Raw genomic sequence first — 288,358 nt, forward strand, 5'->3', positions numbered from 1 at the left:
TTAGAAGGCGTTCAAAGCAATTTCGGTATTTTTATCTCTGTCACTTAGACAATAAGGCAGTGTTATTTGGTGAGGAGGAAAGATGGAGAGAATAGGGGCTTGACTAAGACAACCTAATGAACAGATAGTAAGGCTGATAACTCTAAACTTCCTGGCTCTCATAGTGCTTTGTCCTACAGGAAGAAATATTTAGGTAGCACATCCCACCTTTGCTATAGATGGCCCTGTGCAAAGACTGTGTTTAGGAAATGGGAGTAGATAAATTGGTGAGAAGCTGAATTATACAGGAACTGCAAGGCATCTAGCACATAGTGGCCACAGAAATGGTTTGTACATGTTGGATTGTTATCTGTGTTCCACTACTGAGATATGACTCTGTGACAAAATTCCTGGCCTCTCACTTGTCATGCTGTCTAGGCCACCAAAGAGGAAATGTTCTCAAGGGGAAGGGTGCATATCATCCTGCCATTATCCATGTGACTTTAATTGATTTCTGGTTGGGCTTCTTTCATTGCCTGATTTGTTATTGACTGCAGAAGTTCTGGGTGTTTCACATACAGCTGCTTCACTCTGTGATCACACACATCACAGCAGACTATAGTTTCTCTGTTCAGTTATTACCTCTCACCTGTGTGAAGTAATCATGCTGTTGGTTCTCAAACCTTTTCAGAGTGGGATGTGCTTGCAAGATAATGCCACAACGTGAGAAACAAGAAACTCGTATCAATTAACACTCAAGTTTATTTTTTTGCACTTTTGTATCAAGCATTTTTGCCAGCAGACTATTTCATGGCCATGACGGGTCCCCTTGTCCAGTTCATTTCTTTCACATCTTCCCTAATGTTCTCTCACTTGAGGAAAGATTTAGGACTTTAAAATGCCGAGAATGCAGCTGGCATAAGCAGAGGAAAAGCATCAGACTATACAACCTATGGTGCATTTCAACTGTGTAGAAAATATCTGCATATTGTCAAATATAGAGTGCAGGTCAATGAAAATGAGACCAGCTAAAATCTGAGACGCCGAAGGGGAGGGTGGGAGGAGTGGCATGCAAGGGTGGGGGCCCGGCATCTGGACATGGCCCACCCATCCTAACAGAGGGAGGGGGAGGGGAGGGGTGATATGCAAAGGAAGGGAGGGAGGGGTGGCATGCAAGGGAGGGGAGGGGGGCCTGGCATCTGGACATGGCCCACCCACCCTAGCAGAGGGATGGGGAGGGAGATGCACCCATCCCAACTTAGCAGAGCCTTTAATTTTATCCTAACAGCCTGGCATTCCTAACTTCCCTGATCAATGTTGCCTTTCTTCTTTTCTCTATCACGATCCTCATCATTGTCTTCAAATACCCACAAATCTCTGAACCCCTAAACATCACAATAAGAGCAAGTCATGTATACATAAAATTTATGACTTTCCTGCTTTCATCAGAGCACAAATTTGATTTTTCCATGGCCCAGAATTTGAACACTTTGCGGACAGGTACATCACACTCTTATATCAGCTGTTCATTAGAGATTATTGCTAATGTCTAATTAATGAATCATTTTTTGACTTTAGCTTAGTTCATCCAGCTAGCAATTAGCAGTTTTCTGAGACAAGAAATAAGAACAGTTAAAAACAGGCTACATGTAGGTCAGGCAACACTCACTTCTTCAACATAATTGCCTTCTTAATAAATGTAGGCATTAATATGTTGTGATAACAACATGGAGGGATGTATTGGTGTGGAACCATAAAGAACAAGGAGAAATGTCATTTTCTTTCAGTGCTATAGAAGTCTAAACAGTGGTACTGAAAGGACAGGGTGGGTGAACTGCCGTCAATAGGATGCTGTCGGAGGTGCATGTTTTAATATCGTTCATTAGAGAGGGACAAGAAGAGATCAACAAAAGAGACGATCAGATTTCCAAATGTGATTACAAATATATTGGATATGTAACCTGCACACAGGATGGTGCACCCCAACCACATTCTGCTCCTGTGGAGGCTGAACCATGGCCTATAAACGCAATGTGATGAAATTCAATACGAACGTCCTGCACAGGAAGGAAGCCAAATAAAGGCACTGCTGCACAGTTGGGGACAGCTCTTAAAGAATGTGCTAGCCAAATGGGAAGTATGCAGGGCCAGGATGGTGCAAAAAACCCCACCCAAAACTTTTATTTACAGAACAGTTTCATGCAATGTCAAAACAGCCAAGAATGTAAACTGGAAATTGTGGGTGGAAGACAAGAGCTGGTGTAGTTCTTTTCCCCAGCTGGGAAAGGGAAGTGCAAATTGACATCAAGGATCTGAGATGGAGGCACTAAATATTTGTAATCTAAACCAGATGTTGCTGAAGGGGAACAGTGGGACTAAGTGGCCGGTGGTGGTGGTGGAATCTCAAAACACCTTTTTGGAAGGTAACAGTGCAAATCAAGAAAAGAAATGGCTCCCAGGCCTCTTTCTGGAGCATGAAGCATTGTGACTAAATGCACTGTGAAGCAAAAGGGACATTATGGCAGCATGATTGTAAAGCTGACTTAAAGAAGCCAGGACCCGCTTTTAAGAAAAGTCAAGCAACAGACAGCATTTGTAACAATGCTGCAGTTCCAGAGGCCCAATATCAAGCATATACTGGAAAGAACTCCTTTGCTCCTCAAGTAACCTATGAGCAAAATTCATCACTGCAAGGTATGGATTTGTGGAGTTCAGGAGATATGGAAGTGATTTCATTGTAGGCGTGGGTGGGTGGGTGGGTGGGGGTAGAATGCATGTCTACCATTTATTTGTGAAACATTTATTTCCCTTCCTCCAAAGATGACTGAGCAGTGCTTCAGTGACTGTACAACCAACCCTCTGGGTAGCCCAAGGACTTCATGATCCTGGCCTCCATACTCAGTCAAGCATACTGGACCTCTAGCCTTCTTCCCATAGAATAACAGTGTAGTAATGCACTGCTGACTGCTTGCTTACCCGTAGTAGTAGAGGCGTTGGGGCGTAGCCGGACCCTCGGCCCTTCTGGTCGCCACCGCGCCCCCCACTCCTCATCCCCTATGAGTCCGCGAGGGTCATGAACTATCTGGCTCAATCACGAGGAGGCATGGGGACAATGGTCTTGCCCCAGGTGAGGAATTAGAGCTCAAGGCGGCTGCGGCTCCTCTCCGCCTGCGTAGCCAGGTGAGATCATGCCATCACATGATGATCTCCCGACCTCCCGCCTCCAGCTCTCCGGGAACTCCCCGGTCCTCCCTCCCTACGCCCCGATAGAATAACAATAAAAGGTGCCAGGAACCAGCAGGCGAGGGCTTCAGCTAGGGTCCACCGGACCTCGGGCTCCAGCTGCTGGCGATCTCCACCAGATATTTATCTCAGGCGTCTGCGTACAAGATTCTTACGCTGACCCGCATTAAGATTACGACGCTTCACAAGCTGGTTGCGAGGCCCGGGAATCGCCAGAACCTCCCACCACACTGCTCACCATTAGCCTGGGGAAGGGCATGATACCCGAAGTCAGCTGGATAGAAACATCCAGAGACCACCCGTTTGGTATAAAGCCTGTCCTCTGAATCGAAGCGCATCCAGGAACCGTCACTGAACTGCGTCCTAGGACACTCTCGTCGACGAACACCGGTGAGTATAAGGGCTTACAAAAGCAGGGCTTATGACAGAAGCTGCGTTAACCCGAGCTGAAAGCGTTAAGCGAAATCGCGGCAGGGGTCCCCGTAAAGAGAGGGGCTCGCATAGAGTGGTTGAGAGATTGAAGCTCAGTGTCCCATGGTACGCCCAGAGGGGAACGTTTGAATCTTAAGGACTGGGAAAACATCCGGTAGCACTCTTGGCACAGAGCCTCGCTGGCGCCCGATAATAAGCTGCTACTGGCGATGGAGACAATGTTTTGTAAGCCATCAGCCGCTACTGAACCTATGAAACCACTTGCTGTAGCGCAGCCCTCGCTTCCCGATCTTTCACGCTTCAATTTCAACCCGGAATTTTCTCCTATCCACACTAAATTGGGCGCCTGTCCTCCTTCACCCTTGCCGCCTTCACCCATTTCCAAACTCTCCCAGCTGACTCAGCGCCCCTCCTGCTCCGCCTTCATTTTTTTTCGAAGCCACTGCACCTCCGTCCGAAGCGCCCGCGTAATAAAGCGCGGGTTTCTAAACTCGCCAGGCATTATTAGCCCGCGATCTGCAGAAGAGAAACCCTGGCGAGGAAGGCGATGCAGAATTCTTGCATTGTGCCCGTCCACTTCACAGATGCTGAGGGGGGGAGGTAAAGCGTCATTGAGTTGTCGAGTACCGCCCTTAAAGCTATAACATCCTCACTGGAAGCTCCGCAAAGCGTCGCGAGGCAGTAGGAATCACTAGCCCCTACGTGAGAGGCATGCTGGAGGCAATGTGAGGAATCACCCTAATGGTTCCGGACTGACTGGAAAACCCCACCTTTTGGCATGCTCCTAGAGCCCGGCACAATTTGTGATCTGGGAAGCGAGTTCCGCCATGGCAATATTCATCAGCAGGGGAACCGCCCTCGGTGGCGCCTACACAACTCCGCTCAACTTCACGGTTTCGATGCTAAAACAGCCAGCCCCAGCGATCAGATTGTCCTGTTACAAGAGGCCACCCATACGGTAAATTTGCCTCTGATTAAGCCCTATAAGGCATTTATCAAAGTCCCCAATGCCCGGTATGCCAGCAGAGTTTCTCCTCTCCATCCGGCAAAAGCCCCAAGAGCCCTATGCGAGTTTGTAGACAGGCCTCAGGAGTAGCTCAGAGAACACGAGTAGATAGCGAAGAGGCCCAAAGCGAGCTCCTCATCGCCACCGCCAAGAGAGAGCAGCCTCCGCGGAGTGCCGCCAGAACAATCCGCGGGCCTGAAAGGCAAAAAATCCTGAACTGGCCGACATGCTTAAAGGCTTGCCAGGACGCCGGATCCTCCGCCCGCAAGGCTAGCCTCCCTGCGCCGCAGCACTCTCCTGGCCCGGTGAGGGGCAGCCTCAGAATGACTGCTTTAACTAGAGCGGCAGACCCGGACACTTCGAGGAAGTGTAGAGCGGCCCGGTGGGGGGCCTGGCCCGATGGAGGAGGTCCTCCCCGGAGGAAGGCCACCCTAAAACCCGGTGCCACGTTGCCGAAAAGGCTTCCACTGGAGAAAGCGACTGCCCGTGTCGGAAACTCCCGTAGGCGTCTCCCCAACCAGGACCAAGGAGGAGAATGCTAGAGCAGACCGAGAGACACCAAATTTCCTACGAAACCACCTCACTTCATTGGCATCACCGGCTTGCATGCGCCCAGCCCATCTCCTTTAAGTTCCCCGCGAGGTTGCCTTTGTCGCCCCAACCCAGTATGGCCCGAGGCCAGCCCTACCGGGACTATTGGGCTGGTGCTGCCAAAGAGCCTCTGCAGCTGAACAGGGAACTGTTCGCCGTCCCCAGTGTCGACTCCACGCACCAGGACCCATCCATCTCTCCAAGTCTGAATAGCCGACATCCCACAGGAGTTGCCTGCGAATAGCTGGCAGCTCAGTTGATTCTCTTGCCCCATGCGCTGCCGCCGCTGCGTTACGACCCAATAAAGGCTACAAACTGGCAGCAGCCAACATGGGCGCGGCCTACCACCGTCGCCACTTGGCGGTGGAGGCGCTATCAGAGCTCCGCCCATACCTGGAGCTTCGCCATGAAGGATGTAAGTTCAAAGGGCCTAGTGGACGCAGCTGATATTACCGTCATCAGAGCAGCGAGTGGCCGGTGAGTGGCGACGAGCTTAGCTGCCGCGCACATCACAGGGGAGTGGGGAGACAAACCCGGCGAGGCGGAGCATCCAGCCCGCTCCGCGGTCCCAGCAACCCAGGGCTCGGCTGACGGCTCACAGTCCATATCGTTTTAGACATCCCGTAATGTCAATCTCTGGGGAAAGGGGACCTCATAGAGTCAGGTTAAAAGCGACTCTGGTCTGGGATGGAGTAAAAAGCCGTCACAGATCAGTGATCTAATCGTGCCTTCCGAAAATTACTTTCTAATTTCCGTGAAAACTGTTTCCTCTCTCCCCTCCTCTTCTCTTTCTGTTTTCGACCAGTAGGGGAAGGAGGGCCAATTGGCTGACTGGCCCTCCCTGGATTAAAATCTGGAGCCCGTCACCTGAACGCTAGCACTACCAGGACACGACCCAGATTTTAAAAGAGGGCTGCCGTACCAAATTCACCCTGAAGCCAGCAAGAAGCCTCCAGTGATGATGGCATTATGGCACTATCATCACTTCTAAGATATCTTGGCGAGTGGTTTTCGTGAATAGCATCTCCCGAGGAGATAATTCGATCACTGAAATTTACAGCCACTCCAGCCTTCCTGCGGTAGCCACCAAGGAGTCCGCGGTAAGGTGCAACCACCCTTGCAGGGAACCCCCCCTCTCTTTTTCCTTTGTTGTGTCGAGGAATCTGCCTCTAATCGCCTGATTAGCCACCATTCCCGGATGCACCCATCCCCAAAGGCTTCCAAAGCCCCTTGTGTTGCTGATTAAGCATGCATACCCACAATCCCCAGGACCCGCCCTGTTCCCTCCCCCTCCGGGGCTCCGGACCCTGCGCCTTGGCGCACCCTGATGATGGCGGCTCTGAAGCCAATTCCACCAACGCGGTCGCATACCTCCTGCCCTCCCCTGTCAAACAGCTAAAGAGTAGAAGCCCCAGGAGGATTGCATTAAAACGTGCGGGGCTTAAAACAGAAGCCTTCTTATATTAAAATTCTAAACTCTAAACCCGATCCCGATCTCCCGCCGTAAAACTCTAGAGACTGGGCCTGGCGGGGATGACCATTATAACCTGGGGAAGGGGTGTGTTTCAGTCCCCTCTTCCTACAGGTCCCTGACGGACTCCGATTAGCCGCATGACAGGCCAACCCATGGAATGGCCAGGAGAGAAACCAACCCCATCCCGGAGATGGAGACACATCTCTCTAAAGGATCCTGCCCGGCGGTCTCAGCAGGAGCATATAGCCAGCAGGCAAAGACCGAATGATGACCTGGGGAGGCGTCAAAGCGGCCACCAGCCAAGCCCAAGAGCTGCTGCGTAAAGCCAAGACCACCCGAGACACCCGAGAACCTCCTGTGCAGCTCTCTTTGCGATCACATCACAGCCAACTCGGCGGCCACCATCCCCTTTGCCTGCTCTGCTGCCTCCTGCCGTGGGCGATCGGCCCACCCCTGTGAGCTTTTCACCAGACCAGCATCACAGGAGCAGTTTGCTGCCGCTGCTTAGCGATCATCTTTCTGCCTGGGCCAGTACCTGGGAGTCGGGAGCCTGCTAAGCTCCTGCCTGCTCCCCGTCCTGCACCAAAGCTTGCCGGAGACTTCCTAAAGCGAGGAGTCTGGAGCTAAGCCCTTCATAGATACCTCATCCATCAGATACTCCTGCCATGGCGCCGACTGGGGACCCGTGGAATTCAAACCCTCCGGCTGGCTCTCTCCCTATGTCACCAAGACTGTAGCTAACCGCGAATCTAACACCTGCGCCCGCATCACCGAGCGCCAGCCAAGCGAAGGGAACAGGCCGGGCCCGTGCATTAAATGCGGCTCGGCCCAGTGGAACTGCACACACATGGAGGACATTCCCCGTGTTGAAACATCCTGCTCTCCCAGGGGGCTGGTTCTGGACCTGCGAGGGAAGAGCGTTTAATTACATTCCAGCCCGACTCCTGCGGAGCTCTTTGTTGCCCTCAGGTAAGCTACTCACCCACATCGATTTCTACAGAGGCTCCACCCGGGGAGCCGGGCAGCGCCGCCGCGCTCGGCTCTGCCTTCGACCCCTCACTGTAGCCGGGCGTAGCGAATTAAGCCCTCTCCGAAGCGGAGTTAGGTCTCCCTACGCAACTTCCCTGAGTGGGGAGTCCGGTTCGCCTCTTACAATGCTAAGACTATTGGCCCGTGGCCTTTATTGCCCTTCTTGAAGTCCATCAGCGCTCTACCTCCACGCTCTGGATGCCCTGGCCTCCGAGGCAGCAGGAACTTTGATCAAGCTGACCCTAGAATTAATCGATGGCGCTAACCAATTACTTATTGTTAGTATTACATCACGCAAGGTTGTGAGAATGATACGCAATAATGTGTTGTTTGTTTAATCTTTCTGATAATTTGGAAATTTGATTCATACTGAAAGTCGTTGAGCTGCAAGAAGTTGTATCTAATCCCTGAAGTATGATGTTTTGCCCCATTGGTGGTCAATACTCTGGAGCTGGCGCTGCGAGGAGGAATCGTTGAATTTTATTGTACAGCTCTGCATTGGTTTAATTGTGTGCCTCGTTATCCGGATGTTGTTTGCGTTCAATGTGTGTCTAATCTATGTGCCTGTAGCGATGTGCAAGAAGCCCCTCGAATTTCCCGCCTACCCGCGGCAAGCGATTCTAATGTTACACAAGCAGCTCGGGTCAACATTGAGCAGGCCGGAGAGACAAAGCGATGCCCTTTAAATAGCAGCCCTTAGCATTTCGGTCCCCACTTTTCAAAAATGTAAAAAAAAGGAGGAAGTGTAGTAATGCACTGCTGACTAACCCAGCACCGTGAGTAAACGTTAGGTCGCCAGCGGACCTGACGGCAACTTCTGAATGCGCCACCGCACCTTGCTCCTCATCCTACTTGAGTCACAGGTGTGAACTATCTGGCTCCGTCACCGAGGCGCAGGGGACAATGGTCTTGCCCCAGGTGAGGATTAGGCTCCAGGCGGCTTCTGCATTCCTCTCCGCACATAGCCAGGTGAGATCATGCGTCACATGATGATCTCGAGCCTCCGCCCTCGGCACATCCCGGAACTCCCCGGTCCTCCACCCTGCAACCCCCCGATAGAATAACCATTAAAGGGTGCCGGGAACCAGCAGAAGCGAGAGACTTCATGGGAACCGCAGTGGACCTCCGGGCTCCGCTGCCTGGCGATCTCCGCAGATGTTATCAGATGTTATCTCCAGCGTCTCAAATCTCCGTTCCATTGCGCTGACCAGCGTGGAGTGCGACTACATAACAGGGACTAAAGCACCGTGCCAGACATTCTCAGATATATTTCTTAGAGCAGGCCTAACCATTGGCAGCCTTTCCAAGCAGAAACGGTGAGGGACAGAAGACAAAGGGCTGTGCTTGGCATGACAGATTATGTGCTTGGCATGCAGGAGGTCCAAGGTTCAAGCCCCAGTATCTCCTGTTAAAAGTGTTAGGCAGGAGGTGTTGTGAAAGTTCTCTGCTCCAGACCCTGAAGAGCCAGTGCCTGTCTGAGTAGACAACAGTGACCTTGATGGAGCAATGGTTTGATTCAGCGTAAGGCTGCTCCCTGTGTTCAAGGTGACCTGGTGGGGCTTTTAGCACAAAGGGGCTTGGAAGGATCTGAGTTCTGCTTCAGCCATGGCTCATTTCTCTGCTGCCCCAACCACATGCCAAGTCCTTTGACAATGTTCCACTAGCAGAGGAAGCAACCACTCCTGCAGGGGCCCTGGCACTGATCTCACATTGTGGTGTCACTGGTGGCACAAACAGTAAGAAAATATTAGGTTCTGCTGCTGTTTTCTGAAAAGGATGCATACCTGAGCTTGCTACATACCCATCAGTTCTGACAATTCGGCTGCCTAGGACAAACTGTCCAACTACTAGCTAGCTCATACCAGGTTTTGAGGTCATGAATAGTCTAGTGCCCTGATGGCGAACCTATGGCACTCCAGAGGTTCATGGACTACAATTCCCATCAGCCCCTGCCAGCATGGTCAATTGGCCGTGCTGGCAGGGGCTAATGGGAACTGTAGTCCATGAACATCTGGAGTGCCATAGGTTCGCCACCACGGATCTAGTGCATTGGTAAAGATCTATCCAGCAACAAGCTGGTTATGGCATTTTAAAAACAATTGGGAGGCTCCTGTAGTGTGGAGGGACCACGTGGACATGACTCTTGTGCCAGAACTGTTGCAGGAGCAGGGAGGATGATTTTGCCCAGTTCTCCCCCTCATGCCAGGCCCTGTGGCCTTTCGTCCATACTGGCCCCCAACCTGTACTGTCAACATTCCAGAAGTTTCAGAGACTACTTGGGGAGTGGCGAAGATGAGAAATGATGACATTACAAGCATCCTTCCTCTGGCACCTCATAGGTTCAGTGCCATGCTCTCTATGCTGCAAATGCGCTGACAGACATCATCCTGCAAAGACTTGCAGCCAGCTCCTAATGCAACACACGTGGAGGAGCCCGATACTTACAGAATACGAAGGAACAAGTCCCTGCAAAGATTGAATCTAGTACAAATATGGTTGTTTCATTTGTGTGCTCACAGCCAGCACGCCAAGGCCAAAGAATCAATATATAAACAAACATAAAACTTGCATTTAACTTCCAAAATGAAACATTTCTTTCTGAAGAGGCAAGTTCAAGAGTTCACTTGTTCTGAAAGCTGTTATTTAATCTGACATCTTTCCATTTCATTGTTTGAACTCACTGAAATGTGATGGAGAGATTTTTCCGCCTCTCTTTATGGCTAGGAAAACAGGAACACGTCAAACCCCAAATTGGATAAGATTTGTACCACTCTTAATTCCGGAGGGGTATCAGGGTTAATCCAAAATAAACTGAAGTCTTTCTACATAAATGTCTTCCTAATGCTGGCTCACTACTTGTGTCTGACAAAGTGGGCTTCAGGCCCTGAAAGCTGATACTGGAATAAAATTGTGTTAGTCTTTCTGATACCACAAGACTCCTGTTTGTTTTTACTGCTGTTAAGGGGAGCCAGATAAATGCTTCTCTAGCTGTGTGTCGGATTTGAAAACAGTGGCTCCTGTGATAGACAGGAGGCTGTCCTGCCCCTGAATGAGAAATCAGCCAGTCAGATGAACTCATTGGAGTGCTGCTCCAGCATCCCATCACCTTTGAGAAGGGGGATAAGATGTTGGAGGGACCACAGGAGAAGGAGGACTTGAGGTCTGCCCCAGAGCGAGAGCAGAGACAGCTCAGGTCTGGCTCAGGAAAAAGAGCAGGCAAAGTGAACGGGCAGCTCTGCCATGTCTTGTGGCAGAGTCGTTTAGCTCTATCTCTGGGATAAAGAAAGTGTGATTGATTATTAGGCCTAGCTCTGGTGATGCACAGATCTTGTATAATTTAGTCTGACTCTGGGGAAAGGGCAGGTTGAAGTGGATGGAATCCTCCATGCAAGAGAGGATCCACCCTAGCGGCCAGTCAATAAAAGTTTGTGTCTGAAAACATTGTAAAAAAAATTAACTGCTACCTGAAGTCATAACTTGTTTAAATTTTTGTGCCTCAGACAGGTTTCTATTTGGTCTACCTGGAGACCTGTGCTTCTGGTTTGTTCCTTTAAAACCAACCTGTAAATAAACAAATCTTCTTTGTTGTTTATATATTAATCCAGCCTTAATGATCTCAATAATCTCCCTGTGCACCACAAAACATGCCTCACAGTAGCAAACCCAAAGCCTATGCACTCCTACCTGTAGAACACCTGGATACTGAATGGAAGGTTTATAGTCTGAAACAAACCTAGATCCTAGGAGGCTGTGTGTGTTGTCTCAGTAGGGGGTAGGGGGAGGCTTATCACACTTCTCTTTCTTCATGCCACAGTTTCAAAAATCAGGAGAATGTGGAAATCAGCTTGGAATGTGTGAAGTGTTTCTGCTATTCAAAGATGTCAAAACTTGGCCTGGATGGACAATAGCCCTTAGTCACCTGGTTAAAAAACAGCAGACAACAGTGAAAACAATTACAAATATCTTGCTTACAAGTGGAAAGGAAACACCTTTGCCGAAAGGATGCTGGGCAGTAATAACATCAGGACTGAAAATATTAGCCTCAAAGTCATATCACTATTAACTCTGAAGTTAATACCGCTACTAGTGAGAGATAGGGTTGCACTTCCCTTAAAGGAACAAGTCTATAGTTTGGGGGTGCTCTTGGACCTGGGCTTACTGCTGTAGAGGCCTTTTAACAGCTTTAACTAGTTAGCCAGATGCAGCCTTCTGTAGGCAGAAAAGACATGACCCTGGTTACATCTAGATTAAATTATTGCAATGGGCTGTGCTTGAGATATGTTCAAAAACTTTAATTGGCACAGAATGCTGCAGCCATGATGTTGATTGGAATGGGTCGTAGGAACCATGTCACTCCAGTCTTACTTCATTTATACTGGCTCCTTGACTGTTTCCAGGCATAATTTGAAGTGCTGATATTCACCTTTAAAGCACTATGTTTCTTGGGACTACCACAATGGCATAATGGCATATTAGTCCCTGGGCGCAACTAATCTGGTCACGTGGGGGGGGGGGGTGCAGAATCAGCCCCCCACGTGACCAGATGCCTTCCTGCTGCTGGGCCAGGAAGAGGGGCTGCCTTTGGCTCCTCTTCCCACCCAGCAGCTGGGACGCAAGGGAAACTGGGGAGGGAAGCCGGGTGGGCAGGGCTTGGCGGCAACGGCCAAGTTGCCCCTCAGCCTGGCCTCCCCCAGCCTCCCTGCTGGCTCCCGTAAGTGGGGCTTTGGGAGCACAGGGAGCAGGGCAGTGGGCAGCCCAGGGAGCTGGTCATGCCCCCGGGCACCATTTAGACCCAGTATGGCACTGCTTCTACAACATTTAGTGTGTAGTTCCCTGTCCTTTAAAAAAAATCTGCTACAGGGACAAGAGCCTGGGGGTGGGGAGTGTCTTGCCTTTGGAGTAGGATTGCCAACCTGTCAGTGGGGCATGAAACTATCAGAATTACAGCTGATCTCTAGACTACAGAGAGCAGTTTTTCCTGGATAAAACAGCAGAGTGTAATTTCAGAGTGTAAATTCTATGGTATCACATCCCTCACTGAGGTCGTTTCCCTCCCCAAACTCCTCCCATCTCAAATGCTGCCCCTAAATTTCCAGAAAGTTGCCAAGCCAGTACTGGCCTTGAGGCTGCCCTGGAAGCTTGCTGGGTGATCTTGGGACAGTTGTACAAACTCAGCCTGATTTATGTCATAGTGCTGTTGTGATGGTAAAATGGAGCAAAGGAGAATGGTGTATGCTGCTCTGGGTCCCCATAGTGGAGAAAGGCAGGGTATAAATGCAACAAAATACTTTTGTACTGCAGATTTTATTTATTTATTTATTTATTTATTTATTCGATTTATTATACCGCCCCATCCCCGTAGGGCTCTGGGCAGTGTACAATACAATGCACATATACAAATAAAGATGCACGTATACAAATAAAATAACTAAAACCATTAAAAGCAGCCCAGTGGAAAGAGTAGAAACTGGGTATAAAGATTCAAGACCCCAACACGCATATTAGTAGTCCCAACAGATCCATTCCCAAACCCTCTTTCAGGGGAAGGTCAGCAAACCCCAGATGGCAGAGGCACAGCATGTAAAGAAGACCGCAATGGGGGGGGGGGGGCACCATCAGCGGCTGGATCCTCCAAAGCCCAGCCATGGAACAACTCCCGTCCTTTACAGGACCCCTCTTGCGGAAGATTCAGGTGAGGTCCATAGGGCCCGGATCACTAGATTGACAAGTTTTAATGTTAGCGTCCTTATTCAAGAAGGAATATGTTTCCTCCTTTAAAGTTAATAGTGCCTGAAGAGTGGGAAATAATGCAGGAAGAAAGCATGTTGTGACCTTGATCCAAAAACTGGGGGAGGGGCATGGCTATTTGCCCATAAAAATGCTCAGGAGAGCCACAGATAGATATCCCATCTCCATCTGCCTCATCTAGTTTGACTAAGAAAAACTTGGCTTAAAGCTTGCTTCACTGACAGCTAAAGTTTAAGCACTTTCAAACCCTGTTGGTGTCAATAAAATGGCGTTAACCACATGTAAGGCTCCTCTGCTGCAATCAGTGTTGTGCCAAAGGGCATAACTTCAGCTGAAATGTACTTATATCTGTTAATGGGACAAACTTTCTGCAAAGTTTATAATGCTTATTCCTTAGATTTCAAACACTTTGCTCACACTCACTCAACTTATTTGTCTTCTCTCAGACCTCTCTAATAGCTTTAAACACATTGTCATACTGGCAAAGTCCCAGACCACAAACATGTGTTCTTAAGGGATACTGTATGTCACCAGGGCAGGTAAAGTTCAATGTAACTCCTGAATTTAGACATGAAAACAAGTCATGTTCCGTTCAGGAGCCTGGTATTGCTGACATGAAGCAATCTAGGAATTTTATTTATGTCATCAATTATTGCTTTCTCTGTTTTACAGCATGTGAATGAACTTTAGAGTCTTTCTTAGGGTCTGCAGCAGAAGCAATGGAAAATGTACTTCTTACTCTTATTAGCCTGCTCAGAACTAACCGTACAAATACTGAACTAAAGCACTTAACACAATTAACCCAATTCCTTCCATTTACTTGCAACTGCACTTTGTCAACCCTCTCAAATCAAGCATTCTTGGATGGTAATATTTTCTTCAAGAGGCCCTCATCATCTGACCTTTAGGATCACCCACTTGGTTTATGTTTGGAGCAGCATTGCCTAGTAGTCCTCCCGGCTCCTGGCAGGGGGTGGGGAGATAAAAGTTGCCAGATCTAGGTTGGAAAACTCCTGGGGATTTGGGGAAGGACCCGGGGGGGGGGCAGGGACTTCGGTGGGGTACAAAGGCATAGAGTTCACCCTCCAAAGCATCCATTTTCTCCTGTTCTCTGTAGTCTGGAGATGAGCTATAATTCCAGGGGATCCCCAGGTCCCGCCTGGAAGCTGGCACCCCTAGCTTGAAGTTTACATTGAAATTGCTTCAGAATCCAGAGCCACCACCACTTGTAGACTTTATTCAGTTTCTTTGCTCTTCCCCACCCCCACATCTGATGTTTGCAGTTTGCTGGCATTTTATCTAGCCACTTATCAACGTGTTATTTCATGTTCATGCATCTCCTTACAAACATTCAAGTAGGATTACAATAAAAGTAATGAGAGGGGGGAAAAAGCAAAATTACAAAACAAAAACACATCTATGATGGGGGTTGCCATCTCTGGGTTGTGAAATTCCTGGAGATTTGGGGGTGAAGACTGGGGAGGGAAGAGTTTGGGGAGGGAAAGGACCACAGTGTGGTTCAGTATAGATTCTGCCCTTCAAAGCCACCGTTTTGTTCTGAGGGAACTGATCTCCATAGTCTGTAGATCAGTTGTAACTCTGGGAGATCTCTGGGTACTAGCCACTCAAAGCATGACCAGCCATAAAAGAGGTGTCAAAGAGCAATACACTTACCTGAAACAAATTTGGCTTAAGCCGTTTTTCTATAAGGGTTGACTGAGGAGGTCTGGGGAGAGCAAGGAGGTGATGGCATTACTGAGGGAAAATCCCCTGGTATTTATTACAAGGCTAAGGCACTGGGACCAAGGCCTCATCCACTGAAGAACACATCACAAGGTAGACCTGGGCAAAGGCTTTCCTTACCTTGAAACTCCTGGTAGCTCTTTCAGGGAGGATCTTGTGCCCTTCTGGGACAGCTCTGTAAAGACAATGCAGCAAAGGAGATAGCTTTTGAATGGAACTGAAGCATATTGACTATTGCAGGCAGGTCTGTGCTATATTTACATTACTTTTTTCCTCCCTTTTCTTCTGGAGGGGGAATATTGAAAGAGAAGAATTTTAGATTTCCAAAATTGGCTGAGAACGCCTACAGAACAAGCAGTTCAACAGTGGACTTGATTTGGATTGTACCTAAGGTTGTCAAAAATCTAAGTTATTGCTAATAACAGTGTCAAGCAATGCTGAACAGTAAGTTTTCATTAATTCTTTATTTTGAGATGAGCACTCATACTGGAAAACCACCTAGGAGATTACCACATTATTGCTTTATAGCACTTCACACCAAATTTATAGCTGGGTTAAATTTCTTCCTCTTTCCCAGCTATATTGTAGAGAGGCAGCATGGTGTAATTGTGGTTAAGAGCAGGTGGACTCTAATCTGGAGAACTGGGCTTGATTCCCCACTCCTCCACATCAGCGGCAGACTCTTATCTGGTGAACCAGATCTGTTTCCCCACTCCTGCATTCCTGCTGGGTGACCTCCTCATTGTTCAGACCTCTCTCAACCCCACATACCTCACAAGGTGCCTGTTATGGGGAGAGGAATGAAAGAGCAGTTTGTAAGCTGCCTTGAGTCTCCTTACAGTATAAATCCAAACTCCTCTATTTGTACATTATTCCCTAACATGAGTTCACAATCACATAACACAACGATACAGCCCATCCCTCATATTTTGCTGTTTCAAATCATTAGCAGACTATAGTTTCTCTGCTGGTGGGCTTCTGATAACTGAAAAGAAACAAGAAAAATGTCTGGCTGACAATGGATCAATCTGCGAAACCTCCTCTGTCAACTCCATCTGCCTGTGTGCCCCACCCAATATTCAGTTTCAATAAAGAAGCTGTTGATGAAGGCAGCAGTCAAAGAAGGGTTATTTTGAGGCAGGCAGGAATCTGAACATAACCATAATGATTGTTTGAAGAAAAACAAAAAAAAAGTGCCCAAGAGCCAATAAAGAAGATTACAAGGTATATGAATTTGCACCATTTCTAGAGCTTTGCACCATTTCTAGGGATGTTTTCAGTCACCAAAGACCAAAATAGTCCCACTTGTATAGCTTGATTGGCTACTCACTCCAAATTCATAGCTTCTGGCCAACACAGTACAACAACCAGGCACATGATCAATTGTATATCTACTGAGAGCTGGTAGCTCTGATTGCTGATGTTGAAAAGCCAACAACATTCAGAATAATAATGTTGTACATCAAATACTAGAGCACTGCTAAGAACATAACAGAGAACTAAAATCCATGTGAAGCGTCTTTATGCGATTTTAGTTCTCTGTTATGTTCTAAGCAGTGCTCTAGTATTTGATGTATAACATTATTATTCTGAATGTTGTTGGCTTTTCTACATCAGCAATCAGAGATACCAGAACAATTATGTGTGGCACGCTTTAGGAGACTTGGAGGTTTAGTCTACTGTTAAGCAATACCCAAAGCATGACCAGCCATAAAAGAAGTGGTGTAATGGAAATCCCCGCAGGTAAAGGCCCTGTTCTGAGATGAAATGCAGATCCTCACCATTTGCCAGCATCTTTCTCTACCTCAACAGCTGGGTGCATGATTCAGTGACTTACTGTTGATCACACTGGGTTCCAAATACAATCTCAGATCACTTACAAGAGAATGGATGCAAGCTGGCTGTCGAAAAGTGAAACACATGTGTTCCAGTCACTAGTCACAGACAGGCCCCGAGTGGTTTAGATCATTGTCTCAAGAGTTTTAGATTCCATTAAAGGCTTGAAGAGCCCAGCACTTCATAGTCTTACTGCATTCTGCCTAATAACAGAAGTTTTATTATCACATTCCAGGAGACGTCAGCCTTTAATAGAGTCCTATGATTTATTTTCCAGCTATCAGTGATATCGGCCTTATGTTCACGTTCTCCTCACCTCAACCTCCCCCTTCCTCTTGTAGAGATTCTCTTAGGCCGTTTCCGCACGGCCCATTAATGAATAGAATAGAATAGAATAGAATAGAATCTTTATTGGCCAAGTGTGATTGGACACACAAGGAATTTGTCTCCGGTGCATATGCTCTCAGTGTACATAAAAGAAAATACATTTGTCAAGAATCATAAGGTACAGCACTTAATGATTGTCATATAGGTCTAGTAAGCAATCAGGAAACAATCAATAGTAATAAAAACATAAAATGTAAAATCATAAAATAAAATGAAATGTCAGCACAGGCTATAGTCATACAGTCATAATTGGGAGGAGATGGGTAATAGGAATGATGAAAAAAAGTAGTGCAGTAATTATATAATAAATATATAATAAATAGTTTGACATTATCAAGGGAATTATTTGTTTAACAGAGTGATGGCATTCGGAAAAAAACTGTTCTTATGTCTAGTTGTCTTGGTGTGCAGTGCTCTGTAGCGACGTTTAGAGGGTAAGAGTTGAAACAGTTTATGTCCAGGATGCGAGGGGTCAGTAAATATTTTCACAGCCCTTTTTTTGACCCGTGCAGTATACAGGTCCTCAATGGAAGGCAGGTTAGCAGCAATTGTTTTTTCTGCAGTTCTGATTATTCTCTGAAGTCTGTGTCGATCTTGTTGGGTTGCAGAACCAAACCCACACAGTTCTACAGGTGACGATAACAGACTCAATGATTCCTCTGTAGAACTGTATCAGCAGCTCCTTGGGCAGTTTGAGCTTCCTGAGTTGGCGCAGAAAGAACGATTCTTTGTTTATTGCTTTTTTTAATGACATTTTTGATATTAGGTGTCCATTTTAGGTCATGAGATATGATGGAGCCTAGAAATTTAAAAGTCTCTACTGTTGATACTGTGTTGTCTAGTATTGTGAGAGGAGGTAGGATGGGAGGGTTTCTCCTGAAATCTACCACCATTTCTACGGTTTTAAGTGTGTTCAGTTCTAGATTGTTCCAGTGGCACCACTAATGGCGCCCTGGGGATGGGATAAACGCTGTCCCCAGGGAGCCATTCGCACAGGCGGCGCTGCTGCAACGCAGCAGCGCTGACCTGACTCCGCTCCCTCTCCCCCAGCCGCCCTGAAAAACAACCCTTTAAAGGTGTTGGACAAACTTGGTCCTAGTGAGGACAAACTTGGTCCTAGTACAACAGTCTTAACAATTACACTGCATTGGCTCTCAGTGATTCCCAGTATGTGCTGGCTTGTATGTTGAAACATGAAGTCACAATGACTTTACCTGCTACTCTGTGGCCTATGAGGCAGAAGGTCTCCATTTTCCATTGATCAGCACCACAGCCAGAAAGTATGGTCCTATTAGTGAGCGGGAGAAAAGTGGGATGGGGGAAAGTAGTAAATAGGGCTATATTGGAGTTGCAAAAGTTGATGCCCGCTCACCTTTTGAAAAACAGATAACATTTTTCATTAAGGTTCAGTGGTACATGATCTCCAAATTGTGTTGTATGGCTACTAATGTGACAGGCTAGGCTGCTGATAAATAAGGGCTTGTATTCTGCAGAGGAGCCTTTATATGTAATTCATGAAGGGAATACAGACCACCTCTGTGGAGTGGAAAAAATGAGCTTTCATGATAACAGCAGGCAAGTGTCTTAAAAGTGAATCTCAGAAAATGCAAAAAAGAAAGAAAGGAAAGCCCAGAGTTAGAAAATATTTCTAAAGCATCTCCAAGCAATCATTGTTTTTGAGGCACTGGCACAGCACTAAATAAATATTTTAAATCCCTCAGCACCAGTATCCTATTTCTCCAGGTCTGGTCAATGAGGCAATAGCATTTCCCCCTAACCCTGATGGCTCTCAGTACTGGTAAAAAACTGTTTTGGAGAAGTATCTGTATTATCACTTGAATTCTTAATATTTTAAACCAATATTACAGTTTTCAAATACATGACTTGCCTGCCTTCTTTGCCACCAACATCATACCACTGCTTCTACGCAATTTTCCCCTAACAGTTCCCTTTTCTTATTTCCCTTAGTGCCAGGCAACCTTTATTCCATGGCCGTTCCCTCAAACTCATTTCCTCTCTTTCAAAGCCAGACTTCCTTCTCAAGCTTGTTACACAGCTATAAGAGGGGGAAACTGTCTTTGCTACCATAAGCTCTTAGGTAGAAGGATGATAAATAAGTAACAAATAAGAACTACCACATCTGTTGGGAGAAAGTATTTTGTTTTGAAAAAGGAGACCCATTCCCTTGCTTAACATTCCAGTGCACAACAGGTGATTGCAGATAAATCAATACAGCACAGCAGCCCCAGAATAGCCTTTAGCAATATCCAATAGTGGGAGAAAAGCCTCAGGCCATGAGCTGAGCAAAGGAGTATTAAAAGGAATAAAGAAACAAATGTTAGGTCCCTTCCGCACATGCAGAATAATGCACTTTCAATTCACTTTCACAACTGTTTGCAAGTGGATTCTGCTGTTCTGCACAACTGCAAAGTGCATTGAAAGTGGATTGAAAGCGCGCTATTCTGCATGTGTAGAAGGGGCCAGATATATATATCTGGCCCCTTCTATATATAAAATCCCTGTTATAATGTTGGGGAGTATTCTTGTGTCTTCTGGTTATAATATATATATCTGGCCCCTTCTATATATAAAATCCCTGTTATAATGTTGGGGAGTATTCTTGTGTCTTCTGGTTATAATATATATATCTGGCCCCTTCTATATATAAAATCCCTGTTATAATGTTGGGGAGTATTCTTGTGTCTTCTGGTTGACCATGCTAGAAAAGTCAGCAGCCATGACATCTGGGATAAGCGGAGAATCTGTGTGTTTGGATTATTTAACTGAAGATGCTCAACAACACCTCAGCTGAAGGGAGGGTGGCAGGTGTGTGCATATGAGAGAAAATTTGAATGTGTGACAGACTAAATATGAAATACAGAACAAAGAATGGCAGTTTCGATCAGACAGTGAGAAACAGAACCGAGAGCTGGCTGAAAGTAAAAAAGCTTGAAGGATATTATTTAAAGAAATGTTTATACAGCTGCCTCACAAAAATACCTCTTTTGAGGATTGTGCTGCCCCTGGAACCTCTCACCACTTGAAGGAGTGGGGAACCTACACAAGTATGCTTTCCTCCCTTCAGAGTCCTGTTCCAAATGCTTTCAAAGCCAGCATGCTCCTTCACCTCTATTTCCCTCCTTCCAACAAAACCACATGGCTCTGCCTGGCACTAGGATCAGCGTGGATTTCTTCAGACCGCCTTTGTCATTGGCTCCTATCCTCCTCAGCTCCAAGGCTCTGCCTCTTTCATTTTATTCTTCCCACAGATGCTTCTCAGCCCTCCGCCTTCTCCAGCCTCCTTCCAACACATGACCTTCTGGTCCCTCTCTGTAGCTCCCTATAGCTCCTGGGCTGGCATCCAACCTTCATCTCTCTCCTGTTCTGATTCTGCCTCTTAACATCACACAGTTCCCCTCCAAATACAAGGGAGATTTTCCCACAGAAAAATGACCCTGTCATTTTCTCACTGAATTTGCATTGTCAACATTCTATCAGCAAGGGCATGACTCTGGAGCTGCACATTTTCACATGCTCTGTTACTGAAAAGAGTGCAAATAATGACATTCTCTGCTTTTCTAGAATAAAAGTTAGGGCTCTGTCAAATATGTACTTGCAATGCTCCTTATGCTTGGACAAATACCTCATTGTTAGGGCTATTACCTTGGCTTCCCTTCATAACAAACCTCCACCCACCCACCCCACATACACACACCTTTCTGCTACGTAGGAGAGGCAGAGAAGTTCACGGTCAGATTGCTGCACTACAACCTGTGACACCTGTGACACCCCATCCTGTCATAAAAATCAGTGACATTCAGACAGTCACACGCCCTCAGTCTGACAGTGCAATCCTGTGTAGAGTTACTCCAGTCTAAGGTCATTAAAATTAATTGGTGTGGACTGGAGTAACTCTTTTTAGGATTGCACTGTTATCTATCTATCTTGGCAGAATGAAATTTATAACAGTAACACAAATTGCTTACTAAAATAGAGAAGTTTATTGAAGAAGCTCACATTACTGATGAGAGAGAGAGAGTATGTAGCTGGGGTGTTGTCTGCTTTCTAGCCTTCAACAATACAGATATATGTATGTACAAACAGGAGGAAGAGAAATCAGTTCTTAAGAAGACAAACATAGGGGTGCTGTGTGGTTTCCGGGCTGTATGGCCGTGTTTCGCCTGCATCTGTGGCTGGCATCTTCAGATCCTCTGAAGATGCCAGCCACAGATGCAGGCGAAACATCAGGAGAGAATGCTGCTAGAACACGGCCATACAGCCCGGAAACCACACAGCACCCCAGTGATTCTGGCCGTGAAAGCCTTCGACAATACATCAAGACAAACATAGTTTACAAATAACATTCTGGGGATTTATGAGGAAATGACTAGCAGAGGAAGGAAGGCAGAGAGTGAGACCCACATTCCTTCTGACTAGTTTTCTACATGCTGCCCCCTGCTGAGGCATCTTCTGTTTTTGTATACTAGACATAGCCTTTCCAGCTTCTCATAGGGATGTCACAGGATAAAGTGAGGAAGGGGAAATCAGGTATGCCATTCTGAGCTCCATGACGTAGTTAGAAAGGTGGGATTAAAATGATAGCACCTTTCCACCACACTCTTTCTTCATCAGGGGTATTGTTTATCTTCTACCACTTTGAATACTTCGCAGTCCTGTCGCCCTGGTTGTAGGAAAGCATCTTCCAACATTTCACAGATGAAATACTGATATTCTTTGTCTACTAGAAATATCATACAACCATCTATGACTGAGACCTCTTGCCCCATTTGCCTTTACTCTTAGATATTGCTGAATATTGTGGATTGGTGGGCATTTATTGGGGAGAGGGAAGACACAGTGAATTCTTTCTCTCTGAGCTACATGGAGCACCCATGAGATAAGGTAAGCAAACATTCACTTTTACTGCACTAAATCTAAGCGACACAATCCAGCAAAATTTGATCTAGGCAGAATGAGGTTGCAGCCATGAGTGTACCAGTTCAGATTGCAGGGGGAGAACCTTAGAACCCTTGTCCTCGGTCCAGTTCTGAAGTGACAACACCCTTTGGTGTCATCCCTTTGTGGTGGACCCGCCCCCTCTCATTTGCAGCCTTATATTTTTGTTACTCCCTTTGAGAGCTGAATTTCTTTTGCCATGTTGCTGCCACTCTGTCAAGGAACACAACTAATTTGGGTGTCAGCAGCAGGCCCAAAATTACTAAGGGCACAGATATTATTTTGGTGTCCCCAGTCTTTCTGCCTCCAGTGCTCTGGGTTCCTCTTTAGCCCACGATGGCAAGAAAGTAATACATTTCCCCCAGTCAATAACATTTTCCTTCCTCAAAGGAGCTCAGAGACATGTGATTCACCCCTGCTCCACATTATTTTTACAACTGTGTAATGTTGATTATGTGGAGAGTGAGAGAAATTCAGTGTTAAGGTTACACAATGAACTTCATGGCAGGGTGAAAATTAGAACCTGATTTCCCCAGGCTGTATACTCTAATCTCTACACCACACTGGCTCTCCAAAATATGCTGCCGCTGAACTTACATTTTTGAATGTTTGCCACTGTAAACTGCCTGTCTGCCAGCAGCTAGAAAACTAGCACAGGGAGGCTAGACCAGATATCTCTCCTTATAGGCTAGTTTTTACTTATACCCAGCTTCTATTTGGGGAGTATTCATCAGTAGCGACTGCCTGTGCAGCCTGAAATGGTATTACTTGCTCATTGGTACATGCTGTCAAATGCAGTGTTAGCTATAACCAGATCCTACTAAAATTAAGAGAACAGAGGGGTGCTGTGTGGTTTCCGGGCTGTACGGCTGTGTTCTAGCAGCATTCTCTCCTGACATTTCGCCTGCATCTGTGGCTAGCATCTTCAGAGGATCTGATCCTCTGAAGATGCCAGCCACAGATACAGGCGAAATGTCAGGAGAGAATGCTGCCAGAACACAGCCATACAGCCTGGAAACCACACAGTACCCCAGTGATTCCGGCTGTGAAAGCCTTCGACAATACATTAAGAGAACAGAGTTTATTCTCAATTTGCCAATGTGACTGTCCATCCAATCTAGTTCTAAATCTATACAGCAGGAGGGAAGGGCATTGTGTCTCAACCATGCTGTAGAATCATTCTGTAAAAGTGACAAACACATCCCAAATGTAGACACTAATATGGCAATAGGTTGTTTCGGGGTATAGGGAGAGAATGATTTTTATACGTACCTCTTAAAGTGCAAATCCCCTGGCCCAGAAACACTGGTTTTGTTAATGAAGTCCAGGAAGAATTTTTTTTCCTTGCCACCTGCTTATCCAACAGGAGGCCCAGATTCAGCAGCACTCCAAAGTTACTGTGTTACAAAGAGAAGAACAGGATAACTTTTACACAGGTCGCAAACTGTATTATCTGTACCACCTTTGCATGACTTACAAAGACCCTGCCTTTTGCTCATAGAATTGCCAGCTCTGTGTTGGGAAATACCTGGACATTTGGGGGAGGGAGAGTCTGGGGCATAGTTTGGGAAGGCGGGGAGCCTTGATTGCATATAATGCCATGAAGTCCACCAGCCAAGGCTGTCATTGGCCCTTTCCCCACTTACAGCTGCACTCCCCACTTCAGGGGCAGCGAGAACGCAGCTGCCCCGACGCCGCCTCTCTCGCACCCCCTCAGCACGCGTAATTCCTGGTGCCTTTTGATGACCCCGCACAGAGCGCGGGGTCGTGGGGAAGCCAGGGCGCGTGCCAGGAATTGCGAGTGCTGGGAATTGCGCGCAGCAACCCTCGGACAGAGGTAAGTGGGGAAAGGGCCATTTTCTGCAGGAGAACTGCTCTCTGTCATCTGGAGATATGCTGTAATACCAGGAGACCTCCAGGCCCCACCTGGAGGTTGGCAACCTTAATCATTATAACAGTAAACCACGAAAAGACAAGTCCTCCCCTCCTCAAGGAAAATTTCCTACTGAATTTTATCATTTACACTTCACTAATACTGATGGTATTTGGTTAACTGACAGTAAAGGTATCTTGGGTATCTTTTAGGAAAGCAAAACACCCAGTACTTAAATAAAAACAGAAGGCTAGAATGATCTACATTACTTGTTTAAATTGGTCTTATGCCAGTTTAGCTATCATGGTTTCCCCTAAACAATTCTGGGAGACCTAGTTTGGTGGAAAGAAGTCTCCCATTCAAGTCACCAACCACTTCTTGCGCCACTATTGGCAGAATGACAGCATCCTGGAATTAGGGAATAAACAGTTCATCCAGTGTAAGTTTGTGCTGTAGGCCCATCCGTTTTCTCTATTTCGTCCCTTCCTTCAAGCATTTAATTGCTCATAAACTTCTTCATTGTCACCGGGGGGAGAACTCTCCCTCCATGCAAAAAGCCCCCTCAATTTTCCAAGAACCATTTAATCTGAGAAGTTCTTGCTGTATTTTTAAGTAGAAAAAGGGGCTTGGTCTTACTTCTTCAAAAAACCACAGGAATTTTGCCATGGGGTTCTATGGAAATAACACCTGCTTCCCCTGATGCAAAGAACAGAAACCGAGAACAATGATGAAAGTTATAAATATAGCAAGAAAATAACTGAAATGGAGAGATTAATCCCAGTAGCAGCAAGGATTTACAGTGCAATCCTATGCAGTGCTATTCCGTTTTAAATCCACTGATTTCCATGTATTTAGACTGAAGTAATTCTGCATTGGATTTCATTGTTACCTGCTTATCCAAGCAAGATTAGTCAGGGATATTATGTTAAACTAACAACTTCCGCCACTTCCTGTTGCCATTCTGGGATCATTCAGAAGTATCAGTGGCCCATTACGCATAGAACGCTTACATCAGGGCTTACGCTTTGCATTTTTCAGTTTACACACAGAGGAGCTATTCTCTGCCTGCCCCAAAGCTAGCTTGCTGGTCTTAATGGGTTTCTAGGAAATTTTGCACTAGGGAGCCAACTAATAAATAACAAACTTACAAAGCTGTATATATAAATGCAAGGCATATATTATTAAAGGTGTACATACATATATTCGTGCATAAGTGTCACTATCAACATACTATATTATATAACTATTCTACGCAATTATCTAACTGAAACCGCGAATAAAAGTTTTCTTGCAATCAACTCTGCAAGGTTGTTGTGTCCTTATTTGTCCTTTCAAGAATCGCAAACTATATCCTTGTTTGGAAATTCAGGTATGAGAGTTCTTTGATTGTATATAAGCTGCGATTACTGACGTAGCATTTATATACGCGCAACAACTTTTAAAGGCAAATCTTTCAGATGTTTCTGCTAGCATGTGACAGACCACAGGAAGTGGACAGTGTGCCTCCTTCACTTGTCAGAACTAAAAGTTGACAACCCCTTCTTATTTATTGACATAGGAATAACTACTGAGAAAACAGAAGTGATAACTTTAAACTTTCTGGTGAAAAGATTGTGGCCCCAGGGATCAAATTGCTTTGCAAAACCGTATTTGGCAAGTCACTCCCAGCGGATGAAGGCAAGTCATTCATTATGTTGCTCCACATTCAGATCCCAACAAGGGGTGGGCTTTTGGCCTTCAGCCATTCTGTTCTTGAAGCATGAAAGTCAACTCATCAACTCAAACACCAGCTGACAGTTGTTATATATGCACTTTCAGTGCTGCAAAATTCTCACTTCTGTAGTGACAATTCAAATGCCCCTGGGAGAGCCCATGGTAAACCCAAGCCTGGGCCTGCAAATGGAGACAGTTTTCAAGAGAGAACAGTCCCAAGATTCATGGAACTTTTTTCATTGTCCCAAGCAGAAACAACCGGAAGAGATGTCCCTTTCAAATAAGGCATAAGGAAGCCATTTTGCAATTTAGGAAAAGGGAAAGGGGAACCTGTGACAGTTACATGAATTTTGATGAAACCAAGGGATTTTGTTAGCACTTAGATTACTACTGGAGTACAATCAGGAGTAGGATTAACACTCTGAGTAAGGGTGAAGTGTCAAAAGGCCAGGCAGTTGACTGTGCTGTGACAGGCAACATCCCACATGTAGCAGAGGGCACAGAAACCTGTCCTTAATTATGTGCTGTAAGAATGCCATCCACACACAGGCACTTTCCGCACACACGTGGAAACGCACCTCCACTGGCATGAATTATGCCGGTGGAGGCTCGGGGACCGTTCACACACTAGCATGCAAGTGGCCCCGACTTTCTCCTCAGCCAGAGCGGCAGCACTGTATGGAGCCGCCTCTGGTCGCCCCCTTCCACCAGGGGTCGGAGAGCAGTGTGGGCGGGTCTCTGCAGCCCTCCAGAGCGATGCTGGACAGGATAGTGAGTGGAGGGGAGGGGGAAAGCGGCGTCTTCCCGCCGGTGCTGTACGCACCGCGCCGACAGGAAGATGGCACTTCGCAAAAACCTTGCTCGTTGAGCGAGGTTTACAGTGGCGGCTTCACGCCGTTCCCGGGCGGCCAAGATGGTACTGCTGCAATGCAGCAGCGCCTCATGTGTGAACAGCAGCCTAGGGACGGCGTTTTTGCCATACCTGGGTCGCTGTATTTTCCCCGTGAGGAAAGGGCCTCAGTTAAGAATCCAAAATTAATACTGGGTCAGTGACACCTCATCAGTAGCACTGACACTCCCAAGAATTCTAGGCAGGGTAGTTTCCCAGCCTTGCTACCTTGTCTCCCATACAGAAGATTCCAGGTACTGGACATGGGGCCATAAGCATACAAAGCATTTATCTGCTATTGCAGAGCCTATTGGTCTTTCAGTCTTGGTTCACATCCATGTGGCATTGAGATCCAGTGGACAATTATGCAGTATATAAAGGCGGGGTTATCTCTAAAGTTTTTGTTTTGAAAGGGAAGGCTTTGAGAAATCGCAATCACTGTTTTGAGTCTTGAGACAAGATGGGCTGGATTTGAACTCTCTTGTACTATGAATCATTTGGGGCACAGGAAATCAAATAATACCCATGAAAGATAAAATCCTGCTCTCTGTCTCATAGGCTCCTTCCACACATGCAGAATAATGCACTTTCAAACTGCTTTCAATACTCTTTGAAGCTGTGCGGAATAGCAAAATTCTTTTGCAAACAGTTGTGAAAGTGGTTTGAAAACGTATTATTCTGCATGTGTGGAAGGGGCCTCAGTGCTGAAAAACTCCTGCCCTCTTTCACCAGCAAAATTAAGCCCAGTACAGTTTATTCTCTTACTTTCTGCCTCTCATGTCAATAATATTCTATATTAAAATAATAACTACATCGTAACCTGGAGCTATTCAGTAATTAACTACAGACTGGTATCGTCCCAAAAAATAGGTGTGCAGCGGGAAAGGTATCACACACAAATACTGATGTAAATAAACAAATGAATAGTTCAGAGCTACCCACTCAGGAGATTTTAGGGCCTTCCTTCCCTAACCGCTTGGAAACACACAATTGTCAGTAAATCCATTTCAAACTATACACATATTTATGGTGACTAAATTGCTTGGGCAGCTTCTCCTTCTGCTGCCTGTTACAGGAAGCTGCTGGAAACAACCCAGAAGCAGTCAGTTTGCCAGACTGCTGGCAAACTGCACTACAACAGAATCCAGTGCAATATGTTATTTTCTCCTATATAGGTGAATGGGAGAAAGGAATAGAGTACACATAAGGAAAACTGGAGCAATTGTTTACAACTAGCTTTTCCTGTGTGGACAATACAATCAATGTATGACTGCTTTAACCAAAGGTTACCAGCACAGCCATAGTTGGGCCATACTGCACCCGGTGCGCACTCTGCATTTTCTGGTTACCATCTCCAGGTTGGAAAATACCTGGAGATTTTTGGGGAGGAGCCTGAAGAGGGCAGGATCTGGGGAGGGTCTTCAATGGAGTATAATGCCATAGAGTTCACCATAGAGTGACCATTTTTTTCAGGTGAACTCATCTCTGGCTGTTTCCGCACAGGCAAGCAAGCATGGGTGCACCAACATAATTACAGTTGGTGCACCCCCCGGGGCCGTTCACCCGCCATTCTGTAAACGGCCCTGGTGCCCCAGCAGCCTACGGGGCCGCCTTCGCATGGGGCACGCCACTTTTCTCCCCCTCTTACCTCCTCTCGGCTGCCGTTCCTGTAGAGAGGCCAGGGGACATGCCCTTGTAGCCACGATGATTCCTGCAGGGACGGAGGCCAGGAGGTGTGTCCCCTGGCTTCTCTACAGGGATGGCAGCTGAGAGGAGAAAAAAGGGGGGAAAGCAGCGTGGGGAAAACGCCGCCTTCCACCCACTGCTGTTCGCATGGCAGTGAGTGGAAGACGCTGCTTTTTAAAAAAACTCGCTTATTGAGCGATTTAAAAGCAATGTTTTTGCATCGTTTGAGGGGGGCGAGCACGGCGCTGCTGCAGCGGCACCAGCTGTGCGAACAGTGCCTCAGGGATGGTATTTTTACTGTCCTTAGGGTGCTGTTTTCTGCCCATGCGGAAACAGCCTCTGTTGCTTGGAGATCTGTTGTAATACCAGGAGATTTCCAGCTACAACCAGGGGGTAGGTGTGATGGGTTAGGATCATGGGGACACTCCTAAGACCACACAGAGGGCTTGGCTATTGTCTCACGAGGAGATCACACCTAGATACTAGTGCCATAGAGCCCATGAGGGTGTATTTATCTTAATTGGCAGTTAAGAGTGTGTTTACTGAAACCCCAGAGCTTAATCTGTCCCAAGCCAGTATGAGTTCCCTTTGGGTGGGAGTTTTAGGAGAGTGTTCAAAACCGTGCTGAAAAAGTTTACCCTAAGGTTTACCTATGCATGTGTGAAACTATATGTGAAGTAATCTGGAAACTGAAACAGCCATATTTAAGTGAAGCTATATTCCTGTAACTGAAAAAGCCATTTAAGTGAACCTGCATTTGCTCTGTAAGAAATATCTGCCTAAATAAACCAGAAATGCTTCAGTACATCTCTGTAACAACAACCTGAGAAGAACGTTTGTAAAATAAAATCTAGTTTTGTTTTATCTTTTAAAAGCCTCTCCAAGTACAATTTTCACCTCAGAATTTTGGTGGCAGCTTATATATTAATTGACTCAAAGGGCTTGTGTGTGAGTGGGAGTGCCTAGGCCATCAACAGCTATCAAACATCAATCCCAGCAACACGCTTCCCTCCCTGCTGGGCCTCTGTTTCTATTCAGGGAGTGGGAGGTGTTGCAGTAGGCAACCTTACTACGGTTCAATATCCAATGATTGGGGCAGGGGAAGACCTAGGATTGGATCTGGGATTGCTGGATTGTAAACCTGAGTTTCTTTGACATTGTAAGAGATATGGCCATCAATGTTCTTTGCTCTGAGCCCCTAAAGGAAGGGATGCATAAATATGGGATAGATAGCTATGATTTCTCTCACCATACACGACATATCTAGAACCCAGCTCATCACAACATTTTATAGAGTGTGATGTATATATATGTGTGTATACCTTTAAACGAGCCTTTAAAATGATACCTTTAAAAAGAGCTAGTTTCTGTGTCCCCTCTCTAGGCCAGTATGGATGGGATCTCAGGTCTTATTCTCTCTGTGCATGTGAGTGTGTCAGTTGCAGGTTTCCAGTGGTGGCTGGAGATCTCCTGGGATTACAACTGATCTCCAGGATCTCCAGGAGATCAGTTCACTTGGAAAAAATGGCTGCTCTGGAAGGTGGACTGTATGGTATTAAACTCCATAGAAGTCCTTCCCCTCTCCATATCCTGCCTGAGCACCTCTAAGCCCGTGGTGGCGAACCTTTGGCACTCCAGATGTTATGGACTACAATTCCCATCAGCCCCTGCCAGCATGGCCAATTGGGGCAATTGGCCATGCTGGCAGGGGCTGATGGGAAGTGTAGTCCATAACATCTGGAGTGCCAAAGGTTCGCCACCACTGCTCTAAGCAATGTTTTCTTGCCACAGACTATGAAGTGCATGGTTATGTGTAAGGCCTGATTTCATACCAGGCAAGATAAACTTATGTTACACACGCAGTGTCACATAGATAAGTTCTTTTCACTCATCATCATGCTTGATTCAGATAAGATAAGATAGAGAAGTTCTTTTCACTATCACCATCATGCTTCATTCAGACCTCATTTATAATGTGCATGTGAAGTTCAATTCTATGTAAGGCATCTTTTTTATACAAAAAAATCAAGGGAGAAATCTCAAAACAACCGAGGCTGGCTCTGAGGTTTGGAGCTGCGCAGTGTTACAAAGCCCAGTGTGCAACATTCCCTCCTCCCGCAATCCTGCACAATGAAAATGTTTCAGAACTGTCAGACATTAAATCCAGAGAGTCTGGTCATAACCACAAGTCAAATAATCAAAAGGTTTCTCCACACCTGGCAGTGCTAAATAAACCAGGGGCTCTTCCACTGAGGGATATCACAATTTCCTTTCAAGGCTTCCAAGAAAACCTCAGGAAAGGATACCACTATCCTACAGTATTGCCTTAAATCCATTTTCCCATTCCATAGAACCCTGGAGATAGTTATGCGAGGCTTCTAAAAGAAAACTCTCAGCAATCTCCCCAAGCTGAGATTCTATAGGGCAGTGGTGGCGAACCTTTGGCACTCCAGATGTTATGGACTACACTTCCCATCAGCCCCTGCCAGCATGGCCAATTGGCCATGCTGGTGTAACCTCAGCTTGTGGGTTCTGTGGGGCAGTACTTGGAATGAGTTGCAACAACAATTTTTAAACAACAAAATGGTTTACACTTTTTCTTTTTTTCTTTTTTGTACAATTAACACTTGTAAGAACATCAACATTTAGCGTGCTACATAATTCAAGGTCCTGTTCAGGTTGCATTTCAAGTCCTTCTATTTACAGTCTACTGATATTGCCAAGTCCAAATTCTCCTTTGCAAGTTGGCTGGCTCCTGAAGACTCCAAGGGCTTGATGAACAGGTTGCAACATGATGAAGGTCTCCAGGAGAACTCTCACCCATTACAACCACAAAAGAAAACCCTGAAACAATAAACTCCAACATTTACAACATAGCAAAACAACAACTACCTTCCCAGTAGTTCCCAACAATATTGAAATTACCTTTAACAAAGGTGTTAAGGGCTTATAGAAATCAAGGTCCAAGTCCTGGTAGCCTTGGCTTCTTTCTTGCAAAGAGCTCTTGCAGCCTCTCTGCTGCTCCGAGTCTCCACCCCCTTACTGGGTCAACCCATTCTGGGCCAACCCATTCTGGGCATGGGGGTTACACTGGCAGGGGCTGATGGGAATTGTAGTCCATAACATCTGGAGTGCCAAAGGTTCGCCACCACGGCTATAGGGAAATCATTTGCTTTGAACTGGTATAGGTCCAACATACATTTGTAGACTAGAAGTGTGCTCATAATGTTTTGATTCCACTCCTTTAAAAAAAAAGAGTGGAAACCTGGTGTGAATTCTCTCCTGTATTTTGTTTATTTAGAGCAGGGGTAGGGAACCTGCGGCTCTCCAGATGTTCAGGAACTACAATTCCCATCAGCCTCTGTCAGCATGGCCAATTGGCCATGCTGGTAGGGGCTGATGGGAATTGTAGTTCCTGAACATCTGGAGAGCCGCAGGTTCCCTACCCCTGATTTAGAGAATATGTGCCACCCACCTCTCCAGAGACCATCTTCCATTTTGAGCAATGGGGCTACATATCACTGTCTTGGTCTTGCAATTAACTCTTGGACAAAGTCTGCCAATGGGATTCAGTCGCCAGCCTCTAGGCTGGACTGGTTAGGTTTCTACCTGTTGGGCAGTTTTCTCATACAGATGGCAAACCCAAGCATTTTGGTCACAATGGCTATATGAAGGTTGTGATGTGTCTGAAGCCGTTTTCTCTGATAGGTATTACAAGACTTCTGTCTCCTTCCCAAAGGAAGCAAGTAATTCAGAATATGAAAAATGTGCAAGAAAATATATATGTATCACAACTGCTAAAAGAAAACTCTGCTGTTTGAAATGTGGAAGAAAACACATGAAAGATGAGATATGGAACAAATCCCAGCTTGAATCAGACAGTTCCAAGACCGGTTTTGAGCCCATTGAGCATAAGACGATTCTCTATTCACAACATACGGGAAACAAAGAAAAGCAAGAATGCCCCCAAGCTAAAGTTACTCTGTGCTGCAACCAGAAGAAATGCACATGCAGCTTTGAAAACTTTCTGCTGCCTTCACTCATGTGGTACGCCACAGGAAGAAAGAGACTGATCATAAAAGTTTAAAAAATAACTAGACAAGAATACAGAGAACCAACTCTCTCATACATTAGGAGAGACAGAATGCTGGACAAAACCCTTGGGGATTTTGGAACAGAGGTGTTACAAAAGTCCAGATTATAAAGCAGGAAAACTGTGGCCATTAAAGAACTACCTCCTCTGCCTCAAATCATGCAGTATATTTCTCATATATCCAACCCTCCTCCCAACTGAAACCGAAAGCGGCTTATAAATCATTCTTGCTTCCTTCACTTATCTTCACAACAGGCCTGTGAGGTAGGCTAGATCCAGAGTCACCCAGTGAGCTTTCACAGCAGACTCATGATTTGAATGAGGGTTCCCAGATCCTAGTCCAACAGTCTTACTGCTACATTATACTGGGATGGGTCCAGACTAAATTTTCAACAGTGAACCAGAGCTTTCCCGCTTCTCTCCCATGGCAGCCTACTGATCTCTATGAAATGCTGGTCTTGGAAAAGAAGGTGCCTTCAGGAATGATATAGGGTCTGCTGCAGGAAGGGAGATTCAATGGAAATGTCCAGTTTAGCCTGAACACCAGTGCTGGTGATAGCAGTGGGTGAGTTTGGGCAGATACGAAGGCCACCCCTGGCATGAAATAATTGTGGGTTTTTCTCACACTGCAAACTTCATACCACAGTAGAGAATGGCAGGTTTATTATTTTATGGTGATGGATGCCAAGATCATCCCCAAGGTGCCAAGGGGCCCATTCTAATTACATTCCCCTTCTTTTTGTTAATGGGCAAATGAAATCAGAGAGTTTTCTGGAATTCCGACATGTCACAGATACAACAGGTAAAGGTCTTGCAAGCATTGTGTTAGACAGGGTGACAGAAAAGTTGCTGGTGTCTAATATTTGTGGTCAGTGCTATGATAATAGTGCCACAGAAACGCAAGCCATTGTTCTAGATGAGAAAATCCTCAGGATTGGTGGGCATTTAATGGGTCTATCTGATGCATTGTTTTATTGGTGCTGGTTTGCTTTTTGGAGTTTAATAATGTGTTATATTTTACATTTTTAGTAATTGTACACCTGGAAAGGTGGCCCACAAATATATTTAAAATAACATCTGCATAGAAAGAAAAGCTGCGAATTTTAAAATGAAGTTGTGGGTAATATCCAATTGAGAGATCTAAACTCAGAAGTGGGATTCAACCGGTTCGCACCGGTTCTGCCGAACTGGTAGCTAACTGGCTGGAATCCCCTTCCCCGAAGGCCATGCTGCTGGTCCAGAGGTGCACAGTCTGATCAGCAGCCAGCCAGCCCCCCAAAGCTGCTGCCTTCCCTCGCCCCCCCAACACTGGAAAGGGAGGGCTGGGAGTACAGCAGCCAGATAGTGTGCGATGGGGGAGGGTGCACAATGGGGGGGGGGGGAGTAGCTCGGTGGTTGATCTCTTAGAATCCCACCACTGCCTAGACTGAATATTCAGGAATGGAACAGAAGGTATGCAACCTGTAGCTTTGACTGCTAAATGTTCCTATAGGCATGTCAGGAAGAGGGCATCATCTCTATCTTTTTAATGCTCAGAATAGTAGTTAAATGCTGTGGCAGTCTCTAGACACATGGGATGCATGCAGAGAATGCCCTTGTAAATAAGGTCAGTATTCCAAATGTACATGCAGAGCATAAACAGAGGCATAAACATTCCTACGCAAGAGCTGTCCCACTAACCAATGTATCCCCAGAGAAACCCCCATCTCCTCTCACTCCAGAAAGCAAACCCTTCAGTCAGCTGTCAAGCTCCATCTCTTCCGAATGGCAAATCTGCTGCTTCTTATCTATTCCTGCCCTTCCCCTCTGCCATCGTCCCTAAGCTCTGATGGGTAGATCTCATTCAAGTACAGAGATATCAAATTCTATTTGTCAATGTGGGCTCATGAAAGCTTATACCACAATACATTTGTTAATCTTTAAAGTGCCACAGGTCTCCTGCTGTTTTGCCAGGGATATCAGGAGACCATCTCCCAACAAAGAAGTATCAATAGCCTCTACAAACCATTAACATACTTTAAGTCAAGGCTGCAATTTTCACAAGGTGTCACTTAAAACAAAACATTAGTGACAGACCTATTCATGCTGATCAAAAGCAAGTTACTATTTTACTTCTTTAGTAAATTGTGATCCCAGCCTTTTCCCAAGGAGTTCATACATCATTCTCCCCTTCTCTGTTTTATCCTCACAATAACCTAGTCAGGTGAGTTCGACTGAGTTTGTGTGACTGGTCCAAGGTCCCCCTGCAAGCTTCATGGATGGCAGAGTGGAGATTTGAACCCAGGTCTCACAGATCCTAGTCTGGTATTGGAACCCAGTCATTTGTTCACAAAAGCCTCATCTTCAAGAGAAGGTAACAGAGTATGAATTCTAGAGCAACCCTTTAATGATCAGAGAGATGGTCCCTTGAGCAAGTCGAGCAGAACCTGAGAGTTTCATCCCAGTGAGGGGAGAGGAATTTACATCTGGAAATGTGTTTGCCCTTGAAGCCAACAGAAGCAACTATTGAAAGCATTCGTAGGGTTACATCTTGCATGAATTTCTATACTCTTTTCTACAAAAACAGTGCCAGTAAATTTGTATATTAGTCCACCATTTCCTGGACCTTCTTCGTAGTAGTAGAAAAACTAGGTGGGCACTACGACCCCTGCGGAGCATTCTGCTACAAAGAAGGTCCAGGAAATAGCGGATTATTATACAAGTTTACTGTCATCTTTTTGTGGGAAAGAGTACAGAATAATCCATGAATCTGGCAACACAATTGCCTGTGTACAGCTGGGATTTGCTTCACTTGCATGATGTGGAGAGTCCCTTACAAATACACTGGAGACTGGATGGCTCTAGAACCCAAGACATGAGCAAGAAGGGTTAAACCCTTTTCTTTTTACGGAGAGAAGCTCTGAACCCTGCAATTTTACAAAATGAGCAGAAAACTGAAAACCTCCACTGCTCTGTCATTGCATTCCCATATCAAGAGAAAAGTTTTGCTTGTTGAAACCCCACACCAGACTTCTTGCCATAGTAAATGTAGCACAGCCCTTACCTGCAAGGGATGTGTCGTGATCTTGCCTCAGTCTAGTAACTATTCATGGGCACCACCATCTCGAAGCTGTTTAGTGGCCTGTGTGAAATGAATTAGTGGACTCTGCTCATTGCTTAATGGTAATCATGTTTGCATAACAGGAACTACCAACATAATTAGACCTAATTGGCCCCACTTACCAACAGTCTCAGAAGAGCAGTCAAGGATTAAATAAGGAAACCATGAAAACTGAACTCCCCTTTGCTTCGCGATAGGTTATCCACTAAGCCAGACCTGAAGGTATCTCAGTCCTGTTCTGATCTGCAGGGAGTCCACACTGCTGTGGAACATGAGAGGCCTGAGGCAGCAACAAAAAGCACTGCAGATTCATCTACTCTGAGCCAGGACTTTTGTATTGGCGAGTCATGGCTAGAGTCGTCAGATCACAACCTGGAGGTATACTTTCCCTTCCAATTTCCCTCTGTATCAGAAGGGACGTAAGCAGTTATGCCACTACAGAGGTGTAGGGGTGAGCCCGCGAACCCAGCAGAACCGTAGAAAGAGCACCTGGAATGCCGGTGCCAGCTACTGGGCGCACACGCTCCCCCAACCCCCGCTTCCCCATGAGTCATGGGTCATGAACTGCCTGATTCGCGGTCACCAGGTGTCCCATACAAAGGGACAAAAGGGCCCTTGCCCTCAGGTGAGGATTAGACCCAGACGCGGATGCTTCCTCCTGCACGTAGCAGCCCGATGAGATCATGCATCACATGATGATCTCCCGACCTCCCGCTCTCCCGCCTGTCTGACCCCTTTACACGCCCCTAGTGAAACCCTAATAAAAGGTGCAAGGGACGAGCACACGGCAGAGTTGCCAGGATCACGGGATCCCGCGCTTCCTGTTGCTGGCTCTCTCCACCAGATGATATCTCCGCGTCTCGTCTCTTCCTTGCGACTTCGCGGCACGACTTCAAGCTGGTGCTGAATCCCGGGAATCTCCGAACCTCCGCCCGCTTACCGTCGCCTGGGAAAGGGCCTCTCGGTACCGACCGTCCGCTGGATCGGCGCATCCTCGGACCCACGCTCTCGGTACCGACTGTCCGCTGGATCAGCGCATCCTCAGACTCGCGTTCTAGGACACTCTCTCGTCTGACGAACCACCAGTAAGTATGGGAGCTCGCAAAAGCACGGCTTATGACAAGCACGTTGGCGAACTGAAAACGCTGACGAAAAGCGCCAGAGTCTCAGTAAGGAAAAGGGATCTGCACGAATTGGTTGGGGAGATTGATAGGCAATGTCCATGGTACCCAGAGAGGGGGACATTCAATCTTAAGGACTGGGAAAACATCGGGCGCACTCTGCACAGAGAGCCTCGCGCACCGATGTCGCTGCTACTGACGTGGAGGCAATGTTATGTCGCCATCAGCCTGCAGGTCTATGGTTTCTCTGCCATGGATCTCCCTCCTTTCGATCTTTCACCTACAATTTCAACCCCAGAATTTTCTCTATCCACTAAACAGGACGTCTGTCCTCCTCCCGTTTCACTTGCTTCCTTGCCTCATTCAAACTCTCCCGCTCGCACTCTCGCGGCCCTGCCGCCTCCTCCTTTCGCTCCGCCTTCTGCTCCGCTTCCCCCTCCCGGTTCCGAAGCCACCACACCTCCGTCAACGCCACGTAATGGCGCGAGTTTCACAACTCTAGCAGAGCGTATCAGCCACGATCTGCGGAGGAAGGAAACCCTGACGGAAGACGATGCCGACCTCCTCACTATGTGCCCCGTCCACTTCACCGACCATGTGGGGGAAGATGGCGTCATCCAGTGAGTTGTCGAGTATCGCCCCATAGGTTACAACGTCCTCACCGAGCTCCGCAAGGCAATACAGGACGTGGGAATTACCAGCCCCTATGTGAGAGGCATGTTGGAGGCAGTCATGCGGAATCACGTAATGGTTCCGGAGCACTGGAAAACTACTTTCCACGTGCTCTTGAACCCTGCGCCATATGTTGTCTGGGAAAGCGAGTACCGCCAGCAATGCATAAGCAGAGGAGCAACCTCTGGCGGTGCCTATACTGCCGCGCAGCTCTATGGCTGCGAAGCTTTCGCCCTTCCCAATGCGCAGATCATCCTGCCGGAGGCCACCCTTACGGTCACCTCTGATTGCGCCTACAAGGCATTTCTGAAAGTGCCCACTACCGGACAGCCAACTCAAAGCTTCTCCAACGTCCGGCAGAAGCCTCAGGAGCCCTATGCTGAATTCCTGAACAGGCTCCAGGAGGCCCTGCAGAGACAGGTCGACAACGACGTAGTCCAGCACGAGCTCCTCATGCGCCTTGCCAAGGAGAACGCCTCCGCCGAGTGCCGCAGAGCAATCACAGGCTTAGGGAAGAACCCCTAACTGGCCGATATGCTTAAGGCTTGCCAGGATATCGGATCTTCCACCCATCAGGCCAGTCTCCTAGCCGCAGCACTCTCCACCGCCAGGGGACAGCCCCAAGGCGAGTGCTTCAACTGCGGCAAGCCGGGACACTTCCGGAGGGATTGTAGGTCGCCCAGTGGGGGGGGCTTACAACCCTGACAGAGGAGGGTCCTCCCCCAGGAGGCGAAGGCCCCCGGGAAAGCCCAGGACCAAATTCCCCCAGTGTCGGGAGGGCTTTCACTGGAGAAGCGAGTGCCCGTCGGGAAACTCGCACCCGGGCCTCTCCCCAGCCCAGGACCAAGGAGGAGAATACTGAACCGACCCCAAGAACCGAGGCCCGAGCCCAAACCACCTCCTTCCAGTGGTATCTCTCTCACCTGCACCCAACCTCTTTCCCTCAAGTTCCCCCATGAGATCCTCGTTGCTCTGACCCAGTACAGCGATCCCATTCCCTCAGAGGCCGTCGGATTAGTCTTGCCCAAAGCCTCCGCCGCTGAGCAGGGGTTGTTTGTCGTTCCAGGGGTCATTGACTCCACACACCAGGGAGCCATTCACATTCAGGTGTGGACAAACATCCCGCAGGAATTGCCCAGCGGGATCAGCTGCGCATAGCTGATCCTCCTGCCCCACGCGCTGCCTGCCGCCGATTCAATAAAGGCCACGAGCCCAAGTAGCCATCGAGGCACAGCCGACACCACCGTGGCGGCAGTGGAGACGCCCATCGGTAGCTCCCGCCCGTACCTGGAGCTCGCCATAGAAGGGTGTCCGTTCAAGGGGCTTGTGGACACCGGCACCGACGTAACCGTCATCAGAGCAGCCGAGTGGCCTGATCAGTGGCCTACAGAGGCTTGCCCGCGCACTTGGGGGGTGGGGGGAAAACAAACCGCGAGACGGAGCATCCGCCCGCTCACGGTCTGCAGCCCGGGGCTCGAGCGACAACTCACAGTCCGCCCCATCGTCTTGGACATCCACGTTAACTTGTGGGGAAGGGATCTCATGAGTCAGGTCAAGACGACCTTAGTCTGGGATGGATAAACCCACTCCCACTACTTCCCCCCCACACACACGGATCACCAAGACCGCCGTTTGAATGAGGTGATGGCCGCTGCCCAGAAGAAGAACAGCCAGCAGCCGGTCACATTGAGATCTCCACCTCCCAACCCCGACTGTGTTCCCCGTCTCAGCCCTAAGACTCCTGCTCAGAAGCTCTTTTCTCCCCCCCCTTTTTCTAATTTTTCAACCAGCAAAGGCGGGAGGGCCAATTGGCTGACTGGCCCTCCCTGGATTAAAATCTGGGCCCGTCCTGGTACCGCAGCACTGCCAGGACAGGCCCCAGGTTAAAAAGGGGCTGCCGCCATCAAATCCACTCACAAACCTGCTTGGGTTATGGCTGCCTAGCGCCTGGCAACTTTATCAATACCACGTTCGACGCCAGGCGCTTAGCAAAAACCGCCCCTTAAGGAGTGGTTTCGGCGGGCGGCATTTCCCCAAGATACTCAGGTGCGGTCCCAGTCTCTGAGCGCTAGGTTTGTCTTAACCTTTGTGGTCATGGTAAGTACATCCACCCCAAGATGGAACTTCCTCCAACCTTTTGTCCCAAACACTAACGCCCAAATGTGTGATTGTCCTGCTTTTCTGATGCATCCCCTTCTCTGAGAGCACTTCCAAAGTTCCTTTGTCCTGCAAATTAAGTATGCATACCCACAATTCCTTGACGGTCCGCTCGCCCCCCCCTCCCCGGGGGCTCGGACCCTCGCTTTGACGCATCTTGATGACGTTTTTGAAGCCAACTTTCCATAGGTGTTGCCTGCCCTTCGTGCCTCCCGTTCATGTCCAAACAAATTAAAGAAAGGGGAATGGGTGGCCCCCTTGGGGTGGTCCCCTTTTGGTCGGTCTCATCCAGCTGACTATATCAACAGTGCTACTCACCATAATCACTTACTTAAATTTAAACCTGCTCCCCGTGGAGAGGCACTTCGGGCAATCAGAGCCTCTCCCACACGCCCAGGTCCACTACCAAGCTTGGCGGGGCCCGGCCCCCCTCATAACCTGGGGAAGGGGGTATGCTTCAATCCTTCTCCCTACAGGTCCCCGGTGGATTCCAGTTTGCCATGTCCGGCCAGCCCATGGAGTGGCACCAGAAGGAAACCAACCCCATCCAGGAGATGGAGCGGATCTCCCTGGAGGACCCTGCCCTGCGGCCTCGACGGAGCCGCCGCCAGCGCCAGAACGGTCCGAGGACCCGGATGACCTGGGGGGACGTCAAGGCAACGACCAGCCAGGCTCGGGAGTTGCTGCAACAACGTGGCCTCCCCGAGACACCCGAGGATCTCTGCGTTGCCATCTTTGCGGTTATTACTGCAAATTCCGCAGTCACGATCATCTGCTTGCTCTGCTGCCTCCTGCCGGTGGCGCTCGGTCACCCCCTCTTGGATCTTAATCAAGCCAACATCTGGGAGCGGTTCGCTGCCGCTGCCAACGTCTCGTCCTTCTGCTTGGGCCAATATCTGGGGGTGGGGAGTTTGCTGAGCTCCTGCCTGCTTCCCATCTGCAAAGCCCCTGGAGACTTCCTTGGGGAGTCTGGCCTGAGCCCCTTCATGAATGCCTCGTCTATCAGGTACTCTATGAGCGCCGACTGGGGACCCGTCGTCCAAACCCTCCCCGCTGGTGCTCTCTCCCTCATCACCAAAACCGTCGCCAACCACGAGTCCAACACTTGTGCCCGCATCATCGATGTCGCGGGAGCACAAGCCGGTCCGAGCCCCTTCACCGGCTCGGCCAGTTGGAATTGCACACATATGGAGGACATTCCCCCCGTGTACGGGAACATCCTGCTCCCCAAAGGTTGGTTCTGGACTTGCGGGGAGAGAACCTTCAACTACATCCCTGCTCGTCTTTCTGCCGGGACTCTTTGCTGCCTTAGCCGCCTCACCATCGTTTTGCCACAGGCTCCACCCCAGGAGCCCAAGCGTTGCCGTCACTCCACCCTCCCTCTCGACCCGGGCTGCCGGAGCGACGCGGTTGCCCTCTCCGAGGCAGAATACGTCTCCCTCGCGACCTCCCTTGTGGGAGTCCCCGGACTCGCTTCCTACAACGCTAAGACTATTGGCCGTTTGGCCTGCGCCCTTGCGAAATCCATTAATTCCACCTCGGTTGCTCTGAATGCTCTAGCCTCCGAGCAGCAGGAGCTTCGTCAAGCGACCCTAGATAATCGTGCCGCTATAGATTACTTGTTGTTGTTGCATCACCAAGGCTGTGAGAATGTAAATAATATGTGTTGTTTTAATCTCTCTGATAATTCCCATTTGATTCATATGAAAGTGCGTGAATTGCAAGATATTGTATCTAATCTGAAGTACGATGTGTTGCCTCACTGGTGGTCTGCCCTTTGGAGCTGGCTGCCAGGAGGATGGTTAAGTTCTGTTGTACAATTCTTCATTGGTTTGATTGTATCCCTTGTTGTTGGGTCCTGCCTTGTTCAGTGTATATCTGCTTTTGCTTGTAACGTTTGTAAGAAACCCTTTGACCTTCCCCTACATCGAAACCAGGTTCTCATGTTACACAAACAGCTCAGGGCCAGTTCTCGGAACGGGAAGTCTCCTGGAGAGGCATAGCGTCCCCCCTAAATTGCCTCCTAAATCTAATTCGGCTTCCTTCCTAAAAGCGTTAGAAACGAGGGGAGATGTGGGGTGAGCCTCACGGGCTCCCAGCAAGAACTGCGTGAGAAGTAGCGCCTGGAATGCGGTGCCAGCTCACCTGACCTTCTGGGCGCACACGCGGCCTTCTAACCCCCGCTCCCAGTAGGAGTCATGGGGTCATAGAACTGCCTGACTTCGCCCAGTCACCAGGTGTCCCCATACAAAGGGACAAAAGGGCCCTGCCCTGGCAGGTGAGGATTAGACCCAGACGCCGGGATGCTTCCTCCTGCAGCGTAGCAGCCCGGTGGAGATCATGGCGTATCACATGATGATTCTCCGACCTCCACGCTCTCCCGACCTCCGGCTCTCCCACGCCTGTCCGACCCAGCCCTTTACACGCCTCTCTAGTGGAAACCCTAATAAAAGGTGCAAGGAGACGAGGCACTGCGGCAGAGATTGCCAGGATCCACGGGATCCCAGGCTTCCCTGTTAGCTTTGGCTCTCCGCACCATGCATTTCTCGATATCTCCGCATCTCGTCTCTTCCTTGCGACTTCGCGGGCACGACTTCACAGAAGACTTATAAAAGCCACAATTTATAACATTAGTAACAAAAATCCAGTTCTGTACCACAGTGGGCAAACAATATGTCATTTCAGATGGGGGGGGTAAGACGTATAATTAAAACCTTGGGTAAACATTACAAGGGATACCAAAATGGTTCCTCTAGCTATCCTTTTGATATCAATTTAATCTGTAGCAATTAGCAGGTGATGCTATTTAGCTGCATACTAACTGCTGAATTTTGCATATTGAGCCTCCAATAAAGGGACAGGACATAAACACAGACAACCACACAGATAGGAGGAGGAGATAGATCTCCTTAGAGAGCAAATTCCAGATTATTCTGGCTGCAGTCAAGAAAGCACCTGAGTACCTGACCTTAATATGAATTTAATAAAGTTTATCTGTGGTCTCAGCTCGCCCATCTGCAGTTGGAGTTACTCTGCATTTTACAACCCTTTGTCTAAGAGTGTGAATGGCCACAGTATACTGCTTTCAAGGAACTGCCAGTATAATCACTCTCTCCTTGTCTATATTCATTTGCAAAGTGACCCATTTTCCCACAAGCATGACATTTCAGCTGTTTCTTATCCCAGACAGTCAAGGCTTGGAGACTTCTTGTGCCTTGAAGGAATTCTCTTCTAATATGCTCCTCCAGTAATTCTTTGATAACTTCTGCCAAAAGGAGTTTTTCCTTGCTCTGTATTATACACACCTTGCTCTATATTATACACACCAAATTTTCATAACTCTTGGGAAGTGAAATCAGTAATAACAATATGTCATGTCCTCATCAACAGTTTGTTTCCCTGCTGTTTTAAGCTGCTCAACCAAGCTAAGCATTTCATTTAAATGTTTCTATAGGTTTTCCCTATCAAGCATTCACATAGTATATAACTCCTGCTGGAAGAACATTATTGTTCTGGTGGATTTCTTTTCTAGCACTTTCTGTAATTCAGCCCAGACTTCCTTGGCTGTTTTGAGATTCATTATTTTCACTAGCAAGTTATTAGAAACAGTTGAAATTATAACCTCTCTTGCCTGGTCATTTTGCTCAGGCCACCATGCTTGTTGGACTTCTTCTGTCGGTCCGTCCTTTGAAAGGATGCTCCATGACTTCTCTGAAAACTGGACATTTGAAGAAAATGTTGATTTCCTAGTACTGATACAATTTTTGAAGCATGCTTTCATTAATGCTTCCAATTCTACCCCATTGTCTTCTAGAAATTATTAAACTTCCAACCCCCAATTGTGATTTACTTGCTAGTTGACACAGGTGAAAACACTGTTGGTGGTAAAGTGTTGTAGGCAAAAAGTTCCCAGTTCAGTTCCTGGTATCTCCAGTTAACAGTCTTAAGGTGGCAGATACTGTTGAGCTAAATCAACCAATGGCATTGCTCCAATGAAGAGAGCTCCATATATGCCAGTAAAAACGCTGCATTTGCCAGGTGATCTTGATCTGGTTTTAAAATTGTTTGTCTGAGTTTCCAAAAATAGCCCATCACCAGCAAGCTATAAAAACATATTACAAAATAATTGAGGCTAATCACCGAGTTAGCTGAAGTTCTTCCCCAACCCTTTTCTTGACCTTTCAAATTTTCATTTATTTGAAGCAAAATAAAACCATAAAGGAAGGAATTGTTGCTGTGTCTCTCCCAACACTCTCCTCATTTAACTTTTTAAAAAATGTGCTTGTAAAAAATCGGACCTTGTCCTTGGAACTTTTCTTTTAGATACCGTCTACCTTTTTATGAAGCAGAACGAATATATTTGCTTTCAAAGCAGCCAGAGCCAACAGATCTAGTATTATCTCCGTTCTGCTTTATACTTCCCTTTTGTCTAGCAAATTAGTGAAATTACTGGTAGTGGCTAGGCCTCAGCTTCCTCCTTCAGAAAACAGTGGACATAATATTGATTTGAGAATAACGGTGGAAGGGTTTTTATGCTTTGCGTATTGTATTCACACATTTCATGGTTATAATTCTGGTTAAAGCTCTATGTGTGAGAATGTGCAGTAGACCTGTGATTTGACTATGTATACCAGTCAATCAGTTATCACTTTCAGACTGGATATACTGGGTGGCCCAAACAAGCACTATCTGTACCAAAAAATAGCCTGAATGAAGAAGATTCAGTGCAAATGTTGAAGAGTTTGAGTCAGAAAATAGTCTGTGGCATCTTCTTTTTCTTCAGGAACCACCCCAGTCCAATGTACTTTCTCCTTGAACTTAATTGCATATGCTTCATTGTATTCAATATCCAGTAGCATCTTGGTACTATGACACACACTAACCAAAAACTGTGGATTCATGCACATGTTATCCTAAACTGTAATTTATGCAACACACCATTCGGCATAGGTGACAAACTCTTGTTTATGCATAAACGCTTATTCATCTCCTCCTTGCCTCACAAGAGGGAGCTGTCTTCTCTGTTCTGCCATCTCAATGCCCAGATGACTAAAGGGGGCGGTACGACCCAACAAGCTGTGGTTTGAAGACCCAGACAGAAAAGCTGGAAAAGTCTAATTTGAAATGCCACTCGCTAAACTCCAGTTTGTTATATCATCTGCATTTGGACATTCCAGTAACTGGAAGTGGATCTAACCTTAGTTTCTAAACCATGGTTTATAGTCATATCTAAATGCAATCTGGGGTTTATTAATTCATTTTATCTATATGCTGCCTTTCTGCCCAATGGTGCCCCAAAGGGGCTTACCTTGTTCTCTATTTTTATCCACATACCAACCCTGTAAGATAGTTTAGGTTGAGGATGTGTGACTGGCCCAAGATCACTTGGCAAACTTTCATGACAGAGTGGGGATTTAAATCTCAGTCTCCCAGATCTTAGTCAGATATTTTAACCACTACACCATACTGCAGTGGTGGGTTTCAAATAATTTAACAACGGGTTGTTTACAAGCACCATTTTAACAACCAGTTCTGCCAAAGTGGTGCGAACCGGCTGAATCCCACCACTGCCATGCTGGTTTGTGTTTGTGTGGGTGGGCAACCAGGCACAGTTCTGGATTTTAAAAAAATAGTTTCCTTCTAATAGCATTTAAATATGCATGGATCTCAACCACAGCTCACCAAAAGCCTTTTCCCGGTGAATTTATTAAATATATCTGCGTATTATCCTAATCTCCATGTAGATGCATCTTTAAATGGTTTCAGTTTAACAAATGAAAGTCCAACAGTAAAGGGAAAGACCATTTAAACATTTTCTTTTTCATTCCAGTCTCGCAATACACCGAAACTCAAATATCATAAACAATGAACAACAGTGCCCTTATCTCATAACCCTGCCAGTTAAACCTAGACTTTGCGGTGTCTTTGATTTTCTTATCATTCCTGTTAAGCAACAGTATTTTAAACATGCATTCAGGTTCAGTAGCTTTTCTTTTCTTCTAGAATTACAGAACTGGTGGAAGCAAGAAAGCATTTACTTCCAAGTCCTACCCAAAGGCAGCGCTTGTGGATGTAAAGTTACATGTAGCCATTCTTCAATACCTTTCCCCAGTCCAATACCCTTTCCCAGTCCAACCTGCTATAAGTAGTGCTTGGGGGTAGATAGTATAACCCTTTTCAAATTTGACAGCTACTTCCGGTCCCGCCCCCCTGAATTAAAAGGGGGAGGGAAATTAAAGGCTGTGTATTAAAGTTGGAGGAGAATTAAAGGGTGGAGAAAAAAAAAATGCTTGAAATGTGAGTTTGATTTTATTAGGGTTGTGTGTGGAAATTGGTTTGTGTTTTAACGAGTGGCAGTAGTCTTGGGGCAGGGATCAGAGAGCAAAATGCCAGTTTCCCCTGAAGCTGGTACAGTGAATGTAATGATTGAGAAGGGGACTTCTCCATTTTTACACGCTCTTTGGAGAACACAGTGTGAATAAGCAAACCCTGTCCTTTAAAATCCCGCAGCACTCTGTGTTTTACACTTCCCCAGTTTTTACACACTTTGTGGAGAACACAGAAAAGCAAACCCCACCCACCCCCTTTCTCTCTCTTTCTATGGAAAGCCTGTTTCCCACCAGGGGCACCCACAAAAAAAAGCTGTACCCCTCCAACAAACACAGTTTTAGCGGCTCTTTTGGAGAACACTGTGTGGAATAAGCAAACCACTGTCCCTTTTTTAAAAATCCGCGGCATTCTGTGTTTTAAAACCTCCCAAAAAGGTTTTAGGAAGCAGAAAGCCAGCCAGAGTTCCCAAAACTCTACAAAAGCTGCCCCTCTCCACACACCCCCGTGTTTTACCTCCCACAGCACCCAGTGTTTGGTGCTACTACACTCTGTGGAGAACACAGAAAAAGCAAAACCCCCTCACCCCTTTCTCTCTCTTTCTCACACCTCTCCCACCCCAGTGTTTTTAAATTCAAACAATCTGCCTATGATTTTTTTACAGTCTATGGTTTTTTGCAGCCTGTTATACATATTCTTTCATTCCCCCCAAACTGTGTGCCTTTTGCTAATGTGTGCTGCCTTCCACAAAATTAGCTGGCTGAAACGAATGCCTTCCCAAAATACTCAGAAGGATACAACGACCCCCCCCTGCACCAGAGATCCACCCAATAGGGTTGGGAAAATAATTAGTCAGCATATCCTGCCTGAATCTAAAATAGCTCCACATTCCCCTTAGAATCTCATCCGACTTTGAAAGAAGTTCCTGCAGGAAGCTAGAGAATTAACTTACACACTTTTATAAAATGATATAAAAATGGAAGTGTGAACCATTGGGGATAGGGGATACAAGTTCTGAGGTGTTTCCTGCAAGATGCTAAAAATAGTTCACCCATCCCCCAAGCCTTTTCACATCCTTCAGCCCCTGAGTGCAAGCAGCAGTGTTAAATCTCTCATTCCAAAACGTAGAGAGGCTGACAAGCTCCAGAGCCCTCCAAATCCCCTTTGAAAAAAACCATGTGTGTCAGTGTGGAATGTTGAAAAACGTGGGACAGTGACAGCACTTTTTTGCACAGTGGCCAGAAGGCGGTTTCAAACGAATATTCCTTACAGTAGAAGCGCATTAACACACCAACCGCCCTGCAGAGTAGACCTGTCCCAATAAACCATGCAAACTGGCCATTTCCTTACCAAAATTAAGCTATCATAAACACAAACATCTCTGTCTCTGGCGGTATGCATTTTCCCATATGTTAAGAATTTTTTAAAAAAGAAAGCCCACCATTGTTCTGAATAAATATTGACTTTTTATCTGAACAACACTATACAAAGTGCAGGGCCATTATCCGCAGGTAGGTTTTAAACAGTAAAGAAAATGTGCAGGCAACCTGAAACTGGATAACCAGTGTGTTGTAGCAGTTAAGAAATCATGAGACATTTGCAACGTAGGGAATCGGTTTTATTTGAATTATGATTTCATAGTGTGAATTTTACAGTTTTATATACTTACCCCCCTTCCTAGGTTTTTTCATGCCAGAAGCCGGGCTATGGCATTAGCCCACCAAATCCAAAAGCAGATTGAGCAGCACTCCGGAGTTACAGCATTCCTCTAAAGTTACAGTTACACGCGTGTTGTGAAGGAATGTTCCCACATCGCGGTCTGTTTCCCCACCCTTCCTTGTAAGCACCTAGGATGGTGGTGGAGGTGATCAATAGTAACAGCGCGCTTACACTGGAAATCCCTAGGGAGTTTGTTGTACATTTTTACCACCCGAGAGCATGTTAGGTGACCAAAGCGGTCACATATGCTTCAAGGAGCACCACACAGGTCTCTAAAGCTTCTGTTGTGGGGAGAGATTGAAGCAGTTTTAGCGAGGGGTCTTCGTAAAGCTGGGGTCCTGAATGAGAAGCAGTTTTGGTCTCTGAAATCATGGGCAGAACCCCAGCACTGGGAAAGCTTTACAGCCCTAGTTTTCAGGGGGAAAAGAACCGCACACAGGGGACAACTGTGGGAGATCAGGCATTCAGCCGTCTTGACGTACGTAAGCGCCTGCAGGGCAGGCACAGGGTCAGAAAATAGAGTTTGAGCTGTAAACCAGACCAGAGTGTCAATTTTGATTCGGGTGGTGGCGTCATATGCGTCAAACCAGAGCACTTTGGAGATCACTTTGGAGGCTGGGCTACATAGCATTACACCCTGCCACCCCCCCCCCAAACACACCTTCCTCAGGCATCACCCCCGACTCTCCATGCCTTTCCCAGTCAAGATTCTATGCAAACTCCCCAAACTCTTTGCAAAGATCTAGATGCTTGTGACAGAAGAAGAAATGTCCTCCTAAAAGGAAACTTTTGTTAGTTTATCAGGTCCCTATGTGTTTTTTTGCTTGTTAGATTTGTTTTCAGCGGTGTATTCACTAAACCTTGCAATACCAATTCTTAGATTTAGATTTTTTAGTTTTAAAGTACGTCAGCTATTTTGAAAGAAAGTTTCTTTTATTCAGGAATGCTGTAAAACTTTTTTAAAGAATGACAGGGCAAAACCATTCTTAAGAATGTTTAAAATAATCACAGATTCAAGGCCACAAAAATGTTTTCTGGACTGTAGGGTGCCATTAAAATGGATTTTCTACAAAATTTCTTTTAAAATTATATTCTACCTTAGCAGATACATAAAAAAGTAGCAGGGGCAACTGGGGTACATTGTCTTTGCTACAACATACTACTTTCGGCAAACCAAAGTTTTGCAAACCAGCTTTTAAAAAGCACCTTTTAAAACTTTAGATTACCCTCTCAAAATCCTGCGTAAAACCTGATGGAATGCCCTCCCTAGAAATATATCTAAAGTTGCTGTAGCAAAGTGAGGGTTGTTCAGTAGTTTTCTAAAAAAAATCTTGTAGGAGTTTTCACATCTGCAAGCGAAAGCGGGCTGTTTTCTGAATGATTTTAAAAGCATGCCTTCCAGGACAGCCAGCAAAATACAACAGAGGGGTCTTCATCTTTGTAGAACCCTGCTTGTCCTAAAAGCAGGAAGTTAGGAGAAGGCTGTATCAGGACAAAGCATCTGTCTGCATAATGAGCAAACACAAGAGAAATATTTTTCCTGCCAAAGAATAGTGGGAGAGCGGCTATATCTACACTCTGAGTTTAACTTTGTCAGGGAGGTCTTTGGGTGTAAAAAAAATACAGAGGGATAATCAATAGACCTTACAATCAAGCACTCCCAGCCACCGTTCTTTCAGCAAATCCAAAAGCTGCCCTCTGTCATTCAAGAGCAGTTCCCTAAAAGAAATAACTATTGGAAACTGAGGAGTTTGCTTCTAGTTTTCCATACAGGACTCCTGAACTTTGCCATTTTGTACTCTAAGGGTCAATGATTACTGGTGCATCCCGAGGTGTTTTTTTTGTTGTACCATCCCTAGGCTTGATAAAATGTGTTATTTTCTCGCGTTAGTGACATTCCCACAGGGCCCCGAATCCCAGTTCTATCTTCTTTTTAGAGATTGCGTTTGATCTGTCTTTCATTACTGATCTCTACGCCAGTTATCTTCATAGGCTTACACTTCTAATTCCGGAAGCTTTAACTCTACCTACTCAGGATAGGCAAAGCGTCTGCGTAAAAAAAAAATAAATTCAGGGCCAGAAACTTGTTTAATCTCATTTCCCTATGACAAGAGAAGTTGTTGGCCACTGTATTATACTTCAAATCTCTTTACACTTCTGGTTCCCTCACAAGAAAGTTGGGATTCTTCCTACCATGGCAACTAAGTATTGGCTGAGCGTTATAATACTGTTTCCTACTGGTCAGTTTCTCTTCTGACTGAATGTCCCTCCTTGATAGAGGAATCTCCGATTAACCCGATGTGGAATAATGGGGGGGGGGGAATGTAGAACTTGTGTTGCTAAACATCTGCCTCCCCCCCCTACCCACAGGGGAAAATATGCAGTATTTAAACGTTTTGTAACTGTATGTTGTAAAGTAATTGCACCATTTCTTGAGTCTGTATCTATTTGCTGAAAAAACCAATCTTTCAAGTTGCTTTCGACCACTTTATACTACTACTACTACTAACATCTTAGCCACTCAATGGTTGATCGTAGTAGTTAGAAGGAACCCGTTGCTACCACTTGGATGTGGGATACTGTGTTGCAGAAGCTTATTTGTCCGGTTCCTGACCGTTCAGCATGAAGATAAGAAACTTGAATGCTTTTATAGAAATGTAGGCTGATGACAGGCATCGTTTTTTGTTCAGCTGTTAAGGTTTTTAAGCACACAGATCTATGTGTATCAGGAGGAAGGCCTGAGTGGCTGGCAGAATAAGCAGATGGTATTTCGGGGGTGTCACTTTGTAATGAGACTTCTTATGTGTGTAGTAAAATGGTCAGACTCTTCACAGCCTTGGGGATAGTGCCCGGATGAGTGTAATATTCTAAGATAAGAAATTCTAAAAGATACACTAGTGTCCTTTTAAAATTTGGAAGGATGTTTACAGGGAATGATGATAGCTATAACAGGTTCTGGAAGATAAAGGGAAGTGGTGATAAGGCTTTGTCCTAACCAGACCAGAGGTTTTCTAAACAAACGATGCTGAAGAGGCATTAGAAACCTCCCCGATAGGGCAGCTTTTTCTTGCTTTACCCCAACAATCTTAGCCCAGAGCATCTTGGGGCCGGTTTATAACATGAGAGAAGTGTACTTTAGCAGACTAGGAACAAAATGGGAGTATATAAGATATCCCAATTTAAGACACAAAATACTATTTTGATTATAAAGCGGCTAGCTCAAAACAGGGTGAAAGGGTAGGAGATGAGACTGAGGACTTCATGGAGATGAATTATTTTGCTAGGGTAAACTTTCCTAGACAGCAACCTATAATGATTTTTTTTAATTTAAAGAGTAATTAATATCACCGCGAGAAGCAACATTTCATTTTCAGCAGCAAAACTCTTTCTAACACACAGAAGGGGCCAAACAGCGAACAGCATTTAAAACGTTTTTGTAACTCTTTGGAAAGTTTGGAAAAACACAAAATCATAAAAACTGAAATACTTTTTCAACCCGTGGGCAAGTAGAATAAATCAGGAGGTGTTGTAACATGTAAAGCTGACAAAATCTCTGAATTCTGACCCATCTACTCCCACCCTATGAAACCAGTTTCTCAAAAGATACATTAATACCCAGGTATTTACTCATTACAAAGTAAAACAGAAACCACAACTGAAACAAGGTTGAGGCTTGCCAAAGCCAATTCCCCGTTTACTGTGCCCACTATATAGTGCACAGCAGAAATAACAAAGTAAAACTACAGACTGGTTGCTCAAAGGGGTGCCCGGCTTCTTATTTGTTTTGTTCTCAGGGGCACAGCTAAGGGTCTCTCCCCACTACATCAGACTCAACAGGGCAGGGGCATTGTAGGGTTGCCATGACACACACACCTGAGCCACATTCACCTCCATGGGAGTCTCAAGAGAGCAAAAGGGATGCTGCAAAGCTATTCTTTCCACTTTATTTTACAACCACCTGTAACACTTCATTGATTTTTGCGCTTGGTCCTTGGTCTGTTTTGGCGACCCTGATAGGAAACCATCCACATGCCAGGACTTTACATGGGAAGCTGTTAGAGTGAAAAATAATAATTTCGAGACATATTATTTTCTGCTGTATTTTAGGAAGGGATTAACATTTTGTAATGAGAATGTGATTATAAGGTTTTGCTTATGTTTTTACATCTCTTAATGATAGATAGGTCTATTTAGTTGGCCCTAATTTGAACGTTGCGAGGCACTGCATATATAAAATGGGGTTTGCAGGAGTTTTATTACCTTGAAGGCTTAAAAACAACTTACCCCACAAATCCATTATATTCATTATAAAAGGAATGCATCATACTTCAAAACAATTGTGACTACGACATCCCAATATGGTCTTAAATCACAGAGCAAGGAAACAAAATGAATAATGAATGTATGTTAGGATTTGAAGAAGATCATAGCTTAATGGCGTGGCTTAACTACGAAGTTTGGTCCCGGCTTACGCCTAATAGGGACCACACGTAAAACCCAGTGTTTGGTAGATGGATGCCCCTTTAAAACCGATACAATCCAAAAAAAACTTTCACAAGAACCAGCACTTTAGAATGTATTTTCAATAATGTGTGTTTATTAATACCACATATTAGAGATTAATGTTATTAATACTACATATTCAGATTTATTTTACATGATAATCTTGAAAGCTGCAAAGGATGATTATACATATACAGAGTTTTATTTTTCAATAGAGGGTAGAAGTGTGTTGTGTTTTGAAGCTAATACCTACATATTCAGATTTATTTTACATGGAAGGGTTTGCAACAACTAAATTTTAAAACAAAAGGTTTACTTTCTTTTAACATATAACAATTATCAAGAGCATTTAACATTGGCAACCCAACACTCCAAGGCCCTGTTCCAAGTCCATCCTTTCCAGTTTAGAATTCATGATAAAATGCAAAATGCAATTGCATTTTAAAATGTTCTCAGGGAGGCTGTTCATCATAACTGATGATCAAAATTACAAATTGAACCTCGGGGGGGGGGGGGGGAGTTTAAGCTATTCGACACATGCAGCTCTCTACAATCCCTTGAATGCAGAAACATTATGAACAGCTATGTATTCCGCGTCCCCTGCCTCTTTCTTCTATACTCCTTTGAGGATTTTACAATTTATTAATCACTGGAAACAAGCAGGTGCCAACATTAAAAGCGTTGCAGAAAATATAGCTATTATTAAAATATCCTACATTTGTGCAGGACTAGGAGTTTGCCTGCTCAGACTAAGGAGAATACCTGGAGATTTTCAAGGTGAAACCCAAAGGAAGGGGTTGCCCTCAGAGAGAGAGGACTGACTTTAAGTGGGGCAGTATGATACGAGAATCTACCCTAGAAGAGTTGCCATTTTTTCCTGGAATTTATACACTTGATTTACAGAAGATCTCCACCCACCACCTGGAGGTTGGAACAATATATGGCTTCGCGCCTCCTTAGCTAACTATTATGTATCTGAAATTCATTCCACTACCTATGGTGAAGAAAAAACCACATTATGCATTTTGAGAGACACAGTTATTGTAAAATTATATGCAAAAGCTATACCAAAAACAAAATAGCCACAGGCAACTAAAATAGCAAGGGGAGACTAGAGACTTAAGATAAATAAGTTTTCCAAATTATGTCACAACACCATTTAATAGCATAATATAAAAGTATTACTAGATTCAAAAAACTTTGCAGGCTCCATTGTTCAAGTTTCATGGCTGGATGCAATATTTCTAAAATTTACAATTCAGAACTGAAATTTGGAAACCATTACCTAAAAGGGATTGACTATTTTCATATTCAAGTACATTAAGATCTCATTAAAATACAATTCCACAAATATCATGCACTGTGCTCATTAGTGGACAGGGTTACAGGTAAAATGTCTTTTTTGCTCTAATTTAGCCCCCTTTTGCAAGAGGCCTCTCTAAAAAGATCGCCTTTTCTTTTTAAAAGGCACTTATGGTGCTGCGATTTTCAGAAGGGCATGTTCGATCTCCACTCTCCTCCGACTCTATCCCAACCTCCCCACCCCACCCCATGAGGCCAAAACTGGTGAGTGAATGAGAGCCCGAATGGGAAGGCTCATTTGCATGCACGGGCTCCTGAGGGATGCTGGGGGGACAATATAAGGGAAATATCTTCTTGGAGGGAGGCAGAAAGGGATGAGACAAATTGCAAAGTAAGAGTGATTTGCAGATGCCCTGAGGGATGCTGGGAAACTGTTTACAATGAAATTGAGACTCACCATAACTTGAAGGTTTGTTTGACTATGGTGACCATGTAAATACCCTAGTTGAGTGAGTTTTTTACATAGAGAGCTCTAGAGAGAGAGTTCTAGCCAGAGCACAATATAACAGTAATGAGCCTCAAAAAGTCATTTACGGGCCCACACTCCAGTCTGGAAAGGAGCCGTCAGTTTTTTAAAAAAAAGGTATTGTTATTAACACTTTTCTCTTTTCCCAAAACAAGGCCACACATAACGCTTTAAGAGTTGCAACACTAACTATTTAACACCAAAACAAGCTACCCTTACTAACATTTACAGCAGATACATATTCTCCTATACCAAATCATAAGTCCCTACTTTCCCTGAGAACTATATAAATAAATGAACAATAAAATAAAACCTCCCTTTTATTCCAAAGAATAGTTTAAAAATTCAGTCATTCACATAATTGGTCCATGGCTCCCATTTATATTTACTTATATATGAGTTCAAAAGGTATTCGTCCTAGGTTCACATATAAGGAGAAGCACCTTGTCTCTCAAATCTTCCGGCATGGGCACTTTATCTATTTTTGCACACCGCAGCGTGCCGTTTCAGTGCAATTCTTGTTGCGCTGCCCATTATGATAAAATAAATGTGCGTTGGGATCATGGTTTGGATCAAGGACTAGACTTCGGTAAATATACATAATAGGTAAAAAAAAAAAGGAAACCGATGATCATCAGATTATGATAACTTGACTGTGCACTTGGAACGGGGGGTCCAGAGATGCCTTTACCTTTCCACAGTCTCACACCCAAACAGGTTGAAAAGAGCAGCCAGTTTTGAAGGGGACAGTAAAAAATCTCCCACACAGAGCTATCGAGTATACCTGATGGAAGCGGTTGAGTAAAGCCAAGGAACCTTTGGTGATGCGCTAACAGGAACCCTCAGGTGTCGCCCTCTCGATAAATAAAAGTCAAGCGGAACTGTTTCAGTTGTATTCTCTGTTTTTTATTTCTTATCTGCAGTAGCACTTAATACCTGGGTATTAATGTATCTTTTGAGAAACTGGGAGGCCATATAGGGTTGGGGAGTAGATGGGCAGTAACTTAGAGATTTTGTCAGCTTTACATGTTACAACACCTCCTGATTTATTTTACTTCTTGCCCACGTGGTTGAAAAGTATTTCAGTTTTTATGATTTTGTGTTTTCCAAACTTTCCAAAGAGTTACAAAACGTTTTAAAATGCTGTTCGTTGTTTGGCCCCTTCTGTGTGTTAGAAAGAGTTTTGCTGCTGAAAATGAAATGTCGCTTCGTGTGATATTAATTACTCTTTAAATTAAAAATCATTATAGGTTGCTGTCTAGAAAGTTTACCCTAGCAAAATAATCATCTCCATGAAGTCCTCAGTCTCATCTCCTACCCTTTCACCCTGTTTTTGAGCTAGCCGCTTTATAATCAAAATAGTATTTTTGTGTCTTAAATTGGGATATCTTATATACTCCCATTTTGTTCCTAGTCTGCTAAAGTACAATTTCTCTCATGTTATAAAACCGTCCGCATGCTCTGGGCTAAGATTATTAAAGCAAGAAAAGCGCGTTCCTATCGGGGAGTGTTTTAATGCCTCTTCAGCATCGTTTGTTTAGAAAACCTCTGGTCTGGTTAGGACAAAGCCTTATCACCACTTCCCCCTTTATCTTTCCAGAACCTGTTATAGTTATCATCATTCCCTGTAAACATCCCCCCCCCTCCAAATTTTTAAAAGGACACTAGTGTATCTTAGAATTTCTATCTTAGAATATTACCCATCCGGGCACTATCCTGCTGTGAAGAGTCTGACCATTTTACTACACATAAGAAGTCTCATTACAAAGTGACACTGAGAATACCATATGCTTATCTGCCAGCCACTCAGGCCTTCCTCCTGATACACATAGATCTGTGTGCGTTAAAAACCTTAACAGCTGAACAAAGAAGCGATGCCTGTCATCAGCCTACATTTCTATAAAAAGCATTCAAGTTTTCTTATTAAGCTGAACGGTCAGGAACCGGGACAAATAGCTCTGCAACACAGTATCCCGACATCCAAGTAGCAACGGTTCCTTCTTAACTACGCATCAACCATTGAGTGGCTAAGATGTTAGTAGTAGTAGTAGTATAAGTGGCGAGCAACTTGAAGGTGGTTTTCAGCAAATAGATACAGACTCAAGAAATGGTGCAATTACTTCTGTATACAGTTACAAAGATGTTTAAATACGTTGTATATTTTCCACTGTGGGTGGGGGGGGGAGGCAGATGTTTAAGCCAACACAGTTCTACATTTCCCCATTATTCCACATCGGTTAATCCGGAGATTCCCCTATCCAAGGGAGGGACATTCAGTCCAGAAGAGAAACTGACCATGGTCAGACAGTAGGAAACAGTATTATAGCGTTCAGCCCGGAATACTTATTATGCATGGTAGGAAGGAATCAACTTTCTTGTGAGAACAAGTGTAAAAGAGATTGAAGTATAATACAGTGGCCAACAACTTCTCTTGTCATAGGAAATGATTAAAACAGAGTATTTCTGGCCCTGAATTTATTTTGCATGGGCAGGCTTTGCCTATCCTGAGTGGGTAGAGTTACAAAGCTTCCCGGAGTGGGGATTGCTTAAGCCTATGAATGATAACTCGCTGAGGAGATCAGTAATGAAGAAAGATCAAATGCAATCTCTAAAAGACAGAACTACAGTGATTAGAGGGGCCCTGTGGGAGAAATGTCACTAGCATGAAAATAACACATTTTATCAAGCCTAGGGATGGCACAATAAAAAAAAAAAAACACCTCGGGATGCTCCAATAATCCCATTGACCCTTAGAGTACAAAATGGCAAAGTTCAGAGTCCCTGTGGAAAAAACTAGGAACCAAACCCTCAGTTTCCAATAGTTGTGAGCTTTAGAGAACTGCTCTTGAATGACAGGGGCAGCTTTGATGGTTGCTGGAAAGAGCGGCCGGTGGCTGGGAGTGCTTGATTGTAAGGTCTATTGATTATCCCTCTGTATTTTTTTAAAAGACCTCCTGACAAAGTTAAACTCAGGAGTGTAGATATAAGCCACGTTCTCCGACTATTCTTTGGCAGGAAAATATCTCTCTTTGTGTTTGCTCATTGATATGCAAGACAGATGCTTTGTCCTGATACAGCTTCTCCTAACTTCCCTGCTTTTAGGACAAGCAGGGTTTACAAAAGAATGAAGACCACCTCTGTTTGTATTTTGCTGAAGCTGTCCTGAAGGCATGCTTTAAAATCATTCCAGAAAACAGCCAGGCTTTCTGCAGATGTTGAAAACTCCTACAGATTTTTTTTAGAAAACTACTGAACAACCTCACTTGCTACACAGCAACTTTAGATATATTTCTAGAGGAGGGCATTCCACCATCAGGTTTACAGGATTTTGGAGGGTAATCTAAAAGTTTTAAAAGGTGCTTTTTTTAAAAAAGCTGGTTTTGCAAAACTTTTGTTTTGCCGAGTGAGTATGTTAACAAAGACACACCCCAGTTCCCACGTTACTTTTTATGTATACTACTATGGGAATATAATTTAAAGAAATTTGCTTAGAAAATCCATTTGAATGGCACTTACCTAAAACAGTCCAGAAAACATTTTGTAGCCTTGAATCTGTGATTAAGTTTAAAAATGTGCAATTACAAATATGCCATTCTTAAGAATGGGTTTGCTGTCATTCTTAAAAGTTTTTTACAGCATTCCTGAATAAAAAGAAACTAAAATAGCTGGCTAGCTTAAAACTAAAAAATCTAAATCTAAGAATTGGTATTTGCAAGGTTTAGTGAGATACACCCGTTGGAAACAAGCGAACAAGCAAAAACACATAGGGACCGATAAATAACAAAGGTTTCCTTTAGGGGACATTTGCTTGCTTCTGCTTCACAAACATCTAGATCTGCCAAAGAGTTTGGGGATTTGCATAGAGATCTTGACTGGGAAATTCATGGAGGGAGAGTCTGGGGTGATGCCTGAGGAAAGTGTGTTTTTTTTTTGGGGGGGGGGGGGGGTGGCAACGGAATTATAAATGCTATGTAAGCCCCAGCCTCCAAAGTGAGTCTCCAGAGTGCTCTGTTTGACATATGGCAGCCAGCCACCGGAATCAAAATTGACACTCTGGTCTGGTTTACAGCGGCTCAAAACTCTATTTCTGACCCTGTGCCTGCCACTGCAGGTAGCTATGTAATGCGTCCTGCCACCCGACTGAATGCCTGATTCCACAGTTGTGTCCCCTGTGTGCGTGTCTTTTCCCCCCTGAGGAAACTAGGGCTGTGTTGCTTTTCCTAGTGCTGGGGTTCTGCCCATGATTTCCAGACCAAACTGCTTTCATTCCAGACCCCAGCTTTAAAGACCCTCAAAACTGCTTTCAATCTCCCCACAACAGAAGCGCCAGTGTGGTTGCCCTTGAAGAATTGGTGACTGGCTTTGGTCACCTAAGCATGCTTCGTGGTAAAAATGTACAACAAAACTCCCTAGGGATTTCCAGTAAGCTGCTACTGATCCGCCTCCACACCACCATCCTGGGTGCTTACAAGGAAAGGGGTGGGGAAAGCAGACCGATTGGTGGGAACATTCCTTCACAACACTTAAGTGTAACTTCTTAACTTTAGAATGTCTAGCAAGCTTCGAGAGTGCGTTCAATCTGCTTTTGGATTTGGTGGGCTAATGCCCATAGCCCGGCTCTGCATGAAAAGAAACCTAGAAGGGGGGGGTATATAAAACTGTAAAAGAATTCACACTATGAAATCATTAATTTAAATAAAAACCGGATTCCCTCACACAGTGCAAATGTCTGTGATTTGCTTAACTGCTATCAACACACTGGATTTATCCACGGATCTTTCAAGGTATGCCTGCACGATTTTCTTGCACTGTTTAAACCTACCTGCGGATGATAATGGCCCTGCACTTTGTAGCCCATAGTGTTGTTCAGATAAAAAGTCAATATTTATTCAAGAACAATGGTGGGCTTTCTTATTTTTTTTTTTAAAAAAGTCCTGTAACATATGGGAAAATGCATCAAGCCGTCAGAGACAAGAGATGTTTTGTGTTTATGATAGCGACTTGGTGAGGGAATGGCCTGGTTTGCATGGTTTTATTGGGACAGGTACTACTCTGCCCAGGGTTGGTGTGTGTCGCGTTTCTACTGTGCAGATATCTGCTTGAAACCCATACAGGCCACTGTTGCAGCGCACAAACGGTCTGCACTGTTTGCAAAAGCATATCTCGCTAAAGCCACGTTTTCAACATTTCAGCTGCAGGCTCATAGCGGAAGCACACATGGTTTTTCAAAGGGGGGGGATTTGGAGGCTCTGGGCTGTCTGTAAAGCCTCTCTCACGTTTTGGAATGAGAGAGATTCTACTTTGCACTCAGGGGCTGGAAAGGATGTAGGAAAAGGCTTGGGGGATGGGTGAACTATTTTTTAGCTTGGCATCTTGTAGGAAACACCTCAGAACTTGTATCCCCTATCCCCAATGGTTCCACGCCCGACTTTATATATATCATTTATATAAAGTGTGTGAAGTTAATTTAGCTTCCTGCAGGATAACTTTTCAAAGTCGGATGAGATTCGGGGGGGGGGAATGTGAAGGCTATTTTTAGATTCCAGGCAGGATATGCTGACTAATTGTTTCCCCCAATTTCAAAGGATGCTATTGTGTGGATCTCTGGTGCAGGGGTCACGTTGTGTATACCTTCTGTGTATTTTGGAAATGCATTAAAAAAAAAAAAAGTTTCTGCCAGGCCGAAGATTTTGGGGAAGGCACACACATTAGCAAAAAAAGGCACACAGTTCTAGGGGAATGAAGGAATATGTATAACAGGCTGCAAAGACCATAGACTGTAAAAAGTCATAGAGGATTGTTTGAATTTAAAAAAACACTGGGGTGGGAGAGGTGTGAGAAAGAGAGAGAGAGGGGTGTGAGGGAGGGTTTGCTTTTCTGTGTTCTCCACAGAAGTGTGTAAAACACTTTGGGTGCTGTGGGATTTTAAAACACTGGGAAGGGTGTGTGGAGAGGGACAGCTTTGTAGAGTTTTGGGAACTCTGGCTGGCTCTCTGCTTCCCTAAAACCTTTTGGGAGAGGTTTAAAACACAGAATGCTACGGGATTTTAAAGGACAGGGCTTGCTTATGCACACAGTGTATTTCTCCAAAAGGGCGTGTAAAAAACCGTGTTTGTTGAGGAATTTTACAGCTTTGGCACTTTGTGGAAGGTGCCCCTGAGTGAAACAGGCTTTCCAGAGAATGAGAAAGAAAAAAGGGGTGAGGGGGATTTGCTTCTCTGTGTTCTCCACAGAGTGTGTAAAATGGGAAAGTGTGAAACACAGAGTGCTGCAGGATTTTAAAGGACAGGGGTTTGCTTATTTCACACTGCTTGTTTCTCCAAAGAAGCTGATGTAAAAAATGGAGAAGTCCCCTTCTCAATCATTACATTCACTGTACCAGCTTCAGGGGAAACTGGCATTTTGCTCTCTGATCCCTGCCCCAAGACTACTGCCACTCGTTAAAACACAAACCAATTTCCACACACAACCCTAATAAAATCAAACTCACATTTCAAGCATTTTTTTTTCTCCACCCTTTAATTCTCCTCCAACTTTAATACACAGCCTTTAATTTCCCTCCCCCTTTTAATTCAGGGGGGCGGGACCGGAAGTAGCTGTCAAATTTGAAAAGGGTTATACTATCTACCCCCAAGCACTACTGCTATAGTTTCTGCTGTAATCCATGCTATAGTTTCTCACAGGCAAAGTAGGTGGGATGGTGTCCTTGTGGCTGCCACAAGGATGCCAACACAATTTTTAAGTTGTTTAAAAATGCTTCATGGGCCCAATCCTGCAGCACTTTCCTCTTTTTCCCTTCTATGCCTTTTTGAGTGCAGAAACAGCTGTGGAGTGTACATGCAGACATTTTGGCACTTAATAAGGCAATGTATGGTGGAGACAAGAACACAACCAACCAGGGTGTGGCCAAACCCACAGCATTTAAAGTTACTTTTAAATCATACGGATGGTGTTGTGCCTAGTTTGGTCCTCAGCCTGGGAAGGATGGGATACCAACAGAAGGGGTTTGCCCACAACCTTACAGGCCTTGTTACCACTACCACCCCCACAGCAAAGTCACACCATGGTTGCTTCTGCACAGGGACAATTCCCTGTTCTGTTCTGCCCGCAGCGGTGCTTTCGAATAGAGCTTCCCCCAAAGTTTCTCCTTGAGCCAGCCATTTCCCTTCCTCTCCAGTTTTTTTTTTTCAAATCTGAAGTAAGTATGTTGCTATTGTGTTAGAATGCTATAGCGATACATCTTTTTTTTTTAAGCCTGCTGATGAGGGCAGGGGATAATGGACAGAGAGGAAAAGTCAGATGTGTATAGGAAACTGTGCACACAACCCTATTTTCACACCCACATTTTCCCCACACCTGCCTTGGGTATGATCCTTCACCACAGCATGATGCGAAGAGGGGTGGGAACTAGATTGCAACCAACTAGTCAGCTGTGTAAATGATTGCTGCAGAGCGCCCTCATCCCCTCTGCAGAGCCCAGAATGCATCTTGGTTTTCTGAGGAGCTTGAAGCAATGAAGTGGTCGGCCAAACGGTTGGAGTGCAAACTGAGGAAAACTCAATGTAGATGGAACCAAACACAGATGGCAACACATGAACATCCTTCGTCAGCTGCAGTGATGGCAGTGGTAGTGACTTATGTTGGTGGGTTGGCAGGAATGACTATGAGAAGGGGGATGATGTTAGGCATGGGGCCCCCTTGAGTACTCTTTGCTCCTGGCCCTCTAAAACCTGGAACTGGCTCTGCCATCAACCACAGTATACTTCTGAAAAGGTTGACTGAGAGTAGGGTGTATCATGCTTCAATGGTTCTGCTATTTACCAAAATAGCCAATTCTAGAAAGTGATGTTGGGTGACTGCTGTTGAACCCTGTGGCATTTTTGCTTGTGGGGTCCTGCAGGGTTCCCTTCCCTCATGTACCTCATGCTGTTTAACATCTCCATGAAATTGCCAGGAAAGATCATCAGAGGATCTGAAGAGAGGCACCACCAATATGTGGCTGAAACCCAGCTGTATCCATGGCTATTTAAGTCAGGTGGATCTGTACAAGAGTCCAGAAAAGGAATTGCTTGGAGAAGAGCAATTATAGGTTTGGCTACAGGGATCAATGGGCACAGAAAGCTCAATCTGGACAAGACTGAGGTGCTGGTGCTCAATGGAGAACTAGCCCCAAGACTGAGGAGTCAGCTGTTGTGGAGGGGGTGGCATCCCCCATGCCTTGGGGGTGCTGTTGAATCCTGGCCTACGGTTAGAGGCTTCAGTCTGCTCTGTGCTACCTTTCACCAGTTTTCATCAGCTTCAGCTGATATACCAGCTAGAGCCCTTCTGTGAACAGTGTGATCTGGACATTGTGCTGTGCTTCATGCTCTGATTACATCCAGATTAGATTACTGCTGGGCTCTAAACGGTCCAAATGTGACAGCCAGGCTGCAGTCTGGGGTAGGATCATATCACTCTAGTGCTGGAAGATTTGCACTGGCTTCTCATTTGTCCCCCAATTCAAAGTGCTGGCACTTGCTCTTAAGGCCCTACATTGCGTGGGCCAAGTTACTAAGACTGTCTCCTCCCATATTTCCCTGTCCACCAGTTAGGTCCTGTCTCACAGATCTTCATGCCCCTGCTTTAAGAGTCAGGTGACAAACAAAGACAGGGCCTTTTCAGCAGCAGTAGGTAACTTACTAAAGCCCCATGGCACAGCAATACTGCAGTCAAAGCTCTGCTCAAGACCTGAGCTGATACCAATAGAAGTTGGTTTCAGGTAGCTAGCTCAAGGTTGACTCAGCTTCCATCCTTCCAAAGTTGGTAGACAACCTGGAGGTGTAGACAACTGGGGAAGGCAATGGCAAACCACCCCCTTAGCATAGTCTGCCTAGTAAATGTTGTGATGCGACATCATCCCATGGGTCAGAAATGACTTCGTGTTTGCACAGGCGGACTACTGTTACCTCACAGATGGGATGCCACTGCCCTTGGAGCTTGCCTGATGTCTGCGTTGGTCTCTTTTAAGCACCAGATCAAAACATTTCTACTCACCCAGGCTTTTAATTAAGAGAGTGATCTTTTAACACCATTTTATAAGGTGACAATAGTCTACAAATGGTTATTTCACGCTGCTCAGTTATCAGTTTTGTGCTTGAGCTGGGCTATTAAGTTCTGAATTTTGCTTAACAAATTCTAATGTTTCATTCATAAACTGCCTTGGGCAGGTTCCTTGTGGAGGTGGTCTAAAAATGTTCAAAATAAACAAACGAGTCTTCCTTCTCCTGAAGATCTGCCCATTCAGCCCTGCTCAGAATGCCTTTCCAGATAAAGACAAGCCCAACACCGGCCACAAGAAGGAGCTTTTCAGTAGTTTCCCCCTCACTGTGGAATTCACTTGCTCTGCAGACAAGTTCCAATGCAGATGATTCCAGGAGCACATGAGAACTTGTTTATTCTGCTTTGATATTACAGCGTAGCTATGCTGGCATTAATATTTATGCTCCTGCAGTTGAGATGCTTTTAGATGATTATTTAGAACTGCTTTAAATGTTTAGATAATTGTTATTTTTAAAAGATTATGCTGGTTTGTATTGTAAACTGACTTGTATTTTTTTGAACTGAATATAGAAAGACTGTGAACATAAGCGTTATCATAGATAGGTAAAGATGCAGATTATTTGGGTAACACATTCAGAAATCCACAGTGTTTATGATGCTTTTGTATTGTAAAGTGTGCACTTCTATCCCCCACAATAAACCTAGGCAGCACTGAGACCCAAGGTAGAGCACAGACTAGAGTTTTTTTTAATAATCTGAGACAAAACTAAAGTGGAGTGTTGTGGGGTTTCTGGGCTGTATGGCCGTGTTCTAGCAGCATTCTCTCCTGACGTTTTGCCTGCATCTGTGGCTGGCATATTCAGAGGATCTCTGAAGATGCCAGCCACAAATGCAGGCGAAACGTCAGGAGAAAATGCTACTGGAATACAGCCATACAGCCTGGAACCTCCACAACACTCCAGTGATTCTGGCAGTGAAAGCCTTCGGCAAAACAAAAGTGTATTCATCTGGAGATAACAGACAGGGTTGCCTACTCTGGGCTGGGAAATTCCTGGTATTTGGAAGTGGAGCCAGCCTGGTGAGGGTGGAGCTTGAGGAGGGAAGTGACCTCAGTAGGGTATACCGGAATCGATTCTCTAGGGGAAGTGATCACTGTCAACTGGAGATCAGTTGTAATTCCAGGAAATCTCCTGGCCCCACCTGGAGGTTGGAAACCCTAAAAGCTGTGTAAAGCACATTTAAAGTCAGGCATGTAAAATCAGGCACATCAGAAAAATAAACATAAAAACTGCACCCTAGCTATTTGCAGTATTCTAGCTTCGTTGTTAAAGGCTGCTGAACACAGGGCAGGAGTTCTTGCATTATTGAAATTCAAAAGAAGTTATTAATCATTCAGGGAGATCTTTACTCACTCAGCTAGAAAGGAAAAGTTAGTCTTTCTTTCCAAGCACATAGCTTCCAGCGCCCAACAGGTGTGCAAGAGAGTTAAAACAGGAATTGAAGAAGAAAGGTAGCTGGAGGCACACCCTGTAGGGACAGAGTGCCGTTATGAACCCCTGTGAACTCATCCAAACATTTCAGTTGCATTTCAGGTTAGACAAAGTATGGAGGTACCTTGTAGGAGGCAGCTGTTTCTCATCAGGAACTATCTAGACTCACAGCAGAAGACAATGGATGAAAAGTCTCTGTAAAGAAATATATATGAATGAAAACCACGAGAATATCATCCTCTGCTTTGGGTGATTGCGTTATCAGCAAAATAGTATATTTTGTTCCTGGGGAAGTAATTATCTAGTTGTCCTTCCTTGAATGCAGTGCCCGAGTGTCACAAACACTTGCTGAATGGTGTCAGTGACGTCACTAATGCTTTGGATAGAATTGGTCTCCACCATGGGCCCAGGCTATTTTATATTTTTCAAATATATTTTATGTTTTGTTTTCTTTGTTGAAAGGCTGAGTTCTCTCCTGCCATAGGACCACCCAAGAAGTGGATGATTTGTGTAACTTTTTTTCTTAATGGGAACTGCCAGCAAAGCTCTCTTTGTCTCCCTTCAGCAGCATTTTTAGTACTTTACAACTGTGTGGTAGACTGCACTCACTCTTCCTGTGCTGATGCACTGTGTGACTTTTGCTGTGTTTTCTAAAATGCAACCAATGGCATCTTATTGTAGCAAGGCTTTTCTCCCTTTCCATAACATGAAGATGAGTTGCAGTGGTTGGTGTGATGGACTGCAGAGGAAAAGTTAATTTTAAAGTGCAGAACTGTCAGGAGCCATTATTGTTTACATTCAGAGGGAGGCATAGAGGCCTAGGAACAGGGAAGCCATCCGTTTGGCGCAGGCAGCCCTGCACTCTGATTGGGTAAAAGATCTGATGACAATGAGAGGGAGGAGGATATATTCCTGTGGAGAACAATCTGAAAGGCTTTTGGATTTTAGAGTTCCTGAAATGAACAGCAATCTGCCTTTGCTGTGACAATACATAATAATTATGAGAAAAGTAGTGGCAGTGTGTGATTCTGTCTTGCCCTATTTGTGACAGCCTTGTGTGCTGTGGTGTAAAGCAAATATATGCAGACTAGGAAAACTGCTGGTAGGGTTATTATTGAAGAGCTCAGGCTGAAGGAGGGATAGACCTTCCAGGAAGGGCAAGAAGAATCCCAACAACCAATCTGCTATATGGGGCTTTGCTTTTGTTTTCTTCAAGAGAGCACTTTATATTTGTTTTGATGTTTTCTATCTGCAAGGGTACTGAAGTGAGGATACTAAAGTGAATGTACAAAGCCCGATAGAACTCGGTGTGAGTATCCACTAGCCAGAGTACCATCTAAAGTATAAAGTAACTGTGCCATCTTAGGAAACAACTTATTACCATCTAAGCTTACAGAAATGGAGCAAACTTATTTAAGTCTGTGCCTGAGAACAAATACTACTTACCTTCAAAAGATCTCTGTTGTAAATATATATATATTTCTGCTGCCTCCATTCCTTCATCCAAGTTATTCATCTCCCATTCCTATCTCTTCTCTGTTAAACAAATATTTTATTCTGTTTAAGTTATCTCTACCTCAATAATTATGATTATTTGTGCCTTATAAGGGTTTGCCAAGAAAGGTTTTAAAATAACGGACTTTCTTCACCTTTTGGGAATATAACAGGACTGAGGAAAAGTGCTTCTTATCATCTTACACTACCAAAACCTGCAGCTGCTCAATCTCTGAGGTGAAAAGGCAGGAAAATCTGACAAGCTTGGTCAGTGAGTGGTTCCCCTGTCTTGGTGATTTTAGGAAGGTGTGAGGGTCCGTTGCAACTGGATTAGAACAAACCAAGTAATCAGAACTCAAAGGGGCCTCCAACACACAGCCTGCCCTTTCCGATGCTGCCACATGCTATTAGGAACATTAAGCAACATGTGCACATACAAATATACTCCCAAGATTTCTGTGACTTGTGGAATGTGTGTAAATGTGCATGTAACCCCCATGCTCAGAATGGGTTGACCCAGTAAGGGGTGGAGATTCAACGCAGCAAGAGGCTGCAGAGCTCATGTAGTTTGGAGGAGACAAGGCTACCAGACTTGGACCTTGATTGGTATAAGCCCTTAACACCTTGTTAAGGTAACTGCAGTGTTGTTGGGAACTACTGGGAAGGTAGTTGTTTATTTTTGCTATGTTGTAAATGTTGGAGTTTATTGTTTCAGGGGAGTTTTTTTATGTTTGTAATGGGTGAGAGTTCTCCTGGAAACCTTCATCATGTTGAATCCTGTTCATCAAGCCCTTGGAGTCTTCAGGAGCCAACCCACTTGCAAAGAAGAATTGGACTTGGCAGTATCAGTAGACTGTAACTAGAAGGACTTGAAAATGCAACCTGGACAGGACCTTGAAGTGTGATGTTAAATGTTGATGTTATATGTTAAGAAAGTAAACCATTTTGTTTTTAAAATTTGTTGTTGCAAACTCATTCCAAGTTCTGCCACACAGAACCCACAGATAGAGGTTACATCCGCACATATGCCTATTAAGGCAATGGGATGCATATGACCACTCCTATGCATTTAATACTTTTTTTAAAAAAATCCTGTTCTTCTGAGGACCTCATGGCCCTATAAGAGCCACTACCCCCAAGAGATGCAGCAGCAGCAGCACTGATTCTGAGTTCAGAATGATGGTTGATGCAGGTGAGCAAAGAATGAAGGTTGCTCTGCATTCAGCCCTGCAATGGCTGCTCATGTGCGGCACACAGCACATGAGTTCAATTGCCCAATTCATTGTCATCCTTAAGAACAACTTCTCCTCTCTCTTCCTGTTCCTTGGCCGATCTCCCAGTTACATATAAAAGGCTGTTGAAAGGCTTAGTGGGGCTTCTACTAAGGAAGTAGATTTTACAGAAGCACAATATCTATCGCCAGGTAATTGAAAGAGGCTACGCAGGGATATCTACAGTGTTCCGGCATCGGAAAGGTGAGATCTAGTGTGGTGTAGTGGTTAAGAGCAGAAGACTCTAATTTGGAGCTCAATTCCCCACTCCTCCACACGGGTGACCTTGGGCTAGTCACAGTTCTCTCAGAATGCTCTCTGTCCCATCTACCTCATGAGGGGTCTGTTGTAGGGAAAGAAAGGTTATTGTAAGTTGCTTTGAGTCTCCTTAAAGGTTGAGAAAAGTAGGGTATAAAAACCAACTCTTCTGAGTAACCCTAACAATGTCAACAAATCTAAACAAAAACCTGAAAAAATTACTGTGGAAATGGAGGAGTGCTTAGTACTGTCTTTAAAAACCGACAAAAAAGGAGCTGTGTGAACACCTCTGTCAAATGTCATTAAGGGACAGGCTTTTAAACTAAAAAAATAATCACTGAATAAGTACAAGTTGAAAGCTTTTATGGCATGATCCATGAGGATGGAGTTGCATCACTTATCAATACTGACGTTGCAAGCATTGTTTTTAGGTTGGTGACTGCACAGTTCTGCCACCTGCGGCTTTCACTATTGTGTTTGCCCAGTTATTGAGCAGAAAATAGGGTTTTCTTGGTAGCAAATTAAGAGCCATTTTGAGTGCAGGGGAGAATACAACCTACCCCCAGCCAAAGTTTTATTGTACCCAAAAACATCCAGATTCTTGGCCGCAAATGTAAATAACAGCCCAACATTTCATGTGCAAAAGGGGGGGGGGGATGATTGTCCCCACAACATGCCTTCACAAAATGCCTGTATGCCCAGAATCTGAACAGGAGAAAGCAACAAAGCTTCCAGAAAAGGGGGCAACATTCCAGGGGTCCAGTCCACTCTGGAGGGGGAAGGGTGTCCAAGGATCTAGGTAAGGCATATTATTTATTTTCATGCGACTGGGTGATATATTGGGGCAGGGAGCGGAGCGAGGGCCGGCGGGACCTCTCGGCAGGTCTAGGAAAGGGTTCTGCTGCAGTCTTTACGCTCTGGCTTATTCACCTTTGCCCTGGAGGCGACACGGTCTCCATTCGGCCCATTTTACAGATTAGCCACTTGAGGTGGGGCGCGGAGACTCCAGATCCAGGCCTTCGCAGCAAGCCCTGCAGCCGGTTGGCTGCTCTCCCGCCGACACCCTTTCCAGGTGCCTTGGACGGGGGCTTCTCCCCCGCGGGCCGCGCTTGGTGCAGTCCCTCGGCTGGTGCAAGGGCTCGCCCGGCTCCGGCCCTCCTAAAGCCCACCCCCCCAGTCTCCTCCTCCCTCCCTCCCGTCGCCCCCTCCCCTTCCCCTTCCCCAGCACAAGGCGTTCCTTTGTATTCCTTCCCATTGCAGAGGCAGAAAAGGGGAGCGAGGGGGGCGCAGGGGAGGCGGGATCCCTGCTTTCGCTCCCGCAAACCTGCCGCCCAGAGCTTGCTGGAATCTCATCCCAAAAAGCCGCCGGTATATTTTCGGCTGGTTGGGGGCGGGCTGCGTTTCTCCCTCCCTCCCCCCCCCCCTTTTGCACAAACCTCGAATCCCACCTATACGGAAAGGCGGCGATGGTCATCGCGATGATGCTCAGATGACTTAATCTGGCCCCCTCCCCACCCGCGCACCAGCCTCGCCAATCTCCCTATGAGCTGTTCCTGAATCGCCTCCCCCCGCCCCCCCCCCCAATCCGCTCCTTTGGCGTATGGGGGTGGCAGGGATATTTTTAAACTGGATGAGGAGGAGGGGGCGGGGGGAGCGTGTTGTGATCCGGGTTGGCAGAGCTCGGGTTGGGGACCGGAGGGCAGAGTGGTGGACGCGGCGAGGAGGAGGAGGAGGACCCGGACCGGCGCGCACAAAGGGCTCGCAAGGGTAGCAGCGGGCAGCGCCCGGGCAGCGCGGGGACCTGCAACCCGTCCCCCGCCGGGACAGAGCGGAGAAGCCCTCCCCACCTGACTGTGCCACCCCGCCAGCATCTGGCTCCCTCCCTGGGCTGCTGCTGCTGCGGGGAGGGGGGGGCGGGCGGGCCCTGGAGCCCCTTCTGGGGCTGGTGCACGGGAGGCTGCTTCCCAGCGGGCTGCCTGCTGCGCCTTCGCCATCCTCCGCCTCCTGCCCCCCGGGTGGGCACCTCTCGCCGGCCGGGGGCACGCGGGGTGCGGGACTTTCGCCCAGGCTGAGCCATGCCGGGGGGCGGCCGCGGCTGCCGGGATCAGGGATGGGGCCAGAGACTGCTGCGGACCCCGCATCTCGCCACCGGGGGCCCAGGAGGCACAGGAGCCCCCACCGTCGCTGCCGCCGCCGCCGCCACTGCTGAAAGACAACGGGCGATGGGTAAGTGTGTGTGTGTGTGGTGGTGGGGGGTGTTCATTACCTCTCTCTGGCCCCCAGCATCTGCTGTCTCTTCCCGGACCCGCCTCCCCAATTGCCTCTAGCACCCCTCCCCATCCTACTGCCATGCTGCCCCCCCCCCCAGTTGCCTCTAGAATGTCTCTCTGCCCCAGGCCCTTCTCCTGCTTCCTTCGGTAGCCTTTGCAGTGAGCGCGACCCTGGCTGCCTCCCCTCCTGGCTCTCCAGCCCTCTTTGTGCTTAATTAGGGAAAGAGAGGGATGGATGGACAGAAATGATCAGGAGGGACAGATATCTGACGGCTTGTCATGGCCAGGGAAGGGGGGGGGGTTGCCCTCGGCCCCTTCCCAGCATCCTGCCAGCTGAGCGGTTCTGAGACCTGAGCACCAATCCATTGAGGAAACCTAAAGTGCTTTTCATCTTTTGCCTTGTGACTTACATTTGAGACTTTGTCATAAGTGTGTGTGTGTGTGTGTGTGTGTGTGTGTGTGTGTGTGTGTGTGTGTGTGTGTGTTGGAAAGGGATGCTAGGGATCTGACCGCCAAAGGACCCGGAGAGCCTTGCTGCAGCTTATATAGTGTGGAGGGGGGGATGTCTCCAGAAGCAATCAAAGGAGAGAACTTACCTGTAGCCGCAGGGGACATTTGCCACCTGAGCACACTAAAGATGCTTCCCTTTCAGGGATGCCATAATCCAAGCAATTCACTGTGTGTGGGGGGGGGGGGAAGGGGGGATACACTGAATGCAACACAAAGCCTTGATTACAAGCACACTTGGTGTCTTCCTCGCCACTGTATTCACAACACACACACACACCTCAAGCAGCACTGAGAGCCTACAAACACACCGGCACTGCAGCAAGGACCCATCTGCTGCCCGCACTGGCCATGCCAGGAGGGCATTGGTGGTGCATTTGTGCCAAGCCTGCACCATTCTGTGGGCAGTAAACAGAGAGGAAAAGTGGGAACAGTGTCAGGGATAGTGGGGGTGACATAAGAATAAACAAACATAGAAATTAGGTGTCCTAACCCCCCCCCTTTTTTTCCCCTCAGCTTTAGTAAAAAAAATTCCCCATCAGGTTTTAATAGGCAGGCTGTGCTTTGTTTCCCTTCTCTATAGGGCTTCTGTGACAACTTCAGGATTTTATCAGATATCTGTATATTCATATCCATATCAGTGTTTGTGTATAGAAGCAGGAGTCTTCCTGTGCAGCTCCATCCCTGTGAAATGTATGTGATTGTCCACACGAGCATAACACAGATGCTGGGAGGAGGAGCAGACTGTGCACTGCAGCTGCAGACCAGCTCAGGCTGTATTTACAGGAATGGAGGGTGGGAAGAGAGCAGTGGGGGCAAAGAGAGGAAAGGTTGGGCTATCTCCACGTGGACCCCTACCCACCCACCCTGCCTGATTTAACGTGACACCTGATGAGACATCTTGGCCCACATTAAAAACCTTTTCAGTCACCCCTTACCTGGGACCTAAACTGATCTAGCGGGACAGAATTGCTCTAGACAGTAGGACTGGACAATTAGAAAACGTATCCCAACCAAAGTATTATTTTTATTTTGTTTTATTATTGTACTTTTAGGATGGAACGTGCCATCAAGTCACAGCTGACTCAGGGTGATCCCATAAGGTTATCAAAGCAAGAGATGTTAGAGGGTCCAAATCATTAATTTTTATAAAAGCCCTGTAAGGTAGGTCAGTATTGCTTCCTTCATGTTGCAGATGGGAGGCTGCAACCTAGAGATTATGGTTAAGCTGTAGATTTTTTAAAAGCAAATTATGCCCTTTGGGTTAAAAGCATCAAATTTTCTATGGACTTGTAGCAATTACCTGATATGGATCCATCCTCAAATTTATGCCACCTTTGAAACACTTTGGGGATTTATTTACATTGTTCACTTGTGAACCCTAGCTGTATCAAGATGATGTTCCAACTTGAGGATCGTGAAATCCAAACAGAATTAGATGGCAAATATAACATGCCTGGGAATACAGACTGAAAACACATGTTCGCAATGTAATGTGAAATCGTATAATATCACTCTAAATCACATACACATGTATAGCAGTGTTTTGCTAGACAGTAAAGTTAGATACTATCCATCTTCAGACTTTGTCTGCATGTTGACTTGAGGGGTTAAGATTGTACATGGCAGCTCTGCCCAACGTCTGCATGAACATCTGCAGTGACACCTACACACATAAGTTGTACACTGATATGCAACTCCATGTGATTGTAACTCTGCTTTTTGACTCAGCAATCTGATCAGGTGGAAGATCCCACCTGCCTGCATGACTATGGGCCCCGGCCTGCTCCAGACGTTCAGTTGAATGCACGGCAGTCAGGGGTTGGAGCTGGCAGGTATAATTCTGCTTTCCTTCAGTGCTCATGTAGAAAAATGACTAAGGGGTTACTGACTCTGAAAAATCATAATTAAGTACCTAGAAGATCAAGAAAATGTTTAAAAGGCCACTAAATGTACAACATCTAACTGTCAAAACCACAAGTATTTATTACACATTAAAATCATCTATACATATAAAAGGCTCACAATAGCCTACCTCATGCATTCAACATCATACTTAGAATACAGTACAATAGGTCACTTTTTTGATCCTAACAAACAGATGTGTTTTGGCCAAATGGTCCTTTTCAGTTGTCAAAATTAATATGATCATGTAGTGTCAAGCTTCCAGACTACAAATAACAGTTATAAAGTTTTTTTTAATGACGAAACCCAACTGTTGAAGAGTTGCTTAGATTGGCATCCACCTTTTCCACACAAAGTCATTTCCTCTTAAAAAGTGTAATATAATGTGCCAATCATGCTAAGGCAAAACCTTATAATGCCTCAGTCATAGAAAATCCTTCCCTTCTGGAGCAAATGGATTTCCTATTACTTTTTTTTGTCCTATGACCTATGGCTATTTTTTCTGTGACTTTTCCTAAGCTTGGCTAAGAGTTATCCACTTGGGTATCTATTTAGATCCACTCTCCCCTTTCTAGCTCTAGTACTACCCTGTTTCCCCGAATATAAGACATCCCCGGAAAATAAGACGTAGTAGAGGTTTTGCTGAAGTGCGAAATATAAGGCATCCCCCCAAAGTAAGATGTAGCAAAGTTTTTGTTTGGAAGCATGCCTGATGAACAGAACACAGAAATATAAGACATCCCCTGAAAATAAGACATAGCGCATCTTTGGGAGCAAAAATTAATATAAGACACTGTCTTATTTTCGGGGAAACACGGTAGATACCTTTTGGATTTCTTTAAAATACCTGTTCCTTGTAAATGTTCCTGCTAGAAGACTGGACATACTGTACTGTGCTTTCTTGGTGGGATTCTCTTAGGATCATGACCTTCTTATAAATCTTGTTTCATTGACTTTAAACAATTCATTGGCTCTGCCCCTCTGAATTATTGCATACCTTCCAAGTAGCACCATGGTATCATCAAGAATATGTGTTGGGGATTCTCCATTTTGAAAGTTTAATGAGTCCCCAGCTATTGGTTTTTTTTTGGGGGGGGGGTTGCTTTTTGCAGCAAAGAATGATGTCTTACTATGCTGAATGCATAAGATATGGACTGTGTTTGGGTTTTCATTGGACCTAAGTTGGCTGCAATTCCATGTACTGCAATGTACCTGTGGTATGTTCTTGCTGGAATACATTGCAAGTTGGAAGCAATGATGATAACAACTTCTGTGCTGTCTGGCCCATAGTATGCTGTGTCTGACTGATCAGCTGGGTTTCAACTTTCTTGAGAGAGTTTGGCTCAAAGTGTACTTTTTTCCTGCCAGCTGAACATAGTACTCAGGCCCTGAATGTACTACACATGTCATTATTTTCTTTTTAAAATGGGGGTTCTGTGTAATGTAGGCATCCCATGCCATGCTGAACCTGTCCACATGCTCCTCATGTCACAAGAAATGTGGCAGGTACCTTGTGTTGATATAAATGTTCGGCAGGATCCTGATGTAAGTACCTCTTCAGCCAGTTTGAGGGCTGAATCTGAAGGTTGGGCTACTGCCTTGATCTTCATTAGAAGGCCTGTCTTGTTGCCAGGTCCTGGTTCACCACAGCTGATCCCCCTGCTTAAAAAGAGCCTCTGGTCTAACATGGTATTAGAAAAATCTGGAGAAGAAAGCACAATAATTTTTCAGTGTTGTGATGTGGGCCTTTTCTTTTTTTTGCTTGAGCATTCTTTCTGAAGAACAATAACACTTTGTTTTTCTGGTTTTGGTTCTGTGATTGGTTCAGATCTCTCTCATAACCAAGAGGCAGTCTTGTTCCTGGTCCAGTCTGGATGAACCTCTAATGGTATCCTCTTCAGTAGAACCTATTATGTCCTTGGCATCTTAGGAAGTCACTACAGTCTTCATGATTGTGACCAGAGCTGAGACTTGCTCAGCAAAGAACATTTGCATGCCTGGTTCTTGTTTATAGTGATTTGTTCTTTCCTTGCTGCTGAGGGAATCTTACTTGTCCAAAATCATTCTGAATAGTTCAGGGCTTGCTCGTCTTCTCAGTACCAGGCTAGCTGCCCACCTGCTGCACCTGCATCTGTTTTCCTGAAGGCATTGATTTGTTCGCGGGTCTGATCTAGTGCTGTAGTGAAGAATGGGTCCTTTGTTTTGTCCACCACAAAACCCTTCGGAACAGAATTCTTGGTATGCAGCTGGGTGTGTCTGTAGTAAACAGAACATATCTTTTATGTGAACCAAAACCTACCACATGGATTTGGTGCGATGGAGGTGATACACCCATGGAATTATTTACTGCTCCAGTGATAATGGATACTATATGAATTTTCTTTCCTGAATTAATGGCTTGCCTAAGGCCCAGTGAGTTCATAACAGAATTTGAACCAAGAACTTCCTTAACAACACATATACAGTCTGTCTCAACACTAGAGGCATAGCAAAGGGGGAAAGCGCCTGGTGCACCAGTGCATCCTCTGCCCCGTCCTGCCCTGGAATGCCCCTGTCCCGCCCTGAAATGCCCCCACCATGCCCCCAGAACACCCTCGCCACACCCCCACTGGGGTGCGCGCCCAATGCATCACAATGCTACGCCTCTGCTCATTGCTCCATTATCCATTTATTTGATGGCAAGGAGCTGAATATGTGAACTGACTTAATTGAGCAGTGTGGGATTTGAGGGGACATTTAATTGTTCTTGGTGTTCAATTTGCCCGAACTTGTTCATATATGCCAGTCAACCCTTGCTGTTGCAGTCTTCATGGGATGCGCATGGTTGTGTGAATCAGCTCTTAGTCATGGTCTTCAGAAAATGGCATACCCATGTCCTTGATGTTCAGCCTCTCGCTCATACACACTCCCTTGTTGAGAATAGAGGGAACTGAGCCAGCTGTAGATCCTAAAACACAGGCGTGCATGAAAACACAAACTGGGTCATACATAACACCTGCCACCATTCTTTGCAGTAGAGTCAGGTCATCCAGAACCTCGAATGCCAAGAATAACATTCAGTTTATACACTCATTCCTTGAAACTTTCTTTCCCCTTCTATAAGACTTGTTGACTTCATGTAGCCTAGATCTGCCTTATCAGCGTTTCTTATTGCCATTGTTTCTGTCCCTGAAGAACAAATCTGTGGTTACTTCCTCTTATCGTGCCCTCCAAGGCTTCCTGACATGACACATCCTGGAACATCTACAGGCGTGATACTTGTCAGCTAGGAAATCTAATGTCAGAGTTGAAATTGGCTTGGAACTGGCTGGTACAAATTCCTGTTTTTCAAAGATCTGAACATGATACAGTTATTACCAGAAAATATACATGTTCATTTTTTCCCCTTACCCATTATGGACTCAGGTCAAATAAGTTTTGTAGGTTTTTAAAGTGTTTCAAAAACCTGTTCATCCTAGTGAAATTGGCTGGGAGAGGAGTGGGGTGGAAAGGGAGAGAGAGAGAGAGAGAGAGAGAGAGAGAGAGAGAGAATGTGCGGGAAGCTTTAGCTCTACTTTTTCAGGTCACTGAAAGATTGTCTTAATTGCTCAGCCTGAATATGGAAAGATGAGGGGATAACAGAAGGATCCCCCACACTCAGGACAGAAAATCCAATGGCATCATCTGTACCGTGTTCTTTGTTGAGACACTGAGTGCAAATACATTTTTTTTGTAAAAAAAATGGGTATATGACATTTTTCTGTGACCTTTTGAGGAGAAAATGCCTTTTTGTGCTTGATGCCCTTTGAGAATTCCTGGATCTCTGTTGTAAGTGCTTGTAAAAAGTAGATTTGGAATGAACCTGTGGCAGTGTAGCATCTGGATCACCTTATTCAAAATGGTTTTGCAATAGCGACTGAAAATCTGCTGTAATTGTGCCATTTTCCTCTGCCAGGCACCTACTGTACATCTAAATCTCTTGGGTATGGATTCCTTGAGTGCACAGAAGACCCTCTTAGATGTGGAGCATGCAAAGCCAACTACAGGGAGAGAGCGGACTAATTTTCCTGTGGATACTGGCTTGCATTCAGACAGTTCTCAAACTGGCATCAAAACAGTTGATCCTATTACAATTAAAGTTACTTTTAATGTATGATAACTTGCTTGAGATGGCATGGTCCGCTGCCCTGTCCCCCAAGCACGTGGATACGCATTGACCTCTTCATCACCGGGAACGTTAGAAAAGTCTCCGAAAAGAAATAGGCCTTTGTGCTGTGTCCAGGAATGATTTTGAGCCTTAGGAGCACAGTGATTAGTATACCTTTCAAGAAGTTACAAGATAGACACATACTCCTGAATGCCCTTCAGACAACTAAGAGTAACCAAATGTGTTGTACAATTTGGAAGACTTATGAAATAAGCTATCCTAGAAGTTGAAGAATACCGGTATGTTTATACTCAGGGCTTATTTACTTATAATTTATTTATTTATATTTCAATGCATAGGCTGCCCTTTCCTGTAAATGGGCTCAGGGCAGCTGACAACGAGAGGCTAACAATTAAAACTGAACGGTCAGTACCACAGTACACTATGCAATGGTGCCACAGGGGAATGAATTAAAGAGAAGGTTAGAGGAAGGGAAAATGGCAGTGTCATTGTGCATGTATTGCTTAATGGATTTTTGGATTGTTTATCATTAGCTCAAGCTGGCACTGTGTACAAATGCAGTGCTCACTTGGGGAGTTTCTTCTGACGGTGCTTGTATGACACTCACGTGTACAATTTTGTGTGCATACTTGCCTTATGGTAAGAATGTGGTGTGTGCTATGATATGTATGCATATGTGTATTTGTGCATGCTTATATAAGAAAAGAAAGAGCCTACTGGATCAGACCAGAGTCCATCTAGTCCAGCACTCTGCTACTCACAGTGGCCCACCAGATGCCTTTGGGAGCTCACATGCAGGACGTGAAAGCAGTGGCCTTCTGCTGCCGCCACTGCTCCTGAGCACCTGGTCTGCTAAGGCATTTGCAATCTGAGATCAAGGAGGATCAAGATTGGTATAGCCATAGATCGACTTCTCCATAAATCTGTCCAAGCCCCTTTTAAGATATAGAATGGAAGACATTCTAATTAATCTGAGAACTTGGGACTGCCAACTTTTCCTAGCAACCTTTTAAAGCAACCTTTTCCTTGTACCTTTTAAGGTTATATAAGAAGCAGAAATTCAGTGGGCAAAGGTTTTTCCATCACCGCAACACCAAGCTGGGAAAAGCTTTGCCTTCTAAAATTTCTGTTATTTATGCTGCTGTTAAAGACAGACACCCTACCAGGAAAAAAATTGGCAGCCTTTCAGAGCAGTGATGTTTGAAAGAAGAGTCCTGCTGGATCAGACCAGCGCTCCATCTAGTCCCGTGAATTGTTTCACACAGCAGCCAACCAGTTGCTTTGGATGGCTAACAAATAGGGCATAGAGGTTTAGACCTTTTCTGATGCTGTCTCCTAGCATTGTTGTTCAGGGAAATGGAATGGAAAGAAGCTGCTTTGGAAATTTCCTTTCTTGGGAGGATGGAAAGACTAGGCAGATGGCTGATGTAGGCATGTGTAACCTATGCAAACAAAGGGGTGTAGCATGGAAGTATTTCTGAGCTCCTGAGTTAACATTCATGTCCTAAGAGCAGAACTTCCCTTTATCTGGTCCTTCATGGCTAATCTGACTTTCCCCTAATCCCAGCATGTGAAAGTCTACAGTCTCTTCATCTGGACTCTTGGTTGCTGACAGTAAGCCTGGGTAGCCACTGCGTCACTCGTCCAATACTCATCCAGCATATTGTTGGTCCTGATTAAATGCTTAGTACTATGGCAGCACAGTGTCAACACCTGGCTTAAAAGTCCATGCTCATAAACCTAGGAGAGGCAGTTATGCAAATACAGAGTGTGTCTGTGTGTGCATAACCTGATGTACTTGATGCTGACCCCTTCTCTCGCCCTTGTAATTGTGCATTAAAATAATAGTTGGAAGATAAACTCTGCTTTGGGACAGGGTTCTCATTTGAGTAGATATCTTCCGGCAGATATCCTATTACATGCTGTCTTGAGAATAGCGTTTGTTAGATAAAAGCTTCTTGCCATCTCAGTTTCCCATCAGACAATGGATAGATTAGATTAGATGGGGAAGGGAGGGGGCAGGATGAGTGAGCAATGGACACAATCCACCAAGTGCTCTTTCCACAGAAGCTCCATCCAAACAAATGGGTGGGAACTGCAGACTGATGGCTTGCAGAAGCTCAGAGAAGGCCGATTTGCTCTGAAATGAGTCCTTTGTATATTGTTGGGATCTCTGACCCAGTCAGAATGGGATACAGTTTGAGGAGGAGGCAGAGCCGATGAAGGCTGGTACAGCTTGCAGAACTGCCAGACTGAGAAGGGCTGGGGAGGAGGAGGAGTGCGTGCCTGGTGGGGAAGCCAAGCTCCTATTTCCGGGTCCGATTATGTGCGTAAAGGGCCAGGTTGGCTGCAATTGTCCATTGGGAGAGCTGGGCCAGCCTCCTTTATCTTTCAGCTCCCTGTGCTCCCAGCCGAAAGCAGAAGGGGGTGGGGAACAAACAGAATAGCGGTTCAGAGAGTGGGAGATGCTGGCAGCTTTACAGTTTTGCACTTTTTCCTGTCTTCCTTTTCAATCTGCAAATGAGACAGCCAAAGTGAGGAGCACCTTGAGATATATACACTGTCCCTTTCAAACTGGGAACATTGTGATTAAAGAAGACTCAGCATTGATACCCCTCCTGGCTGCAAACTTGGGTGCAGACTGGCATGCATCAAAGGTAAAACAACTTTTGGAACTGTACAAGGGTCCTGAGAGATGCTAGGCTTGTCTGATACTGGGCTGGGGCCTTGTTACCAGAGGGGGCTGGACACAGGGTACACATATGTACCCTCGATCTCACCCAGGCCCACTCCACATAGTACAAAAAAGAGTCAACTGTCTCTTTTCACTCTGCACACCCAAATTAAGACCTCTGGGATGTCTTAAAAAGAGGTAGTTTCTGGTGTGCTTTCCAGACAGCAAAGGTGTCAGAGGGAAAAGAAGCTGTTTCCCACCAGACCGTTTTGTTGTCTGGTGAGTTTCACCTTCAGCTTGTGTCTGACATTTTATGTGCAGCTGAAGGGATTCTCCCTGCCACCATTTGCTGAAGGTTGCCCCAGGTCATTTGCTCTGCAGGCTCCAATCCTGGGCACCTTTTCAGCCCCAAAAGTACATAGTTGTACTCAGCTGGCCCTGCCCATTCTGGCAATATATAGTTTTCTATTTTTCTTTTGGAGGAGCTGTCTTCAAAGATATGCAAACACGAATGAGAGAATCTTAGCTGCTCGGAGGACTCCCACTGAAAAGCACTGGGACCGCAGAAGACAGCTTTACCGCCCATTGTGGACCTATCCTCTGTGGTCCCAGTGCTTTTCATTGGGACTCCTCCAAATGGCTAAGATTCTGTCATTCGTGTTTGCATATCTTGGAAGATAGCTCCTTCAAAAAATTTAAAAAAGGAAAACTATATATTGCCAGAATTGGGAGGACCACCTGCTGAGTACAACTTTGTACGTTTTGGGCTGAAAAGGTGCCCAGGATGAGAGTTTGCCATAATGTGATGATTATTGGTTGTGTTTTTTGCAGCTGTTGTTATTTGCACCTGAGCCCTTCAGGGGAGGGTGGTATACAAATCTGATAAATCAAACATCCTGGGTTAACCTTCAGCAGTGGTGTATGTGCTTAGGGACAAGGGGTACCCCTTGTCCCCGGGCGCCACTCTTCTGGTCATGTGGGGGGCACAAAATTGGCCCCTCATGTGACCAGGAAGTCCTGCTGTCTCATCGTTTTCATGTGCCTCGACCCCGTCCGAGACACACCAAAACAACGAGACAGCAGGACTTCCTTCTGCCTCTAAGCGTCCTCAACCCCGTCCTGGACTCCCCTCTCATTTCATTCCCTCCTTCCAGCTGGGCTCCCAGCCGGCAGCCGGCAGCCTGCAGTCCCACCCCCTCCTGCTCCCCAAGCCCCCCCCCGGCCTCAGTGCTTATAAAAGAAGGTCTCCGAGGCCGGGACTGCAGTCTCTTCTGGCCTGCCCGGAGGGGAGGTCAGAAGAGAATGCAGGCTGCTGACTGGGAACCCAGCTGGCAGGGGGAGTGGGGGTGGGTGGGCACCCTAGACCTTGCCCATGTCCATGGTGACATGGGCGAAGTCGAGGGCAGTGGGGGCAGAGCCGGGGGGCTTTCTGGAGACAATTTGTTTCCAGGCGCCAATAACCCCGGTACGCCTCTGACCTTCAGCAAATGGTGGCTGGGAGAATCCCTTCAATTGCTCACAAAATGTTGAGCACAAACTGAGGGTGAAACTAACCAGAGAACAAAAATGGTCAGGAGGGGAAAATAAGATGCCTCCACACAGCCAGGCAGGAGACGTCTTGCAGGCGTACTTTGAAGCGTTCTCCAAAAATGGCGCCTTGAGGCATCCTGAGGACGTCTATGGAAGAAAGCAGTGTGGAGTGCCTTCCCAGGACACCTTTTTTTAAGCACCCCCAAGACATCTTATTTAGGCTGAGTGGAACGGACCCTGGTCTCCTCTCCTTATACCCTGTACCAGCTCAGCTGCCTTCCCTTAGCAGGCCCACAGGGGCTGTTCTCTGTCCTCTCCTCAGCTTTTTGGTGATGCTGGAGATTGATAAAGGTGTGGGCGCTCTCAGTGAAGAAGAAGAAGCTTCTAGGACTGGAATTGCATGCCATGTTGAGGGAAGGGAGGGACTAGAACAGAATGTCAGGACCCAGGGCTGTCTGAAGGCTTGCATGTGGGCATAGTTATAGCAAACAAACAGATCAGCAGAGGTGGGCGGGAATCCTTAGGCCCAAAAGACAAGGCACGTAATGTTGCCAGAGGGCAGAAAATAAGGAGATTCGGGAAGTGTGGGTGTTGAACCTTTGTGAGAAACTCAGGGTAAAAAATGTCCTTAATAATAACAGCAGATCAATCAACAACAGAGTTCATTTAAATATAGAACTGAACTTTTAGATCTCTTTGATCAAACATTTCCTAAGGCTAACTGACACATCCCAGGCAGCAAAGGCACATTCCCCAAATCAACAGCAGGGATTTTGCACTAGCAGTGGAGACCAGATCCAACAGAGGACGGTTTTGAAGAGAAGGCCATTTGTAACTCGTTCTGTTCCTCTACTGTGGGGTAAGAAAGATCTCCCAGGCTGACTGTCACATTTTTGCATACTTCTGAAAGAGACAGGAGCCCTCCCTCATCCAGCCACCCAGTATGTGTTTTAGAAGGTTGGTTTGACTTAATTCCTGACAGAGGAGGACCAGTACCTTAAATAGCTGTGTAAGGCTGGACATCCATAGATGCTGTGATTTTTGTCCCTCTTCACCTGAAAAAGAGATCACTGCGGAATTTGTGCTTCCTGTGCAACTGTGGCGAACTGGAGTGGTGCAGTGATCAGAGTCACAGATTTGGAGAAGGTGGACCTGGGTTCAAATTTTGGCTCAGAGGTGATCTAGGATGAGCTCCTATGGTTGTATGTATATGGTTAATTCAAAGCAGCCATGGGGAGAGGGAAGGTGGCTGACTGGGAAGAGGTGTTTTACCTTCCTGTTTTCTGCCAGGCAACTTTGAGGAGATAGTATGTGTGGCAGTTGGATTGAGAAAATGGTCCCCTCTCCTAATTCCATGTCTGTAATTCAGTTTGCACCCCTCTCTGTGGTTGTATTGAACTCAGAAGAAAACTGAGTGGTCAATGGATCTGCTGTATCCATCTGGTTAGACCTTCAGCCCTGAGGCTTGTTGGTTGATCTCAGTCTATTCTCTCTCTCTCTCTCTCTCTCTCTCTCTCTCTCTCTCTCTCTCTCTCTCAGTTTAATCTCTCACACAGTCTCACACAGGACTGTTATGAGGATTAAATGGGAAAATCCTTGAATGCTGCCCTGAATTGGTTGGAGGAAGGGCAGAGGATAGATGGGATGAATCCAAAAATCAAGCCATCTAATGCCTTTTATTAGAACCAACCAACATATCACAGCACAGGGCACAAGCTTTCACCACAGTTTTCTCTGGCAGTCTGGATGGTTTTAGAGTCTGGCCTGCTAGTTGTTTTGTGCTGTTTGCATGCTCTTTCTTGCTTGTCCGTGGTCCTTTATTAGATGTTAGTTGGTTTTCTGGTGTTTTGTTTTTACTATGGTTTGCTTTGTAAAGTGCTTTGAGCAGGCTGTTTAAACAGAGGGCAAAGAAACCTAAATAAATAGATAAATGGTTCAGGTGGGGAGGCTTACCAGACGACACTGTTCGACTCCTTTCCTACCTGTCTTCGGATGCTTAAGGAGCTAAATGCTCCTCAAGTCCCAGTAGCTTTCTTTTTGTCTTAACTGAGAGTGTTCCTCTTTGGATGCTGAGCATCTTGTCTCTTTCTGTATTCACCAGTGCTTAATTTTTCAAAAGGGAAAGGGCTGGAAGAGCTCTGGCTGATCAGAAAGCCACACCATTTAGAATCTCTGCCTCTTAACCTTATGTTAGTAAGGATAGGCTGTGGTTGCTCAGTGGGGAGAAAGCACTCTGTACATGCTCAGAGCTGTTTTCCTTTATTTAGTATATTCCTGAACTCAGCCTTGGTACCTGAAACAGATTCAGCAGCTGAGGTTTAAGAAAACTTAAGTTTGGATAAAAATTAAGAACTGTGGTGTAGTGGTTCAGAGGAGTGGACTTTTAATTCAGTGGAAGACCAGGTTTGATTTCCCACTTTTCCACATGAGCAGGGGACTCTTATCTGGTGAACTGGATTTGTTTCCCCGGTCCTGCACATGAAGCCTGCCGACTGACCTTGAACTAGCCACAGTTCTCTCAGAACTCTCTCAGCTTTACCGTACAAGGTGTCTGTTGTGGGGAGAAGAGAAGGTGTTTGTAAGCTGCTTTGAGACTCCTTCCAGGAGAGAAAAGGAGGGTATAAACCCAAACCCCTCTTCTTCTGTTCTAGTTGAAGGATTTAAAAAATGCATCTTATTCATACTGTCAACTCTTGCTTGGTTGAAGATTAGCTAGATGTCCATGAGCATTATTTATACATTCTGAACACCTTCTTCTCCATAGTACTTGAGACCACTACTTAGGATTGCCAGCTCTGGACTGGGAAATAGCTTGAGATCTTGGGGGGGGGGCTTGAGGAGAGGGGAGTCACTTGGGGGTGGGGCTTGGGGAGGGGAGTCACTTCAGTGGGGGTTAATGCCATTGACTTTCCAAAGTCGCCATTTTTTTCAGGTGAGCTGATCTCTGGAGTTCAGATGTAATAGCTAGCGATTGCCAGCCACCCCCTGGAGGTTGGTAACCCTACCACATGTACTGAGAGCAATTATTAAGCTATTAAGCTATTAGCAATACACTTGTTCTAAGAATTCATGGGAAGCATCTGCTTCGTAAACCAGATGGCTGGCATTTCCAGGCAGGGTGTAGTTAGGAAAAATGGAGCCCTGGGCAGACTCTGATTTTTCCACCCTCACGGCCCCTGGGCCACCCCCCTGCGCCCTGCAACCTGCCCTTACTTACCTTAGCTGGCGGGGGGCCAGGCCAGGGCTCCCGGCAGCGGCCTCTGCTGGTCCTGGTGGGGCGGGGCAAGGGGGGAAGGAGGAGGGGTGTGAGGAGTGATTTTCCACCCCCACCGCGTGACCCCAGTGACATCCGCCCAGGGCGCCTGTCCCCACCATTTCCCGTGGTAGCTACACCACTGTTTCCAGACTCTGCTCTTGTGTTTCTGTTACCAGCTTGAAACATTGTTATCACAGGGGAACTCTTCCCATCTCCTTATCTACATGTCAGGAAAAGTTTTAGCTGAACTATTTCTATGATGAAGATACAGGAACAGAGCCAGAAAAAAAGCTGGCCTCTCAGTGAACAAACACTACAGAGTATGAACTCCAGATATGAGTTTGTGCAATTTTTTTTTGAAGTCCAGGCATGTGGTACTGAGTAATAGCCTCTGAAGAATCTGGCTCAGCAATTCCCAAACTGAATACCATAAGAAATATTTCATTATTAACCAGATCCCAGGAACTTGGAAGAACAAGGCTTTGTGTTTTATCTATGCATGAATCATAGAAGAATTATCCCCCTTCGATGAGGCTCTTCATTGTGCCTCTGCAGTGAGTCACTGCACTGCCACAACTTGCTGCTTAGGGGCTTGTTTTCTTCCAATCAGAAAGAATGTAGGATTTCCAGAATATTGATTCGCAATGAAATAGAAGGAAGTGGACTCTTCAAAGGACACAACATCCTTTCAGGTTCTTAATGGAAACCTTTTTGTTATATGAGAGGAATGAAGTGTGACTCCAGTTTTAGTTTAGAAAAAAAAGGGTGCTCCTTTTTCCATCAGTCTGGGAAACTGAAGGCTATATACTACTTCTGCTGGTGTAGCCCTAGCTTATTTGTTTACATTATTTATATTCTGCCTCTCCAAAGTGAAGTATCACATGCTGAATTCTCCACTATACAAAATAAACAAATCGATAAATCCTGCTCATAGAAAAGTAAATATCAGGGATAAGTTCAGACCAGGCAACTTAGCATGCTGGTTTTCTACACGTAGGGAACATTTTCCCATGCAGAAGCATGCAGTGACATGAGCCCTCACCTGTAGTCTGAAACCTGGCAGTTCACATCCAGATTTACCACCCAATCTGCTGCCTGAAGAGAAACAAGCCAGAGCCCTGACAATTCCTGTCCTGAATGTTTTTCAGACTGTGGAACTTCAACGATCTCAAATGTCCTTGGCTTCTTAAGCTGTCAGGCTTGCTTGAAAGTCGTGGCTTCTGTTCAATAACACTGCAAGAGGTGCTTCAGCCACACTCTCTGAAAATGACTTTCTAACATCTGTCCTACAATCCTTGTAATGATAATTGCTGTGTTGACTCCAGCTCCACTGATAGGATACTTCTCCTGGCATTAGCTAATAATTGAAAATGAATATTGCAAGTGAAGAAGAGAGCAGGACACTTAAAGTGAAGCTCAGGTTAGAGATGGCAGGATCACCCTTCAACCCCTCTTCTTATCCATTCCTTTGGTACCCTTTTATAAAGCTGTACTGGGATGAGGACTCTCTTCCCCTTCCCTGAGAGATAGAGAGAATGTGTATTACATAAAAACTAAGCCTGAAGATTTGGGAAACAGTTTGCAAATTAACACTGCACTCCTGGATTTGAAAGGAAATCCTGTAGCTTTACTCAGACTTTTGACTGCTTTTGTTTTAGGCTCTGAACTTACCAGAAATACTGCTGTGTCACTTCAGAACATGACTTAGGGTTCTGATCATGAATCAGCAAGGATAATAGGAGCAGAAGGACTTGGACATTCTTTGCAATACATTGGCTTTCCTTTCCCTTTTTTTGCAGGAGTATAAAACAAATCACAAGTGTGGGCTAGAAAACCTAATTAACTGGAGAACTGTATTTGGTGGCCAATCTATATTTATCATTCCCAGGTGGGAAGGAAGAGCCGCAGTTCCCACTCAGAGAATAGGCAGCAGAGGCTTCATGGAGTGAAATGTATCAGAAGGATAGCATAGAAGAGAAACCTGTAGTTGAATCGAGCTTCTTGGTAAGATTTTATCAGGGAACTGGAAGAGAACTACAAGATGGGTCGAAGTTATCTGTGGGCCCTGCAGTCTCTAGTTGTTTTCATTGTTCTTCTGATTATTAGAAAGTTTTCTCTGGTTGGATCTTCTCTCCCTACTGATGTCCCCTGATATGCTCCCTTTAAACTAGTATGCATTAGCTGTGAAGTTTATGGGCCAAGTTACTGGGGAAGTGAATATAGAGTGAGTGTTGGGACTATTGAGAATTTTATAATGTAGGCAGTGCATTAAATGCTCTTAAGAGTTGCTGAACTGTGGTATGGTTCTTCACAGAAGAAATTCCTGTTGATTTTTCTGCTAGTATGGTGATGCTCAACCTGATAATTTATGCATTTTATTTCAATGCATTTTTAATGCATCTTTTATCCATTTATTGTTCTTGTGTGTTTTGACTTTCTTCAAAGCTGCTCAGGACAGTGTAAGTGGTTTATTCTTCTGACAGCCCTGTGATGTAGAGAACAATAGATCCAAGATCACCCAATGAGCTCTCTGGTGAATGAGTCTGTCCACTCCTAGACTAACCACATCACCACACAGCCCCTCTGCATACTTCTCAGCCACTGTCAGTGAACTTATTGGGATTTGTTTCCTAAAGGATTGCTTGTAAGGCCTCAGTCCTGTGTAAATAGGTGCTTTGTAAATACAGTCAGGCTTACTTGAGAGCCAGTGTGGTGTAGTGGTTAAGAGCAGGTGGACTCTAATCTGGAGTACTGGGTTTGATTTTTCACTCCTCCACATGAGTGGCATATTCTTATCTGGTGAACCGGATTTGATCCGCCACTCCTACATTCCTACTGGGTGACCTTGAGCCAGAGGTGGGATCCAGCAGGTTCTCACAGGTTCTCGAGAGTAGGTTACTAATTATTTGTGTGTGCCGAGAGGGGGTTACTAATTGGTGATTTTGCCACGTGATTTTTGCCTTAGTTACGCCCCTCCTCTCAGCAGTAGCGCGCAGAACTTGAAGCAGTCTAGCAGGAGGTGCACCGGTGTGCGTGGCAGCCTGCGCCTGTGTGCATTCGTTTCCCGCCCAAGGACTGGCGCAGCGGCTGCGTCCTTGCCACAGCCCCACCCAGGAATGCCCCAGCCCCGGAATGCCTGGCCACGCCCCATTGGTGCTACGCCATAGTTTGAATCCCACCACCATGGGAACCTGTTACTAAAATTTTTGGATCCCACCACTGCCTTGAGCTAGTCACAGTTCATTCAGAACTCTCTCAGCCCCACCTTCCTCACAAGGTGTTTGTTGTGGGGAGAGGAAGGGAAAGGGGCTTGTAACCCCCTTTCAGTCTCCTTCCAGGAAAGAAAGGCGGGATATAAATCCAGACTCTTCCTCTGCATTAGTATTCAATACAGCTGAGCTGTTTTCAACATTTACTCATTTGTTTGAAGACTGGAGCCTTTTTCCTTTTCAGGGACTTTGATCTTAAACTGTTTGAAAGGTTGTCAGCTCTCTTCTTATACGCAAGATATTTATACCTTACTTTTTTCCACAGTATACTATGCAACATTGTTCTTCCTTCGTCTGTCCACACAACAGCCTTGTGAGGTAGTAGAAAATGATAGAGCGTGACTGACCCAAGATCACCCAGCAAGTTTCCATGGCTATGGGAATTCAAGTCTGGGCCTCTCAGATCCTAGTCCTAGCATGGTTCTTATGCACAGTACTAGCATGGTTCTTATGTTTTTCTGAACAAGAAGAGAACAGTTGGAAATGAACAATTAAAATTTCTTCACAACTGGAAGATGCACTGGTAGGAAAAGCGTAACCTGATTTTTTTCCACTGCCAGATAAGTGCTAAAGGCACCAGAGATCTGGCAGGAGAAGCACCTCTGTTTAATAGCTGGAACAGTCCTTTGGTCTTGAGTATGCAGGAACTGAGCATCACCTCCTTTTGTAAGGGGAACTACTCTCCACGTGGTTTCTGAATTTATCTGAAAGCAAGTTCTGTTGGTTTCAGTGGAGTACTAAGTCATTATGTAACAAGCTGTGATCCTAAGCACGTTTGCAGCCTGATCCTAGAAAAATCAAGAGGTTTGGATATGCCTAACTGCTAAGATTGGCCTGCTTGAAGGAAAGCCCTGTTGCATTTTTTGGAGTGGACTTCTCATACAGGTTTAAAGACAGCTGACTTGTTGACATGCATCTGTAGTTAATTTCCTGAGACACCCTTTTAAAATGGCCCCACTGCATAAAATCTCTTGTTAGTCTACAGTTTTCTATGTGTAATTGCTATGTTGGTTTAAGTTACATTAGAATACCTATTATAGCATTAGGAGTAATTAGGAACAAGCTACAAACAAGACTATATGAAAACACTCTAGTAAACACTGGGCAATCAGTTGACTTCTGAAGGACCAATTTTTCTTGTAACTCATGAAGCAGCGGTGATATTGGGGTGTTCTGTGGTTTCTGGGCTGTATGGGCGTGTTCTACTAGCATTTTCTTCTGACGTTTTGCCTGCCTCTGTAGCTGAAAACTTCAGAGGATCAGTGGTGATATTGGTTTCTCTTCATTTGTATACATCTAAATATGTACTGGTTTAAAGTTATAACTTTTGAGTTTCCTCAGAGAATTCTGGGAGTTGTAATTTAGAACTGGTGGAGGTTTCTTGTGCTACTTTTGGGGAACAAAGTCAATATTCCTAGGAGGGAATTATTTATCTCATATAGTAGTTTAAGGCATTTCACAGTGTCAGAAGTAAGACTTTTGGCCTCAAAGACAATTAATCATATTAAGTTTGGTTGAAGGGATTAAGTATATTAGGGGTTCTGATAATATCATACCTTCAAGCCATTTGAAAATTGATTCCTGGTCGGCCAAATGGTACAATAGTAGCGAGCAGGATCAGTGTGTGTAACACAGTGTGAAAACAAAACTGAATACTTTACAAATGCATCTGCTAATTGATATACCCAGAGCCCTTCGGGGGAGGGGCGGTATATACATTTAATAATAAATAAATAAATAAAAATACCCACAGATTCCCCTGCCCTGGTTTAGCAATATGGTACTGGACTGAGCTGAGGCATCTTTGGAACCTCAGACTATGAAGGCAAAATCCAAATATATGGGATGTGACTTGATCGGGGGTGGGGGGCAGGCTGCAGGTCAGAACACTTACTCTGTATGCAGAAAATCCCAAGCTTAGTCCTCAGCTTTCCCAAAAGGATCCTGGGTAGCGGGTGTTCAGCAAGTCTCTGCTGCAGTGCATTGATAGTACACGGTGGTGCCTTTGGCTTGGTGCCCTCCTCCCCACTGTATCAAACTACTTTTTTGCAGATAAAGAACAGACTGAAATGCTGAAACCTGAAACGCTCCCCTTTGCTTTTGAATCACAATACAGCCAAAAGTTTTCTTGAGCACCAAATTTATGCAGCTCATGTTTCTCTATTTAAGGGCTGTTGCCAGTCAAAGGAGATGGTGCTGAGTTAGATGACCCCAAGTTCGGACTTAGTACTTGGCAACTTCATATGTTTCTAATGTGATGTCTTTTTCGTTGCTTCAAAGCAGCCACAAAATAGCATTAACCTTTCTCCCTGGGGCTATTTCATTAACTAAATCCCCCTTTCTTCAAGCTTTTAGCCCTGCTAGAAAGAAAGAAAATGCAGACAGTTATATATTCCTCCCATCCAGCAAGCTAATAATGGATTTGTGGGTTTGATTTAGATTGGAGCAATGTGAGGGAGGGTGTTAAGCACCCCAACAATACCTGCTTCCTTGATCAAAATAACCTTTCTTTCCGCAGCTGGGTCATTGGGTTTCCAAATATTTTACCAATGTGATCTGCCACCAGAATTTTGCTCAGAAACGTCCAGAAGTGGGGTTCAGGATTCCACAAAGCATAGGACTTCAGTGCCCCTAAGATTTGTGCAGGTGGCAACTGCAATTTCTCCTGTTGCAACATGTTTAGTGGACCAAACAATAACAAGTTGTACAGAATTCTCTTCATTGTTTTGGGCTCTTCATGTTCAGTAGTTGAGATAATGAGGAGATGTGGCTGCTTAATTAGATTTATTCTGGGCCAGAAGTAGATGCATTTTAAGTGGTTCTCTTTTTGCAGAGCTGGAAGTTCAAATACTACAGTGGAATAGGCCTAATGTCAGCAAGTCTGTTTGACTGATATTGAAAAGATGCAATCAGGGCTGCCAGAACTACCATGGGCTCCCAAAGATCCCCCCTGGGGTCCCTGCACACCTCCTGGATCCAGTCCAAATAGTGGTTGCATGCATCCATATGATGAGGGTTTGGCCATTTCCTAGCCACTGTCTCTGTGAATTCAGGAATATTCACACTGGCCCTTGGTGCATCCACACAAGAGTTTTGTGCCCACTTTAATCCATCAGTTGCCATTTTCACTACATTTCACCCAAAACCACCTTTTTGGGGCTCCCACCTTAAATAAAACTGCCAGTGGATTGGAGTTGCCAACCTGGGGCCTGGAGATCTCCCAGAAGTATAGCTCATGGCCAGACAATAGAAATCAGTACCCCTGAATGGTTGCTTTGGAGAGTGGGTTCTATGGCAACATACATGGTGAAAAGTCCCTCCCCTCCCCTTCCCAACCCCACCCTCCCCAGGCTCCACTCTCAAAATCTCCAGGTATTTCCCAACCCAGTGTTGGTAGCCCTACATGTTTTACAGCGAAATAACTTTCATGACCTGCTAGTTCTTCTGAATTCCTAATCTTCTTTTTAAAAACTCACTCTCCTTTTTTTGTTGTAGAGATATATCCAGTGGTGGGATTCAGCAAGTTTGCACCACTTTGGCAGAACCGGTTGTTAAAATGGTGCTTGTCAACAACCAGTTTTTAAATTATTTGAATTCCACTACTGGATATATCTATCACAACAAAGAGGTCCAGAGCAGTGGTGTAGCACCAATGGGAAGGGGGGCACAATGCCCTGGGCGGAGCCACGGTGGAAGTGGGGCTGGGGCGTGGTGGGGGCATTCCAGGGTCCAGCCCTAAAGCTAAACAAGCTCTTGCTGGTCAAGCTCCCCCACCACCTTCAATATTACAACTGAAGTTCTAGGAAGTCTATTAAATAGTTTACGCTGTTCAGGCAGCACAGCTCTCTGTCCAAGGTTATTTGTATGGTGCTGTTTTGTTCAGAGAAATGTAATTCATTTACAAATATATTTAGGTAGTCTGTTTCTTGCATGTGTTCATATGTTCCTGTATTCTAGTGGTTCTCAACCTGGGGGTCGAACAGCCCTTTCACAGGGGTCGTCTAAGACCATCAGAAAATGGTCTTTTTATATTTTGTATATACCAATTTTATGGTTGGGGGTCACCACAACGTGAGGAACTGTATTGAAGGGTCGTGGCATTAGGAAGGTTGAGAACCACTGCTGTATTCTCAGATCCACTCATTTCCATTGATCAGCTATTCCCTGGGGTGGTTTTGTGATTTTACCTGCAATTGGAATGTCCAGGAGAATGACAGGAAAGCTTCTACATAATTCAACAGCCTTTCCATAATTCACACACTGTGAGATGGAACAATGCCTATGAGTTTCCTGGAAGTGCTGGGCATAGTGCTATTCAGTGTCGACGATTTTTTTATTTTTCAGCAGTGAGTTGGAGTGACTCTGCTGTCCATTTTCCCCTCCTGTGTAGCAGTAAAAGTTGTTCAAAGAGTTCCCAAGCAGGAGAAATCCAGCATCGCATGGGGTGGGAGTGTCCTGAACAGAGTGCATGTATAGCATTTATGGCTCTTAGAACAGGATGGATCTTATGAAAGAACTTGATCCTGCCCTTTATATATCATGCCATTTTATCACTGCTCTGTGCTTTTTTATTTATTAGGTTTTTAGTGGCAAAAAGTGCAACGGATACCATTCAATCCACTCTTTTGATAAAAGTTTTGTAGTACTCCAGGAAGTTTGGATTTCTTGTTGGATTTTAATGAAGGCATTTAATTGGGTGGCGGATTGCAGCCAGGACAGGTAAAGTGGCTGGGTTGCTCACTGCTGGAGGAGCAGCTGAGCTGAGCTGCTTTACATACGGCACAGCACACAGACAGGTTTTTGCCTCTGTCTTGACCACAGTCAAACCACAGTTACTGTAAAAGGGGCATTTATATACTTGAAAACAAGCATCAAACTTATGCTCAGATCTTGCTGAAGTTTCCAGGTGCACATTTACCACATTTCTAGACAGGCACATGCTCTTCAGCCAATTGACAACAAGTTGTTTTCTTTCTTGCTGGTAATGCATGAGGTAGCTCTTGGTCTGATGTAGAAAGATGCACTGAGAAGACTGGTCCGATTAGTTAGAACTGCACTGAACTCTTCTAATTTTATCAAGCGGTCATTCCGCACATGCAGAATAATGCACTTTCAAACTGCTTTCAGTGCTCTTTGAAGCTGTGCGGAAGAGCAAAATCCACTTGAAAACAGTTGTGAAAGTGGTTTGAAAACACATTATTTTGTGTGTGCGGAAGGGGCCAAGGAGGGAATTTCCTGGAGCAGTTAGTAAGAATCAAGATTTTGCTTACGGATGAGGAAACAGTCAATTAGGAGTCAGTTCTCTGAACTTCAGTGGCCCTCTGAATCCTTACTTTAAGAACATAGTCTATCATGTGTCTGTGAGAAACCACATTTTAGATATCAGAAATATAGCAGGATTGTACTGACTGTTTCTTCTGGTGATATTTTCAAAAGGCAGTTATTTTAGTTATGTATTTCATGACTGTCCAGAGGTTCTCTGGAAGAAGCTGTGGGGGTATTCCTTGAGTCGTGCCTCAACATAATTAGAGCAACATCTGAACAAGGAAAAATTATAAATTTCACCATTAGAATAACCATTTTATGACTGGCATGGCCAGTCAGTACAAATCAGTGGCTTATTAGTTCACACACTATGGCAGTGGTGGTGAACCTATGGCACAGGTGCAAGAGGTGGCACTCAGAGCCCTCTCTGTGGGCATGCGCAAACAGAGCCCCCCCCCCCCCATCTAGGCTGGCCTGGGCCACTGGGCTCAATTATTAGCATTAAAGGTAGAGAAAAAGCTGGTTTTCTTCTCCTCCTTCTCATCTTCCTTCTTCCATAGTAGCGAAAATCTTGCCTTGTAGTTGCCCTTTCCAGCAACTGCTATTCAGAGATGAACTGTCTCTGAATACTGAGGTTCAATTTTATCATCCCTGTTAATAGTTATTGATAGACTTTATTCTTTGTGAATTAGTCTAATTGTTTTTTTAAACTTGAGGAAACTTCTATATCCTGTCAGGTTCGAATCTAGCAGTATTTCAGTGACCAACAAGATTTTTGGGATATAAGCGCAGGTTTCAAGAATTAATTATTTGTATTGTGAAAAAAAGGACTTTCTTTTCTCTATCCTGAATATTCTGCCCACTGACTTCATAGGTTCTTGTATTATTTGCAGGGAGGTGAGGGGGTTGTCCACTTTCTCCATACCATACATCATTTTATAAGCCTCGGTCCTCTTCGGTAAACTGTTGTCATCTTTTAATGCTGATATACAACCAACAGCTCAATTCACTGCGTGTGAAAGCTCTTGACTGATTTCATCCCTCTAAAGTCAATCGGGCAAAACTGGCTTTAAGCTCAAGTGGTGAGTTCTGGTTAAGAATGATATCTGTCTTAGTCCTTTTGCCCCTTGAATGTTTGTTCTCCTGGTTGTGTATTTCTTTAGTCCATACCTCCTGCAGCAGCGATCTGAAAGTAATTCCACTGAATACAGAATAGAGCATTTGCTGTGTATGCACAGTCAACTCCAGGAGGCACTTTCTCAACATAGTCAGTGTGGTTAGGGCTCAAGGATAGACCAGCTTTGTTGTTCCTAAACGGCACTTCAAATTCATCGCTCATGAAAGTATTTTGAGCGCTCCTAATCATAAGAGTGGTGCTTAAGTATGAAAACTAGCCCTTGTTTTCCCATTACACAGTTGTGGGGGGTAGGGGTGGGGAGAGATCTTAGGCCAGGAAATAGCTGCTTCTCTCCATGGCATACTGAAATTGGTCTAATGTCAGTTTACATATATTCAGCTTGAATCCTTTTTAAGGCCCTGGCTTCTTCAGCCATCTCCCCCCCTCCACCCCAAGCTTGTGTGCCAATTTCAGCTATCTTGTCCTTTCCCCCTAAAAGAATAGAGAAGATACCATTTAATCTGCCAAACTTTGCTTGTGAATACAGTAGGGTACCCAACCTCCAAGTGGTACCACGAGATCTCTGGCTATTACAGTTGATCTCTAGATGACTCAGATCAGTTCTGAGAAAATGGCTGCTTGGGAGGGGGTGGTGTCTATGGCATTATATCCTGCTGAGGTCCTTCCCTTCCTCAGACCCACCCTCCTCAGCCTCTGCCTGAGCTGGCAACCCTAGAGATCACAATGTGTTTCAAAATGTTTACTTTAAGCTTGGAATGCCTCTTTTCAGAGTATGTTGTTCATCTTAGTATTGCTGAGCAACTACTAATCTGGTCTCCTGCAGTTTTGTTTATTTAGGAGATTTATACCCAACCTTTCTGTTTTAAATAATACTCAAGGCAGTACTATGGATCTAGATGCTATTGGAAAGGTCTCTCTACTCTGACCGTCAAATAACTGAGGGCATCGTTGGCAAGGCTGCGCCGCGCGTTGCCGGATTCCAGGTGAGGGGTGACATTTTTCCAGAATTGCACCTGATCTCCAGACTACAAAGTTCAGTTCCCCTGCATAAAGCTGTCAGCTTCAGAGGGTGCTCTCTATTCTGAGTTCACTCCTCCTTAAACTCTACCTCCAAATATCCAGGAATCCTAACCCAGAGTTGGTAACTCAAGCTGCCCCTTATCCCAGCAGCAGTAGATCAGGTGGGTTGTGTTAACCTCAGCCTAGAACACATTAGTCCCTCATGGTTTGGCTAAGCATACAAATGGGTTTGCTGCTGGTGGTTTTAACGGGGGTGAGTGGGAACAGCAGTTACATAATGTTGGGGATGAGGTGATTTTGAGGGCCTTGTCAAAATTTGGAGGGGGGGGGAGGAAATGAAGAATAAATGAAGGGTGGAAAAACAAATAAGGCCACTTCTTCCCTCAAGTAAGACTCCTTGAAGCAAATGTAATGTTCTCTCCCCTGCCGCAATTGGATTGTGATTGGAGGAATGGTGGGGTGAGAGTGATTCCCCCATCCACTCAAATGTGGAGTCAGATTTCTCTCTCTCTGTTAGTACTAAAGGGAGGGGGAAGGAATGCTTTTTGCATAGGGTTGGCTCATCACCAGGCATTCATTGATGAAGAGAAGGAGTCCTGAGCTGCCAGGCAGGGACCCCCCTGCACACTGAAAGGGAAAGGGACGAAGGACAAGGGGGGGAGGGAGGGAGGGAGACTGCACTGCTCTGTTCCAAAATAGTAATTGAGCTGCTACTGTGGGAAAGCAAGGCTGGTGTCAAGCCTCCAATAGAGTAAGGACCAGGGTGTGTGCTCCCCCCCCCTTGGGCTTCCGCCTTTTGAGCAGGAATCCTGACATGAGGGCTGTAGCAGTTTTGCTCCTGAGTTCTTTGGAAATAGCTTCTTGGAGCATTGCTCCTGGAAACCTGCAAGCCAACAAAACATAATTAGAAAAACTACTTTGCTTTCTAAAAACTGTGTTTTAAAAAAAAAACAGTCGGAGAGAAAAATACAGAATCCCTTGCAGAAACATATTCTAGGAAAGAATGTGGTAGAATGGCGAGCTCAACGAAGAGGGTCTTTAAACAAAGTTATTTTCCCCCTGTTGGAATTCTTCTTTGTGACCTCTGGGCAGTTAAACCGTACTTATCTCAAAAGGAAGTTGCTACTGCAATATCTAAATGGCTGATGTGAGTCTCCATAACAATCCATTAAAGCAAAGCTGTTTATGTCCTTTGAAAAGCAAGTATGTCTGTGTCTCCATTTATCGGCATTCCTTAAAAAGCAAGACATTAAACAAACAAAGGTAGGTTGAAAGCTTTCCTGAAAGCAGATAAGGAAGAGGATGTGTTGTTTTGTATTTTTGTGAAGCTATATGGCCAGTCCATAAAATGCATTGCAAAAATAGTGCAAACATGTTCAAAGGAGAAACAGCAACAGAATAGATGTGTTCTCAGCCTATAGTGGCCTTTTGAAGCTATGTATTGCAACCAAAGGCTGATTCATCCGTTAATATGCCAAAGGAGAAATTACAAGAGAGAATTGGTTTCTATCCTGATGTCTTGCCTGGAAAACAGCATTGATTGGATTCAAAGTCACCCTAAAGGAGATGGAAGTTGCGGATCACAGTCTCCAAAAAGACAATTACAGCCATGGGGGGTGGGGGTGGAGTTCAGATCCAGGACATGTGGGAAGGCATAAGGATTTAATATTTCTCCTCTTTCGTACTTGTGCTAAACAAAAATGAGCCCCTCTCCCAATGTTGCTGTTAGCTACAGTGAAACCTCGGTTTTCGTTGGTAATCCGTCCGAAAAGAATAGATGAAAACTGAGGCAAACTTTTCCATAGGAATCAATGTAAATCCAATTAATCCATTCTAGGCATTCCAAAAAACATACCAAAAACACATTTTTTGGTGAATAAACATAGTGTTTAATGCTGAAACAAACAATAACAACTGTTATTGTAACAATTGTTATTGTAACAAACAATAAAACTAGTGCCAGCTTCAGAGCCAGTGGACCAATGTCGCACCAGAAAGCTGTTCAAAGAGGTCTGTTTCTGATGCCTCTTTAAGATTTGTCTGAAATGGGGTAAGACATTGTCATTAAACAAGTTTCAGACACGGCCTGCAACAGCTTTGTCCAGGTGATTTTTCTCCACAAACCCCAGCACCTTACTGCAAATCGATGAAAACCGAGGCAAATCGATGAAAACCGAGACAAATTTTTCACAAAAAAAATCGATGAAAACCGAAGGCAAAGAAAACCGAGGTTCCACTGTATTTAAAGGCACAAAGACATGTAGTGAGCAGCAGAAAAGTAAAATACCCTTCTCACTGCATTTTCTGCATCCTACGCATGCTTTCAGGAGAGCTTTGATGATGTGTTCCTGCATTGCAGGGGGTTGGACTTGATGGCCCCTGGGGTCTCTTTCAACTCTATGATTCCCAAGGCTGCTTTTTTTCTAGTATCAGCATCCTCTAGGGTTGTGATACACATGCTTGCATGGAAATGTGGGGGGTGAAGCCACCTTCTTCAAATGATGTGGCCAGATCCATGCATGTTGGAGTCTCTGCATTCTGTTCCTCCATGTTACTAATCACCCATGAATCCCTGGTATTGTCAGCTGGAAGACATGAAGGCATGGTCTGCTTTGGCCAGCCAAAAGTGAAGCCTTGTGTCTTGTACTTTAATAGTGATTAATACCAGTAATGGCACAAGAGGGGAGAAATCACTGCAAAATCCTAGGCTGTCCATTGCTTTCTCCTGCATGGGCAAACATGACCAAGATGCACTGAAAAAATACACCTTTCCCAAAGTATTGTCTAATCTTGTCCTAAGTATCACTTATAAGCTAGTTGTTCTTGATCCTGGTCACATAGTACCCATATGATAGATATATGAGATGGATGCATCACCAGAAGCATAGCTTGACCATACTATTCCATGCCTCCTCTCAAAAATTGCAGAGTTGATGCTTTATTGTATTTAACTGGGAAAAGGCATTCTGGGACGGGAAGATAAGTTCGAGGAAGGGATGTTTATGTGAAGAAATTGGGGTTTGGAGGGTATGAAAAAACAGCTCTTTTCTTCAACTAGGAAAGGAAGATCTCACCTTATTGAAGAAACCTTAACTGACCAACCAACATAATAACGGGAGCAAATATTTTTAAAGAAATATATTTTCGTTGTTTTCAGAGAATGCTGTGTGGTGGAACATCATCTTAGAAGAGGCATTCTGCCTTCTTACATTGGAGGGGATGCCTCTTAACATGGCAGTTGCCTTATAGTGTGTTCTGTGAGGACTTGTATTTTTAAAAAGAGCTGTAAATAATCAGCTGCCTGACAAAATGATGTTTTTTGCTCCATCAAAGTATATTTAATCTCTTTGATTGCAGGTTGAATGGAAAAATATAGGAATTGTTTCAGCATAGTTAGTTGCAAACTACAGGTGAGACTGAAAACAAAGGATATATTTATTTGAAGGAAGCATTGGTGGATTTTGCTCTTTTTGGAACTGAATCCAGGGCTGCTTCTGGATGGGGAATTTCTCCTGCATGGAAAAAGAGGAAACCACCAGATTAAAGGGAAACATCTACATTATGTCCTGCTTATTCTAAGTCCATCTCTTTAGACCTGGCATTCATGGGTGTTTACCAGAATCACAGATGGGTGCATTTCTGGCAAATCTGATGTTTACAAGTGCTTTGTGAACCTTTGCTTATCCAAGTCCATTTCTTTGGATCATCTTGTTATGCTGGCAAAATGTCAGCGCTGCTCATTTGTCATGGATACAGGTCCAAATTAGATTTTATGTATGTCTGGTGCAAGTAGGGCCATGGTTGCTCTGACACAACTTGTGCCAGATGTAACATCTAGTTTGGGTAACGTTTTGAAAGATACTGTTTTATTTTCAGAAATGTGCACCTAACAAAATCTCTAATGCTGTTGTAGAAAGGGGAAAACAATTCACATCATCACCACAGATCCTATTTCCATTTGAAATAGTAGTTTTGATCCCTGTGCTGCTGTCAGGGGAAGACCCCGCTCTTGCAAGTGACTTAGCAGAAGAGACCTTGCTGTTGAGAGAAGATACCTTGTGTCAGAGGAAGGCACTACTTTTAGCAGAACAAATCCATGCGATCCAGTCTCCTGGGGTTTTCCCTTCAATTGCAGGCAATGGCTAGTCTCCATGACATCACAGAACTTCCTGCCTGTAAGGTCACATCATTTTGAAAGACTGTTTTAAACTCCCCTCCCCCACCACCAAGGATGAGCAAGTGTACACTCCCATCATGGGAGTCCCATGCCAACACATTCATCAGGCCCTTGGGTAATCATTGGAAATATTATTTTTCCTGCTGGAGATAAAATGAAAAGGAACATCTGGATTTTCTTAATCATCTTGGGCTAGCTTACGGTTGCAAATGGATGTTTGAGGCTCTTGAAAAGTATTCTGTTTCTGAGTTGGATGTATTACTTTTTTGGGACAACTCCTTTCATCTAATTGCCCACCAAAGCAACAGTACACAAACATTTGAGTGACAGAGGGGTGATCTTGAGGCATAAAGTGGTAACTGGGCAATCTCATGTTAGACCAGATTTTCCCCAGGTAAGGAAGAGCCAAAAATGATTCAGGAGCTTTGTCTCAACTGTAGTCACTCAGCTTCCAAGCAGAACTGTAATGCCTAGTGAACAAACCCGCAATCGCGTGTGTTTTCTTGATTATCTGGGAATGAATCCAGGATGGTATAAATGACTTGGCAGTTCTAAACAATAAAATGGAGCCAGCCTGGGGAGCACTGATATGTGCCATATTCAGCCGGAAGCTTTCTGCTAGGAATGAAGACTGTAAGCCCTGGCTCTCCTCTTAGACGAGGCAGATTCCCAACTTTGCTTCCCACATACAATAGAGCTATCAAGTGAATGGCTTTTCAGAGTTAACTGTTTTTAAACCAAGGTATAAACTAATTTACAGTTGATGTGTTGATTCAGGGGATCCTTTGCAAATACTGGTGTGGGGTGGTTGTTGTTTTTTGTTTCTGCCTTGGAAAAGTAGGATAAATGTGTTGCCACAACTGCACGATGCATTGGAAAGTCCATGTGCAGAGCTCAGTGGTTAATTTTTTTTACTTGCTGGGTTTGGATTGGTACTGCAGCATGAAGAGAAGAGGGCCTGTAAGCCTTCCCCCTGTGCTGTTCATCACTAATGGTCCTGGGAAGTACTATTTGTCCGATTGGGAAAATGTTTCTCTACTGATACCACTACATGTGCATTTTCACAACAGGTCAAACGGTGTTCTGCAGAGGTCATTTTTGAATTAAAGGGAATACTGTTGTGGGTGGGCAGGGAAACAAGAAAAACAAGAGAACTGCATCCTCTTGGGGGGGGGCGTTAGGCTACCTAGTGAAGTGGACAAGGGCCCCTTCCGCACATGCAGAATAATGCACTTTCAATCCACTTTGAAGCTGGATTTTGCTGTGCAGAATAGCAGAATCCACTTTCAAACCATTGTGAAAGTGGACTGAACGTGCATTATTCTGTATGTGTGGAAGGGGCCTGGCTGCACTTTGCTCCAAGGAATGTATGACAAGCATCCCTGGAATGAGAAAGGGAAGGCATGCACTCAGGGTCACCAATGGGATGCCACCAAAGATGATTTCAGCTGCTGGTGACCTCAGTTGCTCTGGAGGAGCATCCAGCCCAGTGGCCTGCTTCCATTGCTCTGTAGAACTCACTGGGAATAACTGAGGATGCAACCGAGCCAGTCTCGGTCTGCTAGAGCCCTCTTCTGGGTTCTGTTTTCTGGCTGCACAACAGCGGAAGAGAATGTGGGCAATTGGCTTTTGGCAGTCTCTCCTGGAGCAGGTGATCATTAAATTGCTAATAACTGTATCACAGGTGTGTAATTTTTTAACTGGCCAGATTTCTTTTGACATCATTAAGTGTTGCTGTGGTAAGATGGTCTGCACTGTTGGCCCAGCTTCCCTAACATCACTGCATCACAAAGCAATGTTTCTGCTGTCCCGTCCCGGCACTCTTTCTCCAGAACAAAAAGTTGATTTTTCACATTCTTGGCTAGGGGGTGGTGGTGAGTTGCAGGGCTGCCAATAGAGGTTGTGGAAGAGTCAACCAATGAACCTCCAGGGAGGTTGGCCTGGCTAAGAATCACATGTTCAAATGTCTTGTGTCCTCCATGATCCCTGTTGATAAAGATGTTCTGGGAGTTCCAAGCCTGGAATTTATAAGCTGAGTTAGGATCAGCACCATAGAGAAAGTGGGTGTAAACCTTTTTCACCCACCTGACCTGAGACAGACTAGGGAAGCTGTTATTTGGCCCTCGATGACCCTTGTGTTTAGGCCATATGATGGATCCTACCACCCCACTGAGCAACACTGGGAGCCTTCTTCCAATGAAAAACAACCATTTACATTAAAGGAAGGCTCCTTAATCTGAAGGAGGGCTTCTGATTTTGCCATTGGAGTAACAATAGGCTTCAGCCACTTCTGTATACATTTCCCAGAGGGTAGCTCAGGTCACCAGAGCAGGGGAGGTCGGGTTTAAGACCCTTCTGCCCATGCTTGCCTGGGAATTAGTTTCTGAGCCCGCGACTCCTAGGGAATTGCTGTTTCCATGTGGAACCCCAGCGGGAGAATTTGGAAGGCTTTTCACCACTGTAATGCTGCAAAAGGAGAAAGTGCACGACCAAATTCTTCTCAGTTGTTTCTGGTATCCCCAGTTACTTTTGGGGTGTGAAAGCGATCTTTTAGGGTCTTTGCTCTTGCTGTTTTGCCTCCTTTGTGAGATTTGACCTGTGTTTGCGTGCATTCTACCTTTTTTTTAACACGTGAGGGAAGAATGTTTACCTACTTTACCTAATGGACTTTGTTCTCAAGCACCTGTGATTCAAGATCATTTCTTACATTGCAGCATTGATCGGAGGACACAAAGTCTGTCTCTTCTTGCCTCACCCAAGGACTCCTTGGTATGTGAGAATGTGGAGGTGACTGGAGGGAGGGTCTTTTGGGTGCTGAAAGATGCAATTGAATTGCAAATCTAGGGGTGCTAGATTAGAAGCAAATGGCATTTGGGGGCTGGATATACCTGCCAGCACTTCCACTTCTCCCCTCCCCTCTTTCCCCTCCCCTTCAGGGAGGGTGGGCCTAATCCAGACGACGCCCCCCTTTGTCCTCTTCCCCCAGGGTGGGTGGGCCATGACCAAATGATGGCCCCCTCCTTCTCCCCTCCCCCCCTTCTCCCTAGGGTGGGTGAGTCACGTTCTCTTCCAGCCTTTGCACAGACCCCTGGTTTCAGGGATCTCTCCTCCAGAATGCTCTTTGGTTGCTTTCTCTCACGAAGATGCAAGTATTCAGTACTCTTCCTCCTCTCTGGGAACAGAAATAGAAGTTTTTGTAATATGTTCCCTCCTTGAGCACCTTAGCTGTAAGGTAACTGTGTCAGTTTGTTTTGTTTGCAGAAGGAAACTAATGAAAGTCTTGTAACACATTTACAGATGTACAGGTTTATTGAAGCTGAAATCTTTGTGACTTAGTGCACTTTGTCAGATGCATGAAGTGAACAGATGCCCATACTGCAGGATGTATGCACAGCAGAGAGAATGGGTTGGGAGGAATGAACTAATGGAAGCAAGTGATTGCCACTCATGGCGTGGAGGTTGAGGGCTATGTCTGGGCCAGATAAACAACATTTTTTCACGTTTCAGCCCAAATGGGAGCGAGTGATAATCACTGTTACTGTTCTTAGAGCACTTGCTAGATCAATTCAAAATAAGTCCCCTGCTGAAATACTGACTAGAGCAGTAATTATGTTATTAGACTAACTTCTTTTGGTATACAATATTGCCTTGACTCTCTCTCTTTTGTTGACAAGAAGGGAAGCAGGGTGTAGTGATTAGTGTGTTGTTGAAAACCAGGGTTTGAATCCCAATTTGGCTATTAATTCCTAGCTAATCTGTTTCACAAGGTGGTTGCTTTAGATGCAACTCTCAGTCCTGTATCTACCCAAAACGGAGACAACCCTGAATGAGAGATGGTGCCTCTTAAAAAAGGTTATGCGCAAAAGAGTTTTTCAAAATTACTTTGCATAACTGTAACTTACATGTGAATTAAAGACAGGTTCTCCCTTTTTATTGATGTGGTGAAAACCCTTGTCTTCCTTCCAAGTAAATAACATATATTAAACCTGTATGGAAATGCCAAATCTGGATCAGCAAAGTTCTGAACATTGCATTGACTGGGCTACAGATAGAAAATTCTGTACATTTAGCCTCAGTGTTCAGAAAGCAAAGAGATGTTGAAACCTGAATCAGCTGTTTTTTCAATAAAGTTGCTTAGGCCAGAAGTATGCTACATGTGACAAGCCCTATGAATATAAAACTTGTAAATGGAAGTATGTTCCTGGATACTTACGCCATGTAGCAAACTGGAAGCAGGCTCCCCTTCTCACAGAGAAAATACCAACGCAGTTTATGCTGTGAAGAATGTTCAGTGTTCATATAACCCAGTCATGGATTTTCAACCTAAAAACAAAAGCCACGTCATATTTTTTTTTACTAGGAATAAGAAAAACAATGGGCAAGCATTTTTCTCCAGAAATCTGCCTCAGGGTGGATTTTTTTTAAAAAAATGCAAAAGGAATTCTGGAGAGCTCAAAACCTTGCAAATCGTTATGTGTCATTTTGGTTGGTCCTGATAAAAAGTATTATGTGACTTGTATATTTGGATTCTGCTTTAGACCATTGAGACTGCCACGCAGCAACCTCTTTCTTATGTTCATCCTGTCCTTTTGAACAGCCACCAAGAAGCTTCTAGTACTCACTCGTAATTTGTAGAAATAATCCAGGAAGGGGGTTCAGTTGTTGAGATGGTAGCTCCTAGCATGTGTTTTTTTTCTATACAAGATTGCGTTTGGAGGAGAGTTTAGGCTTTGCCATCAAAGTAGGCTTCCACTTTGGAGGTCTATCACCATTTTGGAACTTGAGTGGCAGCTTGTGAATCAAGAAATTCCTTGTTAAAATCTCTGCTCAGCCATAAAACTAGGCAAACCATTTTTACACCTCCTCAGCAAAAATAGGATGAATAAATAAATATATCCTGGCTGGTTGTAAGGATTATTGAATGGTTTGAGTGTGTATGGAAAAGCAGTGATAATAGAACCAAAATAACCTGGCAAAACATTTCCCATGGTGCCTTTTTTGGCTGGAAGCTCATGTGTATTCCTTAAGGTTGCCAACTCCGGTTTGGGAAATTCCTGGGGATTTGGGGGCTAGAACCAGGGGAGGGTGGGATATGGGGAAGAGTGGAACTTCAGCAGGGCATAGTTCTGTAGACTCAATTCTTCAAGGCAGCTGTTTTCTCCAAGGGAACTGATCTCTTTTCTGGAGATCAGTTGTAATTCTGGGAGATCTCTAAATTCCATCTGGAGTTAGTCTCTCCTGTTATTCCCTAACTACCATCCTGTTAGTCCCTAACCATTCAGCTGATAGTTTGACTCATGCAAATGACAAGCTTCTGTTTGGCACTGGACAAACTGAACTAATTCCTTAGAAGCACACAATCCCCTTCCTGCATGGAAATGAAGACATTACAGATAACCAGAAGGTTATATATCTTTTAAATAGCCAAAGCTACGAGTTGTTGGAAGCGGTGGCTAAATTTTTAGATGCTGTTATTTTAACTCGTCTGAAGTTGTAAGGGCTGTTGTCTTGTGGTGTTGATGTTGATGCTGAACTATTTATATGCCATTAAAGGTATTCGATTCGAACCAAACTGATTCCTTGGGATATAATTTAATTTCAAAATGCAGCAATGGTGGTGGTTGTGAAGGGGGGTTCTTCAAACGACTTAGGGACCTGGTGCTGGAGAATGGTGGGATTTAATTCTGCATGCTGAACCCATTTCCTTGATTGAAACTACCTCCTCTTGATATCTTTAAACTGGAGTAGGTTGGGAAATGTGACAAAATACTTGTTGTCCCACTACTACTCATGCACACAGCACTAAAAGCAGCCCAGGGAATTGATCAGGGAATTGATCAGGGAATTGGAATGGAAGCAAAGAGTTGAAGCCAACTGAATCCTTGAATGCCCAGTATCATGTGGTTGTAAGTGTTCGAATTACATTAAAAAATAGTTCGCCGGGAACAAACTATCAGTTGCAATAGAGGAAGTAAAATACACCTTCTTCACTTCCTTCACAGCTCTCTTGTAGGATTTCATAAATGTCTGATACCAGTGTCTTGTCCCTTTGTCAAGAGCCCACCGCCACACTCGCGCTAGCCGTCTCAACTCCTGCTTCATCCTTCGCAGCTCCTCAGTGTACCATGAACCTGGTCTGCTGTAGGCGTGGAGAGGGTGCCTTGGAGCAACAGTATCGATGACTTCAGAGAGCCTGCTATCCCAGCTCTCTCCCAGCTCATCAAGAGTGCCGCCAGTGGGTGGGGTCTCCCGTAGAGCATCCTGGAACCGCTCTGGGTCCATTAATCTCCGTGGGCGGGCTAAAATATACCTGTCGCCTAGATAGGGGGTGCAGTAGCATCAATCCAAGCCTTGAGGATGTAGTGGTCAGGACCACAGCACTCTATCAATTGAGGATAAGCCCACATACACACCTGCTGCAAAGATCAGGTCCAGAGTGTGACCCTGCTGATGCATGGGACTCCCAGTGTTGACAAGGGAGAGGCCTAGTGTTGCCATGGTTGACACTAGATCAGCGGCTACCGAAGAAGAGGTCAAATCAACATGGACGTTTAGCAGCAGAGTTCTCCCGGATTTATCTTACTGAATGTAATTTACAACCTTTAAGTTGAATAATACAAAAGAGTAGGATGTAAAATTCGGCTGTCTGAATTATGAACCAGCAAACCAGACCAAACACCTGTAAAAATGTTTATCTTTTATAGAAAAGACATTTTTTTAATTGAACAGGACAGACAAAAAATATATATAGGCATGAAAAAACAAATCAGGCTTCATCTTTTTTCTTACTACTTTTAGGGGTGGTATCATTTCTAAAGCACATTTGGTGTGAGCACATTTGGTTAGGCATCGTTGTTTAGGAAATATACGAAGCATCAATGTGAAATTTCATTTTTGATCAACAGCTTCTTTTCAGCTTTGGAGTAATGATTAAAGTGCTGGTTTCAATTTTTGCCTAGGATTTATATCTGTCTGCCCTTTTTCTGGGTGTATGTCTAAAGTCCTGGTGCATGGGTGTGAGCCTCCTAAATTGTGTAAGTTTCCTGACATTTTCAAACGATTAGCAAATGGGAGCACAGACAGGATATTACAAAATACGAGATGCAGTTCACAATGTTACAGAAGTATAAGCTTCAACCCAACTGCAGTCTACAAGAAAATGGAAAGGGGAAGTAGTGGCTGCTGCTCCAGCCACGTCTTCCTACCTGCAGCAGAACCTTTCTCAGATAAGTCATGTGGAAAGTAGCCTCTGATCTGTGTGGTAAGCACTGTAGTTCCCTGTCTGTTTCTGGTAAGTGAAAAGGGGATACTTCACCTGTTGTCCATAGACCAGAAGGCTGGGCACCTTGGTGGCAGACTCTTCTTCTGCCAGAAACAGGATCCTTCTGAGAGTCAAAATTATTGAGTAGTAGGGTCCAGTGCATTTGTTGAAATTGATGGTAATGGGTCCCTGGATCAACTTAGTTGAGATAGTTTTATATGTGTGAGAGTCAGCTGATGTAATTCATCTGAAGGGATTCTGTGAACCTTTGTGCTGAAAAATGGGCAAGGGCATGGAAGCACCCTGGTATGCAGGAGGCTAGGCGTGACAAACAGTAACTTGGGCAGAGGTATATCTAGTTGAGATAAGAAGGCTTTAGAGGGTTGACAACAAGTACAGGAATACCTAATATTGAGTCTTCATAGCATCCCATAGATCTCCTTGGTCATCTTAGCATTAGCCTTAAAAGTAGCATTTGACTCCCCTTCCGTGGAAGATGGAACTGAACTGCAGAGAGCAGTACTGCCACTTACTGTGACTATATATAATGTGTAAAACTTGCTGGAATTTCTGGAATCATAAGGTTAGGCTTGACTAAACAAACTGCAGAAGACATATAATATCCGCCACTCACACCTTCAAAGCAGGAATGGAGGGGAGGAGAGAGACAGTTTGGATTGGGGCCTCAGCCGTTGGTATTAGGTTTATTCTTCCTTTGTACCATTTTCTGGATAGAAATCAACATACTCAGATAGCGAGCTGTTGGTCTCCCCAGGAAAAAGACTGGCATTCTGTGTACCTACTCACACTCTGAGCCACTTACAGTGCCATCCTGTGCAGAGTTACTCCAGCCTAAGCCCATTGGTGTAATTCTGCACAGGATCGCATTGATTAGCTTCCCTGCTCAAAGTAAACAGTTACTGTTCAGTTGGTGGTTGTGGGTTTTCTGGGCTGTGTGGCCATAGTCTGGTAGTTTTTGTTCCTAATGTTTCGGCTGCATCTATGGGTGGCATCTTCAGAGGCACATCAGGGTAAGATGTGTCTCTCTCCATGGTACTGTTCAGTTGTCAGTTAAGTTTTGAGAACCGGTTCATCTTTGCAAATCTGATAAATCTATTTGTAGATACCTGGTATCTAGATGTCTTGAGTAAAAATGTCAAGAGAAATTGGGGCTGCAATTGTCTACTTCTCTGTCTACTCATCGCTGCTGTGAATGTGGAGGCCTTCACAACAGCAGGTGAACAACCACACCATTGGTTGAACTGTTTGAGCCTGGACAACAGTGTGTGTGTGGGTAGGGTAGCTGTCACCCTTTCTCCTCTTATACTGTGGTCCTGCCCTCGATTGAGCTCCTGCAGCACAGGGGAAATACGGTAATCTTCCATCTGCTGCCATCTGACTAAAACAGTGGTTCTCAACCTTCCTAATGCCGCAACCCTTTAATACAGTTCCTCATGTTGTGGTGACCCCCAACCCTAACATTTACCCATTTTACAGATGGAGAACACGGATGTAGAGAGTCCTAGGCGACTCCTGTGAAAGGGTCGTTCGACCCCCAAAGGGGTTTCGACCCCCAGGTTGAGAACACTGGGCTAAAAGGATGTGAGACAGGTTAGGAAATCCCCACCCAACTTGTTAAAAATCACAATGTCTACTTTGGCAGTAATTCAGTAATCTTTTCCTGGTATCCATGATCCTGCAGATCTTTTGACAGTGCAAACTCACCAGGGCTTGCTATAATGAACCAGCCGAAACAAGTCCTGTGGGTCTTTCACAGATTGAATTGCTGTGGCATAAGATTTCATAATTTTAATTAAGAGATTTCTCAGTCTTTGTATCTCTTGCATAGGTAGGTTTATGGGGGTGGGATGTTATGGTCAGTATACAGTATAACTATGCACAACTCCCATGTCTGCAAAATCAGTACAGGGACCATTCACACTGCCTGGGACTGGGAATCTCCAGGCAAGTTCTCCATTGTTACACCAATTGAGAGCCTGAACTGGTCATATTCAGCTAATGTATAAACCTTACGTAGGACTAAAGGTTCATTCTGTTTGTTCCTGTGTTCTGCAAGATTTCAAAAACATAACAACAAAGCAATTTACAATATTCTTTATTATAAAAACAAGCCCATAAACACTTCTGGACAGTTTATTTTAAAACATATATCAGCATAGCAATATAGATTTTCCTTTCTGAATGTGTTTTTAATATTTTGTTCTATAATACCACATAAGCACTTTATTCATAGTTTTTAAACATCTGACTTTTTGCTTAGTTCCCAATTTTTAATGTTTGAGTTATTTCTCTCATTTTGAAAGGTCCTAATAAAAGTTCAAGATTTGCCATTTGATTAAAATGACCTTGGCTACAATCCTGTACACTGTCAAACTGACTTAAATGGAATTTAAATGAGTTTTATTCAGTTTGAACATGTACAGGATTGTATTCTTGGATAATTTGTTTCCATACATTGTTATAATCATCTGCCTTTCAAAATAACCATTACTGTTCAAGTTGGTAATGACCTCTCCTTTTGTTTTGAAAGCAAGTATTTTTTATTTAGCTATAGTGCTAGATTAAAATCATGTTTTGCAAAATTTCAGGTGACATTTGGTAAGATTAAAAACTGTCATTTATTTAGGTACTTTTATTATTTATAACCCAGCTTGAGTCACAGAATGGTGGTCAGGAAATATGATAAATGACCACAAAAATTAAAGACAGCTATTTCTAACGTTATAGTCTGCCCTTTCTCATTGGGACTCAGGGTAGGTCACAAAACGCAAAAAAATAGGAGAGCTATCCTATCCACTACTGCACTGAGAAAAATTTGAAGTGTTCCTCCTGCCCAGGGACCCTTCTTCAAACTTCCAGTCTTCTAATGGAAAAACAACCCCATGTTGGAGGAAGTCTCCTTGGAGGAAGGTTGGATCCACACCTGTGGAGAACATCCAGTGACCAATCAAATAAGACTAGATTACAAAAATCACCTGCTTCCCCCCCCCTCCCCACAAACACCACAGGCCTCAATCTAGTTCCCCTGGAGTTTGTTGTAGCCTTTAAAAAAACTTCAGGAGATTCCAGTTCTAGATGTCTGGAACACCTCTGCTTTAGTCCTCAAAGGTTTTAGGCTGTCTGAAAAATACGGTGTCTGAAAAGCATTGTGAGGGCACAGATGGGAGTCAGGGAAAGGGATATCAAAGTAAGAACAGGCTCTCTAAAAGTCTTTCTCAGAATACCGTTGTTGAGCTTGCCATGGAGCATTAACAAATACTGGTTTTTCAGAGGTGCTAGATAATTTCATTTTAAATGTGTATTTTCTCCTAGGCTACCACCTGTTCTCCCTTTAGTTTAAGGGCCCATTCCAACATAAAAGTTGTTCTTCCATGGAAATGTTCTAGAATGGCTTATACGAAGTTATGTGCTTATCCCAGAGGAATATTCCAAAACACTCCAATGAAGGTTACCTGCCTTAGAACTGGCTCAAAATTGTACAGAGCATAGGCACATTAGAATAATGCAAACTGCTTGCAGATGGTGATAGCATGAACAGATGCCGTGAACTATAACCATTGCAGGGATGTGGAAGGTCATGTTTTAGAACATCATGTAGCTCCAGGTAGAACAACCAATTTGGCAGCCACAGCAGAACACAAGGTACTTCGGAATAGTTCTGTGCGTTGTCTGAGTATGTGAGATGCTTTCTGAAGATATAGCAAGAATCTAGATCTGCTTTTCATAAAGCTCCAGTATTCAAAATACTGGCCAAGAGCTATTCAAACACACAAAATGAACGGCCCCTTTTCCTTTTGTCTCTTATCTTTGTTTTTTCCTTTGCTACTGGATATTTATAACCATAATCATCATGCTATCCGAGCCTCTCCCAAGTTAATGAATGTATGACAGTGAACACTTCTCTTCCTGCAGCTGTAATGGAAAAGGTAGGATTTTTTGTGGGTGCATTTGGAGATTATCTATTCTGCGGAAAGCTAAATTGATTCAAGTGTTTCATGTGTAGTCTTTGCTGAGGTGTATCTGAATACTGTTTATATGGGCACCCATTATTATATATGGAGAACCCAGTTTCTGTATCAGAAACTCCCTCTGCTGTGATACAGATTTAGCACCTGGATGAGATCACAGCACAGTCCCAAGAACTTCTGGGGTCTTCTTCTGTGGAAAATGTGCTGCAGTTTAGGTCTGAGTCCTGTGGAAAGTCTTCTTTTCTGCATGACTAACATTTCTGCTTTTGGTGAGTCTCTGTGTCCTCCTTAATTTTAATCTTCCTCTTAACTCTCATCATTTCTGAAGAAGAGATGTGATCTCCACCAGTTGCAACAAGAATGTTACATAAATTATCTGAAGGCAAGCCTTGGATTGCATCCACACAGCAAGAATTATCTGTTTTGCATTCATTGCTGTTGTGAATTCAGAGGTATTTGCAGTGGCAACAGAGCTCCCACACGAGAATTCTCTGCACACTTTCCTCCATTACCTGCCAGTTTTCTTGCCTCCCTGCTCCTATTGCCAGGGGTTTTTGAGAGCTGTTTTAAAAATGGGCAAGTGTTATAATATTATAGGACTTAGCAGTTACTAATGCTAAAAAGCCCTTTATTGACATGACAGAGAAAATGATGACTTCATGGGCTGATGGAAGGAAAATGGTGCCTGCATGTGAAAACATGAAATTTCCCATGTAGATTATAATGCACTTGGACTGTGCTCTTTCTAAAAGGGTTAGACAAAAGCAAGTTTGGGAAAGAATGACAGGAGCACTGTTAGGCAATGACTCATTTCCGTGGATGATCTAAAAAACAGTGCTTGAGTTTGGTTGCAAAATTGGGGGAAAGCCTCCATGAGCAAGCAGCCTCAGTCAGGTTCCTGTTTTGAAGGCAAAAGGCAGAGTAAACAGAAGAACAGCATGTCAGCCATAAATTGCAGATTGACTTGCTGATCAGATCAACAGTGTGTGTTTATCCAAACAGTGGATGGATGGTCTGGTCTTTCTTCCTCATCTCTTTTTATAACATTTGCCCATCTTGATGCAAAGGTGACTTGCAATCTCCCAGAGAGCCGATGCCCTTGCATCCTTGACTTGATCGATGCCCTTGCATCCTTGACTGGCATTCAAGCGCTTTAGGACTGTGAACAAATGTATGCAGTTGTTTGCCCCCGGGTGAATGGAGCTTGAGCTGCCGGGATGGACTTGGTAGATGTCTTTGGGATGAATTGTCTGGACAGTAGCCCTTCCCACTTCACTTCTTGGCAGTGGTTCTTGGATAAGAAGGCTAGTGATGAATTAAGTGGGGAGGCAAACAAAGAGAGTGTTTCTCTCTTCTGCTTGGGTCTCTGATTCTTGAACCAATTAGTTTGAGCACTGTACCATGATGGTTCCAGAAAACATGAGAGGGAGGGGCTGGCAGGCAAGCTTAATCTTTAAACGGCTTTTGTTCATGCTCTGGGCCTGGAGAGCAAAAAGTGTAAAGCAAAATAACTTTTTTTAAAAAAAATCCAGCCTTACAGTCATGGCCTATATATGAATTAACTGCAGAGAGCCACTGGCAACAGTCTCTGAGAAATCTTGGCAAGAAAGACAAAGCCACCGAAGCACAGGGGTGATCTTCAAAAAGAAGGTACAGGGAATATGCCGGTCTGGCAGCTGAATTCTGTGCTGCTGGGAAAGCTGATTTGGATAATGGAGCAGACTGTGCTCATCAAATTTGCAGGTGGCAGCAGAGACTTACCACAAATGCAGCAGAGAAAAAGTTGAGCAATTCAAAATATCAGACCAGTCAAAGCAGAATGTTTTTGACAAAGTATTGGAATGAAAAAAACTCGTGGATAAATGAACCAAGAGTCGAACTGCCTAGTATCTAGCATCACTTTGTGTATTACAAGAGACCTGCAGCTGCTATCATTCTGTATCTTGCTTCCTTTCTTCAAAGTGTGGCAAGACACATTATTATCATGCAGTGTGTTTTCTCTGCCACTGACAGCCAGCGTTCAGAAGAAGGGATGAGGAAATACCTTTGGCATCCCTTGCATATCACCGAGGATGCATGACATCTCTTGTGTGTTGTAATGTGTGGTTCTTTTCTGACAAAGCCTAGGGCAGTCATTCCAAAACTAAGTGTCTGGGTATCCTAGTGTGCCGCAGGAGGAGCTTTTGATTATGACTTGAAAAAATTTACGCTATCATATTGGCTGCATCCACAATTCCTGGCTGGAATAGGGGGAGACCCTTGTAGCCTTGATTTCATTGTGGCCAAGCACTGAGATGAAAATCAGCAAAATATGACCCATTCATGCCTTGCCATGTTTATTAACTTCTCTTCCTTTGAGAAGCTCAAGGATGGGTAATGCCTGCGAGAAGGTTCTGGTCACCACGTCTCAAAAAGGATATTGAAGAGATAGAAAAAGTGCAGAGAAGGGCAACGAGGATGATTGAAGAACTGGAGCACCTTCCTTATGAGGAGAGGCTGCAGCGTTTGGGACTCTTTAGTATGGGGAGGAGACGTCTGAGGGAGGATATGATTGAAGTCTATAAAATTATGCACGGGGTGGAAAATGTTGACAGAGACATTTTTCTCTCTTTCTCACAATACGAGAACCAGGGGGCATACATTGAAAATGCTGGGGGGAAGAATTAGGACTAATAAAAGGAAACACTTCTTCACGCAACGTGTGATTGGTGTTTGGAATATGCTGCCACAGGAGGTGGTGATGTCCACTAACCTGGATAGCTTTAGAAGGGGCTTGGACAGATTTATGGAGGAGAAGTCGATCTATGGCTACCAATCTTGATCCTCCTAGATCTGAGATTGCAAATGCCTTAACAGACCAGGTGCTCAGGAGCAGCAGCAGCAGAAGGCCATTGCTTTCACATCCTGCATGTGAGCTCCCAAAGGCACCTGGTGGGCCACTGCGACTAGCAGAATGCTGGACTAGATGGACTCTGGTCTGATCCAGCAGGCTAGTTCTTATGTTCTTATGAGAATCTTTGGCTACTTCCACTCTAAAGGTTTTATCTGCACATGATGCTGGAAGCAACATGAACAAGCTCTTGTGGATTTTAAGATTCATTTTTAGGCATGCAGGGGTCCAATTCCAATCAGGATTAAGGTACAAGGAGGGTTTGGCTCAAATAGCAGTTGCCTGGGGCTATTTTTATGTTGGAAAACTAGTGTGGTAGAGGGTGAGCCTTAAATGCTCCTGTCTCTTTTGTTGCGATCCCAAATAAAATTGGGCCTTCACAAACTGAAATTTTAAAATCGTGGGAGTTCATTTCCTGCATTGTGTGTAGTAGAGCGCTAAAACAATTTTGCACTGCTTGGACTTTCCCCTTCTGAAAGTAGAATTGAAACTGGGGTTCCATATAGCACTTAAGCACTGTATCCCCCATTATATTCCTACAGTATCCATCCCTTTGGAAAAGATCTTGCTTCTCCCTGGTGTTGCTTCTCCCTGCAAAATTCTCCATGTGTTCCATTGTTTTGCTTCCTGTCTCTCAATATTTCAATTCCTTTTTCCTCCTGGGGAGAACTGATAAATACTGCTTTTCATTTTGTAGACCTGTTTAATTTAAATTGTTATTGTAATCCTGTAATAGAACTACAATGGCCATTTTAAAAAATGAAACGAGAATGCCTTTGATTGCAAAGTGAAAAACAGTGCTTAAGCCTCCTCATCAGCAAGAACAGTTGATACAGAAGTGTCCCAGCAGAACAGAAAGCCAGAAACCAAATTTAAGGGCACTGATGTCTCGAGAAACCTGGAAAGCACTTCAACTGCCCACACAGAAAGCTCAACACTTCAAAATCACTTTTTTTAAAAAAAAAATGTCACCAATCAGGTCTGGGAAAAGATGGGAGGACAGCAGGGAAAATACTGGGATGCTGTGATGTTGTCAGCGATGTCTGGATTCTGTAGTAACACTGAATGACTGTTGGTAATTCCAGATTAAACAGCTAGTGCGGAAGCAATCTTTCATGACTAATTGTACAGCTTGAGGTAGGGAAGAGAGAAATCCCAAGCAGGTCTATTCAGACTCTTTTCTGGGTCTATTCAGTGGGACTTACTCCCAGGAGAGAATTCTTAGGATTGCATTGTAAACCTTACATAAAACCTAGAACTGCTCCTGGCTCTGGTTGTACTAGAAACTTTGCCAGGAACTTCTAAGTATTACACTGAGAATTAAGTAACTCCCATCTACCCATCAATCGTCCCCTGTCAGTTTCCCCACACATTTATGTTACCTCAGCAACAGTGGCTTTGGGGGACACCCATTTGCTGAGAGCTTGTGTAGTTTTTTTCTTTAGGGTTAGTATGTGTCACTCATGGTATGTGTACAACATGTTTTCCAGTCAGAATCCTTGCAATAGGGAAAGCTGTAGCCATATGAAGAAAGGACTTGTCTCTAGTGTTTTCTCCAGATTCTGAGTTGGGGTGGGATTAGGGTGTCACTGGGCTTGGGAGGGAGGCAGAGATAAGGGATGGTGAAATTAGACTGGATTGTAATTTAACTCGATTTTACCATCCCTGCACACTCTTTTTGCAAATCCTTGTAGGCTAGTAAAACATTAACATGACTGTTTCTTCTCTTGTTTTCTTCCACCCCAGGATGAAGATGAGACGCCACAAGCTCTTTCTGACTCTGTGCATGGCTGGTCTCTGCCTCATCTCCTTCCTTCATTTCCTGAAGGCCCTCTCCTATGTCACGTTCCCCAGGGAGCTGGCGTCGCTGAGTCCTAACCTGGTCTCTAACTTTTTCTGGAACAATGCGCCCATCACACCTCAAGTCAGCCCAGAGCCAGGGGGTCCAGAGTTCTTCCGCACACCACTCTATTCCCACTCACCTTTACTTCAGCCACTTTCCCCAAGCAGAGCTAGTGAGGAGTTGCACAGGGCGGACTTTGTGCTGCCCGAAGACAGTTCGGAATACTTTGTACATACCAAAGCTGGAGGGGTGTGCTTCAAGCCAGGGACGAAGGTGCTGGAAAAGCCATTAGCAGGCCGACCAGATGAAAAACTAGAGGGAGCCGCTTCAGAGCACATAGGCCGGAAAACTCTGAGCACGAATGGGACTAAGCGGCGGAAGTGGGTGGAGTGTGTGTGCCTGCCTGGTTGGCACGGGCCTAGCTGTGGGGTGCCCACTGTGGTCCAGTATTCAAATCTCCCCACTAAAGACCGTCTGACACCACGGGAGGTACCCAGGAGAGTTATTAATGCTATCAATGTGAACCATGAATTTGATCTCTTGGATGTGCGTTTCCATGAACTGGGGGATGTGGTGGATGCCTTTGTTGTCTGTGAGTCAAATTTCACAGCCTACGGTGAGCCCCGCCCACTCAAGTTCCGTGAGATGCTCCTCAATGGGTCCTTTGATTACATCCGCCACAAGGTGCTCTATGTCTTCCTGGATCACTTCCCTCCTGGTGGCCGGCAGGATGGTTGGATCGCTGACGACTATTTGCGCACATTTCTGACTCGGGATGGCGTCTCCCGCCTCCGCAACTTGCGACCGGATGATGTTTTCATCATCGATGATGCAGATGAGATCCCAGCCCGTGATGGCGTGCTCTTTCTCAAACTGTACGACGGTTGGACAGAGCCCTTTGCTTTCCATATGCGCAAATCTCTGTACGGCTTCTTCTGGAAGCAGCCTGGCACCCTGGAGGTAGTTTCTGGTTGCACTATTGGAATGCTTCAAACTGTTTATGCTACAGATGGGATCCGTCTTCGCCGGAGGGAGTATTATACCATGCCTGGATTTCGGCAATACGAAAACAGCACAGGCCACATCCTGGTGCAGTGGTCCCTGGGCAGTCCTCTCCACTTTGCTGGCTGGCACTGCTCTTGGTGCTTCACACCTGAGGGGATCTACTTCAAACTGGTGTCAGCCCAGAATGGAGACTTTCCCCGCTGGGGAGACTACGAGGACAAGCGGGACCTAAATTATATCCGGGAGCTAATCCGGACTGGTGGGTGGTTTGATGGTACCATTCAGGAGTACCCTCCTGCAGACCCCAAGGAACAAATGTATGCCCCAAAATACCTACTGAAGAAGTATCAGCGGTTTCGTTACTTATTGGAGAACCCCTACCAGAAGGCAAAGGGGGCTGGGTGATGGGAGTGGGGCTTGCATGGGGAAACTGGAACTTCGTGGATAAAGGGAGAGAAATGAGGCATAACTCTGGTCTTTTCCTTTGTTCCTTCCTCTCCTCTCCAGCTGGGGAAGTTTACATTCTCTTCAGCCTCCGTCTGCCCCATTGCAGAAATGAGACTGGGGGGGGGGGGATTCCTAATGTCATTAATGGGGACCAGGAGAAGTAGGAATTGGCCCCAGGATCTGGAAGGAGATTCTGGCAAAGCCCTTTCACCTTTTCTGTAGGATGGGACGAAGATCTTATGCAGGTAGCAGATGGAGAGAGCTACTCTGTGCTTGAGGTATGGGCACACGTAGGGGCCCAACAGCTGGAAGCATGGTGAGGTGAACATGAATATAATCTTTACAGTCTTTTTGAGTTTTGATTGGGATGGTGTCAAACTCCTCTTTAAAACCTGGTCTTCTAAGTCATATGAAACTTAGGATATCCTTCCACTCCATGTCTGACATGCTGTCATTACATCAGCCCATAGAGACTGCAGACAAGGGAAAGGGAGCTGAAGGCAAACAAGGCCTGGACTCTTCTTTTGGAGCCTCTGCCAGGAGCTGGCCAAAGAGCACCCTGACTCTGAATGGTCTTATTGCAGATGGCAAGAACCTTAATTAGGAAGAAGGTGTGTGTGTGTGCAAGAGAGTGGGAGAGCATGTAGAGGACAACAGGAGTTGCTGTGCTGTTTTAAGATATGTATATTTTGCCGTGTGTCATGTTCGAGAGTGTGCGCGCATGAGCATATTGTGAGAGCACGGTTGCACCAAAGAACGCTGCTTTTCATCTGCTGATCGTGGACAATTCAGGGAAAACCTTCTACAAACTGGCAGGTTATGAAGGTTGTCTGGCTTATTCAGTAAACTGGTGTGTTGCTGCTCAACCTAGAGTGTTGCATGGAGAGTTTTGAGCCAGATTTGCGAAGGGAATAATACCCTTCAAGGGTAGATCCTCCTTCTTCTTTAACAACAAAATGTGATATTTGCATTTTCAACTAAAATTGTGTGTGTGTGTGAGAGAGAGAGAGAATGAGCATGTGCATTGTGTTTGCTTCCAGGGAAAGGAGAGATTAAGATACTAAATACACCCAACGATAATGCCCATCCCATTAGAACAGAAGTATAAAAGTACTTGGCTCGGTGATGCTTCCTTTTTGAGAAAAATGCTGTTGTGTTGGTATCCAAGAGCTTGTGATGGGCCTATGGGAAAGGAGTCCATCTGATGAAGCAGATGCAAGAGCCCAACAGCTAGAACTAGATGCCAATCATTTAAGTATCCCATTATTGCTGGCATCCACCTACCTTCCGTGGAGTGGCCAAGTGCCTTTCCAAATTGCTTTATGGTGTTGGTAACTCTAAACCAGGCTGAAGCATTTGGAAACACCATGTTATGTTTGCTGCTAGGGAAATAAATGGAACATTGAGCCCCCTGTGCTTAATACAAGGAATGGGAAATGTATGCCCAGTAATAGGAAGAGCCCCTAATTGTGAAAAAGAAGTTCTTTACTTGTGGGAGACTGACTGATTTAAGTGTGTGGTTGTTTTCCCAACTCTGCTTCCCCTGTTTTCACTTACTGTCCTACTCTTATGTCCAGGTCCCCTCGTCCCTTGAGAGAGTGCTGGGAACGTGCCATGGCTTTCCTTTTGGCAAACCAGCTGTCTGTCCTGTCTCCATAAAACTTGCAGCCAGTTCACCATCTCCCATAATCTCATGGTGAAACCTCTGTGCATTGACTCTGTTTTTGGTACAGCGACTGATTTTGAAATATCCTGTGATGGTGGTGGCTCATCTTCCTGGGATTCAGGTTTAAGTCAGTCTTTCGTCAGATATGTCATGATTGTCTCCTTGTACCAACCAAGTCATCATGTGTTGGCTATGCCACGACCATTGACTGTGTGTGGTTTAATTTTTACACCTTTTAAAAATAAAGTGAGTTCCTTTCTGTCATGCTGTTATGGAGGACACAGCCAAAAGCAGTCTAGAGCTCACTTGGAATCTCCTTCAACTTTTGTTGGAAAGATGGATGACTAACATTGCAGTCCTAAAGGGAGTTACTCTGGACTAAGCCCATTCATTTGAGTGAAATTAAACTAGAGTAACTCTGCATAGGGTGATGCTTTAAGTCTTGTGCCAGTGGACCACAATGAGGCAGTCCAAATCAGTGCTGTTCCTCTGAAGAACCTTTTCTTCCAAGTGCCTCCTCAGCTGTTCTGTCTAAGTGTTGAACTGACCCTCTCCTAGGAGATTGTTGCCTTGTTATTTGAGATGAGAACTTGAGTTCCAGAGGAGGCGTTTGAAGCTGCTTTGCTAAAGCAAATGCAGAGGGAAAGCAAGGAGCTGCTGGGGTGAGGAGGAAACCCCAATCACCCACAGTATATCTGCACCAGTACATCATTGCGGATCGTGTTATCATAATGCTGTAGCAATCTTTTGCAAACAGGTTGGCTCATCTGCACAGGAAAATCCATTTGTAAATTATCACTATAATGCAGTGATGGTGTGGGAACCAACTGTGTCTGGATGCAGCCCAAGGGGGGTTGTACAGAGAAGGAGAGGGGCAGACTCAAGAGTATAGCTGTCACCTAATCTGCCATTCATAACACAAAACGCTCCTTGTCCTTCCCAACTGTGTGCATGTGAGTGAGTGTGATGCTCTTAAACTATTGTAACAGGGAGAACTTGTACGTGTGCTTCACCACAGGCTGTGGTTGGGAGAGCTCCATGTGCCTGCTTGAGAAACCACACCTGAGGACACTAATACCACGCTGGCTTAAATGTTCTGCCACTTTGTTGCTCCAGCCTAACCCACTATTTGTTCTCTTTCCTCTACTTGCTTTACAGGGCACGCTTTGTGTATGTATTCAGGATTTCATAACTACTGTCATTGAATCCTTAATGCTCCCATCACTGCAGCCTCTAGCCTCTATTTTGCGCCAGGCACGCAGCTCCTCCTTTATCTGTTCTGCAACTATCGTTGCTTTTTCCGCTTTTAGTCTTCTCCCCTCCGCCACTGTTGTGTGTGAGGAACAGATCCCATTGTAATTGGATAAGTTAGTGCTGAATTCCTTTGGGACTCTGAAAAGACCTTTTGTTCTGAACTCCTTCCTTGACTGCACCAAAGAGAAACTTGAAACTGACCTTGGGGTGGGAAGGAGAATTTGCAGTAAAAAGCTTTGCTTTTTTTAAAGGGAAAAAAAACCCATTTAGCCTTGAATGGCTTTATTAATAGGGTTGCCAGCTCCGGGTTAGAAAATACTTTCAGATTTTAGGGAGGAGCCTGAGGAAGGCGGGCTTTGAGAAGGGGAGGGACTTCAATAGGATATAATACTTCAGTGTCCCTCTTCCAAAGCCGCCATTTTCTACAGCTGAACTGATCCCTGTGGCCTAGAGTTCAGCTTTAACTGTGGGAGATCTCCCGTTACCACCTGGAGGTTGGTAATCCTACTATTAAGCTTCCGGTCAAGAAGGATGGTCTATTTAATTATTTATTATGTAGTTAGTACTTGGTCCCTCCAAGGCTACATTAAGGAACTTTGCACTAATCCCTCTTGGCTTCTACGTTAATGAGGGTGGGGCCTAAAGGAGAGAATGCCTGTGGAAAATGCCATGGCAAGCCAGATTTTTTAAGGGAACTCATGTGACTCCCATTTGTAGAGCGCAGAGGTCTGACCTAAACATGCATTGCAAATAACAGGCCTCGAAGAGCTGCTGGGAAATGAGCAGACCACGTCTTTCATGAGTGGGAAAAGCAGAAGAGGACAGCAGCTGACATGGCTCAGGAAACCTTTAGAAGGCTAAAAGCCAGGCCTAACTGAGCAGGTCTTAAGCAAAGGCTTTATGCACAGTTGGAGAGGCTGATGTGGACAAATCAGGGAGTCTTCCCCCCCTCCCCTTGTAGTGAGTTGATTGTACCTAGTCGTGGTTACCATTTTATCTTTGTTTGCCATTAAGTCACATCTGACTTAAGATGACCCTTGGTGGGGTTTTCACGGCAATGGACATTTTGAGATGATTTTCTGTTGCCTACCTCCATGTCGCAACCGTGGTGTTCCTTGGAGGTTGTCCATTCAAATACTCACCAGAGCCAACCCTGCTTAACTTCTGAGATCTGATGAGATCAAGCTGTCCAGGTCAGGGTGGGTACTATAGAGTACCTGATATCTTTGTGGTACATCGCTCCAGACTCAGCCAATTGGGGGTCTGTGGTGATATGCAAAAGAGCCCAGTTTGGGGAGGGGTGTTAGTGGCTGCACACCAACTAACTTAGGAGCCTGCTGCTGTGGACACGAAGTGCCTGCTTGGTGCTCCTATGCATTTTTGTCGGCCTTTTTAAAAATTAAAAGCCAGTAGAGTGAATGTGCATAACGCTGTTCAGTGCTGAAGTGATGATGTCCTCAATGTAATAGTGGAGATATAACAACAAAGCAGGGAAGGGAGGTTTATTATTAAAACCACTCCACTTTAATGAGGAAAAAGAGTAGGCTGACTTTTAAAAAGTATTACCAGGGGTTTCTCCAACTGTACAGAAAGGCTCAGAAAAATACCAAACAACCTTTTAAAGAATATCAATATGCTCGGCAGTGCATGAAGATTGGCATAGAACTCTTATTTACCAGCGGGAGACATTCAAATCCCCTTCCCCCCAAGACTAGCTTGAATTGTTTCTTTCTGCCAGACCCTGTGAATACCTAGAGGGGACTTGGGAATAGAGGGGGGGTTTGCCTGAAAACAACAGCCCTGTTAGTTTCCTCCCCCCCCCTCCTTTGCATTGGTGTTGCAGCCAACGTGGGCATATATGCACAGAAGCTGCCTACTAAATGCCTCTGCTCGTGGCCAGTGGCTAGAATGTTTCCCATGTGTTGAATGGACCAGGATGTCTGTGCTCTTCTGTACTGCCACATTCCCTTTCTTAACATACCTAGTTCATGCAAACATCAGTTGAAGTTGCAATACACCAAAAGGGAAGGGGCAGCATATTGAATCGAATAAAAATCAATAAACTAAAGCTATTTCTGGACTGCAGACAAAAGGGGAAGGCTTCTCCATATTAAGAAAAAATCTCAACACATGGAAAATTAGAAGAGGGATGTCAGTGCAGCCTTCTCCTTGATACACTAGTTTTAGGTAGATGGGAGTGGTTTATCCCCATGCAATCCCCCATCTAACTTGATAGTTTTACAGTCTTGCCTGATTGTTTGTGTGAATCAGGTGCTGAACAACAGCATGTTTAACCTACCTTTTCATAGATGGAGTGATTTATGTAGCTTCTGGTCCTAGCACCAAAAGTCTTCTGGGGGTCATTCACATGTACTTATTCTCTCTCATGTTCTCTGGGACTTTGGGAGTTCTCATAATTTATTGAGTTACCCAAGGCTAAGCTTATATTGCACAGAGAGTTGGATAAGTTGTCCTAGTTCTGTTTCTTTTTGTGAAGGGAAAAATGTTTCTTTCCTGGGGTACCTCCATGGTCTGTCTTCCCGATACGTGCATTAAGAATGGGTGGTTCACTAGCCAAACAGGAAAACTGGAAGATTCACAACTTGTTTTCCTTTTGCAGGAATGCAAGGACATTCGGAGTCATTTAACTTGAAATGTTGTTGGTTTGATCACAGCTTGGGATCTAAACTAGCACTTGTTTTCTCTGGCTCTGTCATTCCAGACCAATTGCATTGCTTAATTTCTCTTGCTCTCTCTTCTCCTACTGGTGGAGATCAGAAAGACAAGAGCAATCCCATCATGGACTAGATTGCAAGGGACCAGTTGCCATGACTTTATAGACCTTAAGCTGTGTGTGAGAAAATGGGATTCTCCTTATGTATATGAACTCCAAAACTTTTCTAGAAAGATTAAAAAGGGGAAAATATGGAAATGGTGAATTTTGGTGTGTGGGAACAATTGAAGGGCCTTAATTACATTATGAAGAAACAGTGGTAGTTATGCATTGCTGTGTCACTGGAAAACACCAGGGCTGGTAAATCAGCCTTAAAAGGGAAATGAAGAAAAATAAGCAACAAAGGTACACACTATTTTCCAATGTAATTCTGAAGGAAACAATCAAGCCGTACGTATTCTGCAGGGCACTGTCCTGGAAATGGGGCCAATTACTCAAGGAAATGATATGGGATCTTACACTAGCAAACTCAATAACTTTTGTGCCCTCTGTTAACTAAGGAATATTTGGAACTTAACAAATAGGTAGAACTAAGCCCTGTAAAGTCTAATTTATAAATACCGATATTAATAACCTTTTTGTAAGGATAAATCAAAGTGTACATTCTGAAATCATTTTCTCTGTAAATGGTTGGATTTCATTTCACCCTTAAAGGGATGTTTAAAGGAAGAAATAAAACAAATTATAAAACCATGAAGGGAAATCCGCTAGTGTGGCTGCTTTTATTTCCACTGGAAAATGGGAAGACCTCCATGAAAAAGAAAGTGAAGGGGAGAACTTGCTTCCAGCTTGTAGATGATGGTTTGTACCCATTTATTTACTTAATTTATATTCTGCTTTTCTCCTCAGTGGGGTTGTAAAGTGGCTTACATCGTTCTCTCCCCCATGATATCCTCATACAAACAGTTAGAAAATACCTCAGAGTCATCTAGTTCAACAACCTGTACAATGTAGGAAATTCACAACTACCACTCCCCTCCCCCACCTCCAGTGACTCCTGCTACATGCCCAGAAGTTGGAAAACAAAAATACCAACCCTCCAGTATCTTTGGCCAATCTGGCCTGGAGGGAAATTCTCCCTGACCCCAAAGTGCCGACTGGCATTACCCTAGGCATGTAAGAAAGAACCACAAGAGCCAATCATTAACGCAACCCTTCCTGCCTCCCCTCTCATGAGCTGCCTAAGTTCATAGAATCAGCATTGCTGACAGATGGCCATATAGTCTCTGCTTAAAAACCTCAATTGAAGGGAGAGACCACTACCTCCCAAGAAAGCCTGTTACACTGGGGAACTGCTCTGTCAGGAAGTTCTTCTTAATGTTTAGCCAAATATTATTTTGACTTAAGTCTGTTCTTCTGGGACAACAGTAAACAACTGCGCTATGCTCTTCTAGTACTTGAAGAGGGTTATACTTCAAGTACTTGAAATGGAAGATCTCAGTTGTCTCCTCTCCAGGTTAAATAGTCCAAGTTCCTTCAACCTTTTCTTATAGGCCTTGGGCTCCACACCCCAGCAACCTGTGATACTCTCCTCTGGACATGTTATAGTTTGTCTATATCCTTCTTAAATTGTGGTGCCCAAAACTGAACACATTTATTCCAGGTGAAGTCTAACAGAACAGAATGAAGTGATACCACCACTTTGTGTGATCTGGACACTACATCTATTGATACAACTCAAAATTGCATTTGCCTTTTTATCTATGGCATCATCCTGCTGACTCATGTTCAGTGTATGGTCTACTGAGATCCCTCAATACTGCTTTTAAGACTAATCTCCCCCATCCTAAAATTGTGTATTTGATTTTTCCTACCTAATGCATAACTTTTCATTTATCTCCATTGAAATTCATTTTATTTGGTTTAGCCCAATTTTGCAGCCTGTCAAGATCATCTTGCATCCCGACTCTTGTCTTTCACCGCATTTGCTACCCCTCCCAACTTAGTATCATCTGCAAATTTAATGAGCGTTCCCTCTATTCATCCATTGAAATAATTTATAAAGATGTTGAATAACACAGGTCCCAGGATAGATCCCTGAAGCACTCTACTTGTCACTTCTCTCCAAGAGGATGAGAAACCATTAATTAGTACTTTTTGAGTGCAATCTGTCAACCAGTTAAGTGTAATAGGATCAAAACCACATTTTACAAACTTGTCAACAAGAATATTATGTGATATCTTATCCAAAACCTTACTGACATCCAGATGAACTATGTCTACAGCCTTCCCTTAATCCAGAATAGGTAGGCTAAGAGTGTGTGACTGGACCAAGGTCACTTAGCAGGCTTCCATGACAATGTGGGCATTCTAACCAGGGTCTCCCAGATCTTAGACCAACACAGTTCTGATCACCACATCTAAACATGAGCATTGCAGAGCTTGAGAAGGGGGCAGAGAAGCCCTATGAGAAGCAGTTAAAGCACTTAGGGCTGTTTAGCTTAGGAAAAAGGCGGGTGAAGGGGAACACGATAGAGATCTATAAAACTATGCATGGTGGGGAGAGGGTGGATGGGGAACTTTTCTCCCTCATGATACCAGAATATGAGGACATCTGCTGAAGCTGAAGGGTGAGAGACTCAAAACAGAAAAAAGGAAGTATTTCTTCACACGACACATAGTTAAATTGTGGCACTCCCAACCGCAGGATGTGGTGATGGCTGCCAACTTGGAAGGCATTAAGAGGAGAGTAAACATGTTGTTGGAGGACAGAGCTATCCATGGCCTCAAGTCAAAATGGCTACTAGTAATGAGGTGTACCTATTCTCTCCAGTATCAAAGGATCATGCCAGTTATATTAGGTGCTGTGGAACACAGGCAGGATAATGCTGCTGCAGTTGTCTATTTTGTGGGCTTCCAAGAGGAACCTGCTTGGCTACTGTATGACGAGACTGCTGGATTTGATGGGCCTTCGTCTGGTCCAGTATGGCTTTTCTTATGTTCTTACTTTACAGGCTCTCAAGAGAAGCAACTCTTTCAAAGGCACAGCTGGGATACTTACCTTCTCTTAGTGTGAGAAAAGAGTACCTGGCTGATCCAGGGGGCACATGCACAACTATTGGCATTGCTTCTGCTAGAGGAATGTAGAATGCATTACCACTGTTGAATACACATGAAATTGATTTATCAGACCCTTGGCCCAGAGGTATTTCAAATCACCTTTTCCTAGGAGATTCTGGGATTGAACCTGAGATTTTCTGTATGCTGTGTATATGCAACCTAGCAGATCCCTGACTACAAAAACTTCTAATGGAGACGTGGGGGGGGGGGGGGGATTAAAAATCAGTAAAATGATAACACCTTGTTGCTTGCTGAACCAATTGTGGATTTCCTGTAATAGGATAACAATATTCATGATTACAAACATTTAATATGAACACAACTTTACTACCATAATTAAAACTAAATCACAATGGCTATGAATATAGCACAACTCAAGATATACAGGATCTTTAGCGCCCTTCACAAAAGGCAGCCAGAATGATTTAAAAAAAACACACACCAACAGAGCCCAGTAATAAAACAAGAGGGGGGAGTCCAAAATATGAATTAGAAATGCAGGGCTGCTTCTTGCCCATTTGTTTTCTATGGGGTGTACCGCTCATGGAGACATGTGGTGTCACATGTCCCTGGGTGCCATGGGGTGTGTGTGCAAAATTGCCCCCCCCTCTGCTGAGCTGTGACCCCGACGGTCCAGCTGGCCGTGGCCCTGAGGGCCAAGTTCTTAGGGTTTTTTAAAAGGATCAATGATCATGTGGATAAAGGTGATCTGGTAAGTATTATATACGATTTCTAAAAGACTTTTCGCAAGTGCTATTAAGTTGCAGCTTATCGGTGGCCATTACCTTCCTAAAACATATAGAATAAAGTGTACATAGGCTTGCCAACCTCCAGGTGGTGGCTGGAGATCTCCCACTGTTACAACTGATCTTTAGGTTACAGAGATCTGTTCATCAGGAGAAAATGGCTGCTTTGGAAAGTGGGCTGTATGGCACTATACCCTGATGAGGTCCCACCCTCCCCCACCCTTGCCCTGCAAAGGCTCAGTGGCATACCACCCATGGGGACATGTGGGGTCACATGTCCCCAGGCGCAGGCAGAAAATCGCCCCCACATGGCCACATCCCTCTGCGTGCTGGGAGTGGCGGCATATAAAATGACAGGGTGGTGAGGTGTGACCAGCGGCCCAGCCGGGTGTCCCCACAGGAGGGTGGGGCTACCCGGAGGAAGGCATGGGCAAACGCTGTGTCAGAGGCTGGGGTTGGCACCTGTCTCAGACTCGCCTCCTGTCCCTGGCAGATAAGCACTCACCCGGGTCGAGAGGGGGCTGAGGAACAGTGAGCCACAGGTGGCAGCAGCCAATGGCCTCGCAGGAGAGCCCAGGCATGCACAGGCCAGTCCCTGGCCCCCTCTCAACCCGAGTGAGTGCTTGTTTGCTGGGGAAATGCCGAGGAGGTGCAAAGCGGCCCCTAGGAAGGCAGAGAAGCCAGTAACAATGCCGTGGCCGGAGCAGGTTCTACCAGGAGCAGCTGGGGAGGGGCGGGCCGGCTCTGAGGCAGGCTGGGCCTGCAGGAGTGAAAGGGGGTGGGGCAGGGATTGGAGGGGGGTGTCACAAAGGAGGAGAAAGGAGGAATAGGATATAAGGAGGGTGAAGGGAAGCACTTGGGGCGGGAAGGAACTCAGGTTTTGCCCCAGGGTCTATTTTCCCTAGATACACTTCTGCAAAGGCTCCACCCTTAAAATCTCCAGATAGTTCCTAACCTGCAGCCAACAACTCTACATGTACAGTTCTGATCACTATCTGAAAAATATACTGCAAAGCTAGACCAAAGTGATTGAAGAGTTAATGTACCTTCCCTGTGAGGAATTGGTAAAGGGTCAGGTTAGAGAAAAAATTACTAAGAAGGTTTATAAAATTGTGCATGTGGCGGGTAGAGGATAGGCAACATACAAATGAACATACTACTCCACTCAATGAGTGATTAACTTTAGTACCAGTGGATATTGTGATGGCCACAGGCATAGATGGCTTTACAAGGGCAATAAACAGATTCAAGGAGGAGAGGTCATTCACTGGCCACTAAAAAGAACTTCTTCTAGGGATTTACACTGCAAAAGAAAAACCAGCTGTGATTACTAGAATTTTACACCTGTCTCCATCCTGACAGTTTATTTTCGGAGAATGCATACAGTGCAGTTCTGACGGCAACAAAATTGGAGTCTCTGATTACAGTATGCATTTTAGGCTCCATCTTAAAGATCATGGAAGTCAGATTTATCAATCTGTTCTTAGCAGTTATGTATTACCAGCGTCTCCAAATGTTAGGCAGAATTAAAATCTCTGTTCAGCTATGTAGAGTTACAATCTTGACATAAATCATTCACTAGATCAAAGGTCTAGATTCTAAGTATTTTCAAGACGGGCTGGTTTACCTGGTTGATGTATAACAGCATTACTAAGACTATTACAGTAACTGCTTAGGGTGGGGGATGCATCAAAAGAAACACAAGATCTGTCCCTCAAATGACAAGCCTGTGTCACATTCCTCAGACTCACACAGCAACTTGTAGCACAACTTAGTTCATATCCTACATGGGCATATTTAAAATGCTTTCTCTTTCAGGAATGCTATTTAGTATGTTTCCCGTAACTGAACACTTTTGGCAAATCATGTCTGTGTCTGTGAAATACATCAAGAAAGGGGGCATCCTGAGGTGAAATAGTTACATTGCTGGTTCAGTTTCTGCCAAAAACTGACAAAGGAAATAAGAATGATACTGAGGCATGTGAATGCAGATGTGTGAAGGTGTGAACTCTCCACAAAAAGGCCTCGGTAATGGTGGTGGAAAGGCAAAAGGATGGGATTGTCGGAACAAGAAGTGAACGATGTTTCTTTCCCACTTGAGGCTAAAAAAAGATGTTTTGGGATCCCTGAACTGTGTTAAAAATGAGACAAATTGGTTATTTTTTATTTATTTTATTTATTATTCAATTTATATCCCGCCCTCCCCTGTAGGGCTCAGGGCAGCAAACAACAGTCCTGTAAACAACAAAACAACAATGATTATAAACAATCATGGTGAGTACATACTAATTTTTTAATGTCCTACTGTCCTCTCTGTTCAAATAGTTTGATTGTTTCAGGAACCCACCAAATCTATTTAGCTTGAAACAGCCATGGAACTAAATATATTTCTATAACACAGGGGTCCCCCACATGGAGCCTATTGGCACCACTGAGTCTTCCAATGCTGTTTTTGGAATCAAGTGTTTTTAGAACGTGGGTGGGGCCAGGTGGTGATTTGCCCAGCAGGATTTCTGACTGGCTATTCAGATTTTTTTTAAGTTGCTTCAGCAGAAATTGCTACCCAGCACAAGGATCTTTGCAGAGTTACTGGAGATAAGCTGTGTATGTGTGCAAGGAAACGTTTTTAAACAATATGTTAATTTTAAAAGGCACCCTGTTAATAAAGCTGCTGCCAGAAATATTGAAGATACAATATTAGAGTTATGCATAACCTCACTCTCTGATGTTTTGTGGTTGGCTCCATCTCCTGCAGCAGCCATTTTGTGGCTTCGCCCACTAGTGTGTGTAAGAATTCCAAAGGGGGTCCTGGGCTCAAAAAAGAAAGTTGGGGACTCCTAGTGCATAATTTTTAAACCTGTAATGAGAAATCCTGCAAGTGATGTAATGAACCAAAAAACAGGTATTGGAACAAACATCACCTCTATTATTATGTGAATCTTAGCAGCTGATTGCATCTAAACCTGAAAGTGATCTCTTTTTTTGCTGCAATCTACAAGCAGGCTGGATGCTTGGGGCTAATTATTGACAGAGAGGCATAGATTATTACCACTTCCTCACAGCAATCTGAGCTAAGACGTCTGGTGGGCAATGAGGTCTAGTTTTAGTTCCCTTTTCCAAATTCCTCTTTTTGTAAAACTTTTGATTATAAGGTGTACTCTCTGTGCTTCAAGTCTGTAGGGAAGTTCTTAAGTTAAAGAGGAAAAGCAGTTGATACCACGATTAAAACTGGCTGATAACAGTGGGCCGGCTTCCCAGATAAAGCTTTTGAAGTTGAGATCTTAATTGTTTGTAACTTTTGTGTGGTATAATTATTCCTTTATGAAGTAAGCTCAAAAGTTTACTCAATAGAAAGGTGGGAGGGAGTTCAGTTCTGGTTGGCACTTAAGAGAAATTATTAAAGGTTTCACTTCTATGCTGGTTCCTAACCTAAAATTGACAAATGAATGGCATGTTGCAAAGACTCACTGTTGGGCGAATGGTTGCACAGAACACACCTCCACCCAAGCCATGTGTGTCCTGCATCCCCATTCACTACTGTCCCATGCCTCTGTTTTCTCTTTTTGCCACCTTTTCCTGTCAGGACTCCCTTACCACAGTCTCCATGAGGAAAAACTGCAATTTTTCCAATATATCAAAGCCCAAACAATGTCATTGGAGCCAGCCCACGGCCCTTCCGCCGCTGCCTGAGCTGGCCTCTGGCCCTCCCCACCCCCCAAGCCAGCCTGTGGTCACTCTAACTTTACACGAGCTAACCCGTGGCCCAAACAACACCCCCAAGCCAGGGGGTGGGGTCATTTGATCCAGAAGACATTTGCCTGTCACTTTTCCTCTGCACATAAGAACATAAGAACAAGCCAGCTGGATCAGACCAGAGTCCATCTAGTCCAGCTCTCTGCTACTCGCAGTGGCCCACCAGGTGCCTTTGGGAGTTCACATGTAGGATGTGAAAGCAATGGCCTTCTGCTGCTGCTGCTCCTGAGCACCTGGTCTGTTAAGGCATTTGCAATCTCAGATCAAAAAGGATCAAGATTGGTAGCCATAAATTGACTTCTCCTCCATAAATCTGTCCAAGCCCCTTTTAAAGCTATCCAGGTTAGTGGCCATCACCACCTCCTGTGGCAGCATATTCCAAACACCAATCACACGTTGCATGAAGAAGTGTTTCCTTTTATTAGTTCTAATTCTTCCCCCCAGCATTTTCAATGAATGCCCCCTGGTTCTAGTATTGTGAGAAAGAGAGAAAAATTTCTCTCTGTCAACATTTTCTACCCCATGCATAATTTTATAGACTTCAATCATATCCCCCCTCAGACGTCTCCTCTCCAAACTAAAGAGTCCCAAACGCTGCAGCCTTTCCTCATAAGGAAGGTGTTCCAGTCCCTCAATCATCCTCGTTGCCCTTCTCTGCACTTTTTCTATCTCTTCAATATCCTTTTTGAGATGTGGTGACCAGAACTGAACACAGTACTCCAAGTGTGGTCGCACCACGGCTTTATATAAGGGCATGACAATCTTTGCAGTTTTATTATCAATTCCTTTCCTGATTATCCCCAGCATAGAGTTTGCCTTTTTCACAGCTGCCATACATTGAGTTGACATTCCCATGGAACTATCAATTAAGACGCCCAAATCCCTTTCCTGGTCTGTGACTGATAGCACTGACCCCTGTAGCGTGTATGTGAAGTTTGGATTTTTTGCCCCTGTGTGCATCACTTTGCATTTTGCTACATTGAACTGCATTTGCCATTTCTTAGCCCACTTACCTAATTTATCAAGGTCCGCTTGGAGCTCCTCGCAATCCTTTGTGGTTCTCACCACCCTACATAATTTGGTATCATCTGCAAACTTGGCCACCACGCTACCCACCCCTACTTCCAGGTCATTTATGAATAGGTTAAAGAGCACTGGTCCCAATACGGATCCTTGGGGGACACCACTCCCCACATCTCTCCATTGTGAGAATTTCCCATTTACACCCACTCTTTGCTTCCTGTTTCTCAACCAGTTTTTAATCCATAGGAGGACTTCCCCTCTTATTCCTTCATTGCTGAGTTTTCTCAATAGTCTCTGGTGAGGAACTTTGTCAAAAGCGTTTTGGAAATCCAAGTAGACAATGTCCACTGGTTCCCCCTTATCCACATGCCTATTTACATCCTCAAAGAACTCTAGTAAGTTTGTAAGACAGGATTTGCCTCTGCAAAGGCCATGTTGACTTGCACCTGTGGCTTCTGCCGCCCACCTGCCTCCCTTCTTAATTCCCCCTCACTCACTAGCTGTTTTTCCTTCACACCCGCTCTTTGGATTGGATTTTTATGAGCGCAGAATGGTTGAGGGAATATTCAAACATTATAGATAGATAAAATTTGAAAGTGTTATTAGTCATTAATAGAAGTCAACAAAATTTATTCTATCATTTAAAAGAATTGTTGATTATATACCTATCTATATAAAGAAAATATGTATATAATATTTGGGGAGACGTCCTTTTGTACTGAGTTTTTATTGACGAAGATTTTAATTGTATTTCATTAAATTTAAATTGTAATATTTTTGTAAACTGCCTTCAGCCTAACCTAGTTGCGAAAGGGCAGAATATAAATCGAATGTATAAACAAATTATAAATTAATAACCTCTCACTGAAATGTGGAATAGCTGTATTTCAGTATAATTGCTTTCCTTTGTGATCGTATGTATTTTATTTTATGCATTTAAAAACATTAGTCTGAGAAGGGGTCCATAGGCTTCACCAGACTGCCAAAGAGGTCCATGACACGAAGAAGGTTAAAGAACCCCCGATACAGAAGTAGAGCTGGATAATGGCACGAATAGGGAACTTGCAGGGGGAAAGAGAGGCTTGGATGAGAATGTGCACCAGACACACTTTCTGCTCCAATTCTTCCCTCCTTAGCTAGCGCTGACCATCTTGATTGGAAGGAAGCACACCTCTCATCTGGTCACCACTGAGATCTCACAGTAATAATTTCTACTGTTTGGGGAAAGTTCAAACTCCCATTAAAAAAAAAGTTTGGGGATCTTTTCTGCAAAGCAAAGTTTCCTCCCAAGTCTATACAAACAGTTCCTCTTGCTTTTGTGTGGAATCTTTGATCTGCACACTGAAGGCAAGTTCATAATCAGATATATGATAATCCATTGTCAGCTCCTGCTGCTGTGGTTAGAATGGAATTATCTGGGGCTGTGTAAAGAGGAAATATTGATAGCTGGAAACAGCTGGAGCCTGAAACCACAGCAGTTATATAATTTATTGGGTGTGCTTTGCTTTTTTTTCTTTTGGCTTAATATTTGGTATTTTGAGAGCAGCTGATGGTTTAGTGCTACTACCTATCCTTGCAGTGTGGCAATCAAACAGCCTTTTCAAAAGGCCTTTCACACTGATCAAGACAAGAGCTTCTGCAATGGTCAGCTGTGTGGAAAGTCTTTGGTGACTTCCGGATTGCAGCCCCAAACTGTTTTTTCCCTGTCTGTGGAGTGCCTCTGATCATAGTGCCATTGGATCGATTATTCCAAGATGCTTGTTTTTAATGTGGAACTTCCCCAGGTGTGTATCATCCAGTGGCGGGATTCATCAGGTTCGCACCACTTCGGCAGAACTGGTTGTTAAAATGGTGCTTATAAACAATCAGTTGTTAAATTATTTGAATTCCCACCACCGGAACCGGTTGTTAAATTATTTGAATCCCACCACTGTTCATACCCCTTTAATACCCCTTTTGGTCCCCATTGGCTTATGCAGTTACACTCCTAAATGCAGTAACGCTCAGTGAATCATACCTTGCCTTCTTGTCCTTTTGATTGGTTAGCTGTCTTGCCACATTAAATTGGTTATTTTGATTGGCTGTGCTGCCCTTCCATCCCTTTTTTAATTTAGGAAAGAGTTTTATTTATTAAGACTTTAAGGTGTTATATATATATATAAAGAGAGGGGGAAAATAAACAAGCAAAACCAAACAATCAACAACAATCAACAACAAAAATAAAAATACCAAAAAAAATTAAAAAGCAACCCCCAACTTAAAATTAATTTTTAGTTGTTCTTACTGATAAGGTTCATGTCTTTATTATATCTATTTATTTGTTCTTCTACTCTTCAAAACTACAAACCATCAGTTCATTTTTCTGTTTTATACAAAATGTCTTTCAGGGGTTTCAAGTTGTCCATGAATTTAGATAATTTCTTTAATCAAAGAAGTAGATTCGGACAACTCCACCAATTCCAGTAACTTCGCAAAGCATTCCCTTCTATTGCAAGTATAGATGCAGTTTTCCATTTTTGCGCATTTGGTATTCTCGCTGCTGATGTCATATACAGAAACAATGTCCCCTTTTTTTCAAGCTGTCTGTCCATAAGAAAAGCTGGTTTCTTTTGTACAGTAAACTTTAAGATCTTCTGGATTGTTAAATGTATCCAAAAAGTTTGGCTTTACTACAAGTCCATCACAAATGACAGAAAGTCCCTTCATGATGTTCACTTTTCCAATACACATTCAGAATGCTTTTGTACATCTTTGCCAATTCCTCTGGGGACACGCACCAACGATACCACCGTTTTTTTAAAAATTACAGATAGCAGCTAAAGAATTCAGCATAGCTATATGGTTTAGAAGGTTGTTATTGAGGTTCTTCAAAGCACCCTTACACTCATTCTATTCTGTGCATCAATACAGAATTTTGCTGAGTTTATGCTCATTTAGAATAATAGAATATAGACTTGGAAGAGACCACAAGGGCCATCCAGTCCAACATGCTGTTATGAAGGAACACACAATTAAAGCACTCCCGACACATGGTCATCCACCCTCAGTTTAAAAACCTCCAAAGAAGAAGATTCCACCATCCTCCAAGGGTCATTACTGTGCATTGATTTTGTTCACAGACAGTATATGTGTGTTGAGAGGGGGACACTGTACAGCAGGGGTGTCCAACTCTGGTGCCCCAATTGGCCATGCTGGCAGGGACTGATGGGAATCGTAGTCCATGAACATCTGAGGTACCAGAGTTGGACAACCCTGCTGTACACTATACAGGCACCTCTTTTGGCCAGCAGAGATTGGAACAGCAGTCTCTGCTCTCCTGCTGGCTCCCCTGTTTCCGCCTTCAGCTTTCCTGCCTGCCTGCAACTCAAATCAAACAACTTCAGAAAAAAAAGACTGAAGGAAAACAGGTTTCGCAAAGAGTGGGGAAAAATGAAGAAAAATCAGAACAGCAAAGGATTGCTAACGAAGCTGTATGGAAAGAAGGAAAAGAGCTGTTAACAAAGGAAAATCAAACCAGAACATCAAAGCTATCTGGAAGACACAATGAGGAGATATGGACAGATGGATCATCTCAGTATTGAAACAGAGGGACCGTTCTGTCAGACTTCAAAGTATGACTCTGCTGAGTTTGTGTGACTGTTTGGGTATCTCTGAGGAAGAAGAGGGTGAAATAGAAGAATATTGACTGATTGCTGCAGCAAATTATTTAGCTCTGGATTGTGAAAAAAATGCTGGCGTTGAAGACCAAGGACTTTCCTGGTTGCACAAAACAGTACAGAACAGCTAATAACTCCAATGGAAGATGCGATGGCAGCAGCTAAGTAAGCCTTTCATCGTGATGCTCTGTTCAGGAGAAATGTTAAGGTGACTGGGCAGCTTGGGATCTCTAAATGAAAAGAAACCGTTGGTATCTTTCTAGCCTGGTGAATCAGACTGAAGCAGGACATTGATTGGCTTGTTCGGAGACAGACGTAATAGAGCACCTTTCCTGCAAAATAGTTTGAGAAGCTATGCAAAAGAGAACCACACGATGGCCTTGCCTGAACAGAAGAGGATTCTACTTGTTGTCAAAAGGTTGCCATAGACCACTTCTGCACAGTAAATGCATAACGAGTTGCAGTCTGGATAAAGTAACCCATTTTCCTGTTTCTGCGTTCATATGCATCCATGCAGGCCAGAGGTGTATCGGGGGAAAACGACACCCAGGGGAAACATCTGGTCAAGTGCCCTGCGCCCCACTTATGGCGCCCCACTTTTTTAATATGTCAGGCGTCATATTTAAGTTGTAGAACAGATTCTTTGCTCAGCTCACCTCATCAGAGAGGATGTATCCCGCTGAGAATACACCATGTGGCTGATGTCACAAGCCATGTTTTCACTATTTGCAGTTGCAGCCATGAGATCTGAAATCAATGCCATTTCAACGTCTGCCCTGTGTAGAATGGCTCTCCCTCTCATTAAAATAATATTCACTAAAACAATATTCTGTACAATTCTCTACCATATTGCCATACGGGAGATTTTTAAAAACTGTTCAGTTGGTAGAACTAATTAGGAGAACAGACCTCCTCCCTTCAAAAGAACTTAGCTCTTCTGCTTGAGAAACCAAATAGCTCCGCTCTGTAAGCACGTAAGAGAATGTCTGTGAGATGCACAAAGCTATGTAACAGCGCACGTCTTCTGTGAGCCAGTCAGTAAACAGCAAGCCCAAAACCCACACAAGCATTCTATGCTTAAGCATTTGGCAGCCTAGCAATGAGATTACTCATGTGCTTGAATTTAAGCATCAGCCTAAATGCTATGCTGAATTTGGGTCACACATACTGTCAGGAACATCATGATCTAAATATAACTTTATATAGTAATCTGAGAAGTTGGAAAGATTTTGTCAATAAGGCAGAGGCCTACAAATTTATTAGATTTTCCATTCTGTCTGGATAGTAAAATTCTGGGTACAGAAATTATGCGTGGGTATTTCCCCGTCTCGTTAAACCCAGGAATACAGCTAGGATTATTATCAGCCATTTGCTAATTCAGCAAACAACCTGGTCCTAATTAGAATCTGCGTAGTGTTTATCCGCCCCCACCCCACAATGTGGCAAAAGGCCATTCCATAAGGCTATAGGGAAAACCGCATGGAGATTGGAAGGCTTAAACTTCCTTCCATCAATCCCAGTCTGAATTAAAGTCCTGATTGCCTGCTTTTAAAAGAATAAAAATGCTTGGAAGCTTGCTCATGGAACTTTCTGCATCATGTCCAATTGGACACCATTTCGAACTGTAAGGTGGATAGCTTGTGTCAATCACAAAAATCAGAAAAATCACCCTTCCTTCCTTCCTTCCTTCCTTCCTTCCTTCCTTCCTTCCTTCCTTCCTTCCTTCCTTCCTTCCTTCCTTCCTTCCTTCCTTCCTTCCTTCCTTCCTTCCTTCCTTCCTTCCTTCCTTCCTTCCTTCCTTCCTTCCTTCCTTCCTTCCTTCCTTCCTTCCTCAAAAAGGCAGGGGTTTCTAAGTATCTGGACAACTTTCCCAGAATCCAGAAAACCTGTAAAATACCGTAACCTAAGGGAAAATAACCAACCAACCAACCAACCAACCAGACCCTAGCATAAGAAAGGTTTGATTTAAAGTGAGAGACATGCAACTCTTCCTTACACTTGAACACTTAGAGACCATTGTATGCTTATTAACTTGCCTAGTTTCAATATTGTTGTGATTCAGGGGAGGGCCCAAGGTGAGGGAGAAAGATAGGGAACAGCCAATCGGTAGAGCAGTCAGAACACACACAATATTGATCGATTAAGTTCACTGTCGTATACGGGCGTGGTTCTTGGTGCCCCAAAACAATTACAATAGTAACATCAAAGATTACAGTTCACCATAACAGATATAACAATATTGAAAAAATTAGAAATACTGTGAGAATTACCCAGTGGCAAAGCTGCAACGTGGCAGGGGGCACCATTGGGTGTCATGTGGGGGCAGAAAATCGCCTCCCAGACCCCCCCCTTCCAGGGGCGTGGGCAGGGGGCACATGCGGGTAGGTCGTGCCCTGGGCGCAGTTTTCTCTCCCTCTGTCCTTGAAATTACCAAAATGTGACACAGAGGTGCAAAGTGAACACAGGTTGTTGGGGAAAAATGGCGCTGACAGACTTGCTCGATGCAGGGTTGCCACAAACCTTCAATTTATAAAGAACACTATATCTGTGAAGCCCAATAAAGGGAAGTGCAACAAAATGAGATATGCCTATATTCTTGTAAAGACTTTTGTAAAGAGTTACTTCCAAATAGTATGGATCTGTTCTCATTTATCTGTGACTTGTTTAAAGTTCTGAGAACCAAGGCCGAAGTTCAGAGCCACAATACACCAGGTTTTCTAGAAATGCAGTAGGGTCTTTGATTCTTTCAACTAGCAACCCCCCTCAAAATCTTTTGCATATACAGTGGAGCCTCGGTTTTCATTGCCTTCAGTTTTCATTGGTTTCAGTTTTCATCAATTTGCCTGGGTTTTCATCGATTTGCAGTAAGGTGCAGGGGTTTGGGGAGAAAAATCACCCGGACAAAGCTGTTGCAGGCCCTGTCTGCAACTTGTTTAATGACAATGTCTTGCCCCATTTCAAACAAATCTTAAAGAGGCGTCAGAAACCAGAGGCGTAGCTAAGCCAGAGTGTGCCCAGTGCACACTCTGCCTTTTTCGCCCCCCCCGCCGGCACCCCTCACGTGACCAGAATCAATGCACCCGGTGCGTTACGCCCCCCCGCCCCCTGGTGGTTTTGCACTGTCAGAAACAGACCTCTTGGGACAGCTTTCTGGTGCAACATTGGTCCACTGGCTCTGAAGCTGGTCCTAGTGTTATTGTTTGTTACTGTTTTCAGCATTAAACAGTATGTTTATTCACCAAAAATGTGTTTTTGGTATGCTTTTTGGAGTGCCTAGAACAGATTAATTGGATTTACATTTTTTCTATGGAAAAGTTTGCCTCGGTTTTCATTGGTTTCAGTTTTCATCGATTCTTTTCGGACAGATTACTAACGAAAACCGAGATTCCACTGTACTCCTATGAAATAGTTTCTGCAAAAACATACATTTTAAAGCAAAGAAATTGTATTTAGGCTCACAATGCATCCTGGGGTAACTTGTCTGAATTTCAGAACTGGTTCGCCTTGTGTCAGAAGGGGCATTGGTTAAGAATAAGGAAGTCAATCAATCTTTTGTTGGGCTTTTCTGAACGCTCAACTTACTCTTGATTTTCTCGGCAATTGATCCACAAGCACCGGAATTGGGTTGGGCACATTTGTTCTGCACATTTTCCCTCCCTCTGCATTTCTGCAGTTGTAGAGTTAGTTTATAATGCACGTGCCTTAAATAATCAGGATTTTCACAGAAGGGTGACTTGTCATCAGTGGCACCATAGGTGATGTTACAGCAAGCCCCCCTTTATTTTTTATAAGCTGATATATTAATATAATGACTGCATTTTTAAAGGCACTATAATAGCGATGTATCAATACAGCATTGAACAGATTCCCTGAATTCGCAGCTTTCATAAAAAAAAAAAAGACTAGCTCCTTCCCTTGTGGACATATGTCTTTTTCCTTATATATTTGTGAGTGAAGGGGTGGAGACTTTTAAAAAAATTAAAGCTAAGAATTCAGAGAACATGCTGAACCTATCATTACAATGCTATATTTATATTTTATTGCTTAACAAATCAAAAATGAAACCACTCATCTTCAGAGTAGAGGGAAGAAAAAGTGAGTTGCTTGACAAGGATGATAGTCTAATCATCAAAATGTGGCTGGAAGCAGGCAGGAGAAAGAAAACCAACAGAAACATTAAACATGAGGGGGAAAAGGCAACTCTACATTGGCTTCCAGAAAAAATATTGGGGGAAAAGTGGTTTCTAAAGAGCCGGGCTGGGGCGGGACAACAAAAAAAGTGAACTGAAAACGAAAGGCACAAAGTGCTTGTGTAAATCGGGATAAACTGAAGCAATGTGGTGCCAAAATCGATGGGGGGAAATATGTGGAAAAGCCCCACTGCTCTCCTTCTGTTTAATATTTTCTCTCTCAACTTTATTCCACATTTTCTCTCTCTGACAAGCGTCTCTCCAATGGGCCCTATGGCATGTGCTTTGCTTATTGACTTATTTTTGGTGGTGGCCTAGGGTTGTCAGATGATGTCAGATCCACGTTGGTAAATTCCTGGAGATTTGGGGGTGAAGGCTGGGGAGGGCAGGGACCTCAATAGGTCCCTGCCCTCCCCACCCTCCAAAGCATCCGTTTTCTCTAGGGCAGAGGTGTCCAACTGGCCATTCCAGCAGGGGCTAATGGGAATTGTAGTCCATGAACATCTGAAGCGTCAGCATTGGACACCCCGCTCAAGGGGAACTGATCTCTGTAGCTTGGAGATGAGCTGTAATTCCAGGGTATCCCGGGTCCTACCTGGAGGCTGGCATTTCTGTGGCAGCACCGTGACTCATTTATGGCCTGCTCTATTCCATGAGGTGTTGAAGAGCCACCAACATTCACATGCCACTATTGAGCCAATGAGTCTCTAATCCAGTCTCACCAGAGTGGGCTATTCTGTCAGGGGAGGAGAAAGTATATGTGAGGATGCTATGCAACTCAGCGTATGTGAGGATGCTATGCAACTCTTAGAAACCTTCAGAGTTTGGGGAATTGAATCTGGTTTAACAACAGATGTTTTTATTGTCCTCAAGCAAATCTGCTCCTCTATTCTAAAGGGGTTGTAATGCAGCCAGCTGAAGAAAAACATCTTTTTCTTCTTCGCCAAGAATATATTTTTCATGGAGAGATCAAGGGTGACCATCCGACCATTTTTAGGTCGCATTTTAACACACAAAGTACACAAAACAAAACAAACCTGCAACAGAGACCTTAAACCACTAGTGCTGTAAACAAAAGTTATTAGTATATCATAAAAATTCAATCCAGTAGAAGCTGAAAAACAGATTTTTGTCTCTTCATCAACATACCAAAGGAGAGCATTCGACTGTTGGTGCCACCACAGCCAAAGCAAGAAACACTCCCTAAACTGCAAAGTATTAGCAGATCCAGTTCAGTCCAAACTCTTTTCTGGCACAGGCTCATAGGATTGGCCTGTAAATTGCAATTAAAACATAACTCATGTCTGCATAGCATTCATCACACCCAGGTTTCAACAGCACTATTGCAGACCAGACAGACAACCCGTACTCCCCCAAAAAGGAATGTTACAAAAACACCACAGTCTCATTCCCCAAATTATTCTAAAAATGATCTATGACTCACAAGAGCCTGTGACAAATAGAACATCATGTAGCTGGAAATATGATTGGATACTGAGATAACAGAATGCTCCATTTATGTATGTGAATTTAGTTGCCTGGAGCATAATTTTGCTACCAAAGTTCAGGAATTATGAAGATTTCAGCTTCCAGAATCATGACAGGGACTTTTAAATTATTTATGTGTGTATTTTTTTAAATTTATGAATATTTTACCCTGCCTTATACAGAGGTCTCTAGGCAGCTCACAATAAAGTTAAAATAATAAAACATACCTATGAAAACATCATAAATAAAACAGTAACAATAAAGCATCATAAAATCAACCCCAACGCTCACTTTGTCACCCCCACCCCCAGAACATCAGCTGTAGAGGTGCTTCCGGGGGGGAAGAATAAAGTCCTTGTCATGCACCTAAACTCATAAAGGCCAGGCACCTGTCAAATCTGGGGGGAGACTATTCCAGAGCCTAGGGCAATCATGGAGAAAGCCCTTCCAGGTACCCCAGCCCCCAGTCAAAATGCACACGTGTAACCCAGGTGAATGGTGCTTGAGGAGAATGCCCTCTCCCCCTCCCCCCGGGATAACCCTCTAGTGCCAGAGTTACACTCTGGCATAGTTACACTTACAGCCCAATCCGAGGTGGGGGTGTTGAATACACCTATGGAGGTGCTGCAGGGCTGTGCCAGCAGATTTGCCCTCCCTGGAGCACTTACCCCAGCAGAGGGGCGAATCTGCTGGAGGGCAGGCGCTGCAGCTCTCCACAGCAAGCAGACATGGGGCAGAATGCCCTGATGGTGCTTCTCCATCCCGGTTGGGCCACCTCCATCAGCATTCTGGGGGTGTGGCCAGGGCACAGCTGACATTAGTCAGCTTCCACCCAGTCTTTGCCTGCCAAAACGCTGGCACATGGGTTTGGGTTTATGCCACCTTTTTGGATGGCATAAGCCCATAGAGCCCAATGAAGGACTTTTCGGCAGAAGAGAGGCTTAAACAATTTTTTTTACTCCCTGCACTGTCAAGAAGCCCTCTTGCAGACAGTGGGGCAGTGCCAAAATGATGCTTTGTCCAGCTGCCACAGGCTATGGATTGGGCTGCCCATCAGCTCTCTTTGTGGTTTTGTCTCCCTCCAGGATTACACAGTTAGTTCATTTATGATGAAATTCATTTATTGTAAAGAGAAAGTATTTGCAAAGTTAATTTCTCTTTAATTATATTCTATATCCCCATTCCTCTTTCTGGTCAAGTTTGTAGTTTTTCTAATTTTTAAAATTAAAACAACTTGTGTCCTACGCACAGTGGGATGTATGGCTGGATGTTGATTAATGTTTTTTTAAAAAATACTAGCGGAGCCTGGCCACGCATTGCTGTGGCAATTGTCCTTCTCATCACAGTCCGCAACCCACACAGATGTCCATGCAGGTCCAATGATCCCCAGCATAGCCTTTTGGGGAGGTCAAATGGAATCCCTCTTTCCCTTTTCAATTCACATCGTTATATGGTGCTGTCTTGTTTTTTTAGTATAAGGTAACCCTTTCCATTCCACAACGGAACTGTCCAGAGTGCAAATCCCGCTGTCCATGAGGCTGGTTGACACGCACAGTCCTGGCTTGGGTAAGGCAGAACTGGGGCAAGGAGGCTATCCCAGTCAGGCAGCAGAGGCAGGGTGGTGAGGCGCTCAGATCGAGGCCAGCTCCCTGGATTCTTAAAGGGCCATGTGCAAAAGAAGCGGAGCCAGTAGTGTTGGTTCACCCCCAACCCGCGGATTTTCTTAGAAGAAAAAGGCAAACTCCAGCTCGCTTTTAGTAAAAGAGAGCTGTGGCGAATATGTGTGAGGAAGTGGGTAAGTGGTGGTTGGATGTGAGGGAGGGCAGAGTGAGGTGTATGAGGATGAGCTGGATGTGTATGAGAGTTTGTGTGTTATGTGATAGCAGTGGGTGAGGCACAAAGAGTGAAAGTTACCTGCGTGTGAGGGGGGGAACCCCCTCCTCATGTCTCACACGGCAAAGTGTGTATGTGTTTCACTTCCACTCGTATTACCTACCAGTATTACCTATTTACTGTTTTCACTGCTCATCTCTGGCCATCTGAGCGAACATTCTAAGCCCTCATACCAACCCCTCAGGCAACAGACATGCTGCACGAACATTCTAAGGGTGACAGTTGAACACAGCCAGCTTCATGGCCTGGTGCGCCAGGAAAAAGACATTTTACCTGGCTCAGGAATGGACTTTTGGCTATTTAAAAGTCCAATTACCTGCCCGCAACAGGGAGGAACGTCATGTGAAAATTTGGGGGCGATCCATCCAGCCGTTTCGGCGTTAGATCATGACTAACAAAGTCACTGTTAGCTTTATGTATATATATATATATATATATAGATTTAACTGATGAGGATACAATTGAAAAGTTGGCAAAATAAGAAAATTGCATTAGCCCCCATGGAGGACTGTATTATGCTACAAGGCCTTTTCAAATTAAGAAAAAAGGAAGAAATTATTATAGTTGTCGATGTGAATTAGCCACTAAGCTAATAATACTGGCTATTGCTATATAGCCTAACACAAGAAACTATAAAGGAAGGATCCTTGTATTAAATTGAGGTAGGCACTCTACTAGAGATCATTGAAACAAAAAGAGCATTTTGAGTGAAAGGTATCAGTCTCTCAACTGTCAGAGACTAATTACATTTTTTTTTTAAATGTAGTCTGTTTTTATCTGAGAGGAAACAAAAAAGGAGGGGAGGAAATCTCTGAACAACAAGAACAAGGGGTACAAAGTACCAGAGGTCTGAAAAATAATTGTAGAAACATCCAAATACCAAAAAGTACATATATAACTCAGTAATTGCAAAATGTGGTAGAAAATATTTTAAAAAAACAATTTTGATTACAAAAATACAGGTATTCAAATATATGCAAACAAGGTTTTTCCACTCAACATATATAGCATGAACAAGTCTGAGGACCTTTATATTCTCCATTGGAAAGAATGAGAAATTTGGGGTGAACTTTTGAAATTAATGAAATTTGCTAAGACAGGATAGGGTGCAACAATTTGCAACTCTCTCTTACTTTAGTATAGGTATGTCTGTAATTTTACTTGCAGAAAATGAAATCATACTTGTAAATTCCATAAATATGTCAATTAATATAATTTTTGTTCTAAGCTATAAATCATGTGTTTCGTATTGCTAACCAGTAAAATATATTTACCGGGAGGTTCAACAGGAAATTATGTACTGCATATGTTTCAATTTTCCAAAAAAAAAAAATCTGGTTTTTTTAGTGGGGGGATTATTTTTATGACCTCATTCTGCCCTGTTTTATCCTTGCCAGAATTCTATGAAGTTAGGCTGAGAGAGCGACGGGCTCAAGAATTACCCCCAAGCTTCAGGGCAGAATGGGAATTTAAGGCAGAACCTACTCTGTGGCTGTCTCATATTTAGAGCGACAATAGATTTCGAGAAGAATCACGGGAAACCTACAAAGCACCATTGTGCAGCAACCCAGAAACAGTTTGGTAATTTATTAAATCCCACAGCACTTTAGTCTAAGGAATCCGACTTTAATGCTTGGAATCACAGTAGTCATTGTACTTTGCAATCACTGATTCTGCAGGCAATGATGACCTTCTTAACTAGTCACACAATCCATAATCTAGCCCAGACAAAGTCAGTCAATTTAAGCCAATGCAGTTCCACTGATCCCTTTGCTTTAATTAAATGTGGCCCATGCTCTGAGTAAAGTTGCCAAATTGGGGGGGGGGGGGGGGGCAGAAAGGAGAACCCAGCCCGACCTGCTTCGCCACCTGTGCCCAGCGGCCACAGAGTCTGCATAAATCAGCAAGAGAAGCTTTTCATGGCAGAGATAAAGTACCTTCTCTGCTCCTGTCTGCAGATCAAATTTCTGTTAGGAGCCATGGGGGGAAAACTGGCAGAGTAGCGAGCAGATTAATTGTCTCCAAACAGTGACTGTAAAGGGCATGTTCACACACATTAATGCATCCATCAGCCCAAACCTGCTTTTGTACATTGGTGACATGAAAATGCAAAGTGTGTAAACACAAGCCAAAACAGGTCAGGTTCTCTCCTTGAAAGAAAATGAAAACAAAACCTGGCTTTGATTTCACCTGCATGTGGACAATATAACACGCCCAGCTTCAGATTGCCTGTGCTGAGTTCATGCAGGCCCCAGCTAGCCTGTGCTGTAAATGTGGCTGCCAGTCAGGCACAAAGGGAGACAATGTACACAAAACACAAAAGTGCTAGATACATGTCAAGCCTTATCTACATTCCTCAAGCAACAACATCTGCACAGGAGTTTGCCCCATTGTTCTACTGGGGAAGGAAGATGCCTTCCTATACTTCCTGTTTAGCACTAAAGCAGGGGCACAAGTTGTTCTGGCACAGATATTCCCTTCTTAGGAAAGCATTTTGAATGCCAGAACATAGGAAGTCATTAGCCTGAATCCCATGTTTAACAACAGAAGTAGCTTGCCTACACAGAACTCCACTACAAATTGATAAACAAATTTCATTGAAAAGAACCTTAGGGTTCTGTACTATGTTTATACAATGTCCCTTCAAAAGATTCCCAGTTGAGATCAGTCTTCTATAATGTGCAGACACTAAGGAATGCTGGATATATTCTAGGGCACACAACCAGTTCATGCTAGGTAACAGTAAGGTGCCTCACATGAATTTGAAAGTATGTCCTTGAAAATATTCCAGATATGTTGGATGTGAATTGGGGTTCCAGCACAGATAGATCAATATGGAAAAGGTTCTTTGGATTCAATTTAACTAGAATGGTGTTAAGACTGGTGATTGTGTCATCAACAAGAGCTCATTTTGTGAGATGACTTCTTGAGAGGTAGGTGAATCTGTCAATTTTTAATAGATATCCACCATAACTGCTTGGAAAAGCTGAAAGGAGGAACAGGAGAAGTTGTGTATATACACAGGAGAGGGTAGTTTCAAACAATTAAAGAGAAAATAATGTCTAGGTAGACTTAAATAGAATGTGAGGTAGGTGGGAGAACTCAAAGTTGCTCTATGAGCAGCAGTGCACCTTGAAAAGTATCTGTTTGCCTCCATTTGTGTTCTACTTCTATGTTTATAAAGCAAAGAGTTTTAAAAAGGGAGTCTTTGCCTAAATTTGCAAATCTCCAGACTAAGGGCTGCCACTGGTACCTATCCCGGAATTGCAACTGATCTACAAACTGAAGACATCAGTTCCCTAGGAGAAAATGGCAGCTTCTGAGGAGTGACTCTATGGCATGTTCCTACTGTGCTTCCCACCCACCCCCACAAATGTCACCCTCCCCAATTACAGCTCCCAAATCTCCAGAAATTTCATAAGCTGGAGTTGGCAATCCTAAATTTAGCCCGTTTTGTTGGGGGAAAGGCATATCTCTACCATAAAAGGGATTTGAGATCTACTTTTCCACAAAAATGAAAGCTGGGAATTCACAGGAAATGACTCACAGATTGTTATAATATTATAGAGAGGGAATGATATTCATTTGCCTATTTAAAACAAAAACAAAACCACAGCCCCAGATGGTGGGGGAGGCCATTATAGGGACAAGGAAAATGGCTGTTGTCTTGGCAGGCCTGGGAAAAACCTGCCTTTCCCACCCACTTGGCCTTCAACCAGATTTTGAGAAAGATCAGAGAAAAAACAGGAAAACAGGGAGGTACACAAATGTACCACAGGGTTGTGGGGAAACAAGAAAAGAAAGCCCCAACTTCCCAGCAGGATTGAACTTTGGGCAAGTAACCTGCGCGGAAACAGCCAAAGACCAGCAGCATTATGCATTTTTATAGAAGATGGCATGGAATGTTACACAAATACAAGGCATGATGTTGATGATGTTATCCATTCAGTTGTTCTCGATCCTTAGTGACCCGATATGCAAGCTCTTTCCACATTTTTCTATTAAGTACTGCTTCCTTCAGCTGGTTGTTGCTCATGCCTGTATCAGCTTTTATGGTATCTAGCCATCGTGTTCTTTGGTGTCCAGGTCTTCTCCTGCCATTGACAAGTCCAAGCATTATAGATGTTTCTAGCGAATTTGATCGCATCACATGACCAAAGTATGTAAGTCTGAGCCTGGTTATTTTCCCTTCTAGTGAGGTATCTGGTTTTATGAGGCTCAAGACTTCTGCATTTGTTACCCTAGCTGTCCATGGTATGCGCAGTAGTTTTCACCAACACCACAACTTGAAAGCGTCTATTCTTCTTCTTTCAGCTTTCTTTATAGTCCAGCTTTCATAACCAAAGATGGTTATTTTTTTAAAAATTTATTTTTCAAACTTATATACCGCCCAACCCCCGAAGGGCTAATGAGGAAGATGATGGCTTGGACTAGCCTGTGCTTGGTTTTGATGCTGATGTCTCCACTTTTCCAAATTTTATTCATGCTCAGCATGGCGCTACGTCCTTATGCTATTCTCCGCTTTATCTCAGGAGTTACTTCTCCGTTACAGTCAATTTTTGAGCCTAGGAAGATGAAGTCTTGGACGTACTCAATGTCCTTATTGTCAATGCTAATTTGGGGCCGATCTATGCTAGCTGTTGTCATGATGTTTGTTTTTTTCATATTGAGATGGAGGCCCATTTTTTCGCTTTCAGTTTTGATCTTTACTATCAACTGTCTCAGATTGCTCTCGGTCTCTGCAAGCAGTGTTGTGTCATCTGCCAAGTAATGCTTGAAGATTGTTGATGTTTCTGCCACCAATTTTCACTCCTATTTTTGAGTCTTCTAGCTCCGATTTTCGTATGATCACTTCCAGCATAGAGATTGAACAAGAGTAGGGTAAGAGGAATGCAGGCCCCTTGTCGGACACCTTTTGCCTAAATTTTGGAACCACAGTCTGTGTCCCCATGTGCCATTCCCTCACTGTGTGGCTTCCTGGTTGGTGTAAGGACAAGCTGTATCCAGCTTGATCAGATGTGGTGACACACCTAGTTCTTGCAGGGCTTATGCCATAGCTTATCATGCCTCTACACAGTCAAATGCCTTGCAGTAATCAAGCTGAAGCACATGTAGGTGTTCTTCACCGAGTATTCTTTCGAGGCTTTCTCCATGATCCATCGCTAAAGTTTGCAATGTGATATGGCAAGTGCCACGCGGCCACGTTGAAAGCCTCCGCCTTTCGTACATCAGGGAATTCTGTGCTTTGATGATTGACAATCTTTAGCCTTTCTTGTATTATCTTGAGGAAAAAATCTTGCTTTGCATGTGCAGGATGAGGGGCTATTGTCGCGATAATTGGAACAAAACCACGGTAACTTCCTCACCTTTCTTTTAGTAAAGCTGGATGAAGACTGATCTTTTCCAGTCCTGGAGGCTACTCAGTGGATTCCCATACTGGCATTCTGGCACAGGGCCATGATGGCTTTTAACTGGTATGCGGGCTGCATTAACTTCTGCTCGGGATATTGTCTTCATGCCAGGTGCTTTGTGTTTTAGCTAGTTGCTTCATCGCCTAACTGACTTCTGACTCCAGGATTGGTGGCTCCCAAATCCAGGTTGCTCATGCCTCTCATGTGTGTTGGAACCGATTTCTATGCCCTGCAAGGAATAGGTAACTCTTCTGTGTATTCTTTCCACCTTTCCTTGATGCTAGGGTGGTCGAATGGTCATTCCTTTCCCTTTCTTGTCCTTGATGTGTTTCCTTTGACGGGCTACAAGTGAAAAGGTTTTCGTGGTTCTTCTTGATCTGTGAGAAGAGGCTCCTTGTGTAGCCTTCCAGAAGAGTCTTCTTCAAGTTTGCCCTTTTACAAGCGCTCTCATTCCAGTCTGCTTCTTTATCTTTCCTTGTTGCCTCAGCTGAAAAATCAGCATTCAGCTTTCACACTTCACTCCTTTGTTGCCAGCTGCTTTTGCTGCTCTTCTATTGTCTGCAATTTTGATGGTTTGTTCTGACAACCAGTATTGTCATTTTTCTGGCTTCTTGACATGCTTGTGGGCTGTTCCCATGATTGTTTTCTGTATTTCATCCCACAGCTCCTTCAGGAGTTTCCTTTCTCTTGCTGTGTATTGAGTAAGCTCCAAAATCTATTTTGTCACCTCAATAGTATATGAAAGAGGGACTTTGGATGTTTCAAATTTTCTTATTGCTGCGCCTTTTTTGATGCTACAGAATCTGACCCTAATCTTAGCTGCAAGAAGTTCGTGGTCTGAACCACAGTCAGCCCTGGAAAGATTTTTGCCGCCATGATCGAGCAGAATGAAGTTGATCTGATTACGGTGGAGTCCATAGGGGAATTCCATGAGTACAGTCGGCGTTTTGGCTGCATGAAAAATGTGTTTGTTATCCTGAGCCGATTTTCTTGGCAGAACTGTACCAAACGATCGCCAGCTTCATTTCTTTCTCCAAGCCCGAAACGGCCTACAACATCTGCCTCTGACTGGTTTCCAACTTTGGAGTTGAAATCGCCCATGATGTAGACAACATCCTTCTTTGGAAGTTCGTTCAGAGTTTTTTGGACTTCAGCATAGAAGTCTTCAACTACCTCCTCATCGGCATCCGTCGTCAGAGCGTAGACCTGCATAATGGAGATGTTCACTGGTTTACTGTGCATACGGATGGCCATGATGCGATTGTTGGTTGCTTTGAAACTTTCTAGTGCCTTTGAGGTCTTCTTGTTTGTGATAAAAGCCACTCCATTCCTTCTGATGTCATCATGTTCGGAATAAAATACTGTGAAATCATCTGATTGAAAATATCCATTCCCAGTCCAGTGTAGTTCACTGATTCCGAGAATATCAATATGAAGTCTTGTCATTTCACGTTTTACAATGTCGAGTTTGCCCAAATTCATGACACGCACATTCCAAGTTGCCAAGGCATGAAATTATACAAATGGAATAATGGAATGATGTTCAGTGAATTATGTAGATATTCCATTGTTCCCTAGAGGGGAATCAATCCAAATCTTTAAGGTAGTTGACACAGACACTGTATGAAGCACATGAGCAGGGCAAGGAGAGAGATGCAGTCTTCTTAAAGGAGAGGAACCCAATGACCTGTTTCCAACAGTAGCATAGCACCCACAGGGACATGTGGGGTCACATGTTCTGGGCGGAGAACATTTGGGTCATGTGGGGGGTGGAAAATCACCCCCACATCCTTTCTCCCTCCCCCCTGCTGCGCCCCAGACAGGGGCTCCTAGCCAGGCCCAGCAAAGGGGAAGGTTCAGCCGGCGCTCCCAGGGCTGGGAGTGGCATGGCTTGCACTGTGAAGGGTGCGCTAGCTGGGGAGAGGGCCTTCCCAGTTGGGCGCGGCAGGCAGGGAGGCGGCGCCGGGACTGGCCTCTCCCCAGTCAGCGTGCCCTCCGCAGTACCAGCCACACCGCCTCTGGTCCTAGGTGTGCCAGCTGAGCCTTCTCTTGCGGGGCCAGCTGGCCCTGGTGCCACGTCCTTGCCTGGCACGCCCAAATGGGAAGAAGCACTGAGGCCTGGCCTGCAGGGCTGCGCCTTGGTGGCTGGCCCCGTAGAAGGCTCAGCAGGCGCACCCAGGGCTGGGAGTGGCATGGCCAGCGCTGCGGAGGGTTCACTGGCTGGGAGGAAGGCCTTCCCATTTGGGCACGCCAGGCAGGGAGGCGTCTCTGTGGCCGGCCTCTCCCTGGCCAGCATGCCCTCAGCAGAACCAGGCACACTGCTCCCAGGTCAGAACAGGGAAGGAGGGGTGTGCCACATGGGGGGCAATTTTGCAAAAAAAAAAAAAAAACCCCACGCCTCCCCTGCACTGACTTGGCTCATCTGAGGAGATGGCGCCCCTCAGCCCCACCTCGCCAGGCAGCCCGGGACCACTGCTGGCTCAGGTAACTGGGGCGCGGGGAGCGCAGCTACCATGGGGTGCGGGGGCACTGGTGGTGTCCATTTTGCCCCAGATGCCATTTCCCCCCACTAAGGCTCTGGTTTCCAACGCACTGTAATGCCAGAAAGATCAGAACTAAGTTCAGGGTTAAAGGATATTAGTTGTTTCTTATACAATAAAATGTTTTTATGGATGTGGCCATTATTTTACTTTTTTAAATGTTTTTATTGATATTTTGGATCATTACATGCTTATGCTATACATCGTTATATTCCATTTTTCATATCCTTTTACCCCCTTCCCCCCCACCCCCTCTTCTTCTTCTCTTCTTTAAATGTGCAGCAGCAGGTTCATTCTTTCTAGTCTTCTTTTCCAGTTTTCTTCTGTGATTCCAATTTCATTTAACCAGTCTTTGAATTCAGTCCAGATCCACAACATATCCTTTTGTTTTTCTTGCCATATTTGATTTCTTGACATTATATCAAAATTTTCTGATTGTATTTGTTCCCATATTTCTGTATAGTCCAGATTCTTTTGTCTTTCCATGGCCATTATCTTACTAAAGACATGTACATTCTCTTCTAAAGTACTTTCCAAATGATGTGGAACAGGAGTTCAGTGGAACTTTAGAAACTAACAATTTTATTTATCCATCAGATGCACGAAGCTTTTGTCTGTTAAGCAGATATATTTATGCTTTGGGTATAACAGTGTCAGTGTAATGGATGACTAGTGATGAAGTAAGCTCTGACCCATGAAAACTTATGCTAAAATAAAATTTGTTAATTTTTAAAGTATTACTGGACTCTTATTTTGATGTGGATCAATGTGGATATTCATATGGGATCTCCAGGGAGTGTAACCCAATGGAAGTTATATCCCTCATTCTTTCTTTCCTTCCAGGGAAGTTGCAGTGAGAAAGCCTCACTAAACATCTTCTCTCACTTAGATCAGAAATGCTCCACATCTTCTCCTCTCAGCTTCTCCCCAAAGATGTGCAGATAAAAGGTAGCACTTGTGAATTACCGTAAAACAATCAGCAGGCGGCACTATTGACTCGCCTCTACACAGGACTTTGCATCTCCATCATACCCAGAAAATCATCTCCAGCTTAGCAGAAATACTTACATGCACTTTGTGTTCTGTTCTTTATGTACTCAAAGTTGGGGGCTTACAGTCAACAGGACTTCTGCTTTGTAATGGCAGTTGATGGACTCCATGGGCAGGACAACACTAGTTTTAACACACAGAAATACGTATTAAAAGTTAAAACAAGTCAGCAGAGGGTTTTTTGTTGTGATAATCAGTGTTTTGTGGTCATCATCATCATCATCTCCAATCCAAAAAGTACAAACTTAAGTAAATAATTTATGACTCCCCTACAGGGCCTTTTGCAACCAGCCAATTGTGCTTTTCAAGGCGAACACTGATTCTAAGGCAGGGCTGTTGATGTTGAACTCCTTTGTTACAAGGACCAGATACAACACAAATGTGATTTGTTTGGGCTGGGCCCTGGGTGGGTGGGGGTTCCCTTGGCTGACGAGCCCGCAGTAGGCTTGCCAGCCCAGATCAGCACTGGGGGGAAGGGAGGAGGTGGATGTCTCAGGTGGCTTGCTAGCCCAAATTGAAAGAGGGGTGGCTCATCATCACTGATTGGGAGTCGGGTGGTTACCTGAACTGGCTACTCCGCAGTGGGCTCACCAGGCCAGGCCAGGCCAGATCAGGAGCAGGGTGGGGTATGTGTGTGTACTGGCGTATCCACAGCAAAGTGCAGTGGCTGCCTGGACAGGTGAGTCTGCAGCAGGCTCATCAGCCTGGTACTGAATGGTAGTGAATAGATGGTCAACATGGGGGTAGGGGGCAATGGTGGGATTCAGCAGGTTCGCACCACTTTGGCAGAACTGGTTGTTAAAATGTGCTTGTAAACAACCAGTTGTTAAATTATTTGAATCCTACCACCAGAACCGGTTGTTAAATTATTTGAATCTCACCACTGGTTGGGGGGGCGGGGGGGGGGTTGCTGCTGCTGCTGCTGAGCTCGCAGCAGGCTCATCAGCCCAGGTTGGCACCCAGGGAGGTGACTCACGTGTCACCAGCACAGAATGGGAGCAGCATGGGGTGGATGCCTGGACGAGCGAGCCGCCATTAGGCTCTCCAGGAAAGATCAAAGGGCGAGGGGGTTTCCCTCCATTATCTCTTGGGCCTGATAAGCCCTCTCAAGGTACCGATCTGGCTCCCCCCAGCCGCGTGTTTAATAGCCCTGTTCTAATGCATTCCTACCACTTGTGTCCAGCAAAGGAAAAGTCGTCATAGGAACCTGAAGTGTAGGCTCTCTGTGCTGGTTACGGTTTTTGCTTCTTCATCTACCTCTTTGAGTTTCCATAGCGTAAGAGGGCATACCCCGGAAGTGAAGCAGCCATGTCGCCGAGTGACCTCCGGAGCTGAACTGGGAGCGGGAAGAGGTGGGGTCGGAGCCCCTGAAGCGTGACACAGCCTCCGTGAAGGGGTCAGAAGCCGCTGTCGGTTTTTTGTCCTTCGTCCCTCTTACAGGTAAGCCTCTTGAGAGCCTCAGAAAGACTGTTGAACTGCAGTGCTTGGAAAGGGGCAGATCTGGCTCAGGCTGCTTAATCACAGGGGTTCCCTTTCGATGACTCCGAGCAAGATTCAACATGTAAGGGTGGTATAGCGTAAATCAGGAGTGTCAGATATGTAACCCAGGGAGGGGGCTTATCGGCCTGCAACCCAGCTGGGACAACATCCCACGCCTTATTCTTGATCTTGCTGTAGGCCAGTCTAGTCTGCCACCCCACCCTGCTGTGGACTCCCCAGGCAGCCAGCCCCACTTCTGATCTGTGCTTTTGATCCACCTCTCCCCTGCGTGAGTCTTGGCTGACAAGCCTGCTGTGCGTTCGCTAGTTGAGTAGCCATCCCCCCCTTGTGATCTGTGATAGCTAGCCAGCTTTGGGTGCACCAGCTGAGGTAGCAACACACACACACACTCACCTGTACAACCACCTCCCCTAGAGCCAAGACTGCTGTGAGCTCACCAGCAGTGGCTCCCCCCGACACATACTGCTGATCACCTCCCCCAATGCCCTTCTGGAGTGGCAAGACCACTGCCACCTGATGTTTCCCATATGAGCCCTGTAAAAAATTGGGTGGGATAAAAACGCAAAAATAAAATAATAAAAACTATTATTCTATCAGTTACTGTTGTTCCTACCCTAGAAGCCATAAATGAAATATATCACTGAAAGGAATTGTGTTGCTTTTCTTTTGTCTATGTACCGACAGTTTATCCTTGTCCGTTCATCCTCCATGGCAGCGTGGACCCGTGAAGCAGTGCTGAACCTCTATCGCACTTTGCTGCGTCAGGGGCGTGGTCTGCGCTATACTGATCGTGATTTCTACTTGACCTCGATCCGGAAAGAGTTCCGCAAGAACCAGTATCTTGAGCGGCTTGAAGATAAGGAGAGGCAACTGGAGAAGGGCCAGGCTTTCCTACATACCAAACTTGGCGGCTTGGTTTAGAAATTTCCCCTCCCATTCTTCTGACTCCATTTTCTCAAGTCTTTTGAACACTTGTTCTAGATGGTTAATATTGGCTAGTTGCTGCAAATCTGAAAAAAGAAACCTATATGTTTTCTGTATACATTCCTGGGAATATTCCTCTGTCCTCATCACAAATGCATTAGGTTTCAGGTGCGTTATGTACAGCTATGGACTGCTGTTTTAATATTTCATTGCCTTGATTGGTAATTGCCAAAACAGTCCTAAAATTCAATTTTGAGAGGGTGAAGGTAGGAGCTCTATGGTGCTGAGTGGTAAGTTGCAGTACTTTAATCAAAGTTCTGCTCACAACCTGAGTTCAATCTTGACAGAGGTCAGTTTCAAGTAGTTGGCTCAAGGTTGACTCTGCCTGCCATCTTTCCGAGGTGGTTAAAATGAGTACCCAGCTTTCTCTGTGTAAAGTGTAGATGATGGGGAAAGGCAATAGCAAACCACCTCGTAAACATAGTCTGCTTAGTAAATGTTGTAATGTGACATCACCCCATGGGTCACTAATGATCCAGTGCTTGCACAGGGGACTGTGCACTTTGCCTTTTGGCTAAGATTCACAGGAGCAGGGACAGCTTTGATGACATTGCAAAAATGGGCTTGAGCATTTTGACAGGCAGAACATGCACACAGAAGCTGGAGAAACTCCTATTTAGATTTGGTGACTTTTAGTAGACACAGGAGGATTCGGTCTCAGAACAGGGTTGACTAATTTCTATGGTGATCCCCACCTACAGCGTTGAAATCAGTTTGGCATGATTAAGTCACATGTAAGAGCAGGGATTTACCTGTTTTCAGTAGTATGAGGGCACTATAATGTGCAAGGTAAGAGGTCCCGGGTGTGGGAAAACCGGATTCAAATCTCCATTCAGCCATGACATTCGCTAAGTGGCCCTGGGCATTTTTGCCTAAGCTGTCCACATTTTGCTGACAGTGCATGATAGAAGAACTGAAAAACATGTCTTAAGTGTTGTTGAATGAATAATTTATAATAATATGTTTCTTAGTAATGATCTACGAGAAGAAGAAAATCTAACTCAGTAAATATTGAGTGGCATAAGGGGAAAGTTAAAGGTGTTAACAGTTTTGGTTTTTTTCTCCATCTCTTGTAAAGGAGCAATGGCAGGCGCTGGAGAGCGCAAAGGCAAAAAGGATGACAATGGCATTGGCACGGCCATTGATTTTGTCCTGTCCAATGCTCGACTTGTCCTGGGCGTGGGAGGTGCTGCCATGCTGGGGATCGCCACTTTGGCTGTCAAAAGGGTAAGAGTGGTTGATGGGGAGATGAGCCTTGAGGGAGAGGCGTGTGGAAATTGAGGGGATATTACAATATGTTTCCTATCTCCTACTCTCCCTTCAGATGTATGATCGGGCAATCAGTGCCCCAACCAGCCCCACACGCTTGAGCCAGTCAGGAAAAAAAAGCTGGGAGGAGCCAAGCTGGCTTGGGTCGTCACGGTTACTGAATGAAGATATGAAGAGTAACCTTAGCCGTTCCCTGCAGACTCTTCCTACAGATCCTTCAGCATTTGAAATGGGTGAGAAGTAGCCTTGAACTAATTAATTTTGCCTTTAAAAAAAACAACTCCATTCTAAGTCCACCCTAATTATAAAAGTTTTTAAATGTTTATTTCATGCTGAATTACTAAAATGTAAGAGGCCAGAGACTTAGTCATTCAGACCCTTTTCCCAGAGAAGAAAGGAAAAAGACTTGGTTTAGAAATTTCCCCTTCTATACATTGGCCTCCTTTTTCTCAAGCCTTTGATCATCTGTTCTAGATGGTAAATATTGGCGAGTTGCTGCAAATCTGAAAAAATAAATCTATAGGTTATCTGTGTGCATTCCTGGGAATATTTGATCATTGCTCATAAACCTATCCTTCTCTAACAGTGGGGTTATCCATCTCCCTCTATCTTGATTAAATAAAAACCTTTTAATTCAGGCAACAGTAGGGCATTTAATCTGGCAGCCAAAAAATATTACAGTATCTGCAAATAGTCAAAGATTTCCAGTATGTCAGAAGGGTTACTGAAGGTTGTAATCCATTATAGGATAGAGAACACACTCTTCTATCTTGCAAAATTGTCCTTCTGAAATTAACTTTAATAACTTTAACCCTTGTCAACTCTACTTTGTAATTCTCCATAGATAATGAAAAGGCAGAAGTAAAGCCTAACTGTTTCAGTCTTTGATTAAGCAGCTTCTTCCAGTTATTCTTGATGTCCCCATGGGCCAAGGGGTCCCTTTTGCCTGGTGTGAAATTCAGCCCAGTTAATCACACAAAGCAGAGAAAAGCCAAGTTGTGTTTTATTTTCTGCATAGATAGGACAACAGCATACGTGTCACGAGGGAATTACTTCCAGATCTTGTGTAATTTGATTCAAATTTATATTGTGCTTATATATCTTTCTTCAGGGGCTGACTGCCAGCCTCTTCTGACCTATGTGATTCTGCAGATCCACCTCCCCATATATCCTCCCTGCTTTCCCAGGGGTAACATCATGCTAATAATGTAGTGTTCTCTGAGTTCCCTCTTGGTGCCAGCAGCTGATCCTTGACTTCGCAAAATGCAAAACATTTCCCTTTATCTTAGAAATGTTTTAGAACTAGAAAGTACAATCTAAGGGTTAGACCACTTAGCAACATGTATATATTTTGTTGGGTCAAAATCTTGCAACGTACAACAACTTGTTCTTTAAGATGAAGAAGGAAATAGACCCTTCCATTCACAGCTTTGTCTGAAATGGGTCACTAGTTATACTAATGGTTAATCTATTGTTTTGAAAGCAGTCTGTCAACCTGCCTGACAAAAGTTGTTGTGAGGATAAAAAAGAGGAGGGAAGATCCGTGTATATCAACCTAACCTCCTTGAATGAATGGTGGGATAAAAATGCAATGATACATAGTGGCTCTTCTGAGCACTATTCTGTAATGTGGCAACTGCCCCATGTTTCAGGACAATGGGTAGGTCCTTAATTGATAGGGCTTGTAGTTTTCCACAGTGGAAGTGTTTTCCACAGTGTAACATTCAAATAGCAGGCTTCATGGCAGGGAAAGACATAAATCTAGAGCTTCTGGGTGATGGTGCTTGTGACTGTGGTTTTTCATGAGCCGTGGAGTGAATATCACTGCATTAAGTGAATGTGGGCCCTGTTGTCCTTCTCTCTATAATCTTACCATGGTAGACTTGGTCAAATCTACGAAACAGAAATCATCTGTCAAAAGAAGCCAGATGGAGTTGAAGAAGTCCCGCCTCAGAATGTCCTTGCAAGAGAAGTTGTTTTCCTACTACCGGAGGAAGGTGGCCATCCCAGCCGAAGAACAGGCCCGAGCCAAGCAGGCTGCTGTGGATATTTGTGCTGAATTGCGAGGCTTCATCCGTGCCAAGTTGCCAGACATGCCTCTGCGTGAAATGTATCTGAGCGGCAGCCTCTATGATGACTTGCAGGTAAATTGGATGTATGTGGTCTTGTTGAACATGTTTCTGACCTTTACAGTTGTTTTAGTCCTGTGCAAACAAGCACAGTGTTTAACCTTTCTGAGATTTTTGCTGCAAGCACCTTTTCCTGGTTAAATATCTTGCAGAGCAAATGGATTGCTCTGAGTGACTGTGAAAAAAAACTTTTTTCACCTTTCTTTCTGCAGTTCTTATTGTCAGCTCTTTCTGGCTGTCCTCTATCACGCTGTCTGTGTCTTTTCTCTCCTGTTTCGATTCCAAAGATTTCAGAATCTGTTTACATGCTTTTCTGTTCTTTTCTTGTATGGCAGATTTGGATTGGAGAACTCCTTTGTTCAGCTATTACATCAGCATTTATTTATATCCCACTTTCCTCCTTAGTACATGATTCTCTCCGCTCTATTTTTGCACAATGACAACCATGTGAGGGAGACCAGGCTGAGAGTTTGTGAGAGGACCATGGTCAAGCTTACACGGTAGATTTGGGGATTTGAACCCAGGTTACCCAAAGTCCTAGTCCACCTCTCTGTCCACTATGCCACACTGTCTCTCCTTAGTACCTTTGTGAAAGGACCATCCTTTAGTGAGCTCTTCATAATGGACTTATGAGTTAGCACCATACTAACTCCTGCATATTTTATCCTGGATGAAACTTTAATAATGAAAGTGACCCGCCCAGGCTTGAGGTACCTGCAAGGAGAGGAAGACAAATTTAACCCAGAAGGAGTTCCATTGCTGTCAAAAAGATCTTTCCCTTTCCCACCCTCCCAAGAATTCTTCTGGCTGCACCCAGGTTTTAAATATCTTCAGTGACAGGCAGACTGACATAGCTTGTAGAGAAGGCTCATTGTTTACCTTCTGGAGTAGAGCTTCTGCTTCCAGTTTTTGTTTCCACACCCCCGATTTATGAATACATATTGTATGCCATGTCTGCTACATCAACATGTTCTAGCAGGACCTTGAATAATGATGCAGACTCCAGCTAAGTGTCTCTTTGCATCTCCTTATTCACAGAGTTGCTGTGACTTTTATAGACCTATAATGCTTAGCTTGTTACTTTTCTCCTCCCGGATAGGTTGTGACAGCTGATCACATCCAACTCATTGTTCCTTTGGTGTTGGAGAAGAATTTATGGTCCTGCATTCCCGGTGAAGACACCATCATGAACATCCCTGGCTTTTGCCTGGTACGCCGGGAAAATCCAGAATACTTCCCTCGTGGGAGCAGTTACTGGGACCGCTGTGTGGTGGGGGGTTACCTCTCCCCCAGATCCGTGGCTGACACCTTTGAGAAAGTAGTGGCAGGTTCAATCAACTGGCCAGCTATTGGAAGTCTTCTAGATTATGTGATACGTCCAGCAGCACCCCTGGAATCTCTGACATTGGAGGTACAATATGAAAGAGACCGGCACCTTCTAATAGACTTTTTGCCATCTGTGACACTAGGCGATACTATTTTGGTGGCCAAGCCTCACCGCTTGGCCCAGTATGATAACCTGTGGCGACTTAGTCTTCGGCCAGCGGAGACGGCTCGCCTCCGGGCCTTAGACCAGGCTGACTCTGGCTGCCGTTCCTTGTGCCTCAAGATCCTCAAGGCCATATGCAAGCTGAACCCGGCACTGGGTCGCCTTTCTGCCAGCCAGCTCACCAATGTCATACTGCACCTCGCCCAAGAGGAGACAGACTGGTCCCAAGATGCACTCGCTGACCGTTTTCTGCAAGCGCTGAGAGGACTGATAGGCTATTTAGAGGTGGGGGTTCTTCCAAGTGCTCTGAATCCAAAGGTGAACTTGTTTACAGAGCTCACTCCTGAGGAAGTGGATGAGTTAGGCTACACCCTGTACTCTTCCCTTTCAGAACCAGAAGTCCTGTTGCAGATGTAATAGCTGCCTTATGTCTGAGAAGGGTGTTGGGACCTGCAGGTTCTCTGACACTTTTAATATATGCACACACCCTGTCCTGTTCTTTTGGCAAGCCCGGTTTCTTAATTATATACTCTATGTGGTCCTCTAGATTTCTTGGTGCTACTGGTCCAGTTCTACTGCTTTGGCAGCAGCTGTCTGAAGGAGCAAGAGGCAATGTGGAAACTGGGGTTCAGAGTTGTGGGTCCATCTTTGTTGCTGTGACAACTGCCTCCTTCAACACTGCATTCCTTTTTTTTCTGTTACTGGTGCTGCAGTGAAAACAGACAGTCCCATCCCAGAAAAGGATGGAACTGGGCCAGTAAAACCCCTGGCATTTTTAGGAATCCTTGTGAGGCGATGCATTTTTTTTTCTTGGATACTGTCCCCTATGGATGATTTGTTAATCTTGTTGGTCATTTTCACACCCAAAATGTGCATGGCTGCCTGAATGGGAAGTTTCAAATGAAAAGTATTTATTGCAGGGGATGTATTTGTGTGAGCACTGAACAGTGATTGTATTTAAAGTGTTCAGGGAAACAGGGCAGAATTTCCAGGGAGATTTGGCTTACTGCATCAGTTCTTCCTATTGTTGAACCCTGATCAGTAATTTCATCTTTGGAAGCTGGGCTGGTTCAGATCCAGGAGGCACTCCTTTGCCACTGTAGTGCCCTACATCAAACAATACACAATTCTCCTTGCACCCATGTATTCGGATTTTTTAAATTAATTTACCTCTGCAGAAGAATGTTAGAGTGATTTTCCCCCATTGGCTGCTCTCAAGATTATTTTTCTGCACCCTGATTATAATTTCCTAAGAAAGCGGGAACAGTCGAGGAGCTCTTTGCCATCTTTAATTGTGACATCCAAGTCTGAAGGCAAAGAAACAACTTTTGCGAACGGCTCCATCACGAGCACTTCAGTTGAGAGCAGCTAATCACACAGCAAGTGAAGGGCACTTAAAGGTCAGCCCTTGATTTTCATATATTGGCAAAACAGTGGGGAAATTATGAGTCCTGCTTTCTGCCTGCCCTGAGTCACATATGTAAAGATGCAAGCAGTGAAGATTTTGGAGAAAGGAGAATGTAATTTTGAGCTGGCAAGACCCATTAAATTGCACTGCTTATGAATTTGCAGAAGGTGGCATATTTTTACACTTTAGTCCTGTTGCTTTTAGGGAACTAGTAGTTTACTACTCCCACTGCCATTGTTACTCAGCTGTCCTCTGTGTCCCTCCCTGCTGCTTTTAAGGGAGTAACCGCCCACTTCAGCTATATCTCCTCCTCTGCAAGCGTGGAATTGACATAGACAGTGAATGTGTTATCTCTCAGGAATACTCTTCTACCACTGTCACCCCTTAAATATTCCCTGAGATGTATATGTGTGATTTTTGTGTAGATGACTCTTGGGTTGTTATGTTTCCAGTACCTAATATTGCTATTTGAAGGCAGGACAAATAGGAAGGTGATTTGTAGGTGCAGGAACTTGAGTAGAGGTTCTCTTCCCTTTCTTCCTTTTGAAAATGGTGCTTATGTTAACATCTAAACCTCGGTCGTGGTTTTTAATTTGCTTTCCCTGTTTAAAAAGTGCCCCGATTCATATTCCACCTATTTAAAATCAGATGTTTGCAAGACAGTATTTGTTTCACACGAATGAAACAGTGTTACAGCTGTTTAAGCTTTACCAGACTGCCAGCCAAAGACTTGAAAGGTTTTAATGTGGGTGTCCAGCCATCTGTAGCCAGGAAAAGCAGCATTTTTTACTCTCTAATGTTTGTTCTGGTTTTCAGTGGCTGCTTTATTTTTCTTTTAAATCAACGTCCTTTCTTTCCCTACTTCTCTTCTAGTATAAGTCTTCCTGTCACACTTGGTGATGAGTGAAGCTGTGGGTATAACTCAGATCGAGTACTCTGCTGTTCGGACAAATAATTTTACAAATTGCACAAAGAGTGTGATCTCATTCGGTGGCGGTCTCTCTTTCATCTGGTGCTCGTTTCCAAGTGGTAGTCTTTCCACAACGCGATAAATGGCTTAATAGTAAAGGAAGCTACTGAATTGGTTGGAGGAATCCGGTATCTCCTGCCATTCCATTTGTCAAACACTTATTAATACATACTCCTTTTAAAAAGAACCTCTTTGTTACTTGTTAGAAAAATAATAATAGATTGTTGTGTGTGTGTTGCTGTCAAACTGGATTATTTGGAATGTAGGATGGGATTTTCCCAGGAGCAAGTCACCTTTTTTTTGCTTTCTTCACTTTTATCACTCTAGCTGCTCTGTTCTGAAGAGTGATGTATTTTGTGTAGGTATCTGAAAAAGGGTGCCTGTTTAATAATAAGACCAGTGCTTATAATCTCACAAGCAACAAGTAGTAAAGTCTCTGCCACTGACACTCAGTGGAATAGCCAGATTTTTAAAGCATGGAACAAAACTGGATTGTCCAGTTCCCTCAGTTCTGGGGAGGGCTGTGTGTCTTGCACAGAGCTCAGGCATTATGTCGTGAGGGGCAGCTATTAAGAATCTTGCACTAATGCTACTTTGTGACTACACAACTCAGTCGTATGAAATGCTAAGATGTTAACTATCAGTATTCACTAAAAATGCACATGGGCAGTGTTTGGTGATTATAGCACAGGAGGCTTGGTATTCAATATCCGTGGACTTCTGAAACTTCAGAACAAAATCTGGATGTCGAGAATGTGAAATGGAGCTCATGACTTATGGAGGTGGAAAACCCAGACAGTCAGAAGGCTGTCACAGGTTCTTGAATCATGAGAATGCACTGGTGTAATGCCTTAACGATGTCATGGAAACCAATACGATTTTTCCCTGAACTGCACAGTGGGGGACCAACTAGTACAAATATAGATTTTTGTTGCAGTCAAACACCCCTACTGATTCTGAGTCAGATAAAAATTCTTCACGCGAAAAAAGAATTATGTAAATAACAGCAAGTGAAAGGAGCTTAGGTACCCAGGATACTTAAGATAACCGAATGAGATCTTTTACCTTGTCTCAAGCCCTAATGCACTTTAAGGGGGATTAGGGGAAGGAAATCTAGTGCATGGTCTGTGACAGTATGTGGAAATTCTGAAATAAAATAACTTTCCACAACACTATGGCTGTGTTTTAACTATTTTCTTAACCTGAAATGCTCAGAGGTTTATCTGAAAGAGAACTTCTGCAGTGCTTTGATCAGCCCACAGGTGTGCGGAAACAAACGGACTTGCTCCTGGACTTCTGGACTTGAAAGCTGTTGCACAGAGTGTGACTTAAAAAAAAATGAGCAGGAGGCCTGAGTCGAAATCAATGTTGAGCTTAAATGTTATGCTAGAGCAGGGGTCTGCAACCCACGGCTCCGGAGCCACATGCGGCTCTTTCAGCCTTATACTGCGACTCCGCATGGCCTGGAGGTCGGAGGGTAGCATGGCTGTGTCTCTCCAGGAAAGGTGCGTGGAGGGGCCAAACTGGAGGCGGCTCCATGCAGAGCTGCCTCTCTGGCTCGGTAGATCTTCGGGGCCGTGAAAAACGGGTCCAAATGGCTCTTTGGGTGGTAAAGGTTGCTGACCCCTGTGCTAGAGAGAAACATAATACAAGATCTGCTACAGTATTTTTCATCCTAACTGTCTTGGTTTTCACTTTTTAAATGAGTTGTTTTCTAGGGGTGTGGGAAGGGTGGTCTTGAACAGAGGCTACAGAGTTCTGATGTATGGCCCTGGAGATGTATGTGTCTTCCATAGCTCCATCATCGTTGGAGTTTCACTCTGATCTTTTATTGAATTTGCAAAACATCAAGGAGAGAAGAGAGTGCTCACCCCTGTTTCCCAAGTTTTCATGGCAATAGTAGACTTTCACCTTTCAGGATCATGGGTAGGAGAACACAATCATATCTGGGGGGAATGAAACCCCTTCAAAGCTAATCCTTTGTGTGCTTGAAGAAAAGAGTTGGTTTTCATACCCCACTTTTCTCTCCCTTGAAGGAGTCTCCAAGCTGCTAAAAATCACCTTCCTTTCCCCACAGCAGACACCTTGTGAGGTAGGTAGGGCTGAGAGAGTTCTGAGAGAACTGTGACTATCTCAAGGTCACCCAGCAGACTTCACGAGGAGGAGAAGGGAAACAAATGTGGTTCTCCAGAACAGAGTCCGCCACTCTTGACCACTACTCCATTCTAGCACTTCTAAAAAAGAGCTATTTTTGAAGGAGTTTATACTCCCCTGTTTTTATGTTACTAGACATGAGTAAATGCTTCTAGGTTTCCTAATCCAGGATTGTGGCATTACACATCTATGGTACTTAAGAACAAAACCCCCTTGCAGCAATCTCTGAATTCTGAAGAGGGAAATATTTGAGAAACAACCAACCTGTCCAGCTTCCACCTCACTGCTTGTTAGAACACCCAAGATTGGTGTTCTAAATTTCTCTTTTGTATGAACTTCATCAGATTAGGGTTTTGCATTCCTTACTAACACATATCCCTGTTCTGGCCATCCCATCCCTGCTTTTCAGCTATTTTCCTAATCCTTCAATGCCTTGTTGTTTCTTCCTACTCAGCAAGGATTGCAATAAAAACAATATGTGTAATTCTAAGTATAGAAGTTAGGTTCACATGACTTGGATCTCTGTTAAGAGTTATATTCTTCTTGTAGGTTGGCATTGTTATGAGATCCCTCTGCTTCCTTTACTGGACAGCAACCAACTGCAAACTAGCCTGATGGGTAATGGAAAAAGGAATTAGACATGTAACACTGCTGCCCCCAGGCTGATGATATTCACTGTACTTCTTGCTGGTATTTTAGCCATTTATCTCCCTGCCTTCACTGCCACTGGTAGTATAAGCTCACCCACCTCTGGGTCAATGTTTATATTTGTATAATGTTATACACGTATTAAGTTTCTTTTCTGTATGCTTCTTGCCTGTTTTGTCTCTCCTAGATGGCCTAGAATGAGCTTGCAACTTTTTCTCTCTTTCCAGTTAACTCACTGCAGCCCAGAGAGGACTTTATTGCTAGCAAAAGGTTTGGCCTGTAGGGAAGACTCCAAAGCTCAGCATGGTGAAATTTCAAACATCCATTGCTTGCAGCCCTTCCCACTTCTCTGTGAAAATAACTTTAAAAATTGGTGATGTCATGACACTCTGTGCTACCAAACTGATGGCAGTAGATCGCCAAGGCTTCAGGCAGAGTTATGTGCCTTCCTTAGGAAATCTCTACATCACTAGGTTTCTTTGGAGTTTTTTGAGCATTCAGTACCCTTAACTACCTAGCCTGTGAAGGATAAAACTTGTCCTGTATTGCTTGCCTTCCCTTGTCTTAATTCTATATAATTCTATATGGTATATAATTCTATATTTCCTGGAAGATTGGTCTGCTGGTGTCAGGATGCTGGTGCCTTTGGGGCAATGATGTCATCACAGCATTAGACTGCCTAGTTTGTAATTACAGTAGTTTCACAGTGATTTTTTGGGGGGGTTAGGGAGATGCTAAGGAGAAAATACTGGAACGTTCTGCAATTCAAGGAGCCGCAAAAGAAGAATGTTCCTTCAAAGAAAGCAAGTGTATTTCAAGTGGCTGCTGGAGGCATAATAGTGATCAGCTGATGCACTTCACTATAACATAACCTGACAGCAATTGTATCACTGCTTGAAATGAAGATGATAACACACCCTCTCCACTCCATTTACTCTACTTCTCAGTTTTTGCAGTCCTGCTGGTACTGTTAGCTGCCAGGAGGTTTTGAGAAATGCATTTGGCTTTTTGAGTACATTATGCCAAATAAGCATGTTAATAGCAAAAACCAAATTTACTAAAGCAACTTTGAAAATGCAAGTAAAAAAGATACCAAATATACAGCTTGGACTTCCCCAAGTGAAGCAACTCTTCCTTCCTGCCCAATGTCTGTACTCTGATTCTAGTTAAGATTAATGATTTTGATTAATGGTTCAACAACTTCTGTTTAATTTTTATTTATGGTATGAAATTGCTTAAATTTTAATCTGTTAATAGGTCAAGTTTTATGTAATTGCTGTTTGAATAACAGCCGTGTTGTGAGCCACCTTGAGCCCTTCGGGGATGAGGCGGCTTATAAGTCGAATAGAGAGACGGTAGTGGAGGAGGAGGTTGTGAAAGGCACAATACTCTTGTATTTTGTGTATCAGCTCCAGTTAGCAAGCACCAAAATGACCCCTAATAAGCTGCAAATCAGATCTCCCTTGCTTCCTACTATGATCTTGGTTTCTTTGGTTTCCTCGCTATTAAGACGTGGTGATCTGGTCCCTACTGTCATTTATTTGAGACATTTACATGTAGCTTGTCTAAAAAACGAGATGTCCAAGATGGCAAATGATTGTTGTGACTAATTTCTATTATGAGCCACTCTAAACTGTTTGATCATCTTGACACTGTTAATTGAAAGCACGCTTACTCCAGAGTTCTTGACATTGTTCCAGAAGGATAGCAACAAGGAGTTGGGTGGCATCTTAAATTCTAATAAGCTTATTGTGGCATAAGGTTTTGTACTACTATCCGCCCCCCACCCCCGCACAGTAGCTACACAGCAGCAACAATGGGGTCCAAAGTGGAGGTACCAATCCAGGGACTATCTCTGGCAATAAACCTCAGGACCGGAACTTTCCTTTATCTACTCAAGGGTCACTATCATGGGGCCTGTGCCTAGGGCTCAGTCAACTGTTTGGTGTTTTTGCATGTCAGTTGACAGCAATGTCCTTCTTCGGCCAAACTGGGCGCTGGCTAAGGAAAGATGAAACAGACACAACCCAGCTGTTAAAAACTGAAGAAATAATTTCATCCTCCATTTTAAAAAATCAATAGATTACTCCATTGTGATGGTATAGAGAAGGGATTGATACTATGACATTTTGCTTTGGACGAGGCCAGGAAGGGCTTGTTCACTACAGAAAGTAATTGGTCTTCTTTAGGAGTTTGTTGACACTATGAATCTTGTCTTGCTGGTTTGTCACCTGTTGGGTGTACTCCACTCCCACTGTGATTGTATAATTTGCATTTTTGCAGGATATAGTTTCCATGTGTTCTCTGTGAAGTAATGACAATCCCCATCTGTTTGTTGGACTGCTGAGTCTTCTGGCCTCATTTTAAGGCCCTTTGCGGCTTGGGGCCCTCATACTTGCGGGACAATCTTACCCCATATGTCCCGAATAGGCCGTTGCGCTCCTTATCAGCGGAGCTGCTGGAAGTCCCCGGTCCTTCAGTGATGCGCTGGCCTCTCCCCGGGCCAGGGCCTTTACAGCCCTGGCCCCTGCCTGGTGGAACGCTCTCCCACCAGCTGTTCGGGCCCTGCGGGACCTTGGTGAGTTCCGCAGGGCCTGTAAAACTGAGCTGTTCCGCCAGGCTTTTGGAGAGGCTGGCCGCGGATTCGCTACCCCCTGGTGAGGCCCCTGCTGTATGTTGTAATCTTTGGCAATGCCTCATATTGGTTCCATCTCTTGGCAGTGCCGCCCCTCCTGGCCTTGGGCCCGGGCACCACCCATATGGGATTTAAGCTGCTTTTTGTATGCTGCTATTGATTTTAAGGGTTGTAATTATGTTTTAATTGTTGTTAGATATTACGTGTTGTAAACCGCCTAGAGCCCTTCGGGGATGAGGCGGTCTACGAAATCTAAATAAATAAATAAATAATAATAACAACAACTACATCTGGAAGACTAAAAAAAGAAATAGAAGGATTAATTCTCGCTGCTCAAGAACAAGCAATTAGAGCAAATGCAATAGAAACAAAAATCGTTAAAACATCTAACAATGCCAAATGCAGATTGTGTACTGAATTGGATGAAACTGTGGATCACATACTCAGCTCATGCAAGAAGATCGCGCAGTCTGATTATAAATTGCGGCATAATTCAGTTGCCAAAATGATTCATTGGAATTTATGTAAAAATTATGGTTTTCCCACACCCAAGAACTGGTGGGAACATAACACCGAAAAAGTGATCGAAAATCAGCAAGCCAAAATATTACGGGACTTTAGAATTCAAACAGATAAAGTACTGGCGCACAACACACCAGACATTACCATCATCGAGAACAATAGACTGGATTATTGACGTTGCAATACCCAATGGCATCCGGGTCGAAGAAAAACAACTAGAAAAAATTACAAAATATCAAGATTTAAAAATTGAACTGCAGCCAGAGGTGGGATCCAACCAGTTCTCACCACTTCTCTAGAAGTGGTTACTAATTTTTCCTGAGTGCCGAGAAAGGGTTACTAAAGCAACCTCCGTGCCCAATAGGGACTGGAGGTGCGTGTGTGCGGCGACGCCACTGTTTGAATCCCACCACTGACTGCAGCGTCTATGGCAGAAACCAGCAGCAGTGATCCCAGAGGTGATCGGCGCACTGGGTGCTGTCCCAAAATCCCTGGGACAGTACTTGCAACAACTTAACATCAATAAAATCACTGTCTGCCAAATGCAGAAAGCTGCTCTACTCGGCTCTGCAAACAGTTTACGCCGATACATCACGTCCTCCTAAGTTCCAGGGTGGAACTCGAAGTGGATAGAAGGCCAACACCAACCAGTGATCTGGCGGTTGTGATACAATGTGTTTGTTGTTTTTGTCAATAATAATAATAGTAATAATAGTAATAATAATGATAATAATAATAATAATTTTTATGTTTTATGTAATGTCAACTGCCAATTATGTGATGGGGAGGGAATAATACTTCAGCATCTGTCAAGGTGGATCCTGACTCAGGAAAATGTATGCCACAATAAACATCTTAGTCTTCAAGATGCCACAACGCTGTTTTTGATCCTGGATCTTCTCATTCTAACCCAACTCATCACTCTCCATCCCTTATACCTTCTGTTTCATTTAAGGATCTCCTCCCAAAACCCTCCACAGGGCAAAATAATTGGAATAAATAACCAGCCTGAGCTTAGCTCCCTTTGCCTCAAATCAAGAAGAAGAGTCACCTCCCATACCCAAAGTGAATTGTGGAGGATCTACTGCTCACTGTTTCAGTAATCTGCCATTCAGATTGAGAACACTGACATTAAACCTAACATCTCTTAATTTATTAAATACTTTCTGTGTACGCTGCCCATTCCCACTAACTTCTTAGCACTACTCACATTACAGTGAATACATGCACACCTTGAGATTTTCCTTTGTCCATGCACTGGGTAATTCTTAAATTACATTCACAGCATGTACAGCTGAATATACCATTTTTTACCATTGCATGTACAGCTGAACCCCACTTTTACCCATAAAGTATATGCATATAATTGACTGTTTCTTACATTCTTATATCTTTTGATTTCATTCTTCCTCTTTGGAATTAAGAAATGTCTTTAAAACATAGCTTTGTTTTAATTCCTTTGTTGATTGTTTTATATTTTGTATGTTATTTTCTTTTACCAGATCAGGTTTTATATCACAATGTGCCTGTCTATACTCCTTCCTTTTCATTCCTTCTGTTTCTTGTTTATTATTTAGATTATAAACTATTTTGGACATCATAAATGTTAGGAGACCTTTTTTGTGACTACCACACAAGTGTACAGCTAAGGATTCTTCTGTGATTCTGGTTGCCTTTAAGAGGAGTGCTCTGGAAAGCATAGCCAGAAATGTTATAATCTTTTAACCTTGGCCTGGAAATAGCAAAAAATCACTTGTATCTGTCTTCCTATGGTATGATTTGTACCAACTTCTACTTTCAAAAATGTGTATACCATATGACAAGGTAGGCAAATTATTAGAAAATCATTAGCTATCATGCCAGGTTCGGAGGGGGGGGGGGCAGGGTGCTCCTGTGGGTAGAGCTGACGTTAGTTGGTTTCCATCCTGGATTTGTGGCTAGCTGTACTGTGGCTCTGGCCCTGGACTTATGCCACCCTTTTGAGTGGCTTAAATTCATTAATCCCAACAGAGGGCTTTCTGGCAGCGGAGAGGGTTTTTGCTTATTTCTTTCTCCCTCCCTCCCTGTCCCTCTAGAAAGCGAACAGGATTGTGCTGGTAGTCTTGGAACCATAGAATAAAATAGAAACCATAGAATAAAATAGAAAGAGACATGGCCCGCTTATATGTTTGACAGTGAAAGGGGAAATTTTTAAAAAGTGGCTGTCAATCCCTGCCTCCAATTCCGTCTCTGCCATGAAACTTCTGGGAGGCAAACCACTCTCTGCTTCAGCTCCTCACCTGCAACAGGGGGATATTATTGATCAGTGTTGTATGGCAGTTGTAAGGACAACACCTGAAAGTCAAATTCAAATTATTAGTCTTGTGCATGGTCAGATGCATGAGCCTTTGGGCACAAACTGAAAGGCAAAAAGCCAAAGAGCTCCTGATCCCTAACTTGTGGTTCCTAGCCTTTGGCCTTGAGTTAGCTGGCCCAGTCAGATGCAGGAATAGCCCTGGAGTTGTACAGTATTTTCTTTTGTTGCTGGTTGTTAGTTTGTCTTTTTTTTTCTATTATGGGTTTTCTTGATAAGCTGCTTTGAGTTGGGAGTGGGGGTGGGTAGTGAGAAGAATGAATGAATGAACTTTATGGTCTTAGATCGGCAATTAAGAAATTATCATTACTTTGGCAATAAAAAGTTAACATTACTTCAGGAACAGGAAAGCAAAACAGTTAAGATATTCATCATTAACAGCCAAAGGATCCCATGGTCTACAGCAATAGTGGAAAAAGAGTTTGTCGTTACATGAAATCTAAGAAACTGAGCCTTACCTGCTAAGTGTTTCCACTTTCTGCATACAAGAAAACAGAGTCTAGCCACAGAGTATGAAATGTTGGCCTCTTTGTCTTCAAGAAGGGATATAATCAAAAAGGCCTCAGCAACTGGAGAATAATTCCGTTGTTTAAATTGAAGTATCAAAGGAGAAATGGGAGTGAAATATAAATATTTAATTAAACTGGATTATTGTAAAGATTAATTAATCGAAGGCGTGTTATTTATTTGGATAACATTCAATAGCTACTTCCCACTCCCAAAATGTTGAAGATAATATTTTATGTTGTTTGATGACAAAACTTCAACAGGAAGTTTGCGCCCCCCCCCCCCCAATAATTAATATTGACATGAAATAGAAGAAGAAGAGTTTGGATTTATATCCCACCTTTCTCTGCTGGAAGGAGACTCAAGATGGTTTACAAGCTCCTTCCCCGTCCTCTCCCCACAGCAGACACCTTGTGAGGTAAGTAGGACTGAGAGAGCTCCGAAGAACTGTGACTAGCCCAAGGTCACCCAGCAGGAACGTAAGAGTGCAGAAACACACCTGGTTCACAAGATAAAGCCTCTGTCACTCAGGTGGAAGAGTGGGGAATTAAACACAATTCTCCAGATGAGAATCTACCTGCTCTTAATCACTACACCATGCTGGCTCTCACAGGGACTTTCGGTCTGGATTTGTTGCTGGACTAGCATATTTATTGTGGCATGCGGTTTTGTGAGCCAGAGTCTACTACATCAGATACACAAAGTGTTTCATTCTGTTGGCAGAGATGTATATATACTCATAAGCATACAACCAGAAGGGCAAAAGCAATGGCAATGGCAGAAGAGTAATTACCAATTTGGAGGGGGGGATTGTAAGGCCCAGTAATATCCCTCTGGTGTACCCTTATTTGTTTAATCAGACAGAGTAATGCCTCAAACAGCGTGGGCTCCGAGGCACAAAAATTCATGTTCCAATAAACATGTTGATGTTAAGGTGCCACAGGGCATTCTGTTGTTTTGATTCTAAAACTTAACCTGTACAAATGTTTGTCCTTTATATGTGTTTTTGGTGTTGTTAGTCAGACTATTCCAGTGATGGTGAACCTTTTAGAGACCGAGTGCCAGGGGCGGGGCAAGGGGAAACTCTGTCTGGGGCACACATGCGCCCCTGCCAGGCCCCCGTCTGCCCCTGCCCTGCCCTAGAACGTCCCTGGAACACTCCAAAACACCCCTGTTACACCCCTGGAATGCCCTTGCCATGCCCTGCAGGGGCACATACCTAGTGCATTGTACCTAGTGCACCCCTCACCCCCTTGGCGTATGCCACTGAGTGGCCAAACTAGGGTGACAGCATGCGTGCCCACAAAGAGGGCTCTGAGTGCCACCTCTGGCACACGTGCCATAGGTTCGCCACCACTGGACTATTCTGCCAATGTTAACTGCAGTGGTATAGATTCTTGACCGCATTTTTGTTGTTTAAAATGCACAGGTACAGGACCAGGTTATTGCCAGTTTGAACTTTTGCGTTCTTCAGATGTCTCTTCCTGATTGTACATTCTCTACACAACATTGTACGTTCTTACATAACAAACTGCATTTCCAAATGCAGGGTGACCTGTGCCAGTTGCTAACTATTTGGCATGACCTTTTAAAGCAAACAGCAGAATTACAACTGTCTCAGTAAAAAACACAGGGTGATGACGTGTCCATGCAGTTACTTTCCTCTCCAACCCCTTTTCCTAGTCTGGGTTAATGCACTTCCTCTTTCTATATCCTGTGAAAGATTATATCAGTGAAAATTGAAAATGTTCAGAAATTCTCAGAAATAAACATGTGAGACAAATGAACAACTTTCAAGAGGATAATTCTGAAGTGTTTTAGTTATGAGATGTTACATTTTCAAATACCAAAGTAGCTATATTACCGTAGGTTCAGTTATTAATTAAAAATTAATTTAGAAAGCAGGTGTAGTGTATTCAGTAGTTAAACAAATTGTACCCCAAAAGAGCTAGTGGGGTATAGTGACTAAAGTGTTGGACAAGGGCCTAGGAAATTCAGATTCAAAGCCCCATCGTATGTGGGAAAATGAATTTAACAAGTGATAAAAAGTAGGATGAGGCACAGAACATTGTAGACAAATTGTCCCAAAATAAATTGTCCCAGAAAATACTTGCCAAAACACAAAGAATTTCCACTACATCCATACTTTTAAACCTGCCCTGCGGATTAAAAACTTTTTACTTTTGAACAAGAATGTGCTTTAACTAGGTTAGATAGTATTGGGGGTAGAACTGGTGTGGTTCATTGTGAGGATGGGAAGCGACTGGGGAGAATAGAAATTAAAAACAGCCTAGGAAATATTGGGCAGGAATGCACAAGGTGGTAGGGTGACTGAGAAGTGTTTCAAAGATCAGGAAAGCAAGGAACAAAGGAGAAAGGTCTGATTAAAATAGAAAATATTTAAAGTAACCAATATAATAAGGCTAGGAAGATTGAACAGGTTTGAGGTTATGGAGAGGGCAGTTCTCATATAACATGTGGTGCAGGAGAGGCAGTGCACAGCGAAGGCAACAGTAGCTCTGCCTTCGTTAACAACAGAACCAAATAAGTCGTTTAGCACGTTAATGACAGGTTTATTATGGCACAGATTTTTGTGTTTGAGTCTGGAGCTTATTTGCGTGATCCTCACAGGGCTGTTTTGAAGCTAAATGTTGGGAGATCCACGTTTACGATCATGAGCTCCTGGGAAGCAGGGCAGGCTAAAAATGCGATTAGATCATGAGCAATAAGCTTGAAGTGATGATGCAAATGCGCCAAGCAATTGAGAGACAGAAACTGATTGAGCAATTGAAACAACAAGATGAATAGTCTTGAATATAGTATAAGGAAGAACAGGATTCTCTTATATTGTCACATACTGCTTAAATTAAATCAATAAATACCCTTTTGGAAAAAAAAGATTGGACCCTAGTCTGTCTTAAAGCTGTAGTTCTTGTTTGCCCCATTTGTAGAACTGGGGCTGTTTCTGACATGTGTACAATAGTTGCATGCTAGCGGAGCCGTTTGCTGTGGTTTTCATGTGTTTAAACCAGATATGGACTGTTGATCACACTCCTGCACTTTCTCTCTCCTCTCACATAGTGATATTGCAAACAAAACCCTACAACTAACTAACATTACTGGGGCTAGTTTCAGAGTCCTAGTTACTAAACCCAGTTAATTCAGGCATTGCATTCAGACACTGTGATTAGTTAAAAACTGCCATTTTCAACCATGGAGTGCTGTGCAAGGGGAGGAAGAGAGCAGTGTGAGCTCTGTTAACTGAGTGGCGCCCCCTTCCCCGCCTTGTTTTTCTGCATTTACCATCCATGCACTTTACCAACTTTATTATTCAACTTTATTATTCTCTTAGAGAGGAGCCTGGCACCTCTCCCTTTCTTGTTGGGGTGATCTTAATGAATTAGCTGTTAGGATACTTGTTATTGTTATATTGACCGCTGTTTTAAATGGATTTTAAAGGACTTAGTATTGTATTGTCTGTACTGACTTTTAATTGACTGTGTATCTATGGATGCTGTACACCGCCCAGAGCCCCTAGGGGATGGGGCGGTTTAAAAATCGAATGAATGAATGAATGAATGAATGAATGAAGGTCATGAAACCCCTGAGGTCTAGTCTGTGACATTTCTATGGTGGAAATATGTACAAAATAAGAACGGCGGCCATTCGCATGAGCAGGTATTGGCGACAACGCAATCTTCTTCGTGTTGCTGGATTATTTTGCAACGTGTAAAACAGAACACATTTGGTTTCGACTGAGCTCAAGGCACACATATGGCTCCAAGGCGTAGTTTAGCCCCCGCTCCTCTTCTGAGGGCCGGGAAGTCGTGAAAGAAAAGCGGATGAAAGCTTCGCTACCTTCACAAATGCCGCAGGCCCAACCAGAGTCAATCCTAAGGAGGCTCCACCTCTCTCCAAACCCCCTGCGTCGCGAGGCGGATGAATTTTTAATACACACGGTGGCCATAGAAACAGAACAGGCTAACCCCCTCCCCCCTCCCATTCCTCTACAATTTACGGAATCTACAGACGTCTTTCCGTCTTTAAGCCAATGGTAGTGCGCTTTGCACGTGAACACGGCCATGTCAGCCAATCAAACTTTTACTATCCACGTGCTCACTCGAGCTGAGGAATCCACCTCAGCAACTGGCTTTCAACCCCCACCAGTCTAAAGTAAACCAATAGGAAGCCAACCGTCAGTTTCTGCGTCACGTGGTCTGACCTTAATTGAGACAAGACGCGGAGCGATTTCGAGATCGGTGTATAAAATAGTGCCTCAAATCTTTCCACCGACCCCTAACTTGGGCTAAATAACTGCGGTCTGGAAGGGTTTATAAAACGAGTATTTGATTTTCTGCGTCTTGGAGAGGGTCTTGATGGAGAATTTGGTCTTTTGAACGACTCTTTTTTAAATTCTAGACAGTTGGCGGAAGGCTGTTGGTGAATCCTAGAAAAGCGCGAGATGACGGATCTCTTTTAGTATAAAAGCGAAAAACGCGGGTGCCGCGTCCTCATTGTTAGACTGTGGAGACAAAGTGGAAGGTCCAGTATTGCGGTAGCCTGCGAAAGGCGCGGCTCTGACCAGCTAGGAACAACTTCCGCAGCCGCCACCATGGCCGTGCAGGGGTGGTAGTGCACGCGGCGGCATCGGCCATTGCAGAGGCGCAGCAACAGCGGCCGCGGCCTCGGCACCTCCCGGCACCTGCAACCATGGCGTGAGTATTGGGCGAGGGGCCGGGGACACGATACGGATTGGAGGCTGGGTCGCTTTATTCCCGGGACCTGGAAGAGGGGGGGACCCATATGAAACAAATAGTTGAGGAACAGAAGGGTTTGGGGGGGGGGGGGGCTGTTTGGATGTCTGTCTCCCATATAAGGGGTGGGATGGGAGAAGGGTGGGTGGTATTTTCAGCTTGGGAGTGGATCGCTAGTCTCTCAATGGGAAGATCTTGTAGGAAAGGAAGGGAGAAGAGAAGGGGGAATGGAGTCCCTGGGAGAGCTGCCCGGGTGGAGTATGTGGGAGAGACTATATTCGTTGAAAATGAGCGCCATTTAATGAGCTTTGGGGCTCCGTGGGGTCATTAGAGAGCCGTTAACGCCTATAAGAATCCCCTTGGGAGGCAGCCTTTCTGACGCAAGTAGAGTCAAAGTCTCTGCACAAGGAGGCACAGACTGCCACGGAGGCAAACATGGTGGGGATCCTGATTTCTGTCTCGATGGGGTTAATTAGTCTCTGGAGTGTGGGGGTTTGTCTGTCATGCCTTTGTAGAAAGAATATCCGTTCCTCGATTGCTGATTGTGAATACGTATATACATATGGGAGTTACAGTACAGTAAACCTTTATTTGTATGATGATGACAGAAAAAGGGAAAAACTTTGTTATACAACAATGGGTATATTAATAAGAGCATAAAATGCATAAAATAATAAACATAGATTACATTAAAAACGTTACTAGTGATTCTGTATTGTTATCTGGTTGTGAATTCAAACTATTTGCCACCTCTTAATGTTTCTTTTGGGGTGGACTGCAGACTGCCAGACTGCAGAATACCAAGGCGAGTCTTGAGTAACCTTGGAGAAAACGTGGCAGGACACAAAATGGCGGCTTATTTATAGGGTGGGGACCGGCTCAGCAGGCTGATCCTGAAATGGCTGCAGCTGTCGTTGACGCCAGTGAATGCGTGAATCAGACCAGACAGGGCGGTGGGTGGAGCGGTAACTGGTTTTGACCAAATATGGTCATAAGGAACTTTAGTAGACTGCCACAAAGAAGGATATGCGTGACAAATCCTAGTTGGCGCTGTTGGACATTTTGATGGCATTCAAAAGATTTCTGAATTTGAAGAGGATACAATAGTAGTTCAAAAGAAGCAGGACTGCAGTAGTGTCATGCTGTTTAGTAAAATGTGAAATATAAAGTAATTCCCACAGTAGAGATGCCTCGTTTAAATCCAGTGGTCATATTTTTAATGACAAACCTCTTGTTTCCATTTTTTCAGGTTTTTCAAGGCACCACACAGCAGCTTTGCTGTAATCAAGAAAGAGACCATCTACGTGTCTATTCTTTTTGACCACAGAGTACTAAAGCTTGGCAAAAATGAGCCTCTCAAACACAGAGATGATGCTGGGGGACTTTTTGTCCCCCTTCAACCAGCCGTGTTTGGTGGCTGATGAAGAAAGTCTGGGACTCCTAGATGACTACCTGGAGGTGGCCAAGAACCTCGGTTCGCATGGGTTCTCCAGCAACAAGGCTAAAGTGGGATACTCCAATTGGCTGACTGTGGATAGTTTGAACGATGCCACAGACAACAGCCAGGGTAAGATAGAGATGTAATCACAAATTATGAGTTGTGGTAATACAGGGTGGCAGTTTCTTAGGAAAAAACTTAGGAGTGGCAACATTAACTATCAAGATTAGAATTGATATGATTAGCTGTAAATGCTCAAGACTATATCAAGCATCTACAAGGAGGGGAAAGGCAATTAAGAATCAAAATAGTGTTGTTTTTTATTAGACATAGAAAACTGAATTTTATTGGCTATTTTTCTTCCTTGACAGAGGATGCCTTCTCTGGCATGGATTGGATGGTGGAGAAGATGGATCTGAAAGAGTTTGACTTTGATACACTGTTAAGTATTGATGACCTTGAAGCCACCGTCTTCCCAGATGAACTCACAGCCACGTTGGAAGATACGTGTGAACCATTTGACCCTTCCATCCCAGAAAGTCCCAACAAAGAAACTCCACTGACAGAAGAACCAGTTATACAATCCCCCACAACCCCCCCTGGGGCAGACCAGGTGGCTCCACTAACTCCTTTGTTGCCATTTCCACTTTCCCCAGAGTCACTGATTTCCCCTGCAGACCATTCTTTTAGCTTAGAACTAGGCAGTGAAGTGGATGTTCTTGAAGGAGACAGGAAAACTGAAGCCCAAATTGTTCTAGTGGTAATTCCCAAGTGTGAGAAAGAGGAAGAAGTCCATTCTGACAATGACAGTGGCATAGGCATGAGCCCATCTTACTTGGGGACACCCCAGCAAAGTCCTACAACTTCCATTAGTTCCCTCAGTGATGGCCAGTCAGTTATAGCTTTGCATAACAGTTATGTGCGTACCAAGCCTTATGATATTCCTGCAGAAAAGGTAGTGTCCCCAAAGGTGAAGGGAGAAAAACGAATAGATAAGAAACTGAAGAAGATGGAGCAAAATAAAACAGCAGCTACACGCTATCGGCAGAAAAAAAGAGCAGAGCAGGAAGCTTTATCAGGAGAGTGCAGTGAACTGGAACAGAAGAATGAGACCCTGAGGAAGAAAGCAGATTCCTTAAGTAAAGAAATTCAGTATTTGAAAGATCTGATGGAAGAGGTCCGTAAGGCCAAGAATAAAAAAGTTAAAGTCCCAGAATAATGGTAGTCAAGGAATAGATGTTACATGCATGTATATAAGAGCTTAGCACAAACAGCTGTGTAATACTGCCTAATAAATTATTTTCTAGTACATGTTTGTGGTTGGAGTGAATGTTTCTCAGACATTTAACACACACATTTAACTAGTTTGAGTTCCCTGAAACTTACAAAATCAAACAATTATGGAACAAGGTAAACATTTATGGGTATGAAACTGAAAGTTTAGTGGGCATTTTTCCTTTCAAAGACTGATCAGCATGCAACATTAGAGGCTGGAACTGAAGAGCTACAAACTTCTCTTATCATAGCAGTCTAGTGACTTGTCTAGATAGTTTTCATATTTAGCATACAACTGACAATTCTGAGACTAATGTGCCTGCAGTGCTAATTTTAATTTTCCTGTAATTGCGCGCCTGAAGGAAACAGCCACATGTTTGTGCGTAACTAACAAAAGTACTGAAGGGAAGTTATGAGCAGTGCAGTCTTAGTTTGGACAGCAGGTGTAGGCCGATTTATTTTGGCAAAACTTTACAGCTGGGCAGTGTATTCTGATGCTGGAAAATCTGTTGCTCTGTTTTCAACATAGACATTTAGATACTCTCAAAACCAAGGGTTAAAATCAAACTGATGGTTGAATTCTTAACATGTACACATAACATCTTGAAATGGGAGGGTGAGTGTTAATTTTGCTTCAAACAACCCCTTGCTGCAAATTACTTGGCCCAATTAAGGTACTCGCTAGACCTGACAGGTGGTGATGGTGGTAGGCTGCAGGCAAGGCAAGCAAAAGCACTCTTCCTCAGGTATCCCACTACCATAAACAAGGCCAATAGGCATGGACATGGTTTCGATCATTAATTTTGCCCAACTATGCTGTGCCCAAGAGAATGGATAGTTTCATATAATCCTTGGCAAGAAACCCAATTAGATTGAATCTTGGTTACCAATTGGCACAGTTGTTGAAATCGATTCCTTGGCAACGGATTGTAAAGCAGCATGACTTGTAGTTTGCGACACTTGTCATTTAATAGATAAAACGTAGTTACCATATTCCAAGTCTGTTGCATGAATGGTTTACACAGTTGAACTAAGTTGTGAATGTAGGCAAAATCTTATTGGTTTGCCCTTCTAAAATTGCCTACCCCAGACATCTGCTTAAATACACTATTATGGTTCACCTTCTAGGTACCTGAATAGTATATAATTTTCCTTGGTATTTTAGCTTCACAACAACCCTGTGATGTGGCCAAGTCCCAGAAAGAAATAGTCAAAAGGATACCCAGAGACCTTCATAGAAGGATTTAAACGTGGATCTTTCTGTTAACAGTCTAAAGCGGGTGTCCCAACATGCAGCCCATTGAGAGGGCTTATCAGGCCCACAAACCAGCTGGCAGCAACCACTGGATGACAAAAACATCCAACCAGTATGACTTACCAAGGCCTAGCTGCTTGCTGCTCTTCTTTATCAGCAGTCACGCTATGAAAGTCAGCTTCAAGGGACTCTGGGGAAATCCTTGCAGGTTTTACTTGCAATAGCAGAATCTGAATACCCAATTAGTATTTGGAACCGGAAAAACAAGGAATACTGATTGAGGTGGGTTTTCCAGGCTGTGTGGCCGTGGTCTGGTAGATCTTGTTCCTAATGTTTCGCCTGCATCTGTGGCTAGCATCTTCAGAGGTGTATCACAGAGAAAAGTCTGTTTCAACTGTCTAGTGAGAAGGGAAAGTTTAGTGGGGTATATTGTCCATGTCCCCGGGTGCGGAACCAATCAGTAAGTGTTTGGGTAGGTTCCAGTCTGTGATACACCTCTGAAGATGCCAGCCACAGATACAGGCGAGACGTTAGGAACAAGATCTACTCTGACCACAGCCACACAGTCCAGAAAACCCACCGCAACCAGTTGAATCCGGCCGTGAAAGCCTTCGACAATACAAGAAATACTGATTTTTTTCCAGTTCCATTATTTGGATCCAAAAAATACACATTCCTACATGTCACCTGTCTTCTGTTGACTTGCCTACCTTCATTGCATCTCTGGGATGCTGAGATCTCCTGGTTAAGCTGCTTTCACTTTACAAGATTATTTTTGTCCATCAAAGCTAGGCATGGAACAGGCCGATCTCAGTTTTGTTCAGAAAAATCAGATTCAAATCTTTTTGGCATTCAGAAGCACACTATGGGAACCAAATTAACCAGTGGAGGGTTTAGACCAGGTGTGTCAAACTCATTTTTTACAAGGGCCAGATATTACATAAATGTGATTTGGCTGGACCAGGCCACCAGGAGAGGGGTGGCTGCCTCAGCTGGCAAGTAGGCTTCCCAGCCCAGATCAACATGGGTGTGTGTGTGTGTGTGTGTGTGTGTGTGCCTCAGCTGATGAATCCACAGCAGGCTCACCAGCCCAGATTGTCACCTGGTGGTTTGCCAGGTCAGATTGGGAGCTGAGGGGTTAGGATGGGGGGGTGACTGTCTTAGTTGGGCTTGCCAGACCAGATTGGCATGGATGTGTGGGTCCCCAGGCCAGACCAGGCACAAGGTGGGATGTTGGCTAGGCTAGGAGAGATCAAGAGTCAAAGACCAAAACAGCCCTGGAAAGGACCCTTTCCCCTCCCCGTTTCCTAAAGGTACAGAAGCTCCTTTTATCATTTTGAGTTTCTTTAATAAACCCTCAATGTATTTTTTTAGATTTATACCCTGCTGAGGCCTTTTTCCTTCCCGAACCCTGTTCTCCTTAGACTCAATCACAAAATCTCCAGGAATTTCCCAACCAGGGATGCATCTATATTTTTTGAAGGACAAAATTACACACATATCTTTTCATAAATCTCCCTCAGACCCTAGGTCCAGCAAAGTCTGTACTGCCAACCCAGCCCTCCAGGGTCTCAGGCAGAAGTCTTGTCTATCAGCTAGGATGTGAACCTTAACTGGAGAGGATGAGGATTGAACTTGTGACCTTTGCATGCCAAGCAGATGCTCTATAGCACAGCCATGACCTCCCTTGCTCTCAGGCAACATTGGTTGTGACCTGAATTGGAGGTGGGGGGAGGTGGAATGGGGTTGCTTAACAACAGGGTGGGAAAAAACTGCCTATGATCAAAATATGTAGCATGCAAAGTGCCAAATTTTTTTGCTAAAACTATTTTTAAAGAAAAACACTGCAAAGAGCATTAAGTTTGCACCAGGCACTGAAGAAGGGATGCTACTGCTCAGTATCTCCTCCAGCTGGCTAGAGTGCAGCCTCATCTGTCCCAGTGTTCCATGGAGTCCTGAAAGGAGCAGAGTTTGCAGCCACCCTCGCTGCAAGCCACAGTGCCTGAAAAAGGGGCAGTTTATTGCTTTCCTTAGCCAGGACCTTCAGCACTTAGCAAGGGAGCAGATTAGCAGCATTCCCCTGCTTTGCCTGGGTGGGTGCTGGGGATATCTTGCCTGGAGAGCTGTGCTTCCAGCATATCTTGGACTGGCTTTGCTGTTGCACAGCTGTTCCTGCTATGCTCTGCCAGGCTTGCAGCAGCCATTACTGCAAGCAGCAGCTTGCCACTTACCCTTGGCAACAACTCAACTACTGAGCAACTCAGCAGATTGGCAGCGATGAGCCATTCAGGCAGATCCCCCCATTCCCATACATAATGCTAGCCACAACACATGCCAGTTAAATGGACTGTCTGAATAAGAAACTCCAAGGTAACACAGCTTTTAGGGAAGAGAGTATTTCAGAGGAGGGATGGAGTACAACATTTTTTAAAAATCACACAAGTAGTTTCCCTAGTTTTACTCCTTTAGAAGGCAATATTCCAATATCTACAGCTTGCGGGCATTTGATATATTTTTTAAAAGATGGCAGGTAGATATGAGCAAAAGTCAGTTCCCAAATTGATCCTGTGTAAATATCATAAACCCTTTAGGTTCAGTTCACCTCTCTTTTCTCTACAGGAATGAGCAGCAATCCTAAACACTCCAGTCTACGCCCATTAATGGAACCGGAATAACTCTGCATAGAATAGTACTGTAAATCACTGTAGGTCCATAAGCAATGGGAAAAGTTATTTCATTTTCGAAGAGAAAGTACTGTAACATACATGAAAGTATTTTCTTGGTGAACAGGAGACTTGGGGTCTTCAGCAAAAGAACAGACTGTGATACCAGAACATAGGACTAAGCAAGTCATAGGGAAAGATACTGAAGGAAATGTGGCTGCCAAATCACTTAAGGAAGTCAAGAACTGATACCCATATTTCTCTCCGGCAATTCAAGTCACTTTGGACTAACAGCTCCAGCAAAATATTCCTTCTCGAATTTCTGGAAATCTTCATCAGTGAAGACTGTGCCCTCCGGCTTCTTCTTCTTTGCCTCCTCCTCTGGGCGGTCTCTAGCTTTCCTGCCTCTATTTTGGGCCAGAACCTTCAGACAATACAAAAGGAAATGAGTTGTATTCTTTGCTAACACAGCACAAATGGTTATGGCGGTTAAACATCAATCAAACTTGTTCCAGACCAAAGAAACATTTGATCACAAAATGTGACAGCATAGTTTAGAGTCTGTTTGGATTCTGTCTGATGAAGCAGGACCCTGTGTACTCACTGCTTTTTAGAGAAACTTGCATCAAAAGGTCAGATCTACATTCCAGCATTCCGGGATTTGTGAGAGTTTTTAGTTAGATGGTCAAGCACAGGAGTCTGCAACCTGCAGCTCTCCAGATGTTCATGGACTACAATTCCCATCAGCCCCTGCCACCATGGCCAATTGGTCTAGCAGCAGAAGACAATCCTGTCAGCTAGAAGCTGAGGCTCATCCGGACTAATTTTCCCTCTACTCTTTCTGCTGGTATTTTACATTGGTATGGCCAAGCAGATGTAGGCAATATGCTGGTTTTTGTAATTTGGAATCTCTTTTTTGTAAGCAGCTTTGGGTTCTCCCAAGGAGAAAAGTGGCTTTAAAATGCTTTAATAAAAACTCAGCTTGGGTGAACAAGGGTCTTGAAGGCAGGGAGAAGGTTATGGGTGAGTGCAACATGACAAGGAAGGAAAAAGAAAATTAGAAAGGAAGGCTACGGCATACAAAGAGGTAGAGTATAAGGCTCACCTTCTGAGTGACAGAACTGTCTGTAACAAACTGACTGCTCAGCATGTACTGCAGGTTTTCCTGCAAATGGTTAACAGCCTGGCGTTTCTGATACTCCTCTGGGAAGAAGTAAGAAAATAATTGTAAGCAGGTTTGCAAAGAGGACAAAAGACACAGGTAGGTTTAGAAACATTCTGACTGGCTGGAATGCAATATGACTTGCCACAAAGCCTGATCTCCCCCCCCCCCCCCCCGCCTTTGTACCAGAGATTTCATGGACACTTCACCCCCCCTAAAAATCAGACCTCTGCAATTACCAAACTTGAACAATATATAGAAAAATTATACTGGTACACCAAATTGCATAAAAAGTCACTTTATTTAAAACTTGAAAATATCATGCATTCCTGAGAGTCTTATATGTGCAGCTAAAGTGGATAAGAAGAACTTTCCCTCTCTTCCTCATAATACTAGAACTTAAGGCCATCCAGTGAAGTTGATGGCCAACAGAATCAGACTAGATAAGAGGAAGTACTCCTTTACTTAATGAGAAATTCAATCATGGAATTCACTGCCAGTGAACATAGTGATAGCCACAGGCACAGATGGTTTTAAAAGGAGATTAGACAGACTCATGGAGGAGTGGTTCATCAATGGCTACTAGCCATGTTGACTAATGAGAAACCCCTCCACATTCACAGCTAGCAGGTCCCTGAATATTAGAAGGCAGAATTAGGGCTTCTATGATACTGGACTAGAGGAACCACTGGTCTGATCCAGTAGGCCTCTTCTGAAGTCTAATCTATATTACATGTTTGTATTCTAAGCATATAAGCCTCATTTCTGAAACATGTTGAGTTTGTGCCTGAGTGCCTATAGTCTCATGACTATACTGTACTTTCAACATGCATATTTTTATGTATTTATTTTTTATTATTGAGTTTTATATACCGCCCTACCCCTGAAGGATTGATGCCACTTGCAGCTTTGAATGGGAAAATATATTGTTAATTGTCACATGCTATAGAAAAGGTGCACAACTCAAAACAGTTACATGGACCAGAATTGATCTTGATTAAAAATAAGTCGAACCATACTAGTACATACTATTAGACCCTGCTCCATGAGTCACAGGGTAAGAAATGTTGGAGACTTGGCAACACTAAAATAAGATTGTTTTTAGCAACACAGTTTTTAGCAATGATATACTCATTAGAGAAACAGGGTCAGAAAGATATTGACACCAAGCACTCCTCAAGCTTTATATACAGCAGTTGTACCCAACCAGGAAATCGGGCTTCCAACACAAGATGAGTGTCAAGGATTGTAGATTCATTATCCCTGTTTGCACCCCTAGACAAGGAGTACAGCATTCATGCATAGAATCTTTGCACAGCTGTGCTCTTTCCAGTGCCATGAAACCTAGTCCAGTCCTTTATCTAAGGCTTTGGATAACCTCATCCCTGAACATACCTGGCAGCAGCACTCCTCTTCTTCATTGCTGTTGTGACTGTGTTCATTCTCTTTGGGCAAGTTCTCCCCTCCCCACCCCCCCGGCTTTACTTGTGGATGTACGGAGGATGAAGTAAGTCTGATTTGGGAGAGTGGAGCAGATACCTGCTGCAGACCAGGAAGTGTGACTAAGGGATAAACAGGATGCGGTGGAGACTTGCTGCCCATCTCTCATGGTACCACTTCATCAGGTGCCACTTGGCTTCCCCCTTTCTTTCTTCCCTCTCTATTCCATCGCCAACATTGGCAGTCTCCTCCTTGCGGCCTCTCATCATGGGAGGCAAAGTGTATCATAATCACTGCCTCCCAGCCACTGGTGTAATGCCCATTGGGCAAGGTGGGCAGCTGCCCAGGGCATCACCTTGTGGGGGGCATCAAAATGCTGGGTTCGTTTTTGGGTATTTTTAGTTGTTTTCCATTTTTGGCCTGCAGGGGGCGCAGTTTTTGTTAGCACAGAGGAATCCAGCCTTCAGATGTTCAGGAACTATTCTATCAGTTCTACCAGCATGGCCAATTGGCCATGCTGACAGAGGCTGATGGGAATTGCAGTTCCTGAACATCTGGAGAGCCGCAGGTTCCCTACCCCTGGAGCGGCACCAGAATTTCAGCGTATCATCAGGAGACTGTCCTTATGCTACCCTCCAAGTTTGGTGAGGTTTGGTTCAGGGGGTCCAAAGTTATGGACTCCCAAAGGGGGTGCCCCTATCCCCCATTGTTTCCAATGGGAGCTAATAGGAGATGCGGTCTACAGTTTTGAGGGTCCATAACTTTGGCCCCCCTGAACCAAACTGCACCAAACCTGGGGGGTATCATTAGGGCAGTCTCCTGATGAGACCCTTAAATTTTTGAGACTGTGCCTTTAGAAATGTGCCCCCCCAGCCTGCAACCCCCATTGACATCAATGCAGAAAACTCAATGCAGAACAAAGATTCTTGGGCAAATTTTGGAATGTTCTTGCAGGGAGGGCATTCTTGGACGTATCAGCACCAAAATTTCAGGGCATCATCTGGAGACTGTCATGATGGCACCCCCAAGGTTTGGTGCAGTTTGGTTCAGGGGGTCCAAAGTCATGGACCCTCAAAAGGGTAGCCCCCATCTCCTTAGCAAAGAATGGGGGATGAGGCACCCCCTTTGAGGGTCCATAACTTTGGACCACCTAAACCAAACTGCATCAAACTTGGGGGGGTCCCATCAGGACAGTTTCCAGATGATACCCTGACATTTTGGTGCTGATACATCCAAAAATGCGCCCCCTTCAGGAATATCCCAGAAATTTGCCCAAGAATCTTTGTTCTGCATTGAGTTTTCTGTATTGCTGTCAATGGGGGTTGCAGGCTGGGGGGGGGGGGCACATTTCTGAAGGCACAGTCTCAAAACTTTCAGGGTTTCATCAGGAGACTGCCCTGATGATACCCCCCAGGTTTGGTGCAGTTTGGTTCAGGGGCCCCCTCAAAACTGTAGCCCCCATCTCCTATTAGCTCCCATTGCAAGCCTTTATTGGCATAGACAACAGTACAACAATAATAAAAACAGATTAAAAAACATATACAATACAGGAAATAAATGTTAAGTGAAAGGAAAACTACTGGCATTTAGTAATTTCCAGGAGAAAGTCTGCCACTATCAAACAGAGAGAAGGATCAGGATTGTCCAACAAGTAGTGTAATCTAATTAAAACGAGGAGATCTGGTAAATGTAAAGGAGTAAGATTCACATACTTGGATCTGATTTCCTTGAATCTGACAGTGTAGTAATTGGTGGGCCAGAGATTCAACTGAGCCATCATTACACAGGCACAATCTTTTAGCCTTTTCTTGCTAATTAAATCTGCCATGTAACAAGGCAGAAGGCATAACATTAAACCTGGCGAGCATTATGGCTCTCCTTTGAGCACGGTTTATTAAGCAATACAGGTAGTGTGCCAAGTGGCCCCGTTCAAATGAGAGAGAAAAATACAGGGGGGGAGCATGTTTTCTTGGCTGCGGTGATTAGGGTAGAGAACTCTCTATCCAATAGTTGACCTTTTAATTTTCTATAAGCTTCTGAATAGGACAAAGGGCAAAGTGAATCCACTGACAGTCCAATAGAGGCCATTTTTTCTTCAATTATGGAAAACCAGGGGTTGGAATGGGTGTCAGAGAGCAGCCAGTGGACCAGGGAATTACAGTCCGAGAGAAAATGAATTTGCAGCCAGAATCTAAAAGCCCTCAGCCAAGCGGCTGATTCCAAGGAGTTTTGACCTAACTCCAGACAAAGGGCTGCCTAGGGCACGCAATTTGGGGATTAATTAGCTCCCATTGGAAACAATGGGGGATGGGGCACCCCCCTTTGGGAGTCCAAGTCCATAACTTTGGACTCCTTGAACCAAACCTCACCAAACTTGGGGGGTAGCATAAGGACAGTCTCCTGATGATACACTGAAATTTTGATGCTGATATGTCTAAAAATACACCAATGTCCTGGTGCAAAAATTTTTTGGTTGTGGTGGAGTGGCCGCCCATGGGGCATCCAACTCAGGTTTTGCCCAGGGCTACAGTTTGCCTCATTACGCCCCTGCTCCCAGCCCTTTAAATAAAGTTATGGTCTTTTGCTCAAAACTTCTGGACCCCATAAGATTTCGAGCTCTTATAAGAACTTGGGAACCAGAAGGGCTGCTTTGGCAACCATCCTAGGCACCCGTGTATTTTGACAGCTTGCCTGAGAGTTGCTGTCTGTCTCTTGTGGTGCTGTTTCACTGGTGCCCAGTTTTCTTGATTAGGGTCTATCACGGTCATGAAGGCCAGTGCTGTCTGTTGAGCCAGGAGAGACTGTTATGGGGGCTATAGACCACTCAACACATGTTAGTGGGCCACAGATTATCTACTCTTAGTGAGCTACACAGTTCAGTGTGGTAAGTAACATTAGGTGAGCGGTTCTTTTCGATGGACCAACTACCACCATTTGTGAGACAAAATGGAAAACTTGTTCTGTATGCAGAGAGCAAAGTTTAGCCATGTGAATAATTTTAATTCCTTCAGACAGCCAAAGAACTGAAGAGAAAGCCTTCAGAAACCCTTTAATGTACTAAATTGATGTTCCTACGCAATACTGTAATATCTATGTAGGCATGCAGCTCAGATCGTTAAGCAGATACCAAGAAATGAAGTATAAGCTTGCAAATGTGCATGCATATCTATAAGAGGTGCTAATATGAAACTCAGAGCTTTAAACCAATCCAAGCATCCCAAAAGGCATTTTGCAACTGAGGAACCCAACATATCGAATAGCTACACAGAATGATACAGCCTCTTAGAGACCGTTGGTTAAGAATAGTTTGAACTTTCATAGGAAGTAGCCTGTGAAAAACTCTTAAGAAAATAGAGTAAATTCCCAGGGGGAACTTCCCCCACCATGATTCTACTAGCTCCTTTAGATTAGAGGCTCTTACCTAATGCAGATCTAGTAACTTTGCCTTTGACTGTAGCTTTATCTCTTTTGCGGCTTGAGACGATCTTTCTTTTCTTCCTCCTCAGCAACTGTTTCTTGAGCCGAGTTGGGGTCGCTGTTGGTTTGGGCCGGGAGGCGGCCGCTAGCTTAACAAAAAGGGGGAACGAAAAAGACCGCTAAGACTAGAATCCTCTGCATATGGATTAGTTCTATGGGATAAAATGGGACTTCTGCTTAAGCATGCAATTGATTCGCACCGTAATTAAGCTTAACAGATGCGAACGGAGAAAGTTCTCATTTCAACTCTCATTTATTACCTGTCGATTCCTCCAGCAACTTCAAACCCTTCCTTAGTAAAGAAGCCGACATTTTCCTCCTTTCGCCCAAGTGAATTGCAGTTCTCTCTGTTTCAACTCTATGGTGTTTTCTATGGTTTCGGTTGCTTCCGGGTTCGGACTAGCCACTCTTCCGGTATCCGAACGCCTTTCCACGCTCGATTTTGCCCCACTTCCGGCCGTTCCGGTCCGTTCCTGATCAGGTTGTGTTGCAAGTGCTCAGAGGGGCTGTTGCGTTCTATTATTTGAATGGGAAGGCGTTGCGGCCAACCTTGATAACTGATTTCCGTTTGTAGGGTTACCTGTGAAATCAATTGCTTTATTTTTATGTTTTAATTTTTTTCCTTAGAAATTTATCTCCAGTGTAAAACAAAGTGTGTGTGTGTGTGTGTGTGTGTGTGTGTGTGTGAGGAAACAATCAGAATTAACCTGCCTTAAAGTGAAAAACCTCTGTAATCGAGTATAAATTATAGTACTTAAACGTCCTTCTAACACACACACATTTTACGGACTTTTGCTAAATGTTTTTTTGGGGTGGTGGCGGTGAGTGGCTGTTAATGAAAATAAGGTGTAAGGACGACAGGAGATGGTTAAAAGTGCTTCTAAATGTGTGAGACATGTTATGGAAAGTCAATAAGATGCGACTTTTATGTATAGAAAATGGATCCTGAGGGCCCTTATTCACCAGTCTTTTTAATTAGATGATGGTACATATTAAAAAGCTGCAAAAGGAGTTTTGTGGTTCCAGAGTTGGCCCTGGTTAGTATTTGGATGGGTGTTCTGGTTTCCAAGGAACACAAGAGTCATGATGCAGAGGAAGGTAATGTCAAACCACCTTCTCACTTTGCCTTGAAAACTTGCTGGATGACCTTGGGCCAGTCAGACACTTTCAGTCTTGACCCTGGCAAGTATTTGAATGGGAGACCTTCAAGGAATACCAGGGGCATGATGCAGAGGCAGGCAATGGCAAACCACCTCCAAACATCTCTGCACTGAAAACCCTCCAAGGTTGCCATACATCAACTGTGATTTGACCCCCCCCCCAAAAAAAAAGCAGCCAAAGAGGCATCAGCCAAAGATCCTGCTTTGATTGCCACTGCCATCTGAGGCTAGATGGGTGGCAACCTGAGAAAGGGCCTTCTCTGTCGTGGCACCAAAACGTTGGAACTCTCTCACCTGGGAGATTCATCTGTCTCCTTCTATTGGTGTTTTTTACCTGCAGGTGAAGACCTTATTGTTTCATCTAGCATACCCCCATTAATTGTCCCTTCTTCAAGTTCTGTGTGTTTTTAATTGTCTTTTATAATTTTAAGTGTATTAAGTAATTTAATGTTTTTATGTTGACCATGACAGGATAAAAAGGCAACATTAAAAAGTTAGAAATAAAAAAATAAATACAACCAGGATCCTACTATGTAATTTTGCAGCACAGGCATCACAAACTGGGGGAGGGTGGAGTTGTGCTTCATCTGGGGGTGGTGCACAAACAGCATGGCTGAGCCGCCTCATAAGTGGCTTGCTGTGCTGTGACCAGCTTCAGGATAGCAGAACATAAGGCAGAACTGTGAACCTGGAACAGTGGCTTAGCAGTGTCAGCGTGGAGGGGGTGGGGCACAGGCTTTGACAGACAAGATGGCTGTCATTCATCAGAGAGGCGGAGAAATGAGGAGCCAGCCCAGGGGCAGGGAAGTGTGGGAGGTCGTAGATCAGCGGTTCTCAACCTGGGAGTCGCGACCCCTTTGGGGGTCGAGTGACCCTTTCACAGGGGTCGCCTAAGACCACTGGAAAACAGTCTTTTTATATTTTATATATACCCATTTTATGGTTGGGGGTCACCACAACATGAGGAACTGTATTAAAGGGTTGCGGCATTAGGAAGGTTGAGAACCACTGTCGTAGATGATCTCCCAACTGCCTTCTGACCTTCAGCCCCTGAAAGGGGTAAGGAAAAGGCCAGGGAACTCCAAAAGTAAAGGACAGGGAAACAATACCCCAGCTGGATCCTAACCTATAGGCTTGGGAGTAATTTCCGTTGCTTTTTAGTGGAAAATATTCCAAACAGGTATGTTTAGAATTGCAATTAGAACCATCCATCCTTCTGCTTAATAGCCTGATGAATGTAGTATAGAGAGTAACACGAGGAATGGAAGTTGTTGGGACTAGTGGGTGGTTCTTTTCACCCAGCCAAAACTGGGCTTTAAATACATCCCCAATTTAAATTGTAATATGTTTATTTGCTACTTCCCTGGCATGTATGGATGAGTTTTTCCTTGGGCATGTGAAATATTCTCAGACAATCTAAAGAGATTTGTATAACCGCTTCAGTGGGTCCAGGCTTAAAGTAGTTTTCACTCTTGATTGTTATCTCTTTTATATTGTTGAAAAGGTAATCTCTTCCTGAAAAAGCAAGTTACACTGTGATAGAAATAACTTACTGGAGCAGCAAACAAACCTAGTGAATGTCTTTCAGTGTAATGTACATGGATCAATGATAGTTTATTTAGTCCTCATTTATAATCAGGCAGCATTTCTTGGACAAGTGGCAATCAAACCCCCTCATTCCAGGTTTTTCTGTTTATCATTCTATTCTGATTTCAGCCTCATTGGAACCCTTCGCAGTGCAGCACTTGAAATAAATTGGTGACTTTAGTAGCAGTTGTTCTTGTCATGCTAATGCTGGCACTATTACGAGATTTTATCATTACATTTTCTGTTCCTCAAGGAATCAAATTTATTTCTGCTTTGCTGGTGCCAGATAGCATCATATTGTGCCAGTTCTTTTAGAAGTTTATTGACCAAAAACTTTAAAATTAATTTTTCTAGATAGTTTATCATTCTCTCAAATGCATGTGACATATTTTATACTACGCGGTGTGCTTTTTGAACAATACTGTCGTTCGATCTGAATCAGCAGCTGAGACACTGCTGCGCAAATCAGAGCTTCTGGTTGGAACAAGCTCTTCTGTGCTTTCATGTGAGACTGCAGCTTTGGGCTGTAATCCTAAAGATTCTTTATAGAATGCAAAATCTGTTGAACTCACTGAGATTTACTTTTGAATACATGGACAGGCTTGCAAGGTAACCTTTACTGAATGCACTGAGGCATTTTTGAGTTAACATGCATAAAAACAGAGTTTAGAAGATAAAATATATCAACAGCAAGAATTATGGCAGTTCCATTCTGTCAAGCTGAAATACAGAGGCGTAGCAAGGGGGGAAAATGGCTGGTGCACTGGTGTGTCCTCCGCCCTCATTCTGCCCTGTTCTGCCACGCTCTCACCACACCCCCACAGGGGCGCATGCCTGGTGCGTTGCGCCCCCCGCTTCCCTTGGAGCTACGCCTTTGCTGAAATATGATCTTAGCTATTTTTTCTAAAAGTGCCCTAGGGGCTTGGTAGATTTCCTTTGGGTGGGGATAAGTGGAGACTCCAGAAAAGTCACCATGTTGCTGGCAGCCTAACCTTGAAAGGAGGAGTTGAAATGGACAACTCTCACCAGATAATCTCAGGATGGGAGTGTTTTGTTTGATCAAAACCAGTATCTTCTTCACTGAAACATCTTTTAAACATCCCTGGTATCAATTAGTGCTTATTTACAGCTTAATAGTGAAGGTGTGTGTTCTCCCTGTGTGTGTAGTTTATTTCAGTGTAAAGGGAATGATACCATGTGTGTTATGTACTGTCACTTTCCATCTCATAGTGACCCTAAGAATTAAAGACCTCCAAACTACCCTATTGTTGATATCAGGTCTTGCAAACTGGCAGCTGTGACTTTCATTATTGAGTCAATCCATCTCCTGTTGGATCTTCTACTTTTCCTGCCGCCGTTTACTTTTCCAAGCATTATTATCTTTTCTAGTGAGTCTCAACTTCTCATGAAGTGACAAGAAGTATGATAGCTTTTGTTTAGTTTTAGCTTCTAGGGAAAATTCAGGCCTGATTTCTCTCTAGATGAATCATATCATATATCTTAATTTTGGTGGAACTTCAGGTGGACTCACCAGTTCAAATCTGGAACTATTTTTTTCTCCAAGAGGGGGATGTTTGCATCCTACTTATGAGATGCTTTGACAGTACTCACTGACTTTTGCTCACACAGAGGACGGACTAGAGTGTGAAGGCCTTGACCTGGATAGGCCATGCTAGCATGATCTCATCAGATCTCAGAAGCTAATCAGGGCCGACCCTGGTTAGTACTTGGTTGCTATGCAGAGGCAGCAATGGCAAACCACCTCTGTTAGTCTCTTGTCTTGAAAACAGTTGCCATAAGTCGGCTATGACTCGACAGTACTTTACACACACAGAATGTGAATGTGAGGAAGAGCTTGAATAAGATCCCAAAGAGACTGCTTTTTTATCTATCTATCGATCGACCGACCGACCGACCGACGAACGGATGGGATTTCTATACCGCCCAATCCCCAAAGGGCTCTGCTTTATCCGTGCTTATCTTTTAACCTGTTATACTTTAACCTGTTATACTTTAAAAAGAAAATTTGCTTCAGGCTCATTTTCATTTTCTATTAAATTTGTATCACAACTTTACTTTTTTAGTTGGATAAAGACTAGTCTGTTTGGGTCACAAAGCAGTCACTAGAAGCCCTTGGTCCTGAACTGCCCAATCTCTCTAAAAGGGATTTCTGTGGAATTGTTTTGCTGCTCTATATTCCTTTCTTATGCAGTGGCTTTACTTTTAGAAATAAGGCAGGAGACTCTTCCATTTGTCAGAGAGTAACAGGTAGTTAGCCTTTTAGCACTGGCTAAATATTACTTAAGTGGTTTTTAAGGTTTTGTTTTGTTTTTAGTCTTTTGGAATGCTCGTCAGGAATTTCATTGCTTTCATTGATTAGTAGGACAACTGATGTGTCTCAGAACTTTTTACTGTTTGTTGTTTAGCCAGTATTATAAAATTTTTACTGCTAGCATAAATAATTTTAATTCATGTTTCCTTTTCCATTCCTATCTATAAAAGTTGGCAATAATTTTGTTAAAAATTCTGCATCTACTTGAAAAGTAAAATAAACACAAAAAAGCAAGGAAGGCCATCTGCTAGAAATGCTTTGGGTATAGGCTAACTTATTTTAGGGCATGGACCTCTAAGTAAGCTATCCAGGTGTCTTCCAGTTTTAATATTAGTGATTGTCTTTAAATATACAATGTATTTAGAGCCAGTCTACTCTAAGAGAAGATGAGCAGAGGTGGTTAACACAGCAATGATAGGGTACCTATCACTGGGAAATACCTGGAGATTTTAGGGGTGAAATCTGGGGAAGATAGGATTTCAGGAGGGGAGGGGCATCAGCAGGGTGTGATGAAATACAGTTCACTCTTCAAAGTGGCCAGTTTTTCCAGGGGAATTGAACTCTGTCATCTGGAGACAAATTGTAAAAGCGGGAGATACCAAGGTATCAAGTGAGTTGGCAACCCTAAGAAATGAAGATATACATTGTGCTGGCACTGTATTTTTTTGGTCAGCTTGATATTCACCCAGTCATTATTGGAGAAGTGTGTTGTCCAGTTAGTGGGTTAGCCCTGCACTCAGAATACCTTCCTGCCTGTTGCATTTTTATCCTGCCCTTTCTATGAAGAACTAAGGGCAGCAAACATGATTCTCCTTGTGGTAAACCTGCCCTGGGTCTGTGCATTCTTGCATGCATGTGCATGTAAACCATGTTTCCTCTTTGCTGTGCTGCCACCTCAAGTTAAAATCCAGCCTCCCCCATAACCAGTGTCTTGGGGAAACCTGGTAATGTCTGCCTCTGAGAAAGTACAAAGGGCAGAGCTTTCAACCCATCCCATGTAAGCAAGTGTAAGTGATCTACATGTCATGGGGAGGAGTTTGAATCATAGTCTGCTTTCTTAAACAATAAAATACGTTATTGCTATAAATTCAGCTAGAGCACAGACATAGAAAATAGCCATCAAGTATGATGGTTACAGAACTAATGAAAAGAATGTAAAACATAAGTCTAAGCTAACTTAACAATGCAGAACAGTTACCTCTGACAACCTCCAACACAAATAGAATAGGTACAGTGTAATGACTATACAAAAAGGGAAGGGACCACTGTACCCTGCTGCCAATAATTATAACAAACCTAAAGTGCAATTTTTAATACAGTGTAAAAGTGAATTGGTGCAAATAGGAGCAAAACTGTACATACTGTGTTAAAATAAGCAATGTCATCCTAATAACAATTAGTCTTATCATGTAACAATAACCAGAAAAGATGTTAACATACAATCACACAATTAAGGACCACACACAGACTGTCCTTATTGTTTCTGTATGGATTTTACAGAAGCACAAAAATGGAAATAAGACAACAGTCAATGGTAATATTCCAAAAAACTTGCATGCTCTGTCATTCCTTTTTCAGGTAAACTTTGCAATGGTTCTTCAATTATCCAGTCTCCCACTTTCCAAGACCTGCAGTGTCCTCCCAGTGAAATTGACACAAATATCCTGAATGTGTAGATGTCACAGAATGCAGCCCACAGCGAGCAGCGTTTTCAGGGAAAAACCTTCCTCAGTTTATAAGTTTGCTCAGGAAGATTAGTTACAGGATTCAAATAATGAATGGATAAGGATTTCACCCATATTCACTGATATAAATAGTTTAAAAACCAATAATAAATACCCACATGAATAATTATAAGTTAATAAATAGAATAACCTCACATTATAAACAGAGTGATGAATTCTATTAGTAGAGCAGTCAATATTGTTTATGATAAAATTAGATTAGTAATACTCACAAATTGTGGAATGAAACTCTCTCAATTCTGTGGTGACTGAATCTCTGCCACTGTGTGCTTGAACCATGCACAAATCCATTCAAAGACTTTTATTAGATACAGCTGTAGCCAGCTGGCTGAATCTCTCAAAGGTAAGTACAGTAATAACATTGTTACATTTGTTATATTTTCCTTTCGCCTCTCTTACAGATCCACAGGGGACCATTACAATGCCCAACATACACCAAAGAAACTCTGGTCAGTTTCACAGAAAACTGGACTGATTGTTATCCGCATTCAATCCCCATTCTATACATGAACCAAGTTTATGAATCTGCTACGCTTCCGGCTTCAATAAATATTTAGTAATATTCACTCCTGTTTGTTGTTTTCCTTGGTGTTTCTAAAGAACACAAAACTTAAAGTCCCTATGGCTATGTTTCTGTTCAATAAAATGTTAAACTGTGGGGGCATCCATACACACGTGTGCATACTGTTCTGCATGTCATCTCCATGTAATTTTTTTTACAAGTGCACAAGAGAACATACATACATTGCTTAGTAGCACATGTTGAAAAATGATACAGTTGCCCTGTGTTGGTGAGAAGACTTTCTCAGATTTAGGAGACTTGGCCCACATAGGAGGAGATACCCCCAGATACCCTCCAGTCATTCTGGAGGGCACGCTTCACCCATTTGCAAACTCAACTTATGTTTTACAACTGCTATCCATCTTGACTTTCATCCCAGCAGGTGAGCAAATGGCTATCTCCCATCAGAAACCCATCTCCTGCTCTCCCAAACCTCTTGGTGCATTTTATGATTCTCTTCCCTGGGAAAATAAACTGTTGACAAGATCTCAGGAATTCGCTGAAGTGCTTCAAATCACTTTATATCTCGTAATCATAGCACTCTTCTTCACTTTGTCTTCACAACAGCACTGTGGTAGGTCACTTGGAGAGAAAGTGACTGGCCCAAGTTAAGGATCTGAATCCAGGTCTCCCGGCCTAATCCAACACTCTAGGGATTATACCACAATAGTTGTCGTTGGTTTAAGCCAGGTTTATCTCTGAGATGGGTTGGTGAGTCTGTGTTCTTTCTTAAGAAATATTTCAGACAGGATTGTTAGGGTGCCGAGAGAAAGACTGACCATGAGAAGTCCCATAGATATTATAATGTGAACTTTTGGGAGCCTTTAGAAGATGAGAGAGAATCAACTCAGTGCATGTGATTTGTAATTATAGGCTTTTGAGCAGGGGCTTCACTCCATATAGTGTCCCATGTTGCACAGCTGGAAAGCAGATGTGCTAATCTCTGTTCTGCTTTCCTTTGAAGTTGCAGGGCCTGGAAGACATTTGTGAAGTCTTTGTTAATAGCTCATGATTCCCCCACCCCCCTGTACTCCTGTACCAAATACATTTAAAACTTTTGAAGAATATGTTTTAATAACTTAAAAAAACAATACTAATGACTAGCAATGATTAGTTTGCACATACCCATTTTAAGTGAAAATAGAAAACCGCACAGCACCCCAGTGATTCCGGCCGTGAAAGCCTTCGACAATACGTTGAAAATAGACTGAGTTAAGCACCCCTTGTACTGGAGCTGCAGAGCCAGAATTTGAAACATGACTTCCTTTGGAATCTGTGGGATTCCATTAGTTACAGCATTATACCCTTTTCCTAGAATAACATTGTTATTATGTGTCAACATCCAACTCTGTCATTATTCATATTTATCTGTATTTGCCAACCTTAGGCAATTTGCTCTGCAGTTGCTCTGCCTACAAAGAGATTCAGATCACTGCCTTACTGTTCTGCAGGCATGTGGTGGAGACACTTGACTTTTTACAAGTGACATTGCTTTGAAAAATGCTGTTTCCTCCCATTTCGTTCATGGCTGACTGGATACAAGCAAATGGGAGGCATTTCCTTTGACTTTGCTCTTAAACATATTTATCATATAATTATTTTTGAGTGTCAGAGGGACAGGAGGGGGCTATCCCCCTTAACCCACCATCGGTTCCTATCTAATTTCTTCTCTTCAGAAATACTTATAAATAATGAAAGGCCCGGCAAGGCTTTAAGAGGCTTGCTGGGTAAACTACTAGGCCTTCCGGTTCAGCACTTTCACAATGTTTATTGTAAGTGTTTGTGGGGTGACCCATTTGTCCTTTTCTTTGCTGCATTACTTTTCTCCTTTTGGGGGCCTGCCTTGGCATAATCCATACAGAAATTCTCTTGGGCAAAAGCTCCTTTGACATGAGTGGGAGCTTTGCAAAGGAGAACTCCTTGGCAGAACCTGGCCCTGTGTTTCCACAGCAGAGTCTGCCTGTTCAAGGCATGTCACTTTTCTACCTTCTTGGGTTTTTTTAATTTTCACTGGCTTTTAATGTTCTCTACTTCAGAGATCCCTCCTCCTCCCCACCTGTCCAATAATAGATTTCTCAGCATAATAAATATACACTTATGATTCAGTTGTCGTATAGTGCCCATGTTTTTTTTTTGTAGGGTTTATTTATTTGAGCTTATATTTATTTATTTATTTTTTGAGCTTATATACCGCCCCATCCCCGGGGGGCTCTGGGCGGTGTTTACCTCTGTGGTGGGAATAATGAATTTTCTGGAGAAAATACTTAAAGTACTTACTTAAACTTTTCTCGGGTATCACATCTGTTGGCTATAAAAGGGGGTTAGATGGATTCATGTAAGTTCAGTCCATCAAGGGCCACTTGCTAGGGTAACTACAGGGATCTTCCATATTCCGAGTCATTAAACCTGTGAGTACCGTTGCAAAGAGGCAACATCAGGGAAATGCTTGGCCTCTATGCCCTGTTTGTTGACCTTCCAGGACAACTGGTTGGCTGCAGTGTAAAACAGGATGATAGACTAGAACCGTGGTGGCGAACCTTTGGCACTCCAGATGTTATAGACTACAATTCCCATCAGCCCCTGCCAGCATTGCCAATTGGCCATGCTGGCAGGGGCTGATGGGAATTGTAGTCCATAACATCTGGAGTGCCAAAGGTTCGCCACCACTGGACTAGAAGGACCATTAGCCTGATTCAGCAGGGCTCTTCTTATGTTCTTATGGTGTTGAACTTGCATCACAGAATTTAGTTGTGTGATTGTCAGAGGTGCTGCTGGATATTCTTTATGATGTTGGCAAATGGCACTCCTACCCAGCCTGCAAGCCACCGTATAAACTTCCTTTTCAAAGTTTTTATTTTGTATATGTTGACAAATATCCTTTGAGCACTCCATCCACTGGAACCCTGATCCAGGTCATTTTTTGTTTGTTTTAAAAATCTATACAGAAGAACATAGCTACTGCCTGTCCAGGGAGGGGGCTGCCACCTATCACTTTGCAGGCTTTCCCACCTATCTTCCTTAATCAGATGGTTGCTCAAGGATCACATGATGCCCTGCAACTGGCAACCCTGCCCCAGCAAATGCCAGAACTCCCTGGAAGCCAGAAACCAGGAGAAGCTGCAGGGAACTGGCTGAATTACCTGGGCAGCAGGAACAGGCCTCAGCTGTTACCAGCACAGGCCCAACCCAGCTTCAATCAACAAATCTCAACATTTCCACAGAGTGGGGTGGGGCCAGCACAGCCCAGAACAGGCTGCACCCAGGGAGGAGGAACTAGAGCCCTGATGGGCCAATCTCGACCCAGCAGGGCTCGACAGGCAGCCTTCTAACCACTAGAAGGCTGGAATAGGGAGTCCCAAAGGGAAAGGAATCCTTTTTGCATAAAAGGAACACAGGGGAAGAGGCCAGGGAGGAAGGAAGGAGAGAGATTAGAAGGGTGTAAGAGTGCTGTAAACTGCTTGCCATTAATGTCTGCCTGCTGGAAACAGCTGTCCTTCAAGTGCTTCATTGCTTCATGGATAGTTCACCAGGGTGCCAGTGTACCCTGCAAGGAGACACTCACGCCATCACTTACCAGTTTTATGAATCTTTACGTGAATGATTTTGGCATCTTTGGAGGCAGCCTTTTCCCTTTCTCTCAGAATGCAATGCTTGTGTTTTGTTTTTAACAGACTGCAGCATCATGACAGTTCTCTCGCCCTGCCATTAAATGTGGATGGAAGAGTTCCTATTATTGCTTCATGGGAACTTGTATGGGGATTGTGCAAAGGATAAAATGATGTGGCTGGGTATACCTTTTCTGGTTAGACTAGGAGGCCCCTGGGCTCCAGCTCAGCCAGTCTGATTCCAAAATGTTTGTGAACGTCTAGTGATCAGGAAAACACAGTTGGTCACCTTAAATATAGCAGAAATGGCAGACTCTCAGATCAGCTGGTAGTCTCTTCCAAAGATTGGGAGCAGCTTGGAAGACTGTCTGGTCGTATCGGATACAGAAGCAGCATAAGGGAAAGTCTGAAAGTCTGTTGAATTTCTTCCATGGTTAATTTATGATGTTTTAAACAGGGTTTTTCTATGCATTGAGTTAATATCAGAATAGTGATTTATGTTGCTCCAGCTGTAGCAGAACACACTTAAATAATCTAACTTAGCAAATATGCAATGAATCAAACAGAAAACTTCTGTTGCACCTTAAAAACTAACACAGTTTATTCCAGCATAAGGTTAGAGCTCACTCCTTCAGATGTACAAAGTGAAAAAATCTTTTTAATGGATTTTTAGAAGGAACCTTATAGTAATGGGGGGTGGGGGGAGGCAGATAGTAGCAGACCAAGAGAAGATTCTCTTCCCCCTTTTTTAATGTGACATTTCTACCTTATCCTCCGTGACGAATGAAGTCTGACTCACAAAAGGTTAGGCTGGAATAAACTTGATGGCCTTTAATGTGCTATGGGACTTCTGTTTGCCACAGAATAATACTGGCTACCTCTTTTAAAATATTAATCAATACAAGTGTGTACTCATTAATTTGTCTGCAGAATTGTTCCTCTGTTAAACATCTGGAAACAACTGGCTACTGCTGTTCTTTCCGTTCTTTTCTAGTTTTTTTTTTAAAGGCACCATTATAGCTTCTTGGGGCTGCTTCTTTTGAGGGAGACAATCATGAAGGCTAGGCTACCATGAGCAAGCGACTTTAGCCTGAAATGGGTACTTGTTGCCATGGCCGGCTTTCACCACATGATGTCACTGTGAGGCAGAATTTCCATTTCAGCTGGGCTTGAATAATCTGCAGATAGAAGAGACCGGTCAAGAAAATCAAGTGTTGTCGGCGTGTGGTGAAGTCTGTACATTTCATGCATGAACCGATGAAACGTACAGACCTCACCACAGGCCAGCAACACTTGATTGGTTGCTTATTATGAGGACAGAACTTTATAATCTCCTGCCATGCTGTCAGGTAGGTCACCCATATTCCCATGTTGCAGACTGGGCATTTTTGCTAAGAGAGTGTGGTTTGCCCTTGGCCAAAAGGGAAATTCATAACTGAGCAAAGTTTCAAACGTTGATATCTCTGTTTCAGACAGGTCTTCCTACAGGTATTTCTAGGGTGATCAAATAGAAAGGAGGGCAAGGCTCCAGATACCTTTAATGCTTCTGCAGGAGAAGGGAATTTCAGCCTGTGCCACTTGTCATGCACAAGTGAGAAAAGCTGCACCTGTTGAACTTGCCTCTTTTCCTCAACACAGGTGCTTCATCCAGGACTGGAGCAAGGGGGAACTTCACCTGGGGCATGCGTGCGCCCTGTGCCCCTGCCACACCCCAGCCCTGGAACGCCCCTGCCATGCCCCTGCACTGGCTTCCTCCTTTTATTTGAAAGAAAGTTTCCTTTTTAATCACTAGATTTGTCCAGTATAAAAATAGCAGTATTGAGCAATCCGTTGCACACCTCCCGTTGCCCACTGCTGTCCCAGACTCTGGTTTGCAATTCACCTGGGAGAAGGCACAGTTCCCAACATTTCCACACACCCCAAATTATTTTTCAAAGCGGTGCTGGTGTTTAAGATGGCATTAGGGTGGTTGAAGGCATTGTGAGAGAAACTTCAGGTCTCATGCAATGGATAAGTGCCGTTATCGCTGTCAAAATCCACCCAGAGCACCATGAAAGGGTGGGGTTTTTTGGTAGCAAGGTACAGTGGGGTAACTTGTCCCTCTGTGATTCTCTGGGAAATCCAATATGTCTGATTTTATCAGCTGTCTGAAAAATAAAGAGTGCCACAGAAGAGAAACTACATGTACAAGCCAGATCCAGAAAATCATAGCCTCAAATCCTTAATGTTTGGAAAGGCCCTATGGCAGCTATCCCCCTTCTGCTGCATTCTCTAGTCTAAATGGGGTGGGTGGGGAAAAAGAGTGAAGAGGCATGGTGTGTTCCTGTGGTGTTGATTGTCCCACCCTGCTGCATTGCCAGAATGAGAGCCAAGCAATTCGCCTAACTCTCTCTCCCCCCACCCTCATTAGCAAACAAATAGTGTGCAATTAGAGGGTTCCAAGACGCAGACCTAAATCCCCATTTGTATTCTGGCTCGAACACCAGCACAGAAGGGTGGCTGTCCAATTAAATGGACAAAAATGCTTGTTATGGGTCCAGCTCAGTAGGGTATGATGATATGTCTCCGTCCCGCATAACCTGCTTTTTCTAACCCAGCCAGCATTTTGCAGCCTCTCTCCCTGCCTGCCTGCCTGCCTCTCGGTTCTATTTTTTTTTTTACTCCTCTCTGCCTGAGCTTGCATTCATCCTCCTTCCTCATGTCAGTGCCTTTGTACTGCATTGTCATCTCTTTCCTCCCTGCCCCTTTCTTCTATTTCCACCCTTTACTCTTTCCTCAAAGTTCAGTCCTAGTGATTATTTTTATGGAGGGTCCTGTGTTTTTGCTCAGGAGGCATCAGGATAGACTTCCTTGCCTCTTGAAAATAACCACAATTGCCCTTCGGACACTGTGCTTCTTTCCTCTGCTTGTTGTCATTTTCATTTCTTTACTCAATGAGATCTCTTGCTGAAGGGACCCAGATTAGAGGCTATTTGGCATAAGCATGTCGTACTGAGTGTTTTGCATAGCCATACAGGTGGAATCGTGTCTCTTCTCTGGCATTTCTGTTCCTTGCTAGCAGAGAGTCCTGGGTGTGGACCTGAGAGAAATGGCCAGTTGTGGTTCTGATTGCAATGGGTTAGGTGAGAGAAGGCTAGCATGTCTTGCAAGGACGTGGACAGCCATCCAAGGGCATCTGGAATTGGGTGGGGAAGTGGCTGTACCTGTAGGCATGGCAACTGGGAATGTGCCAGCCAGGCGTCCTATATATGGCAGGATTTTTGTATTAGCATCCTGAACATGGAGGCCACCAAAAAGTAGGGCTTTAAACATTCTGGTTGAGGTCTCTCCTTCCAGAACTGTCCAGGAGAAGATTTTTTTTGTATATATCCTGTGAAGCTCTAAAGTGTAGCAAAGTATGCCTGATTCCAGTGTGACACGACTCCCTCATTGGCATGGTCCTGTGGCATACAAAAACAAAGACAGACAATAGAATTTCAAAAATCTGCATGGATTTTCTGGCAGCGATAAATAAGCTTTTGTTGAACCTCTGTCAGGGGGTACCAGCCATGGCGACATGAGGGGGCAAATGTCCCCAGGCGGTGCCCACGTAGTCACAGGGAGGGGGAATCGCCCCCACCCCTCCTCCTTCCCCCCCTGTCGAAGTCCAGGGGCCGCAAGCAAGTGAGACCGGGGCGCGGGGAGGAGTCTTGGTGTCTTCTCTTTTTTTGTCTGTGTCCTCTTTGCTAGCCTCTTGTCTGTCAACTATCCCTTCTTCCCTCTCTTCTTGGCGTGCCCAGAAATCTCTACTCCCCTTTGACTGGCAGCTCCTGCCGCTTGCCCAGCCAGCACGAGCTTCACGCCCCTTGGCCTGGGGCTGACTGTCATGCCTGCTGCTTGCTGCCCCACATGAAGAGGGGAGCCCCCCATGCTGGTGCTGCCCAGCCTGTTCCCCTCCACCCCAGGCAGCTCCTCCTGGGCTCAGCCAGGCTTGGCTGGGGTGGCTTAATCCTAGACAAGGGGTCTTAGGCTGGCAGCCAAGGTGTGCTTTTAAGGAGAGCCCAGGAGGGACTGGCCTGGGCAAGCCATCCTCAAGAGAATAGTAAGTTTTTTTAAAAAGTAAAAAGTGCACCCAAACAGATCTGGAAGACAAGATGGCTCCCCGAGGATGGCCCCATTCCTGACAGGGAGGCCGTGGGAGAGGGGCGCGTGAAAAATTCAGTTCTTGCCCTGGGCTCCATGGGGGGTGGGCGGAAAACTCAGTTCTTGCCACTGGCTCCATTTTCTGTTGATACGCCACTGACATCTGTTCATTGGCATTTAAAAGTAGAGGAGAACTTCTGTTCTGAAAGCCACGGTTACCGTATCTATAAGCTTCCTAACGTAGTTCCAGGTCAGTCCAATAATGCAAATGGTTCACCATCTCAGCCAGACTTTTTCTTGGGATTAGGCTTCTCCTAGACCCCTTCTGCACATGCAGAATAATGCACATTCAATCCACTTTCATAGTTGTTTGAAAGTGGATTTTGCTACTCCACACAGTAAAATCCAGCTTCAAAGTGCATTGAAAATGGATTGAAAGTGTGTTATTCTGCATTTGCGGAGTCTACTTAGCTGTATGAGATTCCCTTGTCCCCCAGACTCTGAAGGCTTTCTGCATGAAGAGGGAGATCTAAACATTTGCAAAATTACCAAACTGGTTTGTTGGATCATAAAACTGTAGGACTGAGAAACTGTAGGACTGATTTCTTTTGTTTTGCCTTGGATTCATGTTGATTCCTAGATCTAGAATAGACTCCTTTCCTACATCGTTCAAGATTACTTGGCTGCTTTCTTTTGACTTTCTCATCAAATGTCCCATTTGTTCCTGGGTACTTATTCTGGTCTGCTGTCACTTGAATTGTTTTGCAGGGCTGTTTGATATCTGTTATTCTTTCCCATGGTTGCTGTTTTCTCATGCAGCAAATTGTTTTGGATTTGCTAGTACAGGCTCTTTAACACAAACTACCTGTGCAAATACACTGGCAATTTTGCTGTCTGACTGAGCCCTCACTCCGATTACACTCTGGAAGCTCATGAAGTGGGAATAGATATGGGAGGAAAGAGAAGGGAAAGTTCTCTGGGGACTCTTCAGTAAGGCTTTGTAGTTTCTCACTCCAAATGCGGAAAAGTTGTTTTGAAAACATCTGCCCCCTCCCCCTCCAGATTCCGGAGCACTGACTGTCATTTCTGCTTTGCCAGTTTTTTTGTGTGATGGTGGATACAACTCAACTTGATAAAATGGCAGGGTGCTCTAACATGTGCTTTGCCAGGGTTCTCTGCAATTAATATTTGTTTCCAGCAAATGAAGGAGGGCAGAAGGTTTAAAAGGGATCGGCTGTGAGAACAGAGGGGGGGATTGTTCAAGCGCTAATCAGAAGCTGTCACTTAATGGGAATGTCCAGCTGCCAAAGACTTGTCTCCCCTCCCCCTCTCCTTCAAGTTATCAGCGCAGCTATGGAAACAGCCCTCCATGGTCTGCGCAGCTCACCTTTGGAAATGGGCAACCGTTTAGGTAAGCTTATGTAACTCTCTGCCATCGTATGGGTGCCATAGGAGAGCTCTTGCATCATTAAGAATATGTGGACTTTGACACCAGAAAATCTAGAATATGGTACCTAAGCAAATTAGAAATGTTTTTTAAAAGCTACTTTCCAGCCTCTTGGCTGGTGCGCTATTTTTCAAAAGTTGGGAAGTAGGGTTTCCTGAGGAAGTAGATATCAAGAGGTACTCGTACCTTTCATGTGTCTTGATTAGACGAGTATGTTGCTGTCCCTGTTTGGCCTCGGCAACCCAATTTTCTTAATCAGTCCAGAGGGGATAGCTGTACTGGGTGAAGTATATTTCCCCGCTTTCTTGACTGCTGGAAGCGCACCAACTTGTTTGTGGCAGATGTTGTACTTCTCTGTACCATGGGGATAAATCACCGTGGTGCAAAAAAAAGGGAAAATGCCTTCCACAGTTTAGTTTATTAAGTTTATATCCTGCCTTGCCAATGATATCCTCAAGGCAATTAACAGTCAGTATTTTGGTTCGTCACTCAAACAGTATAAAGCACAATTGAAATATACAATTTAAACTGATTGAAGTACTGTAACTTGCTTCGTATATATAAACCTCACTATATATCATAACAACCTCATTACAAATCTGTAGATGTATTTTAATTTTTTTTAACCTTACATCCCCTCCCCTAAAAATCTATAGGCTTGGTTGAGGGGGGCTTTGGGTGATATATTCCATATTACTGGGGTCACAACTGAATAGTTCCTTCTGTATTCCTTCTGTATCATCTTACATTTTAACTGTGGCAGTGTAGTTCTCAGAGACCAGGGCTGATTATACACTAGTGCTGTCCTGCACAGCAAAGAAACATTTCGTTTGTGGCAGAGATTTCTGTACAGATGCACTTTCACTTACAGTGCCAAAGATCTCGAAAGCCCTCCAGTTAGGGAGAGTGGGGAAAGCCCCGATTTTTTCCTTGCTTTGGGGTTTCTGCTCCTTCCGGTCTCTCCCCCCCCCCCACTCCTCACTTCCTACTCTGTGGGGAGGGTCAAGAGGGAGAAAGAGAGGGGTGTGCATGTGAAAGCATCAAGCAGCAGCAGAAAGGGAACATCTGAGAGAGAGTGAATAGAAAGATCCCATGGGGCTCACAAGAAGCCCGTCAGTGCTCCACTCAGGCGGGTCTGCCTCCTCCCTCAGATGGCAGCAGGATCTGCTGCTTTTGTTTCAAAAACAGAGCAATATCAAAATAACAATATCAATATAACGGCAACGACAACATCAATATAACAGCAATTTAAAGGACCTTAACAATTTAAAGGACCTTAAAGGCGGCAATCTTGCGACTACCAGAGGTGATCTGGAAGTGAGGACAGGCAAGTTGCGCAGCCTTCTCGCATGTAAACACGAGGAGACTCCATGCATAATAGGCCCAGGTCCTAGGCACACGGCTAGTGGTAGCAACACAGTCACCACCTTTGAATAATGCACTTCCAATGCATTTTAGAAGCTCCATGGCACAGAGTGGTAAGCTGTAGCACTGCAGTGAAAGCTCTGCCGCAACTGAATAGGCCCTTCCGTATTACCATCTGAATGACTGTGAGCAGGTCTCTCTTGCTGATCTCAAGTGAAGAGTGGGCTCATATAGAGTGCATGCGTGTATACATGCACTTCCCATGTTCTGTGCTGGAATTTTGTTTTTTGCACTAAATCAGAAGTGCAGGGGAAAAAGGTGTACGGACTATTTTCTCCCAATTGCTACTGTCCCCTGTATGGATGGCATGCTGACAGCAGTTCTGCAGTGAGTCACAATGATCAAAATGAGCACCTCTTGTTTCAAATAACTCTTTTCGCCTGCCATTAGGTGGCAAAGTCTGACAGGGCTCATGTATAAATCTCTCTATGTAACAAGGGACTTTATTGACCCTTATTTTCCATTTGTTTCTTAAAGACATTTTAAGGTTCCAGAGCTTCATGAGACAAGCATGCTAGTGCTATCTCACTGATCTTATTTATGTTTGTCAGAGAGAGATTAATAGTTTTATGTTGTAACTGTGCATATGCACTTACATGCCAAATATCCACTGGTGTTGGCTTGTGGATACTTCTCTCTCACACACACTTTCTCACACACACTCACACACACAACATGGATATAAAGGAATGTGTCAAGTGCCAATTTTTTAGACAACGAAGTCACAAGCCACAATTGAACAGCATGATGGTTGCTTGAAAATGTGACTGTATGGTGAGTTGCTTCCTCTGAGGAACTTTGTGTGAGTGTTTCCTTGCATCATTTTTGTAGTTATCATTGTGACATTGCAAAAAAGGGAGGGCATGGTGAAAATCCTCAAAGTGGCAGTGGGGACCTGCTTCTCATGAACATAGGGCAGTGTTTTTAACATAGGCTGCTTTTACAAACAGTGTTCTTCAGTGCACTTTAGAACTCATCTGCAACTGAATTTTACCTGTTTCACACAGGAAGATCCAGTTGCAAACAATTGCTAAAGTGCATTACAAGTAAAGGTAGTCTCCTGTACAAGCACTCGTCTTTACTGACTTATGGGGTGATGTCACATCCTGAAGTTTACTAGATGGACTATGTTTATGGGGTGGTTTGCCATTGCCTTCCCCAGTCATTTGCCCTTTACCTTCAGTAAGCTGGGTGCTCATTTTACTGACCTTGGAAGGATGGAGGACTAAGTCAACCTTGAACTGGCTACCAGAAACTGACTTCCATCTGGATCGAACTCAGGTTGTGAGCAGAGCTTTGACTGTAATACTGCAGCTTACCACTCTGACCATGGGGATCCTTGTGAGTGCCACTGCTGGCCACCTCTTCTGGATAGTCCCCCTTGGCCCCCTAGGAGCTCAACCACCCTTGTGGAACAAACAGGACACAACTCCAGCTTTAGTTCATAAGCTCGTTGTTTGCATCAGGTGGTGAACAGCATTCCTGCTATCTCAAGCCCCTGCATCACACCAGCCTCCAACCTCTTGGCCTGCCTTCCTTTTATCCCTCTCAGGAGTTCCCCGTAGGACCTCCCTGCTGTGGTCTCCTAGCGGTTGGCAAGCTGTCAGTTTTGCTCTGCTGGCCTGAGACTGACTCCTCAATCTTCCTGACTCTCCTCCTTGATTGCAGCCTGACTGGGCCTGTGCCAGCCCTGCCCCACTCGCCAAGGTACCTGAGAAATGCTGATTGCAGTTTGGCTAGGACTGTGCTGTCTCTACCCTGTTCCCTGGAATTGCTGAGGCTTGCTGTTCAGGTTCTCCTGACAAATTTCTGTTGTTCCTTCTTGCTGCTGGCTTCCTGGAGGTCCCTGCTTCTTGAGGTAAGTCCAGGGCCAGGGCTGTTGGTTGTGGGGATGCTCCAGGGTCCCTGGGTAGGACTTTGTGATAGGGAGGGGAGTGGAACAGGCTGCCAGATGCTGAGAAGCAGCCCGATCCCTGGACACACCTAAAGTGCATTGAAGTGCGTTATTCAAAGTTGGTGAAATTGTTGCTACCACGAGTTGTGTGCACAAGACCTGGTCTCCCAGAACTCCACTGCCACAATTAAAATGTGAGTTGAATGTGGTTGTCTGTTTCTGTATACGTAAGCTCCATTGGTAAGATTGCCAGAGAGTGCTGAAGATTAGTAAGGAGATGGAACCTGGTAGAAAGGCCGTGACAGCAACAAGCTGCTGCTGCTAAAATCCTCTTGGAATGATTTCCGTGGGCAGAAGAGGGGAGTGAGTGAAGATCCAGATGGAAACATGTGCTCCATCTGCTTTGTGTGTGTGTGTCCGTTCAGCAGGCAGATGTAAATAGTTTCTTGTGGCCTGGTAAATTGCCACCTGAGAGAGAATTCAGTGTCGTGAGCAGCTTTGCAGAGCACTCGTGGGCATATTCTAAGGTGCTCAGTCAGTTCACCTGGGTCACAAGCCAGCTCTGTTAGCCTTCATTACCAACTGAAAGGTGTGACCTCCTGACACTTCATGAAGCAACCCATTGCAGTACAAATTCAGTAGTGAGTGGGAAAGGTGTCCCACAGGGAATCTTGTCTTCCGCTATTGAAAACAGGCAGAGTTTCACAGGAATCTGTGGGCTAATGTAGACTACATGGTTTTGGAAAGCACAGGATTAGAATAATGATCTGGGTTCATGGAATGAGTGAATGGCCAAATACCAGAGTAGTTCTAAAACTGAAAGGGAGTAGACTTACTCAGGGTCTGAACAGAAGGCCACAGCAAGCCTCCTGGAGGCAGTTCTCTTAAGAAATTTAGTTTCTGTCACAGTCTAGCATGACCAAAAAACAGCCCATGATGGAATTATGCAGCTAAAAGCAGGCTTAATGTAAAGAAGCAGGTTTTGCCCCCACCCAAATAGGGTCCCCTATTGTACCTGTCCTGTTCACCTCCTCCCATATTAGTGAATAGTTGTAGTCTGCTCTGTGTGGGGCAAGTGAAGCTCTGCATTTGGGGATGCTGCCATGGTGAGCTTGTAGGTAGGTGGCCTGGCTTCTCTGACTGAGACCCACAGGAAGGTGAAATGTGCCTCTGTGCAACGAAAAGCGCTCCATCCTCCAAAGGTCCTTGGAAATATGCAAGCCCTTCATTCATAATATACTGCCTGTCACAATGATGCCTGTTCTGGCAGTGTGAAGGTAACAAATAAATAGCTAATCAGCGGCTCCCTTCCAGCCTTCTGGTTCTGTTCTAATCCCTCTCCACCAAACTCTGGGCACAGAAAACCCAAACTCCTTAACTACATAATTGGCATGCTTTATTCTGATAGCTTAATTTAGGATGTATATAAATATGCATAGGTTCACAGAATTTGGGTTTTTCTCTGCAGAATTTTTGTGGGGCTAGGACAGTTGTGCAAAAGTATCTGCAAGCTGTCTCTGCTGTACAGAAAGAAGCCAATGGAAGGGGTCATGAAGTGCGTTAGCAGCAGAGAGTTGGAATGAGGTGAGGTAAGTGTTCTTATGCTAACTCTGCTGCAACCCCTGGAACAGGGGTCTGCAACCTGCGGCTCTACAGATGTTCATGGACTACAATTCCCATCAGCCCATGCCAGGGGCTGGCAGGGGCTGATGGGATTTGTAGTCCATGAACATCTGGAGAGCTGCAGGTTGCAGACCCCTGCCCTGGAAGATGCTACCTCAGATCTCCTCTGCCACCTGGATCCCTGTTGCTCTGTTCATTGGGGTGCATCTGGCCTGCAGCTGAGCTGTAATGCAATGCAGAGAATTAGGGTTAGCTGCTCAGGCATGGAGAGCAACCATTGTGCCCTCCTGGAAGTTAGGCGTAGAGAGGACACAAAAAGCTATTTTGAGTTGTATCAGCTCACTCTTAATAGCTGAAAGCCCCATTTAGACTTTGTCTGATTGTGTCTGGCAAAAGCTACTCAAGTATTTTCACTGACCCACAGTGGTATAGTAGTCAGAGTGTCTGCCTAAGATCTGGGGGTTCCAGGTTTGAATTTCTGCTCCACCTGGGGAACTTTCTGGGTGAATTTGGACCAGTCACACGTACTCAGCCTAACCTACATTACAGGACAGTTTTAGAGAGGATAAAATAGAGGAAGGAGGAACAGTATTGTAAGCCACTTTGAGTCCTTACTGGGGAGGGAAGCAGGATGTACATATCTAAATAAATACCATCTTCCATACAGACACCTTGTTAAAGGACAGAAAAGCTGATTGTCTTCAAGGCTGGGTAGAATCTACTAAACAGTGGGAGTCACAATGCACTGCATTTTGTAAGAGGCTTCCAAGTTCCCTGCTAATGTGCTAGATTCTGTAATTTGCAGTCCTACCATGTCCGTATAGATTTGTATTAAGTTCCTCTTCTAACAGGCAGCTGCCTGTTCCAGGGTCAGGTCCTCTCGTCTCCAGTATTTGGGTTCTCAGTCTGCTGTGCTTTTCCTTTAGATTCTCTTCACTCCCCTTTCTAATCTGTTCTGTCCGTGTGCCCATTAAACAGGCTGTTCTGTTTCAAACACTGCCAGCTTCTAATTCTTTCCTCTCAAGGGACTGGTTAAGCAGTTCATTATCACTTGCCTATTAACATGGGATTTGCAGAGAGTTCCTCTCACAGGGCAGTCAGCCGCTCATGCTCTGGAACCATCCCTCTTTCTCGCTTCCCAGAGCCCCAGAGCATAAGGACTGAGAGGTTTCATGCTGGGGTTCATTTTCCTTTGGTCAGCCCCTTGGATGAGTTCCAGTATGATTGTTTGGGGCTGCTTCTCTTTGAGCCTGGCCTTTTTTTCTCCTTTCCTTTCCTTTTCTTTCCTTTCCTCTCCTCTCCCCCCTCCCACCCCTGCATTTGCCTTCCTGCTCAGATGTCATGTCACTTTCAAATTGAAAAGCCAAATGAAATTTCCAGGTGGTTTGCAGCTTTTATGATTCATTTGTTTGCTTTTCTCCCTTTGCACTTCCCCCTTTCCCCCAGCTTTTTATTTTTAATTTATTTCTCTCTTTCCAGCCCCCTCTTTTTTTCTATTCACTCTTGCCAGCTGCCTGCTTTGAATTTCGTTTGTACCGAGGGCAAGAGAAATTCATTTTCTGCCTTTTTATTTTATACAGAGTGGATTTCTGGGGGAAAAATAGATGCAGGATTAAATGGAGATGCCTCAGAAGTGTGCGAGTGTGTGTTTAAAATGTCACCTCTCTTTGTCCTTTCCAAATATCTACTCATCTGCTAAAAGTGCTTGACAGTTGTACAACAGTACTTCTCTCTGATATGACAATGAGGAAAGAAAAATAATTATCCTGTTGCTGGGGTTAGGAGTTAATATCTAGGTTAGGGGGTGGAATAGAGTAGTGTGGAAGGTCACCCTTAACTACCAGGGATACTTTGTGGATGCTTTCTTACTTCCACTTGACTAAGGGGTGGTGATATTCTCTGGTTCCCCTTATCATCCACTGTTGGTGCTTCAAAGTCTGTCTGTCTAAATATTTTATTCTGCTTTTCCTCCTCTTGAAAAGGGTCTAAGGCCACTTACAGTAAGAATATATGATTATATATTTTCATATATATGAAAAATAACCATAGTATCAGACAGAAAAAATCCAAGTACAAAATATTACCATCCGGATACAAGCAGCCAGAAATGTGCCATTTGCTGTATTCAGCCCCAGCTGTAAACAAACCCTCTTAAATATTACAGCTTTCCAAGTATTTCTAAAGACAGGCAAAGAAGGTATCCTCACCTCCTTAAGATTATTAAAAAGCCCATGGTTTGGATTGATTACAGACCTTACTGTTCCAATGGAAGGTACAGCAAGAAAGCTTTGTTAAGAGAAATGAAGCTGGGGGTATGGGGACCCTCAATTAACTGGGTCCTACAGGAGGAAGGGCTTCAAAGGTAAAACCAGCAGCTTAAATTGGACCCAGAATCAAATAAGCAATCAATGAAGATCTCCAGCTCAGGAGTAAACAGTTGATATTGGCTCACTCCAGGAATGTTCAGACCTTCTAAGTTCAGGGTATCCATTCTATTGAGGAACCTCCTCACATTACAGAGGATTCCGAAAAGTGTTTTCGGGTTATGTGTACTCAGTTCACATGGGAACTGGCAAAACTTGTTAGACCTCTTGGTTGCTCTGTGAAAGTAATCTCCAATGGATCTACAAGATTGGTGTCAGCAGGCAAGCAGTCTTTCATAGAAGCTTGACCACCATTAATGATGTGGTGTCACTAATGAGGAATTCCAGGATTCACTGAAATTTAGTTTGGAAGCCACAGTTTTAATGTGCACTTTCCATACAAGTCGTATAGTCTACATATACAACCAGTTCTCATCCTTCCTTGTTCATACTAGGAAATGGGGAGAATTGTCCACAGAGACAAATGGGGTATTTATATGAGGAGGTCTGCAGAACAGCAAGGGTCCGTCCCATGCCTTTTCCTTTGAATGTTGTTGCAAACCTGTGTTACGCAGCCAATTCCCTCAAAGTGCAAGTTTTCCAAATTCTCTAAATTTCACTATCGTGTTGGGTGTATTTTTTGGCTGGCACTTTTATGCTATGTGATACAGGTTTATGTACAATTAGATTCCAAAAGCGCCTTAGATACCAACAAGATTTTCAGGGTACAAGCTTTGAGGGCTCCTTTAAAGCTCTTTTACGTCAGGACTATGAATTTAACTGTCCTGCTGAAGACCGACAGAGATACCTTCTAAAACTGTCTTCACAGAGGGTGTGTGCATGTGTTCATTACCTTTAAGAGAGGAGGAACCATTTGTCTCAACATTCTAATTGTGTGTCATTAAAATGCAAATTTGGGTTTATGGCTTGAAATTGTCAGTAGCATCGCTATGGCAACAGCAGTTTGAGGGTGGGGAATTGGAAGAGGTGGGCCTGGTATATCTTTTCACAAAATCCCTGCTGAATAACTCCAGGTAATTGAAATCTCCTGTCCTTTGTGAAACAGGCCCAAGATCAAATCATCATCTGCTAGGAAACTGAAAGGGTATTGATAAAGCTCTTCTGGTGTTACTACTGTCCTAGAAAAATCAGACCTTTGGCTGATGTTGTTCAGTTCTGTATGTGCATCAAGAACCACAGGTGATTGCTTTCGAAGAAATAGTTAGATTTGAGTCCAGTAGCACCAACCCAATTTTCAGCATATAAGCTTTTGAAAGTCAGAACCCCCTTTGTCAGAAACAAATAGAAAGTATCCATTATACTTGATTCACATAACTGGTGTGTGAAACTGAGAACTTGACCTGTTACAGCACGTTGAAGCCAGCCAGATGAGAGGGTGCAAAAGACTTTTGGTTACTAGTCACTTGTGTGTTTTTGCAGCTGGATTCTTCACTCAATGTGCTCCTGCAGTGGCAACTTCTGCAGATCAGCAGCATTTTACAAAACAAACTCTGAATTTTCTTTTGATAGCTTAGAAATATGACTTGTCATAAGCCCAGGTCTTGTCATAAGCCCAGGGTGCGGCTGAGTTTCTGAGATGGTGTGATGGTGGAAGCAGTGGAGATGTTTCTGGCATTGAATCTTCTTTTCATCTTTTTGGGGAGGGAGGGGGGGGGAAGAAAGGTTTAACACATTGCCAGTATTGTGTTTCTTGGCTGAAGTCTCTCATTGGGAAGTGAAGACGGGAAGGAAAAAGTGTGAAGAGAAATGAGAAAGGAGTCAATGATTTCATTTTCAACAAGAGCTGTGCATCTCTGGTTTGATTGTTGACTGAAAATCTAATAACTGTGCTGGGCAATAAAGCATGAAGATTTGTACATCATCTGCACCATCACAACTGCTGATTTCATGTCTCTCCCAGCCTGTTTTTTCTCTCTCCTCCACCCCTCCTCTCTCTTGAAGGGCCAGTCCTTCTTGTTGTCCTTTCTAATGTCAAAATTAAGAAACTTTCTGCTTGTGGTCCAGAAATCAGCTTTTCTTATGTGTCTGCATGAACAGTATGAATCAGGCTTTGGGCTCATTGGCTGTAATGAGACGGGGTCTCACATGTGGGATGAGGGAGAAATCTCCAGTGCCTTTGCGGCTTAGCTTGGGGAGACACTGAGTTAGGCTGAGAAGGGTAAAGATTGCTGCAGTTAAAATCTTGGTGTGCTTGTTTTCCTCCACAGATATTCCAGGGGGTGCCATAACATAATTTTTACAAAATGAGCTGGGATGAATTCCTGAATCTTTTCTAGTTGAAAGGGGGAAACCCCATGTTTTATTCTTACTGCTATACAAGCCCTCACCCCCAGTGCACTCAAGGGGTTCCTCCCCATATATCTCTTGGATGCAGCAGGAATTTAACTGGGCTATAGAGGAGAGAATGGACAGCCATCATGGTACAGTGGTTAAAGTGTTGGACTAGGAGCTGGGGAATCCAGGTTCAAACCCCCAGTTGTGCCATGGAATCTTGCTGGGTGATCTTGGGCCAGTCATGCACTCTCAGCCCTGACCCTGGCTAGTATTTGGATTGGAGACCTCCACGGAATACCAAAGTTGTGACATGGAGGCAGGCAACGGCAAACCATCTCCCAGCATCTCTTGCCTTGAAAACCCAATTGCCATAAGTCTGCTGTGACTTCACAACAAATAAATAATAATAAAAGGAGAGGGCAAAGTTCCACTGAACTGATGTAAGATAGGCTAGGCTAAATGTTGGATTTCAGCTTCAGGGCGGAGTGATCCTTCCAAATTTTGAGACCGATTATACATTCCCTTTAGCTGTGGCACTTGGAATGAACCAGATGTACAAGAGGGGGAATGTGGAGTAGTGGAAGGAATGAGTAGTGCATGGAGAAGAGAATTTGGGATGCTTATATTTGGGAACAGGTACAGTTAGAAATCTTTGAAATAATGTCAAGGAACCAACTTTGGCAAGATCGACAAAATGAAATCATGAAGATATGGATTCTCTTTGTGGACTGGATGAAAGAAGTTGGAGGTAAAGACGAAAGATGGGAGAAGAAGTTCAAAAGAATGAACCTGCTGCTGCTTTGTTAAGAAATTAAGAAGAACTGAACTCCTTTGGGGGAGGGGGAAAAGGGGGAAATTGTATGGTTTGGACACAGAGTAATGGATATATATGTTTATAATGGATTGGGTGCAACTATATAAATAAAAAAATTATTAAAAAGAGAGAATTTGGGATGCTCTACCATGTTTGATGAGGCATGGGCAAAGTGCTTCCTGTGAGTGTTTCATGTGATATGCTTAGTGCATAGGGCAGCCCAAATATGTTTGCCATCAGCCTACTGGCAGCATGTCCTCTCAGGTAGCAGATCATCAGAGAGATATCACACTCTGGCACACACAGCAGGGGACAGCATCCAAGCAGAAGGCAGGCACAGGTAAGTCGGCAGAGTTCTCCGTAAATAATCAGACCTCAAATCAACAAGATCTTGGTATACATGATAAGATTGCTGAGTCCAGAGAAGGGCAACACTGATGACAAAGGTTTTAGACAGTGTGCCATCTGCCAGGGAAAATTATGTTAGCAAATGTGCACTCAGCCATAGAAGCTCTGTGGGAGATCTTGGGCCAGTCCCATACTCAGAGCTTGACTTACCCCATGTGGTTGCTATGAGGATGAAATGGAGGTGACAAGAATGATGTAAACAAGAATGAAATGGAGGAGACAAGAATGATGTTTTCTCTGGGGCCCTGCTGGGGAGAAAGAATGGGGTGGGGTGGGGGGTGGGGATGAAGTAAATAAACAAAATAGCATATTGAACAGGTGTTTCAAAAAAGCATTGTGTATTTCAAATTTCATGTTTCATAAAAATCTTCAATGAAACCTTTTCGGAAGACAATTGCCTGCTTGAATCTCACAGAGAGTGTCTGCAAGATCAGCCCTTGACACCATGGCTTGAATAATATTGTATACAATTGTATCATATCCATCCTGATGAAGAATTCTGGTGAGCTCGAAAGCTTGCCCCATTTTATGTTGATTTAGTTGGCCCTAATTTTAAAAAAATTACTCTGATTTCATTCTTGTTTTTGGAGAAAGGCTTTTCTCTCCCTTTCTAAATGGAAAACAATGGCATGTCTAGCTTGGAAAAAGGAAGGCCAAGGAGAACTGCCAGCCATTTTTAATGTATAAAAGGCTTCTTCAGAGGATCAGCAAGGCAGGGCCAAAGAGTGTTGGGTGAAGAAGAGAGTGCAGCGGTGGAATGTGACCCGCTCTTTGAGTCTGGAGCTCTGGCGGAAGCTTTGATGTTGTCCCCAGCTTCTCAGTGCCAGTTCTGGGGTGACTTTTGCTTTCCTTCCCTCTCCCATGGCTAGTGCATTAAGAAGAAAGCAGAGGGAGACCGGAGCTCAGGCTGTGATTAAAAGCAAACTGCGGAGTTGGAGTCAAATGGAAATGAAAAACACAGCTCAAGGAAAGCTGCTGTACACAGAAAGTCTTGTCCAGTAAGAGGAGGCTTCCCAGTTCGTTATGTCGTTATCCCAGTGACATCCTTTTTACCTCAGTGAAGATCCAGGAGCCTCCAACTCAGATCCTCCGCCTAGCATTACTGCTCTGATTCCCAGCGTGAGTCTTCTTTCCTTCCTTCTATTTAAGTGTGTTATCACTTTTGACACATTATTTTCTTTACATCAAAGCCCCAGGGTGTTGCTGAGATTGCATTTCTTAGTTGGCTTAAGGTTTCAGATGAAGGAAGCACATTTTAACTACCTGCATGCCGAAGAAGAAGAGTTTACAATCTAAGGCACAAGCTGCATACTTACTGCATAGTGCATAGCTGGATCAAACTGCAGTGAGCTGTAACATCTGATTGTAAACACTCCCCTCACTCCCCATGCATTGGTTGACTGGTACTTAACTGGGATTTCAACATAGCATGTGTGCATGGTTTGGTAAGCTATAGTTTATACTAACTGTGGTTATGATGTCTGAATTCACAAACCACTGTTTGTTGAATAGAACATGGAGCAGTTCCAGACTAAGTTTTACTTGTGGCTCTGGATAAGCTGGCTAGGTAAGCTTTCATGAAAGATCTGGAAGGGCTTGTGTTTCTATCTTCATTCTGAATAAAGTTATGTTATCCTTGTTTAAGAAGATCCTAAGCATATTCCTGAGTGATTACTGCATCATGCAACCATTTCTCATAACTGTCTGGCCAAAGTCAGCAAGTAGATGGAGTGATTAAGAGCAGGTGCATTCTAATCTGGAGGAACCAAGTTTGATTCCCCGCACTCCCACACACACCAGCTGGGTGACCTTGGGCTAGTCACAGCTTCTCGGATCTCTCTCAGCCTCACCTACCTCACAGGGTGTTTGTTGTTAGGGGGGAAGGGCAAGGAGATTGTAAGCCCCTTTGAGTCTCCTACAGGAGAGAAAGGGGGGATATAAATCCAACTCTTCTTCTTCTTCTTCTTCTTCTTCTTCTTCTTCTTCTTCTTCTTCTTCTTCTTCTTCTTCTTCTTCTTCTTCTTCTTCTTCAAGAGAATTGTCCTTTCTCCTGGGAGATGGGAGGTAGGCAAGCAGATGCCAGTCTGGGAGTTATGTGTGTACTTACATCTGATGAACTAATCCAAGTTTGTTGCACATCATGATTTTTGTCTTGTCTGAGTGCAGCCTTGTTGTCATATTGGAACAGAGGAGAATTGAGACTTAGGGCAAGATGCACTGTCAGGCTACTAGTTCTGTGTGGAATACGTCAGTTCCATTTCCAGTAAATAGTCACTCTTATCATTGATATAACCCCAATTGTCATTTCAACACCATTCTAACGTTGTGGTTTTTGCAAGATAAACCAAAAGGTGCCGTGTTGAAGCCTTTGGTATTTTTTTCATAGCTCTTAAGTATGGGTTTGTCTACCTAATATGGTCCAGCAGGCAGCACTTAATATGAATCAGGAAGACCCATGATCAAGAAAACAGTGTGATGGTGATGTCACATGGCCCTCAGCAAATCTCCTCTCTCAGCTTTGGCCCCCTTCCCTAAAGAAAAAGAGCAGTGACCAAGCTCACTGTATTGTTGTGGGGGACAAATGCAGTACAACACTTAGCAAAATAAGAGGATTGTTGAAAAGAATTCTAGTGAAAGTGGCAACAGGATCATGCAGGATTTCAAGGCAGTCTGGCACGGCAGAAATGGGTAGCTGTCACTTTCTGATTCCTTCCAGCTTGGGCTCTTCCTTGCACCAAGCTGGAAGATGCAACAGGGCTCCAATAACATGGAGCTGGGGTGGGGAGGGGGCTCCAGCTCTTGACTGGCTTGACTGGGGATGGTCTAATTCCCCAGACTGAAGTTTGTCGCTTAGATTTGTGTCCCATAGGCTCAGACCAAGTTACTACCATCTTCCAAATGCAAGCACCTCTGGCCTCAAGGAACTTCAAGGAAGCAGAGCCATTGCAGGATCCCAGACAAAGATTTCCCCATCCTTTAATCTGGACCCCCTTCATGTTCAAAAGATGCTTGATTAGAATAGGTATGCTGCTACTGTCCCTCTGCAGCACCTTGCTGGGTTCCTGGAGCCCTCAGGATAATCTGGGGCCCTGGAATTTGGGCCCCAGTCCCCCTCCTCTTGGTGTCCCTGCACACAAGTTATTGAGCATTGGTACTCAGAAGCATTTCTGCACAGTTCAAATGTCCCTATCCGAAGTATCCAATCCTCACAAACCATGAGTAAAAGATGGAGAGTGGTTGTGTAGTGATAGTTAGCACTGTCCTTGGAGGAATTATCTGCACAAACTCCTATGCAACCCGGGGCCTTCTTTGCCCTGCCCTGCCCCTGCAGTATGTTGGGGCCTTTTATAGCTTCCTCTCTTGCCGAGGCTCCTGTGTCTTGGCTATTTGCACCTCATTCTCCACTGTCACTTGGTCCTTGTCCAACGTGTCAAAAAATTGCTGACTCGGCTCTTAAGGGCACACAAATCTTGCGCATATAGTTCTTGGCAGATTTGATTAGTTAGTATATTTTATTCTAAGTATAGAATGGGTACCAAAATCTGATTCTCCTCACAAGCCATTTCACCACTAGCATGAAATCCAGTTTACTCTCCTTGCTTTGAAGCTGGGGCTGACATTGTCTATTCCTATTACATTTAATTGGAAATGGACAGGCAGATGAGCTTCCCTGGTTAAATCTGCCCAGGCTGAGCAGCAAAGTCCTTCTCCTTGATGTCATAAATTGTTCGCCATCTGCTTTGCCAGTGCTCTGACACCCCTCAGGCAATTCCTCCACATTTTTGAGCATTGCAAGGCTGATTTTATTTGTGAGAATCCGCTTCAGAGGCTGGACTTTCCCTGGAAGAAAACCGCAGTATCTTATCCAAGAACTGTCACAAGCAGTGGGGAAATGAGGCTGTGCATACAAGAGACATTAGGTTAACCAGGGGAAGAGGAAGGATGATTCACTGTCCTAGTATTCAACTCCTCCACATCACATCTAATAATCTGATTCCAATAGCTGTGAGTTTATTGTGGATGGGCTATTCCTAAAACTCACTTAATTTGGAAGCCAGAAAATTGACCAGGCCCTTTGGACCCGGCTAAAGCAGGGAAAAGAAAGCAGTGGTAGAGGGGGATTTGCACAATTTGGCTATGCGTAAGTGGTGTGGGAGTGTTAGGAATCCAGGATGCTTTTGGAAGAAGGGGAGGGGGGTTGTGGCACATGGGTGGGTGGCAAGGAAATGTGGGCCCCAGGTTCCATGCTGAAACCTGTCCTGCCCACCTATTGGAAGGAAGCAATCTGCCACCATCTCCCAGGCACCTGCTTTGGAGAACTCACAATCCAGCGCTCGATTGGTACCAACTTGTCGTCACACAGAGCCTTCTGTGTAACTCAATAATTACTATAAATTAAATTTCAATTATTTTTCAAATCAGTGCCATTTAATTGGCAGCAATTATTTCAAATGTTACAGCCAGATGCAAGTTCACAGGAGGTGTTCTGCAAGCTGGTTAAGACTGCTGATGAGGAAAGATTGCTGATGAGGAAAACTCTGGTTCAACTGACCTGTGCGGTCAGGAGTCAGGCCGGCCAGCCGGCCAGGTCCTGAACAGGTAGCTTCTTGAGCGTGAGGACAAGACCACAGGTGACTGGGCCTTGTACATACAGAAAGAGAAGGAGGGGGGTCTAGTAGCACAGGGACTCTCTGAGATTGGTGGCAGTGAACTGAAGGCAGCATGAGCATATTGGGAAACAGAATTGGCTGGACCTGTGCAGAGTCTGGCAGATGTTGAAGTACAGTTATTTATATTTATAACTCTGCTTTTCTCCTACTTTCACAGCATCATTCTCTATCACTCTCCCTCTCCCTCCTTTCCTCTGCTCTTCCTCTGCATAACCACCACCCTTTCAGGTAGGTTAGGTTGAGAGTGACTGGCCCCAGGTCACCCAGTGAGTTTGCATGGCAGGGTAGGGGCTTGATCCTGGCTCTCCCAAATTCTAGTCCTCCTCTACAGCACTGCAGCAGTAGTGTGATTGCTTCAATGTACATTTAACCGGCAGTTTAACCTACCTTTGCCACACAGGGGCAGAGATGCAGTAAGCAAGATGGGTGGAGATTTTGCCTGAATGAAGCATGAGCTGCAACCATTGCATGATTCCTTCAACACACACCAAACTTTGCAGACCCCCAACCTATTTTCAGTCTGCCAGGTAGGAAATGAGGAGTGTCCCAATGCTTTGGGATGCGGCTGGAAACCATTTATCTGGTGTATTGTTGGAAGCTCCCAGTGTGCACACATTATCCTGGGAGAACAAAAAACGTGAGGAAATCATCCAAGTCGGCTATGGAGCTGCAGCTATTTTTCTGAAGCCCGAGATCCTTAATGGAGAGCATTTCTGCCTGCCTGAAGGCATAAAAGCTCCAACCACCCATCCCTCCCTCCAATGAGCAAGCCTGGACCATCCAGGCAAAGGATTTATCATTGTGTTCCATTCAGCAATGGCAATCCTGGCAAGGTAGTTGCTTGGCTTTGGAGCCACTGCCTTCCTGCCCGGCTCTGGGAAATGCTACCGCTGACCTCAGTCATCATAGCAGCATCAGCTGTGCTGAGCTGAAACACCTGGGGCCCCGCTCTCTGCCAGTGACATGTCTTGGGCACATTCTGACAGGCAGTCAAGACTCATTGTCTTTATGAGGAAAGAGAGAAAATAAGCCTGCCTCTGAATTGTTACAGGCAATTCAGATATTGCACTGCCAGGCAATTTTAGGTTTTCTTTCTTTCTTTCTTTCTTTCTTTCTTTCTTTCTTTCTTTCTTTCTTTCTTTCTTTCTTTCTTTCTTTCTTTCTTTCTTTCTTTCTTTCTTTCTTTCTTTCTTTCTTTCTTTCTTTCTTTCTTTCTTTCTTTCTTTCTTTCTTCAGTGAGTGAGGGTTTCATCTCAAGCTTCTCAAGCTGCCTCGTGCTGGAATTCAGGGGAACTAAATTATCATTCATAGGGACTACATATCAGCTGAACATTCCAGTCAGTTGGTTATGACACACCCTTCTCCCTGCACTGGCACACACACTTCTGGACAGGGACATAGGTATAGATTTTTATGGGGGGGGGTCGGGGGGGGCAACCCCCACCCGCCCCTAGGGCATGGCCACGCCTCCCCAAGCCCCGCCCCCAGCCTAGCACTGATAAAGCAGCTCTCCAAGGCCAGGGACAGCAGACTCCCCCACCCTGCTCTCCCCTGCCCCCCACCAGCTGGGCTCCCAGCAGGCAGCTGGCAGCTCCTTCTGCCCTCCCCTCTGGGCAGAGGCATAGAGGGAAAATGGAGCCCAGTGCAAAATATGAGTTTTGCACACACACAACCCCGGGGAGTCGCTGTGATGCTGGAACCCACCCCCAAACAGCATAACTTTCAATGGTATTTAAACTAGAGAGCCCAAATTCTCCTTTTAAATCCACCTTAAAGGGAGAATCTGGGGTCCCCAGTTAAACAACATTGAAAGTGATGCTGTTTTTTGGGGTGAAATTATCCCCCACCCTAAAACAGCATCACTTTCAATGTGGCGTAGTGGTTAAGAGCAGGTGCATTCTAATCTGGAGGAACTGGGTTTGATTCCCTGCTCTGCCGCCTGAGCTGTGGAGGCTTATCTGGGGAATTCAGATTAGCCTATGCACTCCCTACATGCCAGCTGGGTGACCTTGAGCTAGTCAGAGCTTTTTGGAGCTCTCTCAGCCCACCCACCTCACAGGGTGTTTGTTGTGAGGGGGAAGGTCAAGGAGATTGTGAAAGCACGCTTTAGGAGTCTCCTACAGGAGAGAAAGGGGGGATATAAACTCAAACTCTTCTTCTTCTAAACCAGGGGTAGGGGAACCTGCAAGTGCTGCAGCGAGGAGAGAGAGCCTCATGCAGCTCTTCCTGCCCCTTGCCACTGTGGCTCCCATGAGCCGAGCCGGGCCACCTTATCTCTTGCCTCGCCCTGCAGGCCTCAGCAGGCCGGGCGCACTAACTGCCCGCGGTTCGGCTGGGCTGCGCTGCGGGTTTCCCCTCTCGCCCTCCCTGTTGGAGCGGGGCGGGTGTTTTCCCAGCGGCCGGCAAGGCCGAGCCGCCGGCTTCATCCTTGCCTGCCCTGCAGGCAGCAGGGTGGGTGCATCCATGCGCTTCTCAGAATGAGCAGAGTAAAAGGTTAAAAAAACCCCAATATATATAGTGTTATCTTTATTTTAAATGTCAAAAATTATTTGCGGCTCCAAGTGTTTTCTTTTCCTGTGGAAAACGGGTCCAAATGGCTCTTTGAGTGTTAAAGGTTCCCTACCCCTGTTCTAAACTGAGGACCTCAGATTCTCCCTTTAAATCCATGCCGAAGGGGGTGGATTTAAGAGAATCTGGGGGAATTTGGGGGGTGCCTGCTGTCAGGGGTGCAATTGTTAAGCTAGTAGCACCAAACTTTTAGGGTATATTTAGGAGACTCTCCTAATGATAATACCCAAGTTTTGTGAAGTTTGGTTCGGGGGGTCCAAAGTTATGGACCCTCAAAGTTGTAGACCCCATCTTCTATTAGCTCCCATTGGAAACAATGGAGAATGGGGGCACCCCTTTTGGGAGTCCATAGCTTTGGACCCCCTGGACCAAACTTCACAAAACTTGGGTGGTATTGGTAAGAGACTCCCCTGATGACACCTGCCAGGTTTTGTGAAGTATGGTTCAGGGTGTCCAAAGTTATGGACCCTCAAAGTATAGCCTCCATCTTCTATTAGATCCCATTGGAAATAATGGAGGATGGGGGCACCCCCTTTGGGAGTCCATAACTTTGGACCCCCTAGTCCAAACCTCACCAAACCTGGGTAATATCATCAGAAGAGTCCCCCAAACAATTCCTGAAAGTTTGGTGCAGCTAGCTAGCCTAAACAATGCGCCCTCTGCAGCCCAAAAACCAAAAAACACTAAAAGTGTTTTAAAAACCCACAAACAGGTGGGCGGAGCTTCGGAAATGAATGGGGAGGGTTTGAACCCGAGAACCCCCCCCCCCTTTACCTACGTCCTTGCTTCTGGAGGCCTGAAAATGAGGAAGGGAATGACAGTCTGTATAGGCTCTGGTGTGCAAGGTGGGCAGAGGTGTACGAAATGTCCCAGGCCTTTTGTGCACTTACACTTTGCGGCGTGGCTCTGTGCTTTGCCATGAAGTCTTCCTGCATTTCCTTGTTTACACACATGGAGGTGCCCTGCTGCTTGTCCCAAGCCTAGCCACCATCTTCCCTTACTTCTGGGTTGGGAAATTATTTGCTGCTTCCTTTTGTCATTTTTTAAAAAGGCCATTTTAATGAGCTACCGCAGAAGTGATAGATCAGATGTATCCAAAATGCTTTAAAAAGAAGCCCCACTGATCCCCCAGAAATGCTGGTGGGGGAGTGAGCAGGACCGCTCCTGCATGAGGGTGGAAAGGTGTGGAGGTGTGGAAAAGCCAAACGAAGCAGAGCACACACTGGTGTGCTTCACTTTCCCTGTGCAGGCAAGGAAAACATGGCTTCTCTGATCTACTTCACCGTGAGTTCTGAAGAGGGGGAACCACATGCACAATTTAGAATCTGACCTGCAGGTAATATATGCTTGACCCAAAGAGACCGAATGTGCACAAAAGGCCCCAGTCTTTATTCATGGGTCCTTGATCTTGGATGTGGATTTCATTTGACTGAAACCCCACATTCTGCAAGAGCAATGAATTATGGGTAGCAGAGTCATTCTCGAACCCTCACTGCTCAGGAGATTCAGGAGAGTAACAAAATCAAGATAAGAGAGCGCCATTGTTGCCACTAAGCAATGACTCTGGATGGGTGAATACCAGTTTTCTGCTTCCAGTCTGCACCACATATTTAAAAAGGAGCTCTAATCCTAGGAGGAGGGGAGAGGCCATTGCTCAGTGGTAGAGCAGCTGCATGGTATGCAGAAGGACCCAGGTTCAATCCCTGATATCTGCAGCTGGAAGGGATTTCAAACTAGGTGGCATGAAAAACCTTTTCCTGAGACCCTGGAGACCTGCTGCCAGTCAGAGCAGACAATCTTGAACTTCATGGACCAATGGCATGGATCAATATCAGGCAATCTAATTTGTTCATAGGTATTTGTCATTTTGACTTTTTGCCTTAGGTGCAAAAATGTCGTTAGGCCAGCACTGGATGATTGCCAGCAGTTAGTGAGAAGTCAGATATATGCTTCTGCCTTAAATATTTGGGGAAAAAATCCCCTGCACGTATCCCATTGCAAGCAACGAATCTGATCTGTTCTTCTTTCAGCAGTACTCTGGACAGCTCCGTAGATATCATTGTAATTGGTGCAGTGTAATTCAGTGTGTTCTTCTCTTCTACCCCCACCCTCTTCTAGTGGTTGGGGTGAGTTGGCACAGTTACCAGTCTGTCTTCACTCCAGGCCAAGTGAAAGAGGGGAGGAGGGCAAGCCGCTTGTATTGGTGTAGTGGAGAGGGAAAAGGCCACAAGACTTAATTGTGCCACCTCGGGTGAGACACAGCCTCTTCCAAAACAGAGGCAGGTGGGCTGTCTTGGTCTCGGGGAGAAATACTGGCTGTGCTAGATCTGCACACTGTGTGTCCTGCCATGCCAAAAGCAGTCTTTGATGCATCTCTTTATGGCCCCGTGAAGCTCTGGCAAAAAGAAAGGAGCTGGAAGGAGACTGCTGGGTTTATAAGAGGTCTATGCCACACAGCGCTTCTAAATCAGACACATGTTTTAATGTGAACAACAAAGGATACAGTTTACTGCTTTCTCCTTCCACTGACTCATCTTGTCTTACCTAGCCTTGATCCTTTACCTTGTCCCTTTGTGAATGAATACAAACCATACCTAGCATTTTTTTTAAAAAAACTACTCACAGTTTACGCTAGCTTTTCTTTCAAAGAGCTCAGAATGGCATAAATTGCCCTTCACCAGTTTTATCCTTACAGCATCCCTGTGAGGTAAGCTAGGCTCAGAGAGGTTGTTTGGCCGGTGAAATTCATGACAAAATGGGGGTTTTGAGCTGACTCTCTCTGGTCCTTGAGTGACACTCTGCCACACCACACATTACCTTGTGAGCAGAAGACAAAGTGATTCTTTTTATGGCCAAGGCGTCTTAGCTGCATTGATAGTGCAGAAAGAAAGAACTGGAATATAATTGCAAAGGAACTTACCTTGCCTCAAGCTGATGTAGCATTGTTTGGCATGGCTTATATCCTGCAGCTGTCTCCACTGCCTGCACCTCCTTTGCCTCCATTTATAATGCATGTTTATTTTCCTTGTGTCCATATAAACTAGGTTATGCATGATGGATGCAGCTGGATAAGTGGATGTCTCTTTTCTGGACAGACGATTGATGCTTGTTACTTTTAGCCTGTCACAATAGCACAAGGGACTCACTCTAGGAGAAGAAGAAACCTGCCACCTGGACAGCCAAGGGTAAGGATTTGTTTGATTCCAACCAGAGGTGCTCAGCTGTTTCGTTGTCTCCTGGGTGTGACCCATTTGACTTTGGGAGTCACTCTTTTATCTTTTGAAGGCAGCTAATCTTTCTCATTAATAACTCTGCAGATAAAAGATGGAAAATGACAATGTCAAAGCTTTTCTGACAGTTCTGATGGAGTTACAAAGATGGATTTCCTCTTCAGCCCTCCGGGTTGGATAGCCCTCATTTCCCCTTGGAGCTTCATATGATATTCCCATCCTGGAAGCAATGGATAACCCATTCCTAAATCAGTGACAACACATACCTGTTACTAAAAACTTACAAAGGTTCTAACTACTGGATAGACAAACCCAGAAGCCATGTTAAAAATGGAATTTAATTCAGGGTACATATCGTGGGGATCCCTTGCTCCTACAGACCCCCTCAAGAAGGATGTTTTTGAATCGATCACCAGAAAATTGGCAAGGATAGAGGTACATTCAAAATATTATTGAACACCAGAGAGATGCCTACCAAATGGAGGGGATGTACATTGAAATGGTATCTGTGGCTCCCTTTTCAAGTGAACACCTGTATATATTATGCAGCCTCTCTCACCTGCCCCTCAGTTTTCTCTTGATCATGGATAAGGCTGGCAGCTTGGGACATGCTTTTTCTAATACATCTCTAGCCATATTTCCCCTCCAGCGCAGTATAGTGGTTAAGAGCAGGTACACTCTAACCTGGAGAATGGGGTTTGATTCCCTGCTCTGCCACTTGAGCTGTGGAGACTTTTCTGGTGAACTAGATTAGCTTGTGGACTCAAACACATGCCAGCTGGGTCAGTCACAGTTTTTTGGAGTTCTCTCATCCCCACCTACTCCACAGGGTGTTTGTTGTGAAGGGGGAAGGGAAAGGGCTTTGTAAGCCCCTTCGAGTCTCCTACAGGAGAGAAAGGGGGGTATAAATCCAACTCTTCTTCTTCTTCTTCTTCTTCTTCTTCTTCTTCTTCTTCTTCTTCTTCTTCTTCTTCTTCTTCTTCTTCTTCTTCTTCTTCTTCTTCTTCTTCTTCTTCTTCTTCTTCTTCTTCTTCTTCTTCTTCTTCTTCTTCTTCGTGTTAGTAACCTGTCTTAGCACTCAAGAGACACAGGTAATAGGAGGTGGAAAGGACCACTCCACTGCTGAGCAACCTTGTGAATTTGCAGCATCGGACACTCAGATGATCTGATTGACACTGCTTGGCTTGAGAGCAAGGGGTCAACTCCAAAATTCCTCCAAATTAGGAAAAGCCAAGAATGTGCCTCGTGAATTTAGATTATCAGCCGCATTATCAGAGGAGAAGTAAAACAGTGAGTCAGCTCTAGGTCAGGTAAAGGGTGGGGGGGAGAACTACGCAGGCTCCTAGGGAGAGATCTCAGTGAAGAAAAGTAGCTTAGAGACGAAGGTTTCTTAAAAAAAATTAACCATGAGGATTGTACTTTAATAATAGAAGGATTGCCTGATGCCAGTTTCTTATCCCATCTGTGCATGCACTGGCCTCCTCTCTCGCTCAGCTCAGCAAGTGTGGAATGCGCAGCAATTAGTTATCTGGGGAATCACTGCTAGGATGATATTGCTTTAATGCAGTTTAGTCACAGGAAATAGTGAAAGCTGATGCCATGTGATCTGCCTGCTCTTTGGGGATTAGCACGGGCTTCGAGAGAGAGGCGGCCCTTTTTATGGTGAGAGGAATGACAAAGCTGCATCCTCACTGTTGCACACCTTTGCAGTTCTGTTAATGTTTTGCTGTTTTGACCGGCACAAGGGCTTTCTGAGCTTTTGCATATTATTTTTTTTCCTGTTCCCAATATAACTTAGCCAAACTGTTCTTTTCTGTTCATTTTATGACGGTATGCAGGAATTTCCTGGCCAGCTCTCCAGATAAATTCAGGGACTAGAACTTCCCCATCAGTTTCTCCCCAGACTTAGCATGGCCAATTGGCCATGCTGGTAGGGGCTGATGGGAATTGTAGTTCCTGAACATCTGGAGAGCCGCAGGTTCCCTACCCCTGATTTATAAGATCAGGTTGCTGTTATCATCATTAGTGTGAGGTAGTGATTAAGAGTGATGGACTCTAATTTGCAGAACTGGGTTTCTTTCCCTGCTCCTCCATATGAAGCCTGCTGGGTGACCGTTGGCCAGTCACAGTTCTCTCAGAACTCTTTCCACCCTACTTACCTCACAAGGTGCCTGTTGTGGGGAGAGGAAGGGAACGCGTTTGAAAGTTGCTTTGAGACTTCTTACTGCTAAAAAAAACTAGGGTATAAATCCAAATTCTTCTTCTCTTCATCATCATCATTTTATTACGTTGTGCCGGATTATTCCAAATGTGAGCATAGCCTGGAATGCACTCCCTTTATCTGATGCTGAAAGTTAGGGTGAAATGGAAATTTTTGAAGGACTTTCAAAACATGCATCTGTAGGGGCTTGTGAAATGGGCAGATGCGTACAACCTCAGAAGAAATAAAAGTTCATGATCAAATGGATTAAATTCTTGTTATGATCACATTAAAGAATCTTGTTAAAGATGGGAAGAAGTGGAACACTGTCCATGAAAGTTGGAACTGCAGTATTTTTCTCCATATAAGCATTATCAGGGTGGGTTTGTTCCCAAACCTGTTTACTTTCTCCATGAGATTTGGTACTTGATAAAAGCAAGAATTGGTTGTTTAAGGCTACGTTTGCACAATTGTAGCAGACAGAAAAAGAAAAATCACAGTTGTAGAAACAGTTGCCTTGGACTCTATGTATACCATCTATGCTATTGTTTCTTTGTGTGGTTATTCAGTTGCATATGTTATCGTTTGCAGAACATGGGGAGCAGGAGTGGAGGAGTTGCTTGTATGAAATGGCCTTAAGCTATATCACTGTAGGACAATGCTTCTGCATGAGATGCCTGAGAACCAGTATGCTGTAGTAGTTAAAGTGTCAGACTAGGATCTGGGAAACCCAGTTTTGAGTCCTCACTCTGCCATGGAAACTTGCTGGGTGACCCTTGGGCCAGTCACACACTTTCAGCCTTGACCCTGGCGAGTATTTGGATGGGAGACCTTCAAGGAATACCAAGGGTGTGATGTGGAGGCAGGCAATGGCAAACCACCTCTGAATGTCTCTTGCCTTGAAAACCCTATAAGGTCTCTCTCTCTATAAGTCAGCTGTGCCTTGACAAAAAATACTTTTTTTTAAAGCTGCAAACAATGCAGATCAAGTCAAGACACAGGGTTGGATCAAACTATTTTTTCTGCTGAAGAAAAGGAGTGAAGGGTATGCCTTTTGGCCACCCAAATGCCTGGCAATATGGCCCCTGTTGGAAAGAGGAGAATCAGGTAAGACTGAACAAAAAAAAAGCTGGTTGAATCCAATACAGGATGTTATACTCATACAGTGCAAGCTTCTGTAGCAGCACATACTAGAATGAATCCCTGTGTGGACACATCCTCAAGATTGACATCTTATATATTTTTAGGGGTTATGTGTTGTGAAACCAAGTTGTAGGCTGTAAAAATATTATGTATCATTTTGAAATGGTGTACCCAACGGACATGATGGGAAGTCACAGCCCATCAAAGGTCTGTAAATTGCACCGATTTTAATTATGTGCTCCTTTTAACATGATTTGGGATAGATCAATTTATTATTTATTTCATAAAATATCTCTCTCACTTGGCTGCTCTCACAAGGGCTAAAATATCATCTGTTGGGGTCTTTTTCCTTTTTTGCAAAATAGATAGCTCTTCCTTATGAGATAAACTCTGTTTGAATGTTTGTGAGTAGCTTTGCAAGTGTAAACTGTGCTGTGAAAAGATGTTAAATTAAATAGATGCTGCTATGGTTGCAAATCTCCAGGTCGAGTCTGATAATTTCCTAAAAATACAGTTGATCTCCAGAAGACTGAGATAAATTCCAATGGAGGAAATTGATACTTTTGAAAGCAGACTCTATGGTTTATTATGTGCCTTATCACGGCCTTGGACCTGCATACCTGCGAGACCGCCCTCCCCATATCGCCCCGTTAGGCCCCTCTGTCCATCAGAGGAGGACCTATTGGTGATCCCTGGCCCTAAAGCTATCAGGCTGGCCTCTACAAGGGCCAGGACTTTTACAGCCCTGGCCCCCACCTGGTGGAACAGGCTTTCCAAGGGAGATCATGGACCTCTTGTGGACTTGCAAGAGTTTCTGCATGGCCTGTAAAGACGGATTCCTGTTCCGCCCAGGCATTTGGGCCAGCCTGGTTACAATATACATTGCTGCTATTTACCATCTGGCACTCCCCATGGAGGCAAGCAAAGGTGGGGAGGGGAGAGGGATGACGCTATATGGTTCTTGGTTTTATTATTGCAAATTAGTTGTTTTATGTTATATTTTAAGCTGTTTTTATTACTGTTGTCCACCACCTGAGTCCCTAGTGGGAGGGCGGTTTAGAAATTAAATAAATAAATAAAATATAAGAGAAATGAAAGTCCTAGAGCAGTGGTTCTCAACCTTCCTAATGCTGCAACCCTTTAATACAGTTCCTCATGTGATGGGACCCCCAACCATAAAATGATTTGTGTCTCGATTCCTAAGACCATCGGAAATATGTGTTTTCCGAGTAGTCTTAAGAGCAACCCTTTGAAGGGATTCGCTTTTGACCCCAGCGAGTCGTGCTAATTCACAGAGTTCCTTTGTGAGAGCAGCTGGTTCAATCAACTTAGGATCGCGTGACTCCCTTTGGGGAGTCGAATGACCCCTTTCACAGGGGTCGTCTGGGTATACTGTATTCTCCATCTGTAAAATGGATAAAATGTGTTAGGGTTGGGAGACTCTCACATACCATGAGGGAACATGTATTAAAGGGTTATGCATTAGTAGGTGGTGGTTGAGAACCCACTGTCCTAGAGTGACATGGCATCCCTGTCGAATTCCCTCCCCCAAATCTTCAGAAATTTCCCAACCCACGGTTGGCATCCCTAGATGCTGCTCATGAGAAAAACTGTTAGAAGCATTTCTTAAATTTTAGAAATCTATTTATAAATTTCTACCTGCCTCATCTAAAAACTCTAAATGGCTAATAGCTATAAAAATCAATGTATCATATCAATAAACACACTAAAACAATTCACAGTCATCAATATCCTAATTAAGCTGCACTAAAATATTTAATACAGAAGGTAATGGCTCACATAAGGAAAAAATCACTGCATTAATATCTGTCTAAAAGGGGAGCCTTAAATTGGTGCTAAATTGTCCTTTGAAGAAACAATAGAGATTTAGGGATTCACTGAATACAGATAAGGCTCTGATGGTTATGAAAATAGCCATTGAATTGTGTATCTACAGGGAATCTCTATATATTTTGTTTCTAGAAGCATCTCCTGGGATTTATACCATGAGCTTCCTCAATCCTTCCTCAGGGAGAGACAGTCTTGTTTGTGTTCATTGGCAACTTAATACGGCCACAGCAGAATCCTCTATAGTCACAGCCAGCCTCTCCTTTAAGAGCTTACTTGTTCAAGTCAGTCAATAAATCAGTCCATCCCACAACTGTCCAGATCCATAAACAAGGATAAACAGTAATTAGCATGGTAAATAATTTGGCCCTGTGTGTGTGTTCTGGTTACAGCATTGTGGTAATTATTGCTGGCTCCCTGCCTGAGCATTTCCTGCTGTCTGATTTTGTGGTCTGTATAGTCTTGCCAGCCTGATTATTGCTGGACTCATGTGAGTTGGCTTTTTACTTTTCCACTGTCTCTACTGTTTGGGCACCAGGAGGCTGAGCTGAAGGGATGGGCAATTGCACAGGTGTGTTGTTACTCTGCAGCAAACAAAGGGTCTATCGTTGCCTTGTTCACACTCCCTGTGGCACAACTGAGCCTGAACTGAGAACAGGCTCATCACGGAGCCTCATCTTTAAGATTTGGGGTTTCCTTCTGGGTATTTAATGCTCAGGGTTGTGCTGTGTGAGTGCTAGCCTTTTAAAATGTTGTATTTGCCTGATGCTCAGCTTACTGAGTTATTTGTGGCACACTGACATCTTGAAAGGTGAGCACAAGAGAGACCCATCTTTTTTCTTCATACATTTTCCTGCTTGTTTACCAGAGAGTAGACTTGCCACAGATAACCAGGGGAATGGCTATTGAGAAGCCTGCCATCTTGTGATAATGTAGTGCTTAAAATTATACAGCTTTGAAGAAGGATGAATCACCATCTGTTTCGGGAACTTGCCATTTGGATTCTCTGGCATTCAGTTTCTTTTTATTCTTACCTAAAACAGTTTAATAACACAGGTAGGTACCAAAAATATAAATAAGAATAAGTAAATTTATCATAAGGACTTCCATTCTGATTTTCTCTGCAGGATAGAGCTGATTGTGTTCCTCCCTTGCCTGATGGATATTGGTTTCTTAAGGTTCAGATTTTTCACAAGAGCCCTTTGCCTCCACCTGTCACTCCTGAGGCAGGGATGTAGGTAACGGTTTCATTCCTCGGGTTTAACCCCCCCTCATTGCATGTCCAGTGGGGGCAGGCACTCCTGTGCACTCACACAGGCACAGTCCTTGATGCACAACTTGGGTCTCAGGGCTGCAAGCCAGTCGGGAGGCTGCAAGAAAGTCTTAGCTTACTCTGTGAGACTTTGCTTTTAGTGAGAGGTGAGACTTTCATTCCCGGGGTCTGGCTGGCTTGCAGGCTGGAGGCAGGGCTTGGGGAGGCAGGGCCATGCCCCCAGGGGTGGATGGGGGTGGGGCCCCACACCCTGAGCCCCGCCCCCAAACCAACCCCATAACAATTCTATACCTACATCCCTGCTCTGAGTTACTTCTGTTGGGCTTCTTGCCAGCCTCTCTCTTGCAATTTGTCAGGACTACCCTAGAGAATCACCTTTTGAGCAGACTTGTTCTTGAGCCACTTGGAGGCTCCTCAGCCATTTTGTGCCTATATTATTTGCCAGTCCCCACCATATTTCTGTTATCTACCCTGGCTTTCATTCAAGGCATCTGAGCAAGGACTTTGTCACTTCCATGTTCTGAGTTGCTACAGACCTTAATTACACAGTCAACAGATAGTCCAAACAACAAGGGCATTGTGAGGACTGAGTTATTAATTCAGAGCACAATCTGGGAAGCTCTCTTGAAGCCTTTATATGACAAGTATTTGTTAAAGGGCTTGTTACATTTGAGTGGATTCACCCATTTGGGTTGTCTTCTGTTCTCTGTAACTCATTGGGTTATGTTCCGGTCTTTTCCTGTTGAATATTGCAGAATTAAAGGAGTAACAAGACAACGGTTTTATTTGGCTATCTGGTCTATAAATCCCAGGATGAGGGATTTTTAAGTTCTGTGAATGAGCATGTGATGTCCACTTCCTTTTTTCTTTGTAAATAAATGTAATAGGTGTAAAATAACATTTATTTCTTCCTCCTGTTCATTACCTATATTTTGCTGCCACCAGGAATTTAATTCCAAACCCCTTAATACTTTCTCCTGGAACAGTGTGTCCAAGCTTGAAAGCAGTTTCAAAGGGTTTTGTGATCTTGAGAAAATAACCAGTGTGGGATTCCAAGTTACATTTAACAAAATAAAAATTTATTTACATGTGTTCTTTGGCTTAAATGTTTCAAGAAATAATTTACAATTAATACATTTTACAATTAATAAATAATTTACAATTAATAAACTGAGGCAACAACTTCTTCTGCGGTGACTTTCACTTTACATCAAACTTCTTCTGCGGTGACTTTCACTTTACATCTCTGAGACCCTATTGGACTCCAATTCTAATCTCTCAGTATTTCTACACTCTCTGACTAAGCTTAGCTCAGGATGATTCTCTGTCAGTCTCCAACACAGACTTCTGTCTCTCTCCCAAGTTTGACACACACACTCTGAGTTTAGCTCAGATTGACCCCATCTGTCTCCAGCACAGACTGCTCTCTGGTTTTACACACCAGGTTTTACACACACTCTGACTCTCAGGCGATCATCACTCTCTCAGTTCAGCATACTCTACACAATCACTCTCCAGTGTCAACCAATCACATCATTCTCTCATCCCCCTTTTCTCTTCCCTTCCTTCCACAACTTACTTCTCATTTCCAAGAAACATGCACACAACATTTTAAAATATTACAGAGCGCACCTGCAGTCCCACGGTCCAGGAATTATATGGAAAGCAAACCCAGTTTCCCTGACAGTGGCCAAGCACAGACAACGGGCAAAATATTTTTGAGGTCAGTTGAAGCATATTCCTGCCATTCTGGGATATTTGGCAAAACACACCACAGTCTTCAGGATCTCTGGTGTAGTGTTTAGAGGGTGGTGCAGTGATTAGAATTAGACTAGGATCTTGGAGACCCAGGTTCAAATCTTTACTCTGCCATGGAAACTCACTGGGTGACCTTGGGCCTCTCACACAATCTCAGCCTAACCTACCTCACAGGGCTCTTGGGAGGATAAAATGGAGGCAACAAAAGGAATGCCTGCTGCTTTGGTCTCCACTGGGGAGAATGATGGGGAATAAATCATAAGTTAATACGAATTATGTATATTCTTTCATTTGACATATTGGAACTCTACTGAGTTACACATAAAGACACTTTATTGTGGTGTATCAAATTAAAGAATCTTCCGTTAAAGAACCATATGGAAGACCTTTGTATGATTTACTGTCTCAGAAATGCATTCCCACACACTCTGATCCCACTTTCTCTCATTCATGTGCATGACAGGCACCTGAGAATTTTATCAAACATCTGAATGTACTTCTCTTCTAATCCATGCTCTACAAAAATGTGTACCTACAGGGCTAGGGGTTGTTTTTTCTCCTGTGGCCTTTGCTGACACCAATGAGACACTGAGGATGGGTGCATGTGTGTGAAACCCCACAGAGGACATGTGAAATTCCTGTAGGCTATTACCCCAGTGGGATCATTTCTATGACAGTGGTTAGACTTAATCAGATACAGGATTACAAAGAATTCCCATCAGCCCCTGCCAGCATGGTCAATTGGCCATGTTGGCAGGGGCTGATGGGAATTGTAGTCCATAACATCTGGAGTGCCAAAGGTTTGCCACCACTGCTCTATGAGCTAGAGGGGAGGCAGCAGCTGCTTTATAAGAGTTTGCGGTCACCCCTAGAGGTTGAGCAGGATAATACTCTGGTATATTGTGTCTCCCATTATTCAGGCTTTGCTGCATTACTTTATTTGGATTTATTCCTGTTCCCTGTGTCAGGTGTAGATGACAGAAGGCAAATGCATTATGAATCAAGTGAATTAAAACTATGCAACTGCAGGGCAGTCACCAAAGAGTCTTGCATCTGGAAGAAACTTGCAGCGTTACCCTAAGCAAAATTAAACCCTTTTAAGTATGTTCAAGAAAATAGTCTTAGAAGGGGGTAACTGTGTTCAGGATGCCCCTGCAAAAGCCAATTAGCTGGTGCCTCAAGGCAGAATCCAGCACTCCTGAGGCCATCCATTTACTCCCCACGGATTGTGCTGTACTTCAGGGTCTGCATTTCAAAAAAGGAGACCTAGTATTTTGTTGTTTCAGAGACACAGACAAGACTTCATATTCATTCATTTATGTGGATGCTTATTTCAATGTGTAGCTTGCCCTGTCCCTTGGGTTCAGTGCGCTTGCTACTGCTGACATTTACTGATCCAAACAAGAGCTGAAATTTTGGCTGACAGTGAAGTATGTACCTAAAAAGCAGAATTGTTGAATAACAGACTTGTTTCATTCGCTAGAGGGATCTTAATCAACACTCATTAATTACCAATGAATCAAAAGAATTGCCCGTTGTTTTGGAAGTGGATGCTGGGCTGTGTCTTCTTGGGCTTCAATTCTCATTGTAAAATGAGGCTAACGCTGCCGTCCTATTCTTAATTTATTTAAAGAAGATATGCCCATGAAAGACGCTGAGACACTTAGCAATTATATAACAGAGACAATATATACATTTCCTGAGGAGAACTGGACTTGGATTCTCTGTCTGGAAAATAAATTAGTTTCCCTTCTACCAAATCTCTCTGCTCTCCATTTCCTCCATCCCAGATCCAATTTTTGTTTTAAATTATTTGCTTAGAAAAATGATTGGCTGAAGCAAATGGAAGTTGCTGCCCGAGGAGGGGAGGAAGCAGCCTCAGGGTACAGAAGGAGACACACTAGAAACCCAATTGTGTGGGTAAAATTTGGCCACAGCCATTTTTTATTGGTGTGCTGGCAAAAGGAAGCAGAAGCACAGCATAGGGGATAGACTGGCACTGGGCAGCACGTCTGCTGTCCCCCATTGACCAGTGGGCAGCACGTGTGCTGTCCCCCAGTAATAACTTTTCCCCAGCCTGATGCATGGGGGAAAACACCAACGCCTGGAACCACAATATAGTGGGAGCCATCTGGGCACTGGCCTCTGGATGAACTCCCCTTGCTGCCAGGAGGCACGAGCCACCAGCAGCCCCCGCCTGGACGTGTGGTTCACAGGCTTGCTCCACCCCCAGGCCTCTTAGGGAGGGCCCCACCAAATGGGGAGGGCTGGCATGCAGGCTCCTCCTCCCCTGAATGGATCAGTCCCCATGCACAACTCGTCAGGCTGTGACAGATGAAATGCAAATGACAGCAACAATCACCATAACCAGAATGCAACAACAAAAAATGTAGACCCACAAGTGAAGGAGGGTGGGAGAAGTTATTGGCGCTTGGGCTCGAAGGGGCACAGGATGGCCTGGCCTGCCCATATAAGGCCCCGGCCCCGCCTCCTTCAGGCATGTCACTCACTCACTCCAGCAGCTGGGTAACCTATCCCCACGCTGGGCTGGATGCCTGCGCTGAGCCTGCCCCAGTGGTGGGATTCAAATAATTTAACAACTGGTTGTTTACAAGCGCCATTTTAACAACTGGTTCTGCTGAAGTGGTGCGAACCTGCTGATTCCCACCACTGATTCCCACCATTGCTGCCCATCCCCCTATCCCACCCCTGGGCAGCAATGGCGGCCAAGGTAAATCTCAGCCGCACTTTTTTGAAAGGCTGAGTGAACTATATGTGGAACGTGCCCTTCCTGTGTCTTTCTATAACTGGGGAATTTTCTCTTTTGCTTGCACAATATCATCTTGTAACTGCTTTTTATTCCCTGTATTTTCCAAAAGCCTCCCAGTCATTTCTTTTTCCAGCAGTGAGCTTTCCCCTCAGTTTTGTAACATGTCTTCCCAGACCTTGTTTTGTTGGAGCGGGAAGTGTGAAGGAAACCCAGTAAACTGCTCTGAAGCTGAAGTACACCCAAACAAGTGCTCAAACTGGATTAGGGGTTATGTGTAGGTTGGTTAGGACCTCTTGGCTGCTTTGGAAGACAAGTTGACCTTGAATAAGAAAAGAATCCCCTTAAATCTCATCTCTGGGGATTCTATCTATCCATGGGGGCTCGTAAACCTATGTTCTGTGAATTTGTACAAGTAAGGAGTGCCAAGACTTTGCATTAAGACCCAGCCTACAGCAAGCCAAAGACTGCTTAAAAACATTATTTCTGAAAATCCAGAAATGTGCCTTTAACTCTTTAGTTGGCTGAAAAAACTGATTTCGCCAACAAAGTAGGCAATAAGAAGTCATCGTCTTGCTAATTTTCTATCATGTTAGTATTATCAGTTCTGTTGTTGGGATTTGTATGGTTGTTTCTGGCAACTAATTGATTGTGTCTGTGACATCACCACTGACACATTCACTGTTCTTACCACATACACAGTTGTAGCTTTATTTTCACCAGTTGCTCTTTTTTTTTAGAAGGCAGAGGTTGAGTGCTTATTCACTTTATCAGATAACTGCAAATGGAGTCCTTTTGTAAGAAATACAAAAAATTGTGAAATGTTACCTCTCCTCCTCATACCCCTTCTCTAGAAAGCATTAATTAATGTTTCCTTTAGGAATAAATTTAGATCCTTAACTGCTTTACAGTTCAATCCTAAACAGACTGACAGTCTTCTAAGCCCCATTGCCTTTGATAGAAGGTTGCTATTTTGGATTGCATCATAACTCTAGTCAGTTCACTATTAACTTGTATGGGAGCAGGAGATAGTGCCAATCTTAAAATGACAGAAAATGAGGTTATACACAAGTCTAAGATTTCCCACATGTCATTTACAATGTATCTTGCTGCCAACTGCTATGTTTTTTCTTTGAATTCTGCACATTTTTCCTCTGATTAGTTCCAGAGACATTTTCCCTTATTTTTCCACTGTTGTGGAAAACTGTGATTTTTTTCAATTTGTTTCCAAGCCAACTTCCCTTGAGCATAGGATCATGTGGAAATTGTCATTATTTCTCCACCCCATCAAACACCAGGCCCTTATCTGTGCCATGTGAAGTTGCCCAGCCTCCTCTTCAGCAATTTTCCTCTCCCTCTCCTCCTCTGTTTTCAAAAGGATTTTTATTTTTATGATTGTCATATCAAGCTAGTGATGTAATGTTGAGGCAGAGTTAAAATAAAGTAGGGGCAATTGGATCAGCTTTGTCAATTTCATCCAGAACTTGCAGTGTAAGGTTAGGGCAGAGAACAATTTCAAAGTGAACTGCATCAGTGATAGAATGCTGAGACACTGGGGTGATTGAAAAGAATACTAGGAGTAATCACTGCATGTAATCGAGGCCTGCTGCAATAGTGATTATGTATTACTGCAGATCAAATTTTCTGGAAAAAACATAGTTCTTTGTGTGTGGAGGGTTAGGTACGTGTTTCTGTTCCTTTAAGTAATGACATCTGGTCCAAGAGTTTTTCCCATCCATTTTGGTTTGGTCACTCTAAATAGTAGAAATGGAGGCTGAGACAGTTTTGAATTGCTGCTTGAAAATGTAACTGCATAGTAATGCTAGAGTGCCTGTGCAAAAGGGGGGGAAATGAGAGGGTTGTGCTTCAGTGTCATGGATGACATCCCACCATAATCAGTAATAATATGTTTTAAGCAGTAGCATAAGGAACAGTGATGAAGGGGGGGGAACTGCGCCCGGGGCATGAACTGCCCGCGTGTGCCCTCCCTGCCCCTGCCATGCCCCCGCCCTGCCTCCCCATGTGACTGCAATGGAGTCGCTCAGGACAAGCTACCCTGGATGTCCCCATTGCAGCTATGCGCCTGATAAGGAATAAATGCAACTGAAGAGACAAGGGGGGAAAAACCCAAAGCAACAGGGGAAAGGAGGTGTGTGGAATGATTTCACAGAACACGTTTCCTAGTCACAAAGTCTGACCGCTGGGAAAATAGTGGTAAGCTGTGCATGCAGAAAAGGCTTAATAGTAGTAACAATTCAACATTTTAGGCAGAAGCTCCTTTTAACAGGATGCCTGTAAATCTGCAGTCAGTCAGGAGCCCTGCTGGGCAAATGCCCTACCTAACCCTTTTCACTTTCTAAAAGCACTTGATTGTCGCCAAGAAAGGTGTCAGCAGGTACTTACAACCCACTGACTATCTAGTTGAGGATCCCTGCTCTGCTGCATCTCTGCCCTTCTTAAAATCCAAAGTATTTCAGTGTTGCTCAGGCAAAAGCTCTAAGAGGAATGGGCTAATTATGCCTAGGGATGGGACTCATCTCTCCCACTTCTTAAGCAGGTCTTGTTTTAATTTCTCCCACCACAAGGATGATTATATGCACACTCTGTATTTTAGTCCATTCTATCGTGCTTCTCTCCCCCCGCCCCACCCCTTGCCCATCTTTTTATTCATGACACAACTGCAGTGACATATTAGTGAGGGTGTAAAAACACCTTCTGCCATTTCTTTAAAAACCTCTAAAAATTACCATCTTGTCATCTTCTCAAGCACTGTGACCGCACCATTCCCAGCGTACTGTAACCTCGGTGGCACTGCAGGCTCCTGTGGCAAGTCTGAGGGCTGCCCTTCATTTACATAAAATTTTTCATTAATGGGTACAGGGTTTTAACCAGAGGCCAGTGCGTGCTGTTAATTTCATCTGGGGAGTGCTGTTGAGTTTACACAGCTCTTTGCTAAGACTCACAGAGACTAAATACGCTTTTGCTGGAGCAAAGGATATCAGCAGTGAAAGCACTGCAGTGTGAAAACTGCTTTCTTATGCTTGCTTTTGCATTTGAGGTGACACAGACATCTCGGATTCTGCTGAGCTGTTGCAGGTTTTAGCTCCTGGAAGAATTCATGGTCAGAATGGATTTCTGTCTTTTCCATTTTCAGCAGGCTTTGATAATTATCCACTCTTCATACACGGTACAGGTTTATTGAGTATAGCCTGCTGATGCTTCTGGTACTAGAAAACTTTGAAGGCACGATCCAGACAAAATTAAGCATTCCAAAGCCCCATTGATTTTAGAGGAGAGAGAGAGAGAAAGGTGTATGATTTACATATGTTCAGTTTTGTTTGGCTTCTGTCTTTAGTGTTCACAGGACGTGTTAGGTACTGTACTGACACACAATCCCTGCACAAAGAACTCACTGTCACTGGTAGCCGGAGAAGATGGAAGAGGTCTTTACACATTATAAATGGAAACAGAACAGCAGAAAATTAACCTGCTTTAGTTTCATTCAAAGCTTTTCCTCAAATATGAACATCATCAGGGGCTTGGTAAAAGATGCCTGTCACAATTTGGAGAAGCACAACTGGATGGTTTTCTGCAGACCCAGGGTTGGTGGGATGCTTTGTTAACCATCCCCTGCACAGAGTAAGCATGCAAAGGCACTTTTAGTCTTGTTTTGAGTGTTCTTTCACTTACGCTCAATCTGTATTTCAGGCTGCTTAACTGCCCCAAGCACATCACTAAATCAAGGAGCAAAACCTGCTCTGGCAACAGATGACTAGGAACAAATATGTCTTCTTCTTGGGTCAGACTTCCCGGGGCTTCAATAGGGACACCTTCCTTGTCAGCAGGAATCTTCCCAAGGGCCATCAGCTGGTAGGAGAAGACCATTCAATTGGTCCCCTATCCATTGAAGAGTTTCTGAAAATTAATTTCACTGAGTTTCATTGATTAACAGGCAGCCATTTAGCATTTGATCACTGCACGTCAAGCATAACACCTGCCCCATGTGTGGGAACAAAGATGTTTTGAACTGCTTCACAGTTCTCATAGCAGCCATGAAGCCCTGAGCTGCAACAACTAAGGGAGCTTTGCGTGGATACTGAGGTTCCCAAGAACTAAAAACATTGGGGTAGCAAATACCAGTTGCAATACCACCTCCAGCAGTTCAGGTAGGGAGACTGTTAACCAATATACCAATAACATTCCTAATCTGTCTTTTGTCTCCAGCACAGGAATATATTCTTGAAACTGGATGACCAAAACACCAGGAAAGGGTGATAGTATTACAGCAGACTACAGTAACTTCTCCATGGCCTTCCAATTAAGGCTATATCTGTACTAAGAAACCAGATGGGCACAAGCTGGGAGAGAATTATCCCTCCTTCTAAGGCCAAGCAATTCTTGGTGATGATGAAGATGATGAAGAGTTTGGATTAATACCCCACTTTTCTCAACTGCAAGAAGCCACAATGTGACTCACAAACTCCTTTCCTTCCTCTCCCCACAACAGACACCTTGTGGAGCTGAGAGAGTTCTGCGAGGATTATGACTAGCTCAAGGTCACCCAGAAGGCTTCATGTGGAGGATTGAGGAATCAAAATCCAGTTCTCCAGATTAGAGTCCACTGCTCTTAATCACTACACTGTGATGAATGTGAAGTCAACTCTTTCATCCAAAAGGAAATTCTTTATCAGCATTTCTCTTGGGGCTCTGCAGCAGTACACCACAGTGTTTGGGGTAACTCTATGCGTGTAGCCGTGGAGCCCTGTGATTTCACACTGCTTCTACTCTTCCTAATCCCTGGCAAGCTAGTTCCTCCCCCCCTCCAGTGCTTCCAGTCTTCCTGACCACAGAGACCCTCTCTGACATTTCCTGAAATCAAACATCAAACAGCTTTAAGAGGAATAGATCTTCTTCAGGCACAAATAAAATGAATTATGTTTTAATAGGCAGGGTTGTCACAGCTAACTGGACTAATTGTAAGAGCTCAGGCCCATTAAAAGATGGCTTGCATGTTTTAGCAACTTAGAAGATTCCAGTCTGTACCATGTCTCAAACTGAAGTAAAATGTAAATAGAATGCAGGTGCAGTACTAATGCAGACATGTGATGCTGCTAGTTTACATGAGCAGCATGGTATAAAACAGAGATAACCAGCTTCTGATGCCTGGGGAGTGGTTTCAGCACCAGGCCGACTGCGAAATAAGTAACTGGGATGTTCCGAGAATGAAGGAGGTGATTTGGACAGGTTTTCTTGATTCAGTTGGCTTTTCTGAGAAAGATGGTTCAGAATGAGAATTTCCAACTGCAATGAAAAGAAAATGCAGCAAGGGAGTGAGGCAACTCCAATTTCATTCTCCTGTTACAGAGTAGGCCAGGAATAACTGAAGTAAACAGGGAAGGATTTGTTCTCTCATGGATTTGGCTGAGCTGAATAGCATTTCTGTTGCTCTGGGAGAATTTGCCATTTTCCCAATTAGTTCCATCATCTTTAACCATTTGTTCTTCCTCTCCTCACACATAAGATCTACACTGGGCTGATCTCTTCTGAGAGGAGGCGGTCAGTGTTTACTCTGCGGGGGACTCTCGTGCATCTGGGCAGGCGAACATGAGGCAAATACTTTGCATCAAATTAGCAGGCTGATGTGGAGCGATGGAGTAGAAAGCGGTAAGCAGTGGGAGAAGGAAAGAGAGGTAAAACTGTAGAGCTGGGGGTGGTGAGGAACTGCAAACTATTTTTTTAAAATGTCCTTTCATAAAAAGTCTCCTTTCTTTAACCTTGTGCTTCATACACTGGTTTTAAAATTCTCCCTTAGGCTGCCAGAGCTTAAGCATCATCTCAGATATATTTTTCCATCTCTTCACTTTCCCCTTCTTATGTGGAAAGCCCACCCAAGGGAATTATGGGACACAAGAGAGTTCAGAAACAAAGGGGCTGCCGTGCCAGATCAGTCAACTCTGCCCCAAATCTCCTCCTGTAATAGTGGAGATGAATCAATAAAGCATTGACTACATTATAGTATATTGCTACAGATGGTCCACATAGTGATCATTTACACCCTGAAGCATGATGTTCTATTTGTACAAAGCTGGGCTGATTACCAACAAAGATCCAGTGGCACCTTAAAGGGTAACATTTATCTCTGTAGGCACTTTTGTGATTCACAGCTCATTTCTTCAGATATGCAAAGAGAAGCTCATACTGAGAATTCAGAAGATTACAGGGGAAAGAGGAGATGCTGTTGCAGAGGAGAAGAATCCCCATTTTGGGATGTGGAGGCAAGACTTTGGATAGGGCAGAAGACGTGGCAGCACTCTGCTGCAGAATGATTTAAAAAGACCTGCCTTTCCACACTTGGCACTCTGCTTGGGGAACTTCTCTGGGCCAGACATGGTCAGTAAAGGAACACTTTGTCCGTGACCCTTTGCAGTGGGTAATTGAGGAGTGGTTCCCCATGTGTGGCATTGCTCTTCTCTATAGCAACCCTGGTTGCTTCTATGGGGAGCATATGCCTTTGCTACCCTGAGGAGCTACTTGTGTAGGAGTGAAGGGCTGCTCGGCAATTATGATGTTTGAGCCTCCTCTCTAATTCACATCCATGCCTGTGAAATTTCAGCAGCCTCTAAATAGCTAGTCCTGACCTGGACAGCCCAGGATAGCCCGATCTCATCAGGTCTCAGAAGCTAAGCAGGGTCACCCCTGGCAAGGATTTGGATGGGTGACCTGCAAGGAATATCAGGTTGCGATGTGGAGGCAGGCAATGGCAAGCCACCTCTGAACACCTCTTGCCTTGAAGACCCACCAGGGATCACCATGTGACTTGATGGCAAAAAAAAGAAGCTAAGTAGGGTTGGCCCTGGTTATCATTTGCATGGGAGACATAGCTGTATTGACGGAAAATGGAGCCAGGCCAAGAATGGAGTTTTCTGCCCCCCATGGGTGGCCCCCACCTGCCCCCTATGGGCGGCCACCCTCCCCCATCAATTTGTTCCCCACTCCCCTCTTAGCCCGTGGGCCTGGCCTGCATTTGTGCTGTCCCACTTTCGCCCTTCCCCATAGCTTCCAGCTCAGGCGGGGGCGCCTCACCTCAGGCTTGCTGCACAGCCCAAGGCCAAGGGGCTCCTGCAGCTCGTGTCTAAGCCACCTGCCCGTGTGCCACCCACTGTCGAGGCCCCCACAACTGGGTCATTCATCAGCATGCTGCCAGACCAGACATGGGCCTCCTGTGGCCTCTGCCTCCCCTGCTCACCGGCTGTCTTCCCCCATGGCAAGCTACACGACGCTGGAGTCGGGGTCGGAAAGACAGCCAGTGAACAGGGGAGGCAGGGGCCACATCCATCAGCACACTGACAAATGACCTGGATGTGGGGCCTCGGCAGCAGGCGGCTCAGGCCAGGGTGGCAGCTCAGGCCGGGGTGGTGGTGGGCACAGCAGCGGGGTAGGAGGGGTGTGTGGGCGTACGCCTGTAGCCGGTATGCCCCTGATGGGAAATCACCAAGAAATTCTGGGGTTGCTATGCAGCGGAAGGCAATAGCAACCATCTCTGTTAGTGTCCTGCCTTGAAAACCCTATAGGGTTTCCATAGGTCAGATAGAAACTTAACGGCATTTTACACAAATACACATAAATAGCAAATCAAAAATCTCCAGGGAGGAACTTGAAGCACAAATCTGGATGTTTGTTCAGAGTGAATATAGCTTTTGACAGACCTACTGAATTAACAAGAGGACAGGAGTTGGTTTTTCTGTGATCTGGTTGTGGCTGGATCAGTTTTGAAAGGTTCACACAATATGTTGCTCGCTCAGAAGAAGGTATCTAATTGCAGTTAGTGCTTTTGAAAAATCTACCTCTGAATGAAAAATAAATGAATGCTCTTTGCAGCAGAAGACTCCTCAGAAGCTGAATAAATTAAATATGCCGAAGGACATTTTGCTCATGGAGGGCAGACTTTTTGTTCTCAAAAGTAGCACTTGAATAGAATCCACATTGCGGTAGAGTTTCTGACTGTTAACCTTTTGAACAACAGTTATGAAACTGAATCCTCTCCTTGGCACGGTGACTTTTACTGAGGTGCAAAGAGTCAGTGGCAATCGCTTGTTCTGGCTGTAGAAACGAAAACAATCGATCGTTTTTGCTGCAGAAACAAAAACTTGTGCACGTGCTCATTCTTACCTTACAGTGCTCTGGCATCTTAATGTCTTCTGTAAAGGAATGTTTTCATTTGACCAAAGAATGGCCTCATAAAAAAGTCAGGGTAACTATCAGGTTAAAGAAGATCTTTTATAAGTTTGTATGTGTGCTGCTGTTTTATTATCATTTGATATCATGTATGTTTCCCTGATTATTTTTTGTTTTGCCATGAGTGGAAAGTGGGGTATTAATTTCTCAGATTAACATTGTACAGGTTTTTCATTTCATTTTTTAAAAACTATTACTAGGAACTACATGAAAGCAGGAACAGAAAGTTACTATGAATTTGTGATGGTACAGTGAATAACACAGTACACAGAACACTGGACTTGGAGATGTTGTGTTCAGACATCTGCTTTGTCATAAGGCTTGTGAGAGGGCCTTCAAGTAGTCCCTGGCCTGTTCAACCATCCATGTACAGAAGGCACATAATATTTCCCCTCACATTTCTCAATTCCTGCTATCTAGTCCTGTCTCCAGAAAAATAATGCCTAGGGGCTGCAGGATCCATGCAGAGGAACATGCACGGGAAGAGGAGAGAATGAGGGGGTGAAAGGAACCCCTTTCCTCAGTGGACCTGTGCTTGCTGAAAAGGAAGAGGAACCAATCTCACTGACTCCCTTGTTCTTCCTCACTCCAACTGTCATAGCAATTCCTCCTCTTGAGTCCCTGGGTACCCTGCCTCCTGCAGCCAATCTTTCCCCCACGGCTTTCTAAGACCCTCCCTGGTTGGCGGGGTAAGCGCTGTTATGGTCAGCGACATCCTCAGCTGTTGAGACCAGGAGGGAGGGGAAGCCAAGGGGTGTGTGGCGAGTCATGTGGCAGGCTGGGCAGCTAGGTGGAGTTGTAGCAGTAGGCGGAGGAGAGTCCCAAGCAGCAGGTGAAGGGCCTGCTGCCAGTTGGAGACAGTGGGAGAGGGGAACAAAAGTTCTCTCAATCTATTTTCAATCAATGGCTTTTAGCCATGATAGCCCAATGTAGCCTCCATGCTCACAGGCACATGGTGGAGATTTCTTTCTTTATTAAATGTATATCCAGCCCCTGTCCCGTGAGCTCAGAGAGGCATTTGGCAATTTTCCTAAAGGCAAACACTTCTATTCCCAAATGGCTCACTACATTAATTACTTAATTAAATGCTTCAGGGATATAGGTAAGCAACCAAAGGTAGTAAAAATTGACAATTCATGTCTGTAAAATCTAGCCAGTATAGTCGCAAGGCTAGGACTAGGAAGATTCAAATCCTTGCTGAACCCCATGGACTTACATTGGGTGAGTCACTCTTTCTCCACAGGATTGTTGTGAGAGTAAAGTGGAGAAGGGGAGAGCCATATACTGAGCTTTCTTTGGAAGAAGGGTGGTAATCAATATGCAATAGACAATAAATTCCAAATAACCAGTTACAACAGCCATGAAAAATGCAGGGCTAGAAAGCCTGCTAAATGGCTATTGTTTAGATACTGGTATACGGTGTTGCCCGTGTGCACACGTGTGTGTGTGTGTGTGATGCTGCAACATAGGATGGATGGGGAATAGACATAGTCCCACATGGGATAGTAATAGTATCTCTAGAGCTCTGCACAGAAGGTAGGTAGATTTGGGTTGTTGGGTTTTTTTATAAAGTTTTGGATTGCTCTGCCTCTCCAGCACTGCCGTTGTGTCAGTGGCATTATTGGAAAAGATGCTGCAGAATGGGGTGAGCAGCCATTGATACTGAAAGCCACAAGTCAGTTGTGCCTGAAAACACATTCCTTCCTGACCCCAGGTGTACTAATGCAAGAGTCTTCTGGGGTATGAATATGACATTAAGAACCATCTACTCAGGAATCCAGACCGTATACCAACACTTCTCACAGCCAATTCTGCAAACCATGATTTGGAAACAGCTGTTCTTTCTGGATTAAGAAATGAGATGTTAATACATCAATAAAACAAAAAAATAAAACATCTCATATACTGTTAAAGGGCCATCTTCCAACACTACTTTTTACCAAGAAGGAGCTTACGTTTACCAGATAAAGATTCAAAGAGCCCTAGACTTGAAGACTAAGGGAAACAAAAATCACATTGGAAGCATAATTTCTGGAGATGGAAATAGAAAGAGGTAGGATTGGGTAACCCAGACACTTCTAATGTGGTGTAGTGGCTTACAGCAGCAGACTCTTACCTGGTGAACGGAATTTGTTTCTCACTCCTCCACATGAAGCCTGCTAGGTGACTTTGGGCCAGTCACAGTTCTCTCCGAACTCTCACAGCCCCACCTACCTCACAAGGTATCTGTTGTGGGGAGGGGAAGGGAAGGTGACTGTAAGTCACTTTGAGATTCCTTAAAGCTTGAGAAGAGCAGGGTATAAAAACCAACTCTTCTTCTTCCTCAACGCAATCCCCCTGTGTAAGATTTCCATATTTCTTTCTTGTTGGTATTCTGGTTTGAGATTTCTTTGCAGAGTACACAGTGGTAAAACACAGGGAATCTTAGTCGGGCATGTGTGCATGCTTAGAACAAATGAAAATCAGAACAAGTTCATAGTTTCAAACTAATATAACGAGTCTTTGCTAGAGAACTCCATTCTAGACAGGAAAGTGAAGAGACAGGTTCTCTATTCTAATCTAACTGGATGGGCAGAGATGCTTTTTGCATCTCTCCCCTCATTATACGAGATGGAGAAGTGTGCATGCATGAAGAAGTGTACGTGAGAAGAAGCAGGAAGGAGGGAAATTTCCCCGACAGCAATCTGCACATCAAAGGGATAGTGTCAGAGCAGTAGATGCCGGGTTCCTTGACCCCTCTATCTCTCTTGTTGAGTCTCCCTCTGTTACTGAAATGAGAGACAGTGCATAGCCCCTCACTTCCAACAATTCCGAGGTCCAGCCTGCCCCTTAATTTATTCCAAGGATAGTCTTTGCCTAAGGGTTTCCTTTGCCCAACTTGCTGGACTCCAGTTTTACCCTACCACAAGTAGGCAAAGCAACTAGACAAATGAACCAATGGAAGAATGACACAGAATGTGCAATGGCTATGTGGTGTCTTGCAGAAGAGAGTCCAAACCTACCTGACATTAATCTGGTACGATTGACACCACTTTGGCTGCATACTTTACACATTTCTAATGGATGCAGATGTATTGCACAGCAGTGAGCTCAATTCCTAAAGGTCTTCAGTGCCAAGAGGTTGTTCCTGGCTTTGTTGCTGCCTTTGCAAAAAAAACACACAACCTTCCAGTCAAACCCTGCTTTTATGCGTGTAAGTCAACCACAACAAAGACAGTTCACCAAGTACAGCTCGCTTACAGAATTTAAATTAGAGTTTTGTTTATTGAGATAGCCAAGCTGCAGAAGTGTTTAATTCATTGTTATTTTGTTTATTATTTATCTATTATATTTGCTTCCTGTCCTTCTCTAAGGAGCTCAAAGTGCTTCAGAGCGTGGTCAGGCGGCTTGGCTCAGCTGCAGCATTTGCTATCCAGAAAAGAGGCCAGCAGCAGCCACTGTGAAGCCACAGGCTGACTCAAAAGCGGGGCGGCAAGCCAGAAACTTTGAGAGCATGCCCAGGCTGCAAGGGATACTGCTGATAGCCAGCTATACAGAATGCAGGTGGCCTCAAGAGGGGAATCTTTGAACCAGATGTTCAAGGCCTGGGAAGCAAAACGGAGTCCAGGGCCCCAGTAGACTGCCTGTCGTTCCTGAAAACACGAGGGCTACACAGCCCTTGAGGAGGAAGAAAGAACTAGGAGGTTTTAAGGGGGGAGTCTTTCTTCCACTGGATTCACTGCTGTTTCCTCTGGATGGAGCACTGAGTATTTACCTCTGAGGACCGCTACAAAACGATCTAAAAGACCATCCAGGAAGGAAGTTGTGGAGAAGGAAGGCCATCAGTGAACACAGTGAGAGAACTGAATCTCATTTTCCTCTGACATAGTTGAAGAGAGAGCAGCAGCTGTACCCAACATGCACAGAATGGGGAGCTTTCCTGCATTTCTCCTCTGTCATTGCATTCCCTTTTGACTCCTGGGAACAGCTGTTCTGTGGGATGACCCTGCACCCCGGGGTGCCATGTGGCCATCTGCAGAGCAGAGGGGAGGGCAGAAATGGAACCAGCAGAAGGCCGTTCCAGTGGCAACTTCAGCCTTCCCAGCACCAGAGTCAGCCAGGATGGCTCAGAGACAGTCACTTGGGGCAGGGGCGCAGCTAACCCTAGCAGCTGAGGCTCACAAAAAGGTGGAGCCTGCAGAAGGTCTAGCAAAGGAAGGACAAGGGAAGACAGGCAGGGGTAGGAGCCTCTCAGGCGAGAGAGGGGAAGGCAAGAGAGCAAAGCGTGGCTACGGGTTGGGCGATGGGGTGGAGGGAGTGGGGGCCCAGTAAAAAAGGAGTGATGAGGAGGCCAAGGAGGAAGCTGGTGGCTGAGTTCCTGGGGACTCAGTACACCAAGATTAATGTGGCCAACTCAAGAGAGAGAAGGAGGGAGAACTGAAGCCTGATCCTAGGTAACCTCCCAGTAGGGACCCTCCCAAGGAGGGTGCTCACATCCACAACACTGCATCATGTGGGGAACACCCAGAAAAAGCGAAAGGCAGTAGATTAAGCACATACAGTATTTTGTCACTTCACTAACCTGTGGGATTTACTGCCCCAAAGTATGATGGGAAGCACTAACTTGGATGGCTTTAAAAAAGGAACTGGCAAATTCATGAATGGGTTGATCAATGGCAATTACTTAATGAGGAGCACCGGAAAGACTATTGATGAGGGTTAAAGCAGAAAGTGCCCACTTAGGATTACAGCTAAACATCAAGGAGTCAAAAATAATAACAGGGGAATTACACAACTTTAGGGTACATTGTGAAAAAATTGAAATTGTTCAAGATTTTCTATTCCTCGGCTCCATCATCAAGCAAAAAGAAAACTGCAACTAATAAATCAGAAGGTGATTGGGACTGCGAAGAAAGCCATGAAGGAGCTAGAAAAGATTCTTCAATGGAAGGATGCATCACTGGCAACCAAGATTAAGATAATTTGTGCCAGAGTATTCCCAATTACTATTTATGGATGTGAAACTTACCTAATGAAGAAAGCTGACAAGGAGAAAGGTCATTTATTAGCAGAATAGCAGACTGCTAAAATAAATGAACAAATACATACCTACATACCTACATACTTGGGTTCTTGATCAAATAAAGCCTGAACTCTCCCTAGAAGCTAAAATGACTTAGAGGCTTTGATACTTGGTCACATTGACCAATCATGCACAAAGTGTCTGGTGCATGATGAGGGTGAATGTCCATTTCTTGTACAGACATATTTCCTCTAGCCCAGCTTTCACTTTCCAATTCCTCTGCAGCAAGTGAGACCACTTCTAGCATGACTTTTAATTTGCTTGGCTGCCAGAGTGGGCAGATTTGCCAGGGAGTACAGCTTTGCCTTGGACATGTTCCCTCTGCCCACGGCCAGCCTACCTAGCTCCATCCTTCCCACACCCTTGGATTGCCATCCACACCTTCCATGTTGCTGACTCCTTCCTGCCTCTCAAAATGCTCATATCGAGATGTCGATATAGTAATAACAGAGTTGGCTTTTGCAAGGAACAGTACAAGCAGGGGTTTTTTTGGCTCCACCCCACCTCCTCTGCTCTACTTCTGCCCTCTCTGATGATTGGGAGCAGAGGCGTAGCTGGGCCAGAATGCACCTGGTGCACACTGTGTTTCCCACCAGGCTGTTTTCACCCTGAAGGGAACAGGCTGCTTCTCCAGCCTGCACTGTTTCATGAAGGTAAGCATGTGTGTGTGTGTGGGGGGCACCATGGGGGGGCATCGCAGGGGTGGAAGGGGGTGTCGTGGGCGCAATTTTCTGCCCCAGGTGCACCCGGTGATACGCACGTACCCCGGTCCCCTGGTAGCTTTGCCTTTGATTGGGAGGCTGGACTGAAGTTTGGAGGCTATCATGGCCTGAATGAGGATAAATAAAAACAGAGGTGTTTTGTGTGCCAGATCCCAAGGTTTGGGAGATTAAGGGGCACCTGACTCTGAACAAAGTGGTCTTATCCCAAAAGACAGAGTGAGGGACATGGGGATTATTCTTGATATGCCACTGTCACTAGAATCCCATGTGACAGTGGTGGCGAGGAGGGCCCAGCGGGCTCTCTAGCTGGTTTGCCAGATCCACCTTAGACTAGGGACCTGGCCACAGTCATCCATGTGCTGGTAATTTCCCAGTTAAACTATTGTAATGTGTTCTACATAGAGGCTGCCCTTGCAGAAGCTGGGGTTGGTGGAGAACTCAGCAGCCCGGCTGTTACTGGATATCCCAGGACCTCATCACATAACATCTGTCCTCAGGGAACTGCACTGGCTCCCTATTCACTACTGAACCCAATTCAAGGTGCTAGTACTGATGTACAAAGCCCTACTTGTCCTGGGTCCTATATATCTGAAGGAACGCCTCCTCCCATGTAGACCTGCCCAAGTGGGTGGGGCCTTCCTGGCAGCTCCATTGCCTTCTGAGATTCGGGGGTGGGGCCACCTGAAGGGCCTTCTCTGTGGTGGCCCCGGCCAGGGACGTATGTATAGATTTTTATGGGGGTTTCAGGGGTGGGCCCATGCCCCCACCCCCCCTGGGGGCATGGTCATGCCTCCCCAAGCCCCGCCTCTGGCCCCACCCCCCACCAGCTGGGCTCCCAGCCAGCAGCCGGTAGTCCCTTCTGCCCTCTGGGCAGAGGCGTGGCTAAGGAAAATGAAACCTGTTGCAAAATCTGAGTTTTGCATGCCCCCCATGGGCGGCCGCTGTGATGCTGGAATCCACCCCCAAACAGCATCACTTTCAATGGTGTTTAAACTAGGAAGCCCAGATTCTCCTTTTAAATCCACCTTAAAGGGAGAATCTGGGGTCCCCAGTTAAAACAACATTGAAAGTGATGCTGTTTTGGGGTGGATTATACCCCACTCTGAAATAGCACCACTTTCAATGTTTAAACTGCGGACCTCAGATTCTCCTTTAAATCCAAGCCGAAGGGGGTGGATTTAAAGGAGAATCTGGGGAAATTTGGAGTGTGCCTGCTGTCAGGGGTGCAATTGTTAAGCTAGCAGCACCAAACTTTCGGGGTATTTTCAGGAGACTCTCCTTCTGATACCATGCAGGTTTGGTGAAGTTTGGTTCAGGGGGTCCAAAGTTATGTACCCTCAAAGCTCCCATCTCCTATTAGCTCCCATTGGAAACAATGGGGGATGGGGCACACCCTTTGGGAGTCCATAACTTTGGACCCCCTAAACCAAACCTCACAAAACCTGGGTGGTATAATCAGGAGAGTCTCCTAAAAAATCTCTGCAATTGTGGTGCTGATAGCCTAAAACCTGTGCCCCCTGCAGGCCAAAACCCGAAAACACTAAAAAAATACCAAAAAACACAAGTGGGGCGGAGCTTTGGACATGTAATGGGGGGTTGAACCTGGGAATCCCCCCTTACCTACATCCTTGGTCCCGGAACTTTGGAACACTTCTTTCTAGGTGTCAAATTCGTGGCCCTCCAGATGTTATGGACTACAGCTCCCATCATCCCCTGCCAGCATCATGCTGGCAGGAGATGATGGGAGCTGTAGTCCATAACATCTGGAGGGGTGCGAATTTGACATCTGTGTTCTAGAGGACTGGCAGGCACCGACTCTGCAAGAGTTTAGGCGCCTGGTCAAGGCCACCCTCCGTATCTGGGCAAACTGGTGATCCCTCCTGCATGGTGCATCCCCCCATATTTCCCTTTTTACCCATGATTGCCATAGTGGCACTCTATTTTGGAAACCTTGTTCATAACCTTCTCGTTCTCAGAAACTGTAGCATTTGATGTGTGCTTTCCATAAGACTGAAATGGCTCTTCTAATGAAATGACTGCAAGTTGGTTCAGGTTCCTGACTGACCATGGTTAGCACTGATAAATTTACTTTACTTGTGCATGAAGTATAGCATCTGAGTTTGATCCTAATTCTCTGGACCCAGCATGTTTTGTTCCTCCTTGTCTGCTTGAAGCATATGATAAAACTGGAAATTATGAGCTATTCTATTAGGAATATTGGTCCTGCTTTGATTTGAAGGAATTATCCCTTTCAGCCCTAAATGCATCCATTAGAAAAGACTATGGAATGATTCTGCTATTCTGAGGAAGACAGGTTGGTTATTTGGTGATTTGACAAAGCCCACGAGAATAGTGTGTTTTCATCTTGGGGCAGTGAAGCAAGTGAGAGGGAGAAAATGATGATGGACTCTCTTGGCCCAAGGAGAGACTTTCAGTGTCTTTCTTCCCAAGAATAAGTATTCAGGAAATGCAAAAGGAGATAACAAGAAAGAGGCAGGGTGCAGCAACTTTGGGACACCTGAACTGTGCAACAGTCAAAACCCAACTGCAGCACTGCGGATCAATTATATTTTCAGTGAAAAATATGTCAGTGTTTGCTAGTGAGTCTTTCTCTGCCCTGCCTCTCTGCAAACCTCCCTGTATACTTTTTGAAATCTGTTTTTTATTTGTCAATAGAGTGAACTGAGGAACTAAATTGAATTCCACCGTTGGATGATTCCCACCACTGGAACACTCACACACTCATTATTCTTCCCCGCTCTGCTTCATGCTTTGTCTCTGGCTTTTGCTTTCCAAGGTGTAGATTTTGGTAAATAGTTTTCATTTCTCCTCATGAGATCTCGATATTTCAGGGTCTCTTCTCTAGAGTCTTATTTGCCCAGCCCTCTTTCCAAGTGGATTAATTTGTTCCAAGATCTTAACCAGCTGGGCTAAAGTGCTTGTGCCAGGACCTGAAGGCACACAGACCCCCCCCAAGAGATGCCTTCTCCAGCTTCTGCTGCCTTGCAAACTCTAGCCAGTGTTCACTGATCTGTTGAACAATTAATGAGCAAAGGGCAGCACTGTTTTTCTTACAGGTATGGAGTGGGGTTGTCTGTTAATTGAAAAATGGGGATTTATTATTGGAAGCAAAACTGAGCATGTTCCCATATCAATCTCATAGATCCTGTTGGTTTAAAATGCAAAATTCATTTCTTGGTACCTCTCACTCCCACTCAATTAGGATGACATTCTCTGTGATTGCCCTCCTTACCTGAGGCATCCTCCTTTTCAAATTCCTGGCAAATAGGAGAAAGTGTTCTTTGCCTTTCCCATGAGCAATTGCATGTCTCACTTGCAGAGTGGGCATGGGCAAGCATCAACTGGCAGGAGAGTACAGTTTTCCTTCCTTTTTTAGGAGCTTAAAGCCACAAGTGGGGATTCATTTGATTTATTGCAAATATGAAGAGTGTGTGCGCCAATCCTAAATTCTGCCTTCACTGCAATTCAGTTCTCTGCATATTTTTCTCCCAGTTGGAACCTGACCAAGAGAAAATGTGCTTCAGATACAAGAGTCAGGATGGGGCAGGATTTAGATCTGGCATGTGAGGGAACCAATTTGGCTTGGGACTATGACACGAAGAGAAGGGGGGAAAGCTAACACAACTGTTATGGGCCATGAAAACAGCATGAGGGAAGGTTGCATCTCCCTCTTCCTACGTGCTGCAGTTCTGATCTGAATGGTCCCCTAGGTATTTCAGGATTAAGTTTCAGGACTGAACTCCCAGCATGCATCTGGTTTGACAAGACCCACAGTGGACCCCAAATAAGTGCTAAGGCCTTGAGGCAGTGAATTTCTGAGATATAAATTCAATTTGGGGGAGAATGCTCTAGAACAAGGGTCCTTGACAGGTAGCTAATGAGTTACTGGTCATTTGCTAGCTGCTGCGGAATAGCTGGGGTATCCCCTAGAAGTCCCAGGAAACATCACAAAAAGATGGGCGCCAGACTTTTAAAAAAGCTGTTATGTCATATAATTATTTGGTGCTGCTCAGCTGAAAGCTTCATTTTGGTGCTCTTTGTAGTCCGTGTTCTGTTTTTTAGGACAGAACAAATCTGGGTAACATGATGAGCCTGGCAACCAGTGGGTGGGTTAGGAACAGGAAAATTGGAGGTGCACAACATTGGCTACATCACTGTATCCCTGCTGGGGAAACTCTGGAAGTGACATAGGGTAGCTCTACTAATCACGGATAACTCTATGGCAATTTTAATAGTTCCTAGAGCTATTCTGGTGTCACTTCCGCATTTTCCGTGGAAGTGATGTGACAACCCAGCTGCCATCATTTTTAAAATATATTTTGCTGTTGCTGTAAGTGGTGGAAGCCAAAGCAGGCTGCCGACAGCAGGCTCCTGCCACAGTGGGAGGGCTGGCAGTCTAGTAATCTGTTTTGTTTATAAAAGTACAAGCTGAACAGGTGTTACTGGGGTACAGAAACAAGCATATAGAGTAGTCTTGAATTTATAGCACTGTCTCTATTCTGGAATTCCTCCAATCAAAAAATTTGCTTAGCTCCTTCCCTTGAAAACTCTTACCCACTCTTACAGCCAAAATTAATCTCAAACTGCTCATTCAGCTCTAATCTTTCCCAGGCTGGAAATAGCTGGTTTCCTAAAAGCGTGGATATGGTTCATATTGCAGATACTTGAAGCACTCCTCTCCTAATTGTCTATTAGTAGCCAATCTGATTGAAGAAGCCACACTGATCTTAGGGATAATTTGCATAACAGAAGATTAACAGCTTGCAATAATTTGTATTATTGGCCTAACTCAAAGTGCAAGACAGACAAAAGTGCTGCATCCTTAACAATAACAAACAAACAAACAAACAAACCCTGACACAGATGTAAAAGTTCCCTGACTCATTGTCCAACCTTGCTTATGTCCACAAAAGTGACTTGCCTGCAAAACTTTTACTAACCTGCTTGCGTGCATCTTTGGCAATCAGCCATAGCCTGGAAGAGCCAGCTGTCTTCCCAAAATTTCTCTTGGCTGATTGCTTGGAGGTAATTATTGCTGCTTAGAAGCAATGAGACAAGTGACTATTTGCAAGCCTGCTTTTATATCCTTGTCATTATGAAGACATGAAGCTGCCTTATGTTGACTCAGACCACGGGTCCATCAAGGACAGTACTGTCCAATCGGCTCTCCAGATTGTGTGGTGCAGGCCTTTCACATCATCCTGTCAACCGGAGATGCTGGGGACTGAACCTGAGACCTTCTGCATGCAAATCAGGTGCTCTCCCACTGAGCCACAGCCCCTTCCTGGTGTGCACTCACAATGTACAAAGGAAGGGTGCAACAAGAAAGAAGAAAGATTATTAATAGAATTCTCTTCCACTAAAAGAATTCATCCAAGTTTTGTTCTCTTCTCCACAACAGTCTCCTCATTCTTATTTCATGCCAGTAATCTTTCTTGAAATCAGAGCTCTCCTTTGCCAGTCCAAATCCCGAATTTAACTATCCTTCACTATCCTTTAAGAACATAAGAACATAAGAACTAGCCTGCTGGATCAGACCAGAGTCCATCCAGTCCAGCACTCTGCTACTCGCAGTGGCCCACCACTGTGCCTTTGGGAGCTCACATGCAGGAGGTGAAAGCAATGGCCTTCTGCTGCTGCTGCTCCTGAGCACCTGGTCTGCTAAGGCATTTGCAACCTCAGATCAAGAAGGATCAAGATTGGTAGCCAGAGATCGACTTCTCCTCCATAAATCTGTCCAAGCCCTTTTTAAAGCTATCCAGGTTAGTGGCCATCACCACCTCCTGTGGCAGCATATTCCAAACACCAGTCACACGTTGTGTGCAGAAGTGTTTCCTTTTATTAGTCCTAATTCTTCCCCCCCAGCATTTTCAATGAATGCCCCCTGGTTCTAGTATTGTGAGAAAGAGAGAAAAATATCTCTCTGTCAACATTTTCTACCCCATGCATAATTTTATAGACTTCAGTCATATCCCCCCTCAGACGTCTCCTCTCCAAAATAAAGAGTCCCAAACGCTGCAGCCTCTCCTCATAAGGAAGGACTTCCCCTTTAAATCAGTTTCTCCAACAGATCATTCACAAAAGGATAAACATGTTACTAAAATCCCGTTATTTGCTTCTACTGCCTGTCAACCAGCCCAATTCAGCCCACTCCTAAGCTCAAACTTTCTAACTTTGCTTGTGATGAGGCTATGCCTGTTAATGTGACCTATTTCTCTGCTTTCTTCAGCTTTTGCCATGTTCCAAGTAGCCACCATCTAAAACAACTCTTCTATCAGCAAAGCGAATATGTTCATCTTCCACAGCACAGAACTGGAGAAGGGGCGGGAACGAGGCGGAGCTAGGGGACCAAATGTTCTCAAACGACTACCAAATGGCTGGCCCTTTGATGCCACCTGCAGGGCAACTGGTGAGGAACTGGCTAGGCTAAGGTTGCCAGTTGGTCAGTAACAGCATGCCATGGCAGAGCTTTGTGGTGAGCAAGCACATGTAATCGCAGGACAGAAGCATTAGCCCTACGAAGATTCAGCTAGTTTGCTCTCTAAACAGAGGGAGCCAATGAGAGTCAGCATGTGCGTCTCAGCATCCCACAACAAATGGTATTAGGAAAGGCAGCGCTGGGTGGGGGGCGGACGACTGACTGCTTTAAAGAAATTGGAAGCATTAAGAGGGAGATGAATCCAATGCAGATTGAAACTGTCAGACCAGAACAGAAGAACTCCTCGATCTGTATATTTAGCTCAGTGAGGTACATACACAGAAATCTACCGCCAACTCATTCGTTTCAACCCTCCCCAATGGAGTGAGTCATCAGCTCATCAGCTCATGACATGAGTTAGGCTCATGTCACAGCTTTATTTCTCTACCCTCCTTTTCTCTTTCTATTTTCATGGGTGTGAGAAAAACCAAGCAATTTCTGGAAGGGGGGGAGGGGAAGGCTGCCAGCCCTGGTGGGTGGTAGCGGCTGCATCAGACTTTTTCTAGGCTTTGCAGAAAGTGACTCGTGTGTCTTGTCTCAGGCAAGGCTGCATCATGACCTTCAGCAGCTTGGCATTCTCTGTTCGTGCCGGCAGTTGCATGCACAATGGTTATGACTCATAGGAGATCACGCTGGTGTGCATAACCGTGATATTTATTGGGGGCCAGGATGGAATTTTTTAGAGATCAGAGACAAAAGGTATGAAATCACCTACTCAGCTTTCATTACCACTGTATTAGACTTAAACTTATCTTTTTCTCCCAGGTAACATTCAGGACAAATGTTTCCTCACTTCAGCCAGGAAGGTCTGAGGCATTAGTTTATAGCAGCCTAGGGACGCATCTGTTTAAAGGAGAACCTGTTTAAAGGCGATGTAGCCATTGGAAAAACACCTATGTTGGTACTTCGGGCGTTTAGCATAATATTGAAAATTGTTCAGTTCATGCGTTGGCCATTACATATCCATTGGGGCAGTTCCAATAATTCTCTAGCCCTCCTCAAGTGGGAGAGGAACTGAAGTTGGAAGAAGCTACAAACTTTACTTAATGGAGTGGTAAGACCGGAGTAGCAGCCAGCCCATAGTTTCTATTCTTTTTGAATGTCATGTGGTGTCTGCATGCTGTATGGGCATAGACAACATCCTAGTTTAACTAATTCAGAAGATGGGTTGAGCAATGGAGGGGTTACTGGGCCTGGAATATTCAGAAATTGTGATGCTGTTACTAAAGGGAGAGGTCACTAGAGCTAAGAGAGAGTAAGATGTTATTTATTTATTACATTTATTATACTTTTCTTTCATCGAGGAATTCAAAGCACCATACATGGGATTGGATTCACTGATAATTTTCATCTTCTGCAGCAACCCAGAATGCCCTCCAAAATGCCACTCATGGGAGACAGAGAACCTCCAAGCACCACTGGGGAGATGAAGTTCTGTAACAAGAGGGGGCAAATTGGCAAAAATAACTCCTAATTCTGTCTATAGGAAACCTGCAGGAGATCCAAGCCATGAGGTTCTCAGGAAGTCTCTCATCTAGGCACAGACAAGACTCAGACCTGCTTATTTCAAGCAAGATGACCCCATTATCCTTATCCAAGGATAGAGTGATGTGAGTATTCAGTGGTGGGTGTATGGATGTGGTTAAAAATTCTTTAACAACATAAACAAGATGGTTGCATGGAACGTCTACGGAAATAAATTCTTTGCCCATGGCTAACATCTAGGGATTGAATTGAGCATGTTCCAGGTTACCCTGCTTCTCAGGAATTACCATTCTGCTTAGCAGTGACAATCCATTGCAATGGCTTTCAAAAAAGGCCATTTACTTGTGCACTGCCAGAGGTCACAAGATGGTAGAAGTGGCAGACTGATATTTGATTATGGGAATAAATGTGGAATTGAGATAAGGCTGTGACTTAGTGATTAAACATCTGTTTTGCATGGAGAGATCCCAAGATCAATCCCTGATATCTCCAGTTAAAAGGATCAAGTGGTAAGTGGCAAGAATAAACTCTGTATCTGAGACCCTGGAGAACTACAACCATTTACAGTAGAAAACACTGATTCTGATAGATTAATGGTCTGACCAAGTATAAGTTCAAGTCTGAAACCAACATAAACCAACTGAAGCCCATTATGCAAGGAACACTTACCTTGAGCCTGTTCTCTGCACAGTGGGCTCCAAGAAGGCTCTCCTCGCATTTCTCTGCTTACATGCAATGAGACAGCCTATCACATGTGTCTTACAGCTGCTTGAAAATCTCAGAGGGGCCTCTCATTCTCTCCCAGTTCTCTTAACACATCAACAGCCTTAAAGGCACAGAGCTGATATTCTCTCCCCCTCCCTTCCCCTCCACAGACACAGGCATACAAACACATGTACGCACATGCATGCATGCAAGCGTTGCAAGAAAAGAGAAGAGAGAGAGACTTGTTTTAAAACAGTGTCTTGCCTGAAATAAAGTTTTAAAAGCCCTTCCCAATGATTGGTAGCAGAGTGGGGGAGGTGGGGTGGAGCCAAAAAAATGGCCTGCTTGAACTGTTCCATGAAAAAGCCCTCTGTGTTATTTTACATCAAAAGATCGATCTCTCAGTCTCTCAATATGTGCATTTTAAAGAAGCAGGAAGGAGCCAGCAGCATGGAGGGGGCAAAGGGGGAAGGCTCCAGGGCACCTGAGGCTGTGCTGTGCTGGTAAGGCTGTGCTGGTGGAGGAGAGACTGAACACAAACTTTAGACAGAAATGAGGGGGGTCCCCCCCCCCCACCATACATATAAAAGATCTATCTCTGGATCTCTTGATCAGTGCATTTAGGGAAGCAAGAAATGAGTCGACAGCTTGGAGGTGGGGTCAGAGGGAAGGCATGCAAAGTGGTGTGAGGGAGTGGGGAGCGGGCAGAGAGAAGATGTCCAAGGCAAAGCTGTGCCCACTGGCAAATTTCCTTGCTCTGGTGGCAAAGCAAAAATTAATTATTCTGGAAGTGGTTTCGCTTGCTGCAGACAGAATGAAAAGTGAACGCGGGCCTTGAGGAAATATGCCCGTAAAGAAATCTTGCTGCAATGGACATTTTGCCCCCACCATGCACCAATCACATTGAGCGTAACTGACCTTAGTTTAAAATGGTACACAAGCCAAGGAACTATGAAGCTTGTCTTTTTCCTTGGGAAGCAGATGGTCAAACATATTATGGAAAAACTGGGTAAAAGTAGAGACACATGCCTTGACTATCCAAGGAACCAAAGCTTTTTCTTATCTTGTATGGACATTTCTTCCCCTCTAGTCGCTCACTGTTATCACCCCTTAACTGCTTTTTGCAGTTAAGTGACAATGGATGGTAATTGCCCTCACCAACTAAAATCAATAGCTGCCACTGAAGTTGATGCCCAGGAGGGATTCCAGGGTCCTGGGCTCTTTAGAGCTGAAGCAGAGACTTTCCCTCCTTCCTCTTATCAGTGAGCACCATTGATTCAGGTGATGAAAAGAAGAACTGTCACTAACTTCATTACTTGCTTCAAAAGCCATATTGCTGGAGAAAAGCCAGGGAGCAGCTGATATTGAAGCCCAGCGTGGTGTGCATCTGTGTCACCAGCTTATACCAAACTGATTTTGAAAGAGGTTGGGTCCTTCCCTCTTCCAGTATTCAAAAAGCCACTCCTTCCAGACAAGTATCAAAGTAATTTGATACTTCAAGCCTTTGGCTCAAGAATGATGGCAGGAGAGGAGACGGCTGACGGGGGATATGATTGAAGTCTATAAAATTATGCATGGGGTAGAAAATGTTGACAGAGAGAAATTTTTCTCTCTTTCTCACAATACTAGAACCAGGGGGCATTCATTGAAAATGCTGGGGGGAAGAATTAGGGCCTAATAAACGGAAACACTTCTTCAATGCTAAACATGTGATTGGTGTTTGGAATAATGTTGCCACAGGAAGTGGTGATGCCCACTAACCTGGATAGCTTTAAAAGGGGCTTGGACAGATTTATGGAGGAGAAGTCGATTTATGGCTACCAATCTTGATCCTCTTTGATCTGAGATTGCAAATGCCTTAACAGACCAGGTGATCGGGAGCAACAGCCGCAGAAGGCCATTGCTTTCACCTCCTGCATGTGAGCTCCCAAAGGCACCTGGTGGGCCACTGCGAGTAGCAGAGAGCTGGACTAGATGGACTCTGGTCTGATCCAGCTGGCTTGTTCTTATGTTCTTATTTCCCTAACCAGTGGAATTGAATGGCGCAGAATTTGATACCCATGTGTCTGGGTGTGTCACAGATGGATACACTGGAATCTCTTTCTCTCTGACAAACTGCGGGTCAACATACTCTGGCTGGTCTGGCAAATGTTGGTTTGTTTGCTTCTTCGTTCTTATCTTTCAGCACAGATGATCACAAAGGGTGATTATACTACTCAACATATTCAGACTTCACAACTGGTGATGTGAAGGCCTAGAAAAATTTCAGAAAAAGAAATGGTATAAGACTGGTAATGCCCAAATGATACAGTTCCCTTTGATTCTTGCAAAATTTGTTCTTCATTTTTCCCAACCTCTTAGATGGCAAAATCATAGGTGCATCAGTCTACAGCTCTCTGTCTCTCTGTCTCTCAAGCATGGGGTATATTTATAGTTTTGCTTGTAGAAAGCTAGGCATTTGTACTTCTAAATTCCATAAATATGCCAAATAATACAATTCTGAATGTTAAGTTATGCATTTTAGGTTGTTAAATGCATTTAATTAAGCAAGTTACAAGTTATGCAATTTATGCTGCTAAATGTATTTTATTACTTTAGGTTTGATAAGAAGTAAAATATTGTCTATATTTCAACCCATCCCTGACCAATTTCCATCATATTTTTAATAGCTTCTGGGAATTTTACTTCTGTAAATGACAAACCACAAGTATAAATTGTAGTTAAGAATTCAACTACAAACCTAAGTTTAAAATGCTGGTTTGGTGCAGTTTACCTGCTCTTAAGTCAACATGAAAAACCTGAGTTTGATCAAATCCTGATTAATAAACCATGATTTATTGTGACACCTGAATGCAGCCCCACTCTTTAAAATCCATATTGGTCCTAAGTTGGATTTCCATCTGAGAGAGAACTGAAGCAGTATGCTTGTTTTAATTCTTTTCACAAACCAACATTAAAGATAAATCAAAGCATTCATTTCCCAACTGACCTATGCTCCTTCTTAGATCCTCTTCCTTATTAGTTAAGAGTTTCAGAGTCCAAATTCACAGTAATGTCAGCCAGTGTGGGTGACTGGACAGCCTAGAAGATGTAGCTGAATCATTTTTCCCCCTGTTCTTCCCTACATAGTTTTTTTTATTCTTTTCTCTCTCTTTTATTTCCATCCCTTTACCTGTCTCTTCACTATTCTCTCTCTCTCTCACCCTCCCCATTGATATTCATGCATGAATAAATTCAGTTACATTTTTCTATCCCCACCCCACCCCCGAAGGGGTTTGTTGGTGAATTGCAGTCATTTAAAATCATAATACTCTGATTTCTCATTTTTTGAATAGAATTGGAATGCTTCTCTCTCAGCCAGTCCCTTCAGGTAAGAAAGTTAAAAAAAAGGTGCTTCTAGCAAGAGGGCAAAAGTTGAGAACCGTATAGCCTGCTAATAAGGAACACAACGAGCTTGTTCAAATAACTATATTGAGATGGAACAGTTCTCACACACAGCTATTCCATCTCAAGTTTCTTGCGGCTGATGGAAGCTGCCTAGCATGAAGATAAGCAAGGATCCATGGGCTGGATCCTATGACTTCCTTCTGCTAGGTTCAATCGTATAACTCTTCCACAAAGAGTTCCTGCAACAAAGAATGACTTTTGCTGACGAGCACAGGCTTCCTCTGATGAAGAACATCTTCTGTTGTTGCAGAAAGTCTTTCTCTATTGGAGGAAAACTTGATGGAGGGGATTCATAAGATCCGACCGCAAATCAATCTTTTAACTCTTATGAGGATGCTTAAATTAAGCTTCAGTGGAATGGGACCGGATAGATTAAGTCATGACAAGTTTCATCACTGATTTAAATCAACAAGAAAAAAAATAACACCCACAAATTCTCAAGATTTTCTAAACAAGCATGCATACTGTCTGGTTGCTATAACAAAACATTCTGGTTTCTAACCTAAAAAGAACATTTATCCAGTTGACCTTTCATGTATTGTTGAAGACTTTCACAGCCAGAATCAACTGACTTGTGAGTTTTCCAGACCATGGCCTTGCAGCCTGGAAAATCCACAATAGCCAGTTAACCTTTCATATCAATTTTATGGTACAGGGCAATGTGTTATGAGGAGAGGTATTCAAACATTCCATCATTGGCCCCCAGTATGAAATTGTAATGCTCGGGAACAGATGTATCCCATGGGACTTCTGCTTCTCTGTTACAGCGGTAAGGCAGAGGTTGGAGGATTCTGCATAAAGTTTCTGCATGATTTCTTTACACCTTCAAGAACTGAACTGGAAGCTGAAGTAATTTAAAGGAATTCACCAATCTCTGGCACAATGAAATCATTTCTTCATTACAGGATATGCGAATGAGTGACTGTTTGCTGATGGAGTGCTGAATTCTCTAGCATTCCATAGTGACCTGTAAATGATCTTAGACAATCAGCAAGGGGCTATGATTAAAACTGATAGGAATTCCTGGTTCATTTAGAAAGCAGTTATTAGTGAGTAATCTCTAATTTTATTATGGAATTAGAGAGTGCTGGTTTTTGGATCTTTCCTTGCCCTGGTTATCAAATGTAGGGTTTTTAAAGCTTGATTCAGTAGTTTTGTAAAGCTCATCTCAATCCATGAATATTAAGAAGTTTATAAAACCAAGATTATTTGTCATTTAAAAAAACATGGCTGAGGTGGTAGTAACTAAATTGCTAGCAGTCTTGTTCTTCAAAAGATTCAAAGTGGGTGTTTTTTTGATCTGCTTAAGCCTCTAATCCCAGCAACTTTCAGTAAAAAGTCTCTCTTACAATATACTAACATGATAGCAGTTAACCTTCAGAATGCCTGAAGGAAGTACTGAGAGTCATGCCAAGATGGTTTATTGACACCTCTGAAAACTTGGATTCATCTACATTCTGAGATGTTGGCTGGAGTATACCTTTATACTTGCCTCAAATATTTATGCAGTTCCAATTGTCATGGTGACTGGATACATCATAATATTTGGGCAGCCCCATCCAAATGGAGAGCCAAAAGGGCTTGAGGGAGCGGCAGGCCTTGTGCCGATGTTTTTACCCTCCCTGGGGCAGAGGCATAGGAGGTTAAGAGCTTGTGTATCTAATCTGGAGGAACTGGGTTTGATTCCCAGGCTCTGCTGCCTGAGCTGTGGAGGCTTATCTGGGGAATTCAGATTAGCCTGTACACTCCCACACACGCCAGCTGGGTGACCTTGGGCTAGTCACAGCTTTTCAGAGCTCTCTCAGCCCCACCTACCTCACAGGGTGTTTGTTGGGAGGGGGGAAGGGCAAGGAGATTGTAAGCCCCTTTGAGTCTCCTGCAGGAGAGAAAGGGGGATATAAATCCAAACTCCTCCTCCTCCTCCTCTTCTTCTTCTTCTTCCTCTTCCTCTTCTTCTTACCCCAGAGGAGGAGGTAGATGCACTGGCAGCCACCTGCCCCTCAGCCTTACTGCTGCAAATTCTGGAAGGCAGGGCCACAGTGAAGCTGTGCTGGTGTTTCAATTAGATGTCAGCGGGGGGGGGGCGCAGGGGGGCCAAAGCATTCCCGGGGGCAGAGCCAACGTCAGTCAACCCACCTGGGATTCAGGGCTGGAAGTGCAGTGCTCTGACCTTCAGACTTATGCTGTCCTGTAAGTCCTGTGGAAGGCTTCCCAGCTGTGGGGTTTTTTTTTGCAGTTTTTGCACCTTGTGCCACCAAAAACTCCTCTTGCAGGTGGCGGGCCAGTGCCACAGCAGTGCCAGATCCCACTGCTGAGGGCTAGCAATTACATCAGGATTTATTTATATTGATCTCTGTGGGTTAAAAATAAATAATAACCCCAGTGACTCTTATTCAGATCACAACAGTAACCTCGGGAAAAATGTGTTTTAATTCTTTCTCCCTATGCCATTTTCTTTACCTCAATTAGCCATCAGAGCTGTTAGTTCCTTGTGGAAGGAAAATGTTTTCACTGTGTGGCAGATAAAGCTAGGTGGGGTAACTGAAGGCAGGAATATGACATTGGGTATAAGTACTGAACCTCTTTCCCCAATTCCTGCCTCCGGTAACCCCAGTTATTCTATATAAACCTGTAGAAGTTACTTTGTTGAATTTCTTGAGAGTTTGTTTAGTTTGACCTGTGGCAGCCCAATTCAGAGCCCTCTGTGGAGGGACACAGCACAGCTTCAGTGCTGCCCCACGGCCTCCAAGAGGGCTTCTTGGCAGTGCAGGTAACTAAAAAACAGAAAAAGTCTCCACTGGGCTTTATAGGCCTATGCCACCCAAGTCCCTGGTGCTGGCATTCTGGCAGACAAAGGCCAGGTCTGGAATGCTCCCGCTATGATTCTATGCTATGCAGATTATTGTTATTCAAATAGGTTGACTCTTAAGTCAAAAGTCATGATTTTTGCAAAATCTAGGTTTAAATGTAGTTTGAATCATGTTTTGGAGCAAGTAAGCTAATTTAGATATTTAGGGCTCCTATTTCGCTACAGTCTATCTTGGGCCCCTCACTGTAAACTAGAGGAGAACAAAGCCAAGGTGAACATTGTGGCGATTTTCTGATTTTCCTACTCTAAAAGGTATCAGTTTGTTCCCGCTGCACTGAGAATTTTTAATGGTAAGATCACCCCTCAGATATTATACGGAGCTCCAATATGGGTCATCCAAATTAAGTCATCTCCAGAGTCTGCACAGTCATATTTCTTATGAAGAATTCTGGGGTCTCCAAGGTGTATCTCATATGCCACCTTATGTAGAGAAACTGGGCAAAATAACATGGAACTGATGGCATGGACGAGAGCTTTTAGATACTGGTCTTGAATTCATTTCGAGCCTCTACCAGCCTCTTATACCAACTTTTGTCAGAATCTGCTTCTGTAAAATGGCTAGTAGACATAGATAAGAAACTCAACAATATAGGTCTAACAACTGACCACTTTCACAAGAATCTACAATGAAATCCAAACTGCATTAAATGAACGAGAGAAACAGGGAATGATGCAGGAGGGGGAGGGGAAGTTGCTCTCCACAGTCTTTAGGAATCGCCTGGTCAGATCACTGCGCTAATTATTTGTATATCCTGAGCGATCCCAAACAAAGCACAGCATACTCATGACCTCGTTTTAATGCTCTGCCTAACGCTAGGACATTTGGCAGATATAATAATATCCCCTATGAGAATAGGTTATGCCAGTGTAAAATGGCTGTTGTTGAGACTGCCCAACATGTACTCTTAGAGTGCCCTATCTATGATTCCCCTTGCTCCATGTATATCCATCCCTTATTAGAGAGGTTAAATATTGATATGTCATCATCTATTATGAATTTTCTACTTAATGGTTCTTGTGACCTTATTTGTGAAAATGTTGCGAGCTTTCTGAAACATTACCTGGCCAAGCGTAATTATTCTTTACAAAATAATCATGGTTAATTCATTTATCTACGTGTTTTATATATAGGGGTTTGTATGTGGATAATGTTTATATTTTAACATATTGTAACGGGTTTAGTTAATTAATATTTTTTCTTTTTTACTGTAATTTATAATGCTAATAAAGGCGTCTGCCTGTCTGTCTGTCTATAGTCTGTTTTTGGTTATTCTGGTCTCACTGGCATGAGCCAAGACTGTGTCATGAGCCAGCCCCTGGGTACTTACCAGGACACAGAGGACTCTGAGGCAGGACTTGAGGACAAAGTGCTGCCAGAGGAGGCTGCTCCTGGGGAAGACCAAGCAGCAGAGCCAATGCCTAGTAGTCCTTCCCTGCCTGATGACATACAGGTGGGGGAGCCTGCAAATCCTCCTAGAGAACCTGGTGATGAGCCAGCTGTGCATAAGAGGCAGAAGCAGAGGCTGCTACTGCAGAAGCACAGAAGGAGTGCTCATTTGGCAGCAAGGTATGGCAGAGTAGAAGTCTCTGCTTCTGATGAGGACTAACTCATCACAGAATCCCAGCCTCCCTGAACAAAGCTCTCTATATAAGCCTTGCTGTGAGCTTGTTTCTGCCTGGGTGCAACAAGTGTATTTCCTGTTGCTTCTGCGTGCCTGGTCTACTGCTGATCTCCAGCCTGTTTGCCTGATCTCCTGTGCTGTGACCTGTTGGACAGACCTGTGACTATGCCTTTGCCTGCTGCCTGCCTTGACCCATTGGACTGCCTTCTGGCTATGCTTTTGTCTGCTGCCTGTTCTGTCCTGACTGGTCCTGACCACGCCCTGCCTGCCTGCAGCACAGTCTGCTTCTAGAACATATATCAGAGTCCTGATGTAGCAGAATCTTTAAGGTATATTCTGAGCATAGGCTTGATCAGCATTCAGCCACCTCATTTTGGCTGAGCTGCTGTGAGCCCCAAGCTCGATTAACTGGGGAATATTATTTCCAATTGAGACTTGAATAAATGAGAAATTGCAAATGGTGTCCCAAGACCAGTCAGGAAATTGGTAGCAAATCAGGAGCTACCCCAATGCTTAACCTCAACCTGCTGTGTTGTAATGTTAAGCAGATGGTTCTTGCCTTGCCCTCAGTGGGTATTGTGAGCAGCAATTCTTCATCTTCTTCCTTCAGACATAAGTTCTAAGTTACTCAAAGCTGTCAATACATTCCCACAGTCCACCTACCCCCTTCCGTTAAACGCACCATTTTTAGTAAGTAATTCATATAATTTGTCTTTTAAGGCAGAATCATATATTATGAATCAGCTATAACTCATACATTTTGCTGCCTGTGCATGTGGCCTGTTTGCATGAATATATGAGAAGGATATTAGAACAGGACTACGGAGGCTGATATCATGAAAAGAAAATGTTGTCTTTTTGGATCTCCTTTATGCATTCAGGGTCACTGTGCACCTCTACCTCATATACTGCATGACTTACATGAGAAGGCAACTCAGGTGAGCTGCAGAATGTACATTAGAGCTGATTCATAGCATATAAATTGATCCTTATACTCCCTTCCATTCTTACAGCTCTCCTCTAAAAGCCGTCTAAATCCTCCTTGAACTGTGGTGCTCAGAAGCAGACACAATGTGACGAGACCTTTACTGTGATGAACAGACTGATGCTTCTGCTTCTTGGGTCTTGGAGGTGATGCCCCTGTCCATACACCCTAAAGCCCTATTAGTCTTCTGTGGCACATCATCACAGGGACTGGCGTTCAGCTTCTTATCACCCCAAGGCTCAAAATCTGGACTGCAAAAGATGCTGCTAACTGATTACATCATGCATTTGGCTCTTCTTTCCTCTATTTTATTTATTTTGTTAAATTTCTACACTGCCCCTCCCCTTTCAGGCTTGGGACAGTTCACAACAATTCATAAAAACAATATGAAATACAATGAACTCTAAAACAATAAATCCAAGTTAAAATCCATACTTCCCAACCAGCTAAGATGGCAAAAAACATCCCATTGGCAGTGAGCTCCACAAAATCCTAAAAAGAGAGGGTGGAAAAAAGAAATTACCATCTAATTTTACATTTTTTCTAAATGGAGTTTTATCTGCCCAGGGTTGCATTCAGTTGAGACTTTTTGGGCCCTTCCACACATGCAGAACAATGCATTTTCAAACCACTTTCACAACTGTTTGCAAGTGGATTTTGCTATTCCGCACAGCTTCAAAGAGCATTGAAAGCAGTTTGAAAGTGCATTATTCTGCATGTGCGGAAAGACTTTCTGTTCTTTTGTCATGCTGCAATCTCATATTTTGCTGCTTTTGTGCATTGTTTCAAATGTATTCCAGAATCCACGGATCTGTTTCCAGTCCACATTGCAGGATGCACCAGTGAGAACCAAATGTGAGGTAGATGAAGAATCTTTTGCAAGGACAGCCTATATTGCAGAGAGAATATTGAGGTTCTGATGCCCCTGTATGATATTGCAGCCTGTTGTGGAAAACAAGACAACTGAGTTTACCTGCCTATTGGGTTTCTGTCTGCAACTCTCCACATCACTCTAAAGCCCTGAAAAATGAGATCTATTGGGATGAAATGATCCCCCCGAAAGCCCTTTCCTATGTGGACCTAATTGAAAGCTTATGTATCCCTAATTATGAAAGATACTTGCCAGTATGAAAGTAGACTTACATCAGTGCTTTAATTTATGTACTAATCAATGTAAATATTGTATTGATGTTGATGAATGACTGTAAGATGGGTTTTTATACTGGTTGTTGACCATAAATAAACACTTAAATCAGTGCTTTAATCAAAAGCAGTTCATGCCATTCAGTGCTGAACAGTATCTGCTGAAAAAAATAATCCCTAAACTTTATAAGGAGAAAAACAATTGAATATTGTAGGAACTTCTTTATAGCAGAATTTTTTTGTGTGTAGTGAGCATTGTCATTGGTTTTTGCAGAGGACAATGTTGGTTGCCTTTTTGTGAAGGCCGTTGGCCATATTGATCTTAAGGACATGTTGACCACATTAGAACTAAAATGATTTATACCAGTTGTGGTTCCTGCCAATTTATTTTAAGAGGCTTGCAATTATTTGAACCTAAATACTGAATCATTAGCTGTGTCTTGATGATTCTCATGAGAATGGTTGCAGGGCTGGAGGAAAACACAACATTGCCTCATCCTTTACACTGAGGCAGGATCTTTTGTACCCAATATTGTCCCATAGACAGACTTTACCATTCAAACACAAACAGAGGCTCAGAGTATGCAAGGTGCTCGCATCCCAGATTTGCTCTTAGATCCAAGGAGAAGTGCCCATTCAGATGGGCATATCGACAGATCTACTTTATATAGGTGAATGCTGGCATGGTAAAGGTGGATAAATTGGACAGAACTGTGAACAGGGAATGCAATAAAGCTCAGTCACCTTGCTGTGTTCAGAGCAGGGCTCGCATCCCATTCTGTCTTTTTGACATGTCAGTTTTGTTGCTATGCTTAAATTCTAAAAAAGGAAGTGGTGACTCGTGGGACAAATAGAAATAGTTTCCAGTTAAGTTCGCCAAAAAATGACTTGGGAAAGAAAACATTCTGTACCCCAAACATCACTTTCATATCTGGTGCTGCTTGAACTTATAATCTGCTAGGAGTTACAGTTGTCCATATCTAGGAGACAGATTTCCACTGGAATTTTCAGGTCCACATTAGAATTTGGCAGATGTTACTGTGAGGGGTTCCTCCCCCCTTTAACTGCATGACACGTCTGTCCTTTTTGTTATCCCGGCTCCACCTGTGGCCATCTTTGTTGCCTAAGAAGCAGGGAACAAAACAGAATTGTACAGCAAAACATGACTGCTGATTCTACATGTTGCAAGGGAGTAGCCATATCAATGCCCTTCATATGTTTATCCACTTGACCTTGTGCATGTTTACTCAGCAGTAACTTCTGCAGAATTCCATAGGACTTTCCATAGGGCAAGAAGGATTGCAGCAGCCCTAGTATTGCTTGGGCAACAATTGAGAGACTGTGGTCAGATAAACAAGGAGGAAGTTTGGACAATGAATTGCCACTGCTTGTAGGATGGAAGCTCTCGGTCATTTAGTGCCGAGGGGAGTGCTGGCCAGCTTGTTCTAAGTACCACTATCCTGATTTAAGGATTCAAACCAAAAACGATCAGTCCCAAGTGGATTATGTTGTCTGCATTTGAAAGACACAAACACATCTTTGTAGCAGGTCTGTTTCATTCATTTCATTTTTGAAGAAGGACGGGGCTGTGAGGAATTTCATCCCCCTACCTGAGGAGCAAATTCATAATCCGTTCGCCTGAGGGGTGGTGGGGAAGCCTAATATAATTCTCAGATGGCCTGGGGTACCAGGGCAGAGTATGGGGCGGCGGGGGGGGGGGGGAACCAGTCTCCTCGACCCTACACAACGGGGAGAGATGTAGGTATGTGGGGAGAGCGTCCCTCTCCGCAAATTGCATTTCCACCCATTGTAAGTTTCCCCTGAAGACATTTGGTGTCACTGTAAGGACAGCGTTTGTCTAGATTCTCCCTGTGCCTGCTCAGCTATGCCGTCGCTCTGGCGGGGCCATCCTGAACGTAGCACAAGACGCAGCGCGAAGGGAGAGCGAAGGGAGCGGCGCGCCAACCTCTCCGCCAGTCCTGCCGGCCAAACTTCTCCCATTCGGTCCTCCGCCGCCCCTCCCTCCGTTCTCCTGCCGCTCACCTGGCTCTCCTCGGAGGACGCCCGGCTGGCAGGCGGGCGGGCAGGCAGGCAGGCAGGCAGGCAGGCAGGCAGGCAGGCTGGCCCCTGCCCTTCTGCTCCCTCCCTCTCCCTGGCCGGGCAAGAGGCCCCTCCGATCGCAGTCCCGAACTGGCCCCCGGCTGAACATGCATCTCCCCTGCAAGCCTCCTCCTGCCTCCCGGCTGCCGACGCCCGCCGCGATGGAGCCAGCCCCGCTGCCTGCATCTCGCCTGCACCTTCTCCGCTGCCCGGCGCTCAGCTGATCCTCACCGTCTTCATTAAGGGGAGGGGGGGCACAGTGCGTGTGCGCGGGGGGGCCTTTTTCCGTGGCCGGGAACCTTTCCCAACTACCTTCTTTTGCAAACTTCTCTGACCTGGACTTCCCGCCACCCGCCCTCCTCCCCGGAGATTTCTCTTCCATGCAAAGGTAGGTTGGGGGCGGCGGGGGAGGGGGAATGAGCCCTCGAGCCGCGGATCTGGAAAACAAACAAAACAGGAAACTTGAGGACCTGCACTTTCGAGCACCTGTTTCTTCCTGGCTGGGAGCTGGACGTGGGTGCTCGGATTGGCAGTGCCAACCAAGAAAGTTCTGTCGGGGGGGAGGGGAGGGGTGGGGTGGGGGGTCTGCCACTTTTCTATTTACCCATTAACGATCCTGTCTACGGGGCGGGGAGGAGGGGTGGGCAGACCGCGGAAACCAGGAACGTGTTGTTTCAAATTGCCATCGGAAATAGATCTGCCTGCGTGGGATTCACGCCGTCCCTGGAAATGTGTTTATGTGTCCACAAACGTGGTGTGGCAACTCCCAAGGGCGTGTGATACCTGGCATTTGGGGAGGGGGGAATATTGAGAAAACGGCTCCCTGGAAGATGCTCTCAACATCTTAACTTTGGGCGAGGGTGCTTTGAAGACGCGGGCTTTGGCGTTACCTGAGCCCAAGTCGGCGTCGGGTTCCGAGCGGTTCTTGGTCTGGGTTTTTTTCCCTGCGGAGGTGCCTGTGCTTTGCTGGCAGTGGTCTGTGCGGTGGCCCGAAGTGGCCCGGAGCGGCTGGGGCTTGGCACGCGCTTTGGGACTGCGAGGCATGATGAATTATTCTCATTATTTAGAGCGTTTGGAAGAGCTCCTTCCAAGAAGAGCCCGAGAAGTTGGGGCGGGGGGGGGGGGCAGAGAGAGAGACGCACGTAGACCTGCACATCCCTGGCAGTCCTTTCCCGTGCCCTCCCTCTCCTCCCCAGCCTTGTGCATCGTTTTGTAACGCTCAAGTGGATGCAGTTTGTTTCATGGTAGCAACAGTCGGTTGAGAAGTAGCTGAAGCTGGTGGGGCGGGGGGAGGGAGCCAGACCATATCAGTGAGAATCCCCCCCCCCTCCAATGAAAACCACCAACAACAGAACACCAAGGTTGTGCTGCGTTTTTTCCCCCAGGCAGAAACAGGATGAATCAAAGAGGGCTGGTTCCCTCCAGGACTCTGGTTCTACTTCTCTCTTCTTATGGCCAGAGTTGTTAGGCAAGAGGTGGATCTGCCAAAATATTTGGGTGGTAATGACTAGTTTGCTTTCCTATCTCCAATTCCTGGGGGTGTGGGAATTCAGTTCTTTTCCACCTTCTCATACCTTAGAATTTGTTGTTGTGCCAGAAATGTAGGTCTGAGAGTGGCAATAACCACAGTGGTTGTTGCGCTCCTGTTCTCTCAAAGCAACTCCACCAAGACAAACAAGGGAGGGAAGGAAACCCCCAACCCTTTAGATGGTTTGAGATGTTTGTGGGACTCCGTCTGGTTCTCTGCTTTAGGGGAGACTTTCAAGCAAGGAAAGAGGACTGTGCAGCTCAGGCTCCCCGACACTGTGAGCATTCCCAGGCATTCCCAACAGATAATCTTTTGTCAGCTTAATCTGAATGAAAAAAAAACACCTTTCAGTCTAGATGAGCCTGCCACAAGGTCAGATTCTTCTGCAGGGAGGTTCAGGTGCATCCTCGTGCTGGTGACACATGTACACGTATCCTTGTGCACCTGGTTAATTTGGGAAGAAATGTCACATTTTCCCACTTTAGAAAGGGGGCAGTAGTTATCTAGTGACTGCTGAGTAAGTGTGTGTGTATGTGTGTGTGTGTTACTGTTGTTGGAAACAATGGGGGGGGGAACAGGTTTCTCAGACATCTCACTCGAAAGCATGTGTCTGAGCCGTTGCTAGCTCAACATGTAAGTAAACAGGGACTTATCTTTTCATACAGTTCAGAGGTGCAGCCTCTGTTCACCATAATGGGGGCACCAATGGATTTAGGTTTGCAGAGCTTAATGGGGGGGGGGATTTGGGGAGCATATCTGAAAGGGCTTTTCTGTATTTACAGCTCTTACTATTTCAGGTGCATCTTCACTGTGGCAAAAAAATAGGTTATGAGCATCAGCACTTTGTGCCCAGGGCTTTGTGCCACTTGCCCTTTGGGAGTTGCCACTCGCCTCTGTACTTTGCTCCCTGGTGCCTAAATCTGGGCCTGCAATTTACATTTGAGGTTCAGCCCAACAAAGATTGTAAAGGAGGAGGTACATTTGTGGAAAGCTGGTTATGTTCTGTATCTCATCTCCACTGCTGCTCAGATTTTGTTTTTAGAGAATACCCCACTTTTCCTCTGAGGAGCTCAGGTGGTGTGCGTGGGGTTTGTCCCCCTTTCTAAAGTTTAGGCTACCATGTAAGTGCAATGTAAACATATAATGTAAAGTGTAAAGGAACAATTCGAGCTCTAGTCTTCCCAATCCAAGTGAGGCACCCTCTGCCACACTGGCTGTTATGAAACTGCATTACCTGGGTGACTATTTATTCTTCTGTGTTATTAATTCATTTTTTTAAAAAATGGAATACTTAATTATTTTGATTGAATGTATTGAGAGTTCTGTCACATCTCATCTCACAGGCTGCAGGACTGCAAGGAAGACTTATGTCAACATAAATAGATATATCCATGCAAAATAGCTTTATAAAAATGGGAAGCCCACTGCAGGTGCTGAAAATGGCCCCTGGCCATCAAAAGGCAGGCAAAACTATCAGATTCAGCGGGTGTCTGTGTAGGCGCAGTCACACACAACTAGCAAGGGGCAAAATACAGACAGAAGCTCTAAGATGCTTCCAAGTGGAGGATTTCGCAGATGCCTAAGATGGTGTATCTGGTGCCCATAAGCCACCTGAACTCTGTGCCAATCTCCCCCATGCTGATCCTATCTTGTCCAAATGGGCCTGCTGGGGGATTATGCAAAATTAAAGCAAGTGACCCAGTACAAATCAGAGTTTGTGGAGAGGCTGTTCTCAGAATCTTAAGCAATCTTCCCAATTTTTCTTCAGTGCGTCTTTTCATGCTTTTGTGTAGAACTGAATTGTGCAGCCTGCATTGTGGGAAGCCACTGTGCAGACCAACCCCAAACGGAGGCAACTGTGAAGTGTGAGTTGTTCTGTGAAATGACTAGATATTTCGCCTATTGAGTAGAAAAGAAGTTGGAGGAAAAGGAGAATTTTAAGGCTTGAAAAATGTGAGAGGCCAGTAAAGGTACCTTGGTGGTTGTGTGTAGGGGTTTTGCTGGACAAACTCCTGCTGTTCCCTGCTTATTCTGTCAGTGGTTTCTCAATATCTGACCTTCATTTCCATTGGCGATGGCATTCCAGGGGTCCCTGCTGCCTCCACCTCTGCGTTTCAGGTTGGACTGCAGCATCTCCCCCAAATGTAGATTTGGAAACGCACCCCCTCCCTGTGCAATTGGTTCTTTCCCTCCTGTTTCTGTTAATGCTGACTGTTCTGTGTTGCAAAGAAGCACATTAGCTACAATAAATCATGCAATTCAGAAGCTTAAAGATAGGGTGGAAGACTATGAACTTGTGCCCCTTTTGGTTTTGGGGTAAGCTTGGGAGTCCATTCGTCAGGCAGAGCTGTGCAACTAAACCTTTTACATATCTGTTTTTATTTGAAATGCAGAAAAGTGAGTAGTTTTTATCCTTGTTTATTTCTCTTTGCAGAAGTAGAGAGTGTTCTTGAAATTAAAGTGGAGGGGGAAGCAGGGCCAGATCTGTATTTGTTTTGAAGAGGGCTAAAAGTATAAAATGACACCCTTGTATTGTATACGTATTTTTCTTTATATATGCATACACAATCAACATTTAGAATATACATATATAATCAACAGTGGTTTTAAACAATAGAATAAATTGCATTGACTTCTATGAATTGTTAATGAACAATTACACTTTTACATTACTTATCCATCTATTATCTATGAATTCCTCCTAGAATTCTTTTTGTTGTCAAGAACCAAGAGAGAGCTGGACATGTTTGTTAGCTGTTAGGATTAGGAAGACAGACATTAATGAAATCAGAGGCATGATGAGAGTCGTTCCATGGCAAGAATGCTGGAAGAGTGAGAAGCAAGTGAAGGGTAGACTCTGTTAAAACGAGAGCTCTTGCAAGCTCAAGCCATTAGCATTCTAGTAAGATGGAAATATGGTAGAGAACTCACTATGATGGGGGAAATTTAAACTCCAATGAAGGGAGCCCACTGCCCAAATACAGAATATAGATTTGGAGTCTTTATTCCCAGTCTGTACGTCCTGTTGTTGGACCTCCAGAGGAAATGTTTGGCCAGTGAGACAGAATGTTGAAATCAGGGGTGGCCAACCTATGGCGCTCCAGATGTTCATGGACTACAATTCCCATCAGCCCTCTTCTTATGGCATCTTGACTCAGTTTTTCTTCCATCTCCTCATTGCCGTCCAGAATAGTGTAGTGGCAGAATACTGGACTTGGATCTGGAAGGCCTAGGTTCAAATCCCTACCCTGCCATGGAAGCTTGCTGGGAGACCTTGAGTCAGTCACACATTCTCAGCCTAACCTACCTCACAGGATAAAATGAAGGGAAGAATGAAGAATGCAACACTGAGCTCCTTGGGGGAAGGGCAGTATTTTAAAAGTACTATATAAAGAAGTGCATGGTGTTTACCTCCAGGCTGAGGATATCAGTTTTAGCACAAAGTTAATAAAAAAACAATTCCACTCCTACTTAGGCATTGGTCAGATAGTATGGTGAATCAGGAATAGTGTGGAGAAAATGCATCCCATCTTGCAAACGTGTTCATGTGTCATCATTCTGCTGACGATATGAAGTCTGGAAGGGGGAAAAAGACTTCTACTGATCTAGCTTGAGCAACCCACCACTTTCTTGTTCTCACACAAGAATGCCTCAAATTTCTGGTCTGTGGCTGGGTGTCTGAGGCTGGGCGCCTGACTAAACCTCACCTAATCTTATCCCATCCCCACTTCCTAGATCAGACTCTACTATGGCAAATTTGTGATAAATCTCTAGTAGGTGAGATCTGCAGACAAATTTAATTCTGAAAGACCCTCTCACTGAAAATACTTGCTTGGAAAACTGGAAGGCAGCAGGCAACGAGGAAGACTCAGAGTGTGATGGATTGACTCTGTCAAGGAAGCCACCCCCACTTTACAAGGGCTGAGCAAGATATTTGGGAGGTCATTCATTCATAGGGTTGCCATAAGTTGGAAGTGATTTGACTGCACATAGTGCACACACACAAGACATTTTGAATGCTCCCTAGAAGCTACAATGATCAAGCGGAGACTTTTGTACCTTGGTCGCACTATGAGGAGACTAGAGTTACTGGAAAAGACAATAATGCTAGGAAAAGTGGAAGGCAGCAGAGGAAGACAAGGTTCAATATGAGATGGATTCACTTCTATAAAAGAAGCTAGGATGGCCTCTTCTTCCCTTCCTCCTCCTTGCAGCAGGACCATTTCTTCTTCACTTCTCCCCTTCCAGCAGGTTCACTTCCAGTGGGGTGTCAGTCAAACACCTGAGTGAAGAGAGTGGTCTTTGCCAGGTACTGAAACTCCAAGAGTGTGGGCACCTTGTGGACCTTTGGAGGCAGGGCATTCCACAGTGTAGGGGCCATTGTAGAGAAGGCCCTCTGGGTTGCCCCCAGCCCCCTCACCTCATTGTGCTGCTTCCCAGTTGTGTGGGCCTCCAGGGAAGAGGCGTTGTCACCCCACCTCACATATTCAGCAGGATGGTGTGTGCAGCAGCTGGGTGGACAGCTGCCTGCAACCTCTGACCAGTGGCTGCTTCTGTGCCACCTCCTCCTCTCTGTCACCTCCCCCTCTGTTCTTGCACCCAGGTCAGCTCCTCCCTGCCTTGCCCCACTAGAAACAGCCCTGGGGAAAAACCTGTATGAATCCCACAAATGTATTAAAGTACCCTGCATCTGAGTTTCTTGAAGTAAGATATCTCTCTAGAAGAAGTGTTCCAGTGGTCTGACTTGCCTGGCTATGCACACAAGTTATGTTAAGAATCTGTGAAATGACACAAACATGTAGTGCTCCTGTTGTAAGTGTTGAGGCCATGGGGCTTGGTTTGTATTAAGGCCTATCTGTGCAATCATGTAGCTGCTAGGTATCTCACCACCTGATATATTGTAGATCTGTTCCAGCTGAATATATTAATCACCTCAATTGAGGAGCATTTGTTTGCAGTGACTCTGTCAAGGAGGTGTTAAGTCTGATGATTGCTTCCCGTAAGTTAGTCATTGTGCAATATTGCACTTGTTGAGTGTTGAATGTGCATGCATGAACTGGTATTTAGTGCCCATATCTATAAAATGACTCTTAGTTTCTGCAAGCAATTGCTTCAAGATCTCTGAATTAAGGATATGGCTTTGGTATATTATTGTTGTTGTTGTTGTTGTTGTTATCATTATTATTATTATTGTAGATTTCACAGCTGCCAGATCTTTAGTTGGTTGTTGGCCTTCATTACAATTCGAGCCTCACCCAGAGGCCTAGGAAGTTGTAATGTATCGGCATAGTATTCATGCGGATCCAAGCAGGGCTGCCTTCTGAATTTGACAGATGTTAATTTTGTCAATTCGAAGATGTTTTAAGTGCTGCCCTAGTGTTTTTGGGATGGCCAATTACCACTGGGATGACCTCAGCTGGTTTGTGCCATAGACGCTGAAGCTCGATTTTCAAATCGCGGTATCTAGTGACCTTCTCGTGTTCTTTTTCAATGACCCTGCTGTCACTGGGGACTGCTATGTCGATGATGATCACTTTCTTGTCCTCGATCACGGTGATGTCTGGTGTATTGTGTTTCAACACTTTGTCCGTTTGGATTCGAAAGTCTCATAGGATCTTGACCTTCTCATTTTCCATTGCTTTCTCTGGACAATGTTCCCACCAGTCCTTAGCTGTTCTTATGTTGTAATTTTTGCATAAATTCCAGTGGATCAGCTTCTTTGCACAATCTGCATTTTGCATCATCTGAGGATTTTTTGATTTTGGCCTTGATCGAATTTGTTGTAATGGCTTGCTCTTGGGTGGCTAAAATCAGGGATTCAGTTTCCTTTTTCAGAGTTCCAGTTGTTAACCACAGCCAGGTCTTTTCGTTATCCAAATTTTTTATTATTATTGTTGTTGTTGTTGTTGTTGTTGTTGTTGTTGTTGTTATTTACATTTGATAACCCGCTCACCCCCAAAGGGCTCACCCTCAAAGGGCTGAATTTGTTACACCATTCAAGTCACAGTTTTGTTTATTAAAATGTATGAGAAAGTGCTTGGGATTAATTTCCAAAAGGGTCTTTTTTGTTTGGAGTGCTTTACAGTAAACATTGGGCCAGAGGTAGGATCCAGCAGGTTTTCACAGGTTCCTGAGAGTATGTTACTAATTATTTGTGTGTGCCGAGAGCGGGTTACTAATTGGTGATTTTGCCATGTGATTTTTGCCTTAGTTACGCCCCTCCTCTCAGCAGTAGCGGCAGAACTTGAAGCAGTCTAGCAGGAGGTGCACTAGCGTGCGTGGCAGCCTGCGCCTGCATGCATTCGTTTCCTGCCCAAGGACTGGTGCAGCGGCTGCGTCCTTGCCACAGCCCCGGCCAGGAATGCCCCACCCCCAGAATGCCCGCCCCCACCCCATCGTGCCCCGCCCAGCCCCATTGGCGCTACGCCACAGTTTGAATCCCACCACCATGGGAACCTGTTACTAAAATTTTTGGATCCCATCACTGCATTGGGCCTTATGTGATGGTCCATCATGATACCTATTATGTGTCTTGAAAGTGGAAGCTGATAGAGAGCAGTTTGCTTAGAGTGGTCCTATTCACTCAATGGTTTAGGAAGCACATGTAGCCCTTCTGAGCACCATTTCTCATCCCCTATTCCAGAAAAGAGGTAATTTCATTAGATGGGATAATTTTGTCATTGCTGTGGGTCCAACATAAAAATAAGAGTTTTATTTCTAAAACAGAGCACAACTTGCCTGTGGTAATTTACATCAAGGTGGGGAACTGTTGGGGTTCTGTGTACAAGGCTAGATCAATGCACGCAGCCAAATAAAGTGATTGAATGGACCATACTACTTCTGAATGCTAGCCCATAAGAAAACATTCCTGTCAAGAAGAACACCTACCATGGAAAGAAGCTCTAGCTATCCCATCTCCTGCAGACCTAGAGTAAAACTTGAAAGGAACTAACATCCAGACTAATAGGGCACTGGACAACCTGAAGCTTGTATGTTGTTTCTTGTCATAACATGAACTTCCAAGGCTGTGTTCTCACTCCAGATATACAAGGGCTAGCTACGGCTGTACCATAGTGAGGTGAGACAACCCAATCTGCTCAGAGGGGCTCTGGTAATTAAGTGTATACTGACATATTATTGTTTGTTTGTGTTTGGATAGCGACCAGAGCATAGAGCAACTGTGTGGGTCTTTTGGTTATGGGAATTGCAAATGTGGCTCTGTATGATCCATAGAGTGGGTACCACTGGCTTAGAGCTACTAGTGATCATTGCAGGATTAGGATACCAAACAGCTCTTTCAAGCCCCACATGAGATCTATCAGATCATGTGTACTGTCCACACAGTGGCATATCTAGGATGGGGCAAAGCAGGGCATATGTCTTGGGCACCACTCCTCAAGTGGAGCAGCCCATTGCCTGTAGCCTCTGGATGCGACTGAGACCAACCCCCTGAATTCCACATGGAGTTCAGGGCAGGCATGCAGTTGAACCCTCAGCCTGGCCAGCATTCATCTGGGCTTGCCCCTGCCCCCAAAACTCCAGATGGAGTTCTGTTGCTGTGTTTGGTCCAGCTGGGTTGAGTTTTAAACAACAGGCTTTGAGCCTGTCCCAGCCTTGAACTGAGCACTCAGTCTGACAGGTTCCCGCTTTATACTGCTGGCTTTGCCTCCAAGCTCCACCTCTGAACCCTGCAGTTTAAAGCTGGACTCAAGCAAGCCCAGTGTTGAACAGGCGCCCCCTCCTCTCAGCTCCATGTGGAGTTTTGGGGCAGGTTGAGTGGTAGTGCTTGCCCTGGTTGCTGTTTTCGGCTACACCCAGTGTTCACCTTTGCATTTCTACCCACTTTTGCATATAATTAAGCGAAAAAGTTGCAATTCCACCTTCTAAGAGTGGTAGGTAATTCAGTTGGAAGATGTCAGCATAAGCTCAAAGAAGAAAGAAGTTATGGGCTGTTTACTGAAGGTGAGGTGGACTTGGTCCAAAGAGACTAGAGTTCAAAATGCCTTCTCTTTTGTGCTTCCTGTGCCTCATTTGACTTTCTCAGCCACAAGCTCTCTGTTTGAAAAAAGGAAATAGTGGCCTTCCTTCATCTTGTTCTGAGGACTCATATTAAGAGTTTTTATGCAAGCTATAGCGGGCTAAAGTGGTGGGCTTCCCACTAAATTGGGTTTCCTTCCAAAAAAATGCCTTTCCAACTCTGCGATATGTGCAAGTACAGCAGCTTTTTAGCAAGAGGCAAGAGCAAAACCTTTTTCATGTTTTTCTCTGAATCAAAAGCAGCGCGTCTGGCTTCACTGCCTGCTCTTGTCCAATCGATAGGGCAACTCCTCCTCCTGCTACATGCGCACGTCAGCTTCTTCAGCTCAATTCATTAACCTTGGAACTCTGAGATCAAGAGCGCATCTTCCCGGCCTGTGTTTGGATATGGCTGCCTGCAATCCCAGCCTGGCCTTGACAGTCTGCCCGCTGACAGCTTTCTGGACCCCTGTGAATATAACATAAGTACATCCTGCTGGATCAGATCAGATCCAGCCCAGCATCCTGTTTCACACAGTGACCAACCAGTTGCCCTGGAGGGGCATAGAGACCGACACCCTTCCTGCTGCTGCTTCCCATCCCTAGCATTCAGAAGTCTGCTGCCTCTGTTTATGGAGGCTCCATTCAGCTACCATGAGTAGTAATCATTGATGGACCTCATCTCTGTGACATTAAATAGCACTGGCCCCAGTACAGATCCTTGTGGGACCCTTCTGCTCATTTCCCACCATTTCAAGAACAGTTTGTTTCTAATTTCTGCTTTCTGCCATTTAACAAGTTTTTAATCCATAAGAGGACCTTTCCCCTTAGCCCATGAACATTCAAGGTTACTCTTTGGTGAGGTATCTTGTCAAGAGCCTTTTGGAAGTCCAAGTATATGATGCCTGCCAGGTCATCCTTATCCACGTGTTTGTTAACCTGCTCAAAGAACTCCCAAAGGTTAATGAAGCAGGAGTCATGCAGATTGTGTTCTCAGCAAACTTTGTTTCTTAATGTACTTAACAATTCTCTTTTAAATAACAGTTTCTCCTAATTGACCTATAATTTCCAGGATCTTTCTGAAGCTCTTTTTAAAGAATTGGGGTGGCATTTGGTGATTTCCAGTCATCTAGTGCAGAGGCCAATTTTAGTGAAAAGTTATACATTCTTGTTAATCCATCAACAATTTCATGTTTAAGTTCTTAAAAGCTCTTGGGTATGTGCTGTCTCTACTTGCAGGTTTTCAATTTGCCTGTTGTCCTAGAACTTTATCTGTCATTACTACAACTTGACTCAGTTCTTCAGACACCCTTCCCAAAATAGTGGCTCCAGTGTAGAGATATGGTCCACATTTTTCATAGTGAAAACAGTTGGAAAGAATTCACTCAATTTCTCTGGCACCTCCCCATGTTCCTAAAGCAATCCTTTTATTTCTGTGTCATCCAAAGGCCTGAGAGCTTCCTTAGTCAATTTCTTGGTGCCAATATATTTGAAGAAATGCTTATTGTTTGTGTAAATGCTTTTGTTTATACGCTCCTCAAATCTACTTTTGTTCACTTTATTATTAACGTCCGCTTGTTTTGCCAGAACCTGTGCTCTTTCTGTTCACTTCAATGGGGAAAGCTTCCACTTTAAAAAATAAGTCTTTTTGTCTTTTATGACTTCCTTGATGTGAGTAGTTAACCACTCAGGCCTCCTTTAAGACTTGGTGGTCCCTGCATCAGCTAGCCTGTTGTCAGAATTCACCACTGAACAACTCCACCTTGGAGCAGTGCATGCTCAGAAAAAAGAGCTCATATGGAAAAAATACTAAGGAATAGGCCTCTCTTCTAAGGAATGGCTGCATGTTAGGATCTCAGGCCCCTTCTGCACATGCAGAATAATGCACTTTAAATCCACTTTCAATGCACGTTGCTGCTAGATTTTCCTGTATGAAATAGCAAAATCCACTTGCCAACAATTGCGAAAGTGGATATTGAAAGTGCATTATTCCGCACTTGCGGAAGGGGCCACAGATGCACATTACAGGGAATGAGTGCAAAAAACAAGCCATCTTCTATGGTCCTACCTATGCTTAGAGTGAAGGGGGAGAAAAAGATCTTGGCGTGCAGCTGCTGGCTGAATTGCCCAAAATTCCTTTACACTCCCTGCATCACCAACATGCATGATATTTCCAAAATTGGGTCTAAGTTAGTCATTGCATGGTTTGTGAAATCTATTTTGGCATTTGCCATTTTCTTGATGTAGGGAAGGTTTTAGACAAATTTCTCATTTAAAATGAAGGATGTTGGATTAAGTATAACTCCCTGACACTTATTAGAAGCTTACTTTTACATACATTCTCAAGTTTGCTTTATGTAGCTAATAAATTTCTGCCACACTTCTGTTTCTACAATCAGGTTAGAATCAGGGTAGAATCAGGGTAGAAGCCGGTTACAATCAGGTTAGAAGCAGATATCTTACTCCTCTTTTTCTAATCAATATTTATGGAAGAGTTCTCAGTCTTGAATGAGCCCTTATCTTTCATCATGAGTTAACTACAACTCGAAGTGTTCTACTAAAATAATCATTCATTTCTTAAATACGCTTTGGAAGACTGGGCTGTTAGCACACGGTAAACTCTAGACTGAAACAGCGGCTCTGGTAAATTTATCTCAATTAGTTCTGTAAATGCTGCCTTAGTGGTGTTAGAAATATTTATTTATGAGCTGCCTTCTAATTCAAAATACATCCCAGGTGTTTAACAAATGTGAAACATCTTTAAAATTATAAACAATGTTTAAAAACTGTTAAGAGGGGAATGACCTATTATTACCACAATCATACAGACCAATCTCATTTATTAAATCTTCATAACAAATGTGGCAGAAAGGCTAAGAAAATGTATTACAGATGGGCTGCCCAATCCGGGGGATGGGGGGATGGCTCTTGGAGCTGCTTCAGGGCCACCCCAGCCCATTTGCGCCCCCCCCCCATGTAAGTATCAGTTCCTTTGGTGGGGAGGACAAACAGGGAGGTGGGTGGGTGCCACAGAGCTCCACAGCACCTGACCTGAAAACAGGCTCTGGCCTCAGAGCTGCGCTGGCCTAAACTTGGTACAGCTGGGGGGTGGGCTAGTGACATTCTCAGAGGTGGAGCTGATGTTAGTAGGATTCCACTGGGCTTTTGACTTGCAAATGCCCCCAGTCCAGGAGTTGGATCTTTGCCACCCAAAAGGGTGGCATTAGTTCGTTTGCCGCAATGGTGGCTTTTAAGAAGCCAGGGATTTTTTTTCGTTCCCCTTCCTCCCTGCACCATCTGGATCTCCTCGAGAGGTGGTGAGGTAGTAGTGCCATCCCTGGCTGCTGCAGACCTCTGGACTGGGTTGTTACTTTATGAAGATCAAATGGGATTTGCCCCAGGGAAAGAGATGAAATATAATATTAGACATTTATTGAATGCAATTGGATATTCAAAGAGAAAAGGATAAAAATGGCATTTATGTTTTTGGACATGGTTTTGACAATATATCTTGGTTATTTTTGATGAAAGTCTCACAAAATACGAATTGTGGAGCAGAATTTTTAACCTGGATGCAACGTATTTATACAAAACAGCAAGCTAGTATATATTAATAGATGGATCTTTAATGGAAAAAATTGCAGTAGCAAAATGAATGCAACAAGCATGTCTAATATTATTTATTCTGGCAATGGAAACATTAGCTACAAAAATTAGACAAAATGCAAGGATCTTTGCAATATAAAAAGATAAAGAAGAATATAAACTGAATGTTGTAATACTGATAAAATCAAATACCTCTTTGAAATATACCATGGAACAAGTAAATAGATTTGGAACCTTTTGAATAAAAAGAAAACAATGATAATGTTATTTTTAAAATTTTAATAATTTGTAAATTTTTTAAAATTTATATTAAACAGATCAAAAAGAAAAAAGAAAATGATAAAATAGTAAAAGCTACAGCATACAGAATATCTAACCACCATTATATTAAATAAGGGATTATATTAAATATTACATAAGGGATCCCAAAATAACATTTTCTGATTACTAGAGAGACTTTATAAAATCTTATAATCTTTATCATTTGTTTGCTCCAAAATGTTTTTACTATTCCAAGACAAAGATAATGTTGTTAATGGCAAGTAAAGCAGCAGAAGAAGAGGCAAATAAAATAACAGAATGTATTGTTACTAAAAACAACAAAAATATTTGGGAATATAAGTAACATGATAAAATGATAATCTCTACAAAGTTAATTATAAAAACGTTAGGGCGAATATAATAGAAGATCTTCAATATGGGAATAGTTAAGAATTTCTTGGTTAGGAATGCATTTAAAATGAATATATTAGCAAAATTGATTTTTTTATTTCTAACGTTACCAATTTATATCGATGAAAATATTTTTAAAATAGCAGAGAACAATAAACAATTTTATATGGAGTAGAAAGAAGTGAAGAGCAAGATTTAAAATATTACCAAAGAAGAGAAAAAGAGGAGGTTTATCTGTACCAAAATTTAAATTGTACTGTCAAGCCACTGCTCTAGTCTGATTGCCAGACTGGATTATTAATCCAAATCAAAGAAATGTGACATAGGAAACAATTGATGTTATGAAAAGAATACATAACTATTTATGGATAGGCAGGACCATCCATAGTCCCTGACGATGGGATGCAGTGCTGCTTGGGCGCTGACCCACTGCCTCCAAGAGGGTTCTTGGTGGTGTGGGGAGGCAAAAAACAGAAAAAGTCTCCCTGTTGCTGAAAAGCCCTACACAGGGCTCTATGGAGCCCAAGTTTTCAGTGCTGGTATTCCAACAGGCAAAGACCATGTGGAAGCTGACTACTGTTGGTTCCACGCCTGGCCATGCCTCTGGAACACCTGGCTACACCAGTGGAGGTGGTGGGGGTGCAGGAGCGCTGACGCGGTGCTCTGTGCCACGTCTGGCTGCCATGGAAGGTGATGGTCGTGGTACTGAATAGGTATGAAAGCTTAGTTCTGGATACCATTATTACGAAGTGTTCTTAATTTCATTTTTTTCCAATTTCTGTTGCTAAAATCCAATAATCCATTTCTCTTCCTCCTCTTTTTTTTTTTTTAGGAATCTGGAACTTGTTTCTAATCAATTTCATTTTGCTTAAAGAGAAATTGAAAGGGGGAGGGGCAGGAAGGAAGGTTCTGCAACTTTTAAAATTTCACTCTGTTGACAGAGGCAGAAAATGTCTTCCCAAACCTTCTTATCCCCTTGCTAGAGCACAACCCTGTGTTGTATAACATAACTGCAAGGGCTGAAGTTACAAATAGTGCATTGATTTCTCTAAAAAGCAAAATCCCTTTTTGAAAACGAATAAGAGGACTCAATGGCTACAGCTGAAAAAAGGAGGTGGGTGGGGAGAGAAATCCTCCTCCACAATGCAAGAATTGGATGGCAAGTTCTCCCAAGCATGAAGTGCTGATGATGCTTGGCTTTCAATTGGCAAGAAGACTGTTCTGACCACATGTCTCTCATGGTTATGAAAACAAAATGTGAATCAAGTTGCTTTTACCAATTGCAACCTTGACTTTTTAATGGGGGTTGGTCAGTTTGGTGGTGGTTAGTTTAGTGGTGGCTAGTCACTGTTCAAGCCCCACAGGGAGTATGATCACAGGGCAGTGGCTTCTTTCTCCCTCTGTTGGAGGAGTGTGGTTGTGGGTAGTTTCTGAGTTCTCCAGCCCAGAATCCATGGCAGCTGCTCCTGATGCCCCATGGTTAAGACCACCGATGCTGGGCAAATCTGAGTCTCTGATTTCAAATAGGTCTAACACACCCTGACAGAAGCACATTGGCTTAGATTTAAGCAGCTTTTGCACCATTGAAAAGGAAGTCCTCTTCAGTCACCATATTGGCTACACTGAGGATCATGGGACCTGCAGGAACAACAGATATGTAGGACTTGCTCTGTAGTAAGGAGGAGAATTGGACAAGATTTAGTGAAAAAGCTGTTGTCCTTTATATGGGATGACAAATTAAAAACATCACTGTTAGTGATATATGCAGTCAAAAATTATTGTACAGTAAGAAAAAAGATGTGGGTTTTTTTTTACAAAAATAAGTGTTGTACAAATGAACAGTCATACCTTAATCACCTGCCTGGGCAACTCCCCCCACCCGTAACCTCCCCCCCCCCTTGAAAACAGGTAGTGAGAAGGAATATTGGGAAGAGGCAAGTATTTATTATCCAGCCCTCTCTCTCTTGCCAGTGCTAAAGAACTCGGCCTGAGGCTCCCAATAGAGAGGACAGCTACAATCCCTCCCCTCCTGGGAGCTGCCAGACTCTCCTCCTCCTGTGCTCAGGTCCCCATTTAACATCTTCATTAATGATCTGGAAGGAGTAAATAGCATGTTAATGAAATTTGCAGATGATAATAAATTGGAAGGTTTTCGAATACCAGCAAGGGTACAGAAATGATACAATGAGAACCGCAGAGATTTGACATGTGGATAGAAAAATAACATGATGAGATTCACCTCTTTAAAAAACTAAGAAAGAAAAAGTAAGCCACTGCTGTGTTTAAACGTTGATTGGGGGGATAGGAAGTAAAGTAATTATAAATAATGTTGGACATGTGATATTTGTATTCAAAAGCAAATATAGTGAGACAGAAATGTAGGAAGAAGTATGAGACCAGTTCCAAACTTTTCTTTCTTTCTTTCTTTCTTTCTTTCTTTCTTTCTTTCTTTCTTTCTTTCTTTCTTTCTTTCTTTCTTTCTTTCTTTCTTTCTTTCTTTCTTTCTTTCTTTCTTTCTTTCTTTCTTTCTTTCTTTCTTTCTTTCTTTCTTTCTTTCTTTCTTTCTTTCTTTCTTTCTTTCTTTCCTACCTGTGTCTGAATATAGTGTGCTAATATAAAGTGGCTAATATAAAAAAAGAATGCAGATGACCGGTGGTCTTGAAAGATTGTTTACAACAAAGGATTAAGAATTAAATATGCGTAGCCTGGCAAAGTGAAAGGACGGGATGAGAATCTGCAAACGTGTGGCACTTATAAATCTTTTGGAAGGAGATTAATTGCTCGGTGTAGTCAGGAGCAGTAAAAGGGAAACTGAGGGCTTGTCTGTACTGCAGTTTACTATTTGTGTGGTGGTTCTCACATCTTGTCCTTTCCATTAATCATCAGCCTGTTCCAAACCAAGGTATCACAGGGGTCTTTGTGGAGTAAGAGATAAAGCTCATGAGAAGTGCAAGTGAAATATCTCACAGTTCCTATCTGCTGTTTCATTAATAAGCTCCCAAGCTGCATCCACGTAAAGCAGAAAAGTCTGCTGGGGATTTTGGCACTACCCTACTTCCTACCCAGGCTGTGGGTTTTGTTAGCGTTAAGGGCCACAGAATGGAAGACTGACAGATCTGACTCTTGGAGCACAATTCCTCAGACAGTTGTCCTCTACAGATTCCTTTGAAATGAATACAGTCTCCGATTTAAATGCTGCTTCCAAGACAGAACTTCAAAGCATGCAATGTTAAGTGAAGGGGGAGAGGTGCCTGCTGAATTTTCCAACCCAGACACCCACTGTCTTATGCTGGACTCTGCTGAAAAATTCAAATGCCATCTGCCTGCCCTGTCTTCTCGTGGATGGAGCAACGAGCTCCTGTTTTGTCTGGGAAACAAGCAAGATGGGGCTTAGGTCATAAGGCAATAGATCCTTGTAATAAGCCACAGTGCTGATATTCATCTTCTGTAAGTTAATACACTTGGGGCACACAACACGTTTTCTGCATATATGCACAGTCCTGATAGTTTCCCGCATGCATCAGTGTGAATTCCATGTTATCTTGTGCTCTGGTTGGAAAAAGTTTCCCATACCCAGTGATCAAACATTGCATTAATCCACATAAATGAGTACTTGAGGAAGGAATTTTATTGGGTGAACCTGACTTCAAAGTACCAATGGCAGATAATGTAAAGGAAACCGCCGAGATGATGTTATGTCTCATGTGGGCCCTTGTTTTTCCCTTCTCTTACTTCGTTTTCTTTGAAGTAAAGGGGAACTTCCAGGGTGGTTGCAGTTGAATCATCCATCAGAATGCTCATTCACTGTGACCATGAGAGGGAGGGTCAGCATTGCCTTTTCTCCCCTTCCCCCCTTTGAAAAGGTGGTGGGATTCAGCAGGTTCGCACCACTTCAGCAGAACCGGTTGCTAAAATGGCGCTTGTAAACAACCAGTTGTTAAATTATGTGAATTCCACCACCAGAACCGGTTGTTAAATTGTTTGAATCCCACTGCTGGTTCTTTTGTCTCTTTACTGAATATCGCTGGGAAAAAGAAAGGAAGCCCTTTATAGGAGGGGTTGCAGTAGAGCAGGGGT

General features: G+C 44.4%; 5 protein-coding genes and 2 long non-coding RNA genes across 8 annotated transcripts; 5 read left to right on the forward strand and 2 right to left on the reverse strand.

Moving 5' to 3' along the window:
- The first annotated feature begins 68,879 nt into the window (after window positions 1-68,879).
- On the forward strand, window positions 68,880-122,597 carry MGAT3 (beta-1,4-mannosyl-glycoprotein 4-beta-N-acetylglucosaminyltransferase). Its single transcript, XM_048502174.1, has 2 exons — window positions 68,880-69,883; window positions 114,702-122,597. The coding sequence occupies exon 2, from the start codon at window positions 114,703-114,705 to the stop codon at window positions 116,206-116,208; it is 1,506 nt and encodes a 501-aa protein (XP_048358131.1). The 5' UTR covers window positions 68,880-69,883; window position 114,702; the 3' UTR covers window positions 116,209-122,597.
- Window positions 103,029-151,986, reverse strand: LOC125435793. Its single transcript, XR_007244922.1, has 3 exons — window positions 151,885-151,986; window positions 150,733-150,837; window positions 103,029-103,138 (listed from the first exon to the last, which is right to left on the reverse strand). It is a non-coding gene; the product is annotated as an uncharacterized LOC125435793 (long non-coding RNA).
- Window positions 151,987-151,997: 11 nt separating this feature from the next.
- On the forward strand, window positions 151,998-153,136 carry LOC125435796 (MIEF1 upstream open reading frame protein-like). The gene is made up of 2 exons (XM_048502177.1): window positions 151,998-152,154; window positions 152,899-153,136. Exon 2 carries the CDS (start codon window positions 152,923-152,925, stop codon window positions 153,133-153,135), a length of 213 nt encoding a protein of 70 aa, XP_048358134.1. The 5' UTR covers window positions 151,998-152,154; window positions 152,899-152,922; the 3' UTR covers window position 153,136.
- Window positions 153,137-153,168: 32 nt separating this feature from the next.
- On the forward strand, window positions 153,169-164,612 carry LOC125435794 (mitochondrial dynamics protein MID51). 2 transcript variants are annotated; one of them, XM_048502175.1, is made up of 5 exons: window positions 153,169-153,306; window positions 154,277-154,425; window positions 154,523-154,700; window positions 156,349-156,611; window positions 157,696-164,612. In XM_048502175.1, exons 2-5 carry the CDS (start codon window positions 154,282-154,284, stop codon window positions 158,500-158,502), a joined length of 1,392 nt encoding a protein of 463 aa, XP_048358132.1. In that variant the 5' UTR covers window positions 153,169-153,306; window positions 154,277-154,281; the 3' UTR covers window positions 158,503-164,612. The 2 variants fall into 2 exon arrangements, with proteins under 2 accessions (XP_048358132.1, XP_048358133.1); XM_048502176.1 differs by lacking the exon at window positions 153,169-153,306 and having other exon boundaries at window positions 153,618-154,425.
- Window positions 164,613-173,598: 8,986 nt separating this feature from the next.
- On the forward strand, window positions 173,599-176,783 carry ATF4 (activating transcription factor 4). The gene is made up of 3 exons (XM_048500489.1): window positions 173,599-173,997; window positions 175,286-175,603; window positions 175,846-176,783. The coding sequence occupies exons 2-3, from the start codon at window positions 175,384-175,386 to the stop codon at window positions 176,691-176,693; spliced, it is 1,068 nt and encodes a 355-aa protein (XP_048356446.1). The 5' UTR covers window positions 173,599-173,997; window positions 175,286-175,383; the 3' UTR covers window positions 176,694-176,783.
- A 2,669-nt stretch (window positions 176,784-179,452) lies between these two features.
- RPS19BP1 (ribosomal protein S19 binding protein 1) lies at window positions 179,453-187,131 on the reverse strand. Its single transcript, XM_048502161.1, has 4 exons — window positions 187,007-187,131; window positions 186,691-186,831; window positions 181,773-181,870; window positions 179,453-181,091 (listed from the first exon to the last, which is right to left on the reverse strand). Exons 1-4 carry the CDS (start codon window positions 187,056-187,058, stop codon window positions 180,945-180,947), a joined length of 438 nt encoding a protein of 145 aa, XP_048358118.1. The 5' UTR covers window positions 187,059-187,131; the 3' UTR covers window positions 179,453-180,944.
- Window positions 187,132-187,437: 306 nt separating this feature from the next.
- LOC125434170 lies at window positions 187,438-194,136 on the forward strand. Its single transcript, XR_007244740.1, has 2 exons — window positions 187,438-187,592; window positions 193,972-194,136. It is a non-coding gene; the product is annotated as an uncharacterized LOC125434170 (long non-coding RNA).
- The last annotated feature ends 94,222 nt before the right edge of the window (window positions 194,137-288,358 follow it).

Source organism: Sphaerodactylus townsendi, linkage group LG06 (genome assembly GCF_021028975.2).
Source record: "Sphaerodactylus townsendi isolate TG3544 linkage group LG06, MPM_Stown_v2.3, whole genome shotgun sequence".
Taxonomy (NCBI): Eukaryota; Metazoa; Chordata; class Lepidosauria; order Squamata; family Sphaerodactylidae; genus Sphaerodactylus; species Sphaerodactylus townsendi.

Coding starts and splice junctions, on each gene's coding strand:
- MGAT3 (XM_048502174.1), top strand. CDS start 114,703: ATGAAGATGAGACGCCACAAGCTCTTTCTGACTCTGTGCATGGCTGGT.
- RPS19BP1 (XM_048502161.1), bottom strand. CDS start 187,058: ATGTCGGCTTCTTTACTAAGGAAGGGTTTGAAGTTGCTGGAGGAATCG. Junction 181,871..186,690: donor AGTTACTAGATCTGCATTAG/GTAAGAGCCTCT, acceptor ACTTCTTCCCAG/AGGAGTATCAGAAACGCCAG. Junction 181,092..181,772: donor ACAGTTCTGTCACTCAGAAG/GTGAGCCTTATA, acceptor TATTGTCTGAAG/GTTCTGGCCCAAAATAGAGG.
- ATF4 (XM_048500489.1), top strand. CDS start 175,384: ATGAGCCTCTCAAACACAGAGATGATGCTGGGGGACTTTTTGTCCCCC. Junction 175,604..175,845: donor TGCCACAGACAACAGCCAGG/GTAAGATAGAGA, acceptor CTTCCTTGACAG/AGGATGCCTTCTCTGGCATG.
- LOC125435794 (XM_048502175.1), top strand. CDS start 154,282: ATGGCAGGCGCTGGAGAGCGCAAAGGCAAAAAGGATGACAATGGCATT. Junction 154,426..154,522: donor CCACTTTGGCTGTCAAAAGG/GTAAGAGTGGTT, acceptor CTCTCCCTTCAG/ATGTATGATCGGGCAATCAG. Junction 154,701..156,348: donor TCCTTCAGCATTTGAAATGG/GTGAGAAGTAGC, acceptor TTACCATGGTAG/ACTTGGTCAAATCTACGAAA.
- LOC125435796 (XM_048502177.1), top strand. CDS start 152,923: ATGGCAGCGTGGACCCGTGAAGCAGTGCTGAACCTCTATCGCACTTTG.